At 43.3% G+C, this 243645-nt stretch overlaps 1 protein-coding gene and 1 long non-coding RNA gene across 2 annotated transcripts in view; one reads left to right on the top strand and one right to left on the bottom strand.

Annotated features, from left to right (window-relative positions):
- The window catches only part of LOC131421253 (uncharacterized), a 3917-nt gene extending 1208 nt beyond the window's left edge, over positions 1-2709 (top strand). Inside the window, exons 2-3 of the long non-coding RNA XR_009223780.1 lie at positions 913-1093; positions 1743-2709. This is a non-coding gene — a long non-coding RNA (uncharacterized LOC131421253). The remainder of the gene's footprint in view (positions 1-912; positions 1094-1742) is intronic.
- Positions 2710-20972: 18263 nt separating this feature from the next.
- Positions 20973-241819, bottom strand: PRKCH (protein kinase C eta). The gene is made up of 14 exons (XM_058567069.1): positions 241073-241819; positions 178474-178537; positions 127444-127594; positions 124749-124783; positions 121040-121122; positions 119412-119541; positions 117062-117189; positions 113681-113824; positions 113083-113256; positions 90312-90466; positions 48676-48814; positions 47842-48030; positions 28415-28558; positions 20973-26948 (listed from the first exon to the last, which is right to left on the bottom strand). Exons 1-14 carry the CDS (start codon positions 241433-241435, stop codon positions 26802-26804), a joined length of 2046 nt encoding a protein of 681 aa, XP_058423052.1. The 5' UTR covers positions 241436-241819; the 3' UTR covers positions 20973-26801.
- Positions 241820-243645: the final 1826 nt, after the last annotated feature.

Below are 243645 nucleotides of genomic sequence, written 5' to 3'. Positions count from 1 at the left end.
TTTCTAGGGCGACAGCCCAGATTTCAACGGATTCTCATAGGGTCCATGATTCACAAAAGGTTGATCAGCACCTTTTCAATCAGGATCATCCTCTAGTCCCTCCCAGAGCGGACATTTGGAGCGCTAGGCTTCTCGAAGCAGCAGACATCAAGTGCAGGCCACGGGATTAGGAGGGACAGGGCAGCCACTTAGAATCATTTTCTAGCAGAGACGGAAGGGGGTCAGCTATCAACAGCCCCATTTACAGAAGGAAAACTGAGCTGCAGTCAGTTCAAGTGGCTCCCCTAAATCATGAAGTTAGGAGCGGAGCCTGGACTAGAACCCATGCTCGACACCCAGAGCGCAGGTCTGCCCTGGGCAGAGCCCCTTCCATCAGGCCGTCGCTTGGGAAGAGTAAGACATTTATGGCCACAGCGCCAGGAGCCCAGCTGGTTAATTTCTAGCTTGCTGAATGTCAAAAATCCAGGCCGCTTCTCACAGCAGCCTCCACTTGTCAGACCGAATCAAGGCATCAGCGCGTCAAGCGGGCGAATCAGCTGCCTCCAGCGCCGGCCTCGCCGCGCCGCCCCGCCCCGCGCGGTGCGCCTGACCCTGTCCCGGCGCAGCCGGCCCGCGAGCCCCGCCCCGCCCTGCCCCGCCGCTCCCACCTGCCGCCCCCCGTCGCGCCTGGGCCGCCGCCTCCGCTTTCTCAGCGTGGAGCCAGCGTGGCAGCCTGCCTTGGCCCAGTGCGACCACAGCAGGTGGTCTCCCACGGCCTTTGACCCCAGCAGCGATTGGGCAGGACACCTGCCTTCTCTCTGGTGTTTTTCGGAAACTCCCACCTTCACTTGCTTTTCTCCTTCTCAACACAACTCCCACCCCGCGACCCCAGTTCCTCTCTAGATCCAAATCCATGCTTGTTTGTGTCTGTAGGATACGGAATCCGGTTCTCCAGGAACGCAAGCAAACACCAGTCCTGAGGGTCTGCGGTTCGTTTTCCCGGCCCGAGTTCGCTTCATTGGGCAAATACTGGAACACCTGCTGGCTGGACTTTGGACACAGCAGACTGACCTCGACCCTCAGGGAGCTGATCGTCTCTTTGGCGGAAGAGAAGGTGATGCTTGTAAGCTGTGATGTGATGGTCGCATAGGAGTTTGCTAGAGGAAATGGGGGGTGGGGGGAGTGAGCATTGCAGGCCAGAGAAAGGCCCTGAGGTGTGAGACCTGAAAGAAGGGCGGGTAGACGTGCGGGTAAAGAGATGGGGCAGGTAGCATGTGATGAGCTGGGAGGATCCGGTAAGGGACTTTGTGAGCCAGAGAAAGGAGTGTGGACTTTATCCTGACAGCACACTCCACCCCCACCCTGCTGCTTTATTCCTGTCCCCAGTCCCACTGTGACTGGTTTGGCCTTCTGCATGCCACTGGCCCTTGCCTAGCTTTTAGGTAAGATGCTAGGTTGACTGTCCTCCCAACCCCCACCCTGTTTTCAGTCATTCATTTACTCGTTGACTCAAGTATGTACAAGTGGTTGCTATGTGCCACGTGTTGCGCTGGTCATGGGGGGATACAGAAGAGAAGACTCACATGGTTCCTGATCTCAGGGAGCTTAGAATTTGTCCAGTGGTTCCCGGATGGGGGATGCATCAGAATCATCTGTAAAGTTTACAAAAAAAAAATACAGCTGTTTGAACATCACCTGGACTGATTAAATCGGAATCTTTGAGGGTAAGTTCCAGGGAGCTGTATTGTTAAACTCTCCTCCAGGTAATTCTACTGAGCAGTCAGAACCACTGATCCTTAGAAGAATGCTGAGCTGGAATTTGTCTGGTGGCTGTTTCTCTGCATGGTTGATGGGGAGAACAAACCCAGAGTCTGGCTGCTGGCCACAGGAGAGTCAGAAATCACCAGAGAGGAAGACGGGGACAAGCTGAGTCCAACTGAGCTGTAAGCCTGTGGCCTGCTCACATGCCTTCAAGGAAGCAGGAGGGCAGCTGGGGCGGATGAATGGGGGGGCGGAGTAGAATGGTGGGGACGGCCGGCGTGGGCTGTGCCAGCCCAGAGTGGACGGTGCCTCTTTCTCCACCTCAATTGTACAAAAGTAGGAGACCAGCGCTCTGGCTTGTTGACACAAACACTCCTTTCTCAGCACCACCTTGACTGTCACGGTCAAGAGCTAGGGATGATCGCACTGCCCAGCTTCAAATGGTGGCTGTGACGAACAACTAATAAAAAATAATCATCAAGCACGTTAAACACAACCCCATAAAACTTTACCAGTTAAGTCTGAGTAGTTAGGGCAAAGTGAAGCAAGGGGGTCTGTTAGCTCACTCTCCCCAGAAATAGCCCCCCATCTGCTATGGCCACCCTCTGAAGGACTCCAGGAAGGGGCAGTCCTGTCTGGTCACACCTGGAATCCTACTCCCTGGAGGATGAGTCTTCATGGGGTTTGAGAGGATTAAATTTCCAGTTCCAGTTAACTTTCTGTCTCTTGGTGAAGACTGTTCTGAGAATTCTAATTAAGAATTTATTTGTTGAGAGCTAACTATGGGCCAAGTACTGTGAAGCCTCAAACATGAATATATGTACAATCCACTTGGGAAGATAGCCCACAATTGTATGTAAAAGTAAATACTAGATATAAGGCTTAGATATCTCCAGACCACACTGGAAGATCTGGTTTTGTGGTTTGAGGTTCTGTATCCTGTCCACTTATTCACACAGCAGGAATTTGACAGCAGGAATTTGAGTGCAACGTAGTCTAGGTGATATACAGACATGTGAGGCATAGTCTTTACCCTCAAGAAGCTTACAGTCCAATGAGGAAGACAGGACATACCAGTATAAAAGATAATAGAAAATAGTATAGGCTGGGACAAGTGAGTGATTCAGTGTCAGCTTTAGCATCAGTAAGGCTTGTACTGAAATATCCAACTTTTTGTCATACGCTGGACATCTTTCAGGAAGACAGTTCTGGTCCCTTTGGGATTCATCTCACTGGAATTAGTGGTCAGAAAGCTACAGCCTTTTCTAACAACATGATCAAACGCTGTGGTCTAGCTCAGTGGCTGGCTCTCCCTTCTCTCTGCATGCCCGTGCATCACCTCCATTTCAGTTACACCCATCTCTTCTACCAGCAGTTGAATCATCATGGGTGGGAGGGTGAGAAATAGAAAAGAAAAAATCAGTTCATACCTGATCATCTCCAGAAAGGGGTAAGGAGAGTGTCACCTAACAGGAATAGTCTCACATGTGCCAGTAATGTGAACTCTTCATGGGAGTTTGCACTGAGTTCTCTCAATTATTTCCCAGAGATGCCTGTGATTTAAAATGATAGGAACCAAGAGCTTTGAGCCGAGAAAAGTGGGTGAAAAGTGATTTCTACTTGGAGAAAGTCACTGCCTCTCTGTGCAGAGGGAGGTGCCCTGATCCTTGCCTGAAAGCTACAGGAGTTGGCTCAGAAGAGCCAAGTGGGAGAAGAGGCCACTTAGTGTCTCCCTGGGAGGAGGTAGCTGTCTGGCTCCTGGTTAAAAACCTATGTGTGATGGGCACTTAGGCTGCTTCCAAGTCTTGGCTATTGTAAATAATGCTGCAGTGAACAGAGGGGTGCATGTATCTTTTTAAACAACAAACACATAGATACAGAAAACAAGTTGGTGGTTACCAGAGTGGAAGGTGGGGGTGGGGTGGGCTAAAGGGGCAAATGTGTACAGTGGTGGATGGCAACTAGACTTTTGGTGGTGAACATGATGTAGTGTATACAGTGTACACTGTATTTATACACAGGCGTATAATGATGTACACCTGAAATTTATATAATGTTGTAAACCAATGTGACCTCAATTAAAAGAAACAAAAAAACCAACCTATGTGTGATTGTGTGAGTTTTCAGGCCAGACTTGAGGCAATTACAAAGGCTTTGCCTGGCAGGCTGGGTGGGGGGAAACTGCCATCCCCACGGCGGACTTGGTGTGCAGCCTGGGCACCGCAGTCTCTGGAGGGAGCGCAGTCAAGGACTCAGCCCCCCTCGCTGGCCTTGCTCTTCGCATATTTACCATTCCTTGCCCAAAAGTGCCTTCATTGCTAAGTCTCTGTCTGAGGCCTTGAGCCGAGTTGCTCTTCAGGCGCCTGTCTCTGCTGAGGCCGCCTTATGGGGGTGGGGGTGGGGGAGGAAACCGTGAGGACACTTTCTCCACGCTCAGTACCCAGTACTTTTCCACTTCCAGCCCTTCCCCCGCCCCTCCAACCACAGGATCCATAAAACGGCCTTTTTTTTCAGGGGCTTCCTCAACAGCAAGATGACCCCCACATCTAGGCTGATCCACCTGACCCTGGGCTGGGTGAGCAGTTCCATGGGGGAAAATGCAACAGGGGATGGGTGGGCACCTTCTCCAGTTTTAGATTCTCGCTTATACCGTCGCAGTGAGTGAGTTAAAGCCTCGTTGCTTTAAATGGCTACTCCGACACCTGACAGCGTAGCCCGCTATGTCTCCCAGCTCAGCTCCTGACAGCAGGGACTCCTCCAGCAGTCAGGGAGCACTTGCGAAGCATGGCCCCATTTCTGTTGGAGGCTATGGCTTCTCCAACCACGTGTTTCTATTTCGTTCTAGATTCGATTTCTCTGTCTCTCTCACACATACACAAACAGTAACCGAGGACAAGAAGATACCCAGGGTTGCCATGGGGGTTGGGCAGGGAGTCAGCAGGGAAGAGTGGAATAATGAAGCAGGCCCTGGCCAGATCCAGACTTACAGACTGTGAGAACTACCCCAAGCCTCAGAGACCCACTTCTTCCCATCTACACTACAGAGGAGGAACCAGAATTGGAGAGGTGAGTGACTTGGCCAGAGTCACCCAACTAGAACCCAGGTCCTGAGTATTTCAGGCTGCATCCTTGATCTTCTTGCTGCTTCCTGCTTCTGGTTCCATTGCAGGGCTGTGCCCCTGGGTGCCCAGGATTGTGCTAAGCCCTCTGTAGTCAGTACTCTCAGGGAGCCTGCAGCCTGACTGGGGAAGAGGAGACTAGAGCAGGGTTCTCAGACTTGAGCATGCTTAGATTCACCTGGAGGGTTGGTTAGCACACGGGTTGCCAGCCCCCCGCCCTGAGTTTCAGTAGGTCTGGGATGGACCTACTGAATGGAACGAATGAGAATTTGCATTTCTAACAAGTTTCCAGGTGCAGCTGATAAGAACCACTGGACTAGACTATAAATGACCAAAAAGCAACAAAGAAAGAATGGGTACTGAGTACAGGAAAGTAGCAAGAAGGAAAGGAGTAGGGGTAACGTTATTTATTAGGGAAAGAATGAACTCCAGGGGCTGGTCCTTGGGAGGTTTTTCTCTTTCTCATCCACCCTGATCTCAGGCTCATCTAGAACTTTTCACAGTGTCTTTTAAATCCCTCGTCCCCCTTCCCACTGAGGGGCTCTAGACCACAAGTGAGGCCAAAACCTCCACTTAGATTGGATTCCTTAGAGCTGGTGCTAAAAGAGCCCAGAGCCGGCTCTCCGTCCAGCACCTCTCATCTCTGCTTCCCTGATCAGATCGCTGCCTGCTGCACAGCCACCTGCCTCCCATGAGGCCTGAGGGCTCATGTTCCAAAGGCTATGAGGATAGAGTCTTGGAGGTGGTTGTGGCCCGACTTACCCAACTCTCTCTGGCTTCCCCTGTGCACTCACACAAGCCCTGGAGGGCCAAGGCCACCGACCCTCAGAGAAAGGTGAGGGGTGGGCACATTGCAATAGGATGGGTGGAGGGTTAAAAACCACAGCTCACATTGACTCAGCTCGTCTTTCAAGTTCTCCTGAATCATCAGTTGAACATGGATTTGTTTTCAAAGTCATTGGGTCTGAATATAGGTCACTGAGGTTCTAAACTGATGTTTGAATGTAACAGCAGAGAGGTGAGCCAGATACAGACACAGAAAAAAAAATTTTAGCTCTCTCAAGTGGGTGTGAAAACCCAGGAGCAACCCTCCTCTCCAAATCTGTTCACTGTCTGACCAGCTCCATTTGGCTGTGGGAAAACGAGGCGTAAACGTTACGTCCAGTGGCCCAAAGCTGTTTGAGCAATAGCAGTAACCTCAGGAGGAGGCCAGAGATTGGCCAATGCAACGGCAGAGAGCAAGAACGCTCCACACAGAGCAGAGGGCCCAGAGGGCCCAGGGCAGGGCGAGGACAGCAGGAGCTGTGGCCCCACTGTCTTCTCCCACACCCCTCCAGCTGACTAGCAACCCACAGAGGACCAAGTGACAAGCTTCTGTGAGCTTCTCAGGCCCTGGCTGGCTCTGCAGGTAAGAGACTGATATTACATTGAGGCAAATGCAAACCATGCCACTCAGAATGTAGAGTCTTCTATCTAGTTTCGTTGTTGTGCTGAATGCCAGAAAAGAGAATTAGAAACCATGAATGGATTTTCTGTATCAAAAGCCTGAAAATATTTCCAAAAGACCTAGATACAGTGTGGGGCCTAGAGGTCTGTCATCTTATTCCTTTTCCTCCAGCCCCGGGTGTGGGGAGCTGCCATGGATCCCCCCTTTCAGTCCCTTCCAGAAGAGCCCATATGTGGCTGGTGGTGGTTTCTCCTCCTGGAGAGGAGGTGGGTGAGGTCCTGGACGTGCTTCCTGAAGCACAAGGAAAAAGGAGATTGGTGATTCACTAGCAGCTGCTTCCTGGAATTGCAGTGCTGGGCTGGCAAATGAATGGTATTTTTCCAAGGTGATCCGGAGCTGTTACAACATTCCTGCTCTATTCCCATCAGACCTTCCTGTAAGTCAAACCAGAAAGTTACCCAAACCACGCATTCCTGAGCAGTCAAGCACATGAGATTCCAGACACGATGTTTCCAGCATGCCTTAATATCCCTGTTGAGACGTGGGGTCCAGTCACTCCCACGGCCTCTGGACTTCCTTAGCAGGGCCGTGCAGTAGTCTGGCTGGCACTGGAGTCACGTGGATGCCAATGTGTGGCTCCGAGTCATCCAGGAAGCACAAGACTGGCCTGATTTCCCCTAACAGGACTCGCTGAGAAAGCAGAGCCTTGAGCTTGCTTTGTCCCTGCATTGTCACAAAGACCCCTTTCTCTGGTCCTACCCAGCTCTCCGGCTGGTCTGAACAGAAAGCTGCCATGTCCCGTCCTGAATCAGTCTTAGCTTTTTCTCAGAAATGAGGCACTGGTTTGGAAGTGCTCCGGCCTGACTCTGGTGTCTGCTTCTCTCTTTCACATAAAGGAGACATGCAGGAGAACCCAAGTCTCTCTGCTGCTTTTGAAGTGTAGTGGCTTTCATTTGGGATGGAAATCCCAGTGGGTGCAGCTGGGGATGTGCAGAGAGGGGCCAGGAGAATTTCTAGACTTCTCTTGTTTTGCCTCTGAGACAGATTGCCGTGGGAAACAAAACACAAAACTCCTTGGTTCCACTTCCCTTATCCCTTCCTTGGCAAATGGAAAGCTAATGAGAGTGGAGGCATCTGGGGAATAAAACAGATGGAGCCAAGAAATAGGGGCCTGCTCTTAGAAATAGGTGTGAACTCCACGCCTCCTCTAGAATGAACTGGAATAGAACTTCTCCTTTCCTAAGATGGGGAAATGCTGACTGAGCTAAAGGTCCCTGCTTTTAGACCTAATTCCTCAGTTATGCTAAATATAATATAACTATAATTTGTATTGAAAGGAAAGAGTTTACAAGTTATCCTTTTTTATCCTTGTCACAGTCTTAGGAAGTTGGTGATTATTATTATTTTTATTGCTATTTAATCAATGAAGACAGCTGGGTTTGGGAGGGCTTAACAACTGGCCTAGGGTGAAGGCAGAGTCAAGTTTCATATCCATGTCTCCTGACTCAAAGTCAGGAGTCCATAGTGTATTCTCAGAGTCCATAGAGTATTCTCAGCAGAGCCTGTTGACAGCCCCTGGAATTCAGGAGACAGCTTTGAGCCTCAGAAAGTCCCTAGAATCACAGTGGGGGTCTGTCAAATGACAAAACTAAAACAATTTAGTAACAAGTTTGTCCTTTTCTCAAGAGAAACAATCCATGGGTTGGGGGAGTCCAGTGCCTCACAAGCAGTGGAGCTCTCTTCCTGGGGGATTTGGGGCAAGAGTGAATGTTTTAGAACATTAGAAGACGCATCTCAGAAACAAGACATGATTGGCTAGGAGTTCGGGGTTTCCTCATAAAGGCTAGACAGTCCCATTTTCTACGGTCACCTCAGCTAGCTACAGCTGAGGTGGAGGATTGTGATTGGTGTATGTTAGCTTTCTTTGAGAGGTGTTTCCTGTAAGACCTAGGTTTAGATTTGTGACATGGGCTGGGCCACTGGGGCGGCCTCCATTGTGGGTCCTGATATACGAATTAACTTTATCAGGACCCTGACATTCTGAGAAGATACAGACCAAATGGAGAGGTCTGCTGTGCCTGCAGCTCCGTTGCAATGTGGGTCTGCAATAAGCACGTGGTGGTTGTGATATTGTGATTTATAATGAGAAATATATATTTGGCTTTCGACCTCATTCCTGGCACAGAGCTCCTAAAACCCTTGGAATTTCATGTGATGAGAGTGATAAAGGTGTCTTTTGTTGTGTTAATGAGGTCACGTTTGGATGGCACCTGAGGACGGGGGGGGGGGGGGGGGGGGGGGGCGCTGGTTGCCAGTGGAGCCACCATGTGATTAGAAGGTTGGAACTTCCAGTTGTACCACTGAGAGGAGAGGGGCTGAAGATTGAGTTCAGTCACTAATGGCCAATGTTGTAGTCAATCGCACCTGTGTAATAAAGCCTCCATGAAAACCCAAAAGGACAGGGTTAGAAGAGCTTCTAGATTGGTGAACACATGATTGAGGGAGAATAGTGTACTCTGAAAAGCATGGAAACTTTGTGCCCTTTCCCCATACCTTGCCCTATGCATCTCTTCCATCTGGCTGTTCCTGAGTTATATCCTTTTATAATAAACTACTAATCTAGTAAGTAAATGTTTCTCTGAGTTCTGTGAGCTGCTCTAGCAAGTTAATTGAACCCAAGGAGGAGGTCGTGGGAAGTTCCCATCTATCACCAGTTGGTCAGAAGCACAAGTGATAATCTAGACTTTCGATTGGTGTCTGGGGGGGCAGTCTTGTTGGACTTAACCTATGCGATCTGATGCTATCTGCAGGTAGATAGTGTCAGAATTGAGTTGAATCGTAAGACACTTAGCTGGAATTGGAGAATTGCTTGGTGTGGGGAACCCCCCTATCCATGTCAGACTTGGTGTCCAGAGTCTTAGTGGTCTTCACAGGGCTGACCCCAGTGCTGTAACACACGAGGGACAGAATGACCAGGGCAGCATGTCTTACCTTCTCAGGATACGTTGCAAAAGCTTTCTGCTGCTTCTCTTTTTTTTCTTTTAAAGAATATTTCTTTTTAATTTGAGAATTTAATTAAAAGTTATTTAGAGATTTTAATTAAATTAGGAGAACTTAATTAAAAGGTTATTGTCTATTGACCATTTTGCTATTTTTTATTGATATAATTGACATGACATTGTATTAGTTTCAGGTGTACAACAAAATGATTTGATATATGTATATATTGTAAAATGATTACCACCATAAGTTTAGTTAACATTCATCACCTCACATAGTTACAAGTTTTTATTCTTGTGATGAGAACTTTAAAGTTCTAGTCTCTTAGCAACTGTCAAATATATAATACAGTATGGTTAACCATAATCATCATGCTGTATATTACATCCCCAGGATTTATCTTATAACTGGAAGTTTGCCCCTTTTGACCACCTTCACCCATTTCACCACTCTCTCTGCCTCTGGCAACCAGAAATCTGTTCTCTGTATCTATGAGTTCAATTATTTTTATATTCCACATATAAGTGAGATCATAAGTATTTGTCTTTTTCTGTCTGACTTATTTCACTTAGCATAAGTGAAATGCCCTCAAGATCCATCCACGTTGTCACAAATGGCAGGCTTTCCTTCTTTTGTATGGCTGAGTAATATTCCATTGTATTTATAGACTATATCTCTATCCATTCATCTGTCGATGGACACTTAGGTTGTTTCCATGTCTTGGCCATAAATAACGCTGCAATGAATTAACATGAGGTGGATATATCTTTTCGAGATACCGATTTTGTTTCCTTTGGATAAATACCTAGAAGTGGAATTGCTGGATCATATGGTAGTTCGATTTTTAATTTTTTGAGGAACCTCCATACTCTTTCCATAGTGGCTGCACCAATTTAAATTCCCACCAACAGTGCATAAGAGTTCCCTTTTCTCTACATCCTTGCCAACACATGTTATTTCTTGTCTTTTTGATAATAGCCATTCTAACAGGTGTGAGGTGATATCTCATTGTGGTTTTGATTTGCATTTCTCTGATGATTAGTGATTTGGAGCACATTTTTATGTACCTGTTGGTCATTGGTATATCTTCTTTGGAAAAATGTCTGTTCAGATCTTCTGCCTATTTTATAATCAGATTGTTTTTTTGCTGTTGAGTTCTTTATATATTTCAGATATTAACCCCTTATCAGATATGATTTGCAAATCTTTTCTTCCATTCTGTAGGTTGCCTTTTCATTGTGTTGATGGTTTCCTTTGCTGTACAGAACCTTTTAGTTTGATATAGTCCCACTTGTTTATTTTTGCTTTTGTTGCCTTTGCTTTTGGTGTCAAAGAAAAAAAAATCATTGTTAATACCAATGTCAAGGAGCTTACCCCCTCTGCCTTCTAGGAGTTTTATGGTTTCAGGTCTTACTTTCAAGTCTTTAATCCATTTTGAGTTGATTTTTGTGTATGCTGTAAGATAGTGATTCAGTTTCATTCTTTTGCATTTGGCTGTCCAATTGCAAAAGAATGAAACACCATTTATTGACAAGACTGCCCTTTCCTCATTATATATTCTTGGCTCCTTATCATAAATTAATTGACCATATACGGTCATTCCCATATATGGGCTCTCCATTCAGTTCCGTTGATCTATATGTCTCTTTTTATGCCAATACCCTACTGTTTTGATTACTATAGCTTTGTAATATAGTTTGAAATCAGGGAGCATGATGCCTCCAGCTTTGTTCTTCTTTCTCAAGATTGCTTTGGCTACTTGAGGTCTTTTGCGATTCTGTATAAATTTTAGGATTGTTCTATTTCTGTGAAAAATGCCTTTGGAATTTTGATAGGGATTGCATTGAATCTGTAGATTTCTTTGGGTAGTATGGACATTTTAACAATATTAATTCTTCCAATCCATGAACACTAAATATCTTTCCATCTATTTGTGTCTTCAGTTTCTTTCATCAATGTCTATAGTTTTCAGTGTACAGGTCTTTCACCTCGATTAAATTTATTCCTATGTACTTTATTCTTTTTGATGCAATTGTAAATGGGATTGTTTTCTTTATTTCTTTTTCTGATAGTTCATTGTTAGTGTATAAAAATGCAACTGATGTATGTTCTATGTTGAGTTTGTATCCTACAACTTAACTGAATTCATTTATTCTAACAGTTTTTTGGTGGAGTTTTTAGGGTTTTCTATATACCGTATCATTTCATCTGCAAATAGAAACAGTTTTACTTTTTCCTTTGAATTTGGATGCCTTTTATTTCTTTTTCCTGCCTAATTGCTCTGGCTAAGACTTCTAGTACTATGTTGAATAAAAGTGGCAAGAGTGGGCAACCTTGTCTTATTCCTGAGCTTAGAGGAAAGGCTTTCAGTTTTTCACTGTTGAGTATAATGTTAGCTGTGGGCTTGTCATATGTAACCTTTATTATGTTAAGGTATATTCCCTCTATATACAATTTTTTGAGAGTTTTTATCATGAAAGGATGTTGAATTTTGTCAAACACTTTTTCTGCATCTATTGAGATGATCATAAGATTTTTATCAATTTTTTTAATGTGGTGTATCACGTTGACTTTGTGGATATTGAACCATCCTTGCATCCTTGGAATAAATCCTACTTGATCATGGTGTATGATCCTTTTAATGTATTGTTGCCTTCAATTTGCTTATATTTTGTTGAGGATTCTTGCACCTATGTTCATCAGGGATATTGGCCTGTAATTATCTTTTCTTGTAGTGTTCTTGTCTGGTTTTGGTATCAGGGTAATACCGGCCTCATAAAAGAGTTTGGAAGTATTCTCTCCTCTTCTATTTTTTTGGAAGAGATTGAGAAGGATTGGTATTAATTCTTTGTTAAATGTTTGGTAGAATTCACTACTGAAGCCATCTGGTCCTGGACTTTTGTTTGTTGGGAGGTTTTTGACTACTGATTTCATCTCCTTACTAGTAATTGCTCTGTTCAGATTTTCTATTTCTTCTTGATTCAGTCTTGTTAGATTGCATGTTTCTAGGAATTTATCAATTTCTTCTAGATTGTCCAATTTGTTGGTGTGTAATTGTTCATAGTAATCTCTTATGATCCTTTGTATTTCTGTGGTATCAGTTGTAGCATCTCCTCTTTCATTTCTGATTTTATTTATTTGGGTCCTCTGTCTTTCTTTTTTCTTGATGATTTTAGCTAAAGGTTTATCTATTTTATCTTCTCAAAAAGCAGTTCTTAGTTTCATTGATCTTTTCTATTATTTCTGCTCTGATCTTTGTTATTTCCTTCCTTCTACTAACTTTGGGCTTTGTTCTTTTTTTTTTTCCTCGTTCCTTGAGGTGTAAAGTTAGGTTGTTTATTTGAGATCTTTCTTGTTTCTTAATGTAGGTGTTTATTACTTAGAACTTCCCTCTTAGAACTGCTTTTGCTGCATCTCATAAGTTTTGGTATGTTTTATTTCCATTTTCATTTGTCTCAAGGTATTTTTTGATTTCTCTTTTGATTTCTTTCTCTTTGGTTGTTTGTTTAATCTCCACCTACTTGTGAATTTTCTAGTTTTCTTCTTGTAATTGATTTCTAGTTTTATATCATTGTGGTCAGAAAATATGCTTGCTATGATTTCAGTCTTCTTAAACGTATTAAGATTTGTTTTGTGGCCTAACATATGATCTGTTCTGGAGAATGTTCCATGTGCATTTGAGAAGAATGTGTATTCTGTTGCTTTTGGATGGAATGTTCTGTATTTGTCCGTTAAACATCTGGTCTAATGTATCAATTAAGGCCAATGTTTCCATATTGATTTTCTGTCTGGATGATCTATCCAGACAGTGGGGTATAGAAGTCCCCTACTATTATTGTGTTGCTGTCTATTTCTCTCTTTAGGTCTGTTAATATTTACTTTATATATTTAGGTGCCCCTATGTTGGGTGCATAAATATTTACAAATGTTATATCCTCTTGTTGGATTGGCCTCTTTATTATTATATAATGATTTTCTTTGTCTGTTACAGTCTTTATCTTAAAGTTTATTTCATCTATATAAGTGTAGTTACCTCAGCTTTCTTTTAGTTTACATTTGAGTGGAATATCTTTTTCCATTCCTTCACTTTCAGTCTATGTGTGTCATGAAAGCTGAAGTGAGTTTCCTGTAGGCAGCACATGGTTGGGTCTTTTTTTTTTTTTAATCTATTCAGCCACTCTCTATCTTTTGATTGGAAAATTTAGTCCACTTACATTTAAAGTAATTATTGATGGGTATGGACTTATTAATGCCATTTTGTTAATTGTTTTATTGCTGTTTTGTAATTCCTTTGTTCCTTTCTTCTCTTGCTTTTTTCCTTTGTGATTTGATGATTTTCTGTAGTGGTATGCTTCGAGTCCTTTATCTTTCATGCATCCACTATAGGTTTTTGCTTGTGTTTACCATAAGGCCTATATAAAACATCTTATATTTATAACAGTCTCTTTTAAATTGGTAACAAGTTAAGTTTGAACGCATTCTAAAACACCCCCACCACATGTTTTATGTTTTTGTTGTCACAATTTACATCTTTTTATCCTGTATATCCCTTAACAAATCATTGTAGTTATAGTTATTTTTACTACGCTTGTCTTTTAACTTTCATACTAGATTTTTAAGTGATTAACTCACCGTTACAACATTAGATTATTCTGAATTTTATTACCATATATTTACCTTTATCAGTGAGATTTATACTTTCATACATTTTCCTGTTACTACTTAGTGCCCTTTCATTTCAGCTTAAAGAAATCCCTTTACCATTTCTTGTAAGGCTAGTCTGGTGGTGATGAAATCCTTCAGCTTTTGCTCGTCTGGGAAACTCTTTATCTCTCCTTCAACAACTTTTCTGGGTAAAATATTCTTGGTTGGCCAATTTTCCCTGTCAGGACTTTGAATATATTTTGTCACTCCCTTCCGGTCTGTAAAGCTTCTGCTAAAAAATCTGCTGAAAGTATTATGGGGTTTTCCTTGTACGTAACGTGTTGTTTTTCTCTTGCTGCTTTAAAGATTCTCTCCTTGTCTTTAACTTTTGACAATTTAATTATAATGTGTCTTGGTGTGGGTCTCTTTGGGTTCATCTTATTTGGAACTCTCTGGGTTTCCTGAATATAGATGTCTGTTTCCTTCCCCAGGTTAGGGAACTTTTTAGCTATTGTTTCTTCAAATAAATTTTCTGCCCTTTTTTCCCTCTCTTCTCCTACAATCTCTATAATGTGAATATTGGTCTGCTTGATGTTGTCCTGTAAGTTCTTTAAGCTATCTTCACTCTTTTTCATTCTCTTTTCTTTTTGCTCCTCTGATTGGATGAATTCCACTGCCCTGTATTTGGATTTGCTGATCCTTTTTCCCCTTCGTGTAGCCTGCTGTTGAACCCCTCTATTGAACTTTTCAGGTTAGTTATTGTATTCTTCAGCTCTGTGATTTCTGTTTGGTACTTTCTTATATTTTCTATCTCTTTGTTGAAATTCTCACTTTGTTCATGCATTGTTCTCCTGACCTCAGTGAGCATTTTTATGACTGTTATTTTGAACTTTCTATAAGGTAAATCACTTATCTCCATCTCACTAAGGTTTTTTTCTGGGGTTTTATCGTGTTCTTTTGTTTGGAACATATTCCTTTGTGTTTTACAGTTTCCTCAACTCTCTGTGTTAGTTTTTATGCATTAGTTACAAGACCCACATCTCCCAGTCTTGAAGGAGTGGCCTCGTGTAGGAGATGAACCTTATTGTTCAACCCTGCCCTAGCTCTTTGTCGTCTCTTAAACCTTTGTGATTGTCTAAGCAGCCATATTTGTTCTTAGTGGTTCCCAGGATTTGAGGGTGTGCCAAGACCTGTCAGTGTCCCAAAGGGGAGGATCTCAGTCAATACCTAGATGTAGGCTGATTGGAAACTAGACTCTCAGGCAGTAACTTCTAAAATATGCCAATATACCTCCTTCAGGGGAAGACTGGAGATGGATGTTTCTGTCTGTTCCCTCTGCACTGAGCCCTAGAGAGATAGAATGCTAAGAACTGTTTCTGTGTTTGCTATCATCCCATTAAACCCATAAACACAACCCCCCTAGCCACAAGACTCTCAGGGATGTGTCCTCTGGGTGGCAGCAAAAAAGCTGGGGTACTAGAGGTATGCACAGCTCCTTTCTCAGAGACACTGGTGACCTGGTTGGTCCAGAGGCAGAGCACGACGATGGCACCAACTGGCCGCCCTGGTCTCTGGAGAGGATTGCAGTCAGTCCCTAGATATGTGTTAAATTAGAAGCCTGACCCTCAGGCTGCGGCTTTTAAGATCTGCAAATAGGCCTCTTTCGTGGAAAGGCTGGGCATTTCAGTCTGTTGTCTCTGTACTGTGCCTTGGGTGGATAGCTGGTTAAGATGTTTCTCTGTCTTTTCCAGTCCTGTGGAACCCAAGAATGGAAGCCTTGCTGGCCACCAGAGTCAGACAATCAAGGGGTGCGTTCCCTGAGTGCCAGCCACAAAAGCTGGGGTGCCAAATGTGCGCACAAGCTCCTTTCTGGGAGATACCAGCAACCTGGAGTGAGGCAGAGGCCTCCCCAGTCCCTGGAGAGTATTGCAATTGGTCCCTAGATGTGTGTTAAGTTAGAAGCTTGCCCCTCAAGCCATAGCTTTTAAGATAAGCAAATAAGCCTCTTTCACAGAAAGACTGAGCATTTAATTCTGCTGCCTCTGCGCTGGGCCCTGGAGGCATAGCCATAGTGAGTCTGTTAAGAACTGTTAGTTCGCTATAGCCTTGTGGGTCTCATGGACACAAGCCCCATTGACTTTCAGAGCTAGATGTTTTGGGAGCCTGTCTCTCAGGTGGAAAGTCTTAAAAGTTGGGCACCAGATATGGGGTCTAAATCCTTCACTCCTCAGGGAGAGAAGCTGGGAGTTGTAAGTTCCCTCCCTGTTGTGTGTCACTGCACTGGGGATGGGGTTAATGGCAAGATTGTGTCTCAGCCTCTCCTACCCATTTCAATGTGGTTTTATTCTCATTCACCCAATATGTAGGAGTCACTCAGCTAGTTTCTGGATTTCTTTCAGAGGAAATTGTTCCATATATAGTTATAGCTTTGGTGTTCCATAGGAAGAGGGGTGTTCAGGAACCTCCTAGGTCACCTTCTTGAACCAGAACTGCAAAAGCTTTCTTGACCTTCTCCCTCCCACTGCTTGTTTTCTCAAATCTTAATCCAATACTCCATTTCTGTTTTCAAATAGTTGGGTGTCTCACCCTTAAGAACAACCATTTCTTAAAGCCTCTGGTTTCCCCACTGAGCTCTTTGCCCCTAGAAGGTCCAGTAGCTGGGAATGGAGACTGGGGCCAACAGTGCTGATTACTTGATAAACAGCCATCATCCCTCCTCTATCCTCCCACAATCCTGGAATCCTTATTTTGTTCTCCATCCTTGTTCTTCAGGGGAGAATGAATCCCTCTCTAGCCCCAGCGGACTAAGTCATAATTTGTCTAAGACTTATGCTCTAAGCCACTGGTACTGTATTCTAACTGAACATTGAAACCATCTGGGGAACTTTAAAAATCCCATCTGGGGCTCCAGCCACCCTCAGGAGCTGTAGCTTGGCTTCCATTTCCTTTGTCAAGTGATTAGTTTTAGATGTGGTCATGTGATGCTAAACTTGCCAATAGGATATGAGGCTGGGAAGCTTCTGGGAAGGTTTTCCACATTAAAAAAAAAAAAAGCCATGATTCAATGGTGTTCTTTTTTTGTCTCCGGAGGTGTTGTCTGCATGTGCCCCAGGGTGAAGGAGCTTTGTTTAGTTTAGTAAGTGATCTTTGGACATTATCTCTTTTGATCCTCATACTGCCCTCTGAGGCAAATAGTTTGGTTTTCATTATTATCCCCATTTTACAGATAAGGAAACTCAGGTTCACATAAGTTTCAATACTTTCTGCCTAATGACAACAGCTAGTAGTAGCAGAGCCAGAACGAACCCAGCTCAGCCCGGTTGCGAAGACCATGATTTTCTCACTATTATCAGGGGTGTTCTAGTAAGCTGTCAACCCCCCACCCCCAAATACAAAAACAAAACTTTTATTTGTAGCATTTACCATTTTTTTTGGTGTAAATATTCTCACCACGCCCAATTTGAAGCTACGCTTGTGAGCTCACTGAACACTAACTTGGGAAGAGGTGTGTATAATCGGTTCTTGTGAGCCAGTAGAAGCCAGCTCCAGCAAACCACTAGAAAATGGGGCAAGTGCTCAAACCCAGCCTTTGATGCTGAGATCCTTGTTTCTCGCCAACCTCCCAAACAGCTTTCTCTCAACACAAATCTCCCCAGAGCAGATCTTTATGCTGGAGTTCTGCCTTGTTAGGGAGGATGCTTAGCTTTTGTTCCTAGAAGGCAGATAAGCATAATGAGGGACAAACCAATAGGGTGAACTTCAGAGGTTTCCTAATGCCTCCAGGATGTTAACGATGCAGACAGGAGTCCCAGAGGACTATTTATCCTTCTGCATGATGGTGAGCCAAGAGAGCCTTTACTATTTGCTTTATCTCTTCGCCATCTGAGCTGCTGCACATTTTTTTTTTTTTTTTTTTTTTGTGAGGAGATCAGCCCTGAGCTAACATCCGCCAATTCTCCTCTTTTTTTTTTTTTTTGCTGAGGAAGACGGCCCTGGGCTAACATCTGTGCCCATCTTCCTCCACTTTATATGGGAGGCCGCCACAGCATGGCTTACCAAGCAGTGCGTCGGTGCGCGCCCGGGATCCGAACCAGCGAACCCCGGGCCGCCGCAGCGGAGCGCGCGCACTTAACCACTTGCGCCACCGGGCCAGCCCCTGAGCTGCTGCACATTTTATACACACTTGCTGAGCCCCCCAGCAATGCTGAGCACAGATTCATGACTGTGTGGTACAGTGAAAGCAGAAGGGGCCTGGGCATGTGGCTAGAGGAAACATGGAAAGCCAACTCCAGGCCTGCCCCAGTAGGCCAGGGGAAGCAACACAATTATAGCGTGCTTGCTAAGTCCGTGCCAGACTGTGGCATGATGGTCTCTCAAGGTTGGAAGGGACATCTCTGTGATTGTCCAGTCTGACTTCCTGTCCATCATCCCACCAGGGGTTGTAGACTGTTTGAAGATGTCCAGTGAGGGTAAACTCCTTCCCTCCCAAGGAAGTTGATTACACATCTGAACACCTTTGTGAAAAAAGTTCATTTCTATGCTAAAACAAATTCTGTAACCCCTGTTGCAGCCTGGCATGATCCTATTTCTAACCCTGGGGGCTATAAATTACCAGACTAGCCCCTCTACATATGACAAGTATATCAGTCAGGATAGACTCGGTTATGCTGCAGTGACGAACAACTGCCACAATCTCAGCGGCATTAAGCAACTGGAATAAAAATGATAAAGATTATTTATTGCTCATGCAAAATGTCCATCAAGGGTTGGCTGAGGGCTTGGCTCGTGTTAATCACTCAGTGAGCCAGGCTGTCAGAGCCCAGTCGTCATCTCTTAATATGGCCATTCACTGGAGGAAAAAGAGAATCTCTCAGCACCACTGAAACAGTCTAGCTTGCAAGGATTGCACATCGTCTTGCTCTTAAATTGTTGGCTAGAACTATTCCTGTGGCCTCACCTGTCCATAACGGGGCCACAAAGGGGCTCTTACCACACGTCCAGGAGGCAGAGAGCTGGAACTATTTGGAGAGCAGCCTTAATGACCACTACGATAGTTTTTGATACATTCGAGGGTGCTAGGATGTCATCCTGCCCTCCTTCTCAGGCTCATCCCCGGTTTACCTCCTCACTTGCTGTGTTACATGCCTGTTGCTCCCTTCATCATTCAGTTCACTCTCCTCTGGACATGATCGTGCTTTCTCTCTCCATGCTGGTGTCTAGAGCTGAGGCCACTTTTCCAGGCCCAGTCTAATCATGGCAAAGTTCAGCGGGGCTCATCACTGCCCTCACCTGAGACATCACGGTTGCGACTCTGGAGCCTAAGCTTGCATTTTTATTTTTTTGGTTGCCACAGCACCCTGCTGTTGTATATTTGCTGGACTATAAATTCCAGGATGGTGGGGACTATGACTGTCTTGCTTCCTGTAGTCTGCCCGTCACTTGCAAAAAGGTCTGATAAATCCTAGTAAATATGTACTGGAGGAATGCATGTATTGAATTTAGTCTTTGCCTCTGCCTAATTTTTTACTCATGCTGTCAAGTCCTATCACCTCCATCTTGTCCTGATATAATTAGCTTTTTCAGACCCAAGTACAGGTTATATTTGTTTCTTAAATTTGTTCCAGCATAGAGCTGTGAAAGAGTATTATCTTTGGAGTCAAAAAAATGTGTGTTTGACACCCAGCTCTCATTGTATCATTCAACAGCACATATGTCTTAAGTACCTACAGTGTGCCAGTTGCCATGGATATAATTGTGAGGAAGACAAGACCACAAGAAGGCCTTTCCACTGAGCGGGTTAATTTGGGCAAACAATATCACATCTCTAGATTAGGATGTATATTCCATGAATGCACGAATCTTCGGGTGTTTTTTCACTCTAGTTTTCCCAGCCACAAGAACAGGCCTGGCATATAGCTGATGCTCAATAAATATTAGTTTCATGAGTGAAGGGATCTCTCAGCTCCAGTTCGCTCTTTTGTATCAGTATCTCCTGGGAGGGCTGGTGTAATTTGAAAACAAAGTAGCACTTTGTCTCACTGTCTGATTTTTGTGGTTGGTCATGATGTCAACCGTTTGAAATCTAAAATAAGATTAAAGGAAGACATGACATTTGTCTGTTAATCCAAGAGGGGCAGGGGTTACAAGGTTGCAGAACACTATTCTAGATTGGTACTGATCTATGAATCACCATACTTTGGGTATCATTGTGCACTGAATCCAGCTTGGCCACAAGGATGTGAGACTGTCATGTGTGTTGCTGAAGCTCAGCTCTGGGAAACCTATCACGCATCCCTGATCAACCAATCTAGTGACCATCAAAGAAGAAAACGAGAGGAGACTTTCAAGACTTGTTTTTATGAATGCTTGCACAATCCTAATCAATACCCCTTCCAGTGCTCATAAATTACTGCTTAAATAATTCTGTTCTACAATTTTGCCTCTATTCACCTGAATGCTTTATCTTATCTACCTTGGGCTACAATTCATTTTATCAATGACTATTGTACCCTTTTCATCTTGAAAATCATTTTGAGAAAAAAACAGAGGGAGCAGAGTTGAGGAATATTGCTTTGTCTTTAATCCACAAGTGCTCTATTATCCATTACTATACGGGGCTTATCCTTCTCATGATCTTGTGCTGAACTTATCGTTAGAAAGCGTTTTTCCTTTCCGCACACGAGCAAGCATGAGAGATACGAATGGCAACCAGGTATGAGTATTGGTATGTGATTGTAGGAACAAGTGAGCTGTGTGAGCCTAAGGAGACTTTGGGATTGAGGGAGCATGCAGAGAGGGTGCTTGGGTGTGCTAGGGTGGGAAGGTTGCACCGAGATGGACAGAAGGCAATCTGAGTGATGGAGGTGCTGTGTATGGTGAGAGTAGTATGCGGTTGACGGCTACTGGCGGAGGCTGGTCAAACATATCCCTCTGCTCACCTTCAGTCATGAGAGTACAAGGCTGGAAGAACTTGAGGGATCATCCAGGTTCTTTTTTTTTTTTTTTTAATAATTTTATTTATTTATTTATTTTTTCCCCCAAAGCCCCAGTAGATAGTTGTATGTCATAGCTGCACATCCTTCTAGGTGCTGTATGTGGGACACGGCCTCAGCATGGCCAGAGAAGCGGTGCGTTGGTGTGCGCCCGGGATCTGAACCCTGGCCGCCAGCAGCGGAGCGAGCACACTTAACCGCTAAGCCACAGGGCCAGCCCTTCAGGTTATTTCTGACACTGTCAGATCAAGTGACTACTAGAATATCCTTGGTTTCTAATTTGAAATGACTCCAAAGAAGATTCCTCTCTCAGCCTCTGCAACCCACCTGAATGTTTGCCCACACTCAGTGCCTACACAATCTTCACCTTGTCTAGCCTAAATTCTTCTAGCAATGGTCCAAGCCCTTAGAAGAATGAAGCCTCTGTGAGGTGGCAACCACCTTGGTGGCATGAGAAAGGCAGCTCTGGGTGGTCTGGAAGGTCTTGCATGGGGACAGGGGTGCTCTGGCCCAGTTTCTATTAAGAATACACGGGACTACGGGCTTGCTCATTTTACTAGAAACCTTCTTCGTAGATACTTTAATCTAGGAAGAAAAGGTCCTTGGCTGGATTATTACCTTCAAACCCTTAGGCATGCCAGGACTTAGTGAATGTCTTAAGCACATGTTCTCTCTTTTCTGAACTGGTCCACAGGCATACTGAGTGTCCAGAGGGTGTCCAGTGGGTTCTGGTGTTGGGGTGTGGTCTCTGTGTTATTTGGTCAGAAGTGAGTTAAAGTTACCTTCTGGTTAAATCTGGCAGAACAAAAGAATTCCTGAAAGGCTTGAGGGAAGAGCCATTTTAGGGAAAACCATGGATATTTCTTAGCCTCTCTTGTTCAGCGTGAACAGCAGACTTTCAAGCTTAATACTGATCCTGCATGTCAATCAGGGCAGGAGGGACTCAAAACATCCTAAGAGAAGTTTTTAAAAGAATCTCCTAAGAAATCTCCACAGCCAACTGTGAGAAAACTAAAAACCAAAGCTGTTAGAAAAGTAAATCCCTCTAGCTTGGAGCCGGCGCAGCATCCCCATCAGGGGAGACGGGCAGCATGAAGAACGTGGGTGTCCCTTTCTGCCCATTTTCAGGACATCACACGCGACTTCCCCTTGGTCCTCTAGAGTAGCTGACAAGAATAATCACTGACATTGATTGAGCATTTTCTCTGTCCCAGCCTTGGGGTAGGTGCTTGACACAGACTATCACAGCAAATCCCTGCAGTGATGACACAAGGTGGGCAGGTGCTGATCTCAGTCCCATTTCACAAATGAGAACAAAAAATCTGGGGAAAAGACTACCTTTCCCCAAGAACACACAAGAAGTGGCAGATTCAGCGCACAGGTCTGCACTCTGCTCAAGTTCCCTCTGTGACATCCTGCCTCCCAGAACCATTGGGGGTGGGAGAGGCAGAGTTGCTCTCACAGGCAGTCTATGCCAGGGCAAGAGCTGATGCACAGTGATGCCAAAGATGCAGAAATACATGGGAAAGGCGGCTGCCATTTCTGGGATCTAAAAAAGCCTATAAAATAAATATGTAACTTAGGATTTTCTGTCGTCGTCTTGGTGGTTGGAAAACTGGCACTATGACAGGTTGGGCTCTGAAAATCAAATGACAGACGAAGGGAGAGAGTACAGAACCGACCTATTACACTGGGGAATAAAGAGTGAGGAAGCGGAGAGGAGAGAAAGAGCAACCGACTGGCAGTGGAGGTGACGGGGGGCAGCTGGGACAGGATGAAGCTGAGGGTGGCACCCTCAGCTCTGGTTCTAATTCAACACAGGAAGGAAGGAAGACTACAAAGCCCCATTTATAGCTGCTCTTTCCAACCTGCAACTCAGTTCAGAAGAACACATGACCACAGGCTCATTTCCACCGCAAACGTCTCAGGCTACAGCTTATGTCTTATCCTCAGATGACGTAAACTGAGAAGTTATAGGACCCAGTGTGACTCTGAGCCAGGGGCGATCACAGTGAGCTGTCTAGTCACTTTAAGTCAACACGGACGGATTAAGCAATCAGGACGACCAAACCTGGGAATAAAGAGGGCACAAAGCTCTAGAGCACTGGCCCATGATATGATCAAGGCCAAATCTGTGGCTGGACGATGTTCAAGGCAATGTGTACCCAATTAAGATCAATACACGATAAGTGGGGTGTTTTTATTTTTGCTCTTTTCTTTGCTACCAAGTTACGTCAGCTCTGTAGCTGTAAACATGCAGCTTCCCAGGTGGGCCGCGGGCTGCACGCCTTCTTCCTGAGAACGCCCCACGAGCCGGCAGGCGGTCGCGAGGAGTCACTGAAACACGAAGAGCCTCCTCCAGATGGGAGAGGAAAGGACTGGAAACCTCACCAAGCCTCAGATGTTACCCAGGGGTTCAGACGGGCTTAGAGGATCCACTTTGAGCCAGACTAGTTCCTCTTCCGCGGGAGCTCTAAGTCTGGATTGCGTCACTCTGGCCAGCCCCGGTTCCTCTGAGTGGGCTGAGCAGCTCCGGGCCCTTGATATGCAAATCATGCAATCTCACTCCTGATGAATGGTTCCACAGACAGGGTGACTAATGCCGTCCTGCCCAGCTGGCAGTTTATCTAGTGCTCCCTGCTAATCCCAGTTTATGCCCTTTTTATTGTTCTCGAAACCCCACAAAAGTGGGAAAAATAGAATTGGCCTTCATAGAAGAACCTCACCAAATTGGGCTAAAAGCAGGGACTCCAGAGTTAAACTGCCTGGTCCAAATCTAACCCTACTGCTTTAGTTGTATGACTTTGGACAAGTTACTTAACCGCTCTGTACCTCAGTTTCCCCATCTGTACAATGAAAATGAGCGTACCTACCTCTTGGGGGTATTGAATGAGTAAGTGCATTTAAAGTGTTTGGAACAGGGCCTTACACATGACAAACCTGCACTAAAAGTTAGCCAGTATTATGAAGTGAAAACAACTTCTGTAGCCACAGGCTGATCAACATCTCGAAGCAAATACTTTGTAGTAATTCTCCTTTCAGATACTCAAGCCTGCATGTCTAATTTAGTTAGGTTGGTGTGGAATAGTTTACGAGAGTAGGGCCAAATGGATGTGGGGATAAGGCCTGAGGTTTTCTCAGGATTTGTTATCCAAGAGGCAACATGGTCCTGAGGGAGGGAAGGTTAAGTGTGACCTCGTCTTGACCGCCATGCTGCCAGCTGAACTGAGGGAACCGGCAGTTCCAGCAGACTCAGCACCTGCTGATCGAATGGCTCGTGGCCAGCAAGTGGGCAGTCTGCTCCAGGAAGTGTGAGCGGGTGGCCTTGTGATCCTCAGGAGGGACGCAGGGTTTAGGAGAACTGATGAGAGATGTGAAGCCAAGCTCTAAACCTGGAGTTGGAGACTCTTGTTTTACAAGTAAATATCCTTTACCTCCTCTCTCTCTTCACATATAAGAGAGGGATGAGGAAGAAGCACCAGAAATCCTATCATAGCAAAATCATTGGCTGTTGATAATCTATCTGATTATCTAGGTCTGGAATTCTCTCCAAAGAATGGACTTAATCCAAACTGGGGGACCCAGGGAACAGACTTGAGAACAGATTGTGAAGAGGGAAGCTGCTGAGTGATGACACTGACTCAGCAAAGAGGACGTTGGGTCTTCTGAAGGGCTGTGATAACAGATTTTGTAGAGGGATACAGGAGGCATGCTTTGTTCTTCATGGGTCTTTACCAGTGTGGAATAAACCATATCAAGCAGTTTATCAGCCCCACAGAGCAACTGAAGACCCTGAGCTGCAAAGTAGCTATGAAGGCCAAAAAGTAGTAAAGTCAGAACAATCCCTCCCTTTCCAGAAGTGTTTTGGATTAGAACTTCAAAGATTTAAACTCTAGACTGGATGATTCCTTACCAAGTCTGAAACCTTTGGGCAACCAACTAACTCCACTGGTCTGAGCCTCTCTTCTTCCCATTTGTAAAACGTACCGGGTATTCACACTGGAAACAGTGGTGGCATGACCCGCCTACCTCACAGGAATAGTGTGAAGATCTAGTGAAATCATGTAGGCGAGAGTGCCGATGAACTGCTAAGTGCCAAACAAACACAGAGGGTGGCTCCTCGCCACTCTGGTCATTCAAAAGTCATTTTTCACTTTGGAATGCAAAAAAGAGCCCCCAACAGGGACTGCCACTACTAGCCAGATACCCCTTGGTTGCCTGTAATTCTCCATCCCATTTGTTCTGGCCAATATGTTAGCAGAGGTGATGTGTGTCCCTTCTCAGAGGCCTAGTTAGGCAGCAAGCATCTCCTCCATCTCTGTTTTCCATTGCTACGGCAACCTTGGAAGCTACGTTTTCCAGATGGCAAAGTTACAAGATGGAAGAGGGCCACTGAACTTGCACTATACTTTATGTGAATGAGAAATAAACATTCAGTCTAGCCACTGAGAGTTTGAGGGTTAGTCTGTTGCAGCAATGCTTAGCCATCGTTACCCTGATTCAGAACAGAAGTTTTGGTCACTAAGAGACAGGCCATGTTCACTTAAGGGATACACAGAAGGTTATGCCAACTTTTCCTCTCAGGAATTTGCTTTAAGTCAAGAGTTCTATCCATTCTGCTCAAAGCTTTTATATTAATTAGCTGTCTACTCTCCTGGTGCGGATGGGACAAATCCTTCTAGATGACAAATTTCCTTTTGCTACAAAATGCATTTATTTCCAGCCAGATAAAATTTCTCCAACTGCGTATATGGGTACATATTATAAGGTCCTTCTTTGATAAAGGTCCTGTTTACAAGAGCCATTTCTAATTATTAAAATGCATACCAAACAAACATCTTTGTCTCTTAAAACATAATTTAAATAAACTGCTAATGTTTAAGCCATAGGTATGGTCACTGACGTGAGTGGTGTGCCATACTTCACTGATGAGTCCAGAGCGATATTGACACATTGCTCCAAGAAGAGATTCCACAAGTCAGCAGGCAGCAAGCACCTCTAGCTCACCTGCTGGTTGTGCGAAGAGTTGCTGTTGTGGCAGTGAGCCTTCTGTGAAAAAAGAGTTACGTGCAGACAAAGACGTATGACATACGCAATGTGGAGAGGCATTTCACAGAACGCAAACCCCATTCCGGTAAACTAATGGACTCCAGAATGAAAGCCTGGTGAATGAAAATCTGTTGTTTACGCTACTGGGTATTGTGGCACCGTCTCACTGGACACTCAATAAATAGCCGTAAAAGTAAGGAGAAAACAAGCTGGAGCAGTTGTCTTGGTCCTCGACATCTGTTTTCAAGACTGGGCTTTAAGTTGTGAGTTTTATGAATATCACTTTTTTTTTTTCTTCAGAGGAAATCACTCTATTTGGAAAGCCATCCATTTCCTTATCTTTAAATTCTTCATTAGCACTTAGAGGATTCTTGCAGAATGCCAGTATTAGGGACTCATTGGCTTAAAGAAGAGCACAGAGTGGTCCATACAAAGTCTCAACTTGTCTCTTGAAGTAAAAAGCCTGTTTGGCTCAGGATTTCTAGGATCTGGTTTATTCTTCACAACTTCTCTCCTTTTGGCTCCTGTTAATATCCTAAGCCTGAAATAGCCACGGAAACTCACAGGTTGAGCAGTATATTTCTTCATGAACTCTCATTCCAGTATCAGCGATTTCCAGTACCATGGCTCCCTCAGGACTTGAAATAGTTGATCTCTTCAAGTTCCATCCTTCACAGAGTTCTCCACCTGCTCCCTGAAGGGAAGGTTCTTGTTCTAAGGCTGATGCTGGAGAGTTTCTCACAAAGGAAATTCCTGGAAAATCTGTATCCCCTTGTGATTCTCATACCATCTCTCTCATTCCCCATAAGACTAAGGTTGCAATTCTGGAGACACAAAGGAAAAGTTTCTAAACTCATCCTGGTTAATCATAGGAAGATGTCCCTCATCAATTGGAGTTAAAACTGGCTCTTCCTTTATGAAGTCAGGGTCAAAATTACTGACATCTTCTCGGGATTTCTGTCAAAAAGAAAACAAGGGTCAGATTTTATGTACTTGAGACTTACTCATCTTCCATAGGACTTAGCCCATTCCAATGAGTTCAGAGAACTGCTCTGCAACTCCTTTAGTAGCACTGTTTACAGTTATGACAATTGTGATTAAACAGTGCTTTATAGTAATTCTACTGCATTGTATATTATTATGGCATTTGGTAACCACCAATTCACTAACCCCATGAAAATCTTGCTAAGCAGGCTGGTCTTAGGCTGGGAGGCTAAGGAATTAATTTGGTCACCTGAACCAGCCGGTTCACTCACCCTTACTCTCCATTTCACCCACATGCCACTCCTTAATGGGCCTTCGTGAAGGGCACACAAGCTCTGATTTGTCAACTGAGGTTGAGTAGGTTCACACTTGCCCCACCTATTGTTTGTACACAGGTCTATACACTTGAAGACATTTTTTCAAAAGACTTCTTGGAAACGCTGAGTTTAGGGAACAATTGCCTCTCTCTTTACTCACCAGGCAGATTCATCATGTCCTGCTGGCAAAGCTTTCCCTCATCCCGAGGAGCTAGAGGTGGATGCCCATTAAAGCAAGTGGCTTTAACTCTGGGGCCTGGTGTCCAACCTTCAGGCTGTTACCGATTAAGCTAGCTATTGTTTAGAAATGTTGCTATTTTACATCATTATAAACTAATGCTGAAAAGATCATTTCTACCAGTGTTAGACCTCTCACTTCTCTTACCTGAGTCAATGATACATCTCTCTCCAAGGTGCTCTTTGGAGCACCCTCCCTGTCCTCCTAATTCTTGATCCGCTAGCCCAGCTTCTCTGCCTTCCCATTGTGGACCTCTTGACCCACAGATGAGAAAGACTTAACTCTCAGACCAAGAGCTGGAGCACCCACAGGAATGCCACCCCACTCAGCTGCCTAGCTTGGGGAGGTACCCCTGGTGCTCACAGTGTTTCTCCAGGCAAAAGGGACTTGGCCTGTTCTGGCCTGAGCTCTGTACTGCAGTAGCTGTTACAGACTCAGGCTCTCCAAGCCACGGAGCCAGGTGCAGTGAAGTGAGCAGCATTTCATGCCCTCTCTACTTCCTCGGGGACTTGGAAGAGGTGCCTTGACCAAGAAGCATGAGGAAACTGGCTAGGAATGATGAATTTCTCAGTTAGCCAAACTCTTTGGGGGAAACCTGGAAAGTTTCGGGCATCTTAGACCCCGAACTTCAGTTAAGGGAGGATGGAGCCAGAGCGAGCAAGAGGTGAAAACTTTGTGAGAAGTAACCTGGGCACACGAGAGATGTTGCCTCAGAGGCAGGGAGCCCAGCCTCCTCCCAGGTGAGGCTGCCCTGCAAAGTGTCTGGCTGAACTTCCGGTTTGGTTATTCCAGAGGGGACCACCCAGCTGCTCAAAGGACTTTGGTGGAACACTGTGATGTTTTACGAAAGAGGAAAGTCTACTATGATGGTCTTGGACACTTACGATTCTGGGTCTGAAAGGTGGTTCTATTTGGCGATGGTTCAGCTGCGCCCAGTCGATTTCCTTAAAGAAAGGATGTCTCAAAATGGCATGCTCACCGCCCTGAGTCAGGCTGCCCAAGCGCATGGTGGGGTTCTTGGTCATGAACTGAGAGAGGTGGGGAGAAAGAGAGTCAATAATTCAATCATATACAACAAGTATGTCACAAGATGGTAGGCATCAGTTCTGGCAGAGGAGCCTGTGTGAGGCTTTCTGGCTAATCTTGCTTAACTAGCTGAATTTTCCATCATGGGCAGCACAGCCAATATGAATCATCCCTTAAAGGCACAATTGCTTCTGTGTATTTATGGCCTTCCCCATTTCCATTTCAGATGTGGCCACTAAAATAAAGCAGAAGGGTCCAGTTTTCTTTCCTGTAAATACCATGTATTTTTCTTTCCCCTTTAAAGAAAAGAAACTCTTTATAAAATAGTGTGCCTTTCTCTAATACTGCAGTTGTAGACAGCCCACATCTTATGAATGGGGCTACTTTTAGGAACAGCTGTGCCATTTTTCTGAGAGACCTGACCAGTCAGCCAGGATTCCCACTCTCTGACAAGACCACAGAGAGAAGAGTGAGAGGCATTATTTTGAAGATCTGTGCGAAGAAGCCACAGGGTGAAAAACTTCAAGTTCTGTGCTCTGGCTCTAGGAAAAACAAAGTTGAACACTTTTCTTTATGCAACAAAGATATCATAGTTTTAAGCAAAAAGTTTGTTTCTTCAAGATGCTCCTTTCTTCCTCGCCCTTCCATTTTGAAATGTTCAATGACTGCGAAACTTGCTACATAAGACCAAAAACTAAAACAAGCATTGCCACACATTCAAGCAATATGTGTACATAAATCCTCTGTATTTATACCAATTGGGAAACTTCCTTGGGTCTGAGCTCCTATCAAGATGTTTTGGGCTATATCTACTTTCACAAAATGGCCAGTAAAGGTGTTCTGATCGCGTCCTGACCAAGGACTAGTATAAGATAACTCACTTCATGGCCAGAATGTGATTTTCAATTTCACATAAGCTAATTTAATTTCCCATTTTCAAAAGAAAATTGCCTTGGATACAAAGTCTTGTTTTTAAATTTAAATCAAGTTATCCTTAAACAAATTTATGACAACTTATGACAGCCCCCGAGCACCCCTTTCCATGTTTGATTTATGAACACAAGACAAAAGTAATGCTGAGTTCATAGGAATTGCTTTGGAGTAGAATTTCCAGAGTAAATAAAAAGAAAATCTGGTTGAAGGTGCAGACATGAAAAGGTAGTGTTTGGAGGGGGCCATCCTGCCAGGTGTCCAAAGCCGCAAAGCCTCCAGTGTTGCTTCAAATGAAAATGATCATGTGGAGGGAGGAGGCTGCAAAAGGGTCTAAGCAAACCTGACGGGATAAACCTCGTAAAATGCTAAAAAAACTAAAAAGGGGAGCTAATAAGAAATGAAGACACTGATAGGGTTTAATAGCTTCTCTTCTCTCCTAGTGACAAAGAATGTGAGGCCACAGATGGTGCTGGATTGGAGGGTGACCCGAAAGTTTAAGGAGCCTTCAGAGCTACACAGCTTCCACCAGAGCAGTTAGCACTCCAGGCATGAGCAGTGGTCGGCACAGATGCAGGAACTACAGACCTCATAAATAGCTTAGGCTCTCCCCGGATAAGTCTGTGTAATTCAGAGAGGAAGGGGAAAACACATACAGGAAAGAAACGAGCAGATTCTCTCTTTAGGAAAGTCAATGGGAAGCAATCCCTGATGGAATAGCAGTGTCTATTCCAAGAGCTAATGAACAAAAAACAATGCTGCAAGAAACTCAGGATATAAAGATGGCAAAACAGACCAGATGGCTTGTGGGAAATTCCCAGGCCTGCCAATGATGTGAGCAGAGGACATCTTGTGAATGTGTGGGTACAACTTGTTCTTCTGGGCAAGAGGAACAGTTCAGGGCTCTCGATGCCAGGGTGGCAGAAGCCCCGGTGTGCAAGACTTTGCCCATTCTCCCCTGGCACTGAAGCCAAGCTTCCAAGGGGCACTCTGGAAAGGCACTGCCTGACGAAAAGCAAACCAAATCATGGCTGTTCCTCCTCAAAAAACTGCATCCTTGGAAATGGAGACAGGCAGAAGAACCCTTTCACTAGCTTGGTACTTTCTCTTGGGGTTCTGATAAATCCTTTTGAATAACCAAGCAGTTTTGTTTTCACTTTTAATATCTTGTTTTGAGCCCTTTAGATACAGCAATCCTCCATTCAAAAAAATGTTTAATTCAATTTACAAAGGTTTACAGGGAGCCGGCTGTATGCAAGGCAGGGTACTAGGCCTCGTGGGGATACACAGATGACAAAGACAGTCTCCCTGTGAAGGAGCTGACTGAGAGAAAGGGGAGGAGGTAAGCAAACTTAGCTGGATGAAATGGAGAGAGATATAGCAAAGTGCTGTGGGAGCTTCAAAGTGGGGCTGGGCAAATAGCATTGCGAGCTGGTGGTGAGAAGGTAAGTAATGGCCTCATGGAAGAGGTGGCCTTTGACAAGAGATGAGGCCAATGAGTAGAATTAATGTGGGCATGAAGGAAGAAGACAATGGTGCCTGAGAATACAGCCACAGCACAAAGGCACAGATGCATGCTAGCGCTTCATACATTGGCGGAGGAGCACACAGTGTGGTACACTGGCACATGAGATGGTTGAAGAACTGTGGGGGCAGCCGGTAGGATCCATCAAAAGTGTACAAAGAGGTGAGTGATGAGAGCTGCCCTGTGCTTTAGGAGATGACTCTAGGCGCAGTGTGATGGATAAAATCCGAACGGAGAGGTAAGGGATTGGAGATGGGTGAACAGGAGGCTGAGACAATAGCTGAGAAGACACAAGTTCAGAAACTAGAAGAGTTTCTGGTTAGTGGGAGGGAAAAGTTGGGACCAAGTCCTGGAGGGCTTGTGGAAGAAGGAACACCATCCACATTGCCGGGAGTTGGGGTGAAGGGCACAGGGTCCGCTCGCTCTAGTTGATGGAGTGGGGTGTTGGGTAACGGAAACAGGTAACAAGAGAGGAGCAACAGATTGTTGGTAGTATTAATATTAGTATTAATGATAGTAGCAGAAGTAATAACAGTATTTTTGCCAGGGGAATGAAACAAAAGCATCTAACCTTTCTCACGATCTGACAGTGTGCAGATCGGGGAGGTTGATGAGCTCAGCTTTGCATTTGAGGAGTGCAGGCCAGGGTTAGCGGTCTAACTCCCAGAGACATCAACATTTGGTGAGAGGGAGAGAGCTGAAGCTGTGAGGGCAGGCCAGATTGCAGAGAGGGAGAGAAAGTACAGAATGGAGACCAGCCCCCGGCCTCAGACATTTTATTTGGCCCACATAGTGTGTTTTAAAATAATTTTAATTATTAGTCAAACATTTAAAAAGTAGGAAATGTCACATCACATAAAAGTCAAGTTTTCCAACTTCTCTTGGAAAATGGGATATTCTGGAACGCTGGGCCTGCACTTCTTTTTGATAAAAATGGCCTGGAGTTGAGCAGTGGCTGCCTCTTTAGATGGGGCGTGTGGTCCCCGGTCAGCCAGGTGTCCCACCACTCCCTGTTGCCTCACACCTGGCTGGCTTCACTCACTGGCTGTACATGGCTCCGGAACCCTGGCATAGAGTGAGAGGGCGGCCAGGGTGGCGCAGGAGGAGCTCGTGAAGAGGCCAGAGGAGGATGAAGACCATGAAACAGGGACCACTCTGAGGAGGCGGTTATAGCCCTTCTGACTAGCCCCTTCCAAAGATACGGAGATGGGGGGTTAAAGGAACATTTAACACTAGTCCCAGGCCTGAAATCTTTCATGGCGCCTATTGGTGGAGGTGTGTAGGGTTGGGGCAGGAGAGGCTTGCTGCCCCAGGCCAGGACCAGGACTCTCCCTCAACACCATCTTCCTCTGCTGTGAATGGTGATGGCATAATCCTTTTGCAGAAAACTTTCTCTATTTGCATATGTCCCTAATGGGACCCAAATGCCAAAAAAGTTAACGACAATGTTGTTTAGAGCAATCATTCATCCATGTCTAAGGTCATACTTAAAACTTGCCTCACCTCAACTGACCTTCTCCCCAACTGTGGCACAAACGAGAAAGTCAGCCAAAGAGGAAAACAAAGTGACTTCATGAAAGATTCTGGACACATTTACTAAACTAAGCAGAATGTTTTCTAGGGTCAATAAAAGCAATTTATAAGCTGCAAAGAGTGAGTGAGGAGCCCAGGGTGGAAAATCTGATTCCACCCAAATGTAGGTCTCAAGCTAACTGGAGAGCAGGGGAAGGAGAGAGGCCAAGAATGCGTGGACTCATTTTGTATTCCCCTTCCTTCTGTGGCCCTCATTCAGGTGGAATTTAACTAAAGAATACTGAAGGATGAATCAGGCACACCTGCCCTGAGAAGGAGATACTTAACAGTTCTCTCAAGGCTGCAGAGAAGGTGTGACAACAGGGGACAGCAGCCAGCCATGCATCCTCCCAAAGGGAGCGCTCCAGGGAAACGTAAGAGATTTAGGCCAGGCTTGTACAGGAATGTCCTGGGAAAAGGAAGGCTACATGCAGGATAGAAGAGCTCCTCTGACAGGGAGGGCCCAGAGCTTAACTGGTTAGGCTCTGCAGTTCGACTACCTGTGTTTGTATACCAGTTCTACCACCAATGAGCTGCATGAACTTGTACAAATTTCTTAACTTCTCTGGGCCTCAGATTCCTCAAGTATAAAATGGAGGTTTTCCTGTACTTCATGAGGTTGTTATGACAAGTAAATGAGATAATCAATGTGTAATGCCAGACACAAAGGAAGCCTCAATAAATGTTAGCGTTAGTAAGCATCTTGTTAAACCACTTGTAGGTCCACCCTGTCCTACCTAAAGGCAGGGGCATGGATGGAAGGCCTCTGAGACACAAAATCTGAGGTCAGCTTTGACTCTGAGGCTTATCTGGCTCTCCCTGCTTCTCTACTTTGCAGCCAGGAAAGACAGAACAAGGTCTGTTTCTGCTTTCACAGTCTCAGCTCCAACAGTGGGGTGGTAGTGATGGTCTCCAGAAAACAATTTTTCTGACAGCAAAGATTTCTAAAGACAATCTTAAGAATACGAATGATACTCAGGTTTTAATGTGCAATTGTATCTGCTTTGACAACAGAAGGGAGATACTGAATGCAGGATGAAGGGTGTAATGGAGCAACTGCTTTGTAAACCTGGTGTCAGGTATAATACTCTCTCGTGGGCTCTGCTATACATGAGGAGGCTTTGATTTTGAGTTGTTGGATGTTCCAGAGGATAGAGTTTAAACTAAACCTGTGTAATAATGTGTCTGAGATAACAGGATCCAAATGTACTTTGAAACTCATTAAAATGTAGGCAATGGCTAAAAGTATTTTTTCCTCTTTCAAAATCTGTCTGATTTCAGAGAAAGGAGGTTATACAAATAGAGCAATTAGTCTAATAAGATTTTCTTCTAGGAGGGAGAAAACACTGTATTTTCTACCTAACAGCTGGATTTGGCTATCGGGCAAACAAAATGACTTTCTCCTTTCATTCAATTTCAGACCAAAGGGCACAGACAGTTAGCAGTTAATGCTGGCAAGCCAGAAGGGAAGGAAACCATGCCACAGGACATTCCCATCAATATTCCAGGGAGATGCTCCTAAATGAGAAGCAGGCATTTTACGGCTCTACAGAGAGTCCTGGGGAGGGAGAGCAGAGAAAGCACAGGACACAGAATAGAGTGTGGTCCACGGCCATGACGGCGAAGCTCACCATGGGCGTACAGCCAATGGCCACCCTGGGGCTAACAAAATGCATGCTTGTGTATGCATGTTGCAGCCACATGTGTCTGTCTTTTCCACCGTCACAGGTACGGTCTGACCTAGTTATGAAGACCAGTCACCAACCTTCTCCTTTCATACCCCTTCATGCCAGCTGTGGTGGTGAGGCACAGACCTAGGAACAACCTGTGCCGGCAGCACCATCCAGCCCAAGGCGGTGGTAAGAGGGACAAAAGTGGGCGTGTGAGTTAGCTGATGGGGCAGCAAGGGAGGAGAGAGACACCAGGGCTTTGACTTGATGTTGATAAGTCACTTTTCTATAGGAGAAGGCAGAGACAGATATTTAAACTTAAGATGAGGCTGAAAATGACCCACTGGCAGTGGGATGGGGTCTGGGGGCATGAGGAAAGGATACATAATGGATTTTTCAAATAGATCTGGAGAGACAAACTGTAATCTTCCCAAGTACTGGTTATTATGCAGAATGGTGTTGCGTGGATTATTGGAGGAGCCAAGAGGAGAGTTGCTTTAGCTTGTTCACATTGGATCTGAGTGGAAGTCACTAGGCAGGGCTGAAACTAGTAATTCCCACACCTATGGCAATAGACCACCCTGCCATTCTCACAGCTCACAGGGATCTAGATACAGACTGGTTTGGGCAGGGGGCGGCTGTAGGAGTGGGAAAAATAATGGTACAGTTTTTGTAAATGTTATAGCTTAATAAGTGGCAGCCATTACTACTGCTATATATATGTGTTATATACTCTTGTATTACACCAGCATTGACTTAAATGTTTCAAATTCATTCTATATAATACCAACAGCAACCCTGATTATTATTCTCATTTTACAGATTAGGAAACTGAGGAACAGATCAATCTGTATCCTGCCTAAGGCCACCCATTTTGGGAGTGGTGGAGCTGGGATTCAAATCCAGGCCTATCTAACACTAGAAGACTTCGCTCTCAGTCCCTATGGTAGCCCCAAGAAGAGGCTTAGTCATCTGCTCATGTGGATTCTGGATAAAAGAATAGTGCGGACTGACAAGTCAGGAGGAATCCTGGGACGACCTTCAGGACTTCACCTGAACGAGAACGCATAGCACTTTGTGTGTTTACTTATGGTGTAGCTCCTTTGCCAGCCCACGTGACATTCAAGTGCACCCAGAATAGGTGCACTTGAGAAGGGAGAGGCAAGGATAGTCTTGAAAAGAATCAAGGAATCCTTCAGTCTGACCATCTGGTTTTACTTCAAACAACCGGGGGCCTTTGTATTGGAGAAGAAAAGATAGAAGGACACTATTGATATTTTCAAATCCTGGAAGAGCTGTCAGCCAGAAGAGGCATTCTACATGGGAGAAATAAGTTCAGAGAGTGGGAATTAAGGGAACATATATAAGTATATCATAAGGAAAATTAAAACAAAAAATTTTTTGATACTCAACGCCCTCGAGTGATAGAAGGGGCTTTCTTGGGAGGAACATGTGTGTCACAATGGAAACATTCTGGATGACCTGTCTGGCATCAGGTGGGAGGGGACACCAATGTGTCTATGTCAATATCAAGAGTCTACAATCTTATCACTTCCTTCTTCTCTTTTTCATTTATCATTAAAATTCTGGAAGAAAAACGCTGACATTTTGAACATGACTGTGCCTTCTCAGCTAGTGATGCCACATTTTCCTTGGGTCTTAAGTGGACTTGTCTTTATACAAAATAAAATGAAATAAAACTTGCTCAAGCTGATATCCTTGGGCTAGTTACTAAAGGAGTGGGCATATAAGTATATTTGAAAATGCCAATGGATCAATGTCTTCACCGATAGGTTATAACTGATCTACATCAGAATATTTCATGAGATATCTCCAGAGACACAATATACAGTGTACTTTATTTCCTCCTAGTGAAAGACAGTACAATAGATGCCCTGTACCATTTCTGTTCCTGCAGAAGAGGCAGGAACAGTGCTGAAATCTGTAGTGGGTTTGCTGGCTATATTTTTCATCCTGTCTGTGATTGGAATCCAGCAGCCTTTCCACGGGCCTAATCTTAATTCCTTTTCAGCACTCTTAACTCTCTGCCCTTCCTGTGTTTTATAATCGTTATGGCTTCCCCTGAATCCCAAGCCATCTCAGTAGCTTCACTCAAGTCATGTGACAAAGGTGGTTAAAAAAAGGTAAAGGTCAGAGGTAGAGTCTCTGAGATAGAAGCCCAAGGTCAGGCACTTCTGCCAACGCCAACGTTGTTAGCCAATATGGTTTTATTCCTGGCAAACAAGTCTCAAGCAGCTCTGACTGATGGGGCGGTGTCACTGCTCTCCAGTAACTCTCAAGCGTTCAAGGAAAAGGAAGCTCTCCTCACTGCTGCTCCCTCACATGCCCAAGCGGCACAAGCGACTACTTCTTTCCAGGTGTGATCCCAAAATGTAGCCATTGAAAAGAAGTGAGTCCTAAAGGAGGATCCTCCAGAGGCACACCACACAATGCGCTTTATTTCCTCCTGATGAAACCCAGGGCAACACCCTTCTTCATCCAGCCTACACATTATCTTTGGTGTCCAAACCAAACCTAACCATCCACTGCTAAAAATTATTGATCTTTGATACTTGGAAAGGACAAATAAAAAAGTGTACTACTTCTGTTCGCAAGAGTTTTTCAACTTAAAATAAAAAGCTCTTCCGACCCACAGACATTGGTTAGCAAATCTTCACAGAGAAAAGGTTTCCACGCTCATTTTACAAAACCTCTGACATCTTTATCCTCCAGGCTGAGATATGGAGATTACAGAGGCATGTGGTATTAGTATTCCATTAAAAAAAAAGCCCTTCACACTGCTAGCCACAAATACAGATCTTCCTCAACTTACGACGGAGTTACATAGTGATAAACCCATCGTAAGTTGAAAATATCATAAGTCGAAAATGCATTCATTACACCTAACCTACCAAACGTCACAGCTTAGCCTCACCTACCTTAAATGTGCTCAGGACACTTACATTAGCCTACAGTTGGGCAAAATCATCTAACAGAAAGCCCATTTTATAATAAGTGTAGAATAGCTGATGTAATTTACGGAATACTATACTGAAAGTGAGAAACAATGGTTGGATGGGTACAGATGGTTGTCAGGGTATCGGTTGTTCACCCTCGTGATCATGTGGCTGACTGGGAGCTGTGCTCCCTGTCACTGCCCAGCATCAGGACAGAGGATCAGACCACATACCACTAGCCTGGGAAAAGATCAAAATTCAAAATTTGAAGTACAGTTTCTACTGAATGTGTATCACTCTTGCACCATGGTAAAGTTGAAAAATCATAAGTCGAACCATCATAAGTCAGGAACCGTCTGTAAAACATTAGGACCTCTATTCTTAGGAAACTTACAAGCTAAAATGAGGGAGAAGGAAGTTGAAAACAATAACGTTAATAAAATATGAGAAAAAATGCCAAATACAAAGTCTCTGGGAAGATCACATGCTAGTGCTTTTCTGTTTTCTGCCAACATTAGCCTTGATCTATTTGGGAGTAAATGGTCCATTTCTGAAAGGTGTTAACTGTACTAGCAGTTTCAGTAAGAGGCCTGTGGAGCAGCTCCACTTCCTCACGGGAACTCCAGTCCCAGCAAAGGGCTGCCGGGCTGCATGTTAACCATCCCTCTTGTTAAAGGATCTTTCAGCAGCATTCTTTTGGTGTCTCCCTATAACAGTGTTTGAAAAATCAGCTTTAATGATCCAGCGTTGGATCCTCTGCATTATTCCAGTTTTTCCTCCACTTCCTCAGCCTCCTCCTGCCTGACCACCTTTTGGCCGCTCCCTTGAGCATTCCAACCTCTACCAGGAGGGGAGCAGGAAATGGAGAGGATCAAACTCTATGCTGCTCCGATCAACTGCCTGGTGACAGATGTGGGACATACCGCTAAAAGAGGATTCCAGAATTAATAGTGGTTCCCCCTTTGTGTACAGAGGCACACAGGCCTCCTGCAGACAATGCACAGATGATGGAATCTGATAGGCGTGATGACAGATAAACCCACATGCAAACACACACTTTAATTTCTGTAACGCTTAGGAACAAAAGCACTCTATCATCTCCTTCTGATGTCAAGTTTACAACACCTCCTGAACTGACAAAGGTGACTCAGGAGAAGGCACCAAGCTCCTTTCAGCACTTATCTAACCTGGCCACCTGTGTGAGCTCAGAGATGAGGGCATTGACTTCACCTGAGTCAGCACTGAGCCTCGTGATCGCTCACAGACAATGATCTAGCACAAAGGGACACTCACCTCAGAGAGAGGCCATCACCTTCCCAAGCTCTATGGACTGGTGAGGACTTCCCCAGGTCTTTCTGGAGGTAGACGAGGGTAAAACTCAGTGCAACCGCGCAAGCTCTAAGCAAACTATTTATTTTCTTCTGTGTCATGATTATTAGCATTTAGGATAATTTAGTGCCAGTTTAGGAAACTTGGTAACATGGTGGCCAACAGAAATCATGTATTTATTCCAAAACCAAGTAATAAACCATAAAAAAATTATCTTTAAGATCAACAATCTGGAAAGCCTCTATCTGCTCTTTACACAGGTGTGTGTAGCTTCGTATATTACACAGGTGTGTGTATCTTCGTATATTTTCTGTGTTAACTTCTGTAGATGTTGCCAGTTCTATTCTATTCTCTGAGCTGGGGTGGGATGGTTTTGCTTTTGGAGCATGCACATGAGAGGGTTTAACACAGACGTTTAAAGCAAAGACGAGAAATGAGAGACAAAAGGGCAAGCAAGAAAAAGTCTTCCCAGTGCACTTTTTTGAGTACATACTATGGTTATTTTTAGTTGTAAGGATCATTGGTTAATGATTTGGGAATTTTTTTCAAGTAGAAGTCCTGGGCTAAAAGCTGTGTGTGCTCCAACTCCTCCCCCTCCCACTGGCTCTGTGCTCCATGGGAAGTGTTCTCACCAGCAAGTCCACTGCCCTCTCTCCACGTCTATATGAAAGTTTTGGACATCCAAACACAAAGAACTCACAGGTCCACAAACTTGGGAGTGGTGGTAAAGGTGATGACGGGAAGGGCTGGGTAGGAAAGTAATACTGGGTTAGGGGTCATGTTGGGTAAGACGTTGGTGCCCATCCTGTTCAACATCTGTGGGACGCTGGACAAGAACACCCCCTCAACTTGAATTCAGTGAGCTGACATTATTACACATACGAAGCTCCAAGGTCTTAACTTCTACGACTCTATGGCATGTTATATAAACATATCCAAACAGTTTCTACAGATAATAATAATACCTTCCACATAAAAAGGTAAGAAGGAATTCAGAAAGCATTTCCTTTTAAAGGAAAAAAAAGGGCAAGCAAGATATCCAGCAGAGGCCAATTCCAGGAGCAGTGCTGACCTTATGTTCCAAAGAAAAGTTCAGGGAATCTCAGGAAGCCAAGTAGGCATGACCCACAATGCTGAGACAGTGTGGGAGAGGATGTGAAGGGCTGGCTTGGAGATCTTGGCCCTTCCTGCCTCTAGGGTGGGAAAGGCAGACCCAGCCCGCAGAAAAGGATCACACAGGGTGGCCAGGGCAGCGGCTTGGGGCAGAGCTCCCCAATGAGGAGAACTCTCTTCTGTTCTCTTTGTTAAAAATCCTTCTTTGGGGTACACTTAGGTACTCAACGTGGAGGTTCAGGGACACTTCTAGAGAAGGTATGGAGATTGTGCATGGATGGTGAAGAATGAGTACACTAAAACCACTGATTAATTTTGTCTGTAGCATAAAAATGACCAGTGTGACGCAGACTCCCAGTCTAGGACCTTGAGACTCTTACTGGGCATCAAAATATGTAGCTGGATTGATTGTTACTGAAACATTTCAAAATAAATTCAAAAATAAACTAAAAAAAAAAAGATGTAGCTGGATGCACTGGAGAGCTGGCATGTGGCTCACAGCATTTCTTCTTTTTGTATATTTGTATTGTTACATTGTTTCACTTTATTCGTGAAGGCTGAGTTCACTTTTCCTACACAGGCTAGAATATGTGTGTGTGTGAATACATACATACACATATATAAGTATACATACACAGACACATATCTACACACACTTTGAACTTGTACAAGATATCCATTAATTTAAACAAAATTTACTATTATAGAAAATTTCAAACATATGCAAGTATGTACCCATCACCCAACCTTGATACTCACACATGACCAATCTTGTTTTATCTGTTCTTCCCTGCCACCCCTGGATTATTTTGGAAAAAAAAAAAAAAGAAATCCCAGATATTTCATCTGTGAATACTTTGGTTTGTTTGATCTACAATATCTCTTTATACAATATCCAGAGTGATCTTTAAACGTGAAAAAATGATATTGTCACTCATGCTTGCTTGAAATCCTTCAATGACTTATCTCGGCTTTTCAGACAAAGGTTAAACTCCTTCACATGGCCTCCCGTGTCCTTCATAGTCTAGCTGTTTCTTCAGCCTCATCTGCTACATCCATCATCGCCCCCTACCTTTGCTCGTTACTCTAGCCACACTGCCATAGAGTTACTCAAATGGACTTCTCCTTTCTCAAAATCTTTGCATACTTGTAAGCCTGACTAACTTCTCTTCAGCTTTGTTCTCAGCTTAAATGTCATCTCCTCAGGATGGCCCCACTTGACAGTCTAGATCAGATTAGGTCTGCCTGTTACATATTCTCAAAGCACCTTAGATTTTTTTTCTTATCAAATTGGAAGTATATAGTTATTTGTATAATTTATTTTTTTAACATCTGTCTCCTTCCCCACCCCAACTGGACTAAATTTCATGAAGGCAGTGATGACGTCTATTGTGCTCATCTCTGACCCCTAGCCCCTTGCACCGCACCTGACCATAGCAGACCTATGGCTGCTGTGCACATATGCACTGATATATGCCTGTTAAATGAATAGGAGGATCAGTATCTATTTGGCTATTGACACCCCACATATGTGTCTTTGGGTTAGAGAGCTCTTGGAAAAACAGAAATACAATTCTCTTAGGAATAAAAATCTAACATGGCCTCATGTACAATTAAGCACTTAATAATCTTGATGATGTTGGTGGATTGTTCAAGGTGAGGATGAAGATGACATCTCTCAGCGCACTGTGAAATTACTACTCATGATTTAACAATGCTAATAACTCACTCCTGTATTGTGTGTGCCTCTTTGAAAAGGCCTTCATGCACACTACCTCACTGGAAGGGTACTGTTGGTGTCATCATCACTGCCTCATGGGGTGAAGACTGGAGAGCAGTGGCAGAGGTAAAATGGGGTCTTGCCACTCTCCCACTAGTGTGTGCTCTTTCCATCCTACCACGTCACATTGCTTCACCTCTCAGGGTCTCAGCTTCATCTATTAACCAGGGATTTAGACAAAACTCTTTTAAAGATCTTCCAGCTCTGCCATTCTGAGTTTATGTTTCTAATAGTCCCCAAGCTCTACGAAATTAAGGGTAAAGACAAGTGATTACAATCCAAAACTTAGCACGCACAGCACTTCCTGACAGTTTTAGGACTATGCAAGACACCATCTAATGGAGTCTACACTCAACATTAGGAACTCTCAAAATCACCAAGCTCTCAGAATCATACGTGGGCTCAAATCCTGGAAAAGGGCCTGAAGTCTGTATTTCTTTTTTTTTTTTTTTTTGGTGAGGAAGATCAGCCCTGAGCTAACATCCAATACCAATCCTCCTCTTTTTTGCTGAGGAAGATTGGCCCTGAGCTAACATCTGTGCCCATCTTCTTTTACTTTTATATGGGATGCCACCACAGTATGGCTTGACAAACGGTGCATCAGTGTGTGCCCAGGATCTGAACCTGCGAACCCCGGGCTGCCGAAGTGCAGCGCGTGCACTTAACCACTGCGCCACCTGGCCAGCCCCTGAAGTCTGTATTTTTTTGGGTGTGTGTGTGAGGAGATCGGCCCTGTGCTAACATCTGCCAATCCTCCTCTTTTTGCTGAGGAAGACTGGCCCTGGGCTAACATCCGTGCCCTTCTTCCTCCACTTTATATGGGACGCCGCCACAGCATGGCTTGCCAAGCAGTGCGTCGGCGCGTGGCCGGGATCCGAACCGGTGAACCCCGGGCCGCCGCAGCGGAGTGCAAGTACCTAACTGCTTGCGCCACCGGGCTGGCCCCTGAAGTCTGTATTTTTAAAGAAAGCAGCATACCTTACCTTGATCTGGAATTGTACAACAAAATGAAAGTTTGTTCAGAGTCCTTAAAAATGTCTCAACTTACCTAACGCCTGGCACACGTACAGTCTGCGAGCCCTCGGTTATGTGGCCTAGGACCATTTGTTCCTACCTAGAGAGCAATACTCAAAAGTTGCAGCAGGCATCAGTTTCTGGGTAAATCACATCGTACAACCACTAGCCTATTTCACTGCAAGTAAAACTAGGAGACACATTGCAGACGTAGATGTTTATACAACCTTAAATCATTCCTTCCTAACCTCCTCACTGAATCCTCTTCCATCGCCACCCCTTAACCACTGGTGCGCCCCATCCTCTGTCCTTTCGCTCTTCACCCTCTCCCCTAGGCGATGTCTACTCCCGTGTTCTCAATCAGGCTACAGTGATCATCTTCAACCTCTCTCCTGAGTTCCAGACCCATGTGATCAACTGCAAGGTATATACCACTTTCTGAATGTCTCCCTGACCCCTCAAAGCTCACATGTCCCCAACTCATCTTTCACTGCCCCCAATCCTGCACCTAACACTCCAACAGGATAGAACTAGTAACTGCAGTTCTCTGAATACGCACGCTCCTTCCTGCCTCTGAGGCTTTGCACAAACTGTTTCCTCTGCCTAGAATACTCTTCTCCCCCTGTCAACTCTACTGAACCCTACTTGTTCCTCAACACTCAGCTTAAATGCCACTTCCTCTGTCTTGTACCTCATCTCACCTTCCCTGTCCTTGCCTCCAGAGAGAGTTTTGATCATTCCTCCTCCGCAGCGAGCTAAGTATTCGTTTACATGTTCTCATTCCTACTAGACTGTGAACAACATAAGAGGCCGTATCTTTCCATCTTTGCATTTGCAGCACTTAGCACAGGCCAAGCAAAGGGAAGGTGTCTGACAAGTATTTGCTGAATTGAATTGAACAGGATCCTAATTTCGGAATGTATTAGTTTCTCCTTCCAGGGTCACAGACTCATCTCAGGTCAATAGAATAATTATTTCTGGTATTGTGGCATTATTCAAATACACAATCTTTAAAAACGCTATAACATTATTATCATAAACATTATATCTTACTTTACTGAAAGTTTCATAGGTGACAGACTCATGCTATGTGGGTAGTAACCACACAGCGCTCTGGTAACTTCCTCCAGTAAATAACGTTGCTGATACAACAGGAAAGAATCACATCAGGGAGTAATTTGGGTGCTAAAAATGTGGGTCTCTAAGGGTAACAGACACTCATTAACGGGAAGTAGAAGAAAAATGGAGAATGGTCAGATGTAGTCTAGCTCAGAACCCTGGACTGGGAGTCAGGAAAATATGGATTCTGACCCCAGGGTTTTTTTTTTTTTTCAATTGTGATATAATATACAGAACATAAAATTTACCATCTTAACCACTTTTAAGTGTATGTTCAATGGCATTAAGTATATTCACATTATTGTCCAACCATCACCACCATCCATCTCCAGAACTTTTTTCATCTTCCAAAACTAAAACTCCGTACCCTTAAACACTAACTCTTACCCCCTCCCCTAGCCCCCCTGGAAACCACCGTTTTGCTTTTTGTCTCTATGGATGTCACTATTCTAAGTATCTCACATAAGTGGAATCATACATGTGTCCTTTTGTGCCTGGCTTATTTCATTAAGCATAATACCTTCAAGGTTCATCCTTGTTGTAACATGTATCAGAATTTCCTTTCTTTTTAAGGCTGAATAATCACCCATTGTATGTATATACCACATTTTGTTTACCCATTCTTCTGTTGGTAGACACTTGGGTTGCTTCCACCTTTTATATATTGTGAATAACGTTGCTGTGAACATTGGCGTGCAAATATCTGTTCGAGTCCCTGCTTTCAATTCTTTTGGATATATCCAGAAATGGAACTGCTAGATCATATGGTAATTCTCAGTTCCATGTTTAATTTTTTGAGGAACTGCCTGCCATACCATTTTCCACGGTGGCTGCACCGTTTTACACTCCCGTGAGTGATGCACCAGGGTTCCAATTTACTTGCTTTAAGCAATCTGCTGAATGGCCTTTGGTGAGTCACCATTTCTCTGGGTCTCAGTTTCCTCATCTATACAATGAGGGGATTGGAATGAACAAGCTTGAAAGTTTTTCCTGCAATAAAATAACTATATTGGTCTGATTAAATCAAGTTGCAATTAGGGCCAGAAAGCAGTCTGAATGGTTTGTAAGGCGTGACTTGATATCTTAAATCCGCCTCCTAATTCAATAAACGAAGTAATCATTTTTCATAGAAGAGGGCAAAGAGTCTAAAAATCATTTCACAGGCCCAGCTCTCGCTGATGACAGCAGTGGCCACGTCCTGAGCACCTGCTCTGTGCTGAGCACTGTTCCAAGTCTCCTTGCACTAGCTCGGATGCGAGCTGTACAGAAGAGGAAATTGAGGCGTGGCAAAATTACGCCACTTGCCCAAGGTCACACAGCCAGCAAGTGCAAGAGCCCAGATTTGCCCTCAGACAGCTCTGCTCTGGAGGCAGGTTTCTCACCCCTCACGTGCCTTGGGGCCTTCCTCTGGCACTTCTCCTCCAGTCTGGAGTGCTCCTAACGGTTTCCTTTCTCTTCCCTGATCACACTTCTGCTTGAATGTCTCTGCCCTCTGCAAAGAAGAGCTGAACTGCCTCAGCTATAGCATCTAAGCATTTTATTTTTAGACATGGAGGCCGAAATGTACAAAATTGTCCCAGAAATCCTCTCGGTGAACGATTTTTAGTAATTCTATCTGACACAATTTTCAAGTGTTTTCAGAATATCACTTTTAAGGCACACTCTGTGAAGGAGGAAGAAACAGAATGCTTATTGTGTTCCTGGGTGGATTACGCGTATAATTCGTTTAATCTGGACAATAACCCTATGGCATGGATTTTATTACCTCCATTTTACAAGCAAGGACACTGAGAGGTGCGGTAGGTCACTGAGGTCACTCAGCCGGAACGTTTAACAGAGCTGGGAGGTAAGCCACCGCTGAGTGAAGCCCACGCTCCTTCCCACGGAGAGACACCCCACAGAGAACACAGAGGGCCACTTAGGAAAACCAGTGCCAGGTCAGTGACGCAGCGCGATCTCACGTGCTGGCTATCCAGCTGAGCAGCTGGCACTAGAGAGGAGCCAAAAGAAAGGGAAATGAAGAGGTTCATGGTTTCCCAGAAGTGAATCTGCAAAGAGAGGGAGCAACTGAGTCTCCACTGAAGATTACATTCTCTTTAGGCACCAGAGGCTCTGTTTTCTCTCAGAACAAAGACTGTGGAGGCAGATATTACTGGATAACATACATTCCAGTTACCAAAACATTTTTATATACATCAAAGATACAGCTTAAAGTAACAGGATTTATCTGATTAAGAAGAAACTGTCTTAATAGTTCTACATGGATCTTAACCTTGCTCAGTACCTCCTCTAGGTTTCATAGGGATTGGATAGGGGGTGAGATCTAGGTCCCAGATTTAGTTGGGAAGAACTCTCTCAAGAGGATTCTGCAACACTAGAAAGAGGTTGAGGACTTTTACAAATTTGAAGAAAAAATTTAAGAGAAGCAGATGTGGGTGATGTTCAACTCAAATGATGATGTGACCTCTTAAGATTTCTACTGGCCCTGGATTCAAAAGGTGTGAGGTATTGATCAGAGAAACACCGAACTGGATGGTTAATTCCTAAACAGAGAACATTAAACCTTCTCAAGGCCCAGACTGACTTTTATTTCCTGCCCTCCATGGTACCAAGCACAGTGACTTTTATGCACCAAAGCCAACAATGCACATTTCTTTATGGCTTGAACTAGCATGTTCATTTGAATTATAAACTCTGGGGTCCTTCTTTTAAACATTAAAAATGCTAAATCAGCTAGAGTAATTGGACTAAATATGTGCACCATGAAAAACCATTAGTATTACGGTGGTGGTGGTTGTAGGCCTCGGGGGATTTTCATGCACCGAGAATCACAAAAAGCCAGATTCTGGACCTTGGAACTGGGAAAATAATAATGCAAAGTAAGCTGGACTCTGTAGCATGATTAGATTGTGTTATCACAGATCAGGTCATCAAAGTTATCTGGGGCCAGCCAACGTGAACGCATTTCCCTTCCAGAAGTTAAGAAACCTTAGGGCATAAATCTACAAAGATAAGCCTTTCTCCCTGATTTTTTTATTCATAAAGTTGTAAGAACCACATTCTTGGTTTCTTCAGCCTAATTCTAGTAAATATACAACTAACTTGTTCTTATGAAAACATGCTAGATAGAGACATTTGGTAGAATCCAAAAGTACTTCACTTTCATTTCTTAGATTAGTGCTTCCTCGATATCAAGAGAGTATTGGCACCTGAATTTGAGAATCAAGTTATAAATTACGATTCACTTTGGCAACATTTGCCTGAGAAGGATTTCTGTGATTATTTTTCTTTTAGGGACATGGAGAATTCTCAGGGACAATCATGCCTTCAGCCCCAGTACACAGTGACCCGCACACAAAATGTTCTTGAAATGGCACTGATTATCTGACTGGAGATTTTTGAAGAGAGACAAGAGTTTCAACAAGGTAGCTAATGTTTCCCACATTTAGTTTTTTGTCTCAAATCATTGGAAAGGATATTACTTGAGAAAAGTAATTCTTATCCCATAGATACTATCCAACAGAGAACAGATTGTTCTGATTTTTCCCTATTTGAAGAAGAGACATTTTATTCATCTTTCTTCCTCCTGTGCATACAGTAGGTGATAACACATGATTTTCAAATTCAACTAATGTCGTTACAGAGCTGACCCAAATTACATGTGCTTTCTTATTTTCAACATAAAGGCATCAAATCCATGTTTCTTCCTCACTTCAAAAGAAGGCTTCCAGCGTAGTGCCTTACGTGCACGCAGGAAAGACTTTTCAACGTGACATTACTACTGCTCCTGAATCTTGGGCCTGGCACCTGGCTTGTACGAGGATAGCAAAAGAGATCTGCAGAAGTTTGGAAAACCTCTCTTTTCCTCTCCCAGCACTCAGGGAAAGGCCCTTTTGTCCTGCACCTTAGACAATGCCGACAGAACACAATCAGTATTGTAACGAAGTGGGAATGGCACTCGTGCACCCTGGTGTGTCCTGATGGGATGAAGCAGGAGCATCACTTTGCCTACACTAAAGCCACAGGTGCTAGAAATACTTGATATTTGGCAAATAAGGCTATCAATTGCTATTGCAGTTGGCCCATAAATGACTACCGCATAAGAGAGGAAAACAGCCAGGGAGAGCTCTGATTCTTTGATTCTACAGATTAAAATACAAATTTCAGTTGGAGCTGGTAGCTTACTGGTGGGAGGTATTGAAAAAAACACACAAGAAGCACATAGAACAAGCTTGTTTGCAGTAGGCTGAAAGCTGGCTGGCCAAGCCAAACTTACAGATTTCAGGATTCCTGTGGCATCTTCATGGAGCCATGTAGGGTAGACCACTTCATCGTTCAGTATGGCCTCAAAGAGGTCATCTTCGTTCTCTGCCTCGAAGGGCGCATGACCACAGAGCATCTCGTAGAGTAACACACCCATGGCCCACCAATCTACTGCAGGCCCATAGAGCATCTCCTGGAGGATCTGTGCAAGGAGGGCAATGTGAGAAGTGCTTTGTGCATCTGATTAACAAACCTGTCCTTAATGACTAGGGAAAATGATGGATTAGAAAATAAAGTAAAAATGGAGTTTCCTGTGCTGGCATGCATATTTCATTCCATTTCTAGTGAGTGGTCTGTTTTCCCTGTGGTTAACTCGGAGGCCTTCTCGTCCAGGTGATCAAACATTTATGGCCTGATTAGGCCATAGTAATTGCATTTTGGAGCTACATCTGTGTAGAAGGAAGAGGAGATTGGACTCATTCACTCATGAGAGATTCAAGAGCTTTCCTTTACTTCTGCTAAATGGGGCTGGGACAAAAGCACTGAGTGGACACAAAGAAGAGAGCAAACTAAATGGCTGTGAGTGGAGCACACTTTGTCCTCATTCAGGGCTAAAGCCTAAAGCAACTGCAAAGTTTACAAAAAATTATTTCCACCCAAATTCTTATTTAGAGGAACCGAGGACATTTTCAGCCATCATTCACCCAATGAGCCATAAAGGAGTCTGGAGGCGTCAGCTTTGAGCGCCGCCCACAAAGCTGCAGCACACAAAAGCAGCCTGTGGCACTTCTGATCAGGATTACCGCAGAGCCTGGATTTCCAAAGCCGCTCGAGCGGCTGCACTCACCTCTGGAGCAATATAGTCGGGGGTGCCACAGAAGGTTGCCGTGGTGACTCCATTACAGATCCCCTCCTTGCACATCCCGAAGTCCGCCAGTTTACAGTGGCCTTCGTAGTCCAACAGCACATTGTCCAGTTTCAGATCTCTGAAAGAAACAAAGAGCAGCACGTGGTAGGGCAGCCAGGCCCCAGACCATCCACCTGGACCAGCTGACTCACGGGATGAGCAATCCGAATACCGAGTGGTCATGCGCGGCCAAATGAGCTTTCCGGACACTTCAAGGAGAAAAACTTGTTTGGATTATCTGGATAAAAAATTTAGATCATCTCTCAAAATTTGTCTCATGGTTTCTAGATGATGGTTCCATATGAATGGGCTAACCACATATAAAAATGCAGGCTCCTCTTTAGAAACTGAGGGCAGACTGTGACTTTTCCAGGCTTCCCACTTACCTTGTACCCATAAGACATCAACCTACCCCGTCCCCCACTCTGGCATCTATCTCTGCCCACTGGAGTTCACTTAGTGAACATTCCTGGAGCAAGTGGCCACTGTGTGCCAGGGACTGTGACAGCCATCAAGAGTACAGATGATCTTTCTCCCCAAGGATCACAGTGTAACAGGGAGACAAATATTTGCTAGACTATAAGCTCTGTGAAGGAGGGATCAGGTTGATTTGGTTCACCATTGTGCCTAGCATACTGCACTCAATAAATAGCTGTTTAGGATACTTAGATATAGATATATGTGTATGAGTGTGTGTGTCTATATACATACACATCTACATATAGATACATTGATGGGGGGAGGAAGAAAGGGAAAGAGAGGGAGAGAGAGAACCAACTGTTGTACAATATAAGTGGCATGAACCACTTATGAACCAAGTGCTGAGAGAGAAACACAAAAGGGAATAATTGATTCCTTCCAGGGGGAGGAGAGAGGGATAGTTCCACAGTAGAAATAGATATTTAGCTGGGTCTTAAAGTCTGAGTCAGAGTCTTGCAGACAGGGAGGGGTGTGAGAAGGTCACTGTGGGCAGGTGGATGGGGCCGGTGCAGGGGGCAGATGCAGAGGGGTGATGTGCATATGGGCTCAGGAACCCCATGTGGTGAAGCGAGGCTGGAGAAGGGGCCAACCTGGAACACTGGGGCCATCAAAATGCCAGGGCTAGAAAGGAAAGTTAGGTCTAAACTGTGACGGGCCCTGAATGCCACACTAAGGAATTCTGATATTTAGCTATTAGGCAAAAGCAACCCATCAAAGCTCTCTAATTACAGAGTAACAGGTTCCCAGCTGGACAGAGAAGATCAGCTAGAGGAGCTGAAACAGTCCAGGGAGAAGACGTTAAGACCTGAACTTGGACAGCGACAAATGGAACAGAAAGTAAGGGGTCAGTCGGCAGTACCTTGGTGGCAACACAGTCAGTAATAAGGTTTGATGACCACTTAGAGGTAGAGAGGGAGAAGCCGTAGAAATGATGACTCCTTGGCTTCTGCCTTAGATTTAGTGACTTAGTGGGGATGTCAATAACAGGAAAAGACAAACAGGAGTAAAACCGGGGTTTATGTAGGTACGTCCCAGGTACACAGGGATTACGTAGAAGATTATAGTGCGCCAAGGACAAGGGCACTTCCCGTTCCTCCTTCAACCCCTAGGATCAGAATCCACTTAAGGGAAGCACATTTCCAGCAGCAGAACTGTTTGGTACAAGGCCTCAATGCAGGCAAGAAGACAGTCAGACATGGATAAAACTGTCTACAGACGAAAGCTGGTGCTCTCCTCAAACACCCGCTCCCCAACACGGGTCTCTAGCACCCAGTTTTCCCGTCGCCATCATCCAGGCACTGTTACAGAGGGAGGCCTGTCACCATGGCAGGCTGGGAAAGGGTCCTACAGAATGACAACTGCCAGCTGCCAGGCTCAGCCTGGAGAGGATAAGAGAAGCAATCTCGCCTATTGGGTGACACCTTTATGCTTTGCCAAGGAATGACATGCTCATGGGCTTGCAGTGAGGAGCAGGCTGCACAGCTAGCAGGGGATGGTAGGTGATTCCTTGATCTGGAGATGTGCACTCAACTGCCGTGTAGGGGGCTGCCATGGCACGGCATCCTGGGAGTGACGGTGTCCCCTCACGGGGGCATGTCCACAGTCACCACAGCTGACTGCAGTTCTGCACCTTCACATCCACAGCAGGCTGTGTCAGGGCACTCATGGTTCTGTTCTCCTATCCCTGCTCTGAGAATAAAGGTCTGTTGGCCTGCTTGGCCCGTTGGAAAATGCTGGTCTCGTCCAGCCCAGGATCACGTTGCAGCTTGGAGGAGGTAGGTGATGACAGACGAGGCCTGACTGGTTTCCACACCATGCCCTGTGAGTTGATACAGCCTGACCACGCAGGTCTCACAGGCAGCGGTCACTGGAAGACACCCAGGAATGAAAACAAAGTCCTGTTTTCTAGGAATCCCCGATAAGTGAGGTTAAGGCAGCAGAGTTTTCTTGGCATGGGTCAGTGGGAGCACAGACCAGACCTCCTCTCTGCTCCTGTGTCCCAGGGGGCAGTCTCCCAGGTGTAAGGGTTGTAAGGCAAAGGTGTGCAGGGTACCTGTGCACCCACTGCAGAAATGCAAGCCTTCTCCACCTCTAAACCAAATCCAGCCTCAGCCTCCCAGTCCGCTCCAGCCCCCTTCTCCACGCAGAATCCTACTTCCACACAAGTGACTAGTGGGCTGTGGTCTGTGGAAACTGTTTCCTCCTCCACTGCCTCCACCACACACAAACGATATGAGCAAGATTTATTTAACCCATGTGAAGGTGGGATCACAAGAGCACAGGGTGGGGGGTGAGGATGACTGTGGTCACGTACACATGAGGGAGGCCACGGCCAGGAGCACAGTCTCTCTCAGTTGTTCTTCTAGAAGTAGCTTCAGACTCAAGGCCCTGTGAGTGCCTGGTCGTCTGGCTCCTCTGGGAGTGATGGCAAACATTACAGGCGGCTGGCTGACAGGCCAAGGTTATAGAGATTATAGTCTGTGGCCCCAGGAGAGCCCAAGGCCGTGGGGGCTCTGAGCTGGGGGACAGCTTTATCAGCACCACAGTCTAGCCCAGCGGTCCAGGCCCATGTGGACCTGTGCCCAGAGCACTGTGACTTCCTCACATTGCCAAACAAGGTTACTTGAGTTTCTGAATTCTCCTGAAGCCGTTACGTCTGCTAAGGGCTCGGACAGGATTTTGTTGGGTCACAGAAACAAGTGCTAACAGAAACCCACAACGGTCTAAAGAGCAGACCTGTGATTGCTCAAGAGAGCCGGTGATCAACACTCCAGGTAAGAGGTTGATTGCTTCTTACTCACCTGCTGTCATGGGTAGCAGGAATTGTTCAGGGAGAGAAAAGTGCTGTGCAATCAGTTTCGTAAGCTGCTCATCACAATGCCCTCTGCACAGAGAAGTCGTGGAGCACAGCCCCACTGCTCAGGAGACAGAACTGAGCAGCACAAGGGATGCAATTCATCCTGGTCATAGGATTCCCGAGGGCACGGAGGTAGGTTAAGCACCTCAATCCTGACTTTTCAGTCTAATTTTAGGCATTCTCACAACTCTACCAGCCCTGAGGGAAATGCCATTGCTGGTTTCATACCAAGTGCTATCTAAAAGGACAAAACGCTCAAATTGGGATGCCAAAGGGATTCGATTAAGAACATAACATAATCCCAGGCTATCAGTTCTGCCCTCAGCCCAAATATCTCACATCTCCACTGTGAGGTCAATCCTGAAGTCCCAGATGTCAACTCTGCCCTTAGAGCACCCAGTTCATTCCTCTATGACAGCACACCTGCACTGTATGCCAGAAGGCTCTGTCTGTGCACCTGTCTCCCCCTTAGCTCAGGCTGAGCCTTATTTTTCCCCAGCTCAAGCTTGGTCCTGGCAGAAGGTGCTGACCAAGGAGAGAAACAGAAGCATCTCAGATGGACAACAGTGAGCTGCCCTGGTCAAGTCTGAGCCTGTCTAATTTTTAGGTGAAGGAAGGAAGTTCCATAAACCTCACCGGGACCCTTGTTCCAAAGTAATCGAATTTATAAAAGGCCATGTGCTTTACCCCTTAGAGACAGAGTCTGGAGGGAAAAGAGGAATCCTGAAATGTATGTTCAAATTCTTTGCTTTAGTGAAGCTGGAGAAGGGAAACAGCTTTAGGAGAGGCAGTTATAAAGCAGAGAGGACCCAACATGAAGCTTTCCCCTAGCTTGCATCCAGATGGAAGCAGGACACTGAGAGAGTTAGTCAAACAGACCCAAAAGCTACAGAGCCATTTATGGCCACGGTCAGCTTCCACTCTAAGGGTAAATCGTTATCTTCATTAAAAAGAAAACAAAGTAAAAGCGAAAAAATCACCCTATGACTCCTGACTTGTATTTGAACTATGCAGAGGTCAGTCTCTGGCTCTGGAGCTCTGCAGCCTCCATGCCAACACGTAACTCAGCAGCCAAACTTAACAAGGCTACACAACGAAGACGGCAAGTGCATACAGGGCAGAGGCTCAAATCCCCAAATGCCCAATACACAATTACGGGCTCATCATTCATTAGCTCATTGAGCACTGGTATTTAATAGCTATACCTTTGGTCATGCAAGCACAGAAGAGTAGAAAGAGTTACTTTATCCTCCTTGGTTGCCTGAAAGGTACATTGTCCTTGCTGGGTAATCAGAGTTACTTCAAATGCCCACAGAAGTTTCAAAGAGGATTCCAAAGTGGGTGAAGACAAAGAAATTATATTTATTTTGTTACCACCATGAGCTATTCTGAGAGTCATAAAACAGAATGACATGAGTCTTACTGCTTAGATTACTGGAATCAGTTACTCTTCCAAAAGAAATAAAGGAAAGTGAGTTGAGAGCTGGCTCCTTGAACAAGAGTGAATCTAAGGCTATTCAACAACTATTTTTAATGTGTTTTCAAATTTTTTTATCATGGAAAATTTCAAACATATACAAAAGTATAGAGAATCCTGTGAAAACTTCCATAGTGATCACACAGCATCAGCAGCTACCAATGCACACCCAATCTTATTTCACTCTACATTACTCCCTTCTTGAACCATCTTTTTTTCATATTTTGAAGCAAATCCAAGACATGAAATCATCTCATCTATAAATATTTTTTTTTTGCTGAGGAAGATTTGCCCTGAGCTAACATCTATGCCAGTCTTCCTCTATTTTGTATGTGGGTTGCCACCACAGCATGGCTGCTGATGAGTGGTATAGGTCAGCTCCCAGGAACCAAACCCGAGCGGCCATAGTGGAGTGTGCTGAATTTAACCACTAGGCCATGGGGCTGGCCCCTCATCTATAAATATTTTAATATCTGAATCTAAAAGGCAATAATTCTTCAATAAAGTATCACTTTGATATCAGTTATCATAAAATACACAGTCAATATACTATTGTAAGTATATTGCTCTTTGTTTGTTCATTTGGGGTGTGTATGTGTGTACATATCCAGAGAACCTGAAAAAAACCTTCTGTGGATAATAATAATGATAATGATGATAATAGTGTCATTAGACGCTAACATACATTGGTTATTCAAATGCTAAGTGGTTAATCCATGTTATTTTATGTCATCCTCAAAGCAACCCTATAAAGTAGGATCTATGCCAACATCATTTAGTTAGCCAGGTGTAAAGCCAGGATTTGAACTCAGTTCTGCTCATCTCCCTCCAAGGCCTGGGCTTACAACTCACTACAGGAGGCACACTCTCTTCTACGTAGCGGTGTGGTATCACTAGCTAATTCTCCTAGTAGACTGTTTCCTGAGAGGACTTCACCGACCAAAACAAGAACCATCCGAGAATCAATAAATATCCCACGACTGAACTATGACAAAAGGATATTTTTGTGCACACCACTATTAAATGCATTATCAAAATTCTCCAAAAATAATTTTTTTGCTTTGATTTTTAGCTTGTGCGTGGAGAAGTTCAATAGATTTTACACAATCCATGAAAGTACAGGAACGGGGGAGTGCATAGCAAATCTCTTCCTAGTGGTCAAACATTCAGAAAATAATTCACTGTCCCCTTCTAAGGAGGAGAGGCTGGCATGTGGGCAAGTGTTAAGAACTGACATTTGCCAAGAGACTGAATTTAGATTATGATCTTAATTTCAGAACAAAACCATTTAGGGTTGGCTTGTGTTTTGAGTGTCTGGGTTTACATAAACTTGAAATTTTTTCAAAGCAAGACTGATTGTATTAAATTTGTAAAAGAATTTTTAAAAGCCACTGAAATAGCAAAAGCCTAAAAAATGGCTTCATTACAAGTTACAAGCAGTGCCATACATGTATTACCTGCCATCGTCCATTCACCCACCCAACAAAACTCTGAGCCAGGTGCTACGCAAGGGGCTCAGACTGCGGAAGGAGGCAGGAGAGAGCAGGAGCCTGATACGGCACGGTCCAGCGAGGAATTCAGTCTTTAGCCCAAGAGGAAAGAGAAACCATTGAAAAGTCTTACGCAGGAGAAGGATGGCATTAATGTGTGATTTTACAACAAGCTTCCAGCCACAACATGGATAACAGATGAGAGAGGATGAGATAGAACATGAAGTGACCAGTTGGGAAGCCATTGGAACACCCAGAAAAGAAATGATAGTGGCCTGGACTAGGGTGGGGCAGTAAGGTAAAGAGAACTGGATGGATCAAGAACTATTATGGGGAAAAAAGAAATGGGATTTGGTAAAGGAAGGATATAGAGGGTAAAAGGAAAGGAGGTGTGAGCATGTTCTGGCTCACAGAATTTATTTTGGACATTTTGAGCTATTTTTTCAGACACCCAAGTAGAGATGTTTAATAGGCAGCTGAATATACATGGCTAGAACTCTCAGGAAGGCCAGGCTGGAGATATAAATTTGACAGTCATTAGCTGGCTGTGGATGAGTTCACCTGGGGAGAGGAAATGGAACAAGGAGAGGGCTTGGGACTAAGCCTTGGGAAGAGTATCCTGAGGATAAGATTCCTAGTCTTTTTCACACTAAGACCACAAACACTAGCAATAAATTACAGCCAGAGTGGGTGGCATAGCGGAGTGCCCAGGGAAACAGGGACACAACTCTCTTGCCTCCAGGTTGGCCATCTATAGTTTTGTTAAGGTTTAAAATGATTAGAACATGTTAACTTTTTATATTCAAAATCTTCTAATGGATTCTGTCTAAATTAAACTCTCAATCTCTGCCACAGGATGTAATGCTCTTGTGAGTGTAAACTTAAGCATTTTATTTTACGCAGATATTTGTTGCTGCATCACACATAAAAGCAAAATTTGGAAACAAACTAAATTATTTATTAATAGGGGAATGGCTAAATAAAATATGGTACATCCATGACAGAATTTTATGAAAGATGCCAAAATTTTATGAAGGACTAAAAACACAGAGAAATGTTTATGATATAGAATTTTTATCTTTTAGGGCCGGCCCAGTGGCTTAGCGGTTAAGTGCACGCGTGCAGCTACTGGAGGCCCAGGTTCGGATCCCAGGCGCGCACCGACGCACTGCTTCTCCGGCCATGCTGAGGCCGCGTCCCACATACAGCAACTAGAAGGATGCACAACTATGACATACAACTATCTACTGGGGCTTTGGGGAAGAAAAAAAAAAGGAGGAGGATTGGCAATAGATGTTAGCTCAGAGCCGGTCTCCCTCAGCAAAAAGAGGAGGATTAGCACGGATGTTAGCTCAGGGCTGATCTCCCTCACACACACAAAAATAAAAAAAATAAAAAAAATAAAAAGAATTTTTATCTTTTAAAATTATTTCTTTTTTTGATTATAAAAGTAATATTTTCATTATATAAAATTCAATCATTCCTGAAAAACTTACAGAGAAAACAATGACAGGTTCACAGTCTTCCAATCTTATCTTCTCAATGCTACACTAACACATACTATGAAGGAACTTCCTTTTCTCACTTAACAAATATTTTGGATATATTTCTACATCCTATAGAGCTGCCTTATTCTCTGTAATGGTTACATAAAATCCCATTATAAAGATGTAACATAATTTAATTAGTCCTCTCCATGAACATTTAGGTTGTTTCTAATTTTTTGAAACTTCAAACAATGGAGTAATGAACATTATTTGCACACTTGTAGGAGTGTTTATTTAGGATAAATTTTTAGAAGTAGAAATGCTGTGTTAAAGTGTATAAATTTAAATAGATGTTGAGCAACTGCCCTCCAAAAAGGCTGTACCAATTTATACTCCCACCATTCGGGTATGAGAGTATCCATTTGGCTTCCTTGTTCAGGGTAGATGTAATCATCCTTATATTCTTGCCAGTCTGCTAGGGAAAAATGATCTCATTGTTTTAACTTCATTTCTTGATTTTAATGAGATTAAGCTTTAAAAAACACATGTTTAATGGCCATTTATATTTATTCTGTTGCCTAGTCACATGTTTTACCGATTTTAAAATGAGTTATTTTTTCTATTACTTTTTAGAAGTTCATTACGCATTATGGATAGTAATTTGTTATATTGGTTGCAAATATCATTGCCCATTTTTTTAAAGTTTTGTTTATGGTAACTTGCATATTTTTATATAGTCAAATCTATCAATCTTTATAGCTACTGGGTTTCATAACTTATTTATGGGCTGATACAATTCTAGGTGAAAAAACAGGATACGAAATTGTATTTTCAGTATTCACTTAATTATGTTACAATTATGAGGAATGTTGAAGGAAGGAAGACAGGAGAGAAAAAGGAGAGATAGGAAAAGATAGAAGAGAAAGGTTAAAAGTCTATTTCTGGGTGATAAGTTTATGAATGATTTTTCTTTTCTTTTTTAGTATTTTCTAAATTTCTTATAGGAATTATGTACTATTTTGATAACCAGGAAGAAGTCACTAAAATATATATTTACATATTTTGGCTTTAATCCTTTTCTTTGGTTTCTGTACCATTTAAGGCTGTAATTCCCAAGGAAGACATGTAGGGAAAATGATCCACTAGTAGGAATGGAAAGGATTTCTTTTGGAATCAGTCTGCAAGGGCATGTTGAAAAATATCACCGCACTTGCTTAGGGAACCTGAACGTTTGTGGACTCAGAATTCTGAATCTGTTGTCATAAGCTCATTTTTTACCATCGAAATTACCTAAAGTATCTACCATATACGTAATTGTAGTGGATGGCATTTATATTTTCAATAGCCCCATGACATGTCCCTATAGTCTGAACCAACTTAAGTATGAAAATGAGGCCACTGCTAAAAGAAGCAACATTGCAAATTACTAAATGAAGTCCCCACGCCATTTCTCCTCATGAAGTGACATTTTATCTGGTGTTTGTGAGGCTGATCTATCAGAACATCTGCGTAAGAACAAATACAGTCATGCATTGCTTAACAAAAGGATACCTTCTGAGAAACAGTTGTTAGGCGATTTTGTCATTGTGCGAACATCACAGAGTATACACAAATCTAGATGGTATAGCCTCCTACACACCTAGGCTATATGGTTAATCCTAGGGGACCACCGCTGTATATGTGGTCTGTCGTTGACCGAAACGTCATGTGGTGCGTGACTGTATATGAAACATCAGCATCCATCATTATAAGGCTGAATGCAAAATAACTCATTTTCTAATGAATGAAGTAAGTCAATAAAACACTCTCCAACCCAGAAAGTGTTACCGATGCTCCTCTGAGGCTCTTTCCCCCTACCCTTTCATATTTCTTCCCAACAGCTACTTGGGATGGGAAATGATCATAAAAATGACTCTGTGCAAGTCTGGCTCTTACATCCCATTTAAAACAGGGCCAAGGACTCACAGACTAATCCCCACAGGCAGGGGTTGGTCTCCATCCAGCTCTGGTGTCTGAAGCCCTTGGAATGCAGGCAGCATGTTTCCACCCTCACCACTGTGTACACACAGAACCGACCTAACTTGAGCAAAGGGACCGAGAGAGTTCCCCTTGCCGTGTCTTATGCTAGGAAAAAATGTACAAAGAAAACATCCATTGACTCTCCGGACAAATACAGGAGGCAATGGGTTTGATTAATGTCCACAGTGTGCAGATCATACATCTCCTTAGAACCATCAAATCAACGAGCCATCAGGCTGACAGCTGATCCTTCTATATATATTTTTTCATTCCACACCCCTCTACTCCCAGGAGGGCTGAAATTCCCTAGCTGAAGTAGCAGAGATTTATTTAGTAGCTCCTTACAATACTTTTATTTTATAGTTGCCAAGAAAACCTCTCTCGCTGAGGCTCCTTGCCAAAATGCTTCCTACGTGATACCTGGCAGCGTTCAGTGTGCGGATGCACTCAGAATGGAAGGCAGGGAGGCAAGTGGGGGACACTAAGGAGACAAGACACAGACACCAAGGAGATGACAGACCCTTGGTAGCTAGGGGCCTCCTGACCATTGGGCCTAGCTCCGACAACACAGAAAGGATGCTGGGGCCAACGGTACACTTGGACTTGATAGTCCAGAGAGGATAAAGGGGTCAAGACACTGAACCCTGCTCGACTCCTCAAGCTCCCCTGGTGCAGACAGCCAAGCGCAGCTGACCCACGGAGAACCACCTGCCGGGGCAGCCTTGCTTCCCCGCTGCAGAAATCCAACAAGGAGATGGAGGTTCTCATATAGCAAGACCATAAATAGGATCAGAGAGACAAGAGGATTCTGAGAGCCTTGAGCCAGGGACGGGATAGGCATGGAGGAGCTCCTTACTGGCTGGCTGCTTGCAGGGCATGTGCGTGAAGACGAAGGAGCGAAAGATTTCCGGCACGGAGGAATCAGAACATAGTTCCCTCTTAAGCAATAAGATCTTAACGACAATTGGGACAGCTGTGGAGTGGGGACGGGCAGGGGCAGAAGGATCCTACCAGGTTTGTTGGATACATGGCACCAACAGTAATGGGTTCATAGAGAGACACTCTGTTAAACATTAGAGGGCACACAGCACTAGGTAAATGTTAGCTATTGTTGCTGTTGTCATTGTTATTAAGTGGATAAATGCTGTGGCCCTTGTCCTTAGGAAGTTAAGCCAAACAATCAAGCTATCAATACAAATACACAGACCAACACATAAGGGGACCATGAGACATCCTAACCTGTCTAGCTATGGCTGGCTCCCTCTAAGGAAACCCAGGGCTCTTCTGACGAGGGGCACTAGACCCTGTCGGTGCTGAGGCTGGTTCCCTGAAGACATCCCATTGAGAGGAAGTAGGAACATCCTTGCTTTGCCAGGGTTAGAACTTCTCTTTGGCTTGGGAAAAACAAACAGCAAAAGTTGTTGTAGCCATTTGCTGTCCAAGCACACAGCCTTGCACACTGAAAGGGGACGTGGGTACTGCTGGGTGGGGGTGATGAGGAATGTTTTATGACAGGATGGAGTAGAGTTTATAGCACCAACCTCAGGAAGGGATATGCTGGCTGCTTTTGGCAAATGCCTAAACACAAACCATTGCCAGCATTAGTAATGCCTTACGCAATATCGGAGGGGAGGGGAGGGAGGCAGCCTTCTGACTTGAACCAGAACTTTTGGCCACATTAGCAGATCTCTCTGGTTATCTACTATCCCCATCAGAGATTAAATCTGAGCCATCTAAGGGGAAGTCTGATAAACCCAGGAGGACACCTGTAGTTCAGAACCACATCCAGGACCTTGGAATTAAATATGAACCTCACATTTTAGTTCTAGATTCCAGTCAGGATTGCTTTGTTCTCTAATATGTTTTACATAAAAAGCCTTGCTTTCCTCAATCAGATTTCAAACTCCAAGGGTAGGCCTGGAATATTTCACAGGTCATTTCCAGAGTACTGATCACAGGCTGGACACATGATAGCAACACACATCTGAGTCCCTTTCCAAGGAACTTTACTGATTTCCTCCTAATGCTGGGCATTTCATAGCAAAATGTGCCAAAGATATTGAATTTTCCCCTATGAAATTCCCTTTGGGAGAATTCACTGCTACTTCCTGAGCACCCACCCACTCTGTCCCCAGCACCTGGTTTGGCAGAGCCCAGGTTTCCCAAGACAGACATTTAGGTGTTTATTTTTAAATATTTGAGTACTTATTTGTGGAGACACTGTCCAAAGACTTTCCAATTTTACATAGTAGTAGTCTTCTTAACAAAGATAACCTATTAAATGCAAAAGTAAGAGTCATCCTAATTTCCTAAGATCTTAAAAGTCAACAGAATTCACAAATCAGGGGAAGAATTATTTTTTTGCCTATGTGTCTTATTTTCAGTTTAGAAAGTATCACCAAACTTGTGGGCAAAATTAACCGATGAACACACCTTTTGAGAGGAGACTGATATTCTTCTTGCCTAAATGCTGGACTAATCTTGATTGAGTAAATAATGGCTATTTCTGTCTGGTCAACTTCCCCAGCACCTCAGTTTCACTATCACTAAGGTCACAAGACGATAGACCTTAATCTAAATAGTCACTAACCCTGGATTTCACTCTATAAGTAACCCGTGCAGCAACATTATACGTCTGTGTGTACATTACAGAGGCAATTAAAGACCTTTTGCAAGTATAAGGTTTCATACAGCAATAATAGTGGGGCATATTTTACACTTCCTAGAGAACTGGAGTCCATGCTGGTGATCTTAACTGGTTAACTGGTAACAAATCCAGAGTGATCAATTCTGGAGACAGAGCAAATCCAGACTTGTAGCCAAGAATGGAGTCCTCACACACACAGATAGATAGAGGTCAAGGGCAAATTCTCAAGTATGATCTTCTCCCTCAGTCTGCTTCCTTCCCTAACTACCATGTGACCTTTGCGGCGGGTGGTGGTGGTATTCAACCAACCTCTGTCTGTCTGTCTGAATCCAAAAGGCAGTATAGTGTGAGGTGAAGGGCACAGACTCTGGAGCCAGGCTGCCTGGGTTTGAGTCTTGGCCCTGCTACTTACTAGCTGTGTGATCTTGGGCAAGTTACTTAACCACTCCATGCTTGTTTCCTTATCATTAAATGCAGACAACAGTTTTGGCTTCATGGGAATTATGAGTTATTTAATGTGAATTGCTTAGAACAGTGCCTGGAACGCATTAAGTGCTTCAGAAGCCTTAGCTATTACTTCCTCATCAACTGAAAAGCAGATAACATTCACATGGCCTATTGCTTAAGATTTTTATAAGAATCACAACCAATTGAGAGTATACACAAACTTTGTAAATTCTAAATAACATTGTAAGTTTTTGAGTTTCGGGCAAGTAGGTCTATTATATGAAGTGACACATCTGGCTTATAAACTGCTCTGTGGGTCATATAGGAAGGAGCCAGAGTGGGTTGGCCATATAGTGCCACAGCCTGGCAGCAGGCAAGAAGCAAAACATCTCAAGACCTGGTTAAGCTACCTTAGCCACAACACCTTTGTCTACTTCACCCATCTTGGCTGAGACCAAACTCTGAAGCATTAAGATATAGGAACTAAGAGCTCTGTTCAGTATCCGCAGCCCTGATCAGTACAATGAGAAAAGGCTGGTTTAAGTTGAGGTTCATCCAGTTCCATCTGGTCTGTCAAATGCTGGGCAGTTCACCAGAGGCAACACATTCTTTTAAGCAGAATAAGTTAAAGGAGGATGAGAGAAGTCACTAAATCCTGTTACTATCTATAAAACACTGTGGCTGGAGAAATTTATTTCCATCCTAGAGAACTGAAATTCTCCAGAAATAAAACACAGAATTACCAAGAAGTGACATGGCATCTGTACCTCCCAACGCAATCCAATAAAACTCAACTGGTACAGCCAGTCCTGGCTCCCTACCCTCACCCTGCCTAACTACTGAGGACATAAACCCGATAGCGGATATTGATCTCGCACATTCAGTGGTGTGATAAAACCTAGATCCTACAAGGCCCCTTTTGGGAGATGTTGTTTCCAATTTTTCACTGTTATAAACAATGCTGTCATAAATGAAGGTATCTTTTCAAAATGTCGAAATGTCGAAAAGATATCTATTAATATTTTTTATCATGTGTTTTCACAAATGAGCAGTAACTCCTGACACCATGATTACACTCAAGAATTTCCATCAATACCACTGCACGGGTGTCCGCCTTCCTTTACTACAGGAACCCAACAAAGGTCATGGATATTCAAAGGAGGGGCAGCCAGGGAGCACGAAGTCCAAAATCCTGCCTCGGGCTGCTGTTATTTTATGATTATTATTTTCCCAAATAAAATGTGATCTCCATGAGGTGAGGTGTCTCCTTCCTTTCATTTTTCCATCTTTACATTTTTGAGTTCGCTTCGGTGCCTAACACAGTGCTCTGCGCATAGTAGGCCCCTAATAAGTGGCTGTTAATCTGAACAGCAGGTCCCCCCTCTGCCAGCTGGAGTCGGTTTGGTTCTCAGACCCCAGTGAGCGTGGATTAGGGAGGACGTGGGGCACTCTGAGGAAGCTGAGTGGATTCTGGTTTGTGCTGGGAGCCTGGCACCCATCTGGACCTCTGGAGCCAACATGAAGCTGCCATTGCCTGCTGGGGTCCTGTCTTGGGGATGACCTAGGACCAAGGCAGCATCCCAGGAACCTCTGCGGCTCTGAACACACTCTCGAGTCCACCTTACTCCAGACATCAATCCTTCAAGACCAGTCTAGACTCAAACCAATTCCAAGAGACACCAGAAAGGAAAATTTGCCTGTTTAGTGACTGCCTGTTCGTGGTGCTTATAGGTGACAGCAACCTTTGTTCTCGTAAAAGGATATTAAAAATTCCGTCGATGCCTCAACAGGATTTACGTGGATTTAACTGGCTACTACAGGACACAGTGAACTCTTGGAGTGGCTTCTGTCATTAAGACTGACTGTGAGCAGAGAGCACAGGGATCAGGCAGGCTGGATGAGTGCAGCTGGGCAGTGGGGGTGGAGGGGTGTTGGCGAGCAGGCTGGCATCTCGGTGCACTGGTGCTTTCTGATGGATATCCTCCCCTCTCTTCAGAGGCAGCATGGGGGTTGGAGGCCCAGCTAGAATGCTGGTATTAACTGGTGCACTGCCTGGACAGTTAGTCAAGGGACAAGAACACCTGTCCCAAGGCAGAAAGCAAAGCTTCTAGCCTCAGCTCTGTCACCTCTCTGGGCCTCAGTTTTCTCATCTGATGATATCCCCTCTCCACTTCTCATATCCAGTCCATCACTAAAAGCTGGACTAAAAAGCTACTCCTCTTGATTATATTTAGAATTGGACGCCTTCTCTCCACCACACTGCCATGGCCAATGTTCAGCCCCAACATTTCCCACCCAGATCACTGCATTTCCTAACCGGTCTCTCCAACTTTTTCCCCTCCATTCTCTGTGCTGGACCAGTTTTTCTGAAACACAATTCTGATCTTGTCCCTTTAACGTGTGAACCTTTCAGAGGTCCCCTTCTGGCTTTCGCACCTACCTATAAAGCTCCACCATTGGGCCGCTGCCTGCCCCTCCAGCCTTATTTCCTGCCTCACTGCTCTCTACCTGGTTCAGATCCCTGGATGAGCACCACGCTCTCCATGGACCTCTCTGCCCTCATGTGTGTTCTCCTGTGCTTACAGCAGCGCTGTTCAAAGTGTGGTCCACGTACTAGGACTCACTTGCAAACTGCTACTGGCCTGCAATGAAGTAATTAGAAAATGAATGAATGAATGAACATGAATGATGAAATAAGTAGAAAAATGGAGAGTCAGCGTTTGGAAACTTTTATAACTATTTGACAATAATCTTATGTCTGTTGAACCTAATAATAAAAATTTGGGCCTCTATATTATGTCTTTTTAAAATTTAATTTTTCTAGTAATTTACTTTTATTTTATATTATATTTTATTTTATAAAAGTATTGGTCCTAATGGATTGAGAAAGGAAAAAGCCCACTGGTTTACCATCAGCTAGTTTGAGGAGCTATGCCCAGCACGTTTCTTCCTTCCTCTCTCCTGGGCTGACATGCAGCCTCAAGGAAGCCGCTCTGCCTCAGAAGCCTTCTGCCTCCCTTCCCAGGACAAGCTTGGCGTCTCTCCTCTGTGCTCCAATGCTATTCGGTGCATGCTTCTAATTATAGCATTTATTGCACTGACTGTAATTGTTGGTTTCCCTGTGGGTCCTTCCCATGCTTATTTCAGCTCTCAAACCTCAGAACAAGGTGCCTGCACAGAGCTGAGTGGGCAATTAAGCACCGATTGAACTGAACAAGCCCTGTGTTTCTTACCCTGAACTCTGGTTGCATTCGCTTTGTCCACACACCTCTTGAGTGAAAACCCTTCTGGCCTGTGTATCTCCTTCCACTGACTAGTTGGTGTTCTGTACATGATAGGTGCTGAGGAAATGAGGAAGAAATGGTAAGAACTGCTTTCTGCCACTGGTGGTGCATGCTTTATGCCACCCATCCAGTCGCACTGTCCTTTCTCTGGCTCTCAGTTTGGTCCCAGAGTTAATATAAGAAAGCTGGACTTGCAGGCACAGCAACTGGTGACTAATGTGTGTGCCTGGTGATTAAGCATCCACATAACAGTGTGGTATTATAACCAGACAAGACAAATCACCCCTGTACAGCTTGTATAAAATTAAAAGGTCAATCCAGGAAGAAAACGAATAATGAGATTCCTAAAGTCCTTCATCAAGTTGAAAATCTCATTTGATTATTTGTTTTAAAGGCATCTCATGGAAAACTCCAAAGCCAGACGGGATGGAATATTACATAAGAAACAACTTTTAAGTTTTAACCTCAGAAAATCCTTTAAGCCCAAACCAAAGAACACGATTCTCATCATATGGAGTTTGTTTCTTTTTGGAAGTTGATAAATCAAAAATTTCACTGGGAACTGGCCAGTTCCCTGTGTTTTCCAGAGAAGGGAGTTTGGGAACACATTTCGGGAACCTCAGCCTCTTGAGTTCCATGCCTCGATTCTCCCTCAGAAGCCATGGAAAAATTCTCTCCCCTCCTCTATGCTTCAGAGTCCTTTCTTTAAAAACGAGTGATGTGATCACCCGCCCATTTACAGGATGGAGTGCATGAAATCGTCCCAAGAGCTCCCCGAGGCCTTCTGACACGTGGGCCAGGGAGCCTAGGCTCACCTATGGTTAGAAAAAAACAGTGAGCCCCAGAGACAGGACAAGTGATCTTTTTCCCATTGGAAAAAGCACTCTATTCCTCATTCAAATTAAGAAGCAGAGAATCAGCTGATGAAAAAAAATTACCAAAACTTAAGATCTGAAAAAAGTGAATTATTTTGAAAACAGAACATTTTGACTGACTGATCTAAGTAACATACAAGCAACCGAGTTCCACCCACTCAGATAAACCCCAGCTTTGCTCTGAGTTGTATGGCCATTCCAAACAACGTTTTATCTGCCTATAGAGCCCGGATCCCAGCGATACAGTTGTGCACTTGGAATTTTTGATCTGGGTTATGTGACACCTTCCTGGCCAGCAAGGTGGTGCTATCTCTCCTCCCGTAACTTTCCACTGATGCAAATGAGGTCACAAGTGCCAGGAGGCAGCAATGACAGGTCTGTGTGGGCAGAGAATCATGGAATCGTGGGCCAAGGCAGGGCACATGCTTTCTCTTCTGCAAGAAGCATTTATCCCTTCCTGTTGGCACACATGGGGGAAGCTATGAGCTTTGTAGTTTGTGCCACAGAGGAGCTAAGACAGCCTCCGAGACATTCCTCTGAGGATGCCTTTCTTTCTTGTGTGGCTCAGGAGACAAGAAGCTTCTTCCACCTGCCAGGCCCTCAGAGGTCAGGACGCAGGGCCATAGGAGAGGTTCTGCCTGTTCTGGGCTGAGCTGCCCCAGCAACTCCTGACTCCTGGCTGGCCAGAGCCAAACACGACAGGGGTGAGTGGCCTGAGGGAGTGCCCCGTTCTAGGAACATCGAACGTGGCTGGCCCTCCTAGAAGCCACAGGGCCGGCTCTGGAGCAGGCATTCTGGAGCCAGTTCTACAACCCTGACAATGCTCACCCTGCCCAGCAGATAATTCTACGTCCTAACCAAATGGAGACTGTTAAATAGCCCAACTGCTGGGGTCGAGGAAAACCCATTGGATGTGTGAAAACGGCAAACGGAGGGATGTTACTAGCTCTACCTGAGTCACTAAGCCAAAGTAAGATGAGAGTTTACCACGTGGTGACTGTTTTCTGGTAAATTCCAAGGCAACTACACACAATCCTCCTTAAGTCTCAACCACTCCTAAGTGTCTCCTTTGTGGGGCCTCCTCCTCTACACTCCCTTATAGGGTAGGCAGTTCCCTATGGGTCTGTTCTCAGCCCTTGCCTAGGTTTATTTCCAGCACTACTGCTAGACTACATGGCTCCTTTGTGCAAATTAGAAAAAGATGCCCCCTTCTCAAGACATGTTACCTCCAATTCCTAGAAAATTCATAGTCATCACGCAGATCTTCAATGACTATGATGGACTGGCACTCCCTAGACTTGTTCAGTGTATGACCTTCCCAGTTGGGCAGTTGCCCTGTGCAGCTGAATGCCGTGGATTCAAATATTACCCTAGGCAGACGGCTCCCAAATCTAAATCTCTACCCTAACACCCCTCTCCAGAGATCCAGACCCGCATGAGAAGTTAGAAATTCACTGAATGGGGGGCATAGCCACTAAGGATGTTTCAACTCTTCAAAGACAAAAGGATGAAAACTAGACTTTACCCAACTGCTGTCTTCCCTCAGTTAAAAGCTTTAGAGTCCTCTGCTGGAAATCTTAGAGTTATCTTTGATGCTGACTCCTTAGTCCTCATATCCAGTTCATCACAGAGTCCTCTCAGCTTTCCCTCCACTGGATCGCCCCCATTCCTCTTCTCCTTTCTCTTCCCACTGTCACTGGCTTGCTTCACGCTGTGGCTATTTCTCGCCTGACTTAGTCCACAGCCCCTACTCGAACTCCTTGCTTCCAGGCTTGCTCCTCTGCACTCTATTTAACACACTACCTTTATTGCCTGTTAGTCTCTTTCTCAAAAACCTCGGATGGCTTCTATTGACAGGCAAATGAAGTCCAAACTTCCTAGCCTGGCATTCAGAACCTTCCATGTTCTCATCCCAACCTTCTCCAACTGCCACCTCCCCCATGCCAGTCCTCCAGTCCCTGAGTCCTCATGATGCCTTAGCACAGAACACTTGCCTGCCTCCAGGCCTCTGGCCCTATTGTTCCATCTACCTGGCATCTATTTCTATATCTTGCTGTTAACTGAAAACCTATAGCTCAAATGCCATCTCTTCTCCAAGCTTCCATTGATCTTCTCTACCAGAATTAATAGCTTCCTTTTTTCTGCTCTCATTGCACCCTGTTTATACTTTACTTTGAGCACTTATGGCACCATGTCTTAAACTGTCAATTTATCTATGTGTTTGGAGCCCCCAGTAGACTAAATCCTGGAGGGCAAGGATCGTGTTTTACTTATCTTTTGGTCTTCAGAGCCAAACCCAGTACAGAGCAGATGTGCAGAACTTGTTGAATGACTAACTGAGTGGTGGAGAAGCCTCCTTCATGGTCAAACAAAGCCCACGATGACTTCATGATGGTCTACTCTGAGCCTGTGTGTTTCAAAGCACCAGCCAAACAAGGGCGAATGAGTGTACTGCACTATGTCAGGTGAGGGTGAAGGGCACTTTCCAAACCAAAAAGTCTATTTCAAACAAACACATAGTTATGCTATAACTCACAACCTGCATCAAATGCAATTCCTGGAAACTGCAAGCTCTGGCAGGGGGCTGAGGCTCTGCCCCTTGGAGAAGGGTTGGCAGGATTTGGGGCTTCTTTCTGGAGTCCCCTTCTGCCTCTGCACAGCTCTCCAGACCCTGGACTGGCCAAGTCCCACCACCCATGCTAACAATGCATTACAGGAATCTGAACATCACTCAGAATAATGCTCCCCTTGGGAAGGTGAGAACCTGGATGGGAATGAAGGTATGACAAACGGGATGCTTACAAATCTAGTTAGTAGCACTGTCTTGAGAAAATAACAAAAAACTTGACTATAAGTTCTGACTGAGTAGAATTGGGTCCTCAAGCTTCACTCTTCCAGATACATTTACAGAGACAAGAAATCCAGCAAAGAAAAGCCAGTTACAATACAGGGCATCATCTGCAAGACAAACTCAACCACCTTAGCAGCATTTTTCATCTTTGCCCTACGTAATACTGGGATATCCAAACCTGCTCTTATCTGAGACCGGATTCCCCAGTTTCCGGGAAAGAAATGACCAGGAGCACAAACCTACCAAGATGCAAACTGGGAAGGGGTTGACCGACTTTGCTTTTCTGCTACAGTGGAAAATGTGGGTGTCTGCACACACTGCTGCTCTTCATATCTCTTCTCCTGCAGAAGCCTGACTAGCACATCAAAATGGGAAGAGCTTGAAAATCCAGCTGATCATACATTTTTTCCGACTATTGAGGCTTCTGCTTCCCTTTCGCTGACACCAGGATGGTCTTAATAATATCATTAACCAAGCCACCGTCTACCACCATGCCTAGAGAGGAAGAAAACTCCTGCATCACTCCCTAGAGAAGAACAAAACTCCAACCTCTGCATTGCCTTGGTTCTAAGATCTGTGCCTGCTCCCTCCCCTTTAATGCTTCTGAAACAGCGAAGTTCTTTAAAACTAATAACCAAAAAAAACTTGCCAGCTGCCAGTACTCTTGTTTTCATCACATCAGAAATCATCAGCATTTTGTGACCTGTGTTTCTTGGAATCAAGGAAATATGGTAGTTATTGGTACGCATTCTCCTTGTCAATTGCTGTGTTAAAGGTTGGAAACCAAAGGGAAGGAGATATTCACAGGGAAATTTAGGGCTTATGCGTATAGATTCACCTTCAAAGAAAACAGCATCTAGGTAATTCCATTTGAAGACATCAATGCCTTATAAGAGACTTTATGGAAGACTACTGCCTGCAGGAACATTCCTATTCCATTAGGACCAAAGTATTTTATTAAATGTCTGTTCAGGAAAAATCACTGTGTGGCCAAAGGGAAGAAGAGGCAGTCAAGTTCCCTCTTCCTAGGGTTTCTTTTTCCCCTTTCTTTCCTAGTCTGAGACCAGGGAGCCACAGGGTGGGGACTGATGGCCTCTCCCACCCTTCCTGGAAGTCTAGGATAGGATAGTGTCTGCTTCTCTAGGAGACTCACTCTTGGCACTGAAGAGAAACTTTCTGGGAGAGTGGCAATGGTTGGCTAAAGAAGAAAGGAAGATGAGCTTTCCAGAGAGTGCCCGCCCAAGAACCCAGGGAATTCAAACTTGGCCTGGGAGGCTGGCATCACACGCTTGAAGGAGCCCACATTCCTGGGCTGGCATGACACCACCTACCCCCCACACACCCCGGTTGGGCTGGGACACTGCCATAGCCCCACTGATTTGAGGCCTGAGGCCGCAGTGCGGTGAAGTTCCTCCTGCTGACTCACAGGACCACCACAGCACTGTGTAGATATTCCAGGATGAAAGGCGATATTCCTGACATTTCTCCCAGCACTCAGATTTTCCAGCGAATTTCCTTGAGCACAGTCTTGCCGTCGTCCCAGCTGCAGAGGGATAGCTCAATGTTTCCAAAGTGAGGTGGAAGAGCCCACTGTGGCTGTAGAATTCTAACACCACCCTCATTTTCTCTGAGAGACCTAAAGGGACCTACTGAAATAGAAGCATGGACCAGGCCTGGTGGGCCCTGATTTGGAGCTAAAGGATACCTGGGCCCGTGGAGGAAGTGAATTAGCAGCCAGGGTCAAATGCAGCCTGTGGATTCTTCCCGCTGGTCTGGCCTTGGGCTCCTTGTTTTTCTTTTTTAAACTGAACTTTAGTTGTATAGACACATGAGTTCTATTTGGTTAGAACTGTGAGATTGGAGCGTCCCCATTGCTCCCCATTCTGAAGGTGGTTGAGTATGAGACCCTAGCTAAAAGATTTTAGACACTCAACAATGAAGGAAGAAGAGAGAGGTGTTTGTCTGTCTCTCTTTCATCTCCCCTTTCTTCAGTTCTATGGAATAAAACTAAAAACTCACTTATTTCCTTCCATGTAATTTTCACAACTGGTAATTACTTTTACTTCCTCATATGTTTATACTAGAATACGTGCTTCCTGTAGGCTGGGTCCTGGCCTATCTAGGTCACTATTAGAGCCTCAGGCACAAAGTAGGTCTCAGTGAATATTTGTTGCATGAATAACTGAACGACTGAATGGATGCTGGAAAAATAGATGTGGACCCATGAAGTTATGACCACAGACACATCTATATCTCATGTAAATATGTTAAAGTATCACACAAAGGAAGTAAAACATGGGACTCCAGGGAATGTCAATTTTCCCCAATGTGTCTTTGAAGCTAAGATAGTGACTAATGCTGAAAAAAAATATTTAAAAATGGTTTAGTAACTAAATTTCCAATTCGAGGACTAGGGGACAATAGTCCATGAAAGGAAAATGCTGGGAGAATTCCCCTCCTCCAGAGGGGACCCCTCTCAATTTGTAAAAATACCCTTTTTCCTTTGGTTTTACCATCTCAGAGAAAAAAGTTGTAGAATGCAGACATCCTTTTGGAGGGTGGCTGTGCAACGTTCCATCCAAAATGGGACTCTGAGAGTGACAGGCGGTGCCATTCAGGGGGATCACAGGAGGAAACTGGGACTTTTCTGGGCAACTACGACATGGGGGCCCATCTACCTCTTCTGCACACAGGTTAATCTAAGCCTACTCAAAGTGAAAGCAATTTCTTGAAATTCTTCTTTTGTTGAAAGTGCTTGTTCTTTATTGAATTCTTCCCATCTTGAACTCTGATGAGTTTTGATCTGGAGAATTAATTCTTCGAAAGTGTAGTATCTTGAGCTTCTCGGGTAAGTTGCAGTTCTAGAGTTAAGTCTTTCAACACAAAGCGGGACACAGGCCACACTTCCCGGATTATAGAGCAAGTGAGATGTGAAGACGCTCTGCAGGGTAAGCCCTCGACGCCACCTCTTTATCCTGATGAAAACCGAATATAAAAATAAACAATAGCTGCAGCAAATTGAACAGAGCACAGCAGCCCCTCAGACAGACTTCAGAGGGAAAGAGCTTTTTAACATACTCACTTCCTTTGGTGGTGCCACAGCACAAAGATTACACTCAGTGTTCCTGGCCATAAAAGCTTCAGTTTTTCCCATTCTCGCTGCCAAAGCTGAAATGCCAAGACATGCTGGGAACTGCGATTATACACACTTCATATTTTACATTCTGAAACCCCAAGGGATAAGCTGCGGAGAACAGAGTCCTATTTCTTAAATGGCAGCTGAACAGATACCGCACTCAGGCTCTGCGGAGCATGGCTGCGTATTTGCATAGAGAGAAACAAACAAAGACCTCACAGATTCCTCCAGTCTGTGTGTACCTTCCTGGCATCTGTCGCAGACCTCAGCTAACTTTTCTCGTTTATTTCTTTTTTGTTATTTTTTAACTTTTTGAATTACTCAACCAGATCCTTACGGGAAAAAAAAAAAAATCATTACTGCACATATAAGTCAGTCATAAGGAAACTCAGTTACTGCCTCTGACAGGTTTGAACCTGTCTGTTCACAGATGAGAAAACAAAACTTCAGTGTTCTCTAGGCCAAAACTGTCTTCCCCTCCTGAGTGGGGCAGTAAAGCCGCCAGCCCAACGGCATTCAGATTTCAGGTTCGCTTTGTCAAAAATTTCCTCCCGAAAGGTGGTCAAAAGGTATAAACTTCCAGTTATAAGATAAAGAAGTACTAGGGATGTTATGTACAACATGATGACTACACTAACACTGCTGTATGATACACAGGAAGGTTGTTAGGAGAGTAAATCCTAAGAGTTCTCATCACAAGGAGAAAATTTTTTCCCGTTTTTTTCTTTTCTTTTTATTGTATCTACATGAGAAGATGGATGTTAGTTGAACCTATTGTGATAATCATTTCACAATATATGTAAATCAAACCATCATGCTGTATGCCTTAAACTTATACAGTGACATATGTCGATTATTTCTCAGCAAAACTGGAAAAAAATTTTCTCCTTAGCTGTAAATTAAATTGTAAATTAACTTCACTGTCACGATGTATTTTTCTCAATTCCATCTTCTGGTGTAGGAGTTAAAAAAAAAGATCCTTCTTTCAAGAATCAACACAAGAGCCACGGGTACCTCAGGAAGGACTCAGGATGACAAGACCTGTTCTTCCAAAGGGTGAATTTCATGACTCACTGTCACCTGCCTTCCTCTATTGCTCATAGTCCCATTTCTTTGTCAAATGAGTGTTAAAATCCTCACTAAGTGAACTTGGGAGGGACAAATTTCTCATTGCTTGGATTAAACTAAGATTTAATACACCCTCTTGCTTCATTTGCAAGATCTGGGCACTCCCACATATTCTCAGAGGACAGGAGCTCACCTATGATTGTTTCCCCCTTGGCGGTGCTTGCTCCAGTGCCAAGGGGTTTGAGAAGCTCCTGGTAAACGAGCAAGCCACTGCTGCATGACAGCAGGCCCCAGCCAGCCAGAGGGGACTATGCGCTGCTGCTCCTCAACCAGTTATAAATAACGACTGATGCAATTGCTCTACGTGTAGGGCTGGAAATAAACTTCTCCTCGTAGCTATGTAACTGCAATAAACTTTTATAGGCCTGTTACATGATCTGAACAAACCTGCACAGTTTCTCCAACAAGAGCGGAATTCTTTGCAGGTCTGAACCTTCACTCACAGACCCTTCTCAAAAGAAAGGGAGGCTCAACTGCTACCTTTTTATGGGAGTTCAGAGCTGGTCTTTCTAAACGCTTAGGAAAAACCTCTTCTTTAAGTGTATCCTATAGCAGCATTTGTTTTTCAATAGGAAACACATTCAGACACAGGGCTTGTGTATGTATAAACCACTTCTGAAAGGACATATGAGAAATCGGTAACTGGTTGCCTTGAGAAAGAGGAATTGGGAGGCTGGGTTTAGCTTTCACTGTAATCTTTTCAGAATAGCTAAACATTTCTCTTGATCCTGTGTATGCATGAACTTATCTAATTAAATTACATTGACATTGCTCTTTAGTCAATAAACAATACCCTGTTTATACCCCTCTTCATATCACTTCTCTCCCCCAATGGATTCCCCTAGAAAAGCGTTGGCTCATGCTAGAAATAAAACAGAAATGAAGTGAAGAAATAAGAAATATTGCTATGCCTTGTGCCAGAAACTGAGGGATAGCAAGTGAAAATGAGTAAGAAAAGCACAGCTCCAGGTGCCAAGCCATCACACGGCCATGATAAACGAGAGAAGAGCGTGAGTCTCTCGGCTTTCCATTCTGCACTCCCGGATAACATCTCTGCCCTGTCTGACAATTCCCTCTCACACCTGACTGACTGATTTCTCCTCTTCCTCTGCCCAACCCCCTGCTCCTCTTGCTTACTTCTTTTCAAAAATTTGTTCTCAAAAATCACAAAAGTAACACATTCTCACCACAATCAGTGATATTATATGAAGATAATGAGAAATTATCCCCCGTCCACCCCATTCCAAACTGTTCTCTTTTTACTCTTCTACAACTTTTTTCATGTACACATCTATGCACAGATGGCTTTTACTATTGTTTTGTTTTACAAAAAATGGGACTAAAATGAACATACATACTACTCTTTAACTTCTTTTTTTCACTTATTTGTCTATCAGAGACAAACCACCCAGGTCAATAAACGTAGATCTAACTCACCCTTTCTTTTACGAGATGCGTAATATTCCACAGGACTGGTATACCATAATTTATTCAACCATTTCCTTATTGAATCTATCCACCTTCCCTGTTCAAATTTCTTCCCTGGATCACTTTTCTTCTTTGTAACTGATAATGTGTGTGGAGCATTAACTGAGACCAGGCACTGGGATAAACAAGTCACATGAATTGAACTTGCATGATAATCCCATAGGACAGGTAGTACTGTTATCTGCACGTTGTAGATCAGGAAACTGGGACTTAGAGAAATTAAAGAGTTTATCCAGTATCACAGAGCTGGTCATTGTGGAGGTAAGTTTCAAATCCAAGTTTGACTCCAAAGCCTGGCTCTTGACTGTAAGTCAATACTGTCTTATTTTCACACTGTTGCCATGCAATCAACCTAGAGTCTATGGCCACCGTCTTAAAGGTTGGCCTGGTATTTACAACTTTGAAGTGGATCATTTGACTAGGAGTTCCACAGGTATCTCTAACTCAAGGTGTTCAAGTCTTTGTCTCCCCCATTCCCACACTTGTGCTCAACCTGGCCTCATCTTTGGCAGTTCACCCGAGGGCAAGGCACTGACTGACTGAGTGAGAAGCATCCACCTTTTCAGAGTGGAGTGTGGACAGAGATCCCTGGTCCTGGGGTTCACAACTGCTTTCTCTGTTTTCATGTGGACACAGAGGCTGAAGCTATACTTACAAATGTAGGCAGGAACTAAATTCCTCTGAGACCCACACAAAAGGAAACTTTGATCGCCCTATTCTGAGATCACACCAACAACTAACTTCCCACTGTGCTTGCTACCTTATATTCAGCATTGACAAAATTCAATTCAAGCCCAAGTCTTACCTGGGAGAGGTAACACGAGCTACTAACACCATGATTTGCTATTAGTTCAGCTAACCAATTACTAGTTAAGGTACTTCTGATTTTACAAGAGAAGAAGAATGTAACAAGTCAACTGGATATTGATTCAAGAATCTAGAATGAAAAATTACATGCATGACTTATGATTGCTCAGAAATTAGTGATTGCAAAAAGACAGCCAGAATGAACAATATCATGCTAATAGTAGTTCCTTCTTTGACAGGTAAACTAGATTGGAAGATCCAGATTGCCTTCAAATATCTAAAAGGCTTTCTTGTAGAATATTTGTGGTTTTTCACTCTACTCTCTACAGGTGGTCCAGAACCAGTGAAGAGCAGATAGTGGGAGACACTGTTTGAGTCAATATAAAAGTGAAATTTCTAATAGTCACAGATGCCAAAAAGTGGAGGAAACAAGTTTCCCTTCTTTTGGAGGTGTTAAGTATAGAAAAAATGACTTCTCAGCAGGTTGTTTGATTTTCTTGCTTTGAAAGAGAAGGGTATACAACTTTTTTTTTTTTTTAATTTTTTTTATTTTTTATTTTTTTGTTTTTGTGAGGAAGATCAGCCTTGAGCTAACATCCATGCTAACCCTCCTCTTTTTGCTGAGGAAGACCGGCTCTGAGCTAACATCTATTGCCAATCCTCCTCCTTTTTTTTTTTTTCCCCAAAGCCCCAGTAGATAGTTGTATGTCACAGTGGCACATCCCTCTAGTTGCTGTATGTGGGACGCGGCCTCAGCATGGCCGGAGAAGCGGTGCGTCGGTGCGCGCCCGGGATCCGAACCCAGGCCGCCAGCAGCGGAGCGCGCGCACTTAACCGCTAAGCCACGGAGCCGGCCCAGGGTATATAACTTTGAACTCCCTTCCAATCCTGAGACTCTAGAATTTTGTCAGTGGAACGTAGGACAGGTAAGTTTGATGCAAGTATCAAGAATGATGTAGAACAGTGATTTTATATAGGAAAGAGCAAGATTGGATGGGTAATTCTGGAGGTTGGAGGAGCAGTGCCAAGAGAGGAAGGAGAAATGAAAGGCCACACAGTCAAACTGCCACCTTCCCATTGTGTGCCCCATGCACACACCTCTGGAACCAGATCCCTCAATGATGCCAATCTCCAGGGTGTGGGGCAGTTTGTCTGTCAGGTTTTACTCACTCCTCTTTGCAGCTGAACCCAGAAATTCATCAATGTATGAGCATTTTTGCCAAATGGTAACAGGGCGCTTGACCAATTTACATTTCTTCTTAGAAAGTTTACTGATAAGTAAAATTTGACATTTGCAAGATGGAAAAAATTCCACCTTCAGGCACATGCTTCCGACTATCTATCAAAAAGCAAACTATAACACTGTGTTCTGCTCAGCTATTTCTCCTGCCAGGCTTAAGTACTGGAATGCAGGAAAAGGATTTGGTCTCAACACACCTGAAAACACAGCTCCAAGACTACCACACATGGCTCAATGAGCCAAAAGAATGATAATGCCTTCATCTAATCCTCGGTCGTTCTCTAGTGTCAGTCCACTGTGTGTTCAACTCCAGCAGGTGCTATTCTCCTCTGGGCTGAAATTGTTTCCAGGTAGATTTTGCACTATCAAGCCAAGTAGTTGCAACACACCGTGCTTAATGTAACAGAAAACATTAAAAATCTCAATGCATGTATGACTGAATGACTGTTATGGACTGAATGGTTGCATCTCCCCCAAATTGATATGTTGAAGCCCTGACCCCCCAGAGTGATGGTATTTGTAGATGGAGTTTGGAGGAAATAATTAGAGTTAGATAAGGTCATGAGGGTGGGGCCCTCATGATGGGATTAGTGCCCTTTATAAGAAGAGACACTAAAGAGCTTGCTTCCTTTCTCTTTCCCACCATGTGAGGATACAACAAGAAGGCAGCTGTCTGCAGGCCAGGATGAGATCTCTCACTGTAAACCAAATTGGCCAGTACCCTGATCTTGGACTTCCCAGCTTCCAGAACTATGAAAAATAAATTTCTGTTGTTTAAGTTACCCAGTTTATGATATTTGTTATGGCAGCCCAAGCAGACTAAGACAGTGACTTTGGGACATCTACAGAACTGGGATTCACAGACAAGCAGTGATTACAGCCTTGACAGAATTTAACTGGTACAGCAGCAGATTATCTAAATGTTCAATATAGAACATTCGAAAAGCATTACAAACATTAAAAATAAAATAAAAACCAGCTGCATTACCTCAGACACCATTGTTGATGTGCTGATGTTTAGCCTCCTAGAACTATTTTCCCTACAGAGAGTAAACTTGACTGAGAGAATGGAGTCTTCTTTTGGGGAGTTTCTTCTGACCATGACCACCATTGCACTCATGCAGTCACCTTAAAGAACCCCATCCTCTTAAACTCACAAGGATGTTACTGAGAAGTGATTTTACTTTCAGGATCCTAATATTCACATCTGATAATATCTGTATAGAATCAGAACTGGTTGCCTATGGGGTTGGCTAAGGTTTAACTGGAAGGAGCACCAGGAAACTTTCTAGGGTGATAGAAATGTTCTATATATTATTTGGAGTGTTGATTACATAGTTGTGTACACTTGTCAAAATGTATCAAATTATGTACTTAAGATCTATGGGGGGAAGTGAACTGGAAAGATGACACCAATACCCATCATTAGAACACGCGCTTTGATGCATTTTTCCAAAGAACATTCAAAAAGCGAACATTACTGAGCATGTATTACATACCAGGCTCTGGGCTACAGGCTTTTCATGTGCGTCCCTATATAATTCTAACAACCACCCTCGAGTGTGCATTTCTAGGGTCTCCATTTTATCAATGAAGAAACTGAGGCTTAAAGGGGTTAAGTAACTTGCTGAAAATTCCACAGCTGGGAAGAGGCAAGGCAAAACCGGAACCTAACTCCCTCCAACCCCGGGGGAAAAAAATTTGTAACAATTTGCTTGCCTTTTGACTCAGGAGTAATACCTTCAGGAATCTGTTCTAGGGAAAGAGTCAAAGACTGATCCAACTAGGCGTGTACAGGATATAAATACATCATTACTAATAATAGTAAATCAACTTAAACGTACTCTAAATTAAGTAGATCCATATGATAGACCACTCTGCATCACTTAATGCTAGGTTTAAAAGAGAATATAAATGACTTTCATTATAGGGGAAAATGGTTTTGACATACTAGTAAAAAAAAATCAGATTAAAAAAGGTATATATAGTATGACCTCAATTTTGTTTCTTTTCTTTTTTATTTTCTTTTTGTGAGGAAGATTGGCTCTGAGCTAACATCTGAGAAGAACCACGGCAGAGACCCCCACTGTTTCTCAGTCCTCCTCTTTTTGTTGAGGAAGATTAGCCCTGAGCTAACATCTGTGCCCATCTCCTCTATTTTATATATGGGACGCTGCCACACATGGCTTGATGAGCAGTGCATAGGTCTGCACCCAGGATGTGAACCTGCGAACCCCAGGCTGCCGAAGCGGAGCACAAGAACTTAACCACTAGGCCACCGGGCCGGCCTCTGCTTCTTTTTTTTAAGTAAATACATTTAAAAACTTTAAGGAGGGGGCCGGCCCTGTGGCTTAGCGGTTAAGTGTGCACGTTCCGCTACTGGCGGCCCGGGTTCGGAGCCCAGGCGCGCACCGACGCACCGCTTGTCCGGCCATGCTGAGGCCACGTCCCACGTACAGCAACTAGAAGGATGTGCAACTATGACATACAACTATCTACTGGGGCTTTGGGGAAAAAAAAAGGAGGAGGATTGGCAATAGATGTTAGCTCAGAGCCGGTCTTCCTCAGCAAAAAGAGGAGGATTAGCATGGATGTTAGCTCAGGGCTGATCTTCCTCAAAAAAAAAAAAAACTTTAAGGAAACACACGGAAAGAAAAATGATTATCTTTCAGTGGTAGAACTAAAGGTTATTTTATTTTTACTTTTTATATTTTAAATTTTCAACTGTTACTATGTGTTATTTTTGTAATTAGAAAAGCAAGAATAAATTTTATTTTAAAAATAAAAAACACAGACGAAAATCATTACTCTCACTAATGAACATATACCCCAGGAAGACTGTATATATTCATTTTTATGAAGAAAAATATTTTTGTACAGCCTAGTTTGAAGGTACAGCCCCTTAATAACTTCAGGGTGTTCATGTTATTCAATAACGTACACATAACTGTAGAAAAGCGAAATCAGCAGGCTTTCTACCACAGTCATATGTACAAAACATACATGGTGGATTTACGAATTTACAAAGCAATGTCCAGTTTACGGAGATGATCTTGGAGAAGTTATTACCTTTTCTTTTAGCAGAAAGGCATAAAAATTGGAATAGATAATTGTTGAAGTCTTCTAAATGTAGCAGACAGATCTATGTAATTCTGAGAGGGATTAGCATCACCGTAAGCAAAAAAAGTACACAACTTAAATTTGCCGCAAATGCTACGAACCTAAATCATCAAGGGTAGAAATGAGGCAGAAAAACCAAGGCAGAGACCCCCACTGTTTCTCAAACATGAGTACCGTATGGCTCCTTCGTAAAGAACATTTGAAGAAACACTGACAAGTCTGTTCCTATGAAACACCTTTCATTGAGAACTAGAATCGCAAGGAAGAAATTGTGTCTTTATAGTGGATGAAAGAATAATTACTATTATCATCAAAATAAACATCCGAAATTTAAAAATTCTTGAAGAATTAGAACTACCATTTGAGTCAGAGGGAGAAGGTCAAATACCGTATGATTTCCTTCATTAAGTAGTAGATAATAACAACAATAAACAAACACATAGGGACAGAGATTGGATTGGTGGTTACCAGAGGGGAAGGGGGGAGGGAGGAGGGTGAAAGGGATAATTCGGTACATGTGTGTGGTGATGGGTTGTAATTAGTATTTTGGTGGTGAACATGATGTAATCTATGCAGAAATAGAAGTACAATGATGTACACCTGAAATTTTTACAATGTTATGAACCAATGTTACTGCAATAAACAAAAAATTAAAAAAAAAAGAAGCAAAAAATAAAAAAAAGAACTACCATTTGAAAAATACTGTTATAGATGCTCAAACCTTTTTTTCAGTAGATCAGAAAAAATTCTCAAAAGGTTTTCATTTATAAAAAAACACTCCTTTGAATTTTGAGCAAATCATGGGTTTGAACCAGTATAATGCTGCAGATGGACAGCGGGTTAGGCATGGTCCCTGCCCTCACGAGGGGGGCCAAATGCGAGAGGCACAGGCCAGTGAAAGTGCTAAGGGAAGGGGATTAGAGGATGCCATGGGGGCAGAGAGGATGGGCACCTCACTGAGACTGAGGCTGGGAGTACGGGAGGCTAGGAAAAGTTTCCAGAAGTGGTGACAACTAAGCTGAGACTGCGCAGGTTAGCAGGAGTTAGCCTGGCCCAGGGGGCAAGGGTTCCAGGCAAAGCGAAATGCATGTGCGAAGGCCTATGGGTTGAGGGAACTCGGCATCTTCATGGATTCAAAGCTGAAGTGGGACTGTCCAGTTCCACCACACACTGTGTGACCCTGAGCAAGTTCTTTTACGTCCCAGAGCCTCAAGCTTCCTGATCGGCAAAATACGGAGAACACCACTCACCTTGGAGAGATGTCATCGGAAGTTAAAATTAAACAGATAAAAACTCCTTACGGTGGTGTTTATCCTTACAACATAAATGCCAATACGGGTGGCTATTATTCTATCTCGCAGAATCAGGGTGAGGGAGCTTGATCATCTCCCTCCACTCTGCCCTGGTGGACCCAGTTCCAGCCCACTGTTCTCTTCGCCACTCCTTGACCTCCAGAGCACATTCCTCCCTAAAGCCTTCGTCTTTGCCGTTCCTTCTGCCTGGAATTCTCTTTCCCCAGATATTCACAAGGAGCCTGCTTCCTCACGTCCTCAGGTCTCTGCTCATCTGCTCAAATGTCTTTTCTTAATCTTCTGTGAAAAATGGTAAAACCATTCTCCCCAAACTTGATCTTCCCCGCATGCAGCTTTTTCTTCATGGCATTTATCACCGCAACATTCAGAGTATCTACTTTTGTTTGTCTGACTGCTGACGAGAGAATTGCAGCTCATTGCGGGTGGGGGTTTGCCTGCTTTATTTCCTGTGTACCCTAGAGCTTAGAACAGCACCAGGCACACAGAAGGTGCTCAACACGTATTTGTTAAAGGAACAAACACCTCAGGCATGAGGGCAGGGCCTTTCTCTATTCTTCTTTTACGCTCTGACAGCCTGACACACAGCGTTGTTTTGCACCGAGTAGGCATTTCATAAGCATTTGTTGAGCTGTACCACTGAATCACTTTTTATAAATGGCGGTGTTCATCCGGAACCTAAAGATCAACTGACTGTATTTTTATTGCTTAGCAAATAAATCCAAGATTGTGTTTAATTATAATGAAGCAATAGGTTGGTTGGTCAATTTGGTGGGGAGAAGAGCAAAGCTGGTGGTCTGATTTCATTAGCCAGTGAAATCCATTACCACATTTATCACTTTGTTCCAAATAACCACAGCCTTTGTTGACGCAAAGGTCACATACTGATGAGGTATGCCAGGATCAGTGTTCTGATTTAACAAATGAGGTCCAGAAAAACAATCAAAATGTTCCAGGGCTAAAATTTCTTTCTGCCATTAATTGGAGTTCTTTGAGAAACCCCATTACTGGGACTAAGCCACCAGGATATCTACCCCACTAATGGTCTGAAGAGTTCTTGAATCTCCCCTCAAATGAACAACCAAAATTTTCCTTCAATACTGGAAAAAGTAAACTCAAAATAAGTTCAACTGCTTCCTCAAACATTAGAGATACAGTTGAAATTTAAACAAAATGCACTAGTATAGTCTTCACGTTTTAGAATCTGTCTCACAAGCTCAGGGCTTCCTAAGAAAACTATCTTAAGGATCTATGGAAAGCATATTAATTACACACAATTTCAAGACATTGCTAAAATGCAAAGAAAATGATTTGATTTGAAAGAAAAGCACAGATTTAGTTTATTATAAAAAGATTGGTCTTCAGAGAGTTGATTTTACAAGGTAAAACTCCAATTTCTGTGAAGAAGTACCTATTCCTGAGGAAGCATTTTGAGGATAATTTCATCTCAAGCCTATACTATAAAGAAAACCCAAATCAGCTGATAGCATGTATGCAAAGAATAACCTCTTATATTGACATGGATGTTTCAAAGAGTTTTCACATTTTCACTTCCATCTGATTTGAGCTTCACCAACACCCTACAGGGAAGGCGTGTCATTGGTATCCCCTTGTACAGATGGGCAAACAGGCTCAGAGCATTCAGCAACCTGCTTACATCCCCAGGACCAGCAAGGAGCAGGGTTGGTTCTAGCACCCAGGTCTGCTAAAAACCATGCCCAACATTGTTTCAGTTGAAAGAATATATGCTGCCTCTCAAACTTACCTTAAAATAAGTGATCTTTTTCTATCCTTTCATAGCATTATATTTTAAATGGAATTGCACTTTGGGGACACTTACTCTAAATGATGCAGTATATCAACTTTTTTTACACCTTGGAGCCAAATTTAGGCAGATTTCTAATGGGCCTGGTTCTCTAGGGTTCTGTCCTTGGCTCACTGTCCTTGGTGGGTAATCTCATCCAGTCCCCTGATCTGAACTAACAGCTATGTCCTGATGACTTCCAAATATTTAGTTCCAGCCCAGCCTTTCCACTGGGCTTCCGACTCACATCCACCTACCCATTGAGCATCTCCACTGGTATGTGTCTCAGGTACCTGACATCCTGTGTTTCTAAATCTCATTGTCTTCCTCTTCTGCCTAAATCTCTTCCTGAGCTCATGATTTCTCCTAACTAATGGTACCATCATCTATTGAACCTTTTAGCTAAACACCTGGGAATGACCTCAGGTTTCTTCCCCTCCCTTCCCTACCCCTCCACCCCGATCTACCCAGTCACTAAGTGCAGACTGTTTTACTTGCCAGTATCTCTTAAAGTTATGCCCTTCTTCTCAGCCCTACCATTGACTGCCTTAGTTCAGGTTCTCATTATCTTCTTACCTGGAACACTGCGATAGACACAATTTGAACCTCCCCTTGCCACTCACATGCACAGGTCTACACTCTCCCTTCCCCAAATACATGTAAAATATAAATCCACTCATGTCATGCAACCTGCTGAAAATTCTTCAAAGACTCTCCTTTATCTGCTACCTAAAGCTCAAACTCCCTGGCATGGAATTTATGTCTGACACTGCCAGTTTCCTATCAAATAGCTATTCTCCCCCTTCTTCCTTAATAAGAGAACACTGATTTTTAGCTGGAACATGGCCATATAATAATTTTCTAGCTTTCACTGCATCTAGGTAGGCCATGTGACCAGGTTCTGGCCAATTCCATTGTAAGTATTGTGTGGAATTTCAGGAAGCCTCCTAAAAGGGAGCTGTCTCAGCTGGGAGAAGTGCCCTTTCCACCCTTCTCACTGCCTGGAACTAGAATACAGAGATGACTCCTAGAGCAACCATATTAGACCATGAGGTGACCTTGAAGATGGCAGAACAGAAAAGAGAAATCTGTGTCCCAGATGACTCTATAAAGCTTTCATGGTAGAGCTGGGAGACAAAGAAACATAGTCTATCTGGTATAAGCCACTGTCATTTTACATTTCTTGCGATAGGGAATGGTACCAAATCCTAAGTGACACAGATTTCAAACATCTCAAGAACGGTAAGCCTTTCATTAGCTTCATTTCTGCCAACCCCTCTAGACTTGTCTTCTACCATAACGTAACCTTTAGTCTCTGGTACTACCAAAATTCTTGTAGTTTCCCATTCCACCCACACATTCACCATGAACTTGCAAACTTCTCAGCTTCTGCTCAAGCTTGCCACCTACCTAAACACCCACCTTATCTTTGTTCAGTTTTTAACTTGCCATACTCAGCTCAGGTGTCACCTCCTCCAGGAAGTTTGCCTAAACCTCCATCTTAGGCTAAGTGGCCATTCTCTGTGCTCCCATACTCCATGAGCATACTCCACTCCTGGACCCCGTCTGCCATTACTTGTTTATGGACCATCTCTTCCACCCCACAGAAAGAACCTCAGAGAGCAGGCACCACATCTACTCACTTTGTATCTATACCTCCTAACACAAGTGGGAGCTCAGGAAATATGTTCTGAGCTCAGCTGAAACTTCCTCATTGAACTGCAGTGAATAGTATTGAACGCCTCAACATGTCTTGATTAGCTCTTCATGTCAACAGTAAATTGAAGATTGAAACCAAATTTTCTAATAGTGATTTTTTTTTTCTGGACTTGGAAAACAAATCACAAGTGAGTAATCCTAAGAAAACATCCATTCTGAGAAGCAATTTACTGCTTGGATGTTTCAGACTTGAATTCCCTCATCTGTGAAAGAGCACTTGGCACTAGCTAATCTTGGAGGTCCCATCTGGCTCTAATATTTTATAATTCCATTGTTGAATATAAACACACAGAGCTGGACACAAGGAACTCGCTGTGAATGGATGGTTCCCCCAGGGATTGGCAACATGACCAGCCTTACCTAACTTTTAAATAAATTATTTACAAGGAGTGCCTAATAAAATCTTGAAGTCATCAGTTGACTGCGAACACTCTAGGGTAATGAAATGCCCATTGTGGGAAGATGTGCCTCTTAGACTCCAAGCACGCTAGGCTTCTTCAAAAGCCCTTGAACTTGCATGCTCCCTCCTGGTCCTGGGCACCTGCATTTGCTGTTCCTTCTGTATTGAACGTTCTTTCCTTCCCTCTTCACTAGTTACCTAAGCTCAAGGGTCACTTCCTTAGGAAAATCTTCCATCTTTCTCTGACCAGATCTAATCACGCTACTAGAGGTTCTCATTCACTGCAGTGCATTCCTCTTCTTCACAGCACTGGTCACAGCTGGGATTTTCTACAGTATGGTCATTTGATTGATGTCTTTCTCCCTCATTAGACCATACTCTCCAAAGGGAATATTTTTGTTTTTGTTTATCACCGTTTCCATATCCTTGGCAGAGAGGTGATGCTCAATAAACATTTGTTAAATATCTCCGAAGGTTGTGCGAGGGAGGAGAAAAGCGGCCAATGAGTTTCATTTGGGGGAAATGTCAAGCAATTCTAATAAGCTGGAAAGCCTCTGAGCTCTCCATCACATCCTTGAAAAAGGATCTGAGAAGTCAGGGATAGAAGTCACTTTCTGGTGACAGAGGAAGAATAGGCACTGAATGAGGCCAACGTTTGGCAAAGCAAGTATGACAAACTAAGAAGAGAAGAGGCAGGAATATGACTAAAAAGTCAGAGTTCCAGTAACAATCCTAAGTAAGGCTCACACTCAAAATCTGATGTGAAAGTTACTAACACACTGAGAATCCCATGGCTAGCACATCCTGAAGAAATGAGAACTATATGAGAATAAGTGACAATTGGTAGCTGTCTTTGCAGCAAGCAAATCAGGAAATAGGAGACCTACTTCTTGGAGCAGAAGGAATGATGTTATCAGATGGCAAAGGGAAAACAGAGCTCCTAAATTTGGCTTTCATCCTTATCTGAAAAGATTTTTCTCACTAGAGTGAGTAGAATAAATATAAATATGGAACTGAATTCCAAGGTAGGTAAGGTAACAATAAGAGTCCAAAATTCTAGGCTCAAATGAAAGACATTTGGGGACTCTGCAAGTCTGCTGATAAGAAATACTTAGGAGTAAGAAAGGTCCCAGGAGATGGGAATCAGACAGATGCTGCCACAGTTTTCAAGAGGGGAAGAGGTAGATATCAGAAAGCAATGACTCAAGGATGTGATATTCATCACTGACCCAACACACAAATTGATTTGGAAACTTACAACTAGTGAATTCTTAGACACGGAAGCAATGCTCACAGAGGCAACCTTACCATGGGCTCTCTGAGCAAAGCTACGCTCATCTAACTTCAAATCACACAGTATCTGGAGTCAACAAGGCACCTGATGGTCCCTTAAGATATCCTTGAGAAACAAGAGTCAGATGATACTAGAGATTGGTATATTCACCCACATGTAACAGTTGTGTTCAGAAACTAGCTTAAAAGATCTTATCCTAGAGGGATATTGCAAATCTTTCCAAATTCTGAATTTTAAAAAAAGCCAAATTAGGTAGAGATTATTCTCTCAATTTGAAGAGCAATCAAAGGTGATTTTCTTTAAAAGTTACTGTGCTACATAAGTATAAGAGTACAAGACAGTATGTCAGGTCTGGCCGTCAGCCTCTGTGGGCCAGTTCCACAACAGGAAAATGGGATAGCAAATTACCACAGTGAGCACTTGGAGCTTTAGGACTAAATATTGCTTATCATGCACCCACGAACCCAGCATGCCAAGAACTGCATATGGCACAAAGTGGTCAGACTCATGAGTTGAAAAGAACGTGTTGAAATGTGCTGTGTGTTCAAGTGTAACACGGTAAGGGAGATTCAAAGTTAAAACTGTGCTCTTCTATAAATTCTTCCTCAATCAATATATTTTAGACACATTCCACGCTTTGTCAAAAACAGCAAATCCAATGTGTGCTGGTTGGCTTTAGGAGTTTGGGGTTGAAATGTCAAAGATGGCTGAATTCCCCTTTAATACAGCTTCTGAAACATGATAGAAAATGGCGCTGGTAATGCTGGCAGGCAGGTAAACGGGATGCAGTCCCCTTTGTTTCCCTAACTTTTCTGTAGGGCTTGACTATGGAAAAAAGTCAGTGCCCGTGTAAATTATTCATGAGCACTATCTGGGCTCCCAATCAGCCAACAAGCCCAGGACAAAAGAATGAATAGTCTTTTTTCCCTTAGCAAAGTGACTCATTGACTGCTAACTTTCCAGCCCTCTCGGTCTCTGGGCCATGGCAGGCTCCAGACATTCCAACCAAAGGCAAAGGGGAGGACCTTTCTCTTGCTGTATCTCCAGGAAACTGGGCTTCTGTTCCTCCATGAAATGCAAGTAAACACATCTGAGAATCGGGATCAGAACACAAGTAGACAAGCACGAAAATATAACTGGCCTGTCTCCTCTTACATAAGGCACAGTTGGCTAAGAGAGAGAAGAAAATAATGTCAGAGGGAGCCTATGGCACTACCTCCTACAGTCCTATTGGACAATGACGTGCACATGGTATCATTTTGTTACTTGCTAGAAAATAAACACCACTCCTGAAAAAAATCTCCCAAACAAGGAAACATCAACAACAACTCTATTTGGACAGGTCAGAGGCATCATCCAGGAAGGCCGTTTCAGCTCCGATAAAGGCCATCGTGGAATGGGTATGATAAATGAGGCTGTCTGGTGCTCCCAAGTTTCTAACTGTGTCTCTGGATTAAATTCACACTCTCGGTGCCCAAATGTGCCCTTTACTGTGTGTGAATTCCAAGGACTTGGCTTTCAAAAGCTTATCCTTAAGATTCTGCTCTCAGGCCAGTACCCTGGATGGAATTAAATTATCCTGTGAAATAAATCCACAGGATAAAAAATAGCATTTGAATATATCCTAATTAAATGTGTTCCCTTCAAAGTCAACCAAATCAGCTAGAGCCCACAGATGGGATTCCAGTAGAAGAGGAAATTAAAATAAATTCTCAGAATTGAACCACAGATACCAAGAACTGAAATAAAACTTCTCAAGATGTGGGCTGATACCGCTTCACCAGAAACGACATCAGGTTACAGTGTCCGTCCTCCGTATTGCAAGACAAATGAAACAAGGAGACGCAAAGGCCGCCACATCCTGCACAGGAAATCATCCTTGCTGCCTCGCATCTGTGTACTGTGCGGCTTCAGCAAAGCCTCTGAGCATTCAAGAAAGTGGCTGTAGACTTCACTGCTCTTCCCCACTGCTATGGTCTGAATATTCGTGACATCCCCAAATTCATGTGTTGAAATTCATCCCCCAAAGATGATGGTATTAGGAGGTGGGCCTTTGAAAGGTACTTAGATCATGAGCGAGGAACCCTCATGAACAGAAGTAGTGTCCTTATAAAATAGGCTCCAGAGAGCTCCCTAGCCCTTCCACCATGTGAAGACACGGGGAAAAGACAGCCTTCACCGGACACTGAATCTGCTGACGTCTTGATCTCAGACTTCTGGTCTCCAGAGCTGTGAGAAATAAATTTCTCTTGTTTATAAGCTACCCAGTCTGTGGTATTTTGTTACAGCAGCCCCAAAGGACTAAGACATCCACTCTGCCTCATTTTCACGAATTCAAGTCGCCCTATCACCAGAAGGGGAAGAAGCCCACTCTTTAGTGGCAGTCAAGTCTGCAAGGCTCTCCTGAGGAGGCAGTGTAGCCCAGTGGTTAACCACATAGTTTGAATTCTGGCTTCACTATCAGTTAGTAGTCTGGTTCCTAAGCCTTTCTAAGACTCAGTTATTCATCTAAATAACACAACTAATATTACTGCTATATCATAATATCATTAGGAGGAATAAGGGAGAAACACAGGTAGAGTGCTGGGCCTGTGACAGTGTAGCTCTTGTTGCCATTGTTAATATTGTTATTTTGATTTCCAACAGAAGTCCCTGTCAAGTAGGGAAGTGATTCTTCTTCAAAATTAAATGTGGGGGAGGCTCTCTCTGGGGCAAACAGAGCACAGATGATGGATAAGCCACGGGGAGGAGAACGAAGGTGGTGTTCACGGCCCAGAGTCTGATCCCACCACCAGGAAGGACCCAAACTCCCTCTCCCATCAGAGATTGTATCGGCAACCACGGCCAACCACGCGCCGGGCAGAGCGCTGAGACAGGAGAAACCCCCGTGCTGGACTGCAGGAGAACTGCAGAGCCTGGCCAAGGAAGCTCAAAGCACCGGCCGTCTACAGCAGCTGTGGCAGCTCCAGACTCGAGAAGGAGCAGAGATTCCCGCCGACCTTCCGGTGGACGACACTCGCGGCCGCGTGTCCAGCCTGGCTCCCCACTCTGTGCCCCTTCTCTACCGCACAGCTGAGGCCGTGACAAAAGCGCTACATCTAGTCAAGGTTTCAGGGCTCTGCACAGAATTAACTAGAAGACACTCCTGTAAGGTGCCTGTGACCCTCCCTTGTTCCCCCTTTCTGGCATCCTCGACCAGTCCTGCGGCATTCTTGACTAGTCTCACTCCCCTCTTCCTATTTTGATCTCCAAGGTATTTAAGAAGATTCACTGTTTTTAAAGTCCTTTTACATTTTAATAAGGATGTCATGAGCTCACAAAAGGAACAGCATTTAGCAAGGCTAATAAATAGCAAATTTCCATCAGGAAATTCTTTACTTCGACATTCATGCTTCTAATATAAAAGGGAGAACTTTTTCAAAGGAAGGCAACAATTGCATCTCAAGAGACAAAAAAGCATATGCGTGGCAGCTAAGTTATAATGTGATTTAAAGAGGAGGAGGACATTGACAACAGGGGATAAAAGGGAAATTTAAGAATAAACACTATCTAACACTATTACATTTCCAATCTTACCCAATCTTGTGTCTGACTCAAGTTTCAACTGCTATGCCTCGAGCTCTGAGATTTCAAGCTGATTTAAAGTCCAGCATATTATGATCAAAAGATTGTGTGTCATGAAATGGAATGAAATCATATTTGGGAGGGGCTGCAAATGATAAACATCATCGAGTGGGACACTGCTCATCGACAGTTTACCTCTTAGCTCCCCGAATGGTGAGCTGCCACCCAATCTGACTGTGATTTTTATTACAGCAACTTAGGCAACAGTTATCCACACTCTTAGTTTAGCATGCATTCCTAAAACGGAATGGATCACTTCCAATGTTAAAACAGAAAAAAGAGAGCAACAATGTGTTTGGCACCTTGCAGGGTTTGGCTATAACAGGCGCTTAGCAAACCGTGGCTGATTTCATGAATAGTCTCTACTGAGCCTCTCAAGCCTACTTTATGAATACCACATGGGGGCAAGTTGTAGTTTGCGCACGATGTTAATCACCACGTTATTCACTTATTCTAATAGACACTCAAACTTTTGTGAATTTAATTCCAAAAAGATTTCAGATGATTATCATGACAAATGGAAGGATGGATTAAGCCCCAAGAATGGGCAGGGGATGAATTATGGCCAGGGTTACCAGCAGCCCAAACTCACCTATAGATGATTCCTTTCTCGTGCAGGAACATAAGTGCCGAAATGATTTCTGCAGCATAGAAACGAGCTCGTGCTTCATCAAAACGACGAGACTTCTGAATGTGAAACATCAAGTCACCCCCATTCACAAACTCCATCACAAAAAACAGACGATCCTAGATACAAACACAAGAGAGTTCAGTCAGCATCATATCACCTTGGACTGTGGCGTGGGGAGGAGAGATTGTCCAGTGGAGGTACTCAATGAGACATCATGATGGGGGGGTCTGGGCAAAGCAGGAGGGGTTGGGTCAGGTGGGATTAGATCCTTGGGATGGCGGGATAGGGGAATAACATCTGGATCTCCTTTAAGTAACTCCACACAGCCTTGAATTTCTGCAGTAAATAAAAAGTAGAGACGGCATCAGAAGCCTTTGGTTCTAGTTCAGTTCTGCACCTTAAGTGCCATGTAACTTTGAGCTTAATGTTTTTGGACATTCAGCATTAGTAAAGTGAGGACGATGATGCAATCCCTACCTAAATCATACGGTTTTATAAACTGGAAGAAAGCAACATAAATGGAAATGTACACGCCTTTCGCCTGGAACATGTGGGGTTAATCACAGAAAATAAGGGACACCTGAAAGGTCCTGACACCTGGGCAGAGAGCATCAAAGAAAAAGAACACTTTGGACAAGTCAGCCCAACAACAGTCTAACGATGGCCTCCGAGTAGCCTCAATGTTAGAAACTCCATTTAGCCCATCAGAAAATTCCTGAGTCAGGAGTAGGAACATAGAGACAAGAGAGATGCCGTCTCCACTTGGAAGGAACACCAACCTAGCAGGTTGAAATGGGCTCTTAAAAAAGCTAACTACGGGGCCAGCCCTGTGGCGTAGTGGTTAAGTGCGTGTGCTCCGCTGCTGGCGGCCCGGGGTTTGGATCCCGGGAGCGCGGTGATACACCGCTTGTCAAGCGATGCTGTGGCAGCATCCCACATAAAGCAGAGGAAGATGGGCACGGATGTTAGCCCAGGGCCAGTCTTCCTCAGCAAAAAGAGGAGGATTGGCATGGATGTTAGCTCAGGGCTGATCTCCCTCACAAAAAAAAAAAAAAAAAAGCTACCGATGTACTAAGCTACCATGTAATAAGTACTATGCAAGTGGTGTGAATAAAGTGCTGTGGAAATTAAGACTGCTTAACGAGAGAAATGCTTGAGTCTCAATTAAAAAGCGATGTCTCCAAGATTGACAGTGTAAAATGCTTTGTTTCAGGAACCTCTGAGATTAGTGGATTTCCTCCCTCCCTCCCACTAACATCTATGGGGCACCCGGTCAGCCAGGTGCTGAATTAGGTGCTGGGGACCCAACAGAGAGTAAAACAGGCATAAAACACACACAGCTCCTACCCAAATAGAGTCTGGTGTGGGAGACACACATTGCTCTAAAAAAATAAAAAGTCTTATAAATAAGCACATTTACAAATTCTGGTAAATCCTGTGAAGGAAAAGTGGAGGAAACAATGACATCTGGTCATCTGCATGGGGGTCAGGGGAGGTTTCTCTGAGCAAGTGACGTGTGAGCCCAGACCTGCAGGATGAGTGCAATCAGGGGTGGTAATCATCCTTTTGGTGGGGGTAAGGGGGTGGGAAGTCATTTTGTAAGGAAATTGATATTTTACCAATTCACAAAGGATATATATATGCAGAACCCATCTTTATTTGTGGTTTTAAGAGCCACCAGCTTTGCTCAGAACGTTACCATGCATCCACGGCTGAACGGAGGACAGAGTTGTGTGTGTTCTTGTTTACCTCCGATTCATCACTAGTGCAATCCAGCCCATTCTATCAGAAGACAGTACAACCTATGGCCTCCTATTCCCAATTTTAGGTAAGACCTTAATCAGAAGGAAAAAATATCCCCTGGATCTATGAAACGTCTCTATTTGCTAAGGAGAAGCAAGAACTGAAGAGTGAAGGTGGAATGGTAAGATTTACACACACAAAAACCAAACAACAAAACAACTCTTCAGGTTGGCAATAAAAACCAACAGAAAACTAAATACAGTAAGCTAAGCTATTAGCCTTCATTTGAGTGTGGCTGACAAGCGAAGAGGCCGAGTTGGGTGGACAAGCTTCAGTGGGTGTTCCGAATATTCTATATGGGAAGGACTTGGGTGGAATGAGCAGGTTGGCAGTGGGGTGGGGTGGAGGGAAAGTATGCGATGGAGACACGTCCAAGAGCTGCATTGTACAGGAAGTTGTTATGCTGATTCTGTGTTCATCTAGAGGGGCAGCCAAGGGTGGCTGATGAAGACTTGGGTGGTATAGCCACCCCAAACCACCCCTTGGCAGGTAGGTAGGTCAGTCTTATGTATTTCTGTTAATGGGCCTGTTCACCTTCTTCATGGCTATGACTGGCAGTCCGCGAATTCCAACAGCTCGAAAGACCTGATTACTGGGAACTGGTTCAGTAGGTAAGTGGCTCATCCTTTGGCTGCTAGAAGTCAATGCCCTTGGCAAGAGTTTCTAAGGCAGTAGGCATCAAAAAGATGAGGGCACTCAAAGGGAAATAGCATCTATTTCTAGTCCCCCCCCAAATCATTATCACATCTCATATCTGGGCTGCATTCCAGATCTGGGGGGAGGAAATACTGCCTTCTAGGCCTGCACATTCTCCTCTTCTTGGTCCCACCCCCAGCCCAGGAGGCAGATTCTCAGATAACGCAGGGTCACCTGTGATGCACAGCAAGCTTCGGAACTGTGAAAATGTGAATTTCTTTTCATTCAGAGTCTCATTTCTAACCTCCGTCTGCCACCACCTAGAAGAGTGGGTACAACTCCCATCCCTCGGGCTACGTGCAACTCTTGAAGCCAGCAGGAGGGGGAAACAAGCCAGCCAAGATACAATGACCATTTAACAAAAAGTAATGTCTGTCCTATCAAAGCCCTAAAATAATGTCACTAGGTAGAAAAATAAAAACACGTTTCTCTCCTGGCAAAATGTTTTTGCTGTGAGGAGAACCTCTGCTTACATGCACTTCTCCTCGTAATATTTTTTTTTTGAGGAAGATTAGCCCTGAGCTAACATCTGCTGCCAACCCTCTTCTTTTTTGCTGAGGAAGACTGGCCCTGGGCTAACATCCGTGCCCATCTTCCTCTACTTTATATGGGACGCCGCCACAGCATGGCTTGATTAGCGGTGCATAGGTCCGCGCCCGGGATCCGAACCTGCGAACCCTGGCTGCTGAAGCGGAGCGCGTGAACTTAACCACTACGCCACCGGGCCGGCCCCTCTCCTCGTAATATTTTAACATGTCTGCTGCAGAGGAGGTTGAAATTTGGCAGCAATTTCTCCAGGATTCCTTTCGCAGAGGAGGAGATAAACGACAAAAATCTCCAGCTTTGAGCAAAGACTCACTCATCTTTAGGTAGTGGGGGGGTGAGGGTGGGTGAGGTGAGTGAGCAATCATCAGCAACAAATGTTCACTGAGCGTGTCCTCAGGTGAGGCTTCCAGAAAGTGTGCAATAAACAGAAGCAGCTGCTGCTGCTGGCTGTGATAGGAAAGGTGTTTGCAGTTAAAACAAGATCATAAACGGGAATGTGCAGAATGATTTCAGTTACAGCCAAAGATGCAGACATGCACAGAAAGGACGAAAAAAATACCTATATAGCTACAAGTCAGCTTTCAGTTGTGGACCTGGGAGGACATTTATTTCTTTACACTTTTCAGTATCTCTGAAGGTTTCTATGATGAGTATTACTTTCATAATTAGAAACAAGCCAACGTCATGTGTGCTTCCTCCATATTTTTCTAATTTTCTTCTGAAAGATAAAGATGGGACATTGGACAGGTACAGTTTTGAGATTGTCTTGAAGGGCAGCTGTTTAGGCAGTGCGGGTAGGGAAGCAGCTATGAAAAGAGGGACGCTCACAGCCCTTGCTGCCCATTATTAAGAGCTACCAGTACCACCTTCTCCCTTAACACCCATTCCGATGCCTGGAGTAACCAGGCCGTGAGGCTCGTTGGAATGATATCCAAAATGAGACTCACTCAGGGCTGGTTTGGGTCCTAGGACTCCATGGGAGGAAATCGTCCGGGTTCTGGTGTGCAGGCTTTAAACTGAGGCTTTGAGGGATGCTTCCTTTAAGGTTCTTAAGAAGGAAAGTTCACTGAACACACCATGCCAGGCCCTGGGTAGGGACCAAGTTCGTAAAACGAATGAGACCCCACGTCTGCTCTCATGAAGCTCACAGATATGTAGAGAGAGCACATGCCCCCGGTGTGCTAAGTGCAGTGGAGGGGCACCGAGGGTGTCACGGGGCACCTGAGCGCCTGGGGGCTGGGGAGGGATTTGGGGAAAGCTTCGAAGAGGAGCCGATTCCCCAGCCTTGAAGGATGCAGAAGCTTGAGTCAGGCTGGAGTGGGGACGGAGGGGGCAGGTATCAAGCTGAGGGAACAGCAGAAGTGTCAGTTGTGGGGCAGGTGTCGTGACACAAAGGGAGATCATCCCCAAGTGCTGAGGCCACCGAGTGTGGGGCATCGCTGTCCATTTACTGCTACTTTCACCATCAAGAGTCGGCAGAAAAAGCGAAAGGCTGGTTAGGGTGCTTCCTTTCTCCCCATCCCAGGCCACCCACTGAGAACTGCAGGGCCTCAGTCCTATTAATACACATGCTCGCTCACCTACTGGTCTCTGCCATAATTACAGGCCCAGTGTCTGAGCTAAAACAGGTGGCAGCTATGGGGCTTGGTTTGGAAAAGACTCCAGTAAGTGCTGGAACCTACCACCTATAATAAAACAACACCAGCTACCAAAACAAATCACTCCAGCTAAATTTTACTCCTAGGGAATGAATTCCATCAACCTGAAGGAAACCTTTCACATTCAGCGAATGCCCTTTATACAGCAGAGATGTGTGTTTGAAGTTCTGGAAGGAGGCAGAAGACAACCTCCGCCTACAACGCCACTCTCAGTCGGTTCTGTTCAAGAGCTGGCCTCACTGAGTACTTGACAGATACCAAGTCATGCTTCCCAAGCTCACTGTGACGCAGCTGGAGGAAGCACCTGGTGGGACCCTGTGTTTAGGGAGGCACGGCACAATAGGGTAAGGTCACCGTGAGTCACTTCTGGGGCAGGGAAGAGGCAGCGATGACAAAGACGACCCTTTATGTATTGAAGACTGTAGATAGCCATGCCCGTTTTTCTAAAGTCCAATTTCCTAGAAACCGAGCCTGGACACCTGCACCGCTTCCCGAGGCCTCTGGCTCTTCTAGGGGAGATCTGCCCTGACCTGCATGGTAGGAAGCATCAGGTCACACAGGCGGCTGAACCTCAGTTCTAAAGCCAGTGGCCCAGACCTTTGTCCCTCGTCCCTCTTTTGTCCCTGATCCAACCAACCACAAATGCAGGTCACTAACAAGGGGTGCGGAACACCTGGGGGAATAAAAGCAATTCAGAAATCCCTTTGTCCCACGGTGTGAGTTACAGGAGGCCGAGGAGCTGGGGCCTGCTTCATAATAGAATTCCTGTCATCACCCGCCTGGCTCCCGTAACCTGCTGCAGCCTGGGCCAAGTCTGCCCTGGCTCTTGTCAGCTCAGGGCTGTTACTTCCCCAGGCCAAAGGGGATAAAAATACCCGTGAACTGGTAGTGGCTGTCAGTAAAAGCAGTGTGCATTCCCTAAAGCCCCTCATGAGGATTGTTCTTTAGGAGGTAAAGCTGATGGGCAGGTGCATGAAGAAGAGTCAGAGACAACACACCTGGGTTGATGAAAATGATGCACCAAGATGACATTGCCTAAGGATGGTGACTGTAGAGAGACTCACTTAAGATCACTGTGATCTTAAGATGAGATCCCTTAAGGTCACTGTGGTAGACACCTTTGGAATGTCTGCTCAGCTCATTGATCTCCTTCTCAGACAACTGCCCTGGCGTGGTCACATGGGTAAATGCTGGACATCTTGCACAAGGCTAGTTGGACTAGGCTGGGCCACAGTCTCTTTCCCAGGAAACTGGAACCAAGATAAAGAGGTTTTAATTTAGGATATGCTGTGTGCAGGAACTGAGGAAACAGGAACCAGGGAGCTGAGGCTGCCTTTGCCGTGTGGACATGTGAAACGTCTTGGTATAACAGAGTGGTGAAAGCCTGGATGGATGGACAGATGGATGGACAGACAGATGAAGCAGAAACAGAGTGAGGCAGAGACAAGAGGTCAGGGAGCATGAGGGAGCCAAGAAGGAAACTACCTGGATTCCTCCTGTCTTTCCAATTTTGGATCCCCGGAGGGTCCTGCCCAATTTCTGCCCTTGGCTTCTATGCAACACCGTCTGTATCTCTGAATCTTGCTTTTCACTTCTCCCTTTCTTGCGTGGTTGTTTTCCGTCATTTGCTACCAGGAGACTTAAATGAAACACACACGACTTTTTAAGGGGCAGGTGGTTTCCTGATTATCAATCTGGGTAATAACATCTACAACTACAGGGATTGTGTGAGGATTAAACCAGAAGCAAAGTGCCTCGTGCAGCACCAGGCCCAGAAAAGAATCTCCACAAACAGAAGCTGTTGTTCTTCCTACATCACACAAAGGGGCTACAGCTGACTCTAGGAGACCTTGTGCCCAGTGCCCAAGTCCCTGGTGTTACCAAGAGGAAGCACAGGGCGGTGAGGCCTGGTGAGGCTGTGGGCTCTGGAGCCAGGACGCCTGAGACGCAAAAGCAGCTCTCGCTGTGCTGTATTGATTTTCTTTCTCTCTCAAAACTTCTCTTCTGCAAAATGGGGATAATAAGACAACTGAACTCACAGCTGTGTGAGGATTAAATGATTTAAGCTGAGAATTTCCAACTGCCTGGCACACAGTGAGTGTTCAATAAATGTTAGCAACTACGATTATTATTATTATCCACATCATCACCACCACCTCCACTGCCACTTCAGCCACCATGACCGTCCGCTCCTGGGGCCCTGGCCCCTGGGGGAGCTGCAGCATACCGGGCAGCGAGCTGCCTGCCGTGGAGGCAGAGATGGTGCCTCATTCACGGAGCTCAGACTGGCAAGTGAACAGGAATGAAACGGCAGCCAAAACAGCAGCTGCAGCAGCTCCTTGACCCTGGGTGCGAGAGGAATCTAGAGGGTTCAAGGTGTCAGGAGGGCCGCTAGGCCAGCTGCCAGCCGAGGCATTTCCTGATACCACATGGCCATGACCTTGACCTGGTAAGGAGGACTTTTCTTCCTGGAAGTGACTACTAAGCAAGGGTTTCAAAACTAAATTTGATACCCAAAACACATTAACCAAAGTTTCAGTTCTAGTTAGTTTCCTCATTTTCTACTATCAGATGATAAATTGTATTCTCTATTTTAAGAGCTTTATAATTATAATCATTACTATTATTGCAAAGCAATGTGCTCCCCTCTAGACTGCAAACCTGTTCTGGCGAGACTTTGTAGCAGCTATTCTCCTCTTCTATAAAGCTCATTCATTCTTATCAACAGATGGAGAAAGATTTCTCTGTTTAAAGCAAGACTCTATAGTCCCTACAATCAAATAGACGTAAATCTCAGTTCAAGATGTACTGCAGTGAGGAGGCAGATTACCTTTTGGAAATAATTCAAAGAACAGACTCAACATTTAAGGCTAATGACTAATTTAGTTATTGCTTTAAGGCAATATTAAGCTGGGAGCCACTTCTAGACCGACTAACCCAACTTCTAAGAATGGCTTTGGCATTATTTCTAAATGAATAACACATCAACCCAGTATCAAAGCTGCAGAGTGCTACTGCCTGGCTGTGGGCGGGGAAAAGGAAATCTCCAATAATAGACAGCACTGTGCTGAATTTCTCATAAGCGCCCTTGCCTTGCGATTTTTCTCTGACGAAGTGGTGCACAGGGTGAACAGGGAGTTCAAATCAACAGGAAACAGTTATTGACGTCAAGGAGGTCACAGTGGAAAAGCACCCTTGTGAGGAAATCTGATTGCACCATGCCTGAACTGGAAACAACTTGAATTAACCACATTAAGAATGATTACAAAGGCTTCAAGGAAGAAACAAGGAGAGAGAATCGAATGGTTTCATTTTTTCTTTTTCTTTTTTTTTCAACATCATTTTGTGCAGCCCAGAAGATATCAGAAGTTAATTCAATCACCCAGCAACCCCTCTGTCAAGCCCGTGGGCATGAGACATCCTGTCTGAGCTCAGAGACTTAGTCTTTGGGAAGGTGAAATATGTCACCAATATAACAAGCCTTTAGGATCTTGCATTTCAAACCTGGAGGGTCACACAGGTCTTTGCAAAGACCCAGTGTTTTCCTAGTAAACTGGATGCTCTATGGCTATCTCTTGTAACGAAACTCAACAAGGCTTCAGGCACATATACCAGACTAGGCAAATAAGGAGGCAACCAAACTTATAGTTCAACATGCTGTGAAATATCTGGGCCAGGATGCTCTTTTTTTGTGTGTGTGAGGAAGATCAGCCCTAAGTTAACGTCCGATGCCAATCCTCCTCTTTTTGTTGAGGAAGCCTGGCCCTGGGCTACCATCTGTGCCCATCTTCCTCTACTTTATATGGGACGCTGCCACAGCATGGCTTGGCAACCGGTGCGTCGGTGCACACCCGGGATCCGAACCTGCGAACCCCAGGCCGTCGCAGCGGAGTGCATGCACTTAACCGCTACACCACCGGGCCAGCCCCCCAGGATGCTTTTTAAAGCATAAATAAGCAGCAAACATCTGATCACGATCTACCAAAGGTGGAGCATAGTCCTCCCTTCCCAGGGAGCCACCTTTGGCGTCTCTGGTCCACACACATCTTGCCCAGCATCGCTGCGCTGGGCTGTACCGGCTCTGTGCACTTGGTCTTGTTGTCTGTGGAGGACCTGAAACCTTTGAAGGCAGAGCCCAAATCCACATGATGTATCTCTGATAACACCAAGCACGGTGCCTGGACCACGATAAGTAAGGACCTGGACATGGCAGGAGGCAATTTTTGTTTCTTGATAAAATTTAAACTAGAACATTAGAAAAGCTGGAACACACTTCCAAGATTAGTTTTATCCATCCACTTTATGTAAGCAAAGTGCAAAGAAGTGAAGCACCCTGCCTGTCAGAGACTGTGGAGGAGTTCAAGTGGAGCAGGTCTGCTGGACGCCACTTTCTTTCCCTTTGTCTACAAAGCTTTGGTTTTTCTCTGTTTATAAAGGAAATTATATGTTCATAGTTCAAATGTAATTACAAAGTAAATACATGGAAAATGGAGGAAAAATAAAATGAAAATAAAATCGCTTATAATCCTGACAACCAGAGACAGAAGTCTAAAAGCAAGAAGAAACAAAACTCTTCATGGCTTCTAGTGTCCAAAGAACTGGGGCTTTCAGGGCAGACAAGACATTTATGAGGTAATTTTAACTAGATTTGATTTTTCCCTTATGTCCTAATCATGCTTAACACTCCATAGCATGTCTAAAGAAGAGAAAAAGAGAAAATTAAAAACATACCCTTCTTTTTCACTTACATTTCATAATATTTCCTGATATACTTAGTCATCAAAACCATAATTTTTTTTTTGAGGAAGATTAGCCCTGAGCTAACATCTGTTGCCAATCCTCCTTTTTTTTTTTTTTTCGCTGAGGAAGATTGGCCCTGGGCTAACATCCGTGCCCATCTTCCTCTACTTTATATGGGATGCTGCCACAGCATGGCTTGACGAGTGGTGCGTAGGTCCACGCCCAGGATCTGAGCCCACAAACCCCGGGCTACTGAAGCAGAGTGCGTGAACCCAACCACCATGCCACTGGGCCGGCTCCCAAAACCATAATTTGTTAACAGTTGCATTTTATTACCAATGTCATTTCTATTAAGTCCTACAACTAGCTGGACTTCTGATGAAGTTGGTGGAAATAAGAGGACATGGTATTAAGAGTCTAGTCACCATACTATGATAAAGATCATTTTTATTGCCTGGAAAAACAGACATCTCTTAGAGCAGATTATTGCTAACTGGACATGGTGTTTGAATTCTGAATTAACTTCACAAATCTAAATTCTGAATTTAGATGCACAAAGAAAATATCTTGGGTGATCACTAGCTTTTTAAAAACAGGTTTAGTCACTTAAAACTATGCATAATAGGATTCTTTTAAATCATTATTTCACATAGTGAAATTCTCTTTATAAAGATTTTGATTTAAGCACCAAATAGGAGCAGGTCTAATGAAGATATCTGTGGATTTAGTTTGTCTAGGGCTCTAGGGCTCCATTTCACTTATTTAGATCATTTTTCATGACAGAGGTTCCTAAACTTTGCAATCTCTCAAAGAAGCCAAGATTTCACCTCTCTCTCTGATCTGTAGATGATTTAGACATTTCTGCCTCATGGAAGGCGATTCTGGGTTACAGGTGTCTGATTTAACATTTTGCCCCGTTAGATAAGTAGCGAATCTGGTCCAGAATATTCCATATCTGTCTCGAGATGATGCCTGGGAATCCGTTGGCCGAGAGTCTGTTCCCTCTTGTGCTCTGCAGTGTTGGGGTGCTCGCTCAAGTCTCCCTTTGGAATGGGCCTTCCACACGCTGTTTTGAATTTATGTCCTTCTCTGGCCCTCTGGCTGTGGAACTTCAGATGACTCCCCCACAGTCTCTTCCCAAACCCTTTCTGCAATATGGGCAAAACACTGGTCTCCGCGATGCACTGAGGAAGAGGCAGACCTGACTACAAAGGCAGGGAGGCCCATGTCAAAAAGGCAGAGCTCTATAGACGAGAGGTAAACTCACCAGAAGTAGGTTGAAAGGTTTCCCCAGGGGAGAGGAAGTTGTGTTAACTCTGTAGAGAAGCTTCAGCTGGTTGAAGGGAGTTCAGATGGGCCCTTCACACCCCCAGGATAAGGGCAGTGATTAAGATGGTGACACACAACCCCGTCTCAGATCCAGTGGATAGCTCGGAGTCTTTTGGTGAATCGACTTCATCTCCGCACTTGATCCCTCCTCCTAGGAAACCACTTGCTTCTGGTTCTCCTTTCTTTCACTCTTCTCCACTCTTACTTAGAAATCTCTCTTCCCTCCCTTCCAACCTCCCCAGGACCAAGCTATGACTTCTCTCCATCGCACGGTGCTATAGGAATCTGTGTTTAGGATGACCCTTGACTGAAAGCACTAGAGGGCAGGTCCACATCTTGTTCCTCCATATGTCTTCAGTCCCTGGCACATAAAGTGTGCTCGGTAAACATTTACTGAATTCCATTAAAAATGCAAGACAGATACAATATTACCATTCAATGTAGAAACAGCTAATGTCTCCAATGGCTAGGGTCTACTTTCAATATTTAAAGACCCCTCAGTTTTGAAGATCACATCTAAGGTATCTGTATCTTTAAGTTGAAATGACACTTCTATGTACGGAAAACAAAAGTACAAAAACAGCAAGTTTGCTTTTCCCCAAAGCAAACTCTGTTGCTACCAGCACATTTTTCTATGCTGGTTGAGAAATGTCTCTTAAAGCTTTGATTATCTCTGTTTGTAAAATCTAGTCATCACACTTGGGATGGGAATCTGACTCACAGATAGGCGCCCTTTTAAATTCAGGGTGGAGACGAGGATTTTCATAAACCACCACTGATTCAACGCCTTGATGGTAAAGTGGGACTATCATCATTAAATGCCAAGACAAGAGGAACTGCGCTATTTCAATTGCTTGCTTTCAAACATAACCCATTTTAAATACATATGCTCACTGAGCTAATCTTTTGCTCCGTAGACACCCCCAGGCTCCAATAATTCTGCCCTATCACAGCAGGCTTCACTGTTCTGAACTGCCCAGCATGCTAAGCCCCACTCACATTCAACAGAGCCCATAGGCTTCCGCTGTCTCCTCCCAGCCCGGGGCCCCAGTCCCTGCTAATGCCACAGTGCAGCCACTGAGAGCTGCGAGGAGCCCCAAAAAGGAACTATGCTGTCTATAAACTCAGGGAAAAATGGTAACGCTTATAATTTTATAAGAGATGTTTGACACGCTTTGCTTTGGCCCCTGTAAAAAGCAAAGTGATCTTCTCGCCCACTTGACTCCTCATATGCAGGACAGACCACCTGCCATTCATGCAAGGCAGTGGTTTTCATTCAGGGAGATTCTTCCTCCCAGGGGACATCTGGCAGTGTCTGGAGCCATTTTGGGTTGTTACAACTAGGGAGGTGCTACTGGCGTGTAGCGAGTAGAGCCCAGGGATGTGCTAAGCCTGCAATGCACAGGACAGCCCCCCAGAACAAAGGATTATCCTGCCCCAAATGTCAGTCGTGGGCAAACGATATCACACTATGCACATAAGTGAATTTCTTTTACTGGAAAGGTCAAAAATTCACCACTCAATCATTAAAACCATTTAACCTGTTGGTGAAGGTCAAGGTGGTGGGGATAAAGTTTTGAGCCAGGTAGAAGGGAACTTCCTGCTTCAGATCTGCCCTAAAGCCCCAGTAAGAGGGACAAACCAAGTTAATGAGCAGACCCTCAATTCTACGGGCTTCCAGACGAGGAACCTCATCCAGTCTCTAGGTCAACTCTGCCATATCTGTTCCCTACTTTCTTGGCTGTGTCTAACTCATCTTGAACCGCCTTTCACCACTGGTAGATAGACCCGAGTCTAGAAGGTCTGGGCTTGGTGCAGGCACGGGCTAGTCCCCACCTCACAAGGAGACCATGGCCCAGTGCTCCCCAGGAGTGAGGAGGTGAGAGGAGAGGAGGAAGAACAAGGAAGCAGACGAAGGCGCTTCCCACGGTCCACGGCACATAAAGGGAAAAACACTTATGGGGGGAGGGCAGGCGTTTTGCTCGAAGGGCTTTCCTCTTTTGTTTTGGTTGGGAATTATATTACTACACCATTTTAACATTTAAAATATTACACACCATAAGAATGGAATTAAGAGACTCTGGGAAGAGTTCCAAGACTCCCTTCGTAACACCTAAGCACTAAATCATCACAGACCATCCTAAAGAAGTGGGTAGGAGTGAGCTCGAAATACAGCGGGCTCTTTTACTGTACAAATATACTCAAAGTTGGACGCCTCACACAGAAAGGAAACAGGAACTCCCTGGGTGGCCCTGAAGGGAAGACAGGCCATGCCAAAGCCCTCCAGTGGAGCAGGGAAGGTCTGCAAGGTATTAGCTGACAGCAGAACGCAGGAAGAGGAACCCTGCACAAGAGCAGAGTCAGTCTTGATGGCACATGGGTGGACATGGGGGGAGGCATAGTGTCCCCAGAGCCTCATGTAGGGGCTGTCAGCAAAGAGACCAGTCTACCCAGCAGGGTGAGCAAGCTGGTACAGACAGCAATGGGAGCAAGGGAAGCGAGCGGGGCTGCAGCTCTTCCCATTATGCCCCCTGCTTTGGACCCCCAAGCCCAAGAGTGCCACAGAACCCACCACCAAGCAGAGGCAGCGCCGATGGCTTGGGCCACCCCTCCCCCCAGTAATTTCCATCAGGTCCTAAATTCACTGCACCCCACGCAAAAATAAAGGTGCACTTCATACACAAATGTAGCTTCAAGTCAAGCCCCCTAGACTCTCTTCTAAGCAGATGGCTACTCTAAGCCTGTCCTAAATAGCAACCCAGGAACTGCCCACCATGGAGGGTTCCCAGCTGATCCTACACTAAGAACAGCCTGTTCAGGCCATGAAGTCCCCAGGACAACATCAGCCCCACCAGGGCGGGGACTCCTCTCTGCTTTGTTCACGTTTGTGTCCTCAGGGCTTAGAGCAGAGCCAACACCTTGAAGACACTCAGCACGCATTTGCTGAGTGAATGACACCTCTATCCTCACCTGCCAGCGGGCAATTCTCTGTACTTCCAAGTGGGCCAAGTCTATACTGACTTGGCTGCTTCTGTCGTGAGAAGCCCCGGATAGTTCTGGGGCCTAGACGAGATGGACACAGCTGGGTTCTTACCAGTGATGAAGTAATTATGGAAAATTCAAGTATTTCAAAACCAGAATATATTACAGTCTATGGTTTCCACCCAGAGCAGCTGGGTTTTTACACCGCACAATTCTGTCTTCAGGGTAGGGTGGACCCACTCTAGCCACTCACAGGTGCAGCGTCAGGCCCTGACCTGAGCGTCCCAGTCAGTCACGGCAGGAGTCAACCCAAATTCTTGGGGAAACACCTGCAGGACGCCCTATGGTGCACTTGGAGCTCAGATGTACTTGGTTCGCTGGTCTCGTAGCCATTCTGGTTGCACTTCTGAGGCGAGACTGCACGCAGGCGGGTTTTCCCACGAGTTCGGCGTTCCTTTTCCGCTCCCTTCCCTTTTGTGGTATAACGACGCATTGCCTCCATGCTGTCTACTGTCCACTGCTGTTCCATGTGTATGAATCTTCTCTTCCCAGCTAGACTGAGGGGTGAAGCACTGTTTCTTTTGCCTGGCACTCAACCAGCGTGGTCCTGGACTGATGGACTTTTCACTAAATTATTTGGCAGAAAGCCCATCACATTCGCATCCCGGGAGCCAGTCCTGGCACTTCCAGCCCAGTGCTTCATTCAGTACAGGGCCCTGGTGAGTTGGCAGGTTCCCAGTCACGGTCAGGGAAAACCATAACCAGGCCCTCCCACCACAAGGCTTCGTCAGTCGTCGGGAAACACAGGGCCAAGTCTGACCCTGGCAAGTCTTTGATACGTCAAAGGAAATTACACACGATCCCTGAACCATCTTACTAACCTCAGGGTGGCAGGTCTACGTGATCTCTAGGTCAATGACGACCATGGCTAGTGATGACAAGGCCGGTTACAACTGAACGACCTCAAACTGGAAAACATGCCCACCATTTCAAACCCCTTTGTCACACCAAGTATGCTGGCAGTCTTATCCAAACAGAGAGAGACAGGCAGGGAACAGCGGGAACTTTAGGCTCTCCTGTTTCCCATTCATTTTCATGGCCCTGTTTAGCCACAGAAAGTCAGAAAGCCTGGAGCCTGGGGGGTATCCCCTCCCCCGACACCCAGAGCCTGGAGACGGCCTGTGTGCATTTTGTCCCCAGATGGACACTATTAATAAGTTGGGAACATGCCCAACTGGGAAACACCACGTTCTGGCACATTTTCTATTTTGATCTGAGCCAACGGCAAATCACAACAAATGACCCATAAGCAGGCCAATCGTGTTTGTGGCGGTCATTGCTCAGGGAAAGGAGGAAACCTAGTTCCCAACAGATAGGAAACATCCTTAGGTATTTCACAAAAGGCTGCAAAGCTATTTATTGTGAAAAACTGCCTTTATTCCTGCCTGATAACACTCTTCTTAGCTGTACACACTCCAGAGAGAAGACCTATCTATTTGCGGTACAGAGGAAGTGGCAAAGATGATTAATCTGGACAACCTGGTGAGAACCCACAGTCCAACTCCTGCTTGCTGTGTGATCTAGGGCAAGTTATTTAACTTTCTGGACCTCAGTTTCCAGATATTTATGGAATGCCACAATGCACAATTGTATAGACAATGGTAATAAATATAAGCACCTAGAACATGCACTAGGGTCTCAACGAATAGGAGCTGCTGCTGTGAATTCACTCATCACTCATCCCTTCTGCAAAGCTGATACCATTTAGGCTCCAAGAATCAATCCACTATCCCAAGGCATGAACAGAGGCCTCCTCAGAACCTTGTCCCTCCAGCTTTTTTGGCTGCACTTCGCCCTCTCCTCACCTAATCTCCATCACAGGGCCTCCTCTCCTTGTCCAGGATGTTACTATGACTCAGAGCACAGGGCTAACGCTGCTCCAGGGGCCAAGTGGGCCTCCTGCTCCCCAGGCCGGCCGCTGGCAGCAGCTCAGACCAATGGGCCAGGCGGTCACTGCCAAATGCCCACTACACACTCAGGAAAGGAAAGGGGGCTGGAAGGGCTGGTGCACAGTCAGGGCTGGAAGGGGCCTCGGGGCAGCTGCAGCCTCCCACCCCCACGTGTGCACGAAGCCACCTGAGGGCCACCCTCCGGAGGTATCTCTGCCAACAGGTCCATGACGGGAGAACATGGATTTAGGTGGAGGTGCTCACCTGAAAAATATCAAAGGCAGGGGCCCTTCCTAAAGACAAGGGTCTGCTAGTTCAGGCAGAAGTAGAACTCGGAGCTCTCATACTGAAGGCTGCAGTGTAGTCACTTGCCTGAGGAAATTCTGCAAGATTCATTCCAGGGCCACACAACAATCTTTCTGCCTATCTGTGTCTCTCATACACACACATACAAACACACACACACTCCTTTGCTAATATTTAATACAACAGCAATAGAGAAAATAATACAGAGAAAAGAATGTTCTCATGAACTCAGGTTGCCAGGTGATTTTCACCACATATTTTAAGTATGACTTAAGTATACTGACATCATCTTGCCCCAGTTCTGCAAGCTGACAGCACTTAGTTCGCAAGATTCCTAGACATCTTAACGTTCAGAAGTAGGATTTCTACTTTGTTGACCAACATTTGAGGAGTGGCTTCCTATGGAAAGCTACACCCCTGCCAGGAACTCTGGGCGCATTGCTTTGCGGACCCTGGTAGGCTGACACCCTGAGGATGCCCCATCAGCAGCCCGGATGTCCTGAGGAAAGTACTAGACAGGTAGAGGAACGGGTGGGAGGTGAGAGCGCTGGGCTTCTGTCCCGGTAAAGGCAGGGTCTGTGCACTCTGGGGCCGCCCCGAGTGCAACAGATCACAAAGGCAAACATGAGTATTCCCAAAAGAATGAGGCTCTGCCTGGTCCCTCTCTCCCACCTGGACCCTGGGCCGCTGACGGGAGGCCGTTCTCAGGCCCTAGGCACAGTGAGTCCTCTGTTTTCCAAAGGGAAACCTTTGCCTCAATAAACTGGGTCTCTGAACAAAGGCTGAAGCATCTGACCAGTGTTTACTCTGCCACTCCCCCTCCGGCGACTTCCGCCTCTTTGTTCTTCCCTCTCTCAGGCACTCAGCTGAGGGCTCGAAGGAGAGCCCCTGGGAGCCGGACTCCAGCCATAAATGCCAGGAGGCTCAGCAGCTGACACCACAGTCACTGACTAAGATGAAAGGAGCGTGAAGTGAATTTAACCTGAAAGAATGGGGAGGTGGCATTTACCAGGCCTGCACCCCAGACCCGGGCCCTCCCTGGCTTAACAACGCCTCACTCCTCCCACCCCCAAGGTTAAATATCATCACGTTACCAAAATGGGTAAACGGAAGAAGAATCATCCACAATTTCACTTCCTTCATACAGTGCCCGATAGTTTATTGGCATAATTTCCTTCCAGTCTTTTTTTGGAGGAGGGGCCAGGTTTGCCAATTCACTATCTTGGGCAGAACCTGGTATGGATACACACCGTGAATCATCAGAAATTCGTTATTATTTCCTGGACTCTAACCTCCTAATTCCATGATTTACTGTACTGGATTTTGGGCAAGGGATTTAACTCCTCAATGCTTCACTTTACCACTCAGCAAAATGAAAATAATAATTGTACATATCTTATCGAGCTGTTATAAGAACTGCATGCAATAAATAATACATGTTAGGTGCTTATGACAGTGTCTGACACATAATCATTTAACTGCTTGTATTCAATTATCTCTTGACTGGATGAAAATCTTCATCAAATAGTATATTATTTAAGTAAACTCCTATTGCTGAATGGTGAAGTTATTTCCAATATTTTCCTGTTATAAATAATGCATTGAAAATCAGACAACTTTATGCATAACATTGGTTTTATTCTTTACATTGTTTTCTTAGCTAAATTATCAGAAATAAAATCAACAGATCCAAGAGTATAAATATTTTTATGAGTCTTGATACAGATCGTCAAATTATTCACAAACTATTAGGATTTACAAAGCTATTAGAAACGTATGAGGATGCCAATTTAATGATATACTTGCAAATATGTATTATTATGAAAAAAATGGGGGCAATAATTTATGGGATCATAATCTTACGTAGTAAACTTGATAAACTTTCTAATATTTCAAATTTGCTTATATTTTTCTTTTTGCCAAGAACAAAAGGAGCTCCTAAATTCTGTTTTTGGGTGTTGACGACACCCTCCACATGCGGCCTGTGCTGGCCATTGGAAGCCCCAGGACACCATTCTCTGGTGTGGGGCAGGAGGTGGTCATCGCAACAAGCACGAGTCCACCCGCTTGTGAACGGCGCTGCATGTGCACGGAGCCTTTCTGCATTCTCTCTTTTGGTCCTCACGGCAATCCTGCTCTCATTTTAACCATGAGAATTTTAAGGTTGTCTCCAGCCATTCAGGCTGAGGGAAACGAAGTTGGAAGAACTCGAGTCTTCCATTTCCCAGGGCAATGACGTTTCCACACCAGCAGGGTGGAGGAGAGCCCGGGCAGACAGGAGTGCTGAAGCAGATGTTCCATCGACGACCTAAATGTTGTATGAGACAACATGTGGACTGACGGGTCAGAGCACAGAACCCGGGCTCCAGAATCAGCCTGACCCAGAGATGAACTTTGTCTCCAGGGCTCACAGTCTACGGGACCCTCAGCAAGTTCCTTCCTTTCCACAAGGGTCTTCACAATGAAAGACTTCGCAAACAGCTGGGAGTGACTCTAACGCCTCACCTCGGCTCACTTCTAACTTCTTCAGGGGAGGCTGCTACATTTCAGCCTTACACATCGAATAGCATCTCATTTTAGAGGCCATGGCCTGCCAAACCAAGTACTCAAAAGTAATAATTTACCTTCTGTAATTTCTCATAGTAAATAACATTTTCTGTTCTTTATCGTTAGTTTTTCAGCAGCGAATGGGGATAGTCACTGAGGATTTTGACAGATGGACAGATGCACAGAGAGCAAATGCCATGCATACTGTGGAGTCAGATACCTTGCAAATCCGAGAGAAAGCATAAACTACAGCAAAACGAAAATTGTTTATGTCTATCTTAGTATGAGAAAAACTCACTTGATTCTTTTAAGTTGGTTCCCACCACTTCATTTATCATCTAGACTTACGGCAGGAGAAATTCCCTTTATCCTTTGCTTTGGAGACATGCACTGTAACACACAAATTTTAAGCCCCCAAGTCAGTTAGTAGCTCTCTGGTGAAGAAATAAAAATCACCTTGTGGTAACGACCGCCACCTTGTGGCCATATAAGAAACTGTCACTAGGAAAAACGGACCGTTCCGGCTGAACACTGTGGAAATCCCATGTGGCCACTAATATTTTGGAGTATTGTATAATTTAAATATTTTCCTGGAAAATTCCACATTGTCTATGCTATATTCATTGGGCTCTCAGTCTGTTCCAGGTCCATTGCTTGTTCTACTCTATCACAACACGATCTAACTAGGGGTGAGACCTCAGACTGCTTCTAAGGAGTCACAGGGATTTCCTTTCGTAGGTAAAGTCCTCTGGAGTTGGGTAGGAGACATTCTTTATTTGTTCATTAGAGTAACTTGACACAGCCACCGAAAGACCAGACTAGGTTCAGTAAGTGGCAGGCGACTGTCTGACTCAAAGGTTATCAGCCAGTTAAGATCATCTAACCTAACGTCACAGGAAACCATCTGCTCTTGGGCGCCGGCCCTGAGCAGACAGCTGAGCGGAGCCCTGCCCTGCCCTTTGATTCATGCTGTAAGCAGGAGGCTGGAGCGTGAAACCCAGGCGGGTGACCCGCACCATCCACCAGCCACGCCTTCTTCACATGGGTGTTCTTGAGCCTGAGCCGTCACGTCTCTGAGAAAAGAGCTGGATGAGGGCGGGGGAAGGGCTCTACGTAGGCAAAGTACCAAGTGCAGGAAATAGAGTTTCGGGGCTACTCCAGGGGCAGTGGAGGCCAGGCAGGACTGGAGCCCCAGAGAACACGGACCCCGGAGAGGGGGAGCAGAGAATCCGGAGCAAGGCGGCAGAGCGGCATGCGGTCCCGGAGCCACAGACCACGAGGGCAAGGAGCAAGGAGGATAGGAAGGGCTGTGGCCCAAGACGCCGTCAGCTGACTCCCCAGCTCCTTCCGATACACTTGGGCAGCATGTGAGTGCACGCTGTGCATCTTCCTTAATGCACCTGTCTCCCAGCTTCGACCCCTCCCTGCCCCACCCACTCTTCAGGCTGCATGTGTGTCCTCTCCAACACAGATCTGAACATAGGTGACTCCTAAACATATGCAAATGCTCAGCCTCACTCACAGTCAGAGAAATGAAAATTAGAACTTCAAAGATCCCAGTTTTTAAATCTCTCTGATTATCAAAATGAAAGACAGCATGCCATGCTGGGAGTATGAAGGAAACAGACCTTCTCACACATGGTTTGGAAGCATGAATTTAGAAATGCAGCAAGTGGTAAGAGCCTGGGCTCTGCAGTCACACTGCCTGGCATCAAAACCTCTGCCAGCTGGAAACTAAATTTCTTTGTGCCTCGGTTTCCCCATCTGTAAAACGGGAGTGATGCTAACAGGGTTACTGTAAGGATTAAATGAGATACTACATATAAAGCACTCAGAACAGTGCCTGGTATATAGGTGATAGTGTTAGCTCTCTGTAACCACTATGGAGGAGGAGGCCAACTGGACTCAGTCCAAATTGTACATGCAGATACCTCTGACCAAGCAATACCACCTCTAATAGTGTAGCATATAGAAATAATAGCACAAGTACACAAAGATAAAAGTAGAAGAGGACTCACTGCAACTTTGATTGAAATAAAATTCCAGGTACAACCTAAATATACAGCAATAGGAAACAAATTGTGTCATGGTCTTAAAATGGAATACTATGCAGCCATCAAAAATGGGGCAGCTAGGTGTATACAAATATGAAACAATCTCCAAGATATTTTATTACATTTTTCAAAAAAATAAGGTGTATGGGGATGTAACGTACAGCATGGTGACTATAGTTAATAATACTGTATTGCATATTTAAAAGTTGATAAGAGAGTAGATATTAAAAGTTCTCATAACACGAAAAAAAATTGTGTAAATACGTATGGTGACAGACGTTCACATTGTGATGATAATTTCACAATATATGTAAATATTAAATCATTATGTTGAATACCCGAAACTAATATAATGTTATATGTCAATTATACCCCAATAAAAAAATGTGTAAATTTTGCAAGATGCATTAGAGATATTTATTCCCTCAATAAAGCCATTTTGGATTTTTCTCCTAAAAAAAATATTAAGGTGTAGAATGGTGGGCAAAGTATACTACCATCTGTGTTTTAAAAAAATAAATGTGGATGCATATATGTGGAATGTGCATATGTTTTTATGTGCAAAAAATTCTCTGAAAGGCTACAGTTGGAACTAGCTTCTTTTAAAGAAAGGATACAGATATTTAGAGGACACATTATCTATTACAAAAAATTAGCTTTTATATAGTTAAAAAATGCAATCTGATAGGTCATTCCTCTGCTTAAATGTCTTCCATTTGTTCTTAGGACTAAAATCAAAGCTCCTTAACACAGCCTACAAGGCCCTTCTTGGCCTGGCCCCGGCCCGGCCCACTTCTGCAGCCTTGGTTCTCACAAGCCCCTCCTCCCCCTCCATCCTTCATGCAGGTGAGCTTTATTCACTCGTGCCCTCACTCACTGCTAGACTTGTGCATGTGCTGTTATCCTATCTGGCATATTCGCCTTCATTCTCTTTGCCTAACTACTTTTAATTCACCCTGCGGTCCCAGCTTAGCTGTTACTTGCCCTGGAAATGCACTGCAGCATCCCTGGACCAGGCGGGATGCCCCTATCCACTCTCCCAGAATGCCTTCTGACAATGAGAAGATTCTGAAATATCTGTGGCACACCCTCGTGGTGCCCTCTCAGGAGCCATCTTCCCTCTTCATTGACAACAGAGGCCCAGTTCTGAGCCCCATATGAAATGGGCAGCGGAGTACCCTGTGCCAGGGGATGAGTCAAGGTTGGTGGGAGCCAATCACGATAAACCAGCGTATCGTGGCTAGATATTTGCTCTCCCAGCCTCCTCTGCAGCTAAGGGTGAACAGCAACTCAAGTCTGGGAAAGATTTTTCTCCTCTGATAAAAGGAGAGAGCGGCCCACGAAGGCCTTTGCCCTGTCCTTCCTGCTTTGGAGGCTGTCATGTGAGGTGTGATGTTTAGGGCTGTGGCAAACAACTTGAGACCCCAAGGGGAAGAGATGTCCAATGTCAATGAGCAGTTAATCAAACCCTAACATTGCTACCGCCAGACTTCTCAAGAAAAACATTTGTACTAATGCACTAAACTCATCCTTTCTGTTTATTGTGTAAACCACTGTTGGTCGGGTACTCTGTTAACTGCAGCCAAAAGCATTCCTAATGGCACCCTGTCACAGGGTGGACAGACTCGACTCCCAGGATCAGTCCACAGAATCAAGCACAGAGTCCCTGACTGAGGCCAGGAGCAATGCCTGGGACATTACAAAGCACAGCGCCCTCTCTGGTCTGAACTCTTGCGCCCAGGTCAGAACCAGGCCAGCATTCAGGGGCCAAGCCAAGGCCAAAGTCACCCAGATAAGCAGCCCATGACACATACTCTGCTCTTGGACATCTGGAACCTTCACTCTGCGAGAGAAGACTTATGTATGAAGACCTTTCAGTCGTAGGACACACTGCCCTCAAAGTGACCCTTCTCCAGGACAGCAGGACAGGAAGCATTAGTTCACTGGCTTCAACTGTCTCCCAGAGGTCATCAGAAGTCCCTGGTCCCTTCACATGGCCCTACCATGGGAGCTCATCCCCCACGAGTTTCTGATACTCTACTTTACGAAACCTGCAGCATCTTATTGTCTCAACTGCTTAAGAAAGGAGGCTGTTGAGGCGGTGAATGCGAGTCATACTTACAGGAGTCTGAAAGCAGCAGAACAGCTGAGTGAGGAAGGGGTGACTGCGGGCCAAGGACAGGATCCTCTTCTCCGTCATCGTGCATTCCACGTCATCGTCCTGCAGGATCACGTCCTTCTTCAGCACCTTCACAGCATACAGGGCTCCTGTTTCTTTGATTCTTGCAAGCATCACCTACAAAGCAGGAGGGGGGGCGTGAGGGTGAGATCGCGTGCGCTTCCCAGGGTGTGGGCATGCATGGGGCAGAAAGGGGAGTAATGGCACATGGGAAATGTGAGCGTGTACACACACATGCACACACAAGCAACATACATGCACAATGAACATACACACAACACTCGCACGCATACAACACACAAACATACATGCACGCACACATGCACATACATGCACAAACAGGTGCGTGCACAAACAACATGCACACATACACGCACAAACAACATACATGCACAAACATGTGTGTGCACAAACAACATACATGCACAACCTGCATGCACATGCAAACAACCTACACACATGCACAAACAACCTACATGCACACAAACAACATACACATAATGGGCTTATTTTAACCCAAACAGTTAAAGCCAAGACTCACCTTCCCGAAGCTCCCCTTCCCCAACACTCGGATGAACTCAAAATTGTCGATACCAGGTCGGTTGGAAGAATTAACCCTGACGTCATTTCCTTCTTTGATGCTCTCCTTTCCCTGTCGTCTTAGAGTGGTTCTGGAAACAAGCTTCTGCAGAGAAGAGGAAGAATACATCAAGTCAGAAATCGCAGTGTGGGCACGAAGTGTTTATGGATGGAGAAGACCTTACTTGCAGCCTCAGTACCCAGTACAACGCCTGGGGAAAAGTTTGACATGCCGTCAGGTTCTGCCATCCAAAACTACCTCGGCACCAGCTCCTGATCTGTGCTTACTGTATTTGGGAAAGAATCATTTTAAAATATATCTAAGCCACCGAGTTTCAGTGTGTGTTCAAATGGGAGTGTACAGAAACACAAACGCCTGAGTTGGGTCCTGTGGGTTTCTTGGGTGGCTGTCTACGGGGTGGTCAGATTCCAAGAGCGCCACCTGGTGTCCACTTCCTACAAAGAGCGGTTTTCACTTTTGCTCAGAGTCGAGTACTACTCCATACTAGGACACAAATGAATGAAGCAACATTATTTCTACAGTATTTTAAATTATATAAGAGAAATAAAAATTAATATAAAAATTGGAACAATGAACAAAAGTATGAAGGATAAAATTTAAAATACCTATATAATCTCACCAGCCCCCTCAAAAAAATACAAAACCAATTATACATATACACACATGTCTTCACACTTAATTGATTTTTAAAAACATAATAAAATTGTTTCACAACACACATTTTTATTTAACATTTTGTCATGTGTATTTTCCATATCTTTAAATATCCTTCAGGAACAAGAGTTTTAAGTGCTGTCCAATATTCCATTTTATGGATACATCACAGTTTATTCACTAATTTCCCTGCTAGTGGAAATACAGGTTATCTCCCATTTTCCCCAGTATAACTAACACCACAGTGAATGCACTTCCATTCAAATCTTCAAAGCAGGGTGATTCAGAGTCTAGGCTCTTAAGCAGACAGCCTGGGTTCAAATCACAGCTGTGCAGCCCAACCTGGCGACCCTGGGCAAGTTCTCTACCCATCCTCTCTGTGCCTCAGTCCCCTCTTCTAACAAACGGGGCATTACAGCACCTGCCACATGAGTTATTATCAGGAGTAAATGAAAAAATGCACATAAAGCACTTAGAATGTGCCTGGCACCTTCAATAAACATGAGCTGTGTTGTCATCGTCGTCACCATCATCATCATCATCATCATCTTTTTTCTTAAGATAACTTTCCAGAAATGGAATTCTTTGGGCCAAAGTGTTAATTTTGAAGACTTCTGATACAGAGTCCACTTGCCTTCTAGACAGGTTGACCACGGGCACAATGAGAGTTCCAGTCTCAGCACACGGAACCAGAAGTCAGTGTGGCCTCAGTGGGCTCTCCAGCCCCAACCCACTGGCACGAGCCCTGTCACAGTGACAGTGCCACCAAAGGCAAGATGACTTGCAGACGTCCCCCTTGGGACATCGATAATACAAGCCACCACTAAGCAACAGATCAAAAGTCTAACATCCTGGAGCTTTTGACCTATTTAGCTAAAAAAAAGCTTATCTGGGGCACCTTCTAAGCAAAGTTTGCAATAAACAACCACGTAACAGCCTGAAACTACGAGGATTTTACCTACTCAACCCAATAAAACGGTGCTAGCAAGATATAAAAGGGATCACCTTAAAAATCCAATTGTTTCTCCTCCAGATTTCTGATCATAAATTTTCCAAAGACAGAAAAATTTTACCAGCTTGAATTTCACTTCCTCTACTTAAATACTTCCCCTGGTTGGGCTGGCACTGGCTAGAAAACTCTAAGCCAGTGTTTCTCAATCTTTTTTTTAACCCATTCTTCTCTTTTGATAAACTTAAGATTCTCCTTCTCTTTTTAATGTTGTACTGTCAAATAACAGTTAATTTTGGCTTTTCCACTATTAAATATCATAATATTAAAGATATGTGGTTCAGATGACAAATGACAAGTGGCACTGCCCATTCCTAGAGGTTGTGCCACATGCTCTATCTTACTCCCATCGTATCTGAGAAGCCCTTGTGCAGGCTGGAATCTTTTATCTATGCTCTTCAGACACAGCTGTCCTGTGCATTAGAAACCTCCCTCATGGTATCAGCATCCTGACTGTCTATCCACAAGACAGACAGACGTTGATGGACTCTGCCACAGCCTTCCTGAAATCAAGACATGAAATGTCAATCAAGTGTCTGATCTACCAGTCATCTTTTCAGTAAAAAGGAGACAGGCTGGTTAGTGCTGACATTTTCCGGATAACCAAGAATCTGACAACGACTGCATTTTCCTTCCTAAGCACCCAGAGACATTTAGCAGTTAAGTCTAGGATTTTCCTGAACCAGACATCAAGCTACACCTTTCAGAAATCACAGTCGTAGTCATGGCTCTTTCCCAGCTCTCAGCAGACCCTGGCCAGGAAGGCAGCAATAGGACACGGGCCTGGGAAGCCACTGCGGCTCTAATGGACGACACGACAGCAGGTGGCAGTCACTCACAGAGGTTGCAAGACAAAACATGTCCACGGCAAGTGACACCACTTCACCCACACCGGAGAGCCCAGAGGAAGGAACTCCTGTTGTCACTGAACTTGAGAGATAAATTCACAATCCATAAACAAAAACTGCAGAACTGCTGGATGCCAGGGCTGTGGAGAAGCTCAGAGATCTTCTAGTTCAACCCTTTCAGAGCGGGGGCAGCGGAGGCCCATAGTTACTTCTCAACTGCACTCCCGGGGCCCCAGCCAAGAGCAGAACCCAGGCCTCTGGATTCCAGGCTTTTCACCTGACCACACTGACAGGAAGCTGATATTTTTTTTAAAAAGATCCTTCTTCTGCTTCTTGCTATATCTGTATGCTCATTATGTCTTGTCATATAATTGTAAACGGAATCTTATTTGTGAAACAAAATGCGTTTTAAAAATGCAATAAATCTGGGGGCCGGCCTGGTTGGTATAGTGGTTAAGTTCACGGGCTCCACTTTGGCGGCCTGGGATTTGCAGGTTCAGATCCCGGGTGCGGACCTAGGCACCGCTTATCAAGCCATGCTGTGGCAGGCATCCCACACATAAAGTGGAGGAAGATGGGCACGGATGTTAGCTCAGGGCCAATATTCCTCAGCAAAAAGTGGAGGATTGGTAACAGATATTAGTTCACGTCTAATCTTCCTCACCAAAAAAAAAAAAAAAAACAATGCAATAAATCTGTTTATTATGTTGGCTGAGATCAAGAACTTTGAGTATGCCACATGCGCTCATTCGGGCTGACCACATCTGAACAACTTCTAAATGACAATACTTGAAAAAAGCAAAGTCTCACCGAGGTTGGAGAAATATTTCCGGGTTGGAGGCCCATCCCAGCCAGAGTCTTGGCGAGCTCTGCCGCGTTCACCCCACAGTTAGGAGCCACGTTCGCCTGGCATCTGATGTGCACATTCATTTTACAGACTGGATGGGAGAGGAGAGGAGTCAAGTCAACATGTGCTGCGAAAGAGAACTTTAATAACCTGGAAGATTATGACAGAGGAATCGAACAGGCTGAACAAGCCATCTTCTCATAAAATTTAACTTACACTCGTGACAATCTCTGACATTTTATCTATTTCTGTTTTGTGCAGAAGCAGAAACCCTGGCAGACCCAAGAATAATAAATTTCAACTACATTTTTTTCTCCGTGACTTGATGAAAGACATTCCTCTCAATCATCTGTAACGGCTCCTGCCAATTTAATAGCATGATTCAACATAGAGATCAAAATGCTCATCGCAGCGACAGTCCACAGTCAGTGGAATAACAAGGAATGGCGCCAAGGGACTTCATGCTTTTCCTTCGCTCTCTCAATAAAAGGCGGCAGCCTAAATGCTACATAGAGACTGATGCTCAAACAGGATGGAAACAGTGTTTCTGGGAGCACAGCCTCTAAGTGAAGCTTTCCTTCTGAGTATTGTTGTGGTTGGGCAGCCCTCGCAGCACGGAGCACAGCATCCTGTGGGGCTGTGGTTCTTGGTGCAGCCTGTGGTTCTAACCGCTTCACGGGGGGAAAAAAAGCAACCTTTTTAAAGGTCAAAGTAAATGGCAGTTGGAAGAGGAGAGTGAAGCAAGCACAGCGTCTGGTGCACAAGAAGCTGACCTGGGACGATGTAGGACCTGAGGTTTAATCAGCAGTGAGCAAGTTCTGATACACTTTCCTTACACCGGCCTTGCTGACGGGAGGCAGAACTGAAGCAGCAAGCAACGAATTCCTGTTTGTGGAGTATCAATCCGTCTTTGGAAGCATGCACAGATCCACGTTTCATGGGGCCTGAATTTACGTAATGTAGGGTGCCCTCTTTAAGACAAAGAATACCCAATCAAGTGGAGAACTCTGGAAGGTGGCCTTGCAAGGGAGGGGCCCTTGGCTTAAGCTTCATTGCTTCATGGGAAATTCACCTCTCTCAGGAAAGCTGGTATGGAGATACATAAGCCTACTTTGAAAATGGCCTTTCAAAACCACCAAGTGACATAAAAGCAAAAATGATAGGAGCCAGATCATTGCAGACGTGCTACCTTGGGGGCCGCCAGGGATAAGAACAATGCAGATGACCCCCACGCATGGCTCTGCATGTCAGCAACGACTCTACAAGAGCAGAAATGATTTTCAGGCTGGAAACGCACCCCCAGCGAGACCATCAGCTTATGATCAAGCAGCTGAACCAAAGCTGTACATGAAGTGGCTGTCGTTTTGGTTATACGAAAAAAGAATGATTAAGTGGTGCTCGAGACAGATAAAAGAATTTGCCTTCTTAAAAACAAGGGACTGTCCCTTTTTGTTGACAGAAGCAGACTTGGCGAGTCCAGGCTGTCAATGAAAGCTGTCCAGTTGCACTGACAGCAACCCTGCCTCCCCCCGGTGACTCAGGATATGTCTAAAGCTTCAGGATGAAATTTCCATGTATTCCAACAGGAACAGTGTACCCCATGACTAACCCCAGCCAGAATGTTACAGCAACGCTCAGCGGGAGGTGACTCAAGGCCCAGAACTCCCCAATCCCTAAGAGGACAAGGGATCGGCAATCACCGCCAGACCCTTTGCTGTGGCAAAAGCTCCAAACTGGGGCTCCACTGGGCACAGTTAGTGAAGGACAAGGCCACGGCCAAAGCCTAAGTGTCCTTCACCCCACCGACCCCTCCGACCTCTATCACAGTACCCCTCGAGAAGACCAGGGCAGCTTGAGTTACACTTTCACAACTCAGTTCCTGCTTATTTCTGGTGAGGTCATCAGACTCTCCCTCCTGCCAGTTCTTACTCATAACTCAAGCTTCTCTTTTGGCCATCTCACCTCCTACCATCCTCCCTATCTGACCAAGATCCCATTTTTTCCTCTTTCAAATACCTATTAAAATACACAGTGACTAGTCTGTACTCAGCACTAAATAGATGATGGCCAGCTAGCTACAACACTGAATTTAACAACTGACTTGATATTCTACGGTTCGGAAATCTGTGGATCAGATGTAGCTCCCTTTACATGCCTGACAAGGGACACATAAATACAGAACCACTAAGATGTTAATTTACAAAGGATCTGAAACCATCAGTCCAAGGTCAGATCCTGAACCTATAGAATTCCGAAAGCTCGCGGCATGCTGTTCTCATGAAGAAGTGGGTGCCTGGCACCCCAGCATCTCACTTTTACACTGAAGTCCTTGTCGCATTATCCCCCAGAGCAGGGAGCCACAGTGATCGCAGAATGTCGGCACTTTGTAGTTGTGGATGCTGAACTTGTGTGGGATATTGATTCCGAACCTCTGTTCAGCAATCTGTGAAAAAGGAACAGGAGGGCAAGAGCTAAAAATCACACCAACATCTTTTGTAAAAACCATAATAGGAGCCCACCAAATGCAGTGTTACTACAACACCTGAGCTGGGTATATTATTTCACCGCTCAGCCACGATTAATTCCTCAGGCCTTACTTGGCAGACCAAGCACACCTTCTAAGGAACAAGACTGGACAGAACCATGTGGTGTGCATTAGATTGTTCACCATTTGGGGAGATAAATAGAAATTAAAATTTTCATTTCATCTTTTATATTCAAGCTGTATTTCTCTCCCTGCCAATGCCCTCACATCTATATCTATTTCCTAGAACCTTTTAACTTCAGGATTAAACAAGTCTTTTATAGACCACATATACTTGCTATCGTAAGTTCTTCCAGAAATTGTGTCACGGGGGGTGTGGGCAGAGGAGAAGGTGGCAACCAGAGAGCCTGGAACCACAGAAGGAATCCATTCCAAAGTGGCATTCAAGCGGCTATCTTGTTCTGCCCTGCCAGCCTTTGTCTGGCATTTGCATTCCGATATCTGAGTGCAGAGGTTCTGTTTAATCTCACATACAACTGCTTCTTGACCTTTTGGCTAAGATCAAGTGTGATCTCACATACTGTTTCCAGCAAATAACTAGACTAAGTATATGCTCTACAGTCGACGTCACAATTTGAAGCAATAACAACAGATCCACAAGCGACAAGGAGTGTGGCAATTATTACTCCTCTTGAAACTTTTCTGGCCTCTTTTTCATAAAAGAAAGAACACAAACCTCTGTGTGTGCCCTTCAGCAATCTTGTATGTGCCCTGTAAAGAACCACTGAGGTCCAGAGTCAGACTTTGCAATGCATCTGTAAACCCACTGCTAACTGTAAGCTGTACCCCATCTGCTTTCCGCCCCCACAACTCAAATGCAAGCCCACTCCAGCTGGAGGCAAGGCAAGTGGCAGGAGCAAAGCTCAAGTATTTGTGTACAGACGTCCTCCCTGCAGGAGGCCAACAGCCACCTTAGTTAGAAAGTGCAATTTGCAGTTAACAACACACATAGCATCAATTCTATCTTGTTTAACTCTCACAAAACTGCGTGAGAGAAGTATGGATCTCATCTTAAGATTGAGGCTGAGAGAGAAGCTAGCCAGCGGAGGCTGGATTCTCCACTCAAATCCCGGTCGTGGGACACCAAACTCAGGGATCTTTTCATTCCTCCAAAGCTCTCTCCAAATTGGTAGAACTGGTCCCTGCTCATACCCAGCTGATCACTTATGGGCTCATCTCAAGGACGGTCATGCTACACAAGTACAGAAGCACAAACGCCATAACATAAAATGGAGAGAAGTTTCAATTCTGATACCACCATTGGCTTCAAGGAGTGTGGAGGGAAGTGGGAAGGGAAGGGAGGGAGAAAAGAAAGAGGCAGAGAGAGAGAGAGAGAGAGCACCGCATGTGCATGAGCTCATGCAGGTACTTAATGAGCAAACTGCTATCCTCTTACCTCCACTTTGTTATTATTGTTTTGGCAAGTGCAGGCTGTAACAATCAGATGATGGCAGCGCTTGTGGACGACACAGGTGCACACTAGGAAATTAAATCCACGATTACACATTTATCTGAGGCTCATGGTCTAGCCAGGTACAGTAGTCAACAAGGCTGCAGCAAGCCGAGGTGCTTGATTCAGACGTCTGGCCTGCATGATGGCAGCCAGCACTCCCATCCTTCCTGTGTTCTTCACTTTATCCCAAAGCCGGCCTTTTGCTCATGCTCAACCTGAGCTTAATTCAACCTTCCTGGCTTTAACCCTTCCCGCATCCACCTCCAGAGGAATGTTCTCACAGTATGACTCTGGTCACCTCAGCCCATGATCTAAACCTTCAGTGGCATCTCACTGCCAATCAACAGAGTTCACATTTTCCAGCCAGGTTTCAGGTCCTCCAGAGGCTTCCCCAAGCTCACCTGTTAGCTTTCTTCTGTGGGAGCTCTTTGTTCCAGTGAAAACTAGACCAGTTGCTCTACCTAGAGCAAGTCTTCACCCTCCCCTGTACACTGTCCATGTCCTTCTCAATCCCTAGGATATCTTCCTTTCCTATGGCTCGACTAAATAGCCAGCCCCGGTGGTCAAGTGGTTAAGATTCGGCGCTCTCACCACCGCAGCCCGCATTTGTTTCCCAGTCGGGGAACCACACCACCCATCTGTCGGTTGTCATACTGTGGCAGCTGTGTGTTGCTGTGATGCTGAAAGCTATGCCAGTGGTACACAGGGTCACCCATGGTGGACAGGTTTCAGTGGAGCTTCCAGACTAAGACAGACTAGGAAGAAGGACCTGGCCACCCACTTCTGAAAAAATTGTTCCTGAGAACTCTAGAAATAGCAGCAGAGCATCATCTGATATAGCACCGGAAGGTGAGAGGATGGCACAAAAAGATCGGACAGGGTTCAGCTGTGTTGAACACAGGGGTCAATAGAAGTCAGAATTGACTTGGTGGCACTAACAAACTAAATCTTAAGTTTGTAACAAGACACAACTATAAAAAAAAATCTCTTCCATTAAAAACACTACCTCTGACTCCCCTTTCTAGACTGAAATCATCTTTCCCTCCTTTAATCTCTTCCTACAACCCTTAGCCTGCCCGTCTCATTTCAAATCTTCCATACATAGCCTCTAATGTCCTCAGGATTCCCAGGCAGCATAATGACTTGAATAAAGTTGGCATTCATTAAATATTTGCAGAATGACTCAATCGTTTGAATATTTAGAACTTTCTGAATAACATTTTTTTTCCTTTTCATGTAGATAACTGACAGTGCAGATGGAGTCCAGTTTGCCATTAAAGGATAAACATGTGTAACGAAGCAGTATGAAAATATACACCATTTTTAAGATCCTTCAAGACATGTGGAAGTTTTTATGATTAAATACATAAAGACACATGACATGTCAGAAAATACCACTATACTTTAAAACAAATCTCGCTTTCGTCAGATTGATTTCTCAGGAGAACCAAATTGAAAGTTCCCAGAGAACTGGTCTTTTTACTATGAGAGGATCTCAAAACCGTCCTTCACACAGAAAAACTTTATATTTTGAGGCATTTGGGTTTTTTTCAGTTAGCTGGGCTAGAGGTTTATCAATTTTATTGATCTTTGCAAAGAACCAGTTTTTGATTTAGTGGATTTTCTCAATTGTTTTCCTTATTTCAATTTTACTGATTTCTGCTCTAATTGTACTATTTCTTTTCTTCTGCTCACTTTAAGCTTAAGTTTCTCTCCTTTTTCTAGTTTACTAAGATGAGAACTTAGAATTTTGATTTTAAATCTTTCTTTTTTCTAAGATAGGCACTTAATGCTACAAATTTCCCTCTCAGTACTGCTTTTGTTGAATCCCACAAATCTTGATAAAATGTATTTTCATTTTCATTTGGTTCAAAATATTTTTTTTTTCCTCTTGAGTCTTCTTTTGCCTATGTGCTGTTTAGAATGTGTTGTTTAATCTCCAAATATTTTGGGGCTTTCCAACTATCTTTCTGTTATTCATTTGTAGTTTAATTCCATTGTGGTCCAAAAAGATACTTATGATGTCTATTCTTTTAAATTTGTTAAGGTTTGTTTTATGGGCCAGAATGTGGTCTATGTTCATAAATGTTCCTTGTGAGCTGGAGAAGAATGTGTACTCTACTGTTGTTAGATGGAATATTCTATAAATGTCAATTTGATCAAGTTGTGATATCCTTACAAATTTTTCTGCCTGCTGGACCTATCAGTTACCGAGATATTGAAGTCTCCAACTATAACAGTGGATTCGTTTGCATGTCCTTTTAGTTCTATATGTTATGGCCTCATGTATTTTGATGCCCTGTTATGCATACATGTTAAGGATTGTTATGTCTTCTTGAAGATTTGACCCCTTTATTATTACATAATGCTTCTCCTTATGCTGATAATTTTCCTTGTTCTGAAGTCTGCTTTGTCTATTTGCTTTTGATGAGTATTAGTATAGTATACCTTTCTCCAATCAGGTATTTGGTTTTATATTTCTTAGCAAGATGTAAACAAATTGGTGTCTTCATGTCTCCTGATCAATGTTCTTTCCTGCTCTTTTTACAGCAGGTGACCCACTGAAAATCAGCCCATCAAATATCCTGGCACTATGCATAAGAGAGACCAGAGCTGACTGCAGGGCCTATCCTTGTGCTGGAGAGGTCCAGGTCAAAAGGTGACATCAGTTCTGACCTGTGAACTATGTTCTCATTTGGGGCTGAGATTAATAGCATAAAGTCAATTATTGTTGCATTGATTATATATTCTATTTCTTCTAAGTTTGAGAATTCAATTCATACATATTAAAGTTAAAATTACATCCAAGAGTATGTCTTATTTCATTCTTCTACGGGAAATAATGTTTTACCTCACCTCCTCCAGAAGAGAAGGCAGGATTTCCTAGACTGGTACTCTACAATATGTAGTGCTATTTTAGCAATCATCTGTAGAGTGTAGATCAAGAAGACAGGTACCATATGTACAAACTGTGTGATAATGCTCAAGCCAACAACAGGGATGCCCAAATAAAAAACAAGCCCAATCCAGTCTGGCTAAATCTGAGTAAGAAGTCTTCTTTCACTCTTCCCATTTTTATTTCATTCCAATTCTGCCAGAACACTAGTAAATTGGGTTTATCTCAGAATTGTAAAAATCAAAATAACTTTAATGCCTAATAACTTATAAGATCATTAATAGCTTAACTTTGAACATTTTCACATGTTTTTTAAATCAGAAAATCTAAAGAGCAACTTGGATGATAGCTTCTATTTCTAATGTAGGTAAAGAGAAAACAGCATTGTGCGACTTCTCACCCCTACTGACAATGGGATTGTAAAAAAACAAAAATTTATCTTCAAGATTCAAGGGTACTGCTCACAAAATGGCATTACCTTTTAGTACTCTCATGTTATTGCAGAGATAAAACTTTAAACAACTAAACTTTTTTAGGCATCCTGGCTTTAGGAATAAAAACATCCCCTCTATGTTGTCTAAAAAAAAAAATAGCCAAATTTAACCAAAACTAAAGAGCTGTAATTCTATGGGAGTCTCATTTGACCTCCAGAGTTATTTATCACAATATTAACGGAAGGTATCCTGTTTCCTCTTGGTATAATCACTTTTTAACATAGAAACAAGATTAAACATGGTTTTAAAAATGTTTTCTTACCTTGGCATTGATAACCCTGTTTCCCAAATACTCCCCTGTTCAAAACAATAGAGAAAAAAGTGACCATCAGTCAAATATTTCAGCAACAATGTTCCTCTAATTACAGTACTTAAGGAAAACAAATTTCATCCTCTGGTCCTTTATGAAAAAAAAAATTCAGAGAAGAGGCAAAGATGATGTGCTTTTTGAGCCCTTGTTTGTTACCACAGGACACAGAGGACATCATCTGATGGATTAGAATGCTCCAGATGACATAAACAGGTGGGAATCAGCGATTCTCGTTCCACACGCCTCTGTGGCAATGCCCCAAGTCCTCAATGAAAATGAACCCTCATCCATCCGTGTGACTGGGCCTCAGCCTGAGGCGTCCCTCCACCACCTTCTTTAGCATTCTCTCTCGCATACACGTGAAGATGTGCAGAGGGTGAATAAACAGATACAGATGTAAACAGATGAGTCCACTGCAGCTGCCTGAACTGAGACACCCTCCCTCTTCCCTGTGCTCGCATCACCTCGGGTCCACGGGAGAGGAGAAGCGCGGCCACAATATGCCCATCATGCCCACATCTCTGTCTCTCCCTAATACAGGCTCTGGGTATGGTGATATTATTCTCTTTCTCATTAACAAAGACCACATTTTACTAAGCCTGTAGGATGTGCCAGGCACTGAGCCAACCAGCTGACACGTACCATTTCATGCAATCCTTACAAAAACCAGGTGTGGTAGCACACATAATAGGATGGCTAAGAGCGTAGACCCTGAAGCCAGTGGCCCGGGTGTGATTTGGGGCAAGTTGTTAACGTCTTTGAGCCATAGTTTCCTCATCTATAAAAAGGAATAATAATAACAGTGCCTACTTTATAGGGTTATTATGAAGATAAAAAGAGCTGATAATATTAAATACTTAGAATAGTGCCTGGTACTTTAAGTTCTATGTAAAAGTTTGTTATATAAATAAAATAGAATTATTGTCTCTATTTTGCAAATGAGGAGGCACTGATGGGTTATATACCTAGGTTCACACACCTAGTAGGTGATGAGATTCAATGCCACAGTCCATACTCTTAACCATATGTATGTAACACATATATCAATATTTTAAATATGTGTCTCTGTGTATGTCACAAGGCTGGTGGGGTGAGAGTTAATGTTTCCTTGGTGGAAAAAATTTAGTGAAATTATCAAATAAGTTTCCATTAAGAACGCTAGGTGAAGTCACAGGTTGTCACCACAAATGCCCATAGGTCACATAAAGGAGGGAAGCAGAATAGTGTGACATGAAGTAAACAGCAATGGACAGGGACCCTTCAGGTCAGGCAAACCACAGGGAGAGGTGGACTACGACTAGCTAGAGAGCGCAGACGGCTGCAAAGAAGGAAAACGGGCGCAAAGATCCCACAGCTTCTGATCTTTTCAATAGAAAATGCAATAGGAAATTTTTCCTAAAGACTACAGCTGTTATGGTACATTTGTAGACTCATATCAACAGTCAGTTTTAGGCCTTTGGTTTAGACAAGACTCTATTCTTTTTTTTTTTTTTTTTGGTGAGGAAGATCAGCCCTGAGCTAACATTCATGCCAATCCTCCTCTTTTTGCTGAGGAAGAGTGGCCCTGGGCTAACATCTGTGCCCATCTTCCTCCACTTTATATGGGATGCCACCACAGCATGGCTTGACAAGTGGTGCATTGGTGCGCGCCCGGGATCTGGACCTGGGACGCCAGCAGCGAAGCGCGCGTACTTAACCGCTAGGCCATGGGGCCGGCCCCGACAAGACTCTATTCTTGATTGAAAATGCCAGAATCAGTAACCAACCCTGGATTCTGACTGCTAACAGGTATAAAATCCAAAATCATCACTAAATACAAAGTAATTGATCAATATTCAGAAATTACTCTGAACCAAGTGCTTCAGCCTGCACTAAACAAAATGACTAAAGTTTGCAACGAAAATGTAGATCTCCTTTCACGCTGCAGATACTAAACCCTGTTTTCTCCTTTTGAGACGGGTGTGTATGTGTGTATGTTCCTGTGTGCGTGAGGGGGTATTTCTTCTCTTTCCAAATAAATATGTTTAATGTTGCCTCTGATTCGAGATAACTATTACCTAAATTTATTTTACATTATAGATTTGCCACTGAGACTTAAGCTTGAGTCACATGTATAGTAAGATATTGCCCTAATTCATCTAGAATTTCTTAACTGCCAATTATCTTAATTCCTCGATGCCAGGGATTATAGCATATGATCACTGAGAACTACTACCTTCAGCTACATACCATAAGGCCGAAGACTACTGGGTGCTTAGTTTACTTACAACAATTAATATCAGAACTCTTCATGGGATTCATGCCCTCTTAATGCACTAGTGTTGATATTTCTCTCTTCCTCAGGAGCAGATTATTCATTGATTAACCTCTTTCTCTGAGTAGTGCTTTTTGACCAGTTCATGATTCATTAGCACCTTTACCAAAATGTTTGGGAAAAGAAACACCATCTAAAACTTAGATCTTAAATTCTTTAAATTTTTATTTATTGGGGATTTAAATTGCTGGGTCAACATATTAGAATAAGTGGCAAAAATCACATCCTAAAACAATTCTTAATAATCATGTTCTCTCCTGAAATCACACCCAACCAGAGGAAGCCTCCATTAGAAAGAAGGTCTTAGGAGGAGAGAAGCCAGGAAGCTCTTACCAGATAAACTCCCTGCAGTGAGAGCAGTAGGTGGGCTGCCTCAGGTATGTGGCCATAAACTTGTGCCCATTGATCTGGTGGACTCGCCTTCGCATAGCTCTTTGGCGCTTCCTGGTAAAATGTTTGAAGATCCGGTCTCTCTGGAGAGTAGCTGTATATTGAAAGAAGGGAAAAAAGAACAACGCGTAATGAATCTACCTGCACCTAGCGTATGAGAAAGTTTGATAGTTCAAATACTCCCCAAATTATTTTTTCTTTTTTCAAAATGAAAAATACCCCAGAAAATCATCATGCTTTCCTAGTGAGTTCAGGACTCTTAATTTTTAGGGTTAGACCTATGTGAACCCTGGGATTCCCACTGCCTGGTTGTAACTGGCTGTCGTGGGCCAGTGTCCCCAGCACAGACCATTGGTTTCCCAGGGTTCTGATGCTCCAGTCTGTGACATCAGCATGGCTTCCTAGCCCCTGTCTAGCTGTCCGGGACCTCAGGTCTGTCTATTGGCTATAACTGCTGGCTGGTGAAACAGAGTTTCTCGTCATTTCCCTTTCATTCCGGCATCCTCCCAAACTGAACGAGGGAACTGCCCTACACAGACAGTGAGAGCGCTGCCCCACAGCATCAGGCCCAGCACCACCTCCATTAACCGGAACAGGTAGAAATTAACCTGGAATAGGAGCAAAGTTCCTTTTCTAACCTCACCTTTTTAAAACAGTGGCTCCTAAGAAGACTCTGAAAACTGTGTACCATCTAAAGACAGTAAATGATGTTTTCCACATAATTATACTAGAACTTTTCTAGTGTATGCACAGTCTTGTGATTAATAAAGTTTACTTCTTCAATAATGCTTTTAAATTAATAACTTATGCAAAAGAAATTTAAGGAATCATGTAAGAATAATTTGCTAATAAATTTTAAAATCTGGAAGAAATGGAAGAAGTCCATGAAAATACAAATGACCAAAATTAATTGAAGAACAGCTACATAAACCAAATAGACTAAATTTTTGGAAGAAATCAAGAAAGTTTTCTAAGGATTACCTCTCAAAAACCATCCATACTCAGATGGTTTCATGGGTGAATTATTTTAAGCCTTCAAGGACAAGATAATGTTAGTGTTTAAACCTGTTCCAGAATAGAAAAAGACAAAAAGCACTTATTTTTTAAAGGAAACTATGAGATACAATCCTAGGACTAAAAGATATAACTGATATATCCTAACATATAACAGAAAAAAGAAATCAGAGGTTAGTAATCATGTTTTATGTCATGGACCCCTTAGACAGTCTAGTGAAGCCTAAGGATCCCTTCTCAGAATAAAGCTTTATAATCTAAAAAAATAAAATATGTAAGATTACAAAGGAAATCACGTCTCAAAATATGTTTGAAGTGAGATAGAATAACATATGTGTTTCTTCTATAAGTTAATTAAATACTTAGTGGTAGACCTAGTCATTATAATAATTTTGAAGTAGTGATGAGGGTAAGTTGCATTGCAAAATATCTGTGAAAACTGTAACATAACATGAAAATATCTGTGATTTCTATTGTGCCAACGTCATAAGTACTGCTAATACTACTGTGGTTTGTTTGTAAATGGAAGAAAATGCTACATTTATATTATAAGTTAATGAAAATAAAGATGAAAAGTTTTTTTTCTCTCATCAAGTTTCTGGACCATCTAAATTCTAATTATGGGCCCCAGGAAAAGTACCCCTCTGCATATATATCAAGTTCACTCATAAATATTGATGTAGGGCTCTTCATTATTGAAGTTTGTGTAGTTACAAAGTGAATAGGAAAGCAATGTTAGAAAATATTAGTGAATATTTTCATGTTATGGGGTCTTTGCTTTCCTATTCTTTTCCAATTAGTCCCCAACACAAATATTTCTTTCCACTGAATAAAAGCATCTTTCCCTGCCCATCACATTGGCTTCTCAGTTTCTTGGATATAGTAACGTAGGTGCTGAATGTTTTAACATGCAATTTAAACTGACTGCAAAGTAAAACTGAAAATCTTGTAAAAGTTGAAGAATTTCTATGCAGTCTATGAAAAATGATGTTTGACAATGGCTAGATTCACGCGCAAAGCCAATGCCAGATAAGGCTCTGGCAGAGTTAGATCAGTTAACAACTGAACAAAAGAAATTTGATAAAATGACATGACTGTCATTTTAAGAGAGAATAATTTGAATATCAACATATTAGGCCCTCGAGAAAATGATGAAGCCTCAAACACTTGTTAAAAATATCCTATTTAAAACTGTACTATAAAAATAAAAAATAAAATAGGTAGTATTTTGCTATAATAAAATTGTCTGAAAAATTATTTTGTTCTAAAAATTAGTGCCTAGAGCAAAATAGCAAAATTTGTTTTAATATAAAAAAGATTTTCATAATTCTAGTTTCCTTTTTCAAACTCCTTCTCTCACTTTTTAACTATTAAAAAAATTTAGTCCTCATTTTGAAGGATTCATTTTACACAGACTTTTCCCAGTAGCAAATACATCCAGACAACCAGGAACTTCTATACTATCAAGCATTATCTTAAAAGAAAAACCCACTGTGACCAAGTGAGAATTTTCCCAGAAGCATAACAATGGGTATATTATTAGAAAATCTATTATTATATCTTATTCTATTAATAAGTAAAAGGAAATAAGTATGATCATTTCAATAGATGTTGAAAAGGCACTTGATAAAATTTAACTTGTAATCCAACAACAAACTTTTTGAAAAGTAAGACTAGAATATTGTCTCCTTAATACGACTAAAACATGATGTTCACAGGTAAAAAGCATCAAACTGAATGGTAAGTGAAAAAAAAATTCCCATGAAAGTCAAAAACAAATAAGACCAATTATCACCATTAGTATTTAATATTACTCTGATAGTACTTGCCACAGCTGTTAGAAATAAAAACAAAATAAAAGATAAACCTATTGAAAAAGGAGGTAAAGATACCATTATTTGGAGTAGTTTGATACATGACTAGCAAACTCAGGAGAATTCAGCCTAATCTATTAACAGAGTTCAGTAAGATGGACAGTAATAAATCACTAAAAGTCAACAGATCTTTAGTATATCAGAAGAATCAATTAGAACATACAAAAAAACATTCCCTTCATACAGCTACAAAAACCAAATTATCTAGGAATAATTTATCAGAAGAAGTGCAAGATTTATAGGAAGAAAACTATAAAACCCAACTGAATAATATGAAAAGATACGTAAAAATGAAACTCTTAGATAGGAAGACTCAATAGTATAATGTTGTCATTTCTTTCTAAACTAACCTCTAAATTCAACAGAGTCCCAATCAACATTCCCAAAAGATGTTTTTAAACTTGAAAACTTTTTTCAAAGTTTATTTGATATCATAAATATTTAAAAACTGTCCAGAGGCCGGCCCTGTGGTGTAGCGGTTAAGTGCGCACGCTCCACTGCTGGCAGCGGGTTCGGATCCCGGGCGCACACTGAGGCACTGCTTGTCAAGCCATGCTGTGGTGGCATCCCATATAAAGTGGAGGAAGATGGGCACAGATGTTAGCCCAGGGCCAGTCTTCCTCAGCAAAAAGAGGAGGATTGGCATGGATGTTAGCTCTGGGCTGATCTTCCTCACAAAAAAAGAAAAAAAAAAATACTGTCCAAAAATTTCAATGACAGAGGACTTGCCCTACATGTTAAAACATATTCTAAAGTCACAATAATTGAAACAGTGTGCTACCACTTCAAGAAGTCAAAAACTAGAAATCAGTTTAGCTGAAAGAGAATATGGTTCAAACCACGGGGAAAAGATGGATTATTCAATAAATGGTGCTTAGACAACTAGATAGCCTTTTGGAAAATATCTTTATCTCACTCCTTACACCAAAACAATCTCAGATAAATGTTAAGGAGGAAATTACAAAAGATAAGAAAACAAAGAAAAAAAATACACTCCTGTGATGGGATAAGGATAACAAAACTCTAAAACCATAAAATATTCACAGATTTGCAACTTAAGAAGTTTAAAGTTCTACTTGGCAAAAGACACAAAACAAAGTTGAAAGAAACAAAGTGGGGAGAAAAGGATTTGCAACACATGACGAAGCGTCACTATTTATATGTAGAAATCAATAAGAAAAAAGGATGAACAATCTGGTAAAGATGGGGCAGAGGATGTGAATAGGCAACTCATAAAACTATAAACGCAGACAGACAACAAACATGCCAAGATGTTCAAGATGGATACGCAAGAACCAGGAGGTAAATGACATTCTACTTCTCAAATCGGCAAATACTTATAAGGATTGCTAACACGCCCGTTCTTACAAGGGTGTGGGGCAATGGGCGCCTCCATCCTCTGCTGGTAAGAGAATAAACTGGGCTCCGGTCCCGGCGCCTCTGGCTGTGTTTATCCTGCTAAGCCTCGGTGTTCCCATCTGTAAGCCAGGTAGTGCCTTCCTCACGGGATTTTTCCAAGGACTGAATGAGGTAATGCATTCAAAGTGTTTAGCACAGAGCTAGCCACATGGTAACATTCAACACGCGTAGCTATTTCAAGAATAATTTTTTTTTGGAGACCAATTTGATAATACCCGTCAAAGTTTTAAATATGCATTTCCTTTCATTCAGCAATTCAACTTCCAGGATTTTTTTCTATAAAAATACCAGAAAGCAAGAATATACGCTATATAGATACCAGTTGCTACGTTCTTTTTGACAGTAAAAATTAGGGTCTACATAAGAAATTTCAAAGAATGAAATGCAGACATTGCCAAAATGAATTTGGCTAAGACTCCAACGCCTTCAGAGGCTCTAGCACAGTTAAAATTGCACCTGCTTTAGTTTTCGTTTTGAGGGATATGTGTGTACAATCCTTGGCAAGCAGCCTAATTACTTTCATTCTCAGGCTTCCCATCTGTCTAAAGAAGATAAAATATACCCCTGTCCTCAGCCCCTCAGCCCTGTGGGGAGAGTTTCATAATCAATATTCCTGAGAGGTCTTTACAATTTTGGATACGGGTCACATAAGAACAGAAGTCACCCTACTGTACTGCTCTCTTCCACAATACTTCCGGAAGCCATTTAGTAACCACAAAATGAACAGGTTTTAATGTCCCTTTGTTGGCAGATGAGAGAGGTTAGCCTAATGGTATCACCCTATATCTCACCAATGTTATCACCAACCTGAGACCCAGCTGAATACCGGCCAGTGCAAACTTGTATTGAATTACTAAACATTGATCACATCTAGATGCAAATTAAATTCTCCCTGGGGGTCTAATTACCAAGAATTTACTTATTTAATCCCTTAATCCTACGAAGATTCATTAAAAGTTCAGCTCACTTGCATTTTTAATATTTCATGAATTGAATCCTTCCCCCCCGCCCCAACAGCTATCACCGTAGCAGTATCATGACCTACGAATTCTCCAGGTGATTCCTTACAGCCTGAAGGACTTAGGAGGAAACTGCCTGTGGCTGTGCACCTCGTTGGTCATCCCTCAGTGCCTCTGCTCCTGCCTGCGCACCGCCCCCAGAATGCCCCTCCCCACTTTCTTCCCCAACTAGTTAAGTTAGACTTATCCTATCTGCCTCAGAGCCCACGTGGCCTCCCCCAAATCCTGAATCAAGGTGAAAGCCTCCTCCTCTCTGTTCCCACAGCAACCTGGGAGCCGCCTCAACATCTTCCCTTATCCCACGACACTCGACACTCGGGGCTGTGTCTCCTTCACCTCTATCCCAGCTGCCTCAGAAGAACCTCATACATGGTCATTTTAACTAAACTTCACTCTTCCCTCTTCTGTATTCTTTTGCATGTTTAAACAGCAAACACACACACTCATGCACACTTTCACACACACCTGGGAATTTGAAAGACGTTTGGTTTAAGACAACAGGGCCCCCATGGCTTTAAATCCCTGTCGCCGTCCTCTGGATGGAGGCCATGACCAGGAAGAGCCAGCCCTGGGACGGCACTGTGTTCACCTGAGCACAGCCTCCACCCCCACTTCACAATCAGTGCACGGGGAGCGTCCTCATGTTTACACGGCCTCCTGTTGACTTAGGACTGCGTTAAAAGGACTAAAAAAGACTATTTTTAGTCTAAGGTCTATTGTGCCTTAAACCAACCGGGCTTTGAGAACTCTTTCAGATCACGTTAGTTGAACAGTCAGGCAACCCTAACATGTTTTGCAGCCAAAACTTGCATGCAACCTCTGTTTTGCTCCTGAGGCGCTCAAGGCCTCTAAGTCAATAGGCAGCTGGCCCAGGGCCCCAGCAGGGAAACCACATTCCAGTCTCCAGAGGTGGGCAGGCCCTGAGCCCTGATCCGTCTGACGGGAGTTGGTTTTGACAAGCCATCTCATGGACAGGGTGGAGAATTATTAGGTCATATATAAAAGAAATTAACTATTTTGAAATAAAATTCTATTTCATAAAATCTGATTGTCATCCCACACACTCTTTTTGAAAACTTTAGAATGCACAAGTGACTAGGAGCCACCAAACCACCCCAGGGAAGTTTTCACTGCAAAAAGTTGTAATGGACCGAAACTTGTGAGCTAATGAGAGACTCTGCGGGGGAGGATTGTCTGTCAAGTCTCTGTAAAACTGTCTTAACTTTATCCTAAAAATAGTTAATACTTGATCCTCTTTAGTCTTTCGCTCTACCTACCTAAATTTAAGGTTTTATATTCCAGCAGCAGAAATCTGTATTTGAAAGTACTTCTGAAACATTCTGATGTGAGCCAAAAGCACGGATCCTAGCTCCTCATTTTCAAATGACTGTAAGCAAATTAAATCAGAAAGAAAGTCTATGGCATGGTACTTTTTAATTCCAGAATTACCAATATAAAATGCATAAAGGAAATAACTTTGATTCCATGTAAAATACGATTTAACTTTGTTAAGCTGAATTTGCCTAACACAAAGTCACTGAGGTTTCCTGAGATCTGTGCTTGTCTTTAAGGGGCCCAGCTGAGGAGGCTGTGGGCCTTTCTACATGACAGGCCAGAGAGGAGAGAGTGGTGGTTGAGGGTGCAGGATCTGGAGCCCAGGCATAATCCTGCTTCTCCCACTTAAGAGCTGGGTGATGTTGGGCAAGTCATTTAATCTCCTATGTCTCAGTTTCCACATTTGTAGAACATGAAGGGCAAGAGAACCTTCCTCAAAGGGCCACTTTGATGACTCACTGAATTAATCAGTGTAGCATAATTAGAAAAGTACCTGGCAGGTAGCAACTAAATGTTACCTATTACAATTGTTGCTAAAGCCCTTACTTCAAATTACCATAGAGTTCAAGGAATAGAAAGGATTTTTAATTCCATCACCTAATTGCCTAGAAGAGGAATCAACACCTAGGAAACATAACATGCCCAAGGTTCATCTAGCTAGCCAGTGCCAGAACTCCCATCACAATCCTCCGCTCCTGACTTCATCCCAGGGCTCTACGGGTAGCACCACACTGCATGGTGTCCTTTACTAACACTGAGTCTCCTGGAATCCCTGGAAAGTAATAAATTTTCTGGTGAGGAAACAGAAACTAACAGGAAGGTCAAGTGAGGTCAAGCAGCCAATGATAGAAGTGGGGACGCCAGACCTGTCTACTATTGTTGAACTACTGAGCAATGTTATCAAATGTCTTTTTTCCTCTTCCTGAGATATTTGGTTTATCATTTGTGCACGTGAGAGGGAGTAACTGTGAGAAAAACAAACAGGAAAATCTTAGAGTTAACCAGTTACCAGTCAAGAAAGAACCAGAAAGTATTATGTTGTTTATGTCTCCAAAATATACCCCTGAAAGGTAATGAGATAAGGTAGTAAGAGAATTTTGCTTAATATCCTCAAACACATTGAATAAGCAACCACCTGATCACAGAACTGTGTGCATAAAGCATGATGCATAAGAATTTAAACTTAGATGATCCCTGTCTGAGACAACAACGATATAAACAGAGAAAGATTAGGACATGTACTAAGCGAATACATAACCTAAATGAGTCTTTACAACAAGCACACACCACCAGTGGGTGAGAGCATTTAGTGGGGGTTGAGTGAAGAGAGAATCACAGGAGTTGCATATCTAGTCCTCTGATTAATTAAGGAAGACTTCATAAAAGGGCTGAGATTAGCAGTTGTTTGGAAAAGAGGAAGGAGAACTTGGTGAACCAGGATGGGGAGAGGGTTCCTGGAATCTGTGCCAACACCAGTGACAAAGGCTGCAACAAAAGGTGTTGGTATTCTAAAATGGCAAGCAAAAGACCCCCAAATGGCACTGCGTAGTAAAGAATCTTCTCTCTTTTTTGAAAAGAGCTCGACCATATGACTCATAGTTATTTTCCAATTCAGATAGAGTGATTAGATGCGGTGTATTATGAGACCTGACTGTACAGGAGCTATCCACAGGTGTTTCTCAGGGATGTGGCTCCCTCTGAGGAAGCCTGGCCTACATAAACACCTACCGTCATGCAAACTCATGGGGATTACTATCACAGGCAAGCGGAGGAGACAAAAATAACTTGTTACTAGATTGACTCTCTTGAATAGGACTCATGGCTCATAGCACCTGTGAAAGCTGAGCCCATCCTCATCCGTCACTCCAGCCTCCTCTGTCAGCAAAAAGGTGATCAGAACAGAGCTCCTGGATGTGACCAAGTTCCATCAAGAGCCACGGGAAAGGCCTTTCACCCCATTGTTACAAGAAGAGAGCCCTGACTCCCATCATCCCCTAACCTCCTTCTTATCTTCTTCACCTCTGGTATCTATGAGTACCGCCCAAAGTACAAACTCTTCACTTCTCAGTCCTTGAAGAAAGGGACCTTGGCTCCAACATCATCTAGTTCCTCTCTCTCTACAATTTCTTCATCTTAGTCTCCTTCACCAGCTCTTCCCTTTTGCTCAATCTTTAAACATGTGTGTGTCCCAAGGTTCTTTGTACACCATTCTTCTGGTCTTTCTGGATGCTCATTCATCTCCTTAGAGACCTCATATGTTCTCTTGACTTCTAGCAATTGCCTCTGTATTGAGGACTCCCATATCTGCAGCTCGACCTCTGGCTTCGACCTCTGGCTTCTAACTATTAAACTTATTTCTAAGTAGCTTCTCAGCATCTCTCCAAGATATCCCCAAGGTACCGAAAACTTGACATTTGTAGGCTGAATCCTCTTCTCACCTATTCAACCCATTCTTCCTCCTAGATAATAGTACCACTATCCTTGGAGTCATCCGGAAACAAACTTAGAGATGTCTTCAGATCCTTCTTCTCCACCCACAACCGATCAGTTGTCAAGCTCCACTAAACTACTATGGTCTTCTCTCCCTCCCATGCTCATTCATGCCTTCTTCTTCCTCTCATCTGGACTATGTTGTAATAGTTTCCTAACTAGTCTCCCTGTGTAAGTTTGCTTCTCTCTGTAATCCATCCAGCTATGCTTGTGAAATATGGGTTGGATCATGTCACACCGTGTGGTGAGATGGCTCCCCTGCTACAGTCTATGAGAATCTCCTGTATGGAAGTTAGGCTTACTGTAGTTGTCTTATTTGTAAGGTAATGGGGGTGAGTTTTCCCCAAAGGGTGGTGTTCCCACTGTTCAACATCAGAGAGAAAGTCAAGTCCTCAGCAAAATGACTTTCAGGGGAACCTTAGTCAGATAGGAGACTAGTCTTTCCCCTGGTCCTCACTATCTGGGGTCTGAACTTGAGGACCCAGGAATGGGGCATCCACAAGGCTCTGCAGAGGCAGACTGAGGTAGACCAGGAGTAAGCCTAGCAGTGATGGCACACAGAAAATATGTTAACTATCCTTTGTAAGACAGACCACCTAGTGCATATTATTCTGTGTACATTTCAGTGTCTGCCATTAAGCTCGGTTTACATGGTCCAGCCAGGCCTGAGCTCTGCTTTGGTGAGTGCATTAATGGGGAGCAACCACCCCCTGGGGCTACTACAGTAGATAGAGGGACCTAGTGAAAAATGAGAATTCTTACAGGAAGGTGAATTCTGGGGCATAAGACCTAGGGATACAAGGTCTATCCATCTCTCTCAGGTGGCAGGTCTGCCTGTCGCCAACTTTGGAGGACAAGGGCGCCTTTTATTAAGAAGCCAGCAGATCTTACACTCCTCTACTAAGTCTGTTCAGTAGACCCCAATGCCAACCTCCCTGATCCAACACCCACGGCTCTCAGGAACCCATCCGATTTCTTCCTCCCTTTCATTCTGCCACAGGACTGGGCTCCTTCAGGGATCTCAAAGAGTTGGTAGAACATCTTCAAGGGGCGAGGAAATTGGGATATTTATCCTCCAGCTCCCATCAATCATTGGTTGATGGCTGCTTCAGGGGAATGAGGCATTAATTCTCCAACATTTCCAGCCTTCCTTTGTGGGAAGAGAGAAAATATGGGCAGGACATCCATAGCATCTGCCACAGAATGAATTTATACTTACTCTGGTCCTGATTTCTCATTTTATTTTGCTGCCATATATACTTTCTAACAAGCTGCTTCAAATTCTTTGTGGAATGAGATGAAGTATAAATAGAAAATTCTTACAATAATAACCTTCAACTATTATTGTGCCTACTCTTTTCTGCACACATAATAACAGAAACTCCCCCTTGCTCCCTATTATCAAGTGCAAGAATCCTACAATTCTCTTTAGTAAAAATGATAAGAATTTCTACTCTTCTGCTGTGATTCTACAAATATTTCATTTCTTCCCACTGATTTCAACCATAAATAGACTTCCAGCTGCCACTTCTTCATTCTTTAGGTTTTTATAATTTTATTTATTTATTTTTTCCCCCAAAGCCCCAGTAGATAGTTGTATGTCATAGCTGCACATTTTCTAGTTGCTGTATGTGGGACGCGGCCTCAGTGTGGCCAGAGAAGCAGTGCGTCGGTGCACGCCCGGATCCGAACCCGGGCCGCCAGCAGCGTAGCACGCGCGCCCAACCGCTAAGCCACGGAGCTGGCCTCATTCTTTAGGTTTTTAAAGTGAAAATTAAACATTGCTCAGTGGAACATCACCACCAGGTTTCAGGATAATGAGGAAACATGTTTCTGTTCCTTCAAATTTGGAGGGGATCATTTGGAGGTATGTCCCCATTATTACTCTTACTGTCATGCTGACTATCTGGAAAATATCTCAAAATGGCATTGTCTTCAACTCCAAGCTTAAGTTAGAAAAAATATCTTGGTTTCATATGCTTAAAAATGGAAAGATTTTCCAATTATCTGGCAATATTTCTTTTATCCTTCATTACTAGATTTAACTGGGGAGAAAACAGCCCACTCACGTATCTCCACTCCTCCTGACGCCCTTTTGAACTTAAGGAGAGGACAATGAAGCCATAGTGTGGTTTCAGCTGTAAGAGCAGAGGCAACTTGTAAAATGTCTCTTTTTTTTCTTTTGTTGTTATTGTTTATAAAGATAATATACGATCACTACAGAAAATACAAATGATACAGAAAACTATAAAGAAAAAAGTTTCTTTGTAAAAATCATCTTAAATCTTACTATACAAATATTCACTTTGAATATTTTGGTGTATATGCCAAATATATACACTGTATAGACATAGAATCTTACATAAGTGGTGTCATACTATATGTGCTATTTTGCCAACTACTTTTCACCCAAAACATCTTTCCATAATTTTTTAAAGACTTTATATTTTTAAGAGCAGTTAGGTTTACAATAAAATTCAGAGGGAGGTGGTACAGAGATTTCCCATGTACCTCCTGCCCCATACATGCATAGCCTTCCCCGTTATCAACATCACTCACCAGAATAGTACATTTGTTACCAAGGATGAAGCTACATTGACACATCATAATCACCCAAAGTCCATGGTTTACCTTCAGGTTCACTCTTGGTGTTGTATATTCTATGGATTTGGACAAATGTATAATGACATGTATCCATCATATAATATCATACAGAGTATTTTCACAGATTTATCACAAGATTTCTAAAAATCCTCTGTGCTCCACTTATTCCCACCACCACTACCACCTCTGGCAACCTGATCTTTTCATTGTCTCCATAGTTTTGCTTTTTCCAGAATGCCATACAGTTGGAATCATACAGTATGCAGCCTTCTCTGATTGGCTTCTTTTACTTACTAATAGGCATTTAAGATTCCTCCGTGTCTTTTCATGGATTGGTAGCTCATTTATTTTTAGTACTGAATAATATTCCATTGTCTGGATGTATCACAGTTTATTTATCCAGTCACCCATTGAAGGACATCTTGGTTGCTTCCAAGTTTGGGCAATTATGAATAAAGCTGTTATAAACATCCGTGTGCAGATTTTAGTCTAGACATAAGTTTCCCATATCTTTTTAAAAGTTACTATTTCTGTTTTTATAGCAATTAATACTAAAGTTACCATTTAATCATCATATCTTACAAAATGAATATAGATCACAACTAACTTAAAAATAAGCTAATAGTATTAGCATATCATTGCCGTGAAAGTAGGGTTTCCCTATTGGAAATCTCTGGATTTTTTCTCATTCACTCGAGGCTTAGGGACTGCTCTCTCCACCCCCACCCCAGCCTCCAAGCTCAGGTTGGTCTTCCTTCCTCACAAAAAAAGATTCTTATACAAACAACCTGTCCAACCAAAATCTTTTCCAGATAAACATGTGTTTCCTGCTGAGAACTAAAAGAATCCTGCCCTTTAGTCTGGCTAATTCCATTTCCCTTTCAGTTTTTTTTCTCTTTTCCACTAGTAGATTTCTGAGGTCCCTTCTAAGCTCTCAAGTTCTGATTTTACGATTTTAGAAAAAGTTGACAGGATATTAGCCATGAGGAATATGATGCCTAATCATTTCCTTTTCCAACTACATGGCTAGAATAAAAGCAATGCTGCCTCCCTCATGTTGCTGATTCAACATGATTTTTAAAACTACTGCCCCTTGCTCATTGTAAACAGACTAATTCAAAACCTAACACTGAAGGTAGAACACCTTGATCACATAACCAAATTTCCTGCAACAGTAATGCCAGGGCTTTGAACCTCAGCCAGCTTTTTTTGATAGTTTAAAAAAAAAAAAAGGCAAGGAGACAGCTGCTTTAATCAAATGTGATTCGTATCATACGGTCACTTCCTGTCAGAGGCTAACAACTGAGCAGCGTATATCTTGGCTACTAGGTTGGCTTTCTAGTTTGTTTGTTTTTTGACAATTGCTTCATGCCTTAAATTAAACAGGAACAAAATGAAATTTAAAAGAGATGAAGAAATTAAACTTGTTTTTAAAATAGTTTAAACCACATTTGGTATTGACAGGGATTGAAACCTCTAATGAAAGTAGTTTTGGATTAGCAATGAATTCCCTCCTTTATGACCCAGGTTGTTATCCCTGTGCTGTTAGAAAGAGAACATTCCACTAGTCTAAGACAAATAGATTCTCTTTTCTTAAAACCCATTCAAAGGGTTCTTTCTTTATTACTGTGAATAAGTCAGCCTATATCCTTGAATAAGAGTTCATACTTTTCTAGGAAAAGCAGAGATGTATATAAGAATACTCCAGAGCCAGCCCTGATGGCCTAGTGGTTAGGGTTCGGGGCACTCCACTTCTGCGGCCCGGTTCGGTGCCTGGGGCAGAACGACACCACTTGTCTGTCAGTAGCCATGCTGTGGCCGCAGCCCATGTAGAAGAACTGGAAGAACTTACAACTATACACATAAGTATGTACTGGGGCATTGAGGGGGGAAGAAAAAGGAAGAAGATTGGCACAGATGTTAGTGTAGGGTGAATCTTTCCCTGGAAAAAAAAAATACTCCAAATAGCTGGATAAGGCATGCCAAGTGACTCAATCTTCTGGAGTATTTAGTACCAGCTCCACACATCACATTAACAAAAGCCTGGATATTTCAGTTTTAATTCAGAGGTTTATCGTAATCCAGTAAACATAGTCTAAATACACAACAGTTCAAGAAACTGCTAGGGTTCCCACTGAAACATGAAGAGCAACACACCTCTCAAACCTAAGCTGTCATTCAATACACAAATCACTTTTGGCAAGGAGGTATTCTGCCCCATTTTGGACATCAAATAGCAGGTCCTCTGTTGCTATGACCTTCGTCCCATATAGGCTCTAAAGACACTCGACCTCGTCCTTCCCTCTCCATCACATGCTAATCCAACCGACAGCTTCTGAACATGCATTAAGTGCTGGACACTGTGATGGGAAGCAGGGGCACAATGGTGAACGAGATACAGAAATGCCCTCGACAACTGAAAGTCTAATGTTGGAGATAGACTGTAAATGGGTATTGCTGTGCATAGTACAAACTATGGGAATGTGGAAGGGCAGGAGCCTCACCCAGACATGAGGGAATCAGAGGCGGCTTCTCTTAGGAAGAACAATAAAGCTTTGACTTTCAGAACAAGTGAAGGGGAGGTGGAGCAGGAAAAACGGGGAAGAATGTTGCAGGAAGAGGAAACAATACGCACCAGTGGCCAGAGTGAAGAGAATATAAGGTTCAAGGAACTCCTAATATTCATCTTCTGACCTAGTCACTTTCACACCTGGTAGCTGCACCATCATCAAATTCCCATCAAATGTCTATGTTACCATGTCCAAGAACACCACACAGTAGGGCTATGATTATCCAAGAAGGTTCTCAAGTCATTATGCTGAGGTACAGGAAGAAACTAACGGACTTTCTGTTTAGTGGTTTCTCATGTTCTTCATTTCAATCTGTGGATACTTTATAGTGTTTATAAAATATGCAGTACTACATATATATAAAATTTATAAGGAAATATGCATATATTTGGGGGCATGCTCAACAATTGCTCACTGATATCTACATGATCAAAAAAGTTTGGAGGCCACTGATCCAGATGGGCTTACATTCTAGCCGGAGAAACAAGCTATAAAGAGATGAAAAGCACCAAGCATGGAGGCTACATGCTATCTACAGGTGTTAGAGGAATAAGGGGCAGGAAAAGATACCTGAGAGCTGGGGTAACTTCCTGGGGTCAGGAAAGACTCCATGGCAGAGAAGCCATTTAATTTAAGCCTTGATGGAAGAGTAGAACTTAGACCAAGGTAAGCAGAGAGGTTAGGGAAGGCATTCTATCTGGGAAGAATAACATAAGCCCAGGTCTACAGGCATTGGGGAAACAACAAGAAAACCAACTTCTGTAACACAAAGGGTTCCCACACGGTAGCAGGACAGATGGTGGGGATCCTGGAGTGGAGACGAATGGCAGCAGGACAGGGGTCATCTTCAGTATCAGGCTAAGAAATTATACTTTACCATGCTGGCAGTAGGGACCCTGGAAAGGTTGTGTACGCCTCTGTGCCCAGTGGCAGGCTTTCACTGGAAGTGAAAAAGCTGAGCTAAATGGTCAGTGAAATTCCTTCCAATTCTTACGAGTCTATGTTACCAGTGAGACTACTTTCAAGAATGAGGGCAAAAGAAAGATATTTCAGAAAACTGAGATAGTTCACCACGCAATACCCTTACTAAATAAACTTTTAAAGAATGTTCTTCGAAGAGGAGGAAAATGATCCTCAAAGGATGATCTGAGCTACAGAAGACAATGGTGAGTTAAAAAAATTACAAACATGTAGGTAAATATAAACAAACAGTGACGGAGTAAGTAACAATGTCAAGTTAATGGGGCTTCAAAAGAAAAATAAAAAGACATCTAAAATACCAAACAATTGCACTTAAGCTGGGAGGAAGGTGATTGGAGTTAAAGCATTCTAAGATCCTTATATTGCTCAGTAGGAGGGGAAAGTGGCTAACTTTAGACTTTGTTACATAGACTCGTTCAAATTCCAAGTATAATCACTTAAAAAAAGAGGTTATATCTCCCAAATCAGAAAAGGGAGAAAAATGGAATTGGAGGAGATGGTGGTGGGAAGAATCTCAATCAACTCAAAAAAAAACAAAACAAAAACTAACTACTTGCTGTTTATAAGACACAAAGCTAAAACACACGTAGAAAAAGTAGAAAGTCAAAAATGAAAGAAGATACAAGGCAAAGACTACCCAAAAGAAATGCAGTGTAGCCACATTAATGTCAGACCAAATACACTATAAGAGAAATAGTACTACCAGAAATAAAAAGAAGTGACCACAAGATGATAAAAAGTTTGTTTCACCAGGAGAATGTAACAATATACTTGTATGTATATAATAGTATAGATTTAAAAGAAACTAATAAACAGCATTTACTCATGTAAACATTGTTCACTGCAGAGCTGAACAGTATGATAGGATTACAGTTCCTTCTCCAGGAATCTACTCTGGACCACTCTAAGGAAAATATTCCAAATGTCAAGCTCAAATACAGTCTCCATTCTTTTATTCCATCAGTTATTCAAAATCATGCCATGGTTGGCATTCATTTTCAATTCATGCAGATAAGCTTTCATTTCTCCCAGGTAAATATATCTAAGAGAGGAATTGCTTAGTCCTGAAAGAAACTGCCCGATCATTTTTCAAAGTGCTTGTACCATTTTGCACTCCTGCCAATAATACAAAAAGTTCTAGTGCTCCACAGTCTCATAAACATTTAGTGTGGTTGGTCATTTTAATTTTAGCCATTCTAGTGATAGTGTATTGTGGTTTTAATTTGTATTTCTCTACTGCCTAAAAACATTGAGCACATTTTCATGTGCTTATTGGCCATTCATATCTCTTCTTTTGAGAAAATGTCCACTCAAGTCTTTTGCCCATTTTTAAAAACTTGAGTTGTTCATCTTCCATTTGCACCACGACTTTCTGATACAGCTGTTTATTTCTGGGGAGAAGTTAGCAACTGTTTTTCCTGTTGAGAAGAGAAACATATGACTCTACTATCAATTCTATGGAATTCACCTGAAAATTCTCTGCCCAAGATTGTGTCCAGTCTAAAGGAGACAATGTTTCAGAAAAGTCAGGGCTCATGTTTACTTTTTATACATACACACTGGCAAGGAGGAGAGAATATCTAGACTTATGTTTTAAAATTCCATGCATATAGTATTATTCTGATCAGCAAGTAGAGAAAAATCACACTTTCGCCAAGTTTTTTATACCATCTCTAGCTGAGTAAGATAATCCAGTTAAATTTTAACATTTTTAAATTTTAATACAACAATCCAAACTACATTGATTCTACTTCATCTCCATTTACAATTCCTAGCACATACAGAGATATTTTTCTGGCCTCTTTCAAAGGGGTCTTGTTAACATCACTGGCAAGTTCTTTATTAACTGAAATGCATTTGATTCCAGGCCCACTGCAACTGGTCAACCACGCACAGTCCATGGCACACACATTCCAAGATTCCCCGGGGCTCTGAAAGCATCGACAATGGGTGTGACTGCTCACTTCTTTATTCGGAAGTAGCATAATTAGCTATTGTACAGACTCTTACTAAAAAAAAAATCCTCAAATCCATCTTTTTTTTTTTTTTTAAAGATTTTATTTATTTATTTTTCCCCCCAAAGCCCCAGTAGCTAGTTGTATGTCATAGCTGCACATCCTTCCAGTTGCTGTATGTGGGACGCGGCCTCAGCATGGCCGGACAAGCGGTGCGTCGGTGCACGCCCGGGATCCGAACCCGGGCCGCCAGCAGCGGAGCATGCACACTTAACCGCTAAGCCACGGGGCCGGCCCTCTCAAATCCATCTTTGATCACAAAGATCAAAAACAGCAGATGAGAGCATGCCCACTAACTGTGAAGCATTTACAAACCTTCACCACTGGCCCTTGAGAAACAGTGTTGACTCAGTTCTACAGGTTTCTATTTGAGCTGTTGTCCAAAGCTTACAAATTGGTTCCTTAATGTGACATAGTAAATCTGATGAAAGAGGCCTAAAAAATCTCTGTGCTCTTTCTGGCCTTCAAGTCTGCTTTTCCTCAGTTTCTTATTTGTATCAAATGAGAAGATAGGAGCTGGTTTTACTTGACCTGCAAGGAATGAAGCTTTTCATGTTTGCCTCTATTCTCCAGAACAACTGGAAACTCAGTGTAAAACTGTAGGCGTTCTCTATAACAATGAAGAGATAACTCCCTCTTGCTTTAATTTTGCTTCCTTTACAAACTTATTTTTAACCTTTGGCCTTGAATGTGGCGCCGGGATAAGGGTGAGTAGGAACTAAGGCATTCAGAATTCTTTAAACCATCTACGCAAAAAAGGAAAAACTATTGATACCGAAAGTTTGATCCACCTCCTAACCCTTGTCCAAAAATAGGTATTTTAAACAGACATTTAGGGAAAGGCTAGCTAGAAATTTTTTTTTTTTTACCTTTTATAGGCCATGATTGAATCTCAGAATCAAACCAATGGGGAATATTTTCTGTGATTGATAGACATAGAAATTTTTCACTTTCCCAAAATAAGAGCTCCCACTAACATAAATGAAGCAATTTTAGTTAAAGTGCCAGGGTAAAGTTCTACTCATAGAAATAAAGTGGATCAATTCTCAAACAGCCTGTTTTGGTAAGGGCCCGCAACAAACAGTTGTGGCCTCAAATCAGAGAGTAAACAGGCCAAGTAGTTCTCAGCATCTGTGTAGACTGGTAACAAAGTGGGGATTTAGAGAGGAGAGCTGTGTCACTGCTTTTGAGAGCGCATATATTTCCTCATTGCAAACTGTCTCTAATCCACTTCAGTGAACTGCATTCCTGAAGCAGTAACTCATGAGACATGAAAGAGTTGAATTTCCCCCAACAAAAGTTTCCGCATTTTATTGTGTTGTATGAGAAAACTCCTCTGTGCACACAAGGACAGGGTACTTTAGTTTCATACTATAATTGTAGGTAAAAGACTCTAAACAGAAACTATTTTTAAATAAGCTATAGCCTTCCACTTAAAACTATATAAGTAATAGTAATAGAAGACTTTCTTCTTCTAGCATTTGTGAAAAACTCTAAACAAAACAAGAGTCTTCACGGGAGACCTCTTGCACTTCTTGGGTCAAAATTACCATCTAAGACTATAAAGAAATTATCCTGGATCAAAGGGTTATTAAGAAGTGACACTTCTGGTGAAAACATTCTTAGCGAGGCTATCTGCCCAGACTTTTGAAAGAGCTAAGACTCTTGCTTCAGCAGTGACAGGATCAGGGTGAACTGAAAGCTTTATTCTAGATCATGTGTCTGGTGGCTTGAGCACTGTGTTTTGGATTAATAACTAAGGAAATCATAGTTCTGATTTTTAAAAAAATATTTTCATGAAATGCACTGGCAAATGCATTGCACAACAGGGAACGCGACAGCGTGGCGGTGTGTGAGGGCACGAGCGCTGAGAACAGGCAAGGACATGAAAACATTCCTCCGTACAAAAAAGCCAAACAAAACTGTCCCAGGATGCATCTTGGTCTGCTTTTCAGTGACCTGGAACTCAAGTGCAGCCAGGGTTCTCCAAAAAAAGGAGTATATCGTTATTACCTTATATTCAGAAATTCATGACTTTGGTTGATAAGGTGAATGGAGTTGGGGAAGAGGAGAACAGACTTTTAAAGAGCTGAACTTGCCTGAAACTAAAAAGTATCATACTGCCACTTACACCCAACCTTTCATTTAAGGCCCTCCCAAGCCTCGACCAACCTCCCCTTCCAGATTAACAACCACCGCCCTGCTATACAAATTTGTGCTCCAAACTCGTATCCTCACCACTCAGGGCCCTTCCTCCTGCTGGACTCTGCCCAGGTCACTCCCCTCACCTCACCGGGAATGGCTTCTCACCTTCCCAAAGCCAATCTTCTAGAAGAGCTTCCTCATCCAAAGGTGTCTGCTGACCCCTCCAGCTAACCGCACTCTCTCCTTTTCTTCCTCGTGGTCACCGCACGGTTCTGACGCTCCACCATGCACAGCACTCCATTTAGCCTTCACATCTTGCATACCTATTCAGTGTATTTTTGATTTTTACCTCAAGTAGACCAAAAATTTCTTGGAGGCCAGAGCTAGGTTTTATAGTTTTGTATCTTCCCAGGATCTGTCCTATGAGTGTCCTACACCCATTAGTGGTATCCTTGCAGATTATACTAATATGCAACTGAAAATTATAAAATGCAAGCTAAAGATCCCTTGTTCCCATTTCCGGGTCTCTAGGATGCCGTGGTTCAATGGAACCGCCTGCTTCTTAGAGGCCATCATAATGTGGCAGCTGTGATGTAGCAATCTGTGAAAGGGTCTGGCCTCAGAATCATCTGTGAGCTTTAATTCAGGCTCCAACACTACTTACGTATATAAATTTGGGCAACTTCTTTCATTAAATCAAATATTTGTAAGTATAGCAAATCTGTACCAGGCACTCTGTTAAGAAATATAGTTATAAGTATGAATAAGAGAAAGTGTGTGGGTGTACATGTATGTGTGTGCAGGTATGTGTGCACACGTGTGTATACACACATGTAATACCCGGGGCCTCATTAAGCTCACAGCAGTATTTCTTCTTATTAAAAAGTAGAGATAGACTCTATTCCAAACTAAATCAGAGTATCTGCGGAGGGGACCAAGAATCTGCATTTTAAACTCTGAGAACCAGTGGTCTAGCAGGAAGGACACATAAGCAAACAGATAGTTAAAATACAAAAGCCTTATCTCTAGTCTGCAAGTCCAGGGTGCTATGAGACCAGAGGAGGGAGCCCCGACAGTGTGGGGCATCTGGGGCACACACAGAGGAGGTGATGCCTGGACTGAACCTAAAGCTGGAGCAGCCCTGGACCAGGAGAAGAAGGAGGATGAACAGGAAATACCCAGAAAAGGTCTTTTTGAACAATCTGCACCCTGCCCTGCCCCTATGTAAAAACCATGCGATGGCTGCCTTCTGGCCTCAGGGCAAAGTCCTGAAACCAGCACACCTGCTGGTTTATCTGCCCCACCAAAACCTTATCACTCATCCCTCCCTGCCTGGCCCAGGGTCCTTGCTGCCCTAACCTCTGCCTTCCTCTCCTCTCCTCACTCCCCCACTCCACCTCCCACTAAAATGACTTTCTTCAGGACTTGCCTTATTGAACCTCATTCAAGACAGGGTTTGATTGCCCTCCTCACAGTGTCCCCAGTACCAACAGCAAAGCTCTTATCACACAGACACACATTTACCTGTTTAGACTGTGAGCTAGAAGTATCTGGGTGTGGGGAGATGTACCCCCAGGCTCAGTATGTAAGTAGCAATGAATGAGTGAATGAATGAATGCTTGCATGAATAAATAAATAGAAGTATAAAAGAGCTTGCCACATTCAGGTACCTATAAGTATGTTACTACTGTTGGAACTACTGTGAGTATGAAGGACTAGTAGGGGATTTAAAAGGAAGGTCAATACCAGACTTGGACGGAAAGAAGGAACATGAGCCTCCACAAATCACTGATGGCTCTGAGGTTTCAGTGTTAACCATTCCGGAAATTCTCTCAAGAAAAGGCCAAGAGAGAGCCTAGGTCACAAGGGCTAGTTTGTGATGAGTAAAGAAGAGAATATGTGTAAGATCAATTTATACATTATAAAGTTAGGTAAAAATGTAAGAATATTTTCTGCAACTCCTAACTGTTAAACCCATTCCATCTTACAGTGTTTAGCTCTCATATCCTTATCAGCACTACCTGAAACTGGTGGCATATTTTGATGATAAAGGTGACAAAAGTGCAGAGCTCAGAAAACGCAGTCACTTATGAGGGCGCTGTGGGGACAGAAGCATCCTGGGAACTCCACACACCTTTCAAAATAACCAGTTACATACCTGGGTCACTCATAAAACTGGCCACTAGATAACGTCTACTATAAACTAATATATCAGGGGTAACCTTTGTTAAGGCTCTGTTTTCAGCTTAACGGTTTGTGTACTTATCTGATAGCAATAATCCACACCAGAGATTTAAGCAAATTAAATCCATTTCAAGTCTTAAGCAAGGAGTAGAAGAAAACTTGTTTCCGAATATTCTTACAGCAAGCGTCACCATCATAGGCCAGAGGGGGCTGTGAGTGTGTGTGTATGTGTGTTTGGGGGGGGTCTCAGCTCCCTTTCCCAAGTTCCAACCCAAGTCCTCCCCCTGAGCTCCTCTCTGGCCCGTGGAGGCGGCAACCAGAGAGAGGAGGTGATGGAGGGGCATTGCATCTGGCTCTTATCAACCTCTTCCAGGAATTCTAAGCCAATCTCTGCAGGACTCCTGAAGCATTTCTAGGAGTGGGTTTCTGAGAACAGTTGGAGACCCACAGATGGACATATAGATAAAATGAGCTCCGTTCACTCCTTTGTCTCCAAGGCTAACTGTAGTGGTCACGTGATCTTTGAGGAAATTGCTTTAAATGTCAAGAGACCTTCATAAGCAATCAAACAAATGGTTAGGATGAGGGGTGAGTCCTCAAGCAAGGCCCAGGCTCTCTAGGGATCTAACCCCTGACTCCAGCTGTGGCATGGGGTTAGGAGGAGTGTGCTGGACACAGACTGAAGCGGAGCCCACAGGCAGCCAATTCCCTGCCTCCCTGAGCCCATGCATCTTCCCATCATGAGTGACTCACTCAGTGGTATTGTGTTTTATATTGGCTGACATACCTGGGGAACAGTGTCTGCCTGCGGGACAGGCTTCCAAGACACTTTCATCAGCCCAGGTTAGGAGGAAAAGGTGGGAGTGGCATGTGCCAAGCTCCCAGAGACCCTCCCACTGATGCTCAGAGTGGCAGGGGAGAGGAGACAGCATCAGGCTTCCTGAAGGAGAGGCACGGTCACTCACACACATATGTATAGAAGCACATGTTTTTCCCTAAGTACAAAGGGCAGAAGTGTAGAAATCCCTCTGATGATTTTGAAATGACCATCGTCCAAACTGGAATCCAGCTAGCGCCTGGCTGACAAAGGCTGCAGGCGCTCGCCCACCCTCCACCTGGAGCAGAGCCCGTTGTGCCAAGTCTCATGGAGGCCGGGGCTCACGCAGCAGAGGTGGGCTCTGTCGCTGGGCTGAGAGCCACATGCCTTCAGCCAGTGTCTCTGGCAAAACAGGACAAATGGCAGTAGCCAAACGCCAGGGTGTAAGGAGTTAGGTGAACATCACCCAACCATCTCTCTTTCCTTATTCTGCACATCCTAGAATACCTACCAAGTTTACCTACATACAGATATAAAACTGTTCAGTGTATATTTGAGTTCAAAATACCTATAGATGTCTAACTTTAGCTTTTGCTTTATTTGTAACCAGTTCCCCATGTTCCAGATTTTAAAAATGACAACCTACCCCCCTGGGATGGTGCATCTGTATAGCTCAGAGCTCCACCAGTTCCTCAAACACCAGCAGGGAGGTCAGGGACACTGGGCAGAATTCTGAAGGAGTTTAATCCCACTTCCAAAGCATCAGTTCTTTCTTTTTTAAATATCCATTTTTCACACTGTATTGCATTTTTACTCAACCAGGTGCGATTTTGCCTCCAGGGGACATTTGGCAAAGTCTGAAGACATTTTTGGTTGTCACAATGGGGATGGAGGTGGGGGTTGCTACTGGCACCTAGAGTGTGGAGGCCAGGGAGGCTGCTAAACATCCTATAATGCACAGACCAGCCCCCACAACAAAGAATTATCTGACCCAAAATGTCAATCATGCTGAGGTTGGGAAACCCTGCGGTATTTGGATTCTGTAGATTTCATTTGGAAAAAAAAACAGTATTTTGTTGCTTAAAAGTAAGTTTGATAACTTCTGCTCTAGGACATCTGCCTGGACCCAAACTATTCAACAACATGATAAAGACTCTTTTGTATTGAGCTTCAAAGTCCTAAGATAGTACAGATTTTCACACCAGATATTTGCTTTTAAATTCACTTAATAGGTCTTTTGAAGAATCTCTAGCTGCTATAAAGAGCTAAGACCTTGTCTTTTTTTCTATTAAACAGGGGGTGGGAATCAAGGCCCTGCAGCCACCTAGTAGGACATAACACAAGCCTCCTACTGAGCCGGTGTAGAATCTAAATACCTTTGACCAGAGGGGAGAAGATCAGATGGAGGCAGAAAGTTTGGGCTGATGGGAAGCTACAGGTGTTGGCTTCATAGAGATCAATTCTCCATCAGTCAGGCAGAGAGCCAGAAGTTAAATATATTGCTTCTTTTAGGAAGGAAAGTGAACAATGGTCTCGTCATTTGAAACCACAATGGGAATTGAGGAAGGGGCAGAGCATAATTCCCAGGATGGAAAATGGCCCAGGCTTCAGAGTTAACATCCTTGCTCTTGTGGGATAGCCTCCAAAAGATTTTCAATCATTGCTGGTGAACTCTCTAGTTACTAATTCCAACACGAAACCCAGGGACTAAGGGCACATTTTGATGCCAAGCAAAGGAATAATTCTGATTCTGGGGTCAAGGGAATAAATACAGCTGGCCAACCTATCACAAAAACTTCCTCCTACTCTGAGGATCTCTGAGATGTCTCTCGGCGAATAACCAATACTCATGCTTCGGCTAATCCTTCCAGGTATAAAGATAGAATCCACATAACACGTCCCATGTTGCTCTCTCTAAGGCCTGCTTCAACTTCCATCTCCATCCTCTCCCTTGAGGTCATCAGGCCTTCTTCCAGGAGGGGCCCCAGGCCCCTCATGCATTAATCATCACAAGTCATGTTGCATTGTGTTTAGATGACCACCTTCCTCTCCAGACTGTGAGCTTTTTTCTTTTTCTTTTTATAATTTTTATTTATTTTTTTTCCCCCAAAGCTCCAGTAGAAAGTTGTATGTCATAGCTGCACATCCTTCTAGTTGCTGTATGTGGGACACGGCCTCAGCATGGCCAGAGAAGTGGTGCGTCGGTGCGCGCGTGGGATCCGAACCCGGGCCGCCAGCAGCAGAGCGCGTGCACGCAACCGCTAAGCCATGGGTCTGGCCATAGACTGTGAGCTTTTTGAAAGCAGGGATTCTGTCACATTCACCTTTGTAACACTAGGACATAGGCTCATGCCTGACACACGAGGGACTTAATATTTAGTGAACGAATGAATGAGCTAGACCTATCAAATACGCAACATGCTTCAAAGTATGACCTACCAGAACTCCCCGGCAGGCCAAATCCTCCCTATGCTGTACGTGCAGTTTGCAGTGTGTGAACATAGGCGCCGAACTCGCTTCGGTAAACACCGCCGAGGAACAGGATAGAACTGTGCAGATGTTAGATGTTTCTCCAGGAACCACTCCATGTGTAAAACAATTGCAGGGTGGGGAAATTCAATAAACAGCTGCCCTTTGAGGTGGCAAAAGACACACTCTCCCTTTTCAAGTGTAATCAGCAGGTCAGATGACCTCGCCTCTACCCTTTCACAGAGAAATAACCCCAGTGTGGCTTCCTCATTAGCCCTTAGAAGCATCCACAAAAAAGCCTTCACACACAAATAAACTGCAAACACAAACACCCTTTCAACCTAGATGCTTTCAGTTAGACTATCAAGTCTTGTAAGATAGAGACTCAATCACTCTATAGGCTTTTCTCTTTTCTTTTTTTCCTGGATATTGGCACCATTTCCAACCTGTAGGTCCAGAATCACTGAGGTGGACTCTTTATAAGGGAAGATGAATCCACAATGCACCAAGCACTGTCTCAGATTGCAAAGTATGTCTAACCTCTACACAACTAGTGTTTACATACTTTTGTAAATTAAAAAAAATCTGATTAAAGACTACTGAATTTATTGAATTTTGACATTAAGTACACTACTGATCCAAAGAGACACAGAGTGTACCTAGCTATACTCAGGTGAGGGTCTAGGAAATTTAGTAAAGGGCTTGATCATCAAAAGGGTTAGAAACCAGTAAGCTAGCCCATTTAGAGTTTCCTCTGGTGCGCTGTGCTGTTTCCCCTAATAGCCCTAGAAATGAGGCTCTTTTGGTAAAACTGATAATAAGAAATCAGGAGAGATTGCCAACAAAGGGGACACTAATAGGGGTTCTATTTGATAAAGCATTCTTGGGTGCAGATAACAGGGAGTAAGCCCTTTCAAGAAGTCTACCCTAAGGACTACTCTCGCCTCTGGAGACACTGAAGCTGCATTCAGTGAGTAATAAAGGGGCTTTACCTCCCATCCTATACTGGACCCCAGTCCTTCCTTTTCAGGTGTAAGGGATACTAAAAAGGGGAAGATAAGAGGAAGATAGAATTTCAGGGTTCCCCATGTGTCAGGGAACCACACCACCCATCTGTCGGTTGTCACACTGTGGCGGCTGCATGTTGCTGTGATGCTGAAAGCTATACCACTACCAGCAGGGTCACCCAAGGTGGACAGGTTTCAGAGGAGCTTCCAGACTAAGACAGACTATGAGGAAGGATCTGGCCACCCACTTCGGAAACAGTAGGCCATGAAAACCCTATGAATAGCAGCAGAGCATTGTCTGCTATAGTGCTGGAAGGTGAGAGGATGGTGCAAAAAGACCAGGCAGAGTTCAGCTCTGCTGTACACAGGGTTGCTAGGAGTCAGAATCAACTCCACTAACAACAAAAATGTGCAGCCCTTATAAATGTCATATAGAACTAGGTCCCCTTTAATTTTTTAAGTGTAGCTTGATGTTGGGTGGGAACTTTCCCATAGTCCCAGAATTTTAGCTGAGGATAAAAGGCACTAAGTACCCACAATCTAAGTTCTGACAGCCCCCTCCCATCAGGGCTTCCTGGAGACAGGACCTCTAACCCCAGCACCAGCTCTGCACCACCCTCCCAAAGTCAGAATGAGTCTGAGAAAGGAAAGAGCTATCAGCATCAGAGGAGGTGCGAGACTATCCCCTCCCCAAGCTGAAGCTGAGGGAGGGAAGCTCCAAGACAATCACTCTAGGGGTGGGGAGGGAAGGGGAATAAGGAGGGGGGAGATGCAAAGGAGGGAAGGGATGTTGAATCTTAGGACAAGATTTCACCCTCCTTGAAGGGAGTCAAAAGGTACAAACTTCCAGTTGTAAAATAAATAAGTCCTGGGGATGTAATGTACAGCACAGTGACCATAGTTAACCATACTGTATCGTACATTTGAAAGTTGCTAAGAGAGTAAACCTTAAAAGTTCTCATCACAAGAAAAAAAATTTTGCAGTTATGTATGGTGATGGATGTTAACTAGACTTACTGTGGTGAACATTTCACAATATATACAAATATCGAATCATTATGCTGTACACCTGAAACTAATATGTTATATGTTAATTATACCTCAATAAAAGAAAATATACCTCAGAAAGAAAAAAGACCTCTTCTTCACTCCAAGCAGCTGGGACACAGTTGGGGCAGGTGAGCGAAGGAGGTCTCAACTCTGTGTGAGATTGAAGTTTTCAAAATAAATAGGACTCAGTCTTAAATACTAACATGAGATTGTTTTAAAACTGAAGGTGAGTAATCCAAATGTCCATCAACAAATGAATGGATAAACAAAATGTGGTTTTTACACACAAGGGAATATTATTCAGCCTTAAAAAGGAAGGAAATTCTGATACATGCTACAACATGGATGAATCTTGAAAAAATTATGCTAAGCGAAATAAGTTAGTTACATAAGTACTGTATGATTCCACTCATAAGATACCCAGAGTAGTCAAATTCATTGAGACAGAAAGTGAAATGGTGGTTTCTAGGGGCTGGTGGAAGAGGGAATGGGGATTTATTATTTAATGGGTAGAGTTTCAGTTTTGCAAGAGTTTTGTTCAGTTTCTAAAAGACTTTTGGAGATGGGTGGTGGTGATGGTTGCACAATGCAAATGTAATAAATACTACTGCACTGTACACTTAAAATGGTTAAGATGGTAGATTTTTATGTTATAGGTATTTTATCACAAGTAAAAACAACTTAAAAAAAACTGAAGGTAGCGATAGATGACAACTAGATAGTGGGAATCCTTTCATAATGTATATCAAATGATGTACACATGATGTACACTTTAAACATCTTGCAATTTTATTCGTCAATTGTACCTCAATAAAGCTGAAAAAGAACTGAAGGTAACAGGAAAGTTATGGGATCGACCCAATGTGGTATTAAGGGATCCACTATCCAAAGGGAAAGAAGATTCCATATAGTCTAGAGTAAGTGTTGTTAAAAGAATTCCTGTAAACATCCACAATGAGAATCCTCATTAAACTGATTCCATATCCTCATCTTTCAACGGCTAATCCTCTTCTCTGGTTCTCCTTCTAGCTAGAAATCGAAGTCTGGATGAAACTTCTTCCAAAAATATCACTTTTGACATGATTACTTAATGTCAAAGTTGGAGGTGGAGGTGGAGGCTCTGCAGATGCTAGTTAAAATGGGAAATGGTAGGAACCACTTCTCTTTCTACCTTTTCTTTGTCTCATTTCATACCCTCACATATCAGCATGTTGTGGGGAGGAGGAACACAAGGACGCAACAGAACACAGACTTCAAAGTGTTTCTGCTTTAGTTGGAGAGACAAAACATGTATGTGGGGGGAATATGTGGGTTCAAGTGAGTGTCCAGGAGAAAAGAGGTAGCAATGACAGAAATGGAGTAAGCAGAAGGGGTTGATACGGGAGGAAAATGATGACTGGGATCTGAGTCTGCGTTGTTTGAAAGATATCACGGAACCAGGGCTCACGGGAAGAACTGAGGCTGAAGATAATAACTGACAGTCTCCCTGAAGATGAAAGATCCTATGAGGATGGGTGCTCACTTTTAATATATAGAAAGAAGAATGGAGGCCCATGAAGGAAATGGAGGAAGGACAAAGAGATGGAAGCAGGATAAGAATAATAGAGCACTTAGCAGAGGGGGGATACTTTCTTTCATCATATTTATATTTCATATTCAACAGAACATAGAGATAGAAGATGCATGTTCGCTAATTGAAAGAATGAATGAACGCCAAGATGGGAGTGCCCAGCACATGACTGGATACAGGAAGCTGACACTCAGGAGAGTGATCTGGACTGCAGACAGGCAGAGTGAAATCCCCAGACTAACACAGATCTCCAGGGATGTGAGTGAGAACAGCAGTGGGCTGAACACTGATCCCTGGAGAAGACAAACTGAAGAGGGAGGGAGGGAAACCAAAGATACAAAGAAGGAAGAGTCAGGGAGGTACAAGGATGATCAGCAGACTTCAGAGTCGTGGAAGTTAAAACGTGAAGGGCCCTGAGGTGGAGGGAGTGATGAGCATTGTCAAATGCAGCAGAGATGTCCAGTAAGATGAGGAATGAAAACACTGACTGGATTTGGCAATACGGATGTCCTTGGTGACGTCATCGAGAGCTAGTGGAGCAGAAGGTAGTGACGGAGGCCAGAGAGCTTCAGCAGCGGCTAGAGGAGAAAACAGAGGCAAAGAAGGGGAGAGAATGAGGCCGGCCCAGTGGCGTAGCAGTTAAGTTCGCACGCTCCATTTCAGCGGCCCGGAGGTCGCAGGATCGGATCCCAGGCGCAGACCTGTGCACTGCTTATCAAGCCATGCTGTGGTGGCGTCCCATATAAAGTAGAGGAAGATGAGCACAGATGTTAGCCCAGGGCAAATCTTCCTCAGCAAAAAAGAGGAGGATTGGCAACAGATGTTAGCCCAGGGCCAGTCTTCCTCAGCATAAAAGAGGATTGGCAACAGATGTTAGCTCAGGGCTAATCTTCCTCACAAAAAAAAAAGAAGGGGAGAGAATGTACAAAGACTATGCTCTCCAGACATCTGAATGAAAAAGACAACACAAATTGGAAATTACCCAAGGAGGTGCTGGAAAGATTATTAGGATGAGGAGGCTTGGCCATGTTCACAGACTGGAGAAAGAAACCAAGAGAGAGGGAAATGGAGAGTTAGAGGTAGAGAAGCAAAGTCCTTGAGGAAAAGGGTCTTCAGCAAAAGTAAGGAAAACTATCCTCTGGGACAGAGGCTAAGGACAAGGATTGGTGGGACTGTAGATAAAATCAGGAATAGGATGTAGTTGTGGGAGGTCACATCTGACGCAATTTTCTTGATCACGTAGGAAGCAAGGCCACCTGCTTAGAATGAAGGCATTGGGCCAAATGGGGGTCTTGAAGAGAATGATGCAAGTTGAGTCATCACTGAAGGGAATGGGAGAAGGAGCTGGAGGTGTTGAGGACCACCACTTAGAATAGGGGGCACAAATCTGTAGTGGTGATTTGAGGCTCTCAAAAGAGGAACAGTTGGGGCTGACCCAGTGGCGCAAGTGGTTAAGTGCGCGCGCTCCGCTGCGGCAGCCCGGGGTTCACCGGTTCGGATCCCGGGCATGCACCGACACACTGCTTGGCAAGCCATGCTGTGGTGGCGTCCCATATAAAGCGGAGGAAGATGGGCACGCATGTTAGCCCAGGGCCAGTCTTCCTCAGCAAAAAAAGAGGAGGATTGGCAGATGTTAGCACAGGGCTGATCTTCCTCACAAAAAAAAAAAAAAGAGGAACAGTAAACAGAACCAAATACAGCAGCAAGGACACAGCGGGAGATTGCTGAGAAGGACTGGCAAATTTTGTAATCAGGAGGTGTCTGAACAAGAGAGAATCAGAGACTGAGGAGAAAGTAGGGGCTGAGGAGCAGATACAGAATATTTGTCAAGATAGTCGGCAGTAAAAGGGGAAAAGAAATAGGCTGGTAGCTGAGGATCAGGTGAAGAATTTTTTTCCATCACCAAAGGATAAACAACCAGGAACTGCACAAAATGTAGTCAGACCAGATAAGTGAGCAAGCAAGAATATGTTAAGAGGCCAGAGAGGATGGATCTGCCCAGAAAAAGGATGTAGGCTCCACAAGACGAGAGGTTTTCTTGGCAACCAGCAGAAAGGAAGAAAGGAGATGGCCACATTGAGGGACAGTGGGTACATGAAGATGGAAGTTATTGCAGGATTTTTCTCAGCAGGGTATTAGAACCAGAATTTGAATGAGAAAAAAAAGAAGGGCTTGCAACTGTGAAGGTCTGGGAGTTGTAGAAAAACCAACAAGAAGCACACTTGGATTTCTGCTGGGTACCTGGTTACACACCAGGAATTCACTTGCCTGTGGATCCAGCAGCATTCTTTGTCCCCGAAGCAGCACTGCAGGATGACTGCTCAGGTCTGGCACGGGCAGGGCAGGCATGAAGAAAGGTTAAAGGGTCAACTGACTCCTGGGCATCCCTGAGATAGCACTGCAGGTGACCCCAGAGTCTGGAATCGAGAAAACACTGAGTGGACCAGGAGGGGCATAGGGATCAGATAAATTAGCAGCGGCCAGGTTCGGGTCAGGTGGATTTGGTGGAAGTAACATAAGGATTGAGTAATATAAGGAAGTAACATAAGGACTGATTGGAAGGCACACCATGTTTGAGATCAAATTTGTGTCCCTTTTTTTTTTTTAATTTCCATCTCTGTATTTAATTTCTTGAACATATGGAATAGTTGTCATAACTATTTTAATGTCTTGTCTGCTAATTCTAACATTTGTGTTAGTTTTGGGCCAGTTTCAATTGATTGATTGATCTCCCGTTATAGGTCATATTTTCTTGCTTCTTTGTATGTCTGGTAATTTTTGACTGGATGCCAAACACTGTGGATTTTACCTACTGAGTACTGGATAGTTTTGTTTTCCTATAAATATTCTTGAGCTTTGTTTGGGGACACAGGTAAATTACCTGGAAACAGTTTGATCCTATCAGATCTTACTTCTTAGATTTGTTGGGGGAGTGGGGGCCAGAACAGTGCTCAGTTTAGGGCCAGTCACTCCCCACTAGGGAGGCAAGTACACAGAAGTGTACTCCACCCAATGCTCCGTGAATCTGGAGGTTCTCCAGTCTGGCTGGTAGGAGCAGGCACTGTCCTGGCCCTGTGTGAACACCACGCACAGTTCTTTCTAATCCTTGTGGAGGGCTCTTTCCCCAGCCTCAGGGAATTTCCTTATACTGATCAGTACTCAGTAGAATCAAGGGGGACACTTTGCATATCTCTGGCGTTCTTTCTCTGGGCAGCTGTCTCCTCTCTGGTACTCCATCCTCTGATCTCTAGCTGCTTGAGTCTCCCTGGACTCTCAGATCCATCTCCTCAGGGAATCCACTGGGAATCTTCCTCCACCAGAGGAAGGGGAAAGGAGAGCACCCAAGAATACATTGGGGACTGCAGAAGGAGCAACTTAGCCACAACAGTCCCCACTGTCATACTCCAAGGGCCAGAGATGGTGCTAGAAGCAGGAAGCAAGCATCTGTTCGCCCTCCCAAGCAGAGGCACCTCCCCAAGACTCCCAGAGGAAAACAGCCTTCAACATACCTTGATAATAACTGTCAGGCTTCTGAGAAGCAGCTGAGCGTACCCTCACCCCTTCGGATTCATATTACCCTACCTGCAGGCACCACGGAGCAGAGTGCAGAGAACCAACCCAACTCCACGCAAAAGGTAACTGCTTTTCAGCACATGGTCCTCCTTCACATGCAACAAAATTGTAATTTTGCCTCCAAAATATGCAAGAGATATTTTAATTAATAATTAAGTACTGAATTTAAGATGGATTTTCAATCAAAAATAACACCATCTTTAACTTAAGAAGGAACTGATGGTGGTGAAGTCCTAAATAAAACCAGCCAGGAAGCAAACAGGCCCAGCTTATGGACTCCAACAGCAGACACCATCTGGTAATACAAAGAAAACCAAGCCTGTGAAATTAAAACCACAAAAGTCAACACACACTTTAATTTATAAATGAGAAACTAACTTAATAAACTAAGGCAAATATTTGGGAAAAGACCAAAGGCTATAAAAATACCCACATGGAGTGAACCAATTGCAATTTGTGAATGAATAACGAAGTAAACAACCAGGCCTCTCCAGCTGATGGACAGCACTCAGTCAGCTCATCAGGCTGGTGACCAAACCTAACAAAATTCTGGTCCAGGGGAAAAGGTAGGAGACAGGGGCCACCACTGCCTGACAACGTACAGTGTCTGCCCTGGCACTTAACATTCCATCCTCTGGAGATAAGAAACTAACAGCAAGTAGCACATACAACCTGCTTTTAAAACACACCTTCCTTCTGGGACCTAGAAATGTCTCATAAACATTAACTCATTCATCTTAACAAAGCTATAGGAAGAAGGCACTCATTGCAATTTTATATCTGTGACACAAGAATCAGCCAAGCATGGGGGCTGGTTTTCAATATGATTCCAAAGAGCAATTCCCTGGACCTGCTGCTCCCTGTGTCATGCCAGACAGGGGAGGAGACCCTTAATCCCTGTTCTGTTGTCCTGCAACATTCCTGTGGAGTGCCCACGGCAGTGGGGCTGCCCATGAATAGGGCTGGTCTACACACACACTCACAAACACACACTACATGATCCACGGCACAATCAGCGCTCACAAGTAGAGGCAGTGCTAGCAGCACCAATCCCGGCATTAGCTAGATCTTCAAGGAGTGACTTGTGAAAAGGTGTGGCTCTGGTGGGCAGACTTAGGAATAGGGGCAACATATGTTCCCTGGGGCCCAGCAGGCAGGAAACTGGCAAAGCAGGGCTCCCATCACAGGAAGTGAATCCTTCCTGCGCCTTCTCTCCCACCCACGGCTTCACTGACATTAGCTCCTACCAAAAGCACTTAGGCACACAGCCTGGGATGTACCTTGCACCCTCCCCGAACATGACATACATGTGAAGTTCAGCTGCTGTCTAATATTTGAAACAATGGCCAAGAAAGGAAGCTTATGTAAATCATATTTTTCCCAGTGTCTTTTAAATAATTCATCACAAAGTACATGGAAGTAAACGGGGTACAGATTTCCTTCCAAAATGGGTGGGTACATAATCTGCATCAGGTTCTAAAATAACTCTTTGTTTGTGGGTGTGTACGTGTGTGTATAACCTCAGGTAACCTTCACAACAATCCTAGGGGTAGATACCCCCAGCCCTGTGTTTTACGCATGGGGCAACCACTGCTCAGGGTCCCACGGCTAGCAAGTACAGGAAGCAGAGCCAGGTCTGTCTGATCTAAAGCTGATGCCCTTCCACCCCCGCCCCCACCCACAGCTCCAGCACTGTGAGAGATCCCCAACAGCAGTTCTCAGGGGATTTCGTCTCTAAGGTTGTATGAAGGAAAGGATTAACACCAACTCCAGAAATTAACTTCTTTGGGCATTCAGGATGCTGGAGGCATCACTAAAAATGACCTATTATCTGAAAGCCTGACTTATTTCCTAGATTTAAAAACAAAAACAAAAACAAATGAACACAATGAAGAGAGATTTCTCTCCCTATCCTTCCCCTAAAAGCTCCCCAGAACAGTGAGGCTCTGCACGACCCAAAACCAGAAGTGGGAGTGCCACTCGCTCGGGGTGCTGAATGGTACAAGAGAGGACCCTCTATGGCATTCAGTGAAGGGAAAGTGTTTTCAGTTGACTCCAGCAAAGAAGTGATCCTTCCCCTTATAAGACAATTAAAAGTGCCCTCATGGCTACTGCATACTGCCAAGTAAGCACACTGAACAAATGCTCAGATTCAGGATTACAAACTGAGAGATGGAGGCACAGGGTGTGAAGTCAGAGGGGATGCAGACAACAGGGCATGCTGGGGAAAGCAGTGCCCTGGAGAACCCTGCCTTGTCTGAGGAGCTCAAGATGAAAAACTTCAAAAGCATTGTACTATGTCACATACAAAACAAAACCGGTCTGTGGGCCAATTTCAGCCCATGAGCAGTTCACAATCTCTGGTTAGAGAAGAAGGGGGCCAAACAGACACAGCCAGCATGCAGCCAATATTCTGCATATTAGCGAGAAGGCCCATAAACACTGGACTTAGAGTGATCTTCGAGCATTCACAGAGGCAAAGACCAAGAACATAGGAATTAGAGGTCTCCAATGAGGACATGCAACACCTGAAGAAGAGGCATGGACCAAGACGTGACAGTCACAGGTACAGCTGAGCAGGACTCGGAAGTGCTCCTTCTGTATCCTGGCTGAGTGTTCCCACAGGGAACTCACTGAGGGGGGAGCAGGAAATAATCAGAGGCCTACTGAATCATCACTTATTAATAAGTTTAAAAAATCAATGGTTTCCTCCCAGAATTAAGCTTCACTCTTTGCCAATGAATCCTTCCTCAAGTCTGCTGTTAGAAACAACCCCTCCAGGTATTGTTAGGCACTCCTTTGCCTGGGTGGATTCTAAGTAACCTTTAGATAAGATGGTGGTACCCAGATATGCAGTCCCTTCCACAGAACGCTATCTGAACACTATTGATTTATATGAGAGTTACTACACCTTTCCCAAGAAATAAGTTACTCATTTTACTGAGACATCTGAACTCATCATCTGAGTTTTCATTGCCAAAATCCCCATACTAGTGAGATTAATATAGGTAAACTAAATGCTCAAAGCATAAAAATAGTCACCAGGGAACAGACTGACCACTTTTAAATTAGTCCCTTCTCTGACATTCCTCCCTGCTTAAAACTACCCTACTATTCCTGCCCACCACGTGATGGCTGCTGTTCTCACTTTCCTAGTATCAGATACATCCCACGATACAACTTACACAATAAAAACCAGGTGCAGAGTAAAAGTGAGATCTTGGAGCTGATGCAGTTCATGAAATTGACTGACAAGCCTCTCCAGTCACAGCAAAGCCCCTCACAAAGCAAATCCGGGTGTCAGGTCCATCACCAAAGAAGAAGAGATCAACACTGATGGAGCCATGCCCGGCCTCTGGAAAAATCGATGATGTCTTCAAATATTTTTCCAAATAACCCTCTTTATGACAGTGTTGAGAAAGTCAGCGTGAAGTGTAAGATGTTATCATGCCTTCAAATCAGTTAGGAAAGTACACACTGAGTTATTTGATCTGTTCTTGGTTCTAAGAATTAGCATACAGGTGCCACTGTAACCCAAACGCTGATAAATATGCGATGAAAGAAACTTACTCTCATCATTTTTAAAGACAGAGTACCAATCAAACCTTTTAAAATATATACCATAAAAAAATGTTGGCTCCCATTGAAACTGGAATCCCTTTAAATTGCCTTTCCCTGGTCCCGGTTACTCCAAGAGAAGAGAAACGCCTATAACTTGTCTCCAGCCCAACAGCTGAAAAGCAGCACAGCCAACACGCCCATCCTGATTTCACCACTTTCACGCCTGGTTTGGGTCTCAGCCTTAGCACTGAGTGTCTGCAGACATCAGCGGGGCCCTTAGCCTCTGAGTCTCAATTTCTCTTCCTAAAAGTGCAAAAACTGTAACCTGACCTGTCTATGTCACAGCATTTTTAAAAGCTCTTAACAGAATGCATTTGCAGTTTTGTCAACTCTTAAGACTACACCAAAGTAATACACTCCGCTCTGTGGTTTCTTTTCTACATGTTTTTTTCAAATCTCTCAATCGCCAAACCTTTCCATTAATTAGATATGATTTAGGATACAACACGGGTGGTCCAAACTTGGCCAACCATTAGAACCAGCCAAGGTGCTTATTAGGAATCTGTTTCCCTGGCCTCTTCCTCAGAGATGCTGATTCAGTCTGGGGCTTGAGAGTCCGTATTTTTCAAAATTGTCAAGTGATTCCATTATTCTAGAACAGATCATCTCTTGCCATTTCATATGTTTTAAAGGCCCTGTTTTCAGTACTCGGTAAAGCCCAATCTAAGGACTCAGATAATGGAAGTACGCTCACTTACAGAAACAGGAAGAATCATCAAAATTCAATAAGACTTAACCTTCCAAAAGGTATATATACATACTAAGTCCCTACAATGTGCCCAGACTGAGCTTCAACCTATTCACTTTTCCAGATGTTTAGTAGATGTCACTAACATTTATTAAAACTTTACAACAAATGATAGCTCCCACCACGTTCACGAATAGAAGACTAGCTCAACCTAATTTTTCTGACTGTGTTTCAGATGGGTGAGGTGCACAAATAAGAGTAATTTCTTAATAACCTGGAACTGGAATTGAATTATAGCTAATTATCTTTAGCAGTGCATGGACTTGTTATACATCTCCAGACAGTCATTTTGAACTTTTAACGCTTATTAAGCTGTGTAATGGATCCTAAGCTTAGCTTAGAACAATAAGAAACCATGATGGAATTCACAGAACTTGGGAAAGTCTTCATGATAAACTTAAAATAGTTTTTGCTTTAGCAACTTACATTAAATCATTGTAAATGGATGTAATATTGTGCTCGTCAGGCCCCTAGCTAAAGGGGAAAAGATAATGTTCAATCAGCTGGTAAGCCAGCATCAAATATAGGTGAATTTCACTTAAGTAATTAAGTTATGTTTCTGAAAAGGGAAGGGATGTTAGCAGGGTGGTGACTTTGTGCCAACAACAACACTGGGCACCTCCCCTGGACATCAGGGCTCAGCTACATTCCTCTTGCTGCTGCAAACTCTCAGTCACCAGCCATGCTCCCCTTTTAGGGTCTTTGTACTTCCTGTTCCCTCTTCCCCTACACAGCTCCATGGTCCACTCTCTCCCTCCCTTCAGATGTCTGGCTCAAATGTCACCTGATTTGAACAGAACAGCACACACACAACCCTCATCTCTGTCCCCTTCCTCTGTCTTATTTTTTTTCCCTAGCACTTACCGCTTAGCATATTATGTTAATTTGTCCAATTGTCTGTGCCTCCACCCACACACAAAATTTTGAGTTCTGTGAGAATAACCCAGTGTCGTCAGTAAGTACACGCATACACAGACACAAGCATACACACATCACATAATGTTATACATAAATACTCTCTGGTGTATATATAGTTCTCTTGATCCACTGGGCTCAAGTGGTGATAATTTGGAAGTACTGCTCAACCCAGTATATTCTGTAACCAAATATAAATTCATAGAGGTAGCAACTGATTTTCTCCAAAACAACGTAAGAACTCAGTTGCTGCTTACAAAATCTAAGGCAATCTCTGACATACAGAACGAACGGGCCTGTAACCCCAGGCTGCTGTGCTCCCTCCCCGCCCCACTCTCTCTCTCTCTCTCTCTCTCTCTCTCTCTCTCTCTCTCTCTCAACCTTCTGCAGGAGATCATCAGCACTGACTTGAGACCCAGAACGGAAATCTCAGACACTAGGATGAAATCATGATGCTGAAGACAAGTTTCAGGGGAGAAGGGAAGAAACAGACCTTCCTACCTCTCTACCTGCCCACTGACACAGGCGTTACTGGGAAAAACCTAATAGGAGGGAAGCCAATATAACTGGCCTAAAAACAGAACCTCTGCTGCCCTGCTCATTTGCAACAAAAACAGCAGAGAGATCAGGGGTTGCTGGAAACGAGATTAAAGCATAATGAAAGTAGACTCTGGAGCAATTAATTTTTCTATCAAAAAATTAAATCATTTCTGTTTTATTCAAAAGTCAGTTCCACTGAGAGAATACCACATTAGTGTGATTTCAACTAAAAAATAGGAAGTTTGAGAAAATTAAGGACCTAGTCAGACTCGGTGTTTTGCAAGAACCTTGATTTCAAAGGCACATGGAGTTGATAAGGCAGGGCCACATGAAGTGAATTTGCTGATGCTTCCGTCCATAGATCTTTGAGCTATTTTTGAGGTTCAGCTTTCAGTGCTTTCAGCTCTGACCACTTGCTCAGAAGTACTGCGACCGCCGTGTTCTGTTCAAATCAAGCAAAGGTTTAGCATAAAGCTACCCATAACAGGCATCTCTAAAGTTAGAAACCACCACAGGCTTCTGAGTCGTTTTGGTGTCACTTCCTGACCTTCCTACTTTTATGAGAAAGGGCTTGTAACAAAAACTGGCTGAAAAGGTACATTGCACAGTAAAAATAATTAGAAAAAAGATCACAGTTTCAAAAAATGACTGAATTATTCTGTCGCCTATGTCACCTAATTGTCACCTAACATCAGTCCCCAATATAACATGCACAAATATTTGTCAGTTCCTTCTGTCTGTGGTCACTAAAATTCAAAGTACTGGATTTCTGAAAGACAGAGAAAAAAATTCACCTACAAATTCTAAAAATACTATGTTCCTAGGACACTTTCATAGTCTTAAAAATTGAGGACTCAGAGTTTTGGTTTATGTGGGTTCTGTCTGTCGATAGTTGCTATATTTCAAATTAAAATTGAGACATTTAAAAATATTTACTCATTTAAAATAATAGCAAATCCATTGCATGTTAACAGAACATTTTTATGAAAGATAACTATATTTTCCAAAAAAAAATTAATGAGAAGAGTGGCCTTGTTTTACAATTTTGCAAATCTCTTTAATGTCTGACTAGAGGCCAGCTGGATTCTTATAACTGCTTCTGTATTCAGTCTGTTGCAATGTCGTTTTAGTTGCAGTATATGAATAAAATCCAGCCTCACACAGACAGTAGTTGAAAAAGAGAGTGCTCTCTCTTAATAGCTTTTTCAGACCATTGAGAAAACTCTTCTTTGATACCATATCAAAACTTGACAAGTGGTAGTTTCTTAAATGTTAGTAGCAATATGGAGTCTAAAACCAGAATCAATGAACTTTTCATACTCTGTTATATTAAGTCCATTAGTCTATCTTACGCTTTCAATGAATTCTTGACCCAGACAAGGTTTTGTAACATCTTGTATTGGTCATTTTGAAAATATAGGTTCACTGAGTTATGCAGAGCTTCTTCTAAACGTTGACATATTTTGCTACACAATATTAAAAATCACAATTGTTAATTAATATCAACAACAAACTCATGAGAAAACTCTTTTTTAAGTATTGGAAGCTGACAAGCTCATAATGGTAGATATAAATTTTCCAAAATTCTAATTATGGCTTGCCAATTTTATCATTGGCATCAAATACTCACAGTCGTTTTCCTTGAAGTAACAGGCTCGCTTCATTCATTTTTAAGAAAATACCTCACAACTTCCCATGCTTCCATAACCATAGTTTGTCTGTCATTCTTTCAAGTAAAAATGGTATTCCATGAAAAAAGTGGCTACCTCAGCTAACAACTGAATCACACAAGTGCTTTTCTTTGAGACACGGTAGTATCTCAGTGTGTAGCAGAAGTGTTTTATGCATACTTCCCATTTGGTCACACAGAATATTATAAAGACATATAGTCAAAGGCTGAGCTTAACAACATGATAATGTTTACTGCTTCATCAAAGATATCCTTAAATGAAACTATTTTTTTCCTGCAAATGTGTGGCAATGAAGAATACACTGGCCACACTGACGGCTGTACAGTGTGGTGCCTTGATTCATTCTAAGTTGCCAGCAGTTTTACCCACCATTTCTTTTGCACTACTGGTGCAAATGTCAACATATTTAAAAAGGCAAATAACATCTTAGTGTTATAAGGAAAATAGTTTTGAACTATAGACCTCCTGAAAATGTCTCTGGAACCCCCAGAGGTCTGCAGGACCACATTTCGAGAACCAATTGAAAAATCTGGAACAAAACCACCACTAAAGAGTTTTTTATCAATAGTCAATGAAAATAAGAGAAGTAGTCAGGACGAAGCCAATGATGGTTTGGATACAATTCATTTATTTAATTTTTAATTTCTTCTGAGTCTTAGTTAAGGTCTGCATTAAGAGAATCCTACTGAGGATCTCAGTAAAACCTGAGCCAATTTCAAGTTCAATCTTCTCAGAGGAATCTGATCCACATCTGATCACGGATCTGAGAAGGTGGCACTTTTCCCAGGTGAACGTCAATCTTTAGATTTAAGGAGGAGGAACCCATGGGAAGCCTTGCAAAAAGACATCCTCCCAAAATACGACAAAGCTTTGAGGAGGGTGGGATTATACCACCTTGAGGCCAGTTTTCTTCCAAGGCAGAGTAAAGATAAAACACGAAAATGCCTCCCAGATAGCTGGATGGCTTAGAAATATCTCGGACCTCAACATCACAGTCTGAGCTTAGGTCTACGGTCTGGCACTTTCTATCCAGGAGACCACAGCACACCAGTGTCTCTGAGCCGAATTCATCATTTGCATACCGAGCATCACATCATCCTCAGACGTTTGTTGTGGGGAGCAAATGAAATAATAAACGGGATGGCATGAATGTACAGAAGTCATCACTTACTAAGGTAAGAGGCCATCCTGCTACCAGAAAATAAAACAAGGGCTGCTGTTGCTACGTGCTCACTTACAGGCCTGGCACAGTATCTGGTCCTCATAAGACGGTCAATAAATGAGCTGGCTGTTATGGAGAAGAGGAGCGAGCAAACTGCGACATGGGACAACTAGTTCAATCCTTTAAAAATATCATTTCTTCTTTTTCCAGTTCCCCTTCTTTCCCATTCCCTCAATGCCTCTTTCTCTCTCTCCTACCCTGTCTCCAACCTGGCAATCATTTCTAATGGTAGCCACAGGACCAGCGGAAAACTGAAGTGGTCACTCATTCCTCGGGCTGAATATACAAAGGAATAAAATTAAAAAAAAAATAAGCTAAATATTTAATAATTAAATCAACAAGCTGTGACTGGGCTTGACACATGAGAAAGGAATACTGAAAATCAACTGCCATCAGAGACAACTTTTTTCCCTTTAACAATGACGTGCACAGTGAATGTTAGACAGCTGAGAAACTGTGGGTTGCAGCTTTCAAGCAGTAGCACGTTCCATCTGCCTTGCTGCATGTGGCCACAATGATTTAGCAGAGAACATAATTATTTGTAAACTAGTGGTTTGACACAGGAAATTTGAGCTAAAAACTGAGGCAAAGTTACAAAAAGAAAAAGATCAAAATCTTACTCTACACCATAATGCGCTGCCCTAGGAGAAAGAATAAGCAGACAGCAAAATTCAAATGCACATTCCCTAATCTCCCCGGGAGCAATGTGGCTCTATTCCAAGTAATGTACATAGGAAGTCTGAAGGAAGGGAGCAATTCAAAGTGTCAGCAAAGTTTTCGAGACAAGCTTCAAATCCACAAATGACGGGTGCTTTATCAGGCTGTATTTCCATTTGTTTATTAAGAAGTTATTTTTCCTCCCAAAACTGGTACAGAATACTCTCAAGTTTACTTTGGGAACTCTGGGGAAAAAATATGTGCACATAGAATTTTTGTCTTACTATCTTCATAAAGATACTTCTACCACTAATTCTTTTGCTTTGCTGTATTCTTTTAGGAAACTATCTTACAATTAAACTTTGCAAGTGCAAAATGTTACATAATTGTTAGTAGGAGATGATTTTCCTGTTATTCGTCATAAGTGAGAACTTCAGGATGGAATGAAGGGAATTATCTTACTCATCTCTTCCTACCTGCGGTTTTTGACTCACAGCTTAGTATTCAGAATTTTTAAAAATCTTTCTGAAGTGCTTCAATCACTTAAAAATTTTAACTCCCCTCTTTACAATACATAAAAATTAGGAATTAAGGATGAACTATATACAGGCGAAAAACCACCAGCTTTAATTTACAAATGAGGACAGGTAACATACGTTCAAAGTTAAAGCATCGTTTTGATGTCACAGAGGCAACCCAGATTCTGGCTTTTGTCTAGGAAATAGATACCTTTTAAATGTGTTATTTTATTTTAATTTTTAGCTTCTTATTAAAGACAATTTCAAACACATGCAGAAGTAGACAGAATAGTGTAATAAAACCACAAGCAACCACCACCCAGCTTCAAGGATCAACTCATGGCTTATCTGGTTTCATCTGAAACCCATCCCTTCCTCCCACCTCTGGATTATTCTGAAGTAAATCTGAAATATCATATCATTTCATCAGTAAATATTTCAAAATGTATCTCTAATGGATGCTTTTTTTGCTTTAAGCAACCACAATACCACAATCACACGTAAATAGCATGAATCGTTCCTTCATAATATCATGTGTCCAGTTACTGTTCCCATTTCCTCAGTTGTCTCCTGGGAGTTATTGTTTTATAATTTGTGTTTGAATTGGGATAAAATATACTCCATATCTTGAAACTGGTTAATATGTCTCTCTTTTGTTATTTTGATTTTCCTGTCTCTTTTTTCTTCCAATTTTTGGAAGAAACCAAGTCTCTTGTCCTGTAAAATTTTCCCACAGTCTGGATTTTGCTGATTACATCCCGTGGTGTCATTTAAAATGTTCCCCCGTCCCCTGTATTTCCTCTAAACTGGTAGTTAGATCTGGAAGCCTGACCAGACTTGGGCTCGATTTTTGGCACGACTACATCACAGATGGTGCGGTGTGCTTCCAGTAGGAGGCATATAACGTCAGGTTTTCTCTCTGTGGGCCAATCATTCAAGTTCGAGGTACCCTGAGTCCAGGCAAACTTCACTTATGCAAAACTACATTCTCTTCAAATCTTAAAATCTTACAACATATTGCTTAATAGTATAACAACACAGCAATATCTTTTTTGATTTGTTCTTACATGAGGGGACCTCACTACTTTAACTTATTTTCTTTCTGTTGTTTCTCTTCCAATTATAGCAGTTATGAATTTAGTTTGCTGCATTTTCATCAGTTTCCTTTATTTCAACCTTTTTTACACCACTCCATTCTTCCGGGTAAAAACTAGTCCAACAGAGTGACAATCATAAACAGGGCCAGATTCTGACATGCTAAGAGCACCTAGAGGTTTGCATTAAAATCCAGATGTTTCATCGCTATAATAAATTTCAGCTGGATTAGGTTGCAGAGCCAGTTGTTAACTCCAGAAAGGTTTAACAGAATGAACTAAAGGGTGACATGAGACAGCTTTTTCAAAATAATAAATCATTTCCACTGTGTCTACTTCAGCAGTGGTGCTTCGGGGAATTCTGCGTCTGATCAAGAGTGACAACACCTTTCTTACGATGAACAATAGTGAGGGGTTTCTGATCTGGCTGTCAACGTTCTGCCTTCAGCTCTGTGAGAGACTTCCACAGAAAGTTTTTCTTGTTCCACCTTAGTTCAGTGAAGGGCTCTCACTGTAGGTTTTTGAGCAGGTTCATCTGTTCTTTTTACCCCAGCATTAAGCATAAACCTGCACACAGCACACCGTATCATCAAATTTTGAAGCTACTATAGTTAACACCAATTCAAACATTACTTTTCAAAGCCCTTATGCTCTATTCTTTCTTCAAACTTCATTATCAAACATTTTGATGCCAATTCGTAAGATGTTATACCATGTGGCGAAACAGTCCCTGGCATACTGTAAGCACTCAAATATTATTGAATAAGTAATGAATATATTAACAAAATGGGTGTTCATTAAGCAAACTATCAACATAATTTGGTTGATCTTGACAAACTATAATCTATGAGCCAGAGTCTTTAAATGCTAGTGTTCCACAGAGTTCTGTTATTGGTCAGCCTTGGTTTTCTCTCTAAATCTCACTGGGGCCCTTCATCCATGCACCTGTCTCCCACTGACACCTAGAGCTGTATCTCAGGCCCAGATCTCTTGCCATACTCCAGACTCTTATTTCCACTTCCTCCGAGACATCTCCGTTTGGGTTTCCCACAAGCACCTCAAACCCCGCTTGTTCAAAGCTGAATTCATCATCTTCCATCCCTACAGTGCTATCCTGATCAATGACTCCGTATCATCTGAGACCTGTCCTTCATTCCTAACATCCAATGAATTGCCAATTCCTGTTGGTTTCACCACCTACACATGTCTCATAGCTGTCTCCCCCTCTCCATCAGTCCCCACAGATTCCAACTTAACTCAGGCTCTAAGAATCTCTCCCTTAGACAACTTTAATAGCCTCTTGATGACTCTCCACACCCTTATCTCCTCTTATGCTCTAACACTCCGCTATCCCCCAGCCCCTTGAGAGATCTTGTTTCCCTCCATGTAAAACCCTTCACTGGCACCCCTTCACTTCTACTAGCCTAGAAGTGGCGTGACCATGCAATTTATCATCTAACTCACAGCTTGCCGCTGTTAATAGTTATACTGGTGCAGCAGACACACTGAGACTGTCCCCGGCAAACCTTCACATAAGACCTTCCCAAGTCTCTGGCCACATCTCCTATCACACTCCCTGACCTTCAGCACGTCCCCATTACTTTCAGTTTCTGGAACCTGCCACTGCTGTCTCACCTAACTCTAACCCTAACTGTCTTCCCCTCTTGAACTAACTTCCCCTCCTGGCACGTTTCTATTTATTATTCAAACTTGCTTAAACATCACCTCCCCTGTGCAGCTTTCTCTAAAAACCTGCTGGCTTATCTGATTACATATTCCCATGGGCCAACACCATGCCTTGGGCTTATTCCTGAGGGGGGACCTGGGCCCCTGCACTGTGCACATGGGTGCATCTGCCTCCCTCCCACGAGCTCCCTTAGGCAAGTGTCTATGTCTTGTCATCTATATCTCCCTGGCATCTATGACAAGATCACAGGTCTGCACCCAGCAGGTATTTCTCATGTCATTTCTCAGTCCTGTCTTACACTTAATAAAAACTTCTTGCCTTAGCTGCTAATTCAGCATAATTAATGAAAGATAAGAAAATGAGACAGGATGAACTAAGGAGTAGTCAGTAGCTCCTCACACCAGTCCTGTATAACACAGACCACAGCCCAATGCAAGCAATTTTTTTAAAGGAATGCTTTGGGATTGTAGAATCTGAGCTAACAGCAGAACTCCTACAGGAGGCCAGGAAAGGAAAACAGGCATGCAATAAGCCAACTCTACACTAGTAATTGTCCACTAAATTCTTGTGGCTTCTAGTGTAAAATAAAGTCAGTGCAAAAATAAAACAAGCCTGCTGAGTGTACAAGGGGTCCCAGGCAGGGGTGGAGGGAATAACGAGAATCTTGCTGTTGTGACAATAGGAACATGGAGATAAGAACTCCACTAGGGTAACTTCATACAGCACTCTACTGTTTGCAAAGCATCTCCCTATGCATTGTATCATCTGACCTTCAAAACGATCCTGAGAGAGAGATTAGATGTACCCTGAGGCTCAACCACCATTTCTGGAGCTTTGACAATCCCTCCAGGATCCCAGGCCAATGCCCCTCTCGCAGTCTGAGACACACCAGGCAGGCCTGACCTCATACTGCTTCCTTATGTGAAGCCCTTCAGCACCCAAGATGGCAACTACAGCTCCAAATGTTCTATCAGCCAAGCTGTCACTTTACGGTCAGGGATAACCCAGGGTGGCTGACAGGAGCGAAGCCAAGGCAGGGACATGCTCACAGTGCAGGCCCAGGCTGCTGCCCCAGCTGCAGCAGGAGCGTCAGGGGGTGGGGGCGGGGGCTCCATTCCTTCCTCCTGTAACACACACAGAGGCAGCCATCATGTCCTCTGCATTTGACAAGGGAGCTGCGCTCTAAGTCAGCAGTAATGTGTCAGCTCAAGCTGAGCCTCAGCCAAGGAGCCAAATTGACAAGACAATGCTCCCACAGAGAGAGAGAACAGATCTGAGGTTCTAAAATATATCCCACACATAGATGCCACGGCTCCTGAAATTTCAATACTAGAAGTCTATTTCTCATGGATAAAACAGCTCTTTTAGCATCTTTTAAAATATGCAAACACACCTAAGAGGGGTAGAGTATTAAGATATGAATCACTATCACTTTAGTGTGAATTAGTCCATGAATTCACTATCTTCATCAGCAACTGTTCCTGGAAAGAGGAAATCACTGGGCATCTTACTGGATTAAGAGACAGAGGCAGAGAGCAGGAAGGACTAACTTAAAGGGGAGGTGGAATTACCAAAGATGAATTTGGCCTACCTCACAAATTTACCCAGGGTCAACTCTGAAAGGAATACAATTGCAATGACCTGGTAAAAACTCACCCCAATAACATTTGACATTCCTTTCTTCTTATCACTAAATCTAATAAATAAACACAATGAGAACATCCAGGAGTATTCCAGTGCTAGAGTTCTGATGTTTCTAGTGTACAATTAAGGAAGCCAGAACCTCAAGAAAATTATTAAATTTCATAAATTTATTTTATTTAATAGAATTTAGTCTCAGGCGCTGGCCTGGTGGTATAGCGGTTAAGTTCGTGTGCTCCACTTCGGCGGCCCGGGGTTCTCAGGTTCGGATCCCAGGAGCGGACTGATGCACCACTTGTCAAGCCATGCTGTAGCAGCGTCCCATATAAAGTAGAGGAAGATGAGCATGGATGTTAGCCCAGGGCCAATCTTCCTCAGCAAAAAGAGGAGGATTGCCAACAGGTGTTAGCTCAGGGCCAATCTTCCTCAAAAAAAAAAAAATTTAGTCCCAAAGAGCTGGCACGACTCTAAAGAGAAGAAGTCATGTAATAACTACAGCACAATCAGACCTGGTCTAACATGCATGGCCTCACTCTGCTGGTCCCTCGTAACTTAATGCAGAAAAGTAGTTCAGCACAGCACATTCAGAATCTCACCCACTCCTCACTCCTGCCTCTTGTCTCACTACTTGCTTTGTCGATACCATAGTTGTACCCGTGTTCCATGTGCTGTGAGAATGTTCTATCAACAGTGTTCTGTAAGACTACATTACATTTTATTCAATCGACCTATAAGCAGACTCATTTTTCTCACAAATCCTGAATGTCCAGGATACCAAGCAAAGCAAAAAGACCTGTGAGCAGGCAGAAGACCCCACACTGTAACTGGACAGTTTTTTCATGTTCAAGTATCCCAGGTTTCTGCTAATTTCATTATTGGAGCATAAAGATAAGATGCAACAATTGAGACAACAGATTGAAAAATGTTAACATTAAAACAATTTGCCTCCATGAATAAGAATGGTTGGCTGGGAGGAGAGAAAACCATTTCTCGGAGAAGATGTCACCAATTTGCAAAACGTCAACATCAAACAGACAAACCATTAAGTCTCATGTTTAAAAATCTTCACAAGAATTTAGTAATGGTGGAGTAGCTTGTAATGGACTAACCCTTCCACCAAAAACAATTAAAATCTCTAGAAAATACATTTTAAAACAAATAGTTGAAAACATTGGAGAGAAATCAAACAAAGGCAGAAATTAGAAGGAATTTGACACCTGAAAGAAGGAAAGTGAATTGGGCGAGATCCACATTTACAGGCTGTTTCCCAAGATTATTCCTCAGTCTGCACAGGGTTGGGTGACTAGAACTCAAACAGCAAGCTACCATTTCATTGGCTTGAAGAAGAAATGAACTACCAGATGACTGGAAACTGAACAGAGAAATCCTAGAAAGGATGAGGCCACAGAGAGAAGAACCCCCAAATATGTAAACTCCTCAATCCCTGGTCCTCCTAAACTGACCATGTGTGAGGGAGACTATTAGAGTCCAGAAAATGAGCTTGAACTCTGAAAGGATGAGTGGAGATGTGAGCTGTTTCTCACTGTAGCAGAGAGGGTAAAGGCCCCCACAACCGTAAAGGACTTAACACATCTTGGGCTTTCCATCGAAATACCAGATTGGCTATGCCTTATGAGTAAAGACTATGCCCTAGGACTATGGAATTTGCCCTAAAACTAAGGAGAAAGAAGTAAAAATGTACTACTCTAAAAAGCCTTCACAATTTTAAGGGGATCAGCCAATAATTTCATTGCCTGCTAGAAAATAAAGGAGAATAATCATATGATCATCTCAATACAAAAAGCATTTGCCAAAATTCAAGTTACTCTTGGTTAAAAAAGAAACTATCAGAAAACTAGGACTAGAAAGGAACTTCCTCAATTGTGACAAAGGGCATCTACAAAATGCATTCAGCAACATCATACTTAATGGGGAAAGACTAAATCCCTTCCTCCTAAGATTGGTTATGAGGCAGGAAGGTCTGTCCTAGAGGCCTCCAGGCACAATAAGGCACAAAAAGGAAATAAGCACCATAAATATTAGAAAAGAAAAAGAAAACTGTCTTTATTCATAGACAACATGATTGTTTACATAGAAAATCCTAAGGTATCTACAAAAAAATAAACCTACTAGAACTTATAAATGAATTTATTAAGGTCACAGGATACAAAGTCAATGTACAAAAAACAATTTCATTTCTATATACTGGTAACAAATAATTTCAAAATAAAATTTTTAAAATATCATTTATAACAGCATCAAAAGGTTTAAAATACTTAGGAATACATTTTTAAAAAATATGTACAAGACCTCTATATTGAAAATTACATAGTATTGCTAATATTGCTAATATTGATGATGACTGATGAGACACATTAAAGACCATCAGTAAATGGACAGATATACCCAGTTTATGGATTTGAAGATGCTCACAATTGTTAAGATAACAGTTCTCCTCAAGTTGACCTATATGTTCAACACAATTTCAACTCAAACTCTAGTAGGCTTTTGTGTGGAAATTGATAGGTTGACTCTAGAACTGACATCAAAATTAAAATACTGAGAATAACTAAAATAAAACTTTAAACAAACAAACAAAAAGAACAAAGTTGGAAGGCTCACAGTACTTAACCTTAAGACTTAGTACAAAGCAGCAGTAATGAAGACGGTGTGGTACTGGCATAAAGACAGACAAACAGATCAACAGAACAGAATAGACAATCCACAGACAGACCCACATATATAGTCAATTGACTTTTGACAAAGGTTCCAAGGTGATCCAATGGGAAAAAGAAAGTCCTTTCAATAAATGGTGCTAGAACAACTAGATTACTGTGTAGATCAAAGAAATCTCAACCCCTCCATCACATCAAACATGAATATTAACTTAAGAAAGAGCATAGACCTAAACATAAAAGCTAAAACTATAAGTTTCTAAAAGAAAACAGGAAAATATCTTTGTGACCCTATAATAGACAGATTTCTTAGAGAGGACACAAAATATGTAAACTATGAAAGAAGAGATTGATAAGTTAGACCTCATAGAAATTAAAAACTTCTGCTTAAAGACACCATCAAGAAAATAAAAGCAAGCCACAGATTGGAGAAAGTATTCATAATACATATTTCTCACAAAGGATTCATATCTAGAAAACATAAAGAATTCCTAGAAATCAATAATAAAAAGACAAACCCAATTTCAGAAAACAGGGTAAAAGACTTGAACTGGCACTTTGCAAAAATAGATAAATAAATAAATGACCAATAGCACATGAAAAAATATTCAACATCAGGGAAATCCAAATTAAAACCACGAGATATCATTTTATACCCACTAGAATGTCTAAAATTAAAGAGAATGACCATAGCAAGTGTTGGTGAGGACATGGAGTAACTGGAACTCTCATACATTGCTGGTGGGAGTATAATAACACAACCACTTTGGAAAACCATTTGAGAGTTTCTTATAAAGTTAAACATATACCTACTCTATTACCCAGCAATTCCACTTCTGGGTGTTTACCCAGGAAAAATGAAAGTATACGTCCACAAAAGTTTATGTACAAGAATGTTTATAGAAGCATTCATAACACCTAAAAAAAAGGGAAAACTCCAAATGTCCATCAAGAGGAGAATGGGTAAACAAATTGTGCTACATTTATATAATGGAATACTCAGCAATAAAAAGGAATAAGACACTGATACACACGAGGCCATGAAGGAATCTCACAGAAATTATGCTGAGCAAAAGAAACCAGACACAAGGAGAATGTACTATATAATTCCATTTATCTGAACTTCCAGAATAGGTAAAACTAATCTATGGTGAAAACACAAAACAAAATATTACATTTATTGCCTCTGGCCCAGGGAATTCACTGGGAAAGGATGCAGGGGAACTGTCAGAGTGATGGAAACGTTCTACGTCTTGGATTGGGCGCTGGGTACAGGGTTGTATGCATTTGTCGAACTCAAATTCTTCACTTCTGATCTGTTCATTTCACTGTATATAAATTTTACCTCAAATTAAAAAAAAATCAGGGAGTAGGGGTGGGGGTGGTACCAGAGAAGAGGAACAGAATCCCTTAAAGAACAGAAGGAGATTAAGATTATAAGGAAGAGAACATGATCCTTTTATTTTTAGCACATTCAAGGGAAAACTAAAAGGCTGGCCCCAGAACAAAAATCTAAAGTACAGTTCAATAGGCACGAACCAAAAGAGGCAAGAACCAATTCAGCTAAGATGACGATGAATAAAAACAAAAACTCAGAGAGTATGTTAAACAAAACACGAGATTGCCAGATTTAGCAAATCTATTTAATCTGGCAACCCAAAGCAACAGACCATTAGGCGACAAAAACCAGCCAGCCTAACTTAAAATAGTGAATTTTTTAAAGTATGTTTCACAAAATGCTCTTTTTATAATTTCCACGATAGAAATTCCCACTGAGGATGAACTAAGATTTCACATATACCAGAAACCACCCAAAACTCATTCTTACCTTCAGTGAAACTCCCTGTTAGGGTTATTACCACAAATACTTTCCCTTCTGGCTCCAGATCCACCTAGAAAGAGAAAAAAAAAAGTTATATTCTAATTTTACAGTACTTTTTGTGGGCATCAAATAATTCTTTACAGAGAGGCCTAAATGTGCAAATCACAGCCACAATCAGATCTAAGTCTCATTAAATGGCAGAGGGGCAAGAATCAAGGGAAAGTACAAGAAACTGTAAAGGTTGAAAACACAATTCTAAAAGAAACAGTTCTTCCAATGTTTCCCTTCTCTTGAATTTTATCCTCTTCCATTTTGGCTCTTCATGATATCGAGAAGCACATCATGACTTGGGCATTGTTTTGGAGACACCCCTATCTTATGCACATCATTTATAAGAGCAGCATTTTATTAAACCACATGTTAAGTGTATGAAATAGAGAAATAATGGTAACATACAAGGTAATGAACAAATGTGGTGTGGTCAGCTGCAGACCTTTAGTTTCCAGGAAGTAAAATCTATGAAGGGGAGTGCTGTCTCTGCCTACAGCATCTTCACCCACGTGTAGGTGCTCTTCAGGAAGCACTAGGGCAGGCAGTCCGGGAGCTTTGCATTCACTACCCTCACTGCTCACAGGAGTATCAACGTTCCTTGACTTTCTTCTCTATGAGCTGAGATGTCAAGATGTACATTCTGCCAACGAGGGAGCTTGAAACCTTCTTACTAGGTCCCATCCTCTGCACACATTCTAGTTTCCCAGCGCCTTCACATAGCATCCTGGGGCACGCCCTCCACATCTGCTCTGATCACACTAGCCCAGGTAGGCAGGCTCTGCCCTCTTCATGCTGGTGCTAACCTTGAACTACCCATAAACATCTCTAAGCCTTGGATTGTGACATTCTTTTGGACCCAAATACATGAATTTACAATTGTAAATAAAATCTTTTCAGGTTCAGCCCACTTCTGCCTTTAGCCTTTCATCTAAGAGAGAGAAGTCCAAAGAAGCCGAGTATAGAGGCGGATGATCATTCCTGGTGGAATATTAAATTTAACTAAGCTGCTAATCGCATGGTATGGTAGACAGGGCCCGGAACTACACCAAGACATGGACTCCAGCCTGACTGCCACAGTTGGCTTTGGACTCTGGGTAAAGTCCTTAACCACCCCAAGCATCACCATTGTCATCTGAAAGTCCACGATGTCATTATTCAGCATTTCTGACATGGCTTCCATCAGATGATCTCAAAGAGCCTTAGCAGTACTATTTACTGTTTTTATTGTGCGTAAAGGTGACAAAAATTGAAAAAAAAATTGCACTGACCTTACCCTAGCTCACCACCACATATTTTTTATACCACACCTTGATTATATACTTCTCAAAATAAAAGATGCCTGTTTTGTACTGACTCAGCAAGCTTTATCTATCTAGCAGCCTATTCTTATAAACCTTCGCTTTCTCTGCATAAAATCTGCCATCAACGTGGTTACCACACTGTAGATCACCTCAGCGTTCGAATCAGATACTTGCATCACGACTACTGCTAACTTAACCATATCCCCTTAACTATCTTAAAACCACGTGTGCACCTTTATAGAACAGTTCTGAAAATAGAGCTCTCTGGAGAGATGACTAAACAGGATGTCAGTCTCTAATTGTCTCCATTCTCTGCCTTGACTTGTTTCAAGTCAAAAATAAGTTATTTTTAAAAACCACTCCCTCGTCTTCACTATAAAGGCCTGGCAGAAAGCACACACATGCACATACATTCGACCTCACAACATAAACCGCTGCTGGCACAGGAGCTGCTGCCAGCCTCCGGACAGACAGACTGCTGGGGCCGCCCCCCGATCTTCCAGCCCACGGCCAGCATGAAAACTCCCTCCAACACTGCCCCGAGGGCTGCAGAGAAGGCCACTCCTCCCCGACCCACCAGTCAGGAGCTGCTCTGACAGGTGCAGGAGATTCCACCACTGGGAATCAGGAGCCCTCACAAGTAGGACGGGTTTGCTGCCACATTTTTGACCAGTGCCACCGTTGCGGTGGAAAAGCCAGACTCAAACGTCATCTTCAAGCCCAGTCCATCGAAGACCTCTGACCTTAAAATAGGGTTTTATGAACTGCAGGTCGAGGCTCATTAGTGGGACATGAAAACAATGGAGAGAGTTGCACAACACAGGGATTTTTAAGTAGAATAAAATGGAACAGAAAATATGAACATGCCAAGTAGTAAGGAAAACTATGTCACGAAACTTCCGTTTGCAGTTTTGTATGCATGTATCAGGGTACATCAGGTTTTAGCGTAAAAATGTATTCCCTACTGTGTCACAGAGAAACAGTTGGAAAAATGTGGCCTTAGAGGTTATCTGCTCCATCTACACAGTGCTGATGGGCTGCTGTCATCTATTTATAGTGGCTGCTTAGATAGCTCCAGTGACAGCCAACTCACTACCTCCACAGCTGGCCTCTTTCATTCCTGTACCCACAGATCTTTCTCTAACAGCAGAAATGCAGCAGCCAACAGCTTCCATTCACTGACCCTCATTCTGTACCCTATAGCTGTAGCGGATATTTTCTCTCTAGGTAGAATATCATTCTAGCTTCTGAGATCAGCATTTCAGATTTATTTGAGAACTACTCCTCCCTCACATATAGTGCAAATGGTTCAGCTGGGATTCTACCCCTAGCTCCAGAGTGGACACAGGAGCCAGGCCTGGCCAATCAGAGCACTGAATTCTCCAGCCTGGATGACTAGTGCAGAGCTGACACATACTCCTATATCTGGCCATCTGAGTAACTGCTATTCCCTACCCTCAGTAACTGGTTCAGGGTCAGACAAAAAATCCAATAGGTCCAATTAGGAATCCCCTACAAAGAAGAGACAAGAACTCACTTCTGCTGAACTTCAATCTGGAAGGACGTAAATTTGGGTGCGCCCGGCACCCTTTAAGTTACCACATTGGGCTGGAGAATGAAGTCAGCAAAGAAAGGAGAGCTGAGACACTGAGAGAGACGAGGTCTTGATATCATTTAAATGACTTGCTTGATTCTTCTGGACTTTTCATTGATTTGAGCCCATAAATTCCTTTTGCTTTAGCCAGCTTGAGTAGGGTTTTCTATCACTTGCACCCAAAAGATTTATCTAAATTGGCAGCCGAAGAGAATAAGTCAAATATTTAAAGACAATTATCATCTCCCCTCTACACCTTCTAACATCCATCCCCTACAATCTGCCTCCTTGCAGCACCGAAACAGCTTCTGCAACCCTTACATGTCCCACTGTGTCAAATCCAAAGATATGTCTGTCTTCAACTCGGTTACTCTCTCTGTAGCATCTGATCCTCTTGGCAGCTTCCTTCTTCAGGAATCTCTCTTATTCCTTCATTCCAAGGCACCTCTCTTCCTTGGTCCTCCTCTCGCTCTTCTCTAACTTTCTCTCTCAGGCTCCTTTCCAGCATCTCTCTCTCTCTGATTGCCTTTAAATCTTGCTGCTTCTACGTCCTCTCTTCCTTCCAATGGAAGATTCAGACTCATGATTTCAAAAAGTACCTGAGATTCTTTGGGGCAGGAGTAGGAGAAAGAACCAGACATATTGAACCTCCAAGGGAGTGTAGTCAGACTCATTTCATAAGTCTTAAGCACAGACCTCACTCCCAAACCTATATATGTACCTTTTCTGGAAGTCTCCATCTCAGTGTCCCACTGAGACAAGTTCTTTAATTCAACATATCAACATGTTCAGAGTTCAAATTCTTATCCTATACCCCCTAATAGACACCACTGACTCTACCATTTACCCAGCAGCCTAGGCTCCTCACCACATAATATAATTCTACTAGAACCCATCAAGGCCACTTTCTGAGCCTCTCTTAAACCTGCCCCTTCTTCTCCACTCCTCCCACCATCCCTCATCTGGCCTCTTGCAACGGCCTTCTAGCTGGCTTCTGTTTCCAGACTGGTTGTCCTCCCACCACCCACAACTGCTGCCAGTGACACGTTTCAAAAATGAAAATCTGACCATGTGACTTCCTAACTGAAATCCTTCAGCCTTTCTTCTCCCCTCCATGATACGCTCCAAACGGAGCCTGGGACATAGCCCTGCATGCTGTGTCCCCACCACCCCAAACACATACAACCTGTATCTCAGCCTCTTTTAGTTACTTGTAGACTCTCCAGGGAGGCATGTTACCTCATTTAATCTGAGATACCAATAAAATGTGTTATGGGCCAGGCAGCATACTGGAGAATGTAATCAAAATTGTGAAAAAGACGCATTAGCTGCCTGAAGCTTACTGCCTAGTGATTTGGGGCACGTGGTCTTTCTGGCTGGAAAATCCTTTCCTCTCTTTTTTATCTGTCAAACTCCTATTTGTCCATCAAGACTAAACTCAAAACCCACCTTTACAGGAGACCTTCCCAGACCTCTTTTAGACAGTCGGGCGACTCCACCCATTATGGAGATCACTGCTGGAACCCACATCATGTTGTAGTCATTATGCCCTGTTCCTTAGGACCCTGCCTTGCACCTAAGAGGACTGAAACGGTTTGGTGAATGAATGAGTAAATAAATTAACAAATATGGATATCCCAGCTTCATACAGCACATGGTTCTCTCCTCCACCATTCTGACCAGTTTCCTTTAGATATGCCCCAATTTCTCCATACCCCCATTAAAGGGTGAACATCAGCCTGCAGGTATAACCTGACCTTAACAAGGGAAAGCAAGATTGTCACCAACCCTGATCTCAACAGTGACAGCCCTTTACTGATGCAGTAAAGACTGCATGAGCACTTTGAGAAGCCCCAGTGACCAAGCTTGAGTTTGTCATCAACTAAAATCTTTGCATCTTTTCTATGTGCTTTAAGGCTCTGTTTTCCACATTCCATGCAGTGGTGAGGCCCCAAATCCCAAGAGTTTCATATTTTTTCTGTAGAATTTCAGCTTGTTGTTCCAGGCCCCAAGGCTCGCTGGATCCCAAATCCAGTCGGTTCATTCACTTTCCTTTTCAGCTTTATGGCCTTCCCAATCAGGGCCTAGGTTAGATATGTCATCATCCAAGGCACAGAATGTCCAACAGAACAGGGCTGAGGCCAGGGTGCTGGGGAGGTCCCACATAGGGATGGACACATTTAGCACTCTTTCTGTAACAATCATTCAGGGAGAAATGAAGATACTAGGCCCTCTTTTCTACAGACAACTTCTACTGGTAAGCAGGGCAACTCCTGGGCCCTTGTCGAAACCCAGAAAGCAACGGCCTTTAAAAAAATAACATTCTGATGCACAAATAGATAAATCCACAAAAACTCAGCGTCAACAAATGGTGCTGTAACCACTGGATATCCATATGCAAAATAGTGAACTGCAACTCATATATGTAACTTATACAAAAATTACCTCAAAATGGATCACAGACCTAAATATAAAACCTAAAACTCTAACACTTCCAGAAAAATACATAAGAGAAAATCTTTGGGACCTTGGGTTAAGCAAATATTTCTTAGACATGAAACCAAAAGCACGATCCATAAAAGAACAAAATGATAAATTGGACTTCATCAAAATTAAAATTTCTGCTCTTTGCAAGACATCATCAAGAGAATGACACAGATTAGGAGAAAATATTTGTAAATCATCTATCTGATAAAGCACTTGTATCCAGAATGAAGAAGTCACAAAATTCAATAATAAGAAAACAAACAATCTAACTTTCAAAAAATGGCTTTCATCACTTCATTTCACCAAAGAAGATATACATATGGCAAATAAGCACATAAAAACAAGATCAACATCATTAGTCATTAGAGAAACGCAAATTAAAACCACAGTGCAATAGAGGCCGGCCTGGTGGCGTAGTGGTTAAATGCGCGGGCTCCGCGTGAGCAGCTCAGGGTCCACAGGTTTGATCCCAGGCGCGGAACTACGCACCGCTTGTCAAGCCATGCTGTGGCGGCGTCCCATATAAAGTGGAGGAAGATGGGCACAGATGTTAGCCCAGGGCCAGTCTTCCTCAGCAAAAAGAGGAGGATTGGCATGGATGTTAGCTCAGGGCTGATCTTCCTCACACACACACACAAAAACCCACAGTGCAATAACAATACATACCTATTAGGATGGCTAACATTAAAAAGTCTGAGTATACTAAGTGTTTGTAAGAATGTGGAGCAACTGGAATTCTCATACACTGTTGATGGGACTATAAAATGCTACCACCACTTTGGAAACAGTTTGACATTTTCTTAAAAAGTTATACATACACCTCCCATTTGATCCAGCTATTCTATTTCTCGGTATTTTGCCAAGAATAAAGAGAGCATATGTTCATACAAAGATATGTATGCAAATGCTCACAGGAACTATTTTAAAAATGTGGTATAGTGGGCCGGCCCCGTGGCTTAGCGGTTAAGTGCGCGCGCTCCGCTGCTGGCGGCCCGGGTTCGGATCCAGGCGCGCCCCGACGCACTGCTTCTCCGGCCATGCTGAGGCCGCGTCCCACATACAGCAACTAGAAGGAAGTGCAGCTATGACATACAACTATCTACTGGGGCTTTAGGGGAAAAAATAAATAAAATTATAAAAAAAAAAAATGTGGTATAGCCATACAATGGAATAGTCTTCAACAATGAAAAGAATAAACTACTGATAACATGCAACATAAAAGTATACTAAATGAAAGAAACCAAACAAAAAAGAGTACATTCTGTCTAGAAAAGGCAAGAAACATAGTTTTATATGACTATAAACATATCAGTGGTTGCCTGGGAACAGGGTTTAGGGTAATAGGATGGGTGGCAGAGAGGGATAAAAAATGGGCACGAGAGTACCAAACAATTAAATGGAGAAAGAAGACTCTTTTTAACAATGATGCTAGGACCACTGGATATCCACATACAAAAGAATGAAGGTGGGCCCTACCTCATACCATATATAAACATGAACTCAAAATGGATCATAGACCTGAATGTGAGAACTAAAACTATAAAACTCTTAGAAGAAAACATAAGAATAAATTTTCCTGACCTTGGGTTAGGCAATGGTTTCTTAGATATGACATCAAAAGTAAAAGCAACAAAAAATTATTGAGAGCCAGCCCTGATGGCCTAGTGGTTTGGCACATTCTGCTTCAGCAGCCCAGGTTCGGTTCCCAGGTGCAGAACCACACCACTCGTCTGTCAGTAGCCATGCTGTGGTGGCTCACATAGAAGAATCAGAAGGACCTACAACTAGAATATACAACTATGTACTGGGGCCTTGGGGAGGGGAGAAAAAAAAAAGAGAGCAGAAGGCAACAGATGTTAGCTCAGGGCAAATCTTTCCCAGCAAAAATAAATAAATAAAAAATTGATAAATTGGACTACATCAAAATTTAAAATTTTTGTGATATAAAAACAAAAAAAGTGTCTACACCTCACTGCTCAAATAGCCTTTGCAAAGTGCCACTCTCGTCAACTTTCCCCCATCAAAGCTTCTAGTGACTTCCCAGTGCCTTGAGAATAAAACTCATTCTGCTTCACCTCACCTTCCAGGCCACCTTGGGCTCCCCCTTTTACTGTCTCCCCGCTGATTTATCCAAACTTCTTTTTCAAACTTCCGTTCTTTAAACCCTCTCTTCTAGTCAGGCCCATCTCCTTACTGTCTCATAGCCACACCTTTGCTCGTGCTCTTGTCTCTGCTTGGAAAGCCATTCTCCACTTCACCTTTCGATTCATTCAAACCTTTACTGAATTACTGAATTACGATCCTAGGGTCGGGGTGATTGACAGGTGCTCAGGATTTCCCACAGCAGCTCCCTGGGGCCGCAGGCAGGAGGGGTAACCGCACGCACCTGGCAAAGATGATGCAGCTGACAGAAGGAACTTTTGCCAGAAAGGTCTTGACATGCACATTGATCCCTCGAGTCTCAAAATTCCTGTCTCAATTATTATCTTAATACATATCTACGTCCTTGAACAATTAGGTAAAATTTCTTATAATTATATCTCATCACTTACGTTAAGTCTGTAAGCTCCATTCTAGCAGGATCTGACACTTGTATATTCCCCAAAGGGCCTAGCAGAGTTCCTTGAACCAAGTAAACACTCAACAAATATCTGTTGATTGGGTCTAATGAGCAGAATTGGAAGGTCATTTGACCACCTCAAATTCATCACATATAAAATAGCAATGACAGTATTTTATCCTGTAATAAATACTACGCGACAGCACTTCATAAAATATAAAAGCACTCCAAGGCGACACCAAGGCGTACCAGTAGCAATTGGACTACGCGGGCCCACTGCTTAGGAATCATGCTCTGTTCCCTTGATGCGCCCACCAGATCCCCAGCATTGCCTCCCTCCCCACACACACATCCCCTCCTCTGCCACACCCCTCCCTCCCCTCATACACCCCCTCCCTCCCCCCACACACCCTTTTCCTCCCCACACACTCCCTCCTCCCCACACACACACACCCCCCACACACAAACCCCCTCCCTCCTCACATACACCCCTCCCTCTCCACACACTCCCTCCTCCCCACACACATACCCTCCCCCCACACACACTCCTCCCTCCTCACATACACCCCTCCCTCCCCACACCCACTCCCTCCCACCTACCCACTCCCTCCCACACACCCACTCCCCCTCCACACACACCCCATCGCCCCAACACACACCCCCTCCCTCCCCACACCCACTCCTACCCACCCACTCCCTCCCACACACCCACTCCCCCTCCACACACACACCCTTCCCCAACACACACCCCTCCCCCCCCCCACCACGAACACCCTTAGCCAACGTTTGCTTTCCCTTGGCATCACTTTGCAGAAGCTGGGCAAGTCACTTACATCCCTGACTCAGTCTCCTTGTCGACGAAATGAGAGAGTTGTCTAAAACCTTTCTAGCTCTAATGTTCCATGATTCTAAACAGGCTTAGATAAAAGCCTGCACACAGCACTCAACGGAAACACTCATTTAATAAACTGGTAATAATTTACAATCATTTCCCTTCACAAAAGGCATTAGAATTGATCACAGACAGGAAACTTCTGGCTACTTAATATTCATCTCAGCCTGGGATAAGCAAAGGGATCTAGCATATTAAAAGAAAAAAACCATCCTTTATTTGGACAAAGTTAGAAGGCTCACCTAGACGCTATGGACCTTGAGCCAGACATCAGACATCTGATGGTGAGATGGCTCATTTCTAGAACTTTTCTAAGTCTTACTCTAGGGATAAGTAACAAAAGAACCTAAAAATATGATAAAGCATTTCAGGATTCTCTTCCAGCTGAAACCGTCTGGCTTAAAATTGAATGTTCAAACTCCTAAAGGAAAAAGAATCTTAGAAGATTGTACAATAGCCAACAAGGAGGCGTGTGGCTGTGTTCTTTAATAATAGGAACAGAAGCTACTACGTCCTCAGCTCATTGATGTGCAGGAGCCCTGCTAGGTGCCTGACCTACACTATTTCTCACCTTCACCACTTGCAAGTTAAGTATCACCACCACCATCATACAGATGGGAGAATGGAGGCTCAGGGAGGTTACGGAACTGACCGAGGTCACCCAGCAGTGAAGGCCGAGCCAAGATCCAGACTCAGGGAAGATCCCACAGTGGTTCCGCATCAGCCTCCCTCAAGGCTACCGTGCCTGCATCTGCTGCGGGTTATTACAGGTTTGCCTGCAGCCGTCCGCTCCGCCCGAAGCCAGCACGCCTGGGCTTCTGGCACCTTAGGTCATCACATCGCTCATCTTCCCTGGGAATCTGAGCAAGACTCATGCCATCAGGACCTGAGGATGCTCCCTGCCAAAGGCTAGCCCTCGGCGTCCTAGCCTCATCTCCTCACTGCCAAGGCCAATGGGAGTGACCCCTGCCTGACAGTGTCACCTGATGGCTCCGAAAGCGGGCATGAGGCAGGAGCCGCCAAGTGTAGCAAGTCTGTGCTGGGGCCGGCAAAATGCAGTGGGCGGCTCAGGTCCCATTACTCAGCCGCCTGGAGGCCCTAGTCAGTGTCATGTGCTACAGACACACCACACATCACCTTGCACAAGAAGGAGTTTAAAGGAAAAGGAGGTGAATGAGGCAAATCCTACATCCCTGCTCATTTTCTATTTTCATCTCTATAACAAGCAGACAATTTTGTGTTTTAAAAGCACACTAAGAAGTACCACAGATTAAAAACTATCAGAAAAAGACGATGGCAAAAACTGAACAGTAAAGTGAGGCTTGTCAAATCTGACGTAAGTTTAAAGTGAAGGAAAATACTATCTTTCTTTGAGTGGTTAAATCCTCTTCTTGCTAAGTCTGGACCCTGCATGAGGTCGGGGGGTTGGGGAAAGAGCCCCAGCCTATGACCACAGCTCTGGTGGCAGGTCATCTGGCTTCTGCACCCAGAACATGAGGAGGGACTAGCCTTTAAGTTCTTTTCATATGTAATATTCTATGATTCCAAGTCGGAAACAGTTTCTGAGCTACACAGAGCAAGTAAAGACGCCTGAAGACTACTAAAGAGTCTGTCTCTAAAATGCATATTTAAGGCTCACGATAAATCCTCCCCACGCCCAGCCAAACACACCCACAAAATCACTGTAAATTTAAATTTAGAATTATTTCCACTCAGAGTCCATTACCTCTATGTTCCAGTGTGAAAAGTGTATCTTCTGGCAAAACTAAAACTCTTTTGCATTAAACTTAATTTTTCAAAGTTTCTCTGCCCATAATGAAAAATCAGGAATAAATAGTTAAGATTGGATATCTCTGAGGACTAAAATATTTTTTCTCTGCCAAGGAGAGGGCCAAGGATAGCTAGAAATGGTCTACTGTGTGTTAGAAGTGCTGTGTGCGGGCCGGCCCGGTGGCTTAGCTGTTAAGTGCGCGCGCTCTGCTGCTGGAGGCCGGGGTTCGGATCCCGGGCGCGCACCAACGCACCGCTTCTCCGGCCATGCTGAGGCCGCGTCCCACATACAGCAACTAGAAGAATGTGCAACTATGACATACAACTATCTACTGGGGCTGTGGGGGGAAATAAAAGGAGGAGGATTGGCAATAGATGTTAGTTCAGAGCCGGTCTTCCTCAGCAAAAAGAGAGGAGGATTAGCACAGATGTTAGCTCAGGGCTGATCTTCCTCACACACAAAAAAAGGAGTGCTATGTGTATGTCTCTCAATCTTTGACTCCAATATCCAAGGGATTAAAAATGTAAATTAAATGAAGGATGCCTTAGGCTCTTCAAACGCTCCACTCTAATTTCTCCCCCTTGCGTCCTAGGTAGTTTAATTCTGTGCTGGAAGGCCTGCTTGACACCGCCTTCGTGAATGAGGACAGAGGCTCTGAAGGCATCTGCCCAGCCCATCAGGAGGCCCAGAGCTGCTGGTACTCCTGATGGACCAAAAAGGGTGGGCCAAGTTCTACTGAAGAAGCCCAATGCCTGCCCTGGAAACCAGCAGAGGCCTTCCAAAATAGCGCCCTCCAGAACTAAGAAGGCACTTTCCTTCTCCGTCAACAAGGTGTCCCCAAGGACCTCACGCTGGAGCAGACCTTGAAGTGAGCGAGGAGCCACAGTAACCGTCTTCTCTCTCTGGACTGCATATGCCCCACCTCGAAGAACACTTTAAAACGGCACTTTCTGCATGATCTCGATCCTTCTCTTTTCTGCTCCGTCGATGCTTCTAGAAAAAGAACATACTCTGTCCTTGCCAGGATGAAGTATTAAACAAAAGGGGCAGGTGGCTGTTTGACCATGGCTGGAGGTGAGGAATGTAGTTCAAGGTCACCCATCCGCTCAGCCACCCCACAGCCTCCGTGGGCTGCCAGGGGAGAGCTGTCAGCCCCACAGTGAGCCTCCTTCTCTGAGGGGAAGCCCCCACAAGGAAGGAGAAATATTAGGAAATGGAGAGTCTAGTAAGTTTTGCCACAGGTGCTAAGTTACTTTTCTAGAGTAAACAGGAGTATATCAAATATTTGTAATGAAATAATTATTTCCTCCCACTGTACCCCCATCCTAACATTTTACACTGAAGATGTCAGGTTAAATATATATACATATATATATATATATATGTATATATATAAATAAATCAAGAATTATCCTACACTGTTTACTCTCACCATCCATCGTAATGGAAGAAGGCGGCAAAACTCGAGCAAAACTAAAGCAAGGAATAAGTCAAAACTATGTATTTAGCATACTTAAGCATTCAAGATGTTTTACAGACTCGTCTACTTCATTGCTCATTGCTCAGGCTCTAGGTCAACTTTAGAAGACTCTGTGAATCTGAAGGGACATTAGAAAATACATCCAGCCTAAGTGTCTCTCCCAATGGTTATCCTATGACAACACCTTTCCTCCTTTAGGTCTTCTGGAGGGAGGAGAGAAGAAAGCTCTGCAGAAGAAGGGACATTTGTGCCCCACCTAGACATTCAGGTGCAGTTTCCAGGTGGGCCAGGGAAGGGGAGGCATGCAGACAGAGAGGAAGTACATGCAAATACACAGAGGACCTATTAGGGGTTACTTATGGTTGAACGTAGGCCATATAAATGAGACGGGTCAGAAACGAGGCAGGAGAGGCCCAGGTATCAGATCAGTAATGGCCTCATGGCACGCTGGGAGGCTACCCCTTATCGCAGCGCAATAGGGAGCCACCGAGGGGTTTCAATCCACAAAGTTACAAGATCACACCTACACGACAGATCCCTACAGACAGGGTTTGGGGTTATAAGGGGAGAGATGCTGGTGGTGGGGAGACACGTTCAAAGGCTATTCCAATGGTAACAATGAAGGATGAGGTGACCTGAGCTAAGCCAGCAGCGGAGAAGATGGAGGAGGAGGAGGCAGACAGGGGAAAGGCAGAGGAGGGAGCAGCAGCTGGACTTTGTAATTGGAGGTGGGGTAGAGGATGAAAGAGAAGCAGTCATGGCGAGTCTCCAGGGCTGATAACCATCCCTGGCGCCATTAACTGAGACAGGGACTCCAAAGGGATGAGCAAATCCGGGGTAGAGACAAAGAGTTCAATGCGTGACCATTACCCATGTCAACTGAGTGTCTGCTGGGCTGCCCTTAACAGCTTCTTAAAGTTCAGAAGGAGAGACAGGAACACCCCGAAGATATAAAATACAACTCAGTGCAGTCTTAACTGAACAGGTAAAGACAACATCAAAAGCATTACTAAGATCAAGAGAAGGAGCAATCACGGGGCTGGGGCAGAGCTTCCCCTGGGAATGAGGCCTGAGTTGAGGCCCAAAGGCAAGTTTCAATAAGCGGAAGGGGAGGCCATTGTGAATCAGGAGCACATGGTGAGCAGACAGAGAACCAATATCAGAACACAGACTAAACCAGGGAGGACGGAGGACTGTCCATACAGAGGAGTAGGAGAGAAGGTTGGACGCAAAGCTGGAGAAAAAGCTGCACTTAAGAGAATTTTAACCTTCTTATGCAGACCCAGGAGAGTCACTGGGTGACTTTACAAATCATGTAAATTTGCTGGAGAATAACATGTAAAAGGGGCATTTTGTCCACTAGACCAATGAATAGGAGAGAGTTATGGTCTAGAAATGTGAAAGTTTTCACAAGGGTGGAACCAGCAGAAATTAAAAATCGTATGAACAGAGCAAACAAAAGCAGTAGAACAGTCAAAGGAGTATTGAATTTTGGGCCCGGGTGACCCAGATCAGGGGCCAGCAGACTATGGTCCATAGGCCAATTTCAGCCTGCTGCCTGTTTTCTTGAAATCAAGTTTTTTTGAAACACAGCCACACTCATTTTGTTTACATTTTATCTATGGCTGCTTTTGTGCTACAAAGGCAGAGATGAGTAGTTGTGACTGAGACCTTACGGCCCACAAAGCCAAAAATATTTACTGTCTGGCCCTTTACAGAAAAAGTCTGCCAACCTCTGTTGCCATTAATCAACCAGGGAACTCAAGGGGAAGGAACATGTTTAGAAGAAAGGAAATCAGTTCAAATCTGACACAAAGGTACCCAAATAGAAACATCTGACAAGAAGTTAGAAATAAAGACAAACTGTGGAGTCAAGATAGGGCTGGGGTTCTCATTTAGGAATCTTTCTCAGAAGGTGATCACTAAGAGCCTGAAACTGTTCAAGAAAGAGCACAGGAAAGGGAGAAATGAGAAAGCAAATTCATCTAGGAGGTGGAAGAAAGAACAGAGAGGTGATCCGAGGGCTGGGAGGACTCACTCAAGCATCGTATCATGGGACACGGCAGGAAGCAGCTTCAAAGAAGAGAGGCCGCATTCTGCAGACTAAGGTAGTTTAGTTCAATTGTATGTAGTTTAACTGAGTCGGAAGGTCAAGCTAGAAATGCAAGTGGGGCTTTGGACGCCAAGCTGAGTTTAAATTTAAGTTAAAAAAATTAGACTCGCAATAGTAAAAGACAGGTCTGAAGACAAGCTAGAGAGGGGTGGACTGGACCAGGGGGAGTGGGCACAGTTTAGAGTCCACTCCAATGGCACAGGTCAGCGGTGGAGCAAACAGGAGGAGAACATCACGAAAGGAGCTCAGTATAACTTGGGGGCTAAGGGCTGGATGATGAAAAGTCAAAAAGGGCTCCAGTATCTGGAAGTCTGTAAGACTTATCCTGGAAGAAGGAGGAGAATCTGGAAGTCAGTTGGTTTAGGAAGGCTCTAATATTTAAACATATTGATTTTGCAGGGAGACATTCAGGTAGAAATGTTTGGCAAAAAGATAGACAGGGTGTGAAACTTAAAACAAAGGGCTAGACCGAGTTGCAGAAGTCATCCATACAATAAAGACAACTGAACCACAAGACAGTCGACCCCAAGGACAGAGGGTACAATCCAAAGAGCAGAGTCAAGGACCAAAGCCATGTTTAGAGAATGGGAGGGAGCAGAGGCAGCAAAAGAGAAGAGTGTGCAGAAGGGCACCATATCTACCTTGGGTGCCCTGAGAAGTTTCACACATTTTTTGCCGTTTATCTTCACAACCACCTTCTGAGTAAGGGCAAGTACAGCACCATTATCCCCACTGTACTGCACAGTCACCCAGAGGTAAATGACTTAATAAATTGGTGGCAGGTTGAACTAGATTTGGATTTTAGGGCCTAGAGTACCATTCCCACCACCCTGTGAATAGAATCCTAATACATTTGTGGCTTTTTGGTAAATCTGATTAATTAATATTTGTCACACAAGGTTTCCTCAAGTTCACCTGCCCCATTCTCTCACTTCTTCCTAAATCAACTTTTGCCTGCTCTTAGGAACTAATTTCACAACCACAGCTGCAACCCAACTAGGGCTTCAGCCAGGTGACAGCCTGACAGCAGACCAGTTTCTGAACATCATTTGGAATTAAAACCAGAAGTGCTTTCAGATGCAACTGGTTGGCAGGGCTTTCAGCAGGATGTTAAACCAAATGGTGAGTTGAGGCCATTGGAGGGCTTGGGAAGTAAGAGGAGAGGCCTGACACAGGGCGGCCTCCACTCTCCTCCCCCACGACTCTAATCAGAGGTACTTGAACTAGGAGTCTTTGGAGGCTTCTTGCTAAAATGAAAAGCCCACCCCACACTATTTCCCCAGTCACGTCCCATCACTCTAACCTGAACACATACTCAGGGCCCCAGGTCCTGCCTTCTCTTAAAGCAGCAAATGACAAGACCCCACCAGCCCTGGCCTTTTCCTATAAGAAACTGTTTTCTAACATTTATTCCTCTTTCTTCCACCTGTAGCACTTTTAAGCTCTTAAAAATGCCTTCATTAGCACAGGGGATTTTTTTTGTGTGTGTGTGTGAGGAAGACTGGCCCTGGGCTAACATGCATGCCCATCTTCCTCCACTTTATATGGGACGCCGCCACAGCATGGCTTACCAAGCGGTGCGTCGGTGCGCGCCCGGGATCCGAACCAGCGAACCCCGGGCCGCCACAGCGGGAGTGTGCGCATTTAACGGCTTGCGCTGCCAGGCCGGCCCCCACAGGGGATTTTTCAGGGCAGTAAAACTATTCCGTATGATGCTGTCATGGTAGATGCAAGACACTAAGCATTTGTCAAAACCCACAGAACTTCACAGCACAGTGAACCTGAATGAATGCAAGTAAAAAAATAAAAAGCATGTAGGGAGTCAAGAGATCCCAGGATGGAATGCAGACTGCAAAACGTATGAAATAACCTCACTGAAGGGAGTGGGGGGAAAAGGTGCTGACCTAAGTACCTTTGGAAATGAGTGGAAACTCAGACTAAAGGCAAAAGGAACTTCACATAAGCGCTGAACTCTAGCTGGAAAAGTTGAGGGGCAGGGTGGTACCGGTTAACCATCCTGAAACCACTGTGCATGTAAGTAAGCAGATGGACAAAGGTGGGACGCAGTTTCTCACTGTTGGAGTGGGAGTCTGCAGACAAGCAAGGGAGAAAGGTGAGACTGAGCTGTGCAGCAGTGTACTGGAGGTGGAGACATCAGGATGAACTCATGGTTGGCTTAATACACATATAGATGGATCTATAATAATACTTATAGATATGTGTATATACAAGGGTTAGTATGCATACATCTATTTCCTTGTTCTGACAGCTAAGAGGACCTCGAAGCAATGACACCCCTGTAGCAACAAAGACACCCAGGGCCCAGAACTTGGTTTCTAATACCAATCTCTAATAAGAGGAACCAGGGCTCCTTGGGAAAATGGCTGATCTCAGGGATGGGGCAGGGAATATACAAAACAAGCCTGGAGCATCTTGCAACGCCAGAATAAGGAAGTGCTCCAAAAAAAAAAAAAGCCACAATGATAGGGGTATGTCACAAAGGGACATGGAAGCCAAATGAAAGAGCTCCCAGAGGCCAAAACTGGAACAGAGTGAGCAACAAAATAATGCAGTATTGGATTATAACCTAAAGTGTAAATATCCACGAGTCCACACTGACCTAAAGAAATGATTGAATAAATAAATAAATGAGGAGAAAGAGACAAATCAGACAAGCAGAAGAACACCAAATAATGTATGTCCATCCTGTCCCCCTCCAGGAGATGGAGCATAACCCTCCACACCTTAAGTGTGCCTGTGCATAGTGACTTCCTTCCAACGAGTACAGTACAGAAAGGGGGAAAAAGAGTCTTTATGGGAGAAACCTGACAAACACTAGCTCAGCCACGTGATCAAGGTTCACATGAACAGTAATAAGTCATGTTGATAGTATGTACATGTGTAATGCGTAAGGATGTAATCGATGCGATGTAATGAAATACAGCATTTTACCTCTGTGGTCGTCCTCCCCAAAACCCCATAACTCTGTCTAACCACAAGAGAAACATCAGACAAACCCAAATTGAAGGATTTTCTACAAAATACCTGACTAGTACTCCTCAAATATTTAAGCTCACCAAAAACAAGGGAAGTCTGAGAAACTGTCACAGTCTGGAGGAGCCTAAGGAGACGTGACAACTAAATATGACGCAGTATCCTGGAAAGCATCCTGACACAGAAAAGGGACATTAGGTAAAAACTACAGAAGGCTGAATAATCTAGGAAGTTTAGTTAGTAATAATGTTTCATTATCGGTTAATTAGCTGTGACAAATGTACTATACTAATGTAAAATATTAATAATAGAGGAAACTGGGTGTGGGGTGAATGGGAACTCTCTGCACTATCTTCCCAATTTTTCTCTTAATCTGAAGCTATCCTAAAATAAAACATCTATTTAAGAAAAATCCCTTTTAAATAAAAACTGCTTCCATTGAGCCCTAAATCCAAGTAACTCTCAGGGAAATTAAAATCTGAATTAGTAACAATCCGACAGGTGATAAATTTGATTCTTTCACTAAACGGGTGAAAAGAACGTCAGAGGCAGCAGTGCAAAAGAATACCTGAACTTCATTTGGACTGTGCACGTAGCATTACCACATTAATGCTGATGTCCCCGTTCCCAACTTTCTCCATCTGGTGTGGTGTTGGCACAGTTTTCATACTGCAGGGTTTAGTGTTACTCCACACCCCTGGTGAAGGCCCATAGTGAGAACTCCAAGACTTTTCTTTTAGAAGCATTTCCATTCCCTTCCTCCAAACTGTTTGCAGACAAGCTGTTGGTGAAGTCTTCCCTTAAGCTAAAAGCAGAAGTAGAAGAAGAGGAGAGAGGGAGAGAGGGAAGAAGGGGGAGAGAGAGAGATAGAGAGAGAGGAATCAGAGAGAGAGAGAGAGAGAGACACACACACGGGGGGCGGGGGGGGGGGATCAGCTACAAACTGCTTCCAACTACCATCTAACATAATGAGTATTTTTTTTGGAGCTGGGGCTGTGTAATGTGAATGACATCATGCCCATTACACTAACTGATTTCACAAAGAGTTGCAGAAAATCCTCATCCAAAAATTGGATAGACTCGGAGCAAGTTTTTAAGACAGCCCAGCTTTTCATTTTTCTCCCCAATGCTAAGGGAGTAAGGGCTACAAGAGCTTCTCCCAGCCCCCCTGAGCCAGCATCTCCTGATGTACTTTGCACAAATGCAGGCCCCGAGCCCAGGCCTAGGAAACCAGCACCCGTTTAACAAACTCCTCAGGTGACTCCCTCTGATGCCCACTAAAGTCTGGCAACGACTATAATTAGCTCTTCTTTCACTGCTCTCACGACTCCATCCTCTCTCTGCTCATCCAACAACCTAAGAAACTATACAGTTTGCTTTTATATAGTAGGGTTCTCAATAAAAATACATATATATAAATTTCTGCTTGTAGATCATATTAGCTATGCATCAGTTGCTTAAAAAAAAAACTGTTTTTCACTAGAACTTTATCTCTTACCTTCTTATCCCATTTTTTCTTTTCAATCCACTTTGGTTAGGTGCTATTAATAATCCAACCCTTCTGGAGAACTACTCCCATAGCTAATGCATTAAACAGTTAAAACATATAATACTTTAGAGTTTATTTGAAAGCCAAATGCACAAGAACACTGCAATTATATTTATCAATATATACTATATTTCACAAAACAGGGTCAGTTTATAAGAATTTATATAATAAAACTGCAAAATATAAATAGGTAAAAAATCAGAATGGGGAAAATGAAACAGGCAGTCAAGGCTGGGGCCAAGTTTAAATGTAAACAGTTTAACTTTTATTCAAGTTGAGCTACAAACTTGAGTCTGACTTTCTGAAGCAAAGCGAAAAAGGAACCAGGATCACAAACAAGATTCACATTAACCATAATAAAACCACACCAATTTCTCAGGAGGAGCAGGGCTCCCAAGGCCCTTAGGTCTACAGAAATGTCTCTAGGGCAGTGGTTCTCAAAGTGTGGTCCCCAGACCAGTAGTATCAGTATCACCCCGGAATTTCTTAGAAATGCAAATAGTCAAGCCCCACCCTTAACCTAGTGAATCAAACTCAGGAGTTGGAGCCCAGCAGTCTATGGTTTAACAAGCCCTTCCAGGTGATTCTGATGCAGGCTAAAGTTCGAGCACCACTGCTTTACTGTGTCTTCATAAAGGGTGCATTGAAAGGGGTTACAAACTTGCTCAGAAATGTCCCAACAATAAGTCAGTGGAGTATTTTGCACAGCAAATTCTAGTAGCATTCTTCAGAGTAAAGCAGATTTACAAAACCCAAAACCATGTGGCCAAGTACACAGCTTGGGTGCCAAAAGGAAGCATGTTCCCCAGGGCCTGGCACATGTTAGATTTCTACATATTTTTTGAATAAATGAATAATGAATAAATGCATACCTGTATGCATTGTTGAACATGCTTCAAACAATTCCCCATAAGTACCAATTATCAACCGTGCTTTGGATGCCAATATCAAATATATCAATTTCAAAGGCTGTAAAATTTTTAACAAATTTATTTTAGGAGGGGAAAAAAATCACCATTTGTAATCAAATATCTTTCTATTTTTAATTTTTTTTTAATTGCAAAAATATTCAAACCTCCACAGCACATTCCAGCTATTGTCCCATGTTAGCCCCACAGTCAGGAGGTAATGAGCACCAGCCCTGGTTTTACAGATGGAAAACACCGACAAGAGAGTTACATGAGTTGCCAAAGGGCACCTCAGCATTGGTTCTCTGACCTCTGGCCTAGTTGCTCCTCCTTTATTTCATAAACATCCATGTGTCTGCTGAGCAGGGACTTCATAAAGTCGGCTCTGCCTTTAAGGCTTTTCTTACAAATCCGTCTGGAGGAGCCTCCTCAGCTCAGGGCCCATTAACATGAAGCCTTCTTCCCCATCAGGACACTCAAGGCTCAAAGGAAAGATCACCTTGGAAGCGTGGTTTCTCTTTTTTTCAGGGGCAGTTGGGAGAAGTGCTGGTGCCATGGAGGAGCGAGGGGTGGGCTGTGCATGTCAGGAACCTACAGCAGATGTTGGAAGTAGAGGATGCTGGAAGTAGGGGATGCTGGAAGTGGAGAGGAACGTGATGTCCACAGGAGGATCAGGCCTGATTGAAGCACTGCTGCTCAGCCTGTTTGGGTCACAGACTCCTCTGGCTCTCTCACTAGAAAATCTCAATGTTGCACCCCACTTCATGAGGCTCTCGGACACCTGGAAGCTCCTCCAAGGACCCCAGGTGAAGAGCCTGTAGTCTCTCTGGGTGACATTATTTGCAGTTGTTACAACTAAGTCACAAGCAGGACACAAATCCACTCTGGGTCATCTCATTCCTTCTAGAACGATTACAGGTCACAGAAGCTCCAACAGAAACCAGAGCTACCACACATTCATCCAGTTAGTCACCTAGCAAACATTTATTGAGCACCTACTGTGTGCCAGGCACCAAGCTGGGAGCTGAAAATGGGGAAATCATGGGAAGAGAGCAGTACCAAGGGGTGGCTTGGGCGTGCCATGCCTCCTGCAAATGACCTCACCCACAGTGACCTCACCCACCATGACCTTGGTGGCAGTTACATCAGGGCTGACCTCTGACACACATACACACACACTTGAGTCGCACCATCTCATATTTGCTTTCCTGGGTGCGTGTCCTCTGAGGACACTGAGTCAGTTGTGGACGTTTCGATTGGCGTAGGGGCAGACGACACTTTGAGAATTACTAGCTGACTCTACCCCTTCCCTGTGGCTGTAATGTATGCTTTCTTCATCTTCCTGTCTCTCTTTCCTCTTTTTCTATTGTTCTTTGTCACACCTTCCACCTTCTCTTGGCTCTAGCTCCCCAATCTACCAAAGTAGGATAAAGTCCTGCTTATGATCCTTGGGTCACCAGTCAGAAGCAGTGAAGGAGCAGAGAAATGGAATATGTAGGAAAGTGAATATATTCAGGAAAATAGAGTCCCCTACTCTAAATATTTCAGGTTTAGTGCATCTTACTACTGCTACCTTAGAGAAGGGAAGACCACAGCAGAAGGAGCCACCTCCCAAAACAGAGAGGTACTCTCAGTGGATTTAAGGCTAAAGTTGTAGGGTCCCATTTCCATCGCCATTACACTAAGATCCTTGAGAGCCCTGAATGCCTCAAAGTCTTCGGCAATGGAAGCAAGTATAACTATATACATAAACGTGGAACATAGAGATGTTGAAGGATTGCTGGTTGTGTAAGAAGGGTCCACATTAGTTCCAGCCTGGGTACAAGCTTCCTTGCCTAATGAATACCACTCACATTCTCATAGCAATTAACAATCAAGTTGAAGTCATGATATCCATGTCCTTATATCCAGGGAACCCATGAACTCTGAGGCCATAGTCTCCAAAACATCAGGAACCAGGTTGGGTTCACTCAAAGTGGTCACCAGCCAACCTGCAATTTCCACTGAACTTCCTTTAAAGGGCCAGGTGAACAGGTGAGTTACAAAATATTTTCCTCCTCACTTGGGATCTGGCTCCTCTCCTGTTTTGCTTCCTTATTAATTATTATCTTTTCTCAAGGACATAAAGAAATAAAAAATGATGACAGGCCACGGAAACAATTTTCCCAAAGTAGTAATTTGTCTAGTAGTTTGCTTGAAATGTCTTGAGAGTTTTATGAGTCTTTCCTTACTGGAAAAAAAAAGGCCAAACTTTTGGCAATATGCTAATTCTTTTTGTCTTGGTAAATTCGAACAATAGAAACGACACCCTAGCAACCTAAAACTTCATATACCTTCCAAAGGTGTGCAATTTGTACCTCCTACACCTTAGGGAAGGACTAGGCCTTATTTGCAAAGAGCTTTGCAATCACTGTCTCACCTTCTGACTGTCTAGGAGGCCGCAAATCATTATTCTCTTCTACAGATTGGGAAATGGAGGCGAAAGTCAAGGCAGACGTTGTAGAACAAGGCTTCAGTGACTCTCAAGTTTCAGTCCCTGTACTTGACCATTTTCTTCTTTCTCTTCATTTTTTAAGCCAATCCACCCTTCCTTTACCGCCACTGCCTGAAATGACCTTCCTTCTGAACTCCTGTCGAATGGCCGCCTGAACAATACATCTGTCCATTAGTCATGTAATGCCTTGCTATTGGAATCCTGCATAATCATCTAACTTTTCCTGTGTTTATGTCTTGTTTCTTCAACTGAATGTGAAGCTCGTTGGGGGCAAGAATCAAGTCTTACGCATCTTCATGTCCTCACACCACCCAGCACATAGTAAGAGACTAGAAAATACATGCTAATGTGATTTGATTTCTTCGCATCTCAGAAGACATAGATGCCTGCAGTTAAAAAAATTTCAAATACAGAAATATATAAAGTTGAAAATGAAACTTTAGGTGGGATTGCATAGAAGTGCATATAATTCAGCACCAATCTATTGCCTTCCTTAGCACATGAAAATACTTAAATTTACTTCAGAGCTTTTTGTCAATAACCCATTCTCTTACCCAGTGAAATATGTGGGTTATATATTCCTTCCCACCCTCTTTACAGAAAGTAACAAACTAAAAATTGACTTTTAATAGATCACCCAGAAACACCAAACTAAACTGAATAGCAAACAATGAAATAACTTTGAAAAGTATAAATATATAAAGTAGTAGCATAAATTATATTCATTGTCAAAGCGTTCTCCTATTTTCCTCCTTAAAGAGACACAAACTCAGGCCTTTTTCCACACCTTAAACAGATGACAACAGAATCCTAACAAGAGTCTTCAAAGATACTGAGGTGAGATGCCCCGCGTCTAGGAAGACTGCTCATAATATTTAGGACACACGCCTATCTACTGTGTTCTTCAAACATCCAAATACAGTTTTTTATTCTACACATTCAGTCTTGTAATTCAGAGTGAATACTACAAGTTTGTCCAAGTGGAATCAAAGTCCTTTTTCTACAGTTTTCCTTGCAGGCTGTCCACTCAGCTGGCTTTCACTGCCAGGCCACTTCTGCCACCCCCTCCCATAGCCACACCCTGTCACTGCTCTGTCCTGAAATCTACACCACCCTACAGCCTCCTGCCCTTCTCCCACTTCGCCTGTTCTTTGACCATACAGAGCCCTCCAAGGCTGTGAACTGTTTGCTTCCAGCCTTTTAGGCCCCTTCTGGCCACATTTCCTTCCCAAGTCTCACCAGCACTCCCCATGTCCTTGCTTTCCTCCCACATCTGACTGGCAAAACCCCACTCTGGGCCAATCTCATCGGCTGCCACCTCTGCTCCTGCATACAGGCTGGGGAGCCACATATACTGGGGCCACTGTAAATTCATAGTTTCTAATCTCAGCTGGGCCTCAGCACCTCTTCACATTTCTTTCACTTTTCCTTGATCTGCTCATCTCTCATATCCTTCAGTGACTGGAATATTTCAAATAATCTCCATTCTCTTCAAGCTCTCAATCCCATTCCACCTTGCCTGCTATTTCATCAAATACTTAGGGTGACCTAGGGCTAGCTATCTCAACTTCAAACTTCTTAAATGTCTCCCCCCCAGCTTCTATGACACCACGGATTCCACCTTCAGAACCATTCTTATGAAACTTCTCTAAGAATGTCTTTTGTTTTTAATGTGATTTCTTTCTTTCTTTCTTTTTTTTTTGAAGAAGAGTGGCCCTGCGCTAACATCTGCTGCCAATCTTCCTCTTTTTTCTTTTTTTCTCCCCAAAGCCCCAGTACATAATTGTGTATCATAGTTGTAGAGTTGTAGCTCTTCTATATGGGACGCTGCCTAAGCATGGCTTGATGAGCAGCAAGTAGGTCTGTGCCCAGGATCCGAACCAGAGAACCCCAGGAGAACCCCAGGACGCCGAAGCGGAACACAGGAACCTAACTGCTATGCCACTGGGCTGGCCCCAAGAACGTCTTCTTTCATTAATCCCTCCAGTTCTGTCTGATGTTCCCTAGGACTCTGTCCTCTGTCCACTGCCTTCTTCATTCTGTGTCCTCCTTGGGCATCAAACTACTCATGGTTCTAAATACCACCACTATGCGGATGACTCCCAGATTCATACCTCCAACTATCCACCTTCCCAGAGCTTCAGACTCACATTCAATTGGCTGATGAACACTTAAAATCAATATATCACCTTGGTCCCCATGTCCATTCTTCCTCCTACGTTCCCTAGATCCATGATGACACCAGAACCCTAGGAGTCATTCTGGCCTCTTCCATCTTATCCATTTCCCACAGCCAGTTGACCAAAGTCATATAAACTTCACATTTTAGGCACTTCTCCTCTCCAACCCTGATTTTCACTGCTTTCTTGCATGTCTGATCCTCTCTCCTCTGGCTTACCATGATAGCTCCCTGCCTTCTAGCCTCAAATCTATAAGCCACCAAGCCGCCACAGCTACCCATCCAAAACACAAATCTGACCATTTACACCCCTGGTTAAAATTCTTCAACAGCTCCCCGTCAGCTAGAGCATATACTCTAATATATACTCTCACGTAGTATACCTGGCTCTTCATGGCCTGGCCCCCAACTACACCACTCCCCTTATAGCCCTTGACTCCCACCCCAAGCTTTACACTCTATTAACACTGAAAGTCTTTAACTTACAAGCATACACAGACTGTTTATTGCATTAACACTCATGCTGTTCCCTTAGCTTATACTGCCCTTCTCCTCCTCTCTTGCCCTTTCATCATTTGACTAAGTCCTATTCATTATTCAAGACTCAGTTCTGGTGACTTCTCTAGGAAGCCTTGTCCTGACCTCCCTTCTTCTCCTGCAGTAACAGGCTGTTTTCTATGATCTCCCAGCTCTCTTATATGACACTCATCATTTGATACTGGCATCACCTGTGCTCACGTCCCCCTCCCCTTCTGCATGATATGCACCTCCAAGGCTGGGACTATACTTTAACCAACCTAGCACCTCTGGGGATTAACCCAGTATCAGATGCAAAGAGGGTCATCAACATATGTGGCTTCAACAGAACACATATCTTCAGTAATGCTGGCCCAAGCAGCCCAGGCATTAAGGAAAAGGGAACTTCATTTCCTCCATGATGATCACTGCCTAGTGTTCTAGGAAGGAACACTTGATTATTCCACCTCCTCTGTGTCAGAATCACATGAAACCTTTTACAAATCTGTAATAATGTACTTGATCTGTCAAAACTGGATAATCTGTTCTCAAAAACTCTCTGGAAGATAACTTGGATTCGTTATTTCTCTTAGGCTAGATTGAACTAAGTAAACATTGATATTACTCAAAACAGCAAAAATTTCAAATAATCAAGGGTTTTGTGGTTTTTTTTTAATGAATATCCTTTGAATTTCCTAGATGCCTCATTTCCTTTGACCCTTTGTTTTCTCTTAAAAACAGCAATTTGTCTTAAAAAGGAATTTGATGTTAAAACAGATCCTTTTGATCACATTGTTTTATTTTCTGATTAATTCCCTAATAGTAACACAGATTCTGAGAACTGTCCAACTGATTTCACCAAGAGCCCTTTCTCCTTATAGTTTTATAACACTAAGTGAATATGTGTGGTAAAACTCAAAAAAATGACCAAAGGTAATCATAAAAATGATCCAGGAATATGGCATGTTTATTAATTTTTAAAGGTCTTTCTAAAAATGAGTCAACTTGACTTAGTTGTTTATTCCACACATGGAAATGTCCTTCTCTCATCTGTGAGGTAAACATTATTATTCCCATTTTACAAGTTATAAAATTAAGATTCAAAAATTTAAAGACCTTGTCCAAGCAGTGACCACAGGTTTCCCTCCCTGGTCTATCTGCTCCAAAGCCCACGTTCATAACACGAGGCCACACTGCTCCTTCTCAGAAGAGGTCACAAAAGGCATGAAAGGAGCCTCATTGTGATTAAAGAGGACAGAGTTGAAAGTTTTAGAAATACCATGAACAAAGTCCACAAATAATGAACTCTGAAATTCTAACCTTTCACTGGTAAGTAAAAGGTTTCATTGGTGAAATAAACTTGCTCCTGTTGGCCAGGAACCCTCCTTGCCCACACTGTGACAACCGTTGTGATTCTTAGGATAAACACCTTTGCTCTTCACTCTCTTACAAACTTTTCCACACTATACGCCAACTTCCAGGTCCTCTTTCTCTTCCTCAATAACAAGGCATCCCGAGAGGAAAAAGGCGAAGGAAGGTAAAAGCAGGAATTCAGTCTCCTTCACCCTCAAGCTCACAGCCCTCCTCTCAAAAAAAGTTAAACCTAAGAACTTCCCCAGGCACTGTTTTGAACAGACTGGGGGAAGAAGCTGCTGATATGAAATCAAACGACCCTCCATAATCCAAAAAAGATCCCACCTGCTGCAGTCTCTGAACTGGGTTTTGAAGCCATCCAGGTAGGAGTCACCTCTGGTCTCCCCGGGGCTTTAATCATGGAATGACTCATACTTCTCTATACATGGCAATCGTGGGTAAGTCTAACTGTGTGTGTGAGATGGACTGCACGGGTCTGTCACTCTTTCTTTCTGAATGATCATTCCCATCCCTCCCATCCCTCTGCAGTACTGGTATCCAGGGTATTCAGTGTAAAAAGCTGCTGTACCACAATGAAATATTCTAGTGAGTTCCGTGGTATTACAAGATAGCTAGAGCTTCCTGGCATGGTTCCAGCTGAACTAAACCTATGCTTACTCCTTAAATTCCTCAGGCTACTGGAAGCCAAGTGGATAAGACAACTGTGGAGAAAATTAAAAGATAGAATATCTTGTTTTCCTTTCGCTTTTAATTTTAAAAGTGTTTCTATATTATCCAACAATACAAATCCCTTGTTTCCCTTTCATCCAAAAAAAGAAAAAAAAAAAAAAAACACACATGGCTTTAAGAAATGTAAATATTTAGTTCCAGGATACATTTTAGCCTCTGAGTTTTTCTGATAATGGAAGCAAAAAAAAATAATTCTATTTACTCAACCCACGTTCTTCCTTTTCCTCTTTGCATTGTGTAAGAAAACACTTCCAGACAGACAATATAACATTATTTGGTGTCTGAACGTTGCTGTCCCTAAAGATAGAGACATGCTCAGACGATAAGGTGACATAATGCTATATACACTATATAAAATGATACAGCAATTATATGGTGTTCCCCGTAAGAATTCTTATTTCATAGCTCTGTAAAACTCCCTCTGTGGTGAGGTAGCTTTGATATTATCCATCAAGACTCTTACATTCACAAATACTATTGTCCAATAGAACTATCTGCAATGATGGAAATGTTCTATATCTGAGATGTCCAATATGGTAGCCACCAGCCACATGTGGCTATTGAGAACTTGAAATGTGGCTCATGTGACTGAGGATCTGAATTTCTAAATTTTAATTCAATTTAAACTTAAGTAGCCACTTGTGGCTAGTGGCCACCGTACTGGGCAGCACAGTTCTAAAATGCCCTAAACTTCTCAGTGTTTGGCCATCATCGTTTTAAAACAGAAAATTAAGATACAAGCAGCCTCTAAAGTAGGTCAGTCTACTTTATATCTCTAAAGAAGTTCTGTCTCAGAGATGTTCTCTGTCTCCATATTGATGGAAAGTAGTTCCACTGTGGTGTAACATGACTCAGAAAACTTGAGACCTACAGTATCTCCCATCAAGGAAGTTCTCATGCAAATAGAACGTGTTAACATTACCATAGGTTTAAAATATTAAGGTGTTCTCTAGGGGAAAAAAAATTAAGAATTAAGCCAATAATGTGAAATGTTTTATTTTATTCTTCACAGGAATAATTTTGAGGCTCTGACACTCCCGAGTTGACAGTCTCACTCAAAGATCTAGGACTAGAGACTCAGAAGAAGGGATGTCAGGATATCTGCTTCAGTTGGGGCTGCCCAGCCATGGTTTGAACTGCTGATCCCCAGCCCTGCCCCAGAACACTGTGGTCCACACAAACTGGAAATCAAGGTCATCCAGAGTCTCGCTCACTCTTGAATTCAGTCATTCACTCAATAAACATTTCATGAGCACCTACTCCATGTCAAGCACCAAGCTAGGCACAAAAATTATTAAGTTGAATGACACCTAGTTTCTGTCCTTCAGGACTTATGTTGGAAGGAAAGGCACATAAATTGATCGTGATCCAACATGGGAAGTGCCTGATGAGCACAGAGAATGATAGGACTCTATGGAAGGTTACCTAACCTATCCTGGGAGGGGTCAGGGAAGGCTTCCTGGAGGAGGTGACACCTGAGCTGAGTCCTCAGAATGAGAAGGAGTTAGTAAGCCAAAGCAGGGAAGGGAGCATTCCAATCAGTATGGATAATAAAGGTGAGAAACAGCCTAAATGGCGTGGCACACACAGGGAACATAGCAAGATGATACCACCCGACGATAAAGTCGGAGTCAGGGAGTGGTAAGAAAAGAGGCTAAAATGCCACCAAGGGCCAAGGGAGAGCCAGGTACACCATGTTAAGGAGCTTGGTCTTTGATTTGCACATAATAGGAGTCACCAGAGGGCTTCAACCAGGGGAGAGGTCCTGTAAAACAGAGGGAGGCCAACTGGTAGTGTACTGGATTTGCAGGAACAAAAAGAAGGCAGGAGACTGTGGTTTTATCTTGGAGAACAATAATGAGGGCTTGCATGCAGGCAGTAGTAGTGAGAATCAAGACTGGAGGAAACTCAGAAATTTCCAGAACTAGCAAACAAACAGTAATTAGAAATCAGTCATACTGGGTGACTGGTTAGATACAGGAGCTAAAGAAAACAGGCATTAAGAATGACTCCATGGATGAGGATAACTAATGAGATCACTACCAGTAGCAGCTAATATTTATTGCTCTCTTATTCTGAACTAGGCACTGTACAGATGCATTAACATCTACTTCATAAGAACCTTTGGAGATAGGTACTATTTTTATCCCCATTTAAAAAGGAAGACACCAAAGCTTGGGAATTAAATGACTTGTTCAAGATGAACCATCAAGGAAATGTCAGAGCCACAATTCAAATCCAGGTCTGTCTGATTCCAGCGCCCAATTCTTTGCCACATGCAGTAGTCTCTAAAGACAAGAGAAAGAGGAGGTTTAGGAGGAAAGGTGGTAGGTTCGGCCTCTGTAAGTTTAAGGAGGCTTTCAGATATACACTTGAAAACCAGCAAATGGCTGGAAATCAGGCTGCGGTGCAAGGCAGAGACATGGGAGTCATGGGCACACAGATGGTGATGAAAACCCAGTGAGAAGATGAAGTTCTGAAGCCAGAGTATGTGAGAAGAGAGGCGTAGTCCTCCCAGAAGAACTCCACAGCAAGGGGTGCGTAAAGGAAGAGAAGTCCAACAGCAACTAGAAGGATGTGCAACTGTGACATACAACTATCTACTGGGGCTTTGGGGGAAAAAATAAATAAAATTATTTAAATGAAAAAAAAAAAGGAAGAGAAGTCCACAAAGGACATATAAGACAGAGAAAGAGCAAGAAAACCAGAAGCACGGACCATCCCTTCTAGCAGCCAAAGACTCTTCAGGAGAAGAGAGTGGATGAGAAAGTTGTCAACTGCAACAAGGCGGTCCAGAACAATAAGGACTATAGCACATTCACTGGATTGGACAAATAGATAGATCACTAGTAAGTACAAGAAATGCAAAAATGGGAAACACTGAGAACATTTCACAGCCAAGGGAAAGAGACAGTCAAGACGCAAAGGTTGAAAATCAGAGAGACAGGAAGGCACAATGACTAATAGAGTAAGGCCTAGGAGGAAGCATGAGGGAAAGGATAAACCTAGAGACAAGTAGGTGAGGATAACCATGACTACACCTCCATTTCTAGGCATCAGGGCAGGAAATTGATGGAAATCAGTCGAGAAAGTCTCAGGTCTCTTAATGAAGTCAGATGCAAGGTCATCTCTTACGAGGGAGGGGGGTGGAGAGGCCTTAGGAGAACAGTAACTTTTTGGAGTAATCGTTCAGTAGAAGGGGGAAGAAATGGGCAGCACCAACGCGCCCAGCTGCAACTCTCCCCCTGCGTGACTCAGTGGCCCAGGCACAGGCGTGGAGAAGGCAGTCCTGGCTTCAGGGGCCTGGAACGCTGCCGGTCAAAGATGGCAGAAGCATAGCTATGCCATAAAATTGGGGAGACTGACCAGTGTTCAGATGACCTACCATTCTCTAGAAAGCCTCCTCACCACTGGTTGTCCACTGAAATCTTCACTCTACTCTCAGGAAGGTTCTAGCCATAGTAACAAAGAACTAAAGAAGATAATTCTCTTTCTTCTCTTCCCAAAGATCTCCCAAGACACTTAAATTATCAAAATAACACTACCACTGTAGTTAAATCCCTTGAATCTTACTATGTAAGCTTACAAACAAACAAAAATCAACTGACACTCAAAACACGTCAATGACAAAGCCAGAAATAGCCTGTAAAAAGTCTTTTGGCTCTCAAATTTCACAGAAATTTGGCATAGGAGAATCCTAGTTCCTATAATGATGCTAGAATTATAATCAGTAAAGTCCAAGGCTCAGTGTGAAGGGAATATCAGGGATCATAAGCAGTCTGGATTCTGAAGACACACAAGGGTAAGATGGATACAAATTCCTCTCCTGGACAAAATGGCACACAGTACATCCACTTAGGACAGCAACAATGGAAGTACATGATTCCAACTCCTCCCCTCCCCCAAACAACCACTGCACTAGAGCTGGCAACCTACAAACAATGGAAATGTCAGGTCACCCTGCTGTTCCGTGCCCTCCTCCACTTCCTCTTTCACCCTGGATGAGTTATCTTTCCATGAAAGAATGCCAAGCGTGCAGTCAGTCTGACTGGCAGTTCCCGCTCTTCAGGTTCTCTGGATGCTTCAAAAGGGTGGTGATGTGTTAACAGAAAGACTACCCTCCTTGGCAGGCTGTTTTCCAGCCTTCCACCCCTGGTGAGTCACCTGCCAGTTTCTATCATGTATAAGCAGATCTATGATTAAAGGACTTCATTTGAATCTCATGAGCCTGAGGTTGCTGCTCTCACAAGTGACACTTCTAAACTCAGACTGGATTATACAGGTGTTTTGGTGGAGATCTTCCAGATTCCAGGTCACCCAGAATGTGGGAGGGTCAACAAATAAAATCATGACGTAGCAATACTAACAACATTGGCGCTGAGTAGTAACATTTTAAGAAATGAATTCAGAAGCCACCAACGAAGCAAACGGTAAGTCAACAGAATAGTAGCCAAGAGATTTCAATCTTCAACATAAGATTACAAAATCTTCCCTTAAAATTATTTAATGGGTGTTTTCAGTAAAAAGGTAAGGAGATAAATTTTGGTCCAATTACTTAAACACTTATTTGATGATCATCCTTCAAAAAAAATCCTCCATTTGACCCAAGGGATACACTAAAGAAAATAGATACATAAGAAAATAGATCTTCTAAAGTCTCCTACCAAAGTTTTATTACTAACCTTCTTCTGCATAAATCTGTATTAAACACTACTGGAGATCAAACCACCCCTTCTCTCAAGGAGCTAACAGTTTTTAAAAGAGCATAAAGACCAAAAACGGTACAGCTATCACATAAGACCAGTAAAAGAGGTCCTAAAGAAGCAGATTTTTTAAAATAAGAGGAAAACAAGCAATCAAAGATGTCAAAATAAGTCCAAAAGGTGAACATTAATGATGTACAATGCAATAACAGATAAGAAAGGTTTTGCACAGAAAAGCAAAAGCTTTAGCAGAAAAGAACTTAAGATGAGCCCACTTCTACTGCAGAGTATGGGCAAAAGTCAGGTTGTAAGGCATTGAATAAGACGTTGATATAGAGTCCTCCTCTGAGGACTTCGTTGCAAAGGGGAAATAAGTTTGTTTTCTATAAAGCACTTTATACACCATTGAAATTATTAATCCAATCCATTCTTCACCTCTAATGTTCTAAGTTTCTCAAAGCAGGTTACATTCAAACATTCGTCCATTTAATTCATTTATTCAACCACTCATTTATTAGAGCTATTTGAGTGCCTAGTAGATGGCAGGTATAATGTACTAGGTATAGAGGGCCCCATAGGGAACAAGTAAGACATGGGACCTGTTCTCAGAGTTTATAGTCTAATGAGGAAGGCAGAAATGAAGCAAATAATCCCAGAATAACTGTGTATTTACAACTGTGATTAAATGAGAAGGAAAAGTACAGAAAAACTGAAACTACTTTAGGGGACTCATAGAAAGCCTCCTGGTGAAGTGGAATTTAAATAGAGAATTAACCACGTGATAGGGAGAGAGTTCCAGGAAATGGATACGGCTCATGCATAGGTCCTAAAAATTCATCTTTGTATCTCTAGAGCCTCATATATAGTAGGTGCTCAATAAATGCTTATGGAATAAACTTTAAGTTCTTAATGCATTCAGAAAATCTTTCCTAAGACGACAACCCCTAGATAGCCTAGGGGGAAAAAAGTAAGAGCTACAGGCACAGAGAGGTGTTATTTGTAACAAAAAATTAGAAATACCAACAATAAGACAGGAAACTATGTAAAGCAATGACTGAAATATTATGCAGCTGTTATGCAGCAACATACAGAACTGTAATTAAATAAAATACTAAATAAAATAAAATAAAAATAAAATAAAATAAAATATGGAATATTGTATTCCATATTTCTAATAAATCTTAGAATATTTACTAGATACAGGTCTTTATGTATCGACTGATAAAATTAAACAATTGTCAATCATCCCATTTACATTCCATACATGAAATTGCAAGTTCCTTCTATTTTGAAAGAATTCTTCCAGCCAATTTTCAGATAAAACTCATTCCTACCAATTCCATTCATTCTGGGCCCCCAAGAGTTACAGTGTTACTTCAAGAACACTTTATATTTCTGCGAGGCCTTACATTTTCATAAAGTATTTTCCCATACACTGTATTTTGGTTATTATCATTTTCTTCTTCCATGTGGCTATTATTTATCATAGGTCAGTGTCAGGTAAAGCAGTGCGGAAGAATTGGCTCCTGATCTCACATGGGACTTCAGGGGACTAATTTTTCACCACTGACTTTTTAATTACTATCACACATTCTTATTATTTTTCTAATATTATTATCTAGAAAAAAATTTATATGTGAAATATAATCACATTATATAAGTTTGAAAAACTGAGAGAAAAAAATCATTCAATTCTCAGTGTCCTAATGGGACACTGTTATAGATTTTTTAAATGTATTTCTAGCTATTTTTATGCATATCTGTAATCATTTTTTCTGATTATAAATTATACATGCTTACTAGAAAAAATACATAATTTGGAAAATGAAAGTCCTCCATAATCCCACCCACTACTCCACCCAAGAAAACCACTGCTGAGGGTTTGGTGCATAATCTTCCAGATTTTTTCGCTTTGACCATACAAGTCCACAATCCCTTATTTACAATCCTGATATTCAAAAAGCTTCAAACTCCCTCCTCAAATTTTATACCATTTGTTGTCAAAATCTGACCTGAACTGACATAAAGCAATTTGTAATCTTTAATTATCCCAATTAGTGTGAATATTCATGTTTCACTACAGAAGCATTAATGTTTTTGATTAATAGTCCTCCTATTAACTATTAACACCTCCTAACCCCAGTGGAGGTGTTATTTAATACATGATACATGACCCTATGTAAAAACGAAAAATTCTGAGTTCAGAAATACACCTGGCCCCAATAGTTCAAATAAAAGATATGGACTTGTACTAATATTACTACCATTATCATTATTATTTAGAACGGATCATACCATGCATACTTCTCTGCAAGTAGACTTTTTTACTCAGTCACATATCAGGGCCATCTTTCCACATCAATTCACCATGTTTTTTAACAGCCATGTGGGCAAGAGCAAGGAGGTAACAGGACAAGGAGAATGAGGAGAACTCTGATTGTAAGGAAAGGGTAAATAACTCAAAAATGGTTAGGGAGGAAGTCTACAAGCGAAGACTAGACATTGCAGAATTCAGAGCTAGAAAAGACCTTATAGAAAATGGCCTGATTGTTTCGTTGAAAAGATAATTTCAGTGTAGACAGGTGTGACGATTTCCTTGAGTTCATGCAGCCAGCTAGCAGCTGACTTGGGACTAGAACCCCAGAGTCCTCACTCCCCACTCTTTCTACCCCACTTAGCGCTGCATTCTACGTCTCTGCCCTCCCGGGTGAGGAACACTGTGGCTGACTGTTAAAATATGAAAGCAGCTTTCTCTGTGAGGGAGCACAGACTGCTCCCAGGTTAGCCCGAGCTGTGAATGTACAAGCATGTTCACCTGCCATTGTGAGTAGTAGCTGCCTAAACTTAACAGCAAGCATTTTTATACTTTTATAGTTAAACAGAAAGAGATATGAGACTCCATCTCCAATTACTAAGAATTAAGTTGAATGTTCAAATTTGGGTCACGTTTTCCTCAGTATAAGCCACAGTGTGCCAAGAGCATGTCATTTTCTTTACTAATCTTGATTTGTCCTTTTGGGCCCCAAAGAGCTAAACATATGTCAGAGAAGAGAACGATGACACTATTCTACCAACTTGAAAACCACCAACACCGAATGGATGTTGGTCGCCCCCAGAATCTCCCCACCCCTCGCGTGCCTCTGGACACCGCTTAGCTCACTCAAATATGTTCTCCCAACAAGTAAGTGCTTTCATTTATGTAGAGCAAATCTTGAATGTACATATGCACCCAAATCCTAAAATTCAGAGTACAGAAAAGCAGAGAAGAAAGACTAAAGCTACAGAACCTCAGTCTCCTCCTCCCCAACATGCCTCCACCACCACTTCCACTCCCCACGCCCCCATCGTTCACACTCAGAGCAGGAAGGGTGGCAGAATGCAACTCTGCAGGACCTAAGCTAGAAGCGCCATCTGAGAGAATGAAAATTTATCAACACATTCTTCCAGAACCCTGAGTCCCCCACCCCAACCCCACCAAGGCAGTGGAAATAAATCACAGCGATGCAGCCCTCTCTCAACACACCTAGTCCTACAGTCCAATCAATTATTTGGGGGGATCAATAGCTATCTTAAAACTTTTTAATAAAGTATCATTTTATAAAACCTCTGCAACGTCCTAAATGAGAACTGCTTAAACTGTGGAAATTGATTGAGGGATTAAAAACATATGTATTGTACCCACGTACCCTGGGATCCGATTATGCAAGGCAAAGTGGTGCTTCATCAAAGCCATGGTGTGAAGAGGAGAAGCACAAGAACCTACCCATTTCCTTGGCTGAGCTACAGGAGACCAACTGGCTCTTACAGGGAGAGTCAAAATATAACCCATGATCCCTCAACAGAAATGTTTGCCATCCCCAGATGCTAAATGACTCATCTCTGAGCACCGTCAGATCTCAGCGAGCAAGGTTACGGGGAATTACATGAGGATCTAAGCTAAGAGAAGGGCTTTTAAAAGGTTGGCACAGTTGACATCTCTGCCCCATGAAGGAACACTGACAAGTGTCCTCTCCCTCCCGCCCAGGATGCTGGGGCAAGTGTAGTTATAAAGCACTTTGAGTCTCTGGTATAGACAGACCTGGGGGAGAAGGGACATTCTTTTAGTGTCTTCAAGAGGCATGGGACTGGTGAAGAGGTGAGGCGAGAAAGACTACAGTAACTTCTAGTCTCAGTTTCAGGAATGATTCTGAGAGGCAATGAAATGTTCTTAGTCTCTAGAGGAGTGTGGAGCCAGCAGATGAGGCATCAACACTGACCTAATAAAAAAAGGAATCCTTATTTTCTATAAAAGCTCAGAGATCTCAATATCTGTCAGTTTTCTTCTTTCTACCATTTGTGTACCAAACATGCAGGGCAAATGCATGTGCTGGTGTATTTCTGGGGCCCAGTGGCCGATAGGTGGCCTCAGCCATGATTGGAGAGGGAGGGGGAGGGGGAGGCAGGGAGGGGTAGTGGGAGAGAGGGGGATGAGGAGGGAGGGGAGGGTGGGGTGGAGGGAGGGAGGGAGGGAGGGAGACAATAGGAGTGAACGTGAGAGCACTACACAATGTTGCTTATCTTCCCAGCTCTACATTCCCGCAGCACCTTACACAGACCTTTTTGGTGGACATTCACATTATTTTGTCATAGTTCTCTGTATGGTTGTCTTAGTCATCTTCGTATCTTAAGCACAGTCCTGGCATATCATTGGCATGTGCTAAATACAGTATTTGTGACATAGCACTGAACATGTACTTAGACATCACCCAGAATTTCTGAAGTGACCAGCACTGCTCCCCATTCCCTACCATAAGAGTCGAAAAGGTTTCAGCTGGCACTCTCTGCAGGCACCAGCTGTACTCTCTAGCACTGGAGAACTGGGTTCGAACCCAGACTCTTCCTTTCCCTTTTCCCTGGAAAAGTTACTTAACCTCTCAGAGCCTTCATTTCCTCATCTGTAAAATGAAGATAATATCTATCTCACAGGACTGATGGGAGATTAAACAAAATAGCAAAGGTTAAGGGCTGGTACATAGTAGGCAATCAATAAATGTGGGGAGGGCAGCATGAGACAGCAGAGAGCACCAGATCTAGAGTCAGAAGGTCTGTCATCAAGTCCCAGCTACACCTCTTAGGTTATGGGCTGGGTAACCTATGTTTCCTCAGCTGAAATGGAAATGATGACGTACCTGCCTCAGAGACTCACTGTAAGGGTCAAAGCAGAAAATGTGTATGAAAGGAAACATAAAAACTGTGAAACCGTAAAGGGCTAAGCGAACAAACCGCCAATTAGAAGTCTCAAGTGCAGACTTTCAGAGTGTAACTGATACCATCATCATTTTACCACTTTCTCGGGAGGATTCCATTCAACCTGAATCCCTGCTTCAGCAGGGAACAATTCCAAAGGCTGCCTCTGTGTCAGGCGGCCAGCCCATTGGCCAGTCAGACAACGAATACTAACAAATACAACAAATGCTAATTGAGTGCCTATCATGTGCCAAGCATGGGCTGGGAGCCGAGGATGTGGACCCTGCCTTCACAAACCTTACAGTCTAGCGGGATGACTAATTAACTATAAACAATTATGTGCAGCGTGCTGCAAGGTAGACGTGCCAGTTGCTATGGAAGCACAAAATGGGCAGGGGTGGGAAAACGGGGAGGGTATAACCCTAACTGCGCCTGGAGGACTCACAGGAAAGATGGTATCAACCAAGGGCTACTGAGAGTGGCCTCTGGTGACTGTGACAGGAGAGAAAGAAGAGCAAAAGGTCAGCCATGGAAGTGACATAGCAAGGCTGTGTACAAACCAGCTCAGCACAGCTTACTAAAATTAAGAACACAAGTAATAAAAGTTCTTCCCTTTTACTGGACCCAATAAAGAACTAGAGAAGCTTCTCTCCATCTTAAAACCAAGCAGAAAACTGGCTTACTTCATCCAAAGCCCACACATCAGAGGTAGAGGCACAGCTCTTGTTTCCCTCCATCTGCCAACAAAGCTTGTCCCACTTCCCACCTCTCCAGATGCCACACATGGCTCCAAAGGCCTCATGTTTTCGCCCACCCAGCCCTTTCCTTCTATTCACTCCAAATCCACTTTCCAGCCCCACACCTCCAGAGCGTTCTAAAGCAGGGTGAGCCCCTGACAATTCGCCCAAACACACAGGCAATCAGTCCTCTCCATGGCACCCTGCTCTGCTATGACACCCTCCCTCGAAAACACCAACTGGACAGTCTGCCATTGAGGAGGACGTAAAAACAGACCAATGCTGACAAGACCGGAAGACTAGCCACCAAATAAACTGGACTAAGATCATATCAGAAAGAGGAATGGAAAGGAACTGAGGAATTCCCCTGTGGGTTTCTACAGCTTTCTTGGCCCCTGGATGAATCAGCTTTGGGAAACCAGCGACACAGTCTCCTCTCCCCAGGCCTATTAACTCCCCCTCCTCAACCCACTGCCCCAGCCAAGCTCATTAAAGTGTGCTTAATCCCTGATAACTCTGGGTCCTCTCTTGCTTTCTATTTTGGTAGAAGGTGGTTGTATCCTCCCTCACCCTGAGGATATTTCACTAACTGAAGTTAACACTTGTGGTGTAAGACAGTTTTAATATCTAACACCTCAGATCTGCCAATATAAATTACTAATGAGGTTCATTACTGCTTATATTAGGCTTCTGGTGTTTAAAACAGCAGAAGCATTATTAACCAAATTCTGATGAAAAAGGACCCAGTATCTCTCTCTGAGGGGCCTACATGAGGTGTCTTACCACCCATGGCCTCTAGCTAACACTGACTACAACTGAGGGGTAAATAAATCCAAGCTACAAGCACAAACCTCCAGAAAACTGTGATTTCAGAATAAACTACAGATACCTCAACTGCATTAGGCCCAGAAACACCACTGTTTAACCCAGCAGGCGAGAGGTACTCTGGCCAAGATCCACCTGGGTGTGGGCACAAAGGCCTGGGAACAAGCAGATGAAGGCAGCTGGAGGACGAGGATAGCATGGACAGACCTGTGCTGACACTTTCCATGCAGGCTGGGAGACAATCAGAAAAAAATTACTAGCACAACGAAATCACTTTAATCAACACCCCATCCCCACGACCCCAAGAAAAATAATTAAACAAAAAGTAGTTGCATTTTTAAAAACTACATTCTTAAACTAGATCAGGATTCTCTCCTTTAGCTAGACACAAATCAAACCACCTTAGATAAGCAGCGATACGACAGCCTCTCCTCAATTTACACCAAAATCTCTTCATAATTTTGGGAAAATCTATCATTGGTTCCTCTCCCCACCAATTCCCACCCCTCACCATTCAACTTCAAAGGGACTCAAAGAAACAATAGAATCGCTAGTGAACAAATTATAAAGCAAGAGGCAGCAGACAAGCCCAAGTACACATATGGTAAAATTCCTAAGGCATCCCCAAACTGGGCTTAAAAATGACTGTGAGAACATCAACGTCATTACCTAATGATGGAATGAGAAGATGAATGAGGAGAACTGTAACGCTTAGGAAAAATAACTCATCTGAATGTTCATTCCTATAATGGCTGTTTGCAGTCCAGGACCACAGGTAGACTTTAAATCAAGTCCACATTAATAGAATGGTTCACAAAACATAGGCAGAAAGATGTGAAATGTTTGCTTATGCTTGCTTTGCTCATGAAAGTTTTATTCCTTTACAGAGTTCTGCATTAAGGCCATATCAGACACACAAAATAAAATTTGTGGTGCCTAAAAATATTTATGGATCTGTTTCCCCCACAAGATAAGCTCCTTGAGGGCAGAGAATCTATCTTTTTATTTCTGCATGTACCATGTCTAACACAACTCAGACACATAATAATTGCTCCAATAAAGTGTTGAATCTACTGGCAAAGTAACAGTTAATTTTAAAATATCTCAAAAGGGAAAAAAAGGCCACTGGTTTAGGCTACAGCCTTAAGCACTGGAAATTCCACTGACTACCTCAAGTCACTGTTTGTAGGGTGTACCCAACACTTCATGCAGCATGCTTGTGCTGATAAATTCCATTGTGACTTTACCCAGTAATTCACTGTTCTATTAAGGGAGCATAACATTAAAGGCAGCAGAAATGTATAGCCTGTGCAATGTTTGAGGGGAGATAAATCCCAGAGAAGTCAATCAAATCTGTGCTATGTGATCATTTGATACTTCACCCATGCAATTGCTAAGACAGGCACATCAGTTTGAGGAAGCACTGTGGTATCTGAGACCTGTCACCTGCTGCAGAAGCACACGCAGCACATGGAATGTGTTCTTCCTCTCCTACCCCCATAAACTCTTAAACTCTTAATAATTTCTCTGCCACTTTATCAGAATTAAGAGACATATACCCTTAAAAGGCAAACAGGAGTTCATCTCAAAGTTTTTGGTTTTGCCTCATATCAAGCACCTGAAGCAGGTGTAATGCAGCCTGGTGGCTCCATGCAGGTATTCAAACTCTAGCTCCACCACCTCCCTGGGGCCAGTATCTTACCCTCTCTGGGTCTCAGGTGCCTCATAAAGGGGGTTAATAAGAGAATCTATATATCTCAAAGGTATTCTGAGGATTGAGTGAGTTAATGCCTGTGAAGCACTCAGCCTCACACCTAATTAACCCTTACTGAGTACCTACCATTATTATGCATTATCCTACCCCCACTCTACTCCATTCCTCGCTTCTCTGCTCCCTCTGGACACTGCAGCAGAATTCTAGGGTAGAAAGAACAAGCTGAGACTCATGGTGGAGGATCATTTATCCCCTTCGACATGCACAGTACACATCTGATTTCCACTGCCATCAAATTACTCTCTGAGGCTCTGTCAACCTGGTCTCCACATACAATCTGATTTTAGTCTATGGATGGGGAAAGGATACAATGACACACTACTCCTAAGTAGCGGCCAAAGTTAACTGGCGGCCATGGGAGGCAAGCCCCTCTTTTTTCACTTGAGGTCTAAAACCTACATAGTCTGGAAGGATTAAGCACTAAGTGGAGACTCTTACAAAAGACTTGAAAACACCCTGCTCATGCTAGCCTTAAAGGGCCCACAAATGACAGAAGACGCAAGAGAGAGAATGTTCTCCACAAATGTGCCCACTAGAAAAGAGTTTGAGAGAGAAGGTCATCTATATATGAATATCTTAGGACTTGCAACCCTAAAAATAGTGGCAAGAGGAAAATGATGTGTGAGGAAATATACCAGAAAAGGGAACTGAGGGAGAATGAGTGTGCGGCCTCGCATTGTGACAGGAACAGAAATGAGCACTTCCCAAGCCTGAGAGGGTCACTCTCTCAAAGTGGAAACAGAAAAACTATCATGTGAAGTAAGACACTTGGTAAGCAATTCGAGCCTGGTCTTGATCACTCAACTGAGAGTGGAGGATGGTCACTTTGGGATTTAAAAAATATATATCTTTTGTCCTAGGTGATCTCTAAGTTTCCTTGGCTCCTTTATCTTTAAGGAGCTGGCAATCTGGATCTGGTGAAAACAGAAGGGCACACAGGCAGGCCATGGGAGGGACTTCTAGAAGTCACACACAAACAAAAAACCAACCAGGCAAAGATCAGCAGGGTCTGTACTGTCATCAGAGCAGACCTGAAAGTGACCACCGTGACTATCTCATTCACAAACAAACCTGCTGATTACAGACCCAAGTGCTGCCCCGAGCTGTACCTGCAGCTGCTGGACTGTCCCACAGCTGGCTCTGCAGGCCTGAAAAGAACAGGTCTGTTCACACAGCACCATCCAGCACTCTCCACCAGCTCTTTTTCTCTTGAGTAAGTTACTTACAAACGTTAAGCACTTCATTCAACAAATCACCAAAAAAAAAAAAGGATTAAATTTGTCACCAAAATCCCTGTTTGCAGCATGCTACACCTGTCACACAACAGATTATTTTCGTGGAAACACCTGGCACACAATGGACCCTCTGGCCTGTCCCTGTTTGCATCACAAGACACTTCTATACTGATGTGGTTGAAAAGTGCCAGGCACCATCTAACTCGACTCCTGACCCACTTTCCCTGGGCTTGGTGGGGCTAGGTCTCTCATATTTATTTCCCCTTCTTCTTACACATCCACTGTCATGAAGCAGCAGCCTTGGCAGAGGATGTGGCTGACATCAGACTTCTCAGAACTAGGGGAATGCTGAGAGATCACTGGTTCATCGATGGCCTGAACCAAGGCCATACCTGTTCTTTCCCAAGCCCATGGGCAAGCCGTGTCCCTCAAACGACAGGCTTCATGGTGTTCCAAAGGCACACGGACATCATTTCAGGACGATGAGAGGAGATTACTAGAAGAAGGGAGTCACTACTCAAAAAAGCCACTGTCACAAATACAGGCTCCATGCAGCATGAAGGTGACGGGATTCTGGGGTAGAAGGCTTACACTTAACAATTGACAATCAGCACCCTAAACCCAGGAGAAGGGCAAGGGTCAGGCTGTGCTTCTACACTGAAGAGGGGAACCTGGAAAACACCTGTTCTAAATAATCCGGATCAGTTTCCTGGTGCCAAATATAATTCCACCCATTTCAGCCTAAAAAAGTTATGGACAAAACTCTTTTTAAACATCTTCATACTCATATGTATTTTTTACACCAACGTTTATACTTTCACAGTGTGTCATGTGCTATTACACAATGAATGTTACTCAAAATATTGCTTGATTACAATAAGAGGCCAGGTCTTACTTTTGCACATTAGATATACGTTCTGTGTTTAAGATAAAAGTCTAAAGAAATCTCATTCTTCCCTGCATTGTTTAGTCCCTGTTCTATCACAGCTCCAGAACATATGAAAATCTCACTAATAAAATATAAGACCCTCTTTTCCTTATAGAGTCTAGTCCTTTCATAGTTTTATAAGAGAAATCAACTGGTCTGAACACGTAAGTCTTTTCTCTTCAGTCTAGTGTCTTATTTTTCAATGAGCTGGTCACTATTTCTCTAAAGCGCCATTCTTTTGGAAGATTTCTCACTTGGGTTATAATCATTTGAGATTCACTAATTTCTTAATTGGAGTTACATTAACCCTTTCTCCAGACAGTACACTAGCCTCCAAGCCATTCCTTTGACTTATCAATCCAAATAACTGATCACTTTGACAACTGCTCCACAATAAACACCAACCAGGGAGTAAATGTGGAGTCCAGTTAACAGTAGACTGTTCCAGGCCACCCTGTAAGCACTTGGAAAAAAGAAAAGTCAAGAAGTCTGTGTGAGAGGAATCAGAGAAACAACTGACTCATTTGGAACAATATCTGCTGATCCATGGAGAAGCTATCGCCTTAGCCAGAGGTAAAGCTTCCCTGGCTGTCTTGACAGCGATGCTATACAATTCCTAGACCTTAACCACAGCTTCTACAAGGCATTGTCTAACGTTAACTGGTACAGAAAGACTAAGCGACCCTCCCGGATGCTAGTCTTCAATGGATCACTGACACATCTAATTATCAGTTATCGTGTAGTAGTCAGTAAACCTGGTTTTAAGACTCCACAGTGGACCAGAACACACTGGAAAATTTGCAGTGAGAGATGGAAAGATCTGTTGCATTTTCAATGAGGGCTAAAACACCTCCGCCCTGTGGGTACAGCCACAACAATGACACTGGCGAAGGGCAGAGTTCCTGTGGAAACACTTACTGTGCGATTCTTCTGGTGGAAATGGGCCTCTGACAAAACAAAGGCTTCACACCAACAGTATGCAGTGATGAAGCCCAGTGGAACAGCGGGTCTAGGGCAGATCATTCAGAGCCCAAGCCAAGATAATCATTAACTTCACACATATGGAGATAAAAATCTATAACTGATTAAAGGATAAAACCTACAGATATGATATATTCCAGTATTTTCAGATCTTCAAGCAGCTGCTCATTGACTAAGTCATAATCAAGGGCATCTCTCCAAGGCTTGTCTGCAGCTAGGAAGGACAAACCACAATAACCTACATTTATATGAGTTAGGTTGATCATATTATATGCTAATAAATGAGTTAGCTCCACCAGCAGCATCCTTCTGCTTACATTTAATTACTAGTTTAACCTTTAAAAGGCCCCTCCCTTCACCTGCACAGGAGCCTGGTGCTCATGCTCAGAACAGAGTTGGACATCTAGACTGCCCTCGGCCCCTCCCATGAGCTAGCCCAGTTACATGACAGACGCAGGCCACCAGGCCTAGGGCCTCACAGGGCCACCCCCACACAGGCCTCAACTATCACACTGACTCTCACCACCTCCAGGGTAAAGACAAGAACCCTTTCTCATCCCTCACCTCAAGGCGTCCAACTCAACCATTTATTCAGCACCTACCGGGGCCATGCACTGGGGATAAACAGAGACCAAGACAAACTCCATGCCCTCACGAAGCAAGTTCCTGCCAATGGGATGAACCAAGTACAGTTTGCTTTTAAAAAGCACTTAAGTGTTGTTAGCCCTGGGTAAAATGACCTACACGGGGAAAAGTCCATGGAAAAAATACAAATCCCTGAGGGGGAAATGAGAAAAGGGGTTTGTGCCACCTTAAACCTGGTTAATACTGACTTCACCTGAACACTGAACTCGGATACCATCTCCTCCAGGAAGTGCTCTTTGAACCCCCAGGCCTGTAATCCTCTAACATCCATTTCCATTACTGCACACATTTCTATTCCTGAACTCAACTACTCTGTATGATGAAACAGTGGGCTTGTGCTGTCTTCCCCACGACAGGGTGAGTGACCTCCAGCACCTAACGTGGTCTCTGGCCATAGCAGGTGCTTAGTGAATGCTGGGAGCTGACACATGGAAGTGTGTGTTGGTATGTGCATGTGTGCGTTCAGGCCTGTTTGTGGGCGTGTTTGTGGTTACATGAAGAGTGACATTTTTTCTATATAACTTCCCTTTCTCCTGTCTTTTCTAACGTTACACAGCAAGTCCTCTATGCAAATTACAAAGGAATACCTGCCCTCCCCCCCAATATGTACTGAAAATGAAGCGAATTAGACAGGAGCAGAAGCAAGAAAACCTAATTTGCTCATGTGTACCTAGATCATGAACTGGAGACAAGAAGATGTGAGAGAGATAACGGGGGAGGTAGGCAAGGGACAGTCTACTGGGAATCTTCCCAAGGAGCCTGAACTTTATAGGCGATGGGAAGGCTTTAAAAGATTTCTAGCAGGATAGAGGTTAGGATTGAGTGTTAGACAGCTCATCCAAGCAGCTCTGTGGAGGATGGATTTGAGAAAGTAAGACTCAACTCATGGAGACCAGCTCCAAGGCTACTGCAACAATCCATCTATATGACAAGGGCCTAAACAAGCATGGTGCTGATGGAAAAGAAGAAATTGACTCAAGAAGTATTTAGCAAGCCAATTCAGCAGGACTTAGCAATTGCCTGAAATGGGGAAAGAAGTGAGTGAGAGAGAAAACTCCACAATGATGCCTAGGTGAACAAACATTGGTGAGACCAGTTCTGACTGGGAAAATGGGTGAAGCAGGTTAAAGGGAAAGATGGGGTATTTAATTGTGGACAATGTTGACCTGGAGACGCCTGAATGACATCAAGTAGGTCTGTCCAGTAAGCATATTAGACGTGAGATCTTGGACCTGTTCTTGGATGTCCCGAAGCCACCGTTTCCTCAGGTAGGAAAGGCAGGTACCATGGGACCTGCTCATCCCTCATGGGCTGTTGTGAGGATTGAAGGACATAGAGTATAAAACCCTTTGCCCTGAGCCCGCCCAGTCCTAGAGGCAGGAATCAGGCTCAGGGTCAAAGATGGAAGACAGAACTTTGGAAGTCCTTGGCAAATGTGTAATACGGCTAAGACCATGAAAGCAGAAAAGACCATCCAGAGTGAGAAAGACAATAATATAAAGACAAAACCCGGGAAACACTAATATTTAAGGAGATTGAGGGATGATGAAAGAGGTACAAAAAGAAACTGAAAAAAACTAAAGATCCCAGAAGGTGCTGGAGAAACACAGAATCAGCAAAGAGTCTCATGGAGGAGGTAGCCAACAAGACAAATAAGAAGTGACACAATTACATGGTCATTCCTAGGGTTTGCCAAAGCACTATCCACACAGTGGTGTAAGCAGAAACCAGCCTGCCTCAGGAGGAAGAATGAATGAGGCGGCAATGGCTGAGAAGGGAAAGGGAGACACTGAGCTCCCCCTCAAAAGGGAAGCAAGCAAGGCCAGGAGAGGGCTGGGTGGTTGTTCTGTGGGGGCTGGGGAGGCTGAGTGTTTGAGACATCTGGTTCTGTTTCTAAAGGAAAAGTGTCAGGAGGAAAGGAGAGGATGAAGGTTCCGGAAAGGGAAGGCCTGACCCAGGGAGGACACAGAGGGAACCCAAACCCAGCAAGCAGAGGGCTGGGCCTGCACAGGAAGTTCACCTCATCTCAAGACTGCCTGCAGCAGGACAGCAGGGCTGCAGAAGGGGATATGCCGGGGGGGGGGGGGGGGGGGGGGGGGGGGGGGGGGAGGGGGGGGGGAGTTCACACCTGTCAGCTTCAGGTTTCTTGGAACACTAGTGCAATTGCCTACAGAGAATTATTTGGGTGCTAGGAAACAAGTTCTCCCCGATTATAACTCTGACTCTAACCTGAGCTCTTCCAAATAATAGCCCAAGGAGAAGGCAAGTGGGCTTGAGGAGAGTGGGGAGACTTCATGATTTTTTCTTCCAATTCTCTCAGTTGGTTTCTTTCTTTTAATGTAAGCTTCATTGAAGCAGAACTGTCACTAGGTAATTTGACTTCAAAATATTAATGGAAATAATATTAACAGAAAGACTCTAATATCTTGACAGGAACGATTTTCAGAATCATTATTTTTCCTGTTTTAAAACAAAATTCTACATACACGAGTTCAATAGGACCAAATTACAGCAGGAGTCAACAATGAGAAATTCAGTTCAGAGAGAAAAATGTACACTAGAGTCCTAATGAGGCAACTTGAGGAGTCATTTATTTTGCCAGAATGGGATATTTTAAGAATAATAAGCTTAAATGGCAACTATCACTTCAAGGTCACAGCTAAACCAGATCTAGTTTATACCCCTCGCTGGTGTCCTGTTCTTCCTAAGGGCGAGCTGTCATTAATATATTCCTGACATCTGGTGTGCCAGAAGATGCTTTAAGTAGCTCAGTATTTCCTATTTTGAAAACCATCTCTTATCACCTAAAGGAAAGTTAACATTTTATTTGGGGAACCTGGGATTCATCTAGTCCTTTGACATACCTTTTACACTTATTTAAATAATCAAGGAAATAAAAATCACACTGGCATATTCATTCTCTCTAAACTACTCCTGAGGCTGCTCTTAAACTCACACACACACAAGCGTTAATGTCTATATCCGAAATATGAATTTTTTTAAGAGAAAATCTTTTAGCAAAAGTAGATGACAGTGTTTGAATCCTGAATCAGACTCAAAACATGAGAACAATGAGGAATTTCTTCATTCTACAAATGTTTCCTGAATCCCCACCACATGCAGGGCACTTTGCCAGGGGCTGCAGGGAGGCTGAGGGTCCCTGGTGCTCACCCAGATGGCAGAAGGACTGGGCTGAAACTAGCAGTCAGCGCCAAAGTGAAGGCAGACACCCACGAGCACATTCTCACTCACCCCAGACGTTTGCCACAGCGGCGCCCCAGCAAATCGACACAACCGCAACCCAGGTACAGGACGTGCGCGGCAAGAAGGCGAGGAGGCCCAGCAGGGAGGCTCAAGAACAATATATTCTCTGTGCAGCCAAAGAGCTAACTAAGGCTTCTGACGACCAAAACCAAGGCTGTGCTAAACATCAAGGCCACCGCCATTGGGCCCTACTATGGAGCAAGTGAAAATTTTGTTCTGAAAAATTAAATATACAATTCAGAAAATCTCAAACTTAAAATCAGTTGTAAATGATCTAGCATCCAAAACAAGTATCCAGTCAACAGATAAAACTAGAAGTAATCACCTTCAAAATGAGTCAATTAGGGGATAAAATTTCATATCTTCTGCAAACCAAATCAAAATTGTTGGTGCCCTTGATTTCATCCATAAATCCACAAGTTCAAATGATGCACTTTTGAAACTTTAGTTTTCCTCCTTGAAAGCATGACAATAATTCCCATCCAATGATTAGATATTCAAACTTAAATCAAGGAAATATCTTTTAATGCCAATTGAAAGAGGCTATTTACCATCATTTCCCTTGACTGCAACAATAGAAGTGCTCACTTCAGCTTTTGCCACTAAAAGTTAAAGGACTTTTTGAAGTCTTTGCAACTAAATACTGTAGCTTTACTTCTTTCTGGTTATTCATGCTCAGAACCTTCTATTTGTCCAATATCAAATGAGCAAACCAACAGACTCAATTTCAAGGTTTTCCACAAACTGACTTGGGCCAACATTGTAGCTATAGTAAATCCGGCTTCATTTCCCCATATTCCTTGCAAGATCTTTCAGGGGGGACATAAGTGCAAACCTTACCCCAAATCCCTATGAATCCAGGATAAGGAAACCAGCTCCTCTTCCACCAGTAACCATCTTATTGATTAAATTCCAGAATCTTAAATAAAAAGCAAAAACTATAAGAAGTCTGGACTCAAAAATCCCTTCTAAAATCATCTAAAATTCTAAAAAATCTAAATTCTAAACTAAATTCTCTAAAATTAAAAACTCTAAAATTCTATGTAAATAAATGTCTGACTGTCTTCAGAGTTAATTTCAGAAAAGGCTAGGCCCATGACTTCATACTTAAGCACTGGGGTAGAGCAGTGTGATGGTGAGAGTGCAGATAACTTTCCTGCAGTGGTATGTGTCATGCGCTGTGCTAGAGGGTTTACATAGTCCTCACTGTATTCTCCTATAACCGTGTGAGGTAGGTACTACGTTATGATGAGAAAGCTGGGCTTGCAGAGGTTAAATGACCTCTGCTAATAAGAGGCAGAACTAATAGTTGAACCCCAATCTGGCTGACACCCAACCACCACACTATGATGCACTGATAATTATGGTAGTTGTCCAATAAATATTTCTCAACGCCTGTATTTGTGTACTATTACTCTGTAATTGTAGGTTCTGCATCCTAATTTATGTGGCTTAGGCAAATGCTAATGTGTCTTTTTACATTAAACACAGACCAAATGGATAATGAAGGGAAGGTCAGAAATATTCTGGAGATCAGGGAGATGTCAAAATAGGCATTATCCAAAATTATTAAAAATAGGCAAAATTATCCAGATTTAATTCACAAAATTATAGTCAATAAAGTAAATAAGCTTTCAATAGTAAGCAAGAATCAACTGTATCTAGTTATTCATAATTTTTGAGGTTTTATTTCCTTTATGATTATTGGCACCATGTCTATCAATTCTCATCCACAAATTTCTAGTTTTGTAAAAAAATAAAAACACTTTGGGGCCCTATCAATTATATCACTGCAGCATAATTATCCTATCCCTCTAAGTATTAAAACTTTCCATTAATACTTATAAACACATCATTCAAAAATTCAAAAATCTGAAATAAACAACAGTGGTCTGTTTCCTTTCTCCATTCTCTCTCTGGAAAATAAGATGCTGGAGGACCAGAGAGTGAGCAGATGTTTCTATGTCATTTGAGGGGCACCAACAAGACTATGCCCCACCCCATCCCAGGAAACTTTTACATCGTCACCCCCACTGTCTAAAATCCAACCTTCTGAATGTCTTTCCTTGGCCAACATGAGTATTTGCAGAAGGCCCTTGTTAAAATATGAATTTTCTCGGGAGATTAAAAGTAACCAAAGCTACCATTTCTTAAGGGCCTATTTTGTGCTGGGCACGTTGAATGTGTTAAATCTAATCTTCACATCCATCGTATGAGGTAGCTAATATTAGCACCATTTTCCAGAGCAGAAAATAGAGATTAAGGGACTTGCTCATCATGGCAGAGCTGGGGTGACACGCCGAACTTGTTAACACCAAGCGTACCCTCCTTCCAATACCTTCTGTCTGTTCCTCCATGTCAAGCTTGTTCCCACCTTCGGGACTTTGCCTTAGCTGTTCCCTCTGCCTGGGATGCTCTCTCTCTAATCTTCACATGGCTGGTTGCTTCTTGTCACTTGGGTCTCAGCCAAAATGTCACCCTCTCTGTGAGTCCCTCTCTGTCCACTCCAGGTAAAGCAATCATCTTGTCACACTCTATCACATCACCCTGTTTTATTTCTCCACTTGGCACCTAACCACCATTTGTTATTTTCATAATCACTTGTTTGCTTGCTTACTCCATGCTAGGGCAGAAGCTCTGTAAGAGCCAAGATTCTGGGTGTTGTGTTCTCTCCCCTATCTGTAACACCTAGAACAGAGTTGGACACACAGCAGGCACTCAGTAAAGATCTAGGAATGATTGAACCGCCTTCCTGCTGCCTCCACCACACACTGAGGTGGCGTCGGGAATGAATCTTGGACTGAAATCCAGAGAGCTTGAGTCTAGCTTCACCTCTGACTAGCTAGGGGGCTGTGCTCTGGACGACCTCCATTCAGCTCAATTTCTACCATCATCAGGTAGTTTTCCAAGATGTCATCAAGGTGAGCTGGAACTCAAGAGAAGACCAGAAAGTCTTGTTGGGTCAGAGGGACCCAGGCCATAGGAGACCGGGGGTCACAGGGCAAGAGGAGCATACAAGCACCACTGATTTCATCATTTTGTCTTGGACAGACACAGTGATTCACCATAATGCCCAGTACTGATCAAAAGAAGGGTAAATGTTTTAAGTATACAGCTAAACCCTCTCTCTTTTTATAGGGGAAAAGTTTATATTAACAAAAAATACCAAGCCAAGGTCACTCAAACTGACCTAGTTTTTTGGTTTTTTTTTTAAACTTTTCGTCTACTGCAAACCTCAAAGAAACCCTTTCAAAAATAAAGGCTTTTGAAAATACCTAAATAACGCAACCAAATATGTCCTAAAATGGGTCATCATCTAGTATATTTCACCGGGTGCCAGAAGTAAGTGAGAACACATTTTTTAAGCATATCTTTTTCTCTAAAATTTGTATCTCCTCTTTTCTACTAGTTAACTGTCTCCTATAATTAGTTGAAGTAAAAATGTCCTCAAATACAATAGAAAATATTAGAACCATGCCCTGGGAATTAAGAATTAATAAAAGCCTTTTATTTTTGACATCTTTCAATTGGTGTTTCTTAACCTGAGGCCCTGTGTTCACACTCAGGCTTCGGGGACCACTGATCTGGTGACACTGTTCCCAGCATACTGTCAGTCTGCACATACGTGCATTTTTCTAGAAACAGAGTCCATAGCTTTCATCATCACTAAAAGGGTCCAGGGCTCAAAAATCATCTCAGAAGCACTGCAGCTGCTGAGAGTCCGTTCTCAACTCTTCCATACTATGATGAAACAACAGGAATATAATATATATTAAAGCATTTAAGAGGTCCACAGCCCACAAATTAATAAATGCATTCTGTTTAGGGAATTACGCTAACATATTTCTGACTTTTGTGTACTCTTCCAAAAATAATTTCAGAGTCTAAAACAAATCTGAGTATCAGCAGTACAGTCTCCAGAAGGTACTTCAGAAGGGAGCAGAATTTTCACTGTCCAATGCAACCATAACTAGGACCACATAACTCCGATGCTGAAAGGGGCCACACAGCTCAGGCTGTCCAGCCCTCTGACATCACAGACAAGAAGACCACAGCCCAATGTGAGGACAGAGGCATGACATTATATTCAAGAGCTCTGAGAGAGATGTAGAAACAGGGCTATATAAGTATAGGGATAAACACAACTTACAATGAAAATGCAGCTTTGTGGTTTCGGCTTAAACATTTGGAGAACAGGAGCTAGGTCTAGAACATGCTCACGCTGGCCCCATATGACTTATTTCATTAATGTAATTATGAGGGGCTCATGTTGGCATGGTTCTATCCCCTGGCAAATTTCCTAATTTTTTTTTACCACAAGCACAAACTAGACATCTTTGGTTACCTCTTAAGCATTTCTCTCCCTGTAAGGTCAAAGGTGTACAAGGGTAAAACTTACGTAAAATCAAAGGAACTTTCCAGAAGACATCACATAATAAAAGCATTGCTAGTGAGTCTTCTATTAAGTGGTCTTTCTACTAAAAAGTCCTATGTGCTTTGACAATCACTGCTCTAATTTACTGGTGCCACAGAAACACACTAACATAACAATCTTGATAAATCTCTCCGAATAGTACCACGATTCTCAACAAAAAATTCCCGTCTCGTAAAATTCTTCAGTACAGCACTTAAATACTATGATAGCCAATACCCTTGGGCTCCTTCCTCCATCTAATTAAAAAGTCTGTCCTGCAAGTCATTTATAGTATTTGTCATCACCTAGGGTGGCTATATAGACTGGTGGCTACAGACACTTTGGGACTACAAAGCATTAATTACCATGCGAGTGAGAATGGCTTCTAGCAAAAGCTCAAACAGTGGGATTCTCGGTCTCTCTCTGACACGAGGTAACAGGGACATAACTTACATCCATCCCATAGAACAAGGAGCCCATTAGTGTAAATCAAGAAATATAACTGCATGGCTTGAAGTGGGGACCTATTGTAATTCCTTAAGGCTGAGTCTAAGCCAAGGAAATAACACCAACATCACTATCAATGCTAAAAGTCATTTAGACATGAGCTAAATCCTCTCTAAGCCTGAGAAATTTAGATTTGGACCAATTTAATTCTTCGAAGTTGCTCACTTTGATAAGACATAATTCATTTTGACTGCTTAAAACCAAACCAATTACTCCAAAAGAGAAGAAACTATGTAACGGCCTAACACTTGGAGGCAGATGCTTCAGAGATGGAAGAGTCCTTAGGGATATTCTAGTGCAGCCCCCTCATGATATAAACCAGGGAACTGAGACCCTGATACATAGAGGCTTGCCTGTCACAGCTGATAGGTGGCAAAGCCACTCCTTGAACCCAGCTCTCCTGACTCCCATTATAGCACAGCCCTTACATATTGCTGGAAGTTGTATAATGAAATACAAAGGGAGATTTTTTTTTTTTAATGGGGTAGTTAATGCAATACTAATTTGCAGTTAAAGTTAACTCACCATATATTTACTAATAAGCCAGCTTCCTCTAAAATTTTAGGACACAAATACATATATGTAAATAAATATCCATCTAATTTAATGTATTTATAAATTAATACAAATCTAAATATATCTAAATAAGTATATCTACATATATATGTTAAATGTGTGTGTGTGTCTCTCACACATCACACAAGCTAAGGCAACAGTAATGCTTTGGCTGGAGCTTTGGTTCCCAAATTCTGAAAACAAAGGCTTGAGCTATAGTAGGTGTCAAAAACTCAAAAATCTTCCAGGACCAAGCAGGTAACGAGGTGAGAGGGCTGGTTTTATAATAGGGAGTGGTGGGGTCTGTGACAAACTAGAGCACCACAGAACTAAATGCCTTCAGATCCAATGTCAAAAATATCTCTGCCAAATGAATACATCTGCCCAGTGTCCCTGGGCCTAAGAGCTATCAGGCTTTTTGTTGTTGTTGTTGTTGTTGTTCTGAACTAGATGACCCTCCTGATTCAACATCTATGATTCTTTTATGATCTGTACCAAGCTTAGGATATTTGATGGTTCAAACAGGGTGTTACTGTTTTCTGCCTTTGGGAGTCAAATGTTCCTTCAGGTCATCTGTTCACAGGCATCATAACTTAATCCAACCCCCCCTCCCAACTTTCCAAAGATGGAAATATTTCTACGGGTCAGGAACATTTACCTTTCAAAAGGGCATCTGTGATATCTCTCTTAGAAAGCATTATCAGGTCAGAAGTTCCTTTTCTTCTTTTGAGGAATGATTTTTCACAGTCATTTAACTGAAGCAGGCCTGTGGCTGTCTATGCTGGGGCCTTAAAAATCAGCTCTCTGTTTTCCTTCCAGGAAAATGTTCCTGATTTCCTCAAATCAGGTGCTCACCAGCACCTCAGTACTTACTTCTGTTCTACTTTCCTGGTTGTTGGTTTCCCCCTCCAATCTCTCACCCCCTTGGAACCTCAAGGCCTGTGAAGGAAGGGGCCACGTCTGTCTTGTCCACTTGCCTCTCCAGCGTAAAGCACAGTGCCCGGCACAGAGGACATGCTCCATGGTGGACGGATGCTCACCCAGGGCTTGGCATTTCATATAGAAATATGAATAGTCTGTTAGAGTAGCTACCCCAGGAGCAGAAGGGATGAATCTTAGTCAGTCACCCACACTATTACACCCTGAACTCTCTCTGACCAATATCACACACTTCCAAGACAGCCCAATCCATTCACAGTCCATTCGTTCACGATGCAGGGGAGGGTGGACAACAGCAATCTCAGGCTGCTGAGGGCACACTAAGGAGGACCAAACCCAGACTTAGCATGTCAGGGAAAGTGTTCTGGGTGAGTGATGTCTACAATGAGACCTGAAGCACAAGTAGGAATTAGCAAGGTAGCCCTTGAGGAATTAAAAGATGCTCATTGTGGCGGGGGCACACAGTGTGGGTTGGGGAGAGGTGAGCAATAGGCCCAAGAGAAAATCAGGGATCAGACCGTGGAGAACATTCTATACCATTTTAAACAGTTATGCTTTAGCAAAGAGCAAGGAGGAACCACCTAATGGTTTTAAGTAAAGGAATGACTATCAGCTTGGCAATTGAGAAAGGTCATTTTGGATACAGCAATGATGAGAGTGGAAAAGAGTGGTCAGGCACTGAGTTTCCACTCGGGCCTCAATTTTATCATATTCTAACAAAAGAGAGCTAAGCAGTCAACACAAAAGGAGAACCTGATCTAGTCAATTGTTTTATAAAGTAGAAAAGAGACTACAGAAAATCCAAGGCATCTCCCTTATTCTAAGTAAATGCTACCCATCTCATAAAAACGCACTGTACTTTTACTACCACAACTAGTCACCATTCTGAACACTTGCTAGATACTAAAACTGTACCAAGAGTTGCATAAGATAAAATGATTCATACTCTGCCCGCCAACATCATTAGCTCTCCAAGGTTGAAGTGTAACCTTTAAATGCTTATTTCTTGCTTGTGCCCCAAATTTAACATGCTGGGCTCACAAATTAATAGTGAACGAAGTTACAATGTATTAACAAGTTTAAAAAACCAGTCTTTTAAAATGAAGCAAAAGCAAGGAATTTTCCATACGCAGTTTTTAATCTATTACTGTATTCAAAGCACAGAAAAATCAGGCCCGGTCTTTCAAACATATATTGCTATGTCATTAATTGATTTAAACGAGGGACACTGTAACAAATGTAGTAATGGTCACTCCCCAAGTATTTTCATTTATTTTAGAAAGATGAATAAAATGTTTAAGGAAAGATGTTCCCAAAGTACTTATACTTTACTTGCCCCCGAATCACATAATAAAATCATTCTTTCAACAAATATTTAATGCCAACCACATACTGGAGCCAGCCCAAGTGGTCTAGTGGTTAAATTCAGTGCTCTCACTGCCGTGGCCGAGGTTCGTTTCCCGGTCAGGGAACCACACCACCCATCTATTGATTGTCATACTGTGGCAGCTGCGTGTTGCTGTGATGCTGAAAGCTATGCCACCAGTATTTCAAATACCAGCAGGGTCATCCATGGTGGACAGGTTTCAGCAGAGCTTCCAGACTAAGAAAGACCAGGAAGAAGGACCTGGCCACCCACTTCCGAAAAAAATTGGCCATGAAAACCCTATGAAGAGCAGCAGAGCATTGCCAGATGTAGCACCAGAAAGTGAGGGGATGGCACGAAAGGACCGAGCAGGGTTCCACTCCGCTGTACACAGCGTCTTTAGGAGTCAGAATCCATTCAACGGCACTAACAACAACAAACCCCTACTGGACACTGCTCAAGGTGGTGAGTTTAGATCAATGAATAAGTGAGGTGGGGTCCCTGCTCTCACTAAAGGAGGAAGGTACAATAAGCAGATAGATTAACAAAACAATCTCAGAGAGTAATGAGTGCAAAGAAGGGTGACAAGATAATAACGTGGTCAGGAAAATGCTCTGAGGGGGAAACATCTGAGCCACAACCTGGATGATGAGTAGCCCCCAGCCCCACTGCTGCACCCTTCTTACAATGAAACTTACAACACGATGTATCCCAGACACTGGAAAAAAAACTCCCTAAAGATGCTAAAATATGTTTTTCCCCTGAACACTGTGAGTTAATCAGTCAGTGTTAGACACTTCTCACCAGTTAGCTCAGAAAAAAAAAAAAAAAACAGTGAGAATAAATAAGCGTACAAAAGATACAAAAGAGAATGGACCACTAGATAATGAATCTGGAAGAACGTTAATGCTCTAACTTCATGCACCTGGATCCAGGAATCAAGGGAAAAGATAATCAACGATTGCCCAGTGGTAACTTGGCTGCTTCACCTGACAGGACTACCAAACAGGTACCTCACTGAGAAGCTGAGAGACAGCAGCCCTCCAGGGCTTCAGAGAACAGAATGTCTTCAGGAGGGTTGAACCAGGAAAACAGCCTGGGATCCCGCCAAGCAGGTCCTTCCTTCCTGAGGGGACGCCAAGGTCTTTCCATGACGCAGCCTCCAGCTCCTCCTGCCTCCCCTCCTGTCTCCATGCTCTGCATTAAGTATTAGATGCCAGTCCCCATTTGGAAAGTCAGCAAATAAAGAGCAAATACGTGAAACAAGGAAATAAGGTTTTAATTTAGACAAACCTTCGGTTTTCAGAAGTCCAAGAAATTATGCAAAATAAGTTCTAGGAGAAATAGAAAAAACTGACAAGTGATAATTTAGAAAATGAGACTGTGTCCAAAAATCAGAAACTATATTTAATGAATTTGGGTTTTTTTTATGCTTTATATTTTCTGCACTCAAGAGGCAAAGTCATTTTCAAGAGCCAGCCTTGGCTCAAATCTAATTCAGTCATTTACTGACTTAACATCTTCTTTGGTAAAATAGGGACAATAAATCCTCATTGTTTTTTTCCTACAGCTTTATTGAGGTATAATTGTCATACAAAAACATGCACGTATTTAAAATGAGGAGCTTGGACATAAGTATATAACCGTGAAACCTCACCACAATCAAAATAATGAATGGATTCATCTCCCTTAAAAGTTTCTTTGTGCCTCCTTTGTAATCCAGCTCTCCCTCACCTCCAACCCCTATTCCCAAGCAACCACTGATCTGCTTCCTGTCACTACAAACTAGTTTCCATTTTCTAGAATTTTGCCTAAATGGAATCATACAGTATGTATTCTTATTTGTCTGGCTTCTTTTACTCAGTATAAATTATCTTGAGATTCATCCATATTGTTGCTTGTATCAAGAGTTCATCACTTTTTATTGCTGAGTAGCATTCCACTGTGTGGATACACAGTTTGTTTCACCAGTCACCTGTTGACCGACATTTGAGTTGTTTCCAGTTTGGGAGCTATTACAAATAAAGTGGCTATAAACATTCATGTACAAGTCTTTGTATAAAAGTTTTCATTTCTTTTGGTAAATACTTAAGAGTAGCTAGGTCATGTGGTAGGTATATGTTTAACACTAAGAAACTGCCAAACTGTTTTCCAATGTGACTGTAGGATTTTATATTCCTCACAGTAGTATATGAGAGTTCCAGTTGCTCCACTTCCCCACCAACACTTGGTATGGTCAGTCTTTTTAATTTTAGCCTTTCCAGTGGATTTTGGGTTTAATTTGCACTTCCTTGATAACTAATGATTTTGAGCATTTTTTAATTTGCTATTTTCCATGAAGGTGCCTATTCAAATCTTTGTCTCATTTTTAAATGGACTATTATTCTCATTAAGTTGTAAGAGTTCTTTTATATACTTGCATTACAAGTCCTTTGTATGATTTAGATGTTGTAAATATTTTCTCCCAGTCTGTGGCCGTGTTTTCATTTTCTTAAGTGTCTTTTGAAAAGTAATAGTTCTTAATTTTGATAAGGTCTGATTTGATTTTTTTTAAATAATTGGTGCTTTTTATGTCCTATCTAAAAAATATTTGCTGAACCCAAGGTCACTAAGATTTTCTCCTGTTTTTGTAATAGAAGTTTTAACAGTTAAACTCTTACATTTAGGTCTATGATCCATTTTGAGTTAATTTTTGTGTATGGTGTGAGGTAAGGGTCAATGCTCATATTTCTGCATTTGGCTATCCAATTGTTCAAGCAACACTTGTTGAAAAGATTATTATTTCCTCATTGAATTGCCTTGGCATCTTTGTCAAAAAAAAAAAATCAACTGATCATATATGTGTGGATCTATTTCTAGACTCTCTTCTATTCCACTGACCTATATGACTCTCTTTACTCCAATACTACGTTATCTTGATTATGGTAGTGTTACAGTAAGTCTTGAAATCAGATAGTATAAGTCCCCCAACTTATTCTTTTTCGAAATTATTCTTAGACAAGTCTAGGTCCTTCTCATGTCTTAGATTCAGTCTGTCAATTTCTATAACAGAGCTTGTTAAGATTTTGACTAGGATTGCATTAAATCTATTGCACTAAATCTATTGAACAATTTGGAAAGAGTTGAGGTCTTAACAATATTGAATCTTTCATGAACCCATTCATGAACACAGCATCTCTCTCCCTTTATTTAGATCTTTAATTTATTTCAGCAATGTTTTGTCATTTTCAGTGAATAGATCTTACATATCTTTTATCAAATTTATTCCATTTCATATTTTTGATGCTCTTATAAGTGGTATTTTTCTATTTCGGTTTTCAATTGTCCACTGATAGTATATAGAAATACAATTGATTTTTGCATATTGGTTTGGATCTGCAACCTAGCTAAACTCACTTGTTAGTTCTAGTAGTCCTTTGTAGATGTCTTAGAATGTTCTAGAATCATTTGTCTGCAAATAAAGACAGTTTTACTTGTAATCTGTATGTATTTTATTTTTTTAAATTGCCCTTTGCACTGACTGGGACCTCCAATACACTGTTGGACAGAAGTGGTAAGAGTAGACACCCGTGCCACTCCTGATCTTAGAGGAATATCATTCATCCTTTCATCATTAAAATGCTACCTGTTTTTCACAGATGTCCTTCATCAGGTTGAAGAATTTCCCTTCTATTACTAATCTGTTAAGTTTTTGTCATGAATAGATATTGAATTTTGTCAAATACTTTTTTTATACCTATTGAGATGATCATATGGATCTCCTTTCTTATTCTGTTAATATGAAGAATTGCACTAATTGATTTTTAAATGTTTAATGAACCTTGCGGTCCTGGCTAAACACCATTTGGTCCAGATGTACTATTTGCTATCTTGTTAGATTTGATTTACTAAAACTTAAGAATTTTTATATCTATGTTCATGAAGGGAATTGGTCTGTAGTTTTATTTTTCAGTAACGTTTTCATCAGGTTTTAGTATAAAGGTAATGCTGGCCTCATAGAATGAGTCGGGATCCTTCCATTTTTTCTGAAATAGTTTGTGTATAGTTGGCAATACAGTCGGCCCTCGGTATCCGCATCTGCGGATTCAATCAACCACAGATAGAAAAGCCTACAATGGCTGCATCTGTACTGAACATGTACAGACTTTTTCCTTGTCATTATTCCCTAAACAATACAGTGTAACAACTATTTACATAGAATTTACACTGTATTAGGTATTATAAGTAATCTAGAGATAATTTAAAGTATACAGGAGGATGTGGATAGGCTATATGCAAATACCACATCATTTTATATAAGCATCCACGGATTTTGGTATCCACAGGTGTCCTGGAACCAATCCCCCAGGGATAATGAGGGACAACTGTATTTCTTCCTTAAATGTATGATAGAAATCACCAGCAAAGCCATCTGGGACCTTGAGTTTGCATTGTGAAAGGCTTTTGACAGCTATGCGAGTTATTTGAGTGAGTTTTGGTAGCTTGCATCTTTCAAGGAATTTGTTCCTTTCATTAAAATTGTGGAATTTACTGGCATAAAATTATTCATAATATTCTCTTATTACTTTGTAATGTCTGTAGGATCTACAGTGATGTTCTCCCATTCCTAATATTGATAATTTGTGTCTTCTTTTCTTTTTTCTTGATCGTTCTGGCTTGAGGTTTATCAATTTTTTTCAAAGAACCAGCTTTTTCTTTCATTGATTTTTCTCTATTGTTTCTGTTTTCTACTTCACTGACTTCAGTTATTTTTACAATTTCCTTTTTTCTGTTTACTTTGGGTTCAATCTGCTCTTCTTTTCTAGTTCCAGGTGTAAACCTAGGTCTTTGAGATCTTTTCTAATTTAAATGTTTAACACCGTGAATTTCCTTTTAAGAATGTCTTTAGCTGTATCCCACCACTTCCTTGGGTTTTACATAGATTAAATAAAATAACAGTTAGCCAGGAAAGAAATATTCGATTGCCTAATCCATGCATTGCACATGGTACTAGGAATACAGTGCATAAAATAGACCTGACCCTTCCTCTCACAGGCTTAGAAGGTAATATCAACAAAATCAGTACAAAATCAATGTTAACGATTATCTTCTTGATACTTAGAAAGTACGTTAAGCCAGAAAGCATAACAACTTTTTTGTTTTATTCTAATGATAACAGTATCTTCTGTTTTTGTCTCTTCTCATGATCTAGCAAAAACTAAGTCGCTAGGTTTGTTCAAGTTCAGCAATGTGTAATTCCAATTGCAACACACAAATTTATTGCGGAGTAAATTCAGTTACTCCATTTGTAACTGTCTGAATAAACTACACATTTCAATTTCATATACTAAAGGTAAATATTTCTGTAATTCTAAACTTCAAAACTACCTTTAGATCTATAAAGAATCTTTCCCAATACAAGCATTCCATATATTTCCAAGTATTTTCTTAAGATTTTTCTTAAAAATTAAGAAAGGGAACACTCTACCCATTCTATCTATCCTATACACACAGTCTCAAAACACCCAAAGCTTTTTTAAAAAATCTCTGCCTCCCTAACTGAATATAAATGCATGACAAATCACTGGTTTCAAGATCATTTAAATGTTGATCTATTCTACGAAACACTCACGTTTTCCAAAACACCAACAGTGGGTTATATTAAACATCTAAGTACAATTAATTCAGACAATTACAGATATAGAAATTTAATTTACATTCAAAGCTTTGTTCATCCAGTGGGACAGCAAGCAGCTCTGCACACCCCCACCTTCTCAGGGAACCTGGATCTTCCCACACTTATGCTTCTTCCAGACCTCATCTCTTGGTCTTCATTTAGGCCACAGGTTCTCAACCTTGACTGCACATTGGAATCACTCGGGGAGCCTAAAAGTACTGATGCTGGGGTCCCACAGCCATAGATTCTTATCTAGAGTATTTAAAAGTAGGGATTTTTTAAAGCTCCCCATGTGATTCAAGTGTGCAGACTACGGGTAAGAAAAACCCCGCTAGGCTCCCTCTCCGAAGATATGCTTCTAATAGCCGTCGGCGGGTCTGCACCACCATCATTCAGAACCTAGTTTCTCTGGAGTTTTGCCCAACCTAACTCCTATTCAGATACGAATTCAATAATCTATTTGGATTCCTACACTCACCTCTATTTCCTATCCAGAAATTCACAGGATAAAATGTAAGTCTTTAACTTTATTTTAGCCATTCCTCTTCAGTCCACCTCTAAATTTCATAAAACAAGTTTGGCTGAAGGAAAATTAACTCAAGATAATTTGATGATACAGTTAAACAGTCATTATAGCTTTTCTTTACTTCTATTTAAAAGAAAGGGATAGGTCCACAAGCCATCTGTAATTTTAGAGAATATAGGGTAAAATTATCCATTCCTCAAAGTATAAAATAAATATCTAAATGAGTCTTCATTATTATCCATCTGATTCCACCACTTGTTAATTTCAAACAGGTTTTCAATACTGTTCACACTCTGAGTTCAAAACTGATATTCTCCAGAACTTAAACCATTAAACTCTTGAGTCTTCAAACAGCTTACTCGATTTTGCCAAATCAGACCACTTCATTATAATTATCATTCCATCTTATAAATGTGGGAAGGATAACACTGCATCACAAAGACAATATGAGGATCGAGAAGCAAAAGCATTTTAGCACTGTGTAGCGTGCTCTAGAAATTTTAATTTATTTACAACAGAAATTTTGCCTCATGGGAACTAGGCGAAAAGCAGAGGCAAGTGGGAAACTGCGGGTAACTACTTGTTACAGAGACACCAGCAGGTGAGGCGGGGAGCAAGGGGGGAAGGAGGGAGTTCACAAACTACCGAGGAGCTCTCGCAGCTCAGAGCTAGAGCAGCAGAAACGCACACTGCAGGACTCACACCTCTCAGGCTGAGAGTGAACTGCTGACGTTACTTGCAAACACATGTAAACCTCATCTCCTTGGAAAACTGCTAAACAATAAAACTTTGCCAACGTGCAGACCCAGGCACTGCGATCCCTGCCAGTGTAGGTTATGTACCTCTGGGACGTAATGGATCTGCATGCCGAAACACGTGTGCACGTCTGAGCAGCTGAACCAACACGTATCCATAAACATTATGAATAATACTTGCGAGAATGTATGGCTTTCTCCTAAGAAAAGCTTGACCTTCCTTGCCTTTCCTGCGTGTTACACGCCTGCCGAGAGTTTGGGCGCCTTACCCAAAGTCTGGGCAAAGGGGGTTGACCGCCCCCACTCCAACTTCCCGTTAGCCCAAGCTGCCACCCCGAAAGAGGACCGTGTCCAGGCAGGCTTCCTGGAGACACACCTGCGCCCTCACACACCCACCGCGGTCGCGTCACCAGTGCCGCGGCCACCTGGGCGAGGACCAAAGTCTGGAGGGAATTCCCTCCGCCGCGGAGCTCGGAAAGACGATGGGAAAGCGGGTCTCGGGCGAGTTTTGAAAAATGGGGTGGGGGGGGGAGACAGGGTCAAGTGGACACAACCGGGAGGGGTCACAGCTACTTACCCAGCCCTCGAACGTGTCCGAGGTGCCGGCCGTACGCAGCAACTCCTGGAATTGCAGGGTGCAGTTCGCCACGAAGTGGTCGTAGCCCAGGGGCGTCTCGTGGAAGACGGCCAGCTCGAGGTGGCCACCGTCGGTGACGTTGGCGCAGAACTCCTCATTGTACGTGGGTTTGTTGGTCTTCTGCTTGGTGCTGGTCTGGCCCACGCGCACCTGGTCCACGCTCACAGTCAGGTAGGGGTCCAGCAGATGGTAGCCCTTCTTGAAGAGCGAGTGGCGCAGGGACCAGCGGGTGGGCTGCAGCCCCACGGCCTCGCCGATGCGGACCCTCAAGTAGCCAGTGAATTTCATGGTGCCGGACGACATGCCGGCGCCTGTGCCCCGGCCCCGGGGGGCCGCGCTGCCTCGCAGCGGGAGAGCCTGGAGCCCCTGCTCAGGCCAGCCCTCGCGGCAGTCGCAGGACTGGAGGCAGCTCCTGGGAAAAGCAGCGCCCCAGACCCCCTCGACCGGCCATTCTGCCTCCTCCGCGGGACCTTCCCCTCCCCTCCTTCCCTCCCTGCCTCCCTTCCTCGCGAGGTGGAAAGGAGGGGAGCCCGGCGCCGAGCCCTCAGCGGGCCGGGGTAGCCCGACCGTCCCTGTCGAGCGCGCGGCACTCCCCGGGGGCTCGCCCGGGACTCGCCCCTTCTCCAGGGCCGGGAAGCTCCTGTCGCCGGAGAGCCGGAGCGACCCGTCCGGTTAGCTCCAGCCCCGAGCGTCTCTTGCCCCCGCCTCCTCCTGCTTCTCGTCCTGCCCCCGCCTCCGCGGGCTCACGCTCTCCCCCACTCGGCGAGCTTCAAACCAGGAAGCAGCCGCCGCCGCATCCCGGGCAGGAGCCTCGCGCCGCCCGGCTCTGAGCGCACAGGAACCCTGCGCCGGCTCCCGCGCCTTTCGAAGCCCGGGGGCGTGGCGCGCAGCGGGGCCGGGCCCTGCGGGCGGTCAGTGGCCGGGCGCGCGCCGCCGGGGAGCCCCACGCCGGCCGGCTGGCCGCGCTCTGAGCGCGCTCCCTGCTGCGCGGGGTCTGGAGGTGCCGGGCGGGCTAGAGGCCACCAGGGTGCAGGCCACAAAGGGAAGGGCTCGTGGCCTAGCTCAAGCAGACACCTGAGGCGTGGGAGACAGGCCCGGGGAGGGCTGGAAGGCGGGGAGGAGGATGAGGAGCAGGGAATCCGCGCGGCCTGGAGTGCCCGCGCCCTCTCTCCCACCCTAGGAGGTGGGCTGGAGACCCTGACTGGCCATCTGGGAGAGGCCCTGGCCGGAGGCGGCCACACGGCGGGGAGGTTCCTTTTCCTAATCTTTACAGGGGTGGCTCATCCCGGGTTCAACTCGGGCTCATCCTGTTTGTGCGCCTTTCCTGCAGAGAGTAATTACACGTTGTTGTATTGTTTTGTGTGTGTGTGTGTGTGTGTGTGTGTGTGTGTGCTTAATAGAGCAGTAGTAATGATGGAAATCCTGTCCGCCTCCTTCCTCGGAGAGGTGTGTCTTGTTGCACAAAGAGCAGGAAAGGTCGGTTCTGAAGACAGACATGGTGGAGATGTAATAAGTCTCTTCCTCTGCGGAGTGGTTCCTGGTCCACCCAGCCCTGCCTGGCAAGGGCAGGAGATGCTCACACGCGCGCTGTCCCTGACACATGTGCGCAGAAGAAATCGCCTCTTCTAGGAACACTCCGGGTTGTTGCTGTGTTGGTGAGTCGGAGTGGGCAGCCTTCTGTTCCTTCCCACCCTGGTCCATGAATTTTTGTTCCCTAGGAGAACCTTTCCGTCTACTGTGCTCTACCGCAAAGCTTGCTCCCTGAGGGCCAGCCACAGCCAATCTGTCTCCCATAAAGCCTAGGCCGTTCTTAAGATACTTGATTACATTCTGCCTGGCTACTCTGGTTCGCTTGGGAGCAGGCCGGTCTTTCTAGCCCCCTCCCTCCAGTGCCCTGTTGGGGCTGTCAGCAATTTCACAGGAGTGAGTGAATGGAGGCACACTATAGAATGAAAACAAGAACGATGGGCTGGTGGGAGAGGACCTGTCTTAAAAACACCAAAACTTCCTGAAGAGACCAGGGCAGGGACCAGCACATCACCTAATGACACCTTGGCTTTAGGCAGGGCTTGTAAAGCAAGCTCCTGAACATGCCCGGAGCTCCTGTCTGGCCCTAGTGCTCCAGGGGAAGAGGTCAAGTGTCCATTTGGGTCAACTCGGTCACCCTCTCCTCCAAAGAGCAGGACTCTAACTTTGAGAACCCCTGAGGGGTTTGCTGCTGGTGAGCTTCGGCACTAAAAGAAGACAGTCCTCAAATGGCGGGCAGCTACACCTGGGGTTGGGGTGCGAAGGACACCAGACAGGCCACTTTTGCCCTCTCTGTGCCAGGCACAGTGGGCAGTGGTGACAGAGCAGGACTGCCATGGTGCCTGCCCTCTTGGGGCTTACATTCCCACAGCAAGGAGAAACCACAAATAGATCACATATGTGGAGGGTGCAGTGGAGGAAAAGCATAATGTGCAATGGAACCTGGAGGGGGTGGTCAGGGAAGAGTCCCCTGAAGAAGTACCCGG

The sequence above is a fragment of the Diceros bicornis genome, chromosome 24, assembly GCF_020826845.1.
Source record: "Diceros bicornis minor isolate mBicDic1 chromosome 24, mDicBic1.mat.cur, whole genome shotgun sequence".
Taxonomy (NCBI): Eukaryota; Metazoa; Chordata; class Mammalia; order Perissodactyla; family Rhinocerotidae; genus Diceros; species Diceros bicornis.
This window is presented reverse-complemented; position numbering and strand designations above follow the sequence as displayed.

What these genes read in the sequence shown, in the direction of transcription:
- PRKCH (XM_058567069.1), bottom strand. Translation starts at nt 241,435, where the DNA reads ATGTCGTCCGGCACCATGAAATTCACTGGCTACTTGAGGGTCCGCATC. An exon ending in ACAGGGTTATCAATGCCAAG is followed by an intron (nt 121,123 to 124,748) that starts GTAAGAAAACAT and finishes TTAATTTCCTAG; the next exon opens with TGTGCACCTGTGTCGTCCAC. An exon ending in ACAATAATAACAAAGTGGAG is followed by an intron (nt 119,542 to 121,039) that starts GTAAGAGGATAG and finishes CCTTTTTCACAG; the next exon opens with ATTGCTGAACAGAGGTTCGG.